Source organism: Eleutherodactylus coqui, chromosome 5 (genome assembly GCF_035609145.1).
Source record: "Eleutherodactylus coqui strain aEleCoq1 chromosome 5, aEleCoq1.hap1, whole genome shotgun sequence".
Classification (NCBI taxonomy): domain Eukaryota; kingdom Metazoa; phylum Chordata; class Amphibia; order Anura; family Eleutherodactylidae; genus Eleutherodactylus; species Eleutherodactylus coqui.
In genome coordinates, this window is record NC_089841.1 from 66,539,776 (window position 1) to 66,828,133 (window position 288,358).

The 288,358-nt window shown below is 44.5% G+C and overlaps 3 protein-coding genes across 10 annotated transcripts; 1 reads left to right on the top strand and 2 right to left on the bottom strand.

Moving 5' to 3' along the window:
- Positions 1–33,254: 33,254 nt before the first annotated feature.
- Positions 33,255–168,041, bottom strand: KIAA1328 (KIAA1328 ortholog). Its single transcript, XM_066602634.1, has 11 exons — positions 167,977–168,041; positions 165,575–165,610; positions 160,064–160,209; positions 157,153–157,250; positions 142,048–142,163; positions 115,475–115,572; positions 93,113–93,711; positions 90,099–90,194; positions 79,252–79,403; positions 62,912–63,008; positions 33,255–38,454 (listed from the first exon to the last, which is right to left on the bottom strand). The coding sequence occupies exons 1-11, from the start codon at positions 168,023–168,025 to the stop codon at positions 38,247–38,249; spliced, it is 1,695 nt and encodes a 564-aa protein (XP_066458731.1). The 5' UTR covers positions 168,026–168,041; the 3' UTR covers positions 33,255–38,246.
- Positions 168,042–168,294: 253 nt separating this feature from the next.
- Positions 168,295–186,661, top strand: TPGS2 (tubulin polyglutamylase complex subunit 2). 6 transcript variants are annotated; one of them, XM_066602637.1, is made up of 8 exons: positions 168,295–168,390; positions 174,673–174,763; positions 176,260–176,339; positions 180,453–180,540; positions 182,003–182,134; positions 182,623–182,727; positions 183,501–183,679; positions 186,292–186,661. In XM_066602637.1, the coding sequence occupies exons 2-8, from the start codon at positions 174,691–174,693 to the stop codon at positions 186,508–186,510; spliced, it is 876 nt and encodes a 291-aa protein (XP_066458734.1). In that variant the 5' UTR covers positions 168,295–168,390; positions 174,673–174,690; the 3' UTR covers positions 186,511–186,661. The 6 variants fall into 6 exon arrangements, with proteins under 6 accessions (XP_066458734.1, XP_066458735.1, XP_066458736.1 ...); XM_066602638.1 differs by having other exon boundaries at positions 186,295–186,661; XM_066602639.1 differs by having other exon boundaries at positions 183,516–183,679.
- A 133-nt stretch (positions 186,662–186,794) lies between these two features.
- On the bottom strand, positions 186,795–238,789 carry LOC136627490 (aquaporin-7-like). 3 transcript variants are annotated; one of them, XR_010792795.1, is made up of 7 exons: positions 227,416–227,733; positions 212,515–212,641; positions 210,016–210,153; positions 202,312–202,430; positions 201,045–201,262; positions 188,535–192,005; positions 186,795–188,301 (listed from the first exon to the last, which is right to left on the bottom strand). XR_010792795.1 is itself a non-coding variant. In XM_066602636.1 (7 exons), exons 2-7 carry the CDS (start codon positions 227,521–227,523, stop codon positions 191,831–191,833), a joined length of 885 nt encoding a protein of 294 aa, XP_066458733.1. In that variant the 5' UTR covers positions 227,524–227,571; positions 238,683–238,789; the 3' UTR covers positions 186,795–191,830. The 3 variants fall into 3 exon arrangements, 2 of the variants coding, with proteins under 2 accessions (XP_066458733.1, XP_066458732.1); XM_066602636.1 differs by adding an exon at positions 238,683–238,789 and having other exon boundaries at positions 186,795–192,005; positions 227,416–227,571; XM_066602635.1 differs by adding an exon at positions 238,683–238,705 and having other exon boundaries at positions 186,795–192,005; positions 227,416–227,574.
- Positions 238,790–288,358: the final 49,569 nt, after the last annotated feature.

The following is a 288,358-nucleotide window of genomic DNA, read 5'->3' on the forward strand; positions in this document are numbered from 1 at the left end:
ATCAGTAGAACTGTGAATGCAGCTCTGGATGTGAGTGTAGTATAAGTTCTGATGAGTCACATAAATAAAGTTATTCAATATCATACAGTATGTAGATTTAACCTGTAAAATGACGTGGAGATGACATTCAGGCTGGTTTCCCAAAACCTTCCATGATTTATATGTGTATTTTTATACAGATTTCGGTGTGTGTCTGCAGTAGAACCCATTGCAAAGAGTGTCATCTGCAGCATTTCCGTGGCAAATATGCATCAATATCCACATGAAGACATGGATTTTGCAGTAGATTCGTATATGGCATATTTTGAATCCATTGGTGTCCTGAGGTTGGTTCATGCTGCAGTCATGTTATGAGCTTGGTTCTGGTACTATATTTATGTACTGAGGTTGGTTTGTGCTGTATTTATGAGTTTGACTCCGGTATTGTACTTATGTTATGAGGTTGGTTCTGATGCTGTATTTATGTTAATGTGTTTGGTTATGGTGCTGTACATATGTGCTGAGGTTGGTTTGTGCTGTATTTATAAAGTTTAGCTCTGGTATTGTATTTATGTACTGAGCTTGGTTCTGGTGCTATATTTATGTTACAAGCTTGGTTCTGGGGCTGTATTTATGTACTGAGCTTGGTTCTGCTGCTGTATTTATATTGTGAGCTTGGTTCTGGTGCTGTATATATGAAGTTTGTTTGTGCTGCATTTACGAGTTTAGCTCTGGTATTGCATTTATGCTATGAGCTTGGTCCTAGGACTGTATTTATTTTATGAGTTTGGTTCTGGTGCTATATTTTTTATTAGTTGGGTTCTGGTGCTGTTTTTATGTTATCATCTTGGTTCTTGGGTTCTATTTGTTATGAGCTTGGTTCTGGTGCTGTATTTATGTTATGATCTTGGTTCTGGTAAAATATTTATTCACTGAGCTGTTCTGGTGTGCTACTTTCTGCACAAACATAATGCAGTCAGACTAGGGGGTTTGCACAAAAAATAATTCCAGACAGGGTGCCAACTAAATCCACATGAAGGGTACAGGTGTGGTATCCATCACCAGGACTGCAGTATCACACTATGGCAATAGCATAGTATGACTACTCTGTTTGTGTGGCATAAAATCCTTTCAAAGTGGAGGACAAAGGCCGTGCTACACAAATAGCGTAGAGATCACGGTACGCCTACACCAGTAGCACACCGGCAATGAAGTTGGTACAAGCTACATCCATACATACCAAAGAAATTCTATGCAAATTTTGTGGTAAATCTGTTGAAAAAATCTGCATGATTTACATGTGAATTTGCGGCGTATTTCGTGTTATGCAATGGGTAAAATCTGCAGCCAGAATTGACAAGCGGCTTTAAAATCCGTACCGCAAGTACATTTCTGCGCTGATTATTTTACTACTATTGTAATATGCTGCCGAATCCGAAGGGAAAGTCTGCTCGCATCCGCTACGTGTGAACACACCCTTAAGGAGGTACATGCATTACCCCGGTACATCGGGAACTCTGCCATTATCTCCTGCACTCATTTAGCAGTATTGTCGCCAAGTTCCAATGTCTTCCTCTAATGTAAAGACGCAACCGACTCTAATTCAGCCAAACTCCAGCAAATTTCTCTTTCTTCCTTGAAAAGTAAAGATCATTCTCCTTTATGTGGTGAACTTTGGAGGAGGAGGGAGGCCGGGGAACATGATTGTGGTCTTCACTGTACTGAATGCGTCCTGCAGAGAAGTAAATGAGGGTTTGTTAAAGCAAAGTTCTGTGAGGAGCAGGAGGCGGACGGCTCAGGAAAAATGCAGGGCTAAGTCAGGAAGTCTTTACATCCCGCAGAGTAATGAGACTCAGGAAGGTGCGGGAGGGACTGCAGATCTCCTGTCACCGGCTCAGATGTGAGGGGGCCGCAGAAGGCACAACACAAATCAGGCACTTTAAAAGTGAACTGTACAGGGTCAGTATGGACGACCCCCATGATAAATGGAGACCCCACCGGTCAATGAGATCCTAATGGAGTTGGGAAATGATTGCCTTTTATTTGGGCCTTATTGGGTCCAAGAGATCAATCTTCAAAACGAATGGCATTGAAGAGGCAGGAGGTATTTGCTGTATCCATATTAGGGGGTCAGAACAAAAATCTCATCACCCCTAACGCTCACGATTCAGGATGCAATTTAGCAAATCGTTGCATTTAAAGGGGAAATCCAGTCATAACGATCTATTGATCATTGAAGTTGACATCAGCAAAGTTAGTGATCTTAGATCAACTATGATTTGCAGAATTAAAGGGCTTTGTACAGAGATCAAACCCCTTTGGTACAGCGCTGAGATTACCGTTACTGGGAATCTGATACAATATAAACAAATGTCCATTCATACCGTAGTAGAAATCTCTGAGCAGTGCCCAAGGGGTTGGATCTCTCTGCAGAGCCTCTTATTCTGCAGATCAGCAATAGTCCAAGATCACTGACTCTATGCCCAATGCCTTCTCATGTGTATCATTGGACTTTCCCTTTAAATAACTTATGTATCCTTTCCTGTTGACTATGTCATTTACCCACGGGCACTCCTGGCATGTGCAACAAACGCTCGTTGGGAGGGTGTAGTGCATGGACCTGTCACAGTGGCACTCACCAACTCCTAGTCCTGGAGGGAGTTACCGCAGCAAAGGATAGGGTCAGTAGTCCTCAGGATGAGGGGAGTAGTGGTTGTCAAGTTCGTGATGTCACCGTTCCACACACCGGCAATCACACACAGCGGGTTAATAAACACTGGACAAGTGTATCGTACCTCGGGTCCTCTGGAACGGTTGAGGCCCACTAAACTTTACTTGAATTAATCTTTGCAAACAGGTAATTACAGGTAGATTCACAGCAGTAGTTACAGGCAGAAGCTCAGAGGTGGGGAGGAAAAGCAAACACAGGAACAATACGGCCCTATAGTCCATGTTATCTATATGTCACCGGCCCTGGACATGAAATATACTCTGGGGGAGGTAAAAAGACAAAATACTCTCCACATACTCTCTGGCAAGAAAATTACTTAGAAGGAGGCTTAGCCTAGATGCACCCCGCATATCCCCCGCATGGGTGTCAAAATCACGTACCTCTGTGTGGTGATCCTATTGGCGGACGGCCACACAGGAAAAATAAATGCCTGTAGTGTGAACGGGTACCAGATATGATGGGTCGCTCTATACAGAATGACTTGGGGGTTGCTCTCACTCTGGGGGATTTAGTGACTCACTCGTTCTCCCATGCGTTTAACATGCGGTGGGGCTGTCTCTCTGTCTCCTCCATATTAGACACGAGGAAACCAGAGGTGACTCCCTGCACCCCTGCGATTTCTCTAGCTGATCGGAGAAGAGGGAAGATCATCAATTCCAACTAGGGGGCCTCTCCTTCTTCGCCATTTTTGATACAGGGAAGCTGAAGGTGCTTCCCTGCATCACTGTGGGTCCTCCAACAGCATGGGCAGATGGATGATCATCAACAACCACTCCCTGCTCAGACACTCACATTTATAACCTCACTTGTACCACATGACACAGTAGGATAGATACATTCAGCAGCCAGAGCTGACAGGCAATGATTTTAGGGGAGTTAACCCTTTAGATGCTGCAGCTGTGCAACACACATACAGAAAATAGACATGACAGTTTTGCAGAGTGCATCCACATAAGACAATACATGTATGACATTTATGGAGGGGACCAGGATGATGTTCTGGGACACTACACATGTACAGTAAGAGCTGGCAATCTATTATCTTAACATTGTCATCATTCCCAAAATTGTATCCTGGGACTGGATGGGGAGGGGAGTGTATTACTATCTGCAGTTGTTCTTCTCTGCCGTACTTCTGATCCGCTGGTTTCAGGTCCTCTTTTTGCTCATCCAAGATGGCCGATTCAATCTTCAAACTACCTAATTCCCACAGTGCATTGGTAGTGTTAGACTACCAATACACTATACTTGCTCTATCATTGGCCAGAGCTGTTCAGGTGATCAGCGCTGGCCAATCAGAGAGCAATGCACAGTTCCTAGATACCATCCTGCAAGACGTGTCAGTCAGAGAGTGACATTAATTGGAGCCCTACGCTGACTTGATGGAATCCAGTTGAGGCGCGCCCATATATCTGTGTGTGTTTAGCGCCATGGGCGAGTGTGTAGGCAGTGACCAGAAATCAGGGCTTGTAGGTATCTTCTCCCTGCAAATAGAGAACAGTGCAAGTTGCATCAAGAGCCCAAGAGGTGTAGATTGTAAATTTGGGTTATGTTTCCACATCAAAGTCCCCATGAAATAGAAAGCCGAACAACTGCACCCCCCCCTGCAAACTTATTGGTAAGTCGTTGCAAGACAACGATTACCTGTTTACACCAGACTATAATTAATCAACCATTTTAAGGTGAGCTCACACAAAGCGACTAGTAAATGATTTCTTGCTCATCACCTGGTTAGTGGCCCTGTTTACTTGGACCAACCGTTGCTTGCATTCACTTTATTGAGTGACTATTCAGAATATATTAGTCCATGTAAAGCCACCCACAGACATAAGGAAAGCAAGAAGAAAATGTGTAAATGTTGCATAACAAAATATGGGAAGGTGCAGGAACAAGCGATTCTGTACTGAGGGATGACCGGGATAGAAACTGATGCAAGTAATCCCAGCTGTATATTGTCATAAGGGATGAAAAGCTATGGAGAACTCAACACAAAGAACATACAAACTTTGGAGCCGTGGTCAACACTCGAACTCAGTGCTGTGCTATAGCTAACCCCGTGGCACGGCACATATGCTATGCCCACCCTTGTAGACATATGATTTTCCGTACAAGCCCTTGGCACTGTTAGTCATCACCTCCAGCTGTGAGTGTAACCTTCGCTTGCACAGTTGCTATCTGGGCACAGGTCCGGGTGATGACAGCAGTGTGCAGAGCTGGCAGGACTCTCCAGTAAGCACCACAATTACTGTGCCAGAGCTAATAACCATTTTCTTAGTTGCTGCCACTGCTGGTCCTTTGTGTTCAGACACTTTCATCTAATTGGATAGTACAATAAAATCAGCAAGAGGTAGCCTAGGGGGACTCGCCCAGTCATCCACCGAAGCAGCAAGCCTCGCACTCTGCCCATCCCCATGCCAGGTGCATCTCTATAATGCTGTGCCAGAGGGGTTGCAACCAATTCCGATACAGGAAATGACTGCAATAAAGCCACTATTATCCACCCACTGTATCTGATATTCCTACTGGAATTTCAGTCATTTTGTCTTCTATTTTCTGCCTCACTGAACCAATATTAACAGTCATTAAGTATTCAAACAACTGGAAGCGATGCCAGCTCACCGTATACAAATAGCAGCCTAGTTATCTATATGTCTGAATGTATTACTAGAGCTGCGGAGGGGGAAGGCTGCACATCATCCAGTCAATAGTCCCAAAAACTTCAAGCTCCTGGACCCCAATGCAAAATCTGTAACCAGGCTTACACATACCAGTGTCCTATTATGTGGCAGAAAGAATTTTGGCTCCCCATTAGGCACCAGGGCTCCAGTGCGACCTCTGCACCTGTTATTGCTATGAATAGGTGTCTGCATGAGGCTACAATGAAGGGACAGAATGTGCCAAAAATTTTGCAATAAGAGGACCCATCTGAAGTTCAGAAGAATGGTGGCAACTGATAATGGAGCCTCCAGTCTATCTGCTGGAGTTCACACCAAGAAATGTGATGAGCAAAACCTAAGATGCAGGACTAAGATGCAAAGTAAATGGTCCAGGCAGTGGGTAAAACCAGAGAAGATGCTTAAATGTGTATAATACAATGCATTTTAGGACTGGCGTTGTCAAGCAATTTACACAATTAAGCCAGTAATGGTTGGAGGCTGGGAAGGTTGGGAGGGCACAATACGTTTTATACAAGTCCATCCCCAGGGTCTATTTTTACAAGATCAGTACAACTCATGTCATAAGAGGATGATAATATTCCAGACGTTAGTGAACCCTAAGGGGTTTTCCCATTAAGGACATTTATCCCTTATCCACATGATGTGATGAATGTCTAGGACCCCCAACGATCATGAGAACTGTGCATGCCGAAAGCTCCATGTGATTAAAGCATTGGTGCTAAGTGACTGTTGCTGTATTCACTTCTATGGGGTGGAGATAGATCAGTGCCCTTGGTTATTTACCCCACTCCCATAGAAGTAAATGGAGCAGTGACTATAAACAAGCACCACCGCTCCATTCAGATAGAGATATTCAAGGTGTGCCGTTCCCATGAATGCGGGGTGCTGAGTGGTCAGAAATGTATCACCTATTTTTGTGGATAGGTGATGAATATCTTTAGTGGGAAAACCTCCTCAAAAGGGTTTTCTGATCTCATAAATGGAATATTGCTAGTATATGCATCATCTTATGATAATTGGAGATCCAACCTCCGGGACCTCCACTGATTCTAGAATTAAGGGGCTGGGTCATTACTCGCTTCTCTTATAAGTTTTCCCTGCATATTCGTGCAACCGGCTACCGGGAGTCGAACTCTAACTGGTACCATTCACTTGAATGTGACCACGTTGGAATTCCCTGCAAATTATTATTTTCATTATTGGTGGGAGTCCCAGAAGTTGGACCTCCACTGATCGTAAAGCGATGGCATACCCCAGCAATATGCCATCATTTCATCTTTTTATGAGTCGGTTTAAAAAGGAACATGGGTAACACTTCTACATAAAATATAAAAGGGGTTTTCCATGCAAATTCTATTGATGACCCACCCAAAGGATAAGTCATCAATAGTGGGACATGCTACTCTGGTTCCAAGTAATCAGCTGATCACCCAGCCTGTTATCAGACCAGCGGGGCTGGACATTATCATTGGTGTTGGAGGTGGACATGTCATAAAGGGCTTCACTGAAATCAAGATGAAAGTGTAATAGGAGGTTTCTCCAGCAATTAACTTTTGCGACCTATCCTGAGGATAGGTCATCAATAGAATTAGCCCAGAAAACCTCTTAAAGTTCCCCATAATATAGCATTGTTCTTTAAATATTGTAATAATATTTTATGTATGTGTTCTTAAGAGGGGATGGTTGCCGGGATTTGGAGCCAGCGCCATCTGGTCTGATGCGGGATAGCTGTGGAGAGCAGGACGATCGTTTCCAGTTTTGGGTTTCCTTTGCTCCTATGGGACAGATGTCCTGGCAAACGGACTCCGTCTGTGCCGACTAAAAGAGAAAAGTCACAGCGGCATTGCAGATCAAGAGGACAAGTGCGGCCGCTCTCTTTTCACAACCCCGAGCCCAGATGACCCTCCTAAACTTTTCTTCCTGTCAGCTGAACCAGAGTTATTTGCTTGTTGGCAGAGTTGGTTGAGCAAACGTTTTCCTCTTAGCAACAGTTTGTTCTCTTGTTTAGGTAATACTGGCCGGTGTTGGAAGTGTTATAAGTTCTACAAATAAAACATTGGAGTTTGATATCACAATAAGGAACCAACGTGGAATGCTTTATCATGCTTCAGAGGCCGAGGCCCAAGCTAGAGCCCAAGGAAAGCATGTGAACTCTGGCTAGTCCCAATTCCCTGCATACTCCAACACTTTAGGTCGGCCCATCTCTGTGAGCCAAGTGGACCCATTTCCTGAGCCCCAACATACACTGACAAACTTACAGAATGTTTCTAATACCAACAAGCAGAATTGTGATTGCAGCTCTGCAGTTTATAGTAATATAGTCTGTAACGTAGATCAGTAGTCGGTAAGCAATAGAACAGATTTACAATGCAATTCAACTTTTTATTTAGATTATATGCGTATGAAATGGTTTTCAATTGACTTTAATAATGAAGTATTCCTCTGGTGGGGTCAAGAACTCAAAAGGCATACTGCAGCTTAATGCCTGATGTTTAATGATTCCATTTTGCACCAAGGTCAAGGGGCATCAGATATCAAGCTGCTATTTATCTCTGTTGCTCCTCATCTCCAGTGATTCAGGGCTAAAGAGGTGACAAGTTCATCTTCCATTTTGGGGTTGCCACTGTGGTTACTATGCTTACCAATACTTTAATTACCTATGCAAATCTACGATGAAGAAGAGAGCAGAGCTCATCGCTAAGAAGAAGACTTTGAATCCTACTCTTGGATGTAGCCATTAAATTCTGGATTTTGACACCTCTTTTCCAATTAACACCTCATACGGCTATGTAGACACAAAATTAAAAAGCTTTTGAAAATTGCAGATGAAAAAACCTAAAAAAAAATGGTCACATCCTTAAGTTCCAAAATAGACTGCATTCTTAAAGGAAACCTGTCATTGGGTTTTTGGACTATTGATGCCACCATCGCCCTCACAAGCACATTTAATATACACCAGAGATCTGAAACTTACATTTATAATGTGGCGCCAAGTATGCAAAGCAGCATGTTTCAGGTTACAGTCCTTACATTATTCATGCCCCCTGCATTACATGCCTCCCCCGCCGCTGACATCAGTATAAGCCACAATGAAATCCTGCATTTAAGCTTTCCGGACCTATGCCCTTGCTGGAAATAGACATGTGCATTGGGTCGAGGGGTCTTCTTCACCTTGAATTCTTTGGCACATTGTGCATGTGTCAGAAGATGATCAGTAGATAATCGCGCCGGCAGCAGCTCTCAGGCACTGCATGCCCACTCCAGCATGATTCCTGTGTGAAGCATATAGTAATAGTTGGGGTATTTGCCAGCATTTGACCAGAGCTTATTACAAAGAGTTACCAGGCTGCCAGAAGTGCCTCTACGGTGATCATAAAGCAACTTCTCCACTCCAGAGGGAATCTGGATCGAGTGCCAGGATTTGGACTGGAAGAGCAAGCATTCCTCCTACATCAGGTCGTAAGTGTGGTCGGCTCTCAGAAAAATGCCGGATGTGTTTCCACATAAATTACTGTTAGGAACTGTGCAAGCTTAATAATCACAACGCAGCATAGGAAAGAATGACATAATTATTTGAGCAAAGGACTGCGATTATACCGTAAAGTAGACAAAGACTTTTGCTAAATTACTTATTATTCCTCAGACCACTCTTTAGTTAACTGTACAGAAAGCTACAAATACCGAGTGGTCACTTATTGGTAAAGCACATTTGTTTTTGTGCTCAAGTGCATTGTTCATATTGTGTATTTCCTACTGTTACTATTGATTGAACTAAACTTCTGAAGTCGATAATATTGATTTGTTGTTGCTAGTTAGCGGTAGTTGGTATTTTGGAAAAAAGTTGCATAAGACATGTGACTTTTCCTGCTATTACAACCAGCATAATTATTAATTATCCTTTTGCAATTATTTGTTGCAATAAAAGTTATTTTTTCTGATTCCGATGTCTACTTAGTTTCCTGATATCCATGTCGCTGACCCCCTACTCCGACACGTACAAACATGTATTAAATGTGCTTGTGAGTTTTATGGTGGCAGCTCATAGTCCAAAAAGCTGTCAGCATCCCTTTAAACCTGTTTCTTCGGATGGGAAGCAATGATCACCATTACCCTGTTGGGGTTGGCGTCAGTCGGCTTTTCTCATAATTTAAAATGCCAATAATCTGCCCGGGTAATAATTCACATAGAGGCGGGAGGCCTTTCCTCTATGACACCTAGAGGTCCTAATAGGGGACTTTGGTTGGTGCTGGGGCCTACTGTGTCTGGGGGGGCCCAGGAGGAGAAGAAGGTCCTGGCTGCTGGTTCAATACAACAGTTGGACCCCCTCCCCAATTTCAATTTTATTTAGTCTGATTCATAAAATAAAAAAGTAGGTACTCGTCTCATCTGTCACTACCAAGCAGCTGTAGTCCATGTTACCGTCCTCATCTGACTTTGGGGTGGGCGATCATGTGACACACATGCTGCAGGCAAACCCTGACGTGTGACATAACTGCTCAACCTGGAACTCAATAGCGCAGACTACAACTACCGGTGACCAATAAGAGAGGTGAGTATGTAATATTTTTTTATTTATCATATGTCTATAAGGGGACATTGTAATGTAAAAGTGGGCAAAAGGTGGCATGTAAAGAGGCATGTACAGGGGAAAAAGTTGGCATGTTAAGGGGGCAAGAGGTGACATGTACAGGGTCAAAAGGTGGCATGCAAAGGTTGGTGACATTGTCGTCAAACTGTCAGTTCATTATAAGCCCCCGCTATAACGGCCGATAGAAAGAAGAGCCCACGTAAACTGGGAGTCGGCCCTGAGGGCGACACAAGATTTTTTTTCTAAGAAAACACCCTTCTGACAGTGAATGGCGTGGTTCTATGCAAAACTTGGCTTATTCTCCTTAATTTCCCTCGGAAAGTTTTCACGGGGCTCAGTCTGTAGTCATGTATCGCTGTGCCTCCGATTGATGGTTGCCGGCGCCTCAATCATATATAAGAGGAATCATTCAAATATTCTGTACTCTTAGATAATTTGAGCATCATAAATTACCACAGGGTTGAATGTTTTCTTCTACGCCGACTCATTCAGTCTCAAGTCGAGAGTGGAAGAAAAAAAAAGAAATAGCAAAAAATAAAAAAGCTTTGAGCGCTCTTCAAAGTCTGTCTGCTTGTCTTTGAATAGGATAAAACCGCGAGCAGAAAAAAAAAGCCCAGGATGAGAGAGAATGGGAAAACGCTCAACTTGTAAGTGATCTGAACTTTGCCGGCGCCGACAGAACAAACCCTGCTACATATTTCATAAAATAACTATTCTGTCTTTGGGCTTTTGAACAAGTTAAAGCAGCTTTGTGGAGACAAAATCACAAGCGTCTGATGGAAGACTTATTCAGGAGATGCTCGTCGTAGCACAAATGATCCCCCTGCTGCGACCGCGGGAACGATGGACAGGAGAATAAAGAGGTTGACGGCTGGATCTGATGAAGTCTCTCCATTAGGCGACGAAATATAAGAATGTATCAATCAGGGCGCCACATATGATACACGGATACTGATAGAGATGAACACGTAAGAAAATAGAAAAACTTGGCTGTTTTCTTCAACAAACAGCACCACATCTGTCTATTGGTTGTGGCTGGTATTGCAGCTCTGCTTCACTGAAGTGGATGTAGCTGAGCTGCAATACCATACACAGCCTATGAACAGGAGTGGCACTGTTTTTGGAATTGAATTGTTATGTTTTTCTAATCCCGTGCAACACTTTTAAAGGGATTTTCCCATGAATTCAAATTGCCTGACAAGCTCTCTGTCCTTCCTGGTTGCTGCTGGCCAGGAGATATGACTTCAGCAGCCAATCACTGGCTATAGAAGGCCACTGCTGTGACCAGTGATTGGTTGCAACAGTCTAATGCCATGGTCAGCTGCAACCAGGAAGGATAGAGAGGTTGTGAAGCAAAAACCCCTTTAAGGGGGTCAACTCATGAAGACAACCACAGGCCTTGTGTCTTATTAGGGCATAAGGGTCTTATGGAGGGGGTGCCTCACTGAAGACCTCCAACTATGAGCTAGATCACAGAACCACCCTGTAAAAGTGGCTCTCAATCTGGGGGACTTGATCTGTCCATCTATTACATTTAAGTAGTATTCTCAAGATTGACTTTTATCGCCAATTCTATAAAAGTCTGATTGGTCTGGGTCTCACCATTGAGAACCCCACCAATCCAGAGAATCCTAGAATGAGGAGGAGATTGAATGGAGCAGCAGTCGCACATCGCAGTGCCACTCTATTCGTCTTCAATGGGACTGCCAGAGATAGGCAAGCACTTGTACTCGGCCATTTCCGTTGAAATGAATGGAACAGCACCGCGCATGCTCGGACACCACTCCATTCAATCTCCAGATCACTGCAGGGGTGCAGTTAGCCGGCAGTGAGGAGAGGGGGATATGGAACCCCCGCTCTCAGAAATGGTGAGGGTCTCAGTGGTGAGACACCTACAATCAGACTCATCACCTATTCTACAGATACCGCTTTAACCATGAAAAACCAACGGTTGCTATTTGCCCCAGCAAAGTCAGCAAGTTGCAACAGTGGTTCCCATATGAAGTAGGTAATTTGTGGTGAGAAAACCAATTAAAACACCTATAAAGGCTAAAATATGGAGCTATAACTGGAAAATAAATTAACAAGTGTACTGTACCAGGAATGCATGTCCCGGCCCAATGGTGTCATTCACACATCACAAACTGAAAGCCTTTAGAGTGACTTCAGAATCAAGGGTGGAAAGGGAATTTGGGATCTGCTTTGAGAGCCATGAGGTGATCAGGAGGTCACCAATTTCTGCTTGCTATATACTGGTATGCTTGCCACCACTATGGGGCTGTCCTGATGCAGATGGTTTTTTTTTAGGTCAATAGAAATTGTATATAGCTTTACACAGCTAGTCATCTGCTGAGATTTTTATGCTGCCAGGCTAAGCCCCCTTGTTCTTAGTCTGCGGCCTCATGGAAAGGTGAGCTTTTGTGATCTGCAGGTGGCTGTCGTTGCTATGTTGGTTTTAGATGGTGTCAGGAATTGGCCTTAGCTAGAGTTGCCTCCACCATAGTGGGACGGGCTGGAGACTCAGGCCAGTTTGTACTGTGGCCAGCACCATGGAGAAAGTCATAATGGCTTTGTCAGCCTGCTTTGGGATCAGGGTAGTAAAGGTTTCATGCCCTGTGGTCAGTGATGCTCAGCTTCGGGGGTAGCTCTGGAAAAATGCTGTAACAACTTTAATTGGAACAGCAACAACAAGTCCAGAGCAGAAGCTTTACTCGGGCCACGAACAATTGGGAAATAATAAGAACAGTTCTAATGAAAGGCCCTACTTGGGCCGCAGTCAAATATTCAAATATTTCCGTACTCAAGAGGTAGCTAGACTTTCACAGAAGTAGTCTCTGTATGTCCTCGGGAACACTTTGATGAACCCGCTGGCTATCACCACCTAATGTAGAATAATTAGCTCACTTGTGGTCGGAGCTTGAGGAGAATCAATCCGACTTCTGGCAGTGGGTTGTGAGCGAGAGATGCGTTCTTCTCTTTCCTGAGCCAGCCTGCAAGGTGTCGCTAGTGGCCCTGTAAAGGTCAGCTCTCTCTTCCTCTCTTTCTGGCATGCTCCTATCACGCAACTCCCGGTAACTAAACTTGCTTCTGCCCGCCAAAAGTCGGCCCCACCTCCCCACACTCCATTACCACTTTAAAGGACCAGCTACATAAATATAAAGCATATTACAAAACACTTGGAATAGAACATCAGCCCTCACCCCCTCCCCCTCTACATTGGTGTTGGCATTGCCACCCTTGTCACAAAATAATACCAGCTAAGCTATGGCTTATCATAACAGATGCTTTTACCTCTGTTATTTCAATGACTGCAACTAGTAACTGTGCCCCCAATGGTAATAGTGCCCCCAATAGTAATAATGCCCCCAGTTGTGGCCTTAATAGTAACAGTACCCTTAGTATTGGCCAAATAGGAATAATGTCCCTAGTAGTGCCTCCAATAGTAATTGTGCCTGCAGTAGTGGCCCCATTAGAATAAGTACCCCCAATAGTAATTGTGCCCCTAATAGTGGCCCTAATAGTAATAGTGCCCTCAGTAGTAATAATTCCCCCAGTTGTGACCCCAATAATAATAGTGACTCAGTTTAGGGTGGGGCCTTAATAGCAATAGGGCCCCCTCTGTGCCCTCCACACCCTGAACCTGTGGCTATGCAGCAAACACACAGCATTTAGTATTTTACTCACTCTCTCTCTTTAGTTCCCATCTGGCAGCCATGATCAGAGCTGTCACCTCTAACCTCTCCCTCCAGCATCTCTGATGCGTGCCAGACTCAGACATCGGGAGGAGAGGTCAGGGGTTACAGCTCTGGTTATGGTAGCTGGACAGGAGCTAAAGAGAGAGAGGGCTAGTGAAATACTAGATGCTGTGGGGCTGCTACCTGGCTACCTAGCTTGGTCGAGCCAGTTAGTAACCAGCTGGGTGGTAAGCTTAGTTGGTGCGGTCTATACGGGTGCTATGGCCCAGAGCCAACGGAGGTGTTGTTGGGCTGCTGGGTCGCTCTCCCTGCGGGCTCTGTTTTGTTGTTGCGATGGTGGTCCCATGCAGTGCAGCATCAGATTGAGTAGGAACTCATTCAAAAGAGGTCACTGTGAAGTGGCTAGTAGGTTTATACAATTTGATTAAAATGTATGAAGAAATTCATGCGCACATTTTGGGCGTATTCAGGTGCAGTTAAAAACTTCATATCTGGAAAATTGCATGCAATAAATTTGAGAAGTCCTCCCTTGCAAACATTTTAGCATTATTTGCATAACATCCCTACTTAAAGCAACCCTCTGGTTTTGAGACAGGTTTCTGTTGCGGGACTAGAGGGGGTACACTACCTGCAGTTGTTTTTCCCTCCAATCCTCAAATACAGAATGCTGTTTGGCTTGGCGGTAGTCAGGTGACTGCCATAGCCATTGAGAGGCTCCAGCATCACTGTCTGAACTCTTGGAATCAGCACTCACATCCTGTGCTCCATAATGCCAGGCACTTGGGATGGAGATGCTACGGCCTCTTAGTGGCTGCAGCAGTTACCTGACTTCCGCCGGGACGTACACCAGGAATTCGGTGCCGTGGGAGCCACTGGAGCTATGCCCTAGCGGACTGAGGAGAAGTGAGTATCCCGTTTCTTTATTTTACTCCGGGCCCAACTGCTGGTAAAATTTTCATGCATATGATAAAACCCCTTTAACAACTATCTTCAGCATAAGGAAGAACAAGGAGTCCTGGAAGTGATGATATGGCCCCCACAGAGCCCTGATCTCATCATCATCCAGTCTGTCTGGGATTACATGAACAGACAGAAGGATTTGTGCACGCTACATCAGCAGAAGATCTGTGGTTAGTTCTCCAAGATGTCCGGAACAACCTCCCTGATGAATTTCTCCAAAAACTGTGTGCAAGTGTATCTAGAAGAATTGATGCTGTTGTGCAGGTAAAGGGCGGTCACGCCAAATATTGATGGGATTTAGATTTCTCTTTAGTTCAGTCAATTTGAATTTAGTTAATTGATAGAAATAAACTATTAACACTTCGATTTCTGAAGGCATTCTTTTACTTTGCAGCATTTTTTCACACCTGCCTAAAACTTCTGCACAGTGCGGTATATTTTGCTTTTCTGTCTTTTTTGTCCAGCTGAAAACTGTATGATATGTAGCGGCATAATCAAGCGCCACAGTAGCGGCGGCCAGTAACAGGCACCAGGCGGGGATGTCTCATCTAAAATGTCATCTGAGGTCTACATCTTGACTGTTCTCTACTAATCACCGCTCTTGCACATTTCTCTCATTTGTAACTGTTGTCTGCATATCCATAGCTCCATCTCTGCTTGCGAATGTAACCCGAGTCTAGCTGTCTGTGCCGGCTGGTGTGGTGATAATTGGCATGTTGCTGTGTTTTTCCCCCGCTGGATGCTGTTTGGCCACATTGCTTTGCTAACTCTGAGCTGCCCGCGTTCATCGCGTTTCACTGTTCGCTTTCATGGGAAAACTAAGCTTTGAAATGTCAAGTCTAATTTGTGCTGGAGATTGCGGTAACAAGATTTCACCAGCAGAGTCCTTCGCTGCACGTTCTGCTAATTCAATACAATGACTTTACGGAGAGGCTGGAGATAAAATAAACATTTTTGCGAAGAAAAGTTGGATTGATTATGGCTCTGCACAGCCGAGGGGAAGGTGCGATGTGCTGCAGTGCTGGGTGCTTTGTAAAAATTACATTTCCATTAAACTACACAATTTCATAAAAGACTCACCTTATTTTATGCAGGACTTATCATAGGACATACCTGAAGTGTTCAAAGGGGCTCAGTTTTAGATTAACCTTCTTTTTTGTCCTACGCGATAGATCTCATATTCTCAGTGTCGCCCCCTTCTGATCAGAGCTATTTCTACCACTGGGTGGGGGCACAACCACCCAGGGCGTCAGCTCTTTAGACGGGGGTAGCAAACAGTAAACTGACAGTACTGCTGTTTGGAGGCTAATCAATAAAGTGTAAGTCATCTGCTGATTCCCAGGGCACCATATGCGGCTCATTTTGTGACTTGGGGTGCAGGCAGGTGATAGAGCATGAAAGCATTTATGGCTTGAGAGCGCAGGTGATGTGGGAACAGTTTCAACTGGCCTGTCCCATTGCCATCATCTGGCGCTCAGGCACGCTGCTGGGTAATGTATTTTCTCTATGCTGCCAGGAGCAGTAAGTGAAGAAAAGTGACAAACGCACTGGGGATATTTCTGCCTCACAAAATAGGTTGTCAGCTTGTCAATGATCAAACTTCTTTACTGTAATAAGGCCTCATCTATACAATAACATTACTGTTATAATATTGTACATAGGGGACAGTATAGTATCTACTATAATACTGCCTCTTATGTACAATATTATATCTACTATGACACTGCCTCCTATGTACAAGAATATAACTACTATAATACTTCCCCCTATGTACAAGAATATAACTACTATAATACTACCTCCTATGTACAATAATATAACTACTATAATACTGCCCCCTATGTACAAGAATATAACTACTATAATACTACCTCCTATGTACAAGAATATAACTACTATAATACTGCTACCTATGTACAAGAATATAACTACTATAATACTGCCTCCTATGTGCAAGAATATAGCTACTATAATACTGCCTCCTATGTACAAGAATATAACTACTATAATACTACCTCCTATGTACAATAATATAACTACTATAATACTGCCCCCTATGTACAAGAATATAACTACTATAATACTACCTCCTATGTACAATAATATAACTACTATAATACTGCCCCCTATGTACAAGAATATAACTACTATAATACTACCTCCTATGTCCAAGAATAGAACTACTATAATACTGCTCCTATGCACAAGAATATAGCTACTATAATACTGCTCCCTATGTACAAGAATATAACTACTATAATACTGCCCCCTATGTACAAGAATATAACTACTATAATACTGCCTCCTATGTACAAGAATATAACTACCATAATACTGCCCCCTATGTACAAGAATATAACTACCATAATACTGCCCCCCTATGTACAAGAATATAACTACTATAATACTGCTCCTATAAACAAGAATATAACTACTATAATACTGCCCTCTATGTACAAGAATAGAACTACTATAACACTGCCCCTATGTACAAGAATATAACTACTATAATACTGACCCTATGTACAAGACTATTACTACTATAATACTGCCCCCTATGTACAAGAATGTAACTACTATAATACTGCCCCTATGTACAAGAATGTAACTACTATAATACTACCTCCTATGTACAAGAATATAATTACTATACTTCCCCCTATGTACAAGAATATAACTACTATAATACTGCTACCTATGTCCAAGAATAGAACTACTATAATACTGCTCCTATGCACAAGAATATAACTACTATAATACTGCCCCCTATGTCCAAGAATAGAACTACTATAATACTGCCTCCTATGTACAAGACTATAACTACCATAATACTGCCCCCTATGTACAAAAATATAACTACTATAATACTGCTCCCTAGGTACAAGAATATAACTACTATAATACTGCCTCCTATGTACAAGAATATAACTACTATAATATTGCCCCATATGTACAATAATATATCTACTATAATACTGCTCCTATGTACAAGAATATAGCTACTATAATACTGCTCCCTATGTACAAGAATATAACTACTATAATACTGCCCCCTATGTACAAGAATATAACTACTATAATACTGCCTCCTATGTACAAGAATATAACTACTATAATACTGCCCCCTATGTACAAGAATATAACTACTATAATACTGCTCCCTAGGTACAAGAATATAACTACTATAATACTGCCTCCTATGTACAAGAATATAACTACTATAATACTGCCCCCTATGTACAAGAATATAACTACTATAATACTGCCTCCTACATACAAGAATATAACTACTATAATACTGCCTCCTACGTACAAGAATATAACTACTATAATACTGCCCCCTACGTACAAGAATATAACTACTATAATACTACAGTCTATGTACAAGAATATAACTACTATAATACTGCCTCCTATGTACAAGAATATAACTACTATAATACTGCCTCCTATGTACAAGAATATAACTACTATAATACTGCCTCCTACATACAAGAATATAACTACTATAATACTGCCCCTATGTACAAGAATATAACTACTATAATACTGCCTCCTATGTACAAGAATATAACTACTATAATACTGCCCCCTATGTACAAGAATATAACTACTATAATACAGCCCCCTATGTACAAGAATATAACTACTATAATACAGCCCCCTATGTACAAGAATATAACTACTATAATACTGCTCCCTATGTACAAGAATATAACTACTATAATACTGCCCCTATGTACAAGAATATAACTACTATAATACTACTCCTATGTACAAGAATATAACTACTATAATACTGCCTCCTACATACAAGAATATAACTACTATAATTCTGCCTCCTATATATAAGAATATACCTACTATAATACTGCTCCCTATGTACAAGAATATAACTACTATAATACTGCCCCCTATGTACAAGAATATAACTACTATAATACTGCCTCCTACATACAAGAATATAACTACTATAATTCTGCCTCCTATATATAAGAATATACCTACTATAATACTGCTCCCTATGTACAAGAATATAACTACTATAATACTGCCCCCTATGTACAAGAATATAACTACTATAATACTGCTATCTATGTACAAGAATATAACTACTATAATACTGCCTCCTATGTACAAGAATATAACTACTATAATACTGCCCCCTATGTACAAGAATATAACTACTATAATACTGCCTCCTATGTGCAAGAATATAACTACTATAATACTGCCTCCTATGTACAAGAATATACCGACTATAATACTGCCTCCTATGTACAAGAATATAACTACTATAATACTGCCTCCTATGTACAAGACAAGCATAGAAATCAAACGACCAGAAATTTTTAATGAAAACTAATTACAAAGGGTCTTCATTTCCAAAAAACACATTAAATAAAAAGGAAACAAAACTGAGTGCAAAGGTGTACATAGGCTTTATCTCAATTACTAATCTGTATGCAGTGAGCTCCCCCTAGTGGTGGTGACAATAAGATAGCGCTCAGAAAAAGCAGGCATGGACTCTGTGATGTCATTTCATTGACAGATGCAGACAGTGGGATATCACTTGGAGCAGGAACTCTATCTCAGGATTACCAGTCCTGCTCAAGAGACTTCAAGATGTACTGAAGCCTTGGCAGGAATGACAAGGCCAGACATTTACGTCTGAGATCAGTAAGCGGTAAATTTCAGCTTTTCTGTTTATAAAGTACATTTGCAGGAGAAGTTCCTTCCACCCCCAGCAGTGCATGGGTTAATTCGTCACAGGCAGCGCGGCTGGGTCCCCAGACGGTGCAGTGCTCAGGAACGTGTATGACAGCTCCTCCTGATATACTGCAGCGTGTCATTCAGAATAAAAATACACAGCAGCATATTGAGAAAACTGTGTCTCTCTTCATTCATGTTCAAAGCAAATTTATTGCCGACCCCAGAGCAGCAAATATCATGAATTTGTTAAAATGATTTAAGGCATCTTGAGCGGGCATGAGAAAAGCCTCTTGATAAATGACCTTTTTCTTGAAAACAAAGCCAATTAATGTAGTTTACCATTTCCTCGCCTCATATAAATCTATCGGATGGGGATCTCAGAGCGCCAGTCAGGAAGGAACATTGCCCAAAACAGTCACATCACAACTTAACATGCAGTTATATAAATGCCACACTGAGACTGACGCCTGAAGTTTTATATTCCGCGCAGCCGTGCGATTCAACAGGAACAACAATACGTGCAAAGGAAAAGTTTGTTTGTAGGATGAAAAGCGCTCTCTTTCCATCTACGGTATGTTATATCTACAGTACGGGCAAACCCCTGAGGAGAAACCGGTACATGAAAGTACGACTCTAGTAAAGCACAACATGGAGAATATCTATCTATCTATCTACTCATATCTATCTATCTCTATTCATCTCATATCTATCTATCTATCTATATCTATTCATCTCATATCTATCTATATCTATTCATCTCATATCTATCTATCTCTATTCATCTCATATCTATCTATCTATCTACTCATATCTATCTATATCTATTCATCTCATATCTATCTATCTATATCTATTCATCTCATATCTATCTATATCTATTCATCTCATATCTATCTATCTCTATTCATCTCATATCTATCTATCTATATCTATTCATCTCATATCTATCTATATCTATTCATCTCATATCTATCTATCTCTGACAGCGGTATTTAAAGTGTTAACAGTTCTGACGAGCGGCGCAGCTCGTCAGAACTGCTGCCGCCGGGTGCCCGCTGTAAGAACAGCCTGCTCCCGACGTTGTATGGAGCAGGATCCACCCGCGATCCCCTCCATACTACCATTTGTTCGACTTGCGAACAAAACGGACTTGCGAACGGGCTCCCGGAACGGAACCTGTTCGCAAGTCGGGGAGCACCTGTATAGATATGAGATGTAAGAAACAGCCTGCACCCGACGTTCAGGGGGCCCGTACAGCGTCCCACGATGAGATCGTGGGACGCTGTGTGGTTGCTAGGCAGCCGGGGACTCCTGAAAGGCCCCAGGGCTGCCTATGCAGAGTGCCTATCAAGCGCACGGCTTGCTAGGCGCTCTGCATAGACAGCCCTGGGGCCTTTCAGAAGGCCCCCGGCTGCCCAGCAACCGCGATGTGACCGGACAGGCTTCTATCAGGCTTGATAGAAGCTTGTCCGGTCCCTGCACAGCATGATGTAATGCCATAGCATTACATCATACTGTGCAGAACAGATAGTTCGTATCTAGCGAAATTCGTAACTCGAATGTTCGCAAGTCGGGGACTATCTGTATATCTATCTCGAATTTATCTCATATCTGTTAAACTCATATCTATTTATCTCATATATTTCTATCTCATATCTATCCATCCATCCAAGCTTTTACGGCTTGTTTACACAGGCAGTACACCTGCACCAGTTTCATCCAATTGTGATATGGATAGAACTCGTGCGGCAGAAGAATCCTTTTATTTGAATGGGTTTATGCACATGACCTATGGTCAGATTTTAAAAGAGCACTGAATGTCCTATTCATTTGCAAGTCCTGCACATCGGACAGCACACAGAGCGACCATGTGCTATGCACTGGTCTCCCTAAGGAGAAAAGACAGTGTTCCCGACCCACATCATAGGCCTCTCACTAGCCAAGCCAGAAACCTACTGCACACTGATGAGGGGCAATTAGCATGAAATGGCTGTCTGTGTATGGATTCTGGCTTGGCTTTTTAATTCCAGCTCATTGTTAGAAGGCATGTATAAAGAGTCTAACATTGACTTGCAGGAATGCTGTCTTCCAATAGGTGGCGCTGCAGAGGTATTAGATAGTATGTAAGGCCGAATGAAGACAATGTCCACCTAGTCCAGCCTGTTATCCTCCTGTGTTGTTGATCCAGAGGAAGGCAAGAAACCCCAAGAGGCAGGAGCCAATTAGCCCATTTGGGGGAAAATTCCTTCCTGACTCCCTAATGGCAATCAGACTGTTCCCTGGATCAACCCCTAATAGTTCCTACCTGCCTGTATACCCGGATTAACAATTGAACTAAGATTTATATCCTGTAATATCCTTCCACTCTAGAAAGACATCAAGTCCCCTTTTAAACTCCTCTATGGATTTTGCCATCACCACATCCTCAGGCAGAGAGTTCCAGTCTAACTGCTCTTACAGTAAAGAACCCTTTTCTGTGTTGGTGATAAAACCTGTTTTCCTCCATCTATTCCTGTATTGTTCTATCTTCCTTATTTGCATATTACCCAAAGGAGTATGAATGGCCTTATAAGTCTCCTCACTCACTCACCTTCTAGGTGCTCTTCCTAAGGAGAAAATATAGTATTCCTGACCCATTTGATGCGTGTTGCACACCAGAATTCACGCCTTGAAGGGTTTTCCAAAATTGTACAATTCCTGTAAATCCAGCCCCATGCAGTAAAATAAACATATACTCACCCCACTCTCGCTGTGCCCCACATTGCTGTTCACTCCTCCGCTCCAATGTTTTTGTACAGCTGCAGTCCCACCCGGTTTGTGGGATGACACAGCCGCTGCAGCCAATAACAGAGCACAGCAACCGAGTGCTAAGCTCTCTTATAGGCTGCAGCGCCTGTGATGTCCTGTAAATAGGGTGGGAAGCCTGTAGATGTCACATCAGAGGGGACACCCGGTACAGTGTCATGGGACACAATGGGAGCGGGAAGTATACGCTTATATGTTATTTAACTGCATAGGAGTCTGGATTTACACAAAATTGTACAACTCAGAAAACCCTTTAATGAGCCCCAATAAAGTCAATTAACACTCATTTCACCTCTTTGAGTCTACAATCTGCCAATTTAAAGTGAGTGTCAGCTTGCATATACTTTCCACACTTCACGCATCATATTATATAGCACATTGATATATAGTTGTATAGTGAAAGATTCAGTCTAACTTGTATTATAATCACTTATATCTGCTCATTCTGAGCAGAACAGTCCAATGGGCGGAGCTATCAGTGATTGACAGCCGTTTCTCTACATATAGTCAGTCAATCACTGATAGCTCCGCCCACTGGACTGTTCAGCTCAGAATGAGCAGAGATATAACTGATTATAATACAAGTTATACTGAATCTTTCCCCATAAATCTATATATCGATCTGCTCAGCTCCCCCTGCTCTATAGCATGATGCTGGTAGTTTGGACAGTATGTTCCAGCTGACAGATTCTCTTTAAAGGGGTTTTCCAGACAATGCCCACTGTCAGTATTGGGATACTCCGGGGTTGGAGCAGAAGCTGCTGCTTGTAATTGGAGGTGCAGCTCCCATTGATTTCAATGACACCACAGCCTACAATTACAAGCGCCAGCTACTACGCAGTGGTCGGAATAGTGTCTTCCACTCCGTCCCTGGGGAACCCTGGCACTGACAGTGGGCGCGGCCTGGAAAATCCTTTTAAGTTGGCAGTTTGATGGCAGAGTACTTTTAAAAGAATGCTGCAAATCTACAGATCAGCCTGTCATGGTGATCAGCTGACCTCCGTAATATGACAAAGAATTGAAATAATTGTGTATTTGTTTCTTAAATGACCAAGATGGTGCCAAGCATAAGTTCCTGGCTGCCAAAACTAAACGTAATCACTTTTCTCCTCCCTAAGAAGCAAAAATTATAAAATGTAAAAAGAGATAAAAATGGCCAAAGCTCCTCCCCTTCCAGAGTGGGCATAACATTGATGCCCTATCAGAATGCCACTGTTTGATGCCACAATGTGCCCATATGCTGCAGAATTAAGGCTTCCCAAACCCACAAAAATAATCCCCGTTCTGCATTACCGTACTTGCCACTTTATTCCTATCTGCTCTTATTCTTAGAGGGGTTGTCATATTTCTAGCAGTTTTCAGACAGCTCTATACATTGTGCAGTGGCCCTGGTTGGTACTGCAGGCTGAATCCTATTGAAGTGAATGGGACTGGGCCTGTAGTACCAACCGAGGCCACTACATGATGTACAGAGCTGTCGCAGAACAGTGGGACAAACCCTTTAACCAAAAACTCTGCAGCTAACTGCTTTACCACTAGGTACATAGATGGCAGATATGGGAGGCAGGCTTAAAACCTTAACACAGATATTTGCCTTGAACAACAATGGCGGCATCAGTCACCAAGTAACCTGCACATATCTGGCATCTTTATACTCAGAAGAATAAGAGGATTATTTTATGTTGTAAATTTAATTGGTTCTATCAACCATATTAGAGTACAAGGAGGAAGAACAAAGAAAGTGGCTTGTTTTAAAAGTTGGAACCGGTCTTCGGCTGTTATAGCCCATCTGTGCTAAGGAATGTCAAGTTGTGCATTTGGACGTGTTAGTTGGGACACCAGAGTTGCATATGGCTGCAATTTGCTTGAGTGTATAGCGCATGTTTGTCCTAACAATTCTTGATATTCTCCTCTGACCCCTTTCATGGAGGAGTTGTTTACGGCCATAGGATTCCCTTTCACTGGATGCTTTTTCTTGATCACACCATTGTTGGTATATTCTCCATGCCGTTGGATGAGAAAACCCAACAAGGTTGTAGTGTATGAAACCCTGGCCCTGGCTAGTCTAGCACCGATGACATGACCTCGTTGGAAGTCGCTCAGATCGCTGGATTTCCCCATCTAATGTGGATTCACACTGAAACTGATCCACGGAAAACTCGTCATGTGCCTTTATGCCGCACTCCGGGGTCACGGGGAGAATCTTCATACCGGGAAGCTCCGATCACTACAGAGTGATGTCTCCAAATAAAGTGGCTCCCTCTTTCATCAGTATTTCAGCTCACACACACGGAGGTCGTTGAGTTGTTCTTCTGTCCCGTTCTTAAAAAACGTATTCAGCATTTTCTCAATGATAGCTTTACTACAAACCTATCACATCTCCCTCAGGAATAGGTCATCGGCTGCCTCCACGGAATCACGGCATAGCTTTGAATTAGATTTTGAAGACCGGTATCCACCATGCTTTACTGCTCGTCTTCAGCAGCAGAACTCTGATGATGTATGCAGTCAAATTCCTTTAATTCGGCATCGGTTGGCCTATAAATTGTCTGTTGTTTTATGTAATTTGCAAACTGACAAGCCAGGATGCAGAAGAGCGCGAATTGGGATGCTCTATAAAACACACTTGGGGTTAGAAGCAGAGGAGAAGACTTCGGTCAGTGCACATGTGTTGTCATCAGCAGATCCTCTCCACAGGGGTCCTCAGATGCCCCCATCCTGTCACATTGTGAGGTTGCCTCTTTCTTGGGGCATGTCAGATAATTAGTCAACTGTGCAAATAGATTAATTAAAATGAAAGCCTCCAGAGACAATATGTTAGGGGCACTGCGGGGCAGGCAGAGCGCATTGCTGCCGTACACAACCCGCGTGTATGATTATTGTTGCTTGGAAGCGCACCCTACAAGCACATTTGGCTGGCTCTCGTCATTAAGCTTATTTCACCTCATGCATGTTTCATACAATTCCTGACAAATGAGGGAACATTGCACATTTTAATTCCACTGGCAAATTGTTTAATTAACTTTTTCTCACATTTATTTCCTTATGTCAGTCCGTAAGTATTAGGACGACGAGCAAACAAACCTTCCGCTGAAAAGAGACAGCCGGGATCTGATTATATGGGTCAGGATCTGATGGGAATCCAGTCATGTACGGGATAGACCAGACCTGCATAAGCCATAACCAGGTCTAGGATCCAGCACCAACAGGAACGGGCATCTACAAGCCTGGCCATATACTCATCATTTGAGGTTTTGCCACCCCAGTAGTCAGAACAGAGCTCCCCTTATGTTCTGCCCTCTGCTTCTCCAGTAGTCAGAACAGAGCTCCCCTTGCATTCTCCCCCTGCCCTCCCAGTAGTCAGGACAAAGCTCTCCTTGAATTCTCTCCTCTGTTTCCCCAGTAGTCATAACAGTGCTCTCCTTGCACTCCCTCCTCTGCTTTCCCTGTAGTCAGAACAGAGCTCTCCTTGCGTTCCCTCCTCTGCTTCCCCAGTAGTCAGAACAGAGCTCTCCTTGCGTTCCCTCCTCTGCTTCCCCACTAATCAGAACAGAGCTCTACTTGCATTCCCTCCTCTGCTTCCTTAGTAGTCAGAACAGAGCTCTCTTTGCATTCTCCCTTCTGCCTTCCTGGTAGTAAGAACAGAGCTCTCTTTGCGTTCCCTCTTCTGCTCCCCCAGTAGTCAGAACAGAGCTCTACTTCCATTCTCCTCAGTCACAGCAGCCTTTTCTTTATTCCCCCAATAGTTGCAACAGGTTCCCCACTTTCCCAGTAGTCACACCAGGTGCAACATGGAAGTTAAAGCAGCCTCATAATTTCCCCAGTAGCCACAATAGATCCCCCTTCCTTTCTTAGACTGGGCTCAGATGGCTGTAATTCGCTGCGTGCCGCCCATTGGAGACACAAACACGGCACGCAGCAAGTACGCAATGACATTAAATAGTTGTTGCACGCCGCCAATCATCATACACTATCTTGGAATGTAAAATGCGCCAAGATACTGCAAGCTGTATTTTTATTGCTACATTTTTTGCGCAATTCATGTGTGCAACAACATGGCCGGCTATGGGAGATTGATACAGTGTATTCCACATGTCGAATACTCTATACCAACAGGCTTGTGTGAGACAGCCCTTAGTAGGGTCGGCAACAGGAGAGTAAACAAAGTAACCCAGTTCAGCCTATTTACCTGAAATGTTGATCCAGAAGGCAAAAAAAAACATGGAGGTAGAAGACAATTTTTTTCATATTAGGGAAAAAAAACTTCCTTCTTAACTCCAAATCTGGCAATCGGAATAATCTCTGGCTCACCGCGCCTTCTGAAGTTATTAGTGACTATAACATGTAATATTGTAACACTCAAGAAAGTTGTCCAGGCTCCTCTTGTACTCTTTTATTGAGTTCCCTATCACCACGTCCTCAGTCAGAGAGCTCCATAGTCTCACTGCTCTTACAGTAAAGAACCCCCTTCTAGGAAGGTCGCGCCAATACGAACGCCTCTTATCTTATTATGCTGGCACACAAGGCAAGAAATGGATGTGGGCAGTATGGCAATGCTGTTTGAACCTGCTGCCAATATTTGGCAAACTTTGTTGCTGTGCGACAAACGGCAGCAGAGGGGCTGTCTGACAAAATGGCGCCTGATGTGAAGGTTCATATAAAACAAAGATAATTGAATTCCTTGCGGAAAAAAATTGCACCCGTGGACATTCATAGACACTTGCCGAGTGTTTATGGAGACCAAATGTTGGATGTCAGCACAGCGAGACGTTGGGTGGTGCGTTTCAACAATAGCAGAGGTGATGTGAAAGATGAGCCATGTTCTGGATGGCCATGCAAAAGTATCACGCCAGGAAACGAAGAGCGTCTCAATCAGCTCATCTGGATTAATGGGTGGATCATCGCTTCCAACACATTGAAGCCGATATTGAGCTCCGCACAAAGTTCCCGAACTGTAATGCACGGACGCCATATCTAAGGGGCCTTCCACATGGGCGAAATTATTCCACATCAGCTCCAAAACCCGTACGCCTTTTAATGCGAAATTGGAATGACTTAAATCAGCCTGCCATTCCGAATCAAAATCCGCAATGAGAATTGCATGTTTGATGCGAAATTCACGGTAGCAGAAAAGGCCGCGGATTTAGGTGCGGAATGGGGAGTAATTGTGCCCCGTGTGAAAGCACATTAAGGCTGGTTTCACATAGGCGCTAATCTCACGGGAGCTTTGTGCGTTGCGAGGATCGTGTGACTATGGACTCCATTCTTTTGAATGGATCATACATGAGTGAGGTTTTCACTCACAGAGATGCAGCAAGGACAAAAATCGCGGCATGTCCTATTTTTTGGCGTTCCTCGTAACGCAGCACCCATTGCTTTCAGTGGGTCCTTTAATACATTGCATGGCTCCTGCCTGCTGTGCGATGTGAAACACTTCCGATCTGTTATCACGCAGGAGGATCAGAACTTCGCAGAACTGATGTGTCCAATAATCCAAATTAACTGATAATCTGGCGGGTCCCACTTAATTCAGGTGAGAGCATTAGTCACTCGCAGTGATTTATAAACACCGCCGTTAGCGAATTGCTGTAATTTCCTGCGCAGTGCGATGGGACAAAGTTTAGCAGAACTGATCTTAGTGATATAACATAGATGAGAATTATAAATCAGAAGTTTTGATTGGCGCCGCTTGTTTCCCCAGACCATCAAGAAAGATTAATCCAGAGATCGGATTTACGCATTGCGTCTAATGAAAGAGCAGAGCGCAGCCGCGGAAGGCGAGAAATGACAGGAACGTATTAAAGTTTGAGTCACGAGAATGCATCGAGATGTTAATGATCAGGCAGTTTCATAAGTTTATGCATAAAAAAAATAATTACAGCTTAATTGCAGCAAAAGAATGAAAAAAAAAAAGAGAAAAGTTGAAGGAGAGCGCCGCGCCGTCTTCTTCGTGTTGGCACACAGCGCTGCGTGGCGGTGCCAGATGAGCAGATGTGGCTTGTTGAGACGGATTCAGAAGGTGCCTTCTCCAATCCATTGTTCAGCATCTTAAGTGTTCCCTGCCTCTGACAAAACGAGGAAACTGGGACAGAAATAATCACGCGCGTTATTACGGCGCCGTCCCTGAAGTCGCACCTGTGCTGAACGCAGGTTATTGCTGTCGTCTTGTAATGGGATTACAGCCACAAGGAAAAGGAAAAATTAACTTTAAGAACCTTTCATTGGCTTCGGTGTATAGAACAGAGAAACCTCCCGGGGAGACGAGCAGGTGAGTGATGGTGCCTATAAGACACCTGCGGATGACTGCACGCTCCTGCCCCCTGACTGCAGCACTGGGAACTGCAATAACCATCTCTTCTAGGTTTACAGCTACAGGTTTGTACTGGTAATAGCCTCTGCACAGGTTCCTTAGCAACACTGTAAGTCTTTAATAAACAGAGATTCAAGGGGTTTCTAAGAGCGGGATGTACATAGGTGTAATGCTCATGAGTCCCGCTTGGTGGCGCTGTTAGCAGAAAAAGTAACTTTCATAAAAAGCTTTTGAAGTTACAATGTTTTTGCAGTTTACGGTAGCACTGAGCTGCTTACATAATGGTCCTTTTACATGGGTTATGGCCGAACGTCAATGGCGCCGCTCACAGGAGGCGATCTGAGACTGCTGCCTCAGGTGACAGTTTGCAAGAACTCAGAAGGGTGGTGAGTTTCTGTTCAGTTAGTATTTATTTTTTTTACCAGCCATATTAATGCCCATTAAAACATAATTGGCACCTGTGAGTCATCAGGGCAGCAAGCAGCGGTCACACTATGCTCACAACAGCAGCGCCCCCCATTGGACAGGAACTACAGAGCAAGTGAATTATGTGCTTGTTGGGTTGTTGCCTGGCTGGGAGTCACTGTTGCTACTAGGGTCATTAAAGAAGTCACTATTACTACTGGAGCCACTAATGGGGTACACTTACTCTTGGGGCACTACGTGAGTCATTGTTACTTATGGGGCCACTAACTGGGTTGCTATTCCTACTGAGGCCACTATGTGTCGCTGTGGACCAATAGCGATCACTCGCTCCCATAAGCAAATTCTTGGCTTGTATTTAAAAAAATAAAAAATAAAAAAAATGATGGATGCCAATTGGTGCTCATTAGATTGGGCTAAATCTTTGCCAGTCCCAAAGGACCTTTAGGCTCTCTACATGTCTGTGTTTCCTCATTTTTATTCTGATTCGTTGTAGGAACAGGAAAAAATTGAACAAAAGAACCGATGGCTGGATCATCATAACTGACAGAACCAGCGCCCGATGGAAGATTGATGAGAACGGGTTTCATCATTTAACCTATAAGAGCAGCGCTGCATGATACATATATAGCAGCGCCATCCCTGAATAATATTATACTACATTTCCTGCATACATTGGTGGGTGCAGCCGCTACCCTTCAGTTTGAATGGTGTCTGCGCTACACAAATGGTGTAGTCGTACCACATATCGTTTAGCGCTGGCACAATTCTACACTTTTTTTTGGCATTCATGATTGAACCTCCCAGCAGAACCTTTCATAAGCACCAGTAAGGCTGTATTTACACGGCGAGCGCAAGAGCGGTCTGAGAAACTCAGACTAATATCACACTTTGAAAACTACAGATTTTTGCTAGAAACTCGCTTCGGTTAACAGGTCTCTTTCACCCGCATGAAAAGCACGTCTTTCAATAGAAAAACGATAAAATTGCATCGCACTCACACGAAACTTGAAGAAAAATAGGAGATGCAACGTTTTCCTCTCGCAGCAGAGTTGTGAAAGGAAAATCACACATGCAAATAGACCCACTGAAAACAATTGGTTTCAATTCCGTGCAGGTTCTGTGCATCTTGCAATGTACAAACTCACATGGAAAACCCGCCCCCGTGAGTACAGCTTAGGCCAGTGATGGGCAACCTTTTGAGCTTGGTGTGTCTAAATTTGCCAAAAAAACGAGCTTAACTTGGGTGGTGCATAACTTCAAGAAAAAAACCAAATTCGCGATATTTATAGTTTAAATAACAAAAAATGTATAATTGTAATATATAAAACTGTATTTAATAAACCCAAAACACCCATACGACAGTCCCTCGCCTCTCAATGCCTACCCCTCACTTATCTCAGCAATGATCAGCCCCCAGCAGTCATAGTGCCCCGCGAGACCCATATACTCACCCCCTCGACCTCATGGAAGCTCCGCTCCTCCTCTGCCCTCCGCGCCGCTAACAGCGATGATCTCCAGCGCAAACTGTGACGTAAGTAGTAAGACATCAGGGGAGGTGGGAGGAGGATCCTGGCTGCACGCTGACATCACGGTGTGCACCAGGATCAGTGCTGCTTAGTGACTACTAACTGGGTGAATGGACGACAGCAACCGCGTGTCAGCGACTATGGCTACGCGTGTCAGTGCTGACACATGTGTCATAGGTTCGCCATCACAGGCTTAGGCTATTCACACACGTTTTTTTCACACAGACTGATGGTCCTTGTTAAAAAAGTTTGCAGCACCTATTCTTGTCCTTTTTCACGGAGAGAAGAGTCTATGCGATGTTAGGCATCCGCGAAAATCAGATAAACATACGGTTGGCAGTGGTGCGCTACCAAACATTTTTCGTAATGGCTTTTTCTGACGCAACACTGGTATGCCCATGTGACTATACCCTAGATGGCAGGGATTGCAGAGAGTGAGGGGGCAGTTATGTTTCTAGACTGTCACTCACCGTACTGAACAATAGGCAAACCTCCAACCTGCAATCGGCTCAAAAGGAGCGGGTCCGCCAAATCCAGCGTGTTACAATGTATACTCACCCGCCTAACCGTTCCCTCATTGCTCACACAGGAAGTTAGCGCTTGGTGCATACATTTCTCTAGTCTCCTTTAGATCGAAGTCAAGGAGAGCGCCAAGCACCTTTTTAAAGGTGATTAGTGTGATATAATGTAATAACTCACCTGGTGCCAGACATGTCACCCTAAGATTAACATGTCAGCACCCAGCATCCTGGTAGGCTTATAATAATTCCTTTTATCCAGAAATCAACAGATCAATTGATCAAAGTAATCCAGATTACTGGAGAGCTGCAGGTAATAAAAATACTCCGTCCCTCATCAGAGGCCGGATAGTACAAAGTAGATGGTAGAAAGAAAAAACTATAGACCTGCGCTACTTCATTTAGTGAGAGACAAATTGCAGATCTCAGAAAAGACCGTCTCAAATAGGAGACAAAACAATGTATTTATACAATAAAAAGTCACCACTTCATAAAGTGACAATAATACTTGCGGAATCCTTGCGACGCGTTTCGGCATGCTTTTCTTTCTACCATCTAGTCTCCTTTATAGATCTGCTGATTGCCCCCTTTGACTGTAGGCAGATATGTCAACCCCATCCCTCATTGCACCCAGGGCACGTGCTCCACCTGCCCCCCCCCCCCCCCACTCCCCTCCTTCCAGCTATTCTTCTGGTATAGGTGTATTTAGTTTTACTTGCAAGTCCCCCCAATAATCTGCATGATCCGTTGACTTCTGTGGATGGTGAAGACGTACTACTAGCATTTCAACCGCAACATGAGAACGATCCCCCAACCCATCCTTACCATAAGAAAAGAAATGAAAAACACTGTTGGATGCTGGTGAATACACTTCGAATTAAAAAAAAAAAAAATCAGTAAAGCAAATCAGAAATTGCAGTGGAAACCTTTCCATAGAGGTGGTTCAAACAAGAATAAAGAAACCTCCATACTTTACACTGCAGGCGGCACTCAGAACTGTGCAAAACGGAAACAAGGTTTAGTGTTCTTGAAATACCCTGCCCTGCCCTGCCTGCATCCTCACCCTCTATGTGTAGTGGAGCCAGTGTATAGTTACTGTAGCGCCCCAAGTCTACAGCAGGACATAGTGCAGAGGATTCCATAATTACCGCTTGTCGCCAGCACTAACAGGATGGGCTCGAGAATAGCGAGGCAGGACTGCAGTCTAACCTCAGGCTTTATTATCTCTCTGTCACAAAACTCATCACGGCAGGTCAAGATTTTAGTGTTTATAAAACCAACACAAGATCATGAAAGAAGAAATTCATCTCATACATGTAACAGATCACACATGATTAAGGCGTCAAATCACCGACCCGCGAGAATGTAAGAAATCTGCAAATAGAAATTAAAATCGGTTTAAAAAAAATAGAAAATCTGAGAGGGCTTAGCGGACAGGACAGAGCGCAATGGAAGCTGTGGAGGTGGGACCTTAGATGTGCAGTAGATGTACCAAAAACAATGTTCCTCGGGATAGGCCATCAATAGTTGATCAGTAGGGGTCCAATGCCTGCTGACAGCGGTGGAAGCAGATAGCGCTGTCAACCCTGCAGTGGCCGCGTTTGATACTACAGGCACAGTTTGATGCATTACATGGAGTTCTTGCAGCTTACACCAAACGGGCACCGTTACTTGGCACATACTGTAAGTGGTAAAGAATTGTGATAGAGATAAGAGACAAACCATGTGATACAGTAAATAAAACTTGAGAGTACAGAAGAGTTCACTGAATGCTTAGGCTTCATTCAGACGACTAAATACTTGTGAATGCATATTTACTTCCTCTAAATGAAGCGCTCATTGCATCAATCAGAGTTTAGACACAGAACTTACACATTTACAGCCCCTTTGAAAAGTTATGTGCACTTTTAGGTTAGTGGTCCTTTTAGACAACTCCTGCTCATCTAATAGTCCGTGTGTCGCTCAAAAATCTTGTAATATACTTTTACAATTTTGCATGTATTTCCACTATAAGTCATGGCTGAAGAGCAATCCTCTGCAATCCACTGCTTGTCATTAGGCATTCAACTTCTGTAGTAACTAGGATATTTCTTAGCTATGGGATCGAGGCTGCCTTCACATGCTCATCTTGCACTCACACAGCTCTCCGATCTGCAGTCAGTGTGTACACAATCTCTGTCTCTCCTGCGGTTTTATTTACCTAGCCTGGTAAGTGCAATTATCTTTATATCATAGGCAAAGCAGCATAATTCTTATTGGATTGATCTGTATGAGCTGCTTTATTAGCTCTTGTGTGTTTGCATGGTCACAGCATATAGGGAATTAACTATACAATATGACCAAGCCAACACACAAGAGCTAGTAGAGCAGCTAATAAAGATCAATCAGAATAAAAAAAGAATTATGTTGCTTTACCCACAGCAAACTGACAGATACAATGCCTACAATATAAAGATTAGTGCACACACGGGGTTAGGTAAATATCAGAAGAGGCAGAGGATTGCGTACACACTGACTGCAGATCTGAGAGCTGTTAGTGCAGGGGAAGAGCCTGTGAGCACAGCCTGTCACCCACAGCTAAGAAATGGCCTAATGTCTCAGTTACTACAGAAACTGAATGCCTAACAAGCAGCAGTGGATTGCACAGGGGCTGTACCTCAGCCTTGATTTTCAATGATAAAACCAAAAAGAAAAAAATATATAATTAGAGTATATTTCAAGATTGAGGAGACACACAGAGATTATTAGATGAACAGAAGTTGTCTGAAAAGGTAGATATACTTATTGTTATAATTAAACATCTTATGTAAATGCCATATGGCAAGTCAAGCAATATCAGTGACCTCTGTGAAAACATAGTGGAGGGTCCCAACACTGGAGTTATGCAGGAAGTAATAGTGGTGTTGGGAACAGGGACTTTCTAGACACCTAACCGTAGGATACTACAGTGTCACCGCAGCCTCAAATAGCCGATAACAGCGAGCGATACACTGTGTTCACTGTCTCACAAGCATCACCTTTTGGCTGATAAAAGAGAGGAAGAGACTATTTGCTTGTAGAACAGTCAGGAATTACGCAGCCTAATATTGCTGCTTACATTAGTATGGAGTACATACAGCGGCAAGAAACTACCTGGATCTCTGCATTAACTACCAATGAAAGTGGCCTTATTGTGCTTGTAACAATGTAACAACACAGTGTGCTCAATAAAAGACATGAACAGTACAACGGAGTAATAATCCATAGTACAGAGTGAAAAAGTAAGTGAACCTCTGTGTTAATGACATCTAAAAGAGAAAAATGGCAAAAGGTGTTTTGATTAAGATGAAATTGGAAGTGTGGGTTTTAGAGGAAAAGGCTATAAAATCATTTCTGAAGACCTGCATGTACGTCAATCCATGGTTAGGCAAAGTATCTACAATTCTCGACTGTTGCTTCTCTCCCTAGGAGTGGGCGGCCTGTTAAGATCACTCCAAGAGTCCAATGGACAAAGGAGGTAAGAAAGACCCCAAGGGGAACAGCAATAGAACTACAAAACAGAGGTTTATAGTTTATTTTGTGTCCGCTGTGGACATGCTGTCCATAAAGGGACACCACGGAGAGAACCACTGCTGTACAAAAAAACATTGTGACCTGGAAAGTTTGCTGGAGATCCTCTGGATGTTCCTCAATGCTTCTGGGAAAATGGTCAACTGTTCTAAAAAGTGGAACGTTGTAGCACAAATGCACAATGTTATGTTCGAGGGAAAACAGAACAAAGCACGTCAACACCAAAACCTCATGCTAACTGCGAAGCCTGGTGGAGCGAGCATCAGGGTTTGGTTTGGAGCGGTTTTGGCCTGACTTCCAAAGTGAAATAGAATGTTTTATGTGAGGATGTCAGGCTGGCCATTCACAACCCCAAGCTGAAGAGATGTTGGGTGACGCCACAAGACAATGACCCAAAGCACTCAAGTAAATCAACTAAAGAATATTTGAACAAGATGATTTGTGACCTTATCGCTATGGAGATGCTGTGGCATGACTTGAAGAGGGCTGTGTATGTAAGGCATCCCAGAAATATTGCTGCACTGAAATATGTTTGCAGGGAGGAAATGGTCCAAAACTGTTCCTCAATGTTGTGTCAATCTTATTTGCAGCCACATGAAACACTTGGAAGCGATTGCTGCTAAAGGAAGTCTACAGTTAAAGTGCTTCTACACCCAATTAATGAGCCAATGATGTCAGAGTTCGCTTGTTCGCTCAGTCTGCAGATAAATCGTTGGCCATTCACTTGCTAAATCATACAGTTGTTCATAGTACCAGTGAATGAGAACGACTGAATGATTGTTAAACTGAACAATTAGCGAACGATGATTTTCATTCGTGCATGACCTGATTGATGAATGATAAGTGAATGAATTATTGATCATCGTTCAATGGTTCGCTATCTTTAAACGAATGGAAATCGTAATCATTCCGTCTTTGGTAAATTCCGTGTTCGCTTTTCCTCCCTGAACTGTGGATGTTTACAGTACAAGTTTCTAAGTGTTATTAGTTTAGTCTAATTAGTTTTTGTTTAATTGTGACTTAGAGACTAAGATAGCAATCAGACCACAATTACATTAGTAATCAATGCAGGAAACCAGGTTATACCAAAGGGCTCACTTACTTTTTCTTGCAGTTGTATCCGTGGAGGCCCTAGGTTCTGCACCCCCCACCCCATCTACCAGTAATACTGTTGTGTCTTACCTATGGGACATGAACAAGGGTGTAACATGCCCCTCTCAGCAGGCGTCCATACTCCGCACACGGACCCCCGAGCATGCAGTACCATCTATAATTCTGCAGGTTGGGGCCCGTGGGTTCAGGTGTCACATCCTGAATATAGATGAACACACAGGTAGAATTCACCTGTCTGAATGAGGATGATAATTCTGGGATGGGCGGTTGTTCAGCTTCGCCGTAATGGTTTTCTATCCCATTCGCGCTGCTGGATGGTAATTTACATTGAAGCTCTGCAATTGTGTGCGACATTGTTTGAACCCCCCTTTACGTTTTGCAGATTTAATTACAGTTTGGGTACAGATTTGTAGAACCGGTTATTGTTTAGTGGACGAAAGCTTCGCATTGTGGAAATAAATGCAGCCGCTGTGTAATTAGACAGAAGGGGGAGGGGAACGAGCAATATTGTGGAAATTACAGCTTTCAGAAGACACACACTGGTTCCCGAAAAGGGGGTCATTCTAAAACTAAAGCACATTCTCAGTTTTATAAATGAGGCTGACGGGATGGGTATAAAGGAGTGGCACTACAGCGGATCCCTTTAAACCTCAGAACACTGTATGCTGTTGCCCCTTAAAGGGGTAGTTCATCTTTAATAATCTCTGTCTGCTGAAATAAAAATGGAGGCTTGGCTGAGTGAAGCAGGCGTAGAGGTAGGTGGTATAGCTGCTGCACATGTATGGCCAAGCTTAACACCCCCGCTCATGAAACCGTGATTACAGCTTGGACAGACGAAGCAATCGTTAACATGACCGATGCATTGTGAGAACTCCATTTACAGCATTGTAGTAAACTGTAATTAAAGGGGTTGTCCGGTTCATTTATGCAATGGCAGGTGCAGATGTGTGCAAACAATATATACAGCAATACTTGCCGTCCTCAGCACCAGTGCTGCAGCCCTGCGGCTGTCCCGGTGTCTGGCAGGCAGCACTCACCGGACTTGCACTGGCAGCAGTCAGGGGCTGCAGTGTCAATGCCCATTTTCCTGGCCTCAGCACTCACATCCTGGGAGCCGTGATGCCAGAAGGTCCGAAAAGAGACACTGTAGTCTCTGATTGGTAGTCAGCGGTCACCTGACTTACACTGTCAACAAAGACCAGTACAACCGCAGGAGTACAACATTGGGTCACCGGGGCCGAGGACAGGTAAGTACCGCTGTATGTGTTATTTTACCACCTGCTATTACATTTTCAAGAAGTAACCAGACAACCCCTTTAAGTTATCACAGCGATCAGTTAAAGTTACTTTGTAAACACATCACATAATACTTATGTATTTACATCCTGTGTTATACTTCAGAGCTGCATTAATAATTCAGGCTTCAGAGCGGAAATCTCTAGCCTTATTCAGTGTCTGCGTAGACTTTCCTCTGGCGATTTGCATTCTAGTGTAGGTAAAATGACCTGCCCTATGTATTATAGCTCAACTATGCCGACTACGTGCAAGTTATTCCCAATAACAGAATTGTGAATGCAGCTCTGGAGTATAATACAGGCTGTATAAATAAATTATGTTGCTTATCTTGTACTGATCCCGATTCCTATTTGTATGTAGCTTATACACTATTTATATGTAAAAAGGTAGCTATGCCCTTCAGCATCCTAAGACCAGAAGAATGACAGAACCTGCATAAAATAGCATCCCAGGCAAAAAAGGCAAATATTAATGGCATAGAGGCTTTGCATTAATGACGTGTGTGTATACAGGTACATGGTTTAATTCCATGTTCCGCTGCTGAATCTCTGCACCTCATACTATTGATCTTGGGTTATCAGGCACGACGTTGCAGCTTGCGGCATAGTCATCTGCGACTCATTGAAACTGAGCATAATGGCAAATTACTGCCGCAAGTACAGATATATCAGCTGTAAGTATAACAATGAGGCCAATACACAGTTGCTGCAAACTTTATATTGACACTTTATCACTGCAAAAGCCATTGAAAAAGTCAAGGTAAAGTTTCCTGCAACTGTGTGTTTAGTGTATCAATTGTCAAGTTAAGGTTTGCTATATCTGTATCAACACAAAACTGCTTAATAAATTATGCAAAAAGAAAAAAAAAAAAAAAGCACACACCCCTCCATATCAGTTCATCATTACCAGAGGGTTTGGGGAGCGTTAAGGCACCGCTAGGATTGTAGCTCGTTGCTGCTGCTTCATACAAACCCCCTAAAATATATCCAAAACCTCTCATTTCTATGTTGGTCTGCAAAACACCAGTGGCCTCCATGGAGAATTTTCGTGAATGATGTTCTTTCGTACAATGATCACCCAGAAGTGGTCGCTGCAGACCGTCTGTTTCTCCAGGCCTGGAGGGTCGCTTTCATCAAAGATGGCCGCACTAGCTTCTCTGACTACCTGGTGTACACTGTGTATTAATACACATCATTGGTCTAATAAGACACTACACCTGCTCTGATTGACCAGTGTTGACCACTCAGAGCAGCAGGTGGTGTCTCAGACTACCAATGCATTTCGTACATCAGGAAATCAGAGAAGCGGTTTGGCCATATCTGTATCTCCAGGCTTTAATGTTGTGGGTTGTGCTGCACATCAGCAGATGAAGAAGATGTCCTCCAGCATCTCTCTCTCCTCTGGATCCACACTGGGAGGTTCACGTCTTCTGACTGCTTCCTTGGAATGGCCGTGGGGAATTGGGCTGAGGATACTGAAGTCATACGGTTCCCGGTGAGGAGGTCGGCGTCTCTCCGAAGAAATGGGGCTGATGGCTTCCAGCATGTCGATGAGAGAAGTCTCATACCTGGAGGGAAAGGGACAAAGAAGTTACGTGCGTAGAACTTTGTCATTACTAAGGGTGCATTCATGCAAACTATTTTGACACACAAGTTTCATCCAACTGCGATATGGATGGCAGGCACATGTGAGGAGAACCCATGATTTCAATGGGTTAATTCACATGAGCGATTTTTCATACAGAAAGATTTAAAAAAAGAAAGAAAAAAAAAAAAATCACAGGTCCAATTTTTGCGTTATATCCACAATTTATAAGTCCCATCACACTCCCATGTAAATATCATCTTCTATTTTAAGTACTGGAAAAATATATGTGATTTCCGTCCATGCGTAAAAAGAGTGTGAAAATCGCAAGTACAGTGATGCAACGGGTTTTTTCCATGTAAGGACCTCGAACAGGATATGTAACCCCAACACAGAGCGGGACTGTAAGATCCCAGGGACAGTCACATGTTCCACATCCAATGTTGTGTACCTGATCCGGTGTAGTAAATGTCCTGTTGGGGGGCTTTATGTTGGAGAAACAGGACAAAAACGAAGCGAGGATGAGATCTCATCTTAAAGAGGACAGACGGAATTACCTGCGGCCGAGCATTTTTCTAGTCAGGGACTCAACAAAGAACACATGAATGTTATTATACTTAAAAGGCAATTTCAAATCACAAAGCCATTTGGGAGCACAAATTTATAACAACTTTTGACACTTTCAACACGGGCCTATATTCTTCTAGAGGGTTCATGCGTGACTGGGAAGTATAAGACAACTATAGCACAGATAAGTCTCTGACTTGGTGACCCCCTAACACTAATTCAGGGACCACAACACCTTCACATCTTTATCAGTGGACTAGTTAAGTACTTATTTCTCTTCTCATCCTGTTGTGGTATTCTTTTAAGTGCGAATTAATCACATCCATGTCTGTGCCTTGTCATGTGCGTGCGTGCGTGCGTACGTATGTACATGCCTCTTCGGCTCCATTTCATTATACCTGAGGAAGAACCCTGAGTATATATAACATCCTGTATTTTTGTTAGCCATTAAAAGGTATCATATCTACAAGATTACTTGGTTTCTCTTACTGAGAACAATCACAGTTTGCTCTACTGGCTAACACAGCACCAAACTCTTTTCATTATACCTATACAATATGACATTGCCAATTGCCAATTAATCAGTGGTGTCTGTACCCGACTCTGCAGGGACACACCCTTTTGACAAAAGGAATGGTAACACCCAGTTGTCAACTTAGTCATAAGTTTTAGGAGTAACAAAGGAACAGCATAATGCAGAGTTCTAAGAAGGGTTTTTTGTCTTCCTCTGGATCAACAAGAGGGGAGGGGGTTGTTTGTGGGGGTGGAAAGGGGCCAAACTGGATAGACATTTGTTGTTTTTTTTCGGCCTAGCATACGATGTACAGTGATCCAGAACTTCACGAGAAACTCAAGTATTTACTAAATCAGTGAATGCGGATAAACTGCAATACCGGACAAAGACAAGAGAGGCGCTGTAAAAGAAAGACTTTCTAATCACTGACAACCACTTAAATACTGGATTAAAAATGGATTAAACAGATACTATTCAGGTAAAACGGAAAAGAAAGTAGAAGGATAGCAGCGCCCCCTGTGGGATGTTGTGGGCCCGTCCACATTTCTGATGGGTTCTAGTAAATAGAGAGATGCTATGCAGCTGCCCCTCTCCCCGGACTGTCAGCTTCTGCTAATAAGATGCCATAAACAACCAAGAAGTCATTCACAGACGCTCCTTAATTTCAAAGCCCCGAGCGCTGTCTGCACGGAGTGACTGAGAATTGGCCGCTCGCGCGCCTGTCTGGGGAGTCATTTCTATTTTTCCTTTAAATGGCTGATAACGTGTCCTTTATTATGCGCCGGCTCTGCTCCATGGCATTTCCACAAAGCACACAGCTATCTAACCTCACATGTGGGTTAAGCAATATGACAGGTGGCTGCATTTTATGAGTGAGCGGCCAATTAGAGGCTAAGACTGGAGCCTGGGTAAACAATGCCGGCTGCCTGGCAGGTACGGAGCGCCGCGGTGTCAGGGGTTACACGGCGCAGCTCTGCAATTTACTGTCGGCTCTGAGCTTGGTCCACCGGTGACATGGGTCACATGTACGGATAAGATCACAGCGAGAAAACAAGTGACGCACAACGTCCCGCATCGGATTCTGCGTGGAGATAATAGGATGGTTTCCAGGAGGGTTAACCCTTTCAATCTCAGACAATGCTCTCTACTGTTGTACCCATAAGAGGGAATGAAGCAAAAACTGCGCAAAAGTTTACTTGGAGAAATATATATTTCAGACACTTATGTGTAAGAACCGCAGTTTTACCAGAGCGTAAAAAAAATAATTCATGGCATCTATGCTCACACTGTAGGCTGATACATTGTAACAAACAGCAGAGAGACTCATGCTGCTGATGTATTCAGCTCACAGAGGGTTTTCTATATACATTCAATGGAAGCGCTCAGCTGTGGGGGTTCTGGAGGCATAGGAGAACATTCCCATTCATTGACAGCAGGGGTTCACCGAAGCAGAGATCTTATAAGTGGTGACGTATTGAAGGAGAAAGTATATAAAACCGCTGCGCTAGGATTACATTTGATTAACAAAAAGACCAAAATGGCTCTACCCCTTTCAAGACTACAGATTTTCCTTTTTTTCATCCTCTTACAGCACCTTCCAAGAGCCATAGCTTTTTCAATTTTCCATAGGAGTTCTTGTTTTTTTTACAGGACTTGTAGCACTTTTTTAATGGTACAATTAACCCCTTCCAATCCACTGTCAGACGTCCTCCTCCAGTGTCAGAAGACGTCCGACAGGGTATTCTTACCATCTATTGCCAGCCACTCCGCAGTCGGAGCCTCTCTAGCTTTAGCCAGCAGATGGCACCGTTAAATAAGAACAACAAGAGAAAGCTTTTCAGGAAATCCTGAATCCAAAATTGGATTGGAAAGTGTTAATGTACCATTGTAAATTATTGAAAAAAACTTTGGGGCAAAATTTTAAAAGGGATTAAATAAAAGAAAAAAAAAAAAAAAGACAATTTCATAGGTTTTCCTTGGCTTTTGCATTACAGTAAAAAAAAGACACTTTATTCTGTTGGCCAGTAGGGTTACAGCAATACAAGTGTATCCAAAAAAAGAAATAAAAATAGCTTTTTGCTTCCATCGCCATAGTCTGAGACCCATTGTTTTGCTTTCAATTATTCCACCTTTGGGGCTGTGTGAAAGCTTGTATTTGGCAGGGTGAGCTGTAGTTTTCCTTTGTATCATTTTGGGGTACAGTGGGGGAACATTAAACAAAGGTTTTACACCAGTTTCTGGCATAAAAAAGTTGCTAATTTTTGCGCAAGTGGGAATTTACAAAAAAATGTGTTACATTTTCGGGGTTTTGCCACTGTCCACCATTAAAAAAAAAATAGGGCATGTGGCTTTTTGGCAGAGTGCATAGTCGTCCCAAACTGGCAAATTTATGTGTAAATTACATCAGAAATGACCACCAGATGCGCCGAATACATTAAAGGAGTTGTACCAAGATTGCAAGTCAATTCACAAGATCGTGGATAACTTGCTGATTGTTGGGAGTCTCACTGCTGCGACCCCAATCAATCCTGAGATTGAAGCCCCCCCCGCCCCCCCATTGTGGAGTTACTGCACCCTTCGCAGTGAGGAGCGCTGGCGCCGACGATCAATGGATTTCTGCTGTCTGTACTTCAGCTAAACAAATGGACCAAATCGTGCCAAACTTGCTAGATGGGTAGACCAGAAGCTTCCGGAGGTTTTACACCAGGCTTCACCGATCTAGAACCAATAGTTATTGACATATTCGAAAGAAGTCGGAATACAGATGTTAGTTAAAATCCCTTTCGGGCACCAGTGGAAAGATAGCACATTTCTGCAAATAAGCCAGCTTTATTTACCCACTGCGAACGGACTGTACCGAATTTGAGCAGTCTCCTAAATTACACCCCTTTTAGACCAGTCAGGTCTCCAAAAAGAAACCCAGCACTTGCATGAAAGACTCCTGCGACACAGCGCATGGCTGCCACTCAAGCTGCCGATATCTCTCAGCAGACCTACATTATATACAATTATGGTTTCTCTATATGTCCATATAAACTGGTGGCTATCCATAGATTTTGAAGAAGTTGTCCAGAAAAATGGAAGAGTCAGGTTGGCAACCCTGATTAAAGGGGTTGTCCAGTTGCAAACTAGTTACGGCCTTTCCTCAGAACATGTTATCAATAGTAATTGCCGGCGGTGCACCATTCATGACTTAGCAGGGACCCATGTACTCGTGCACCAAGCCGATCCCTACAGAAAGCAGACAGCTCTATTCTTACTGTAATGGCCAGAAATGGTACTGCAAGCAAAGTTACTGTACATTTCAATGCCTGTAATACCAAGCAAGGACACTACAGTAAGAACAGAGCTGTCTGTTTCATGTATGCAGTGACTCATCAAGCAGTTGACCAGTGGGGACATCTATGTACTATTGATGACCTATCCTGAGGAAAAGCCATAAATAGTTTACAACTGGACAACTCCATAAGGGGTCATGTGGAAGTTTTCTGCATCTGTTTGGGAGACTGATCTCGGTACGGTATAATCTATGACTAGTGCAGAGCTTTCTACATCTATATTTATGTTTACATGCATGAAAGGGTTAATGTCAATGGTGATGGGAGTGCTGTTTGACTTTGGCCACAAAAGGGACCAGCCTTGAGACACAATAGCTCAGGCATTCATTGCCTGTGGCAGTCAAGGATATGCTGGGAGTTGTAGTTTTGAAAGCCAGCGGAGGTGTGAGTGCAGCTTGTGATGTGAGTAGAGTGCAAAGCAGAGAGTGACTCAAGACTAGACTGTTAGGTATTAAACAGATACTCAAAGATGGAACCATGCAAAACCAAGACAGGGAAGAGGGTGGTTATTAGAGGGGTAGTCAGACAGGAGGACTACCTAGAAAGGACAGCTGGGACTGAGATCTGGGAGCCCAACCATTGTGATCTTCCATGATACATGGGAGCTTTACAAATAGTCCAACTGTAATCCCCTAATGGAGATACCATCTAGTGGCATTCGGAGTGCCCTGGAATCCTAGTGCCGTCGCTCAGATTCCACGCTACAAGACATTCAGCGCTGTTACATCTATATTCACACACATTTCTATAGCATTTCCTGCACTTTTGGCTTCGTGTTCGCATCAGCGAGGACACAGAAGAGTTAATTATTATACTGAAGCGATTATGATCTGTGCTATAAGCAGCTAATTTAAAGCTCTTTGCTCCGTCTTGCTGCCACCTCTTACTAATTGTGACTTGAATCATAAATTACAAGAAAGCTGTAAAAATATCTTCAAAGCTGCCAACAAAGAACAGGCGCGCTCCGGCAGAGGATGCGAGGAGCCGATAAAGATTAAAGCGGCGGCAGAACAATAAATTGGATGCACTCTCTGCCTTCGTACACAGATGTTGTATGACTGTAAAAGCACTTACACATGTAACATGCACGCACCGACACGTCCAGGCGAAGACGTAAGGGACGAGTTCACCTTCCATTAAGGAGGACACTGCGTTGTGACTTCATCCGGTTCACCTGTCTTCTGTAGGGTGATCAGTGATGACCCCTCTCTCCATCCTCCGAGGTCGGCTTAGAACAAAATGCGACCTTATGGTATATGTTCATGCGGAAGCAAGGCGGTAGCGGAAAGAAATCCACACTAAATGGCGCCGATTTAGCCATGGATTTCAGTGTGGATTTGCCGCGGGTTTCAAGTTTTGCATTCCAAAAGCTGAAATCTGCAGAGAACATTAGAAGTGATTGATTTTTGATCCCTGCCGGCCACTGAAGTCCATTTAGGGCGTGAGATGGTGATGATGGGTTATCCTGAGGTTAAGCTAGTTTTGTGACGGACTCAAATCTTTTATGATAAAAGTCTTGCGAGATCTTGTGCGAGGAAGACCCTCCACAAAGCGCAACGCAGATCACCACCACTGGGTGGTCACAGGCAAGTAGCACTGATATTCCTTATATGCAAAGCACTGTAATATATAGAGAAGCCCAGCGGGCTGTTGGAAGGGTTTTCTGGGACTCCATTACTGATGGCCTATCCTTCGGACAGAACAATATGTGACCGGTGGAAGCTCTGGACCCCTTCAATCAGCTGTTTCAAAAGGCTGTGGTACTTGCATAAGCATCCTAGTCTCAAGTAGGTGACATCACATTCATTGGTCACACGGCCTGAGAGCAGCTCAGTCCCATTCAGGTGAATGGGACCAAGTTGCAATACCAGGTTTAGCCACTATACAATGTGTGGCGCTGTGCTTGGTATGCAGTAAAGAGACTCCAGTCAATCAGATACTGATGATGTATCTTGAGGATAAGTTAGCAATATTTAAACTATTGGAAAAGTTGACATTCAGACACAATTGACACCCAATGCTGTAAACTGCTACTGAATTTAAACAGAAAGGGCCAAAGAACGTCCTGTTCTCTAAGTCAGGTTTTTATGTTTTAACTTTTTTTTAACATTTATAAAAATCTTTCAGATTAGTACATTTAAAAAGAAACATTGTAATATCTTGCATTTTTCACACTGGCCACAAACCCTCCTGATGAGGTTTGTCTGGGGTTCACAGCTACATGTGGGTAATATGTGACACATAGGTGTATGTGGATTATATAAGGATATTATTACACTGGCTCATTACGGATGTACTGCCTTGTGATTCAGCTGCTCAGTCTAGTTCTACGATGCCGGGGTCAGGAGGGAGTTATGTATTCCAGGTGGGAAGGCGATAATATTTCACATTTAAACATATTCTGGGACATTGTAATGTATTTTGCTGTTTCCCCCTTTTCTTGGTGGAGTTGCCCGGATGAGTTTAATATGTTACACAGTATATGTTTTATGTTGTAGAGCGATAAGCTTTATTTTGCTGTACAGAAGTGGCAGTCTATTACTAGGCTTAGTGACCACAGTGCAGACTGCGAGATATTAGGATTAAATGTGTGTAGTGACAAGGTGGAACGATAAATATGCTAAACATGAAGGCAAGTATTCCCTTACTTGGGAAGCGGTACAGAAGGCTACATTACTGGGCATCTTTAACCCTCCCTGCCCAGGCCGGATATTTGCTGTGGAATACGCAGCAAATATTGCCCATAACATGCTATGGGAAATCGATTCTTCCTGCACACTTGCAAACCCAAAATCGCAGAGCATGCTTCATTTTTCTGCGGATTCCACTCGGACAGCTTCCATAAAAGTCAATGGAAGCTGACCAATCCGTGGCCTGTCCGCAATGTAATTGCAGAAAGGTCGCTGATTCCGCAGGATGATGTGGGAAAATCAGGAGTTTCAAAAGAAAAATAAAATAAAACCTGTACTACGCATTTCCGAGGGCTCGCCGTGCGGACCATCCGCAGTGCAGATCAGAAGAGAAGACAGAAGGTCGTGTGGGCGCCGCTGCTGGCATGGCCAGATTTCGCTGTGGGAATCTGCATGTGGAATCTGGCTCTGCCGTGTGCAGGGGCCCTATAGATTTGGCAACCGGCAGAGAGATGGAAGGTCGCTGGACACATTAGATATCTTCAGCTTCATCTGATCTTTATCTAAGGTGTATAGCCAGACTTCTATCCTTGTACACGGGCGGGTGACGTCACCACTGACTCATTTGCGCTCATGCAGCCTGCTTAGACAGGAAGATCATTGTTGAGAATCGCTCACGAACTGAAGCGTTCCAAAAACGGGGAGCGTTTAAACGTAACGAGAAATGAGCGGGCCGCCAATGATTTTTATGCAGGCTGAAACTGAACGACTGAGGAGAAGTGCACGATTCTCGCTAGTCATTCGCGTTTAGACGTAACGATAATCGTTCACTATCGTTCGTTTGAGCGATAACCATTACGTGTAAAAGAGCCATTAGTCCTCCATAGACATCACGGTTTTCTCTCGCCACCTCCATCTTTTTTTTCCCCCTTTTAACCCAATGAGCCGCTATCTAAACAGCCCGTATTCCGCTCCTGCCTACACATCTCCTCCATCTGCTCTTTCTTCCAAGTCTCCTTTGAGATGCACCCGATTCTCTGCTCTTCCGTTTATCCGGAGATCTGTAATAAGCTATCGCTCCTTTGAAACTTACGATATTCTATCAGGTGCAGACAGATTCCGCCATGTTAAATCTTTTTCTTTTAATACATAGAATTTAAAAGAAATGCATCTTCTCCTCCAGCGTGCGGTATCTAGCTCCCCATCACCGGGTGCTGCGACCTGGAGATATAAAGCCTTATCGTGCAGTAGCATACAGAACACACGAGCCCTTCCCTCCCAATGTATTCTATATGTCTATGACACAGATATAGATGCTGTCTTTTAGATCTGGCCGAGTGTGCTGTATACGGACACCAGGAGATGCAGCAGACATTAATGTGTCATTTGATACATTGCAGCCTCAATGTATAGGCAACATATATCAATATCTGCCCACCACTGTACTGCATTCATCTAGATACAAAGTGGAGTCTCTTTGGGCTGCTGTTGAGTGATCCTCACATCCAGTATAAGTATATGGTCCATGCCGACCCCTGTTCACCACCCAACGCTCCCACAATGGGCCTAAGGGCATCAGATCCGGACTATGAAGCAACGGATGAAGGTGGCCTGGTCTGATAAACCACGTTTCTTTTTACACAATGTGGACGGTTGGCTATGTCACATACCTGGGGAAGAGATGGCACCAGGATGCATTATGGGAAGGCAGAGGCAGTGTGAGGCTTTGGGCAATGGATATATAAAGTCTACACACCTCTGGCAAAATGCCATGTTTTTGTCATGCTAAAAATCCTACAACGATGAAACATTTCAGATATATCTCCACCTTCGATGCGATATCTGTACAATCCAATTGAAAAACAAACTGAAATCTTGGAAGAATGAAAAGAAAAAAAATCTAAAATAACATGGTTTCATCAATATGCGCACCCTAAAACTAATACTTTGTGGATGTATTCTTAGACACCTACCCAAAAAGACTGAATGCAGTCATGAAGTCTATCAGCATGGCAATCTTTGCCCGCTCTTCCTTGCAAAAGCACTCCAAGTCTTTCAGATTGTGAGGGCATCTCATGTGTAGCGCCCTCTTCAGGTAATCCACAGATCTTCAGAGGGATTCAGGTTTGGGCTCTGTCTGGGACGTTACAAAACGTTGGTCATCCTCTGGTGAAGCCATTCTCTTGGTGATTTGTAGGTCTGCTTTGGGTCGTTGTTGCGCTGGAAGGTGAAATTCCTCCTTGGCTTTTTAGCAGAAGCCTGAAGGTTTTGTGCAAAAACAGACTGATATTTGGGACAGTTTATAATTCCCCCACCTTGACTAAAGCCCCAGTTCCAGCAGCAGTATAACAGCCCCACACATAATGCTGCCCCCACCATCTTCACTGTGGGTCTGGTGGTCTTCTGGAGATGTGCAGTGTTGGCTTTGTACCAAACACACCTTTTGGAATTATGGCCAAAAAGTTCCGCCTCGGTCTCATCAGACCATAACACCTTCTTCCACATTGTCTTGTGGCAATCCTATATAAACACTCGTGGTGAGAGTGCGCATGTGCAGTATCGGCAATAGCCCAGCATAGGATTCGGCATTCCCTGCTAGGCAGTGAGCACTAAGTCACTAGTGACCGGGTACACTAACCTGCAGGAAGCAGAATGCCGAGAATGTACATTACGTCGCAGGAAGAAGAGGATCCTGCCGGCTGGAGGTGATGTAACTCGGAGACTGGAGGAGCTAGGAGAAGATCGGGTAGGAGAGGATGTGGCAAGAAGACTGCCGGTGGAGTAATAGGTAAGTATAGAGTTTTTTTCTGATGACAGATCCCCTTTAATGTTGCCGTCGGCCTCTTGGCAGCCTACTGGGACAATTTTCTTCTGGGCTTTTCATCAGCCTGTGAGGGACATCCAGTTCTTGGTAAGGTCACTGCTGTGCCAAATGTAATCCACTTCCTGATGACGTCTTCACTATGTCCCATGGTATATGTAATGTTTTGGAAATGTCCTGGTCCCCTTCTCCTGACTTATACCTTCCAACAATCAGATCCCATTGATGTGCTGTAAGCATTTTATGACTTTTACTGAAAAATGCAACTAAGAAAATGTCAGGGGTAAATCAGAATCACTGATAGGGTCCCCCATTGCGGACTCAGTAGTAATAGTGACTCCCGTTGTGACTCCAGTAGTAACAGTGACCCCCATTGTGGCCCCAGTAGTAATAGTGACCCCCACATCAGCCTCAGTAGTAATTAGCCCCTGGCTGGCCAGCATTCCTACAGGCATTCCACTCATCCAGCCGCTGCGGAGAGTGTAACTGTTGGCCTCTCCCCTTGGCATCCACGCTTGTCAGCAGGCGCGGGCGATCCGCTGCTTAATGTGCCCATAAATGTGTGTGGAGATTCCTCTCTTTACACACAGAAGAGGATTTTATTTGTGGCCGCTGTGTACAGAAAATAAAAATCGTAGAATGCTCTATTTTAGAACGGATACGCCGCGACGGCTTCCACTGAAGTCATGCTGTAGCACTTCTGCAATGAGCATTGCAGAAGTGTCGCAGATCCGCATCATCGTCTAGCGACTATGTGGGTAAAGCTGTACTACGCATATGTGATGGTGGCACATCCGCATTACAGAAGAAAAAGGATTCTGACAGATTAGTAGGGTCGCCGGCATGCGGGATTTACCACACAGAATCCGTGCATGCTCGTGTGCATTTAGCCTTAGGGCTATTTCACACGAGCGTAAATCGACCGCATTTTCACGCCCGGCCTATATACGTTGGCCAACTGATGCATTGGTTTACAATGCATCAGTTCAGATGGGCGTATTCCCGCAGTGTAAAAACGGCCGGTCAAGATAATGTGTACAGTGCGCATTCCAGCCGGCAATTTTTATGTCGGCCAGCAGAGATATTCCAGGGACTATCTTCCGGCCAAAATACGGCGGCTCCCATAGACTCCTATGTGAGCTGCTGGAGAAGGGAGCTGGAAGGGAGTTTAGCAGCATCTCTGCTAAACTCCCTCCCCCTTACCTCCTCCCCTCTGCCCCTTGCTGGCTGTTTGCAATGGGATGGGGCGGGAGCTAGTGTGCTAAGCTTATGTCCCATCCTCTCCCTTTCATTGCTGGCAGCCGACAAGGGTCAGAAGCTTAGCACACTAACTCCGCCCCTGTCCCGCCCCTCCCCTTGCTGAGAGCCGCCGGCGGGGGGCAGTTTAGCAGAGCTAAACGGTCACCCCCCTGCCCGACAGTATCCCGGGCTTGGTGTATACTCGCTGGACCTGGGCAGTCTGAATGGCCGCATGGATGGGAGTTGCAGCTGTGACCAAGTCACGACTGCCACTCGTTCATGCGATTTTCGGTTGCGCTATCGCCGTGGCACGGACGCCCGAAAAATTGCTGCACAGGCCACATAAAATAAGGCGGCGGGCCGGATTCAGCCCACGGTCCTTGTGTTTTACACATGTGCTCTAAGACATTCATTTCAGAACTGCAAGAGAGAATAGGAAGCCAGTATTAACCCTTTCCAATCCACTGTCTGACGTCTGAAGACATTCTGATTTAAGGCTATACAGTTATATTACTAGCCGCTCTTTTATCAGGGGCCTCTCTAGCATGTCCCATACCGCAGTACTGTCTCTAGACAGCAGATGGCGCTATTGTATAATGGCAGAAAGAGAAAGCCCCCTAGGCAACCCTGAATCCAAAATTGGATTGCAAAGGGTTAAGGCATGTAAAAGCATAACTACATTCTCAATAACCTTTGCATAAAAAGTCCAGTGTGTGTTCCCTCCAGAGCTATAGAGTCCGAGTCTGGGGAGGTTTGGCTAAGCGACTCCACAGCCCTGTCTCTAAAGGTCAGAGAACAAAGACCCCTGTACAACATTAGACAGGTGATCTTAAAGTTATAACCGCTCGCTGTATATCCAATATAATGAAATATTATATGCACAATCATACACATACGGAAAGCATATACAAATTGTATTATATATTACACACACATAGGGTATTTTACAAGCCAACCAGAGGAGAATGTTTGTTTACAGTATTCTCCTTATTAAGATGCGTTCTTAACAAAGCTTTACTGAGATTTACAAGGTTAACAGCTAAGAAAAAAAACCCACAAACACCCCAGCGGCACGCACTATTCCGAGTACATTAAAACTCATTCAAGTCAAATGAAGAAATGGTAGCAGACCGCAAAGTGACCGAACGGCAGGACGGCGAATCAGCGTGTTCCGTCGACAATTAACCGCTTTTCCGTGAGGCTCGTCGGATGCTGTAAATTTAAATTATTTTCTAGTAAGCGTTAAATAGACTGGTTATTTTGCAGAACTGCCCTAAATAAAACCGGGATAAGTGATATTAATGTCCTATGGTCAGTATTATTGAACCTCGAAAGCAATAAAGTTTATGAGTCGATAAATATTACATTTGCTGGATTACTTAAGATTCTGCCCGAGTCCCCGGCGCTTAATACAGATTGTAACCACCAAATCCACAATACATTATTCATATTCGGGGTGTCACCAAAGTGATGGATTGCCGGGAGAGGCTGTCCTTTATATAAATCAACAAATAAAAATGCAAATGCTAACATTTTCGGCTACAACCTTCCCCGTCTTGAATGGGGAATGAAAATTTTCACATTATATCGACAGCAAGCAGAGAGGACAATTAACGACCTGCTCCCACAGTAAGTGGGAGATTAATTTAGCGATGCCGGCTTTTATCACCTGCATATGGAGCTGCACCGGTCAATTCTGGCTACTTGCACTTTTCACTGAAGAGATAATAAAATAAAGAAACAAGTTTAATCTGACATTCCCCCTTCACCGCATCAGGACTGCAAATGTCACCGTCTCCCCCTCTCCTGTCTCAGACACCTTTAAGAAAAAGTTGGACTAAAAGAAAAGTTCAGGGTTTGTAGTTTTTTTTTCTCCCTTCCCTCCCCTTTTCCTCAGCTTCTCGGGAATAAATTATCACTGCATAAAGATTGCTAAGTGTGAAACACAATTTCGCATGCGGTGAACACAAGGAAACTCCTTACTGCAAAACCAAGATGCTGATTTATTAATCACTTGGTGGCATAAATCTGTATAAACAGTGGAGTAACCGTGTAAATCCTCTGCTTTTACTCCTCTTGGACTTACATGTAGGTTTATACTGTCAGAAGTTGGCTCAGTAATAAACTTTATTTGTGGTTCATCGAGGTGGTCCTAGCAATGTCCACCTGCAGACCGGAGCGATGGATGAGGACTGCTAGTATGCTGCACTATGGGGGCTACGCCACATCCTTCATTACGTGTGGGGATTCAGACTGCCTTACTGACTGGTTTTTGAGCTTTTCTCAATACTAATCTCATGTTTCTGCCTCCCAAGTACTGGGAAGTATAGTGTATACCCAGGAGAACATAGAGTAGAGTACTTAGGATGGAGAAAAACTACATCTCCCACAATGTGTTGTACTAGGAAGTAGAAAGCACATCTGCTCTGTCACGTCTCTGAGGGCAACATAGGGTAGGGGGGATATACTATATCGTTTTCTGTCATTTTAGTATTTTCATATAAATATTGCTTGAACTTAGACAAAGCCCGTGGGCCCCGCCTTTTCCCACCCCACTTAGACAAAGCCCGTGGGCCCCGCCTTTTCCCACCCCCCCTTAGACAAAGCCCGTGGGCCCCGCCTTTTCCCACCCCCCCTTAGACAAAGCCCGTGGGCCCCGCCTTTTCCCACCCCCCCTTAGACAAAGCCCGTGGGCCCCGCCTTTTCCCACCCCCCCTTAGACAAAGCCCGTGGGCCCCGCCTTTTCCCACCCCCCCTTAGACAAAGCCCGTGGGCCCCGCCTTTTCCCACCCCCCCTTAGACAAAGCCCGTGGGCCCCCCCCTTCTCCCACCCCACTTAGACAGAGCCCGTGGGCCCCCCGCCTTCTCCCACCCCACTTGGACAGAGCCCGTGGGCCCCCCGCCTTCTCCACCCACTTGGACAAAGCCCGCGGGCCCCCGCCTTCTCCACCCACTTGGACAAAGCCCGCGGCCCCCGCCTTCTCCACCCACTTAGAGAAAGCCTGCGGGCCCCGCCTTCTCCACCCACTTAGAGAAAGCCTGCGGGCCCTGCCTTCTCCACCCACTTAGAGAAAGCCCGCGGGCCCTGCCTTCTCCACCCACTTAGAGAAAGCCCGCGGGCCCTGCCTTCTCCACCCACTTAGAGAAAGCCTGCGGGCCCTGCCTTCTCCACCCACTTAGAGAAAGCCTGCGGGCCCTGCCTTCTCCACCCACTTAGAGAAAGCCTGCGGGCTCTGCCTTCTCCACCCACTTAGAGAAAGCCTGCGGGCTCTGCCTTCTCCACCCACTTAGAGAAAGCCCGTGGAGTTTTGTTTTCCTTGCCCACCCAGAGAAAAGCTGTGAGTCCTACTTTCCCCACCCACTCTGAAAGCCTGTAAGCCTTGCATTTCCTGCTCACCCAGAGAAAGCCCATGTGCCCCGCTCTTCTCTACCCATCCATAGAAAGTGTTCGAGTCCTGCTTCACCCTGCCGACTTATAGTGAAAGCCCGAGTCTCCTAGTTTCTCTACTTACACAGTAATTTGGCAGCCTTCCCGTATAGATACAAGAGAAGCTGTAATCACTGGGTGGGCAGGAAAAAAAGAAGGCATGGGCTTTCTCTACAAGTGGATGAGGAAAGCAGGACTCCATTGCTTTTTAAATTATTCCAGACAGACTTTACATGAATCATGTCACAGAAAACTATACATCTCCGAGCTTAGGGTCTACCTCTCTATCCTATGGGAAGGTGCAGCTGTGCTGGGGAAGAAGATGGCTAGAAGGTTGGAGGGGTGTTTAAACTAGGGACTGGGAGTAAGAGGAACCAGAGAGATAGAGAGAAGATACTGTAGACGGTGATCTGACACCAAGTAATGAGAATGGGGTACGGTGGAAGGGGTTAGTACTGTTAGAACTGGCAGAACAGTTAGTAGGGGGTACACTGAAAATAGTCACCATACAGTTTAGAAGGTTTTGGTAATTTTCTAATGCTAGAAATCTGACCAATAAGGTTGATGAACTGGAAATAATGACTGGAGGAAAACTATGACATAGTGGGGATAACGGAGACCTGGTTGAAAAAAAGCTGTGATTGGGCAGTGAACTTACAGGGGTTATAGTCTGTTCAGAAGGGATTGTAAAAACTGGGATGGGGGAGGGGCTTGTCATTATGTAAAATCCTGTTTAAAGCCCATACTATGGGAGGATATATGGGAGGGAGATGAACATGTGGAGTCTCTATGGGTAGGCTCATTTTTCTATCCAGCCGTTAATCAGATGCCTCTGTACTACTATGCCATCCGCTGCATTGGCTGCCCATCCGCTGCAGAACTAAACTCAAACTCAACAAGCTCACCCACAAAGCTCCGCGTCACTGTACATCGGCTGGGTGGTGTACGGACAGGAGGGAGGCGTTCACTCCGATCCGCTTAGACTTTACACCTCTCTAATACGGACCTCACATGCTCGCCTACAGGACTTTGAGAGCAGCACCTCCTGCAGACGTCTGGGTCGGATCCCACTGCCAGAATTCTCGCAGTGGGATGCTAGCCGTGCCCCTGCAGTGACCCGCGGCTCACCTGCTCCCGGCGTCTCGCTCTGCGCCAGCTGCCGCTCAGCCAGCACATGCACAGTCAGCACGTCACTAGGCCCGCACAGAAATATATTACATTTCAGCTTGTCTTTCAAGAGAGTTTTATAGGGAAGCTACGAAAATACTAAAACTTCAGGAAGGCAGAGTTCGATCAGCTCAGAGATGTTTTTAACCTTATTGACTGGGATAATATCCTAAAAAATAGGATTACAAACAATAAATGGGAAACGTTTAAAAACATCCCAATTACTTACTGTGAGAGGTTCATACCTTACAGGAATAAAAGGGTTTGGAATAGGAGAAAACTAGTGTGGCTCAATAAAGATGTAAAAGTGGGCAATAAACAAAACGTTTAAACTTCTATAAAAACAAGGCAGCAAAGCAGCACTAAAAACCTATAGGGAAATAAATTATGTAAAAATCAGATTAAAAGCAGCAAAGATGAAGACAGAAAGACGTCCTGCCAAGGAGAGTAAAATGAGCCCTAGACCGTTCTTCAATTAAATAAATAGTGCAAAGATTAGTACTGAAAGTGTTGGCCCTTTAATAAATAATGTAGGAAACATTGTAGGAAGGCGATGAGGAGAAGGCAAATCCATTAAATAGTTTTTTCTCCAGTGTATTCAGAGGAAAATTAAATGTCAGATGAGATGCAGAGTGATAAAGTAAACTCTCCACTAAATATCACCAGTCTAACCCAGAAAGAAGTACAGAACAGTCTTAAAAAGTTTAAAATGGACAAATCGCTGGGTCCCGATGGCATACACTCCGGGTTTTAAAGGAGATGTCTCGAGGAAGCAGTGATTTTTTTTTTTTGCCCTGTCCCCCTAATTAAACATACATTACTAATTACCCCTGTAAATTACTTTTCTAGCTGGTTCGTACTTACCGTTCCAGCGTTTCAGTAACTTATAAAAGTTTCCCCAAGATGGCCGACGGCTCTTTCCCCGTCGCTCGCTGCAGCCCGACGTGCGCGCTCCCGAGACGCTGCCAGCTGTGTCTCCATGGCAACCGGACGCCCCGCAGCCGCCGACCAGACGCCCCGCAGCCGCCGACCAGACGCCTCGCAGCCGCCGACCAGACGCCCTGCACCGCCAGGCAGCAGGTAACCGGTGCTAGCCCCCGGCTCCCCAGCGCTACGCTCCCGGCTCCCCAGCGCTAGACCCTCAGCCCAGGTGAAGGCCCCGGAGCCTTCACCTGTCAGTGAACATCACCCCCGGCCTAGCGGCAGCCCCCCCCGGCCTAGCGGCAGCCCCCCCATCGCAGCGGCAGCCCCCCCCCCCCGGCCTAGCGACAGCCCCCCCATCGCAGCGGCAGCCCCCCCCGGCCTAGCGACAGCCCCCCCATCGCAGCGGCAGCCCCCCCCGGCCTAGCGACAGCCCCCCCATCGCAGCGGCAGCCCCCCCGGCCTAGCGACAGCCCCCCCATCGCAGCGGCAGCCCCCCCCGGCCTAGCGACAGCCCCCCCATCGCAGCGACAGCCCCCCCCGGCCTAGCGACAGCCCCCCCATCGCAGCGACAGCCCCCCCGGCCCATCACTTACCTGGACAGCTGGACGGCAGGACAGCTGGGCGGCTTCTCCGGCAGCTCGGCAGCTCTGCACCTTCCTCTAACAGAGGAAGGTACAGAATGGCCGCTCCAGCGCGCTCCCGAGCAGTGACAGCTCATCTGCGCATGCGCAGAAGAGCTGTAGCGGGGAGCACACTGAAGCGGCTCGTGCTGAATGGAGAAGACCGGACTGCGCAAGCGCGTCTAAAAAAGCAAGCTGCCGGCGAATTTAGACGGAACCATGGAGACGAGGACGCTAGCAACGGAGCAGGTAAGTGGAATAACTTCTGTATGGCTCATATTTAATGCACGATGTATATTACAAAGTGCATTAATATGGCCATACGGAAGTGTATAACCCCACTTTGTTTCACGAGACCCCCCCTTTAAGGGAATTAAATAGGCTGAACTGGATGGACATGTCTTTTTTTGGCATTACATACTATGTCACTATGTATCCTCAGAGAAATGAAAGAGCAGCTTTAAAAAAGGACCACCCCAGGGAACACACATTTTTCCATTCCTACCCTCCACCCCCATCCCTTAGAGGATTGCCTGTCACACTGTGGATGTCTCCTATGTATATTGCAGTCACTTCCATGCAGTGCAGGCTACTGTCTGATACTTATTAGGCACTCTCTCAATACTGTGATTTTCCCCTGCTGTCTCTTTCACTATTCAATGCTATCAATCCCGTGATGCACCAACACAAATCACATGAGCAGCTAGAGCCAGTACCATCTCTGTCTGCTGGGAAGACAGTGTGATCATCATTACCTTCTATATTCACCTAAATAAGCTAAGATTAAATGTGTACAGGAGGCTAAACTATCATCTTTATCCTAACTGTATACAAGTAGACATTACTGCTTTAATTTCTGCAATGTTTTATTAATACTTGTGTTTAACATTTCTCATCAAATGTAAATTTATAGCCTCCGTATGAAAAAATACAATTATACATGGGATTCCTCACCGCAGATAAAAGACTGACACTTATTTACCGTCAAAGGGAAATCTATATCTTTAAGTTAACGGGTTTTATGAATATGGAGGGAGGGGTGGCGGTGGATTATTTTCATAGGACACAATGACCTAACAATTTATTAGTAATAAAGATACTGTAAGACGGGTCAGACTATGAATATATAAATCTAAGGCTACTCCAATTGCTACACACTACAGCAAAAGTTGCAAGAAGCCTTGAAGACTATTGAAAAGTTTATGCAGTTTAATAGCAGCAGGGTAGTTGGGAAAAGTTTTTTTTTCTAGATCATGAATGAAATTGTATCACAACTGAGTGTTCCTTAATCTGACTAGAACTTCATGCCACATGTGGCTCTACCCTATATATATATCCATACCTCCAAGCAACTTCATAGAAGCTCAGAAATCGCATCGAGGGCAAAGCTGATATGTTGTAGAATCAAAATTTTCAGATCACCATATTAGCCTTCATCAGGTGAATACGCTCCCCATCAATGATCACTATTTCTAGCTCCTGAGGGCATGTTCCACCTATAGGTGGTCTTGTATCTCGCTGGTATCTGAATTTGATATATACAGCATCTAAAGCTCAAACCAGCACCACAGGCCTGCTTAAATGGTTCAGCTCCATCCAAACCGATTATCTGGTTCCTGAATTCAGCTATTCCTGACTTTCTATTTTGCATTCTCCACTCCTGACCTCGGCTTGTTATACGGACCACATTTCTGCTTCCTGTCCTGACCTCTGGCCTGTTTACTGGGCTAAACCCATTCTGTACCATTTGCCCAGACTAGAACAGTTAGATAAAGGCACAGTACCTGTGGGTGTAAACAGAGGTGTAGTCAATTAGTAGTGTCAGCTACCATAATAGTCACCTCTTCCAGGGTAATGGCCTGGGGACCCTACAGTGAAGCCCACATTCCAACTGGTGGGGTAACAGGTGAAGACTGGGGTTCCACAGGAGTTTCCTTTGGATTTGGCCCCAAGTCAAACCAGTGTGTGCCACAGGGGATCTAAATTCGCTGATCCCGATACCTTGTCAAGCAGACACCAAAGTGGTGTCCATTTGACTAATGACAGTGAATGGTTCAGTCTCAAGGCCATTTTTAGCACTTCTGACCAGATCCCCGAGACATGAAATCACTGTGGGACCGAAATCTTAGCACCAACACTCCTACCCCGACGCAGAGAGGCAAACGTCCAGCCGTGAACTAATTTGCTCTCATCACAATCCTCTCTAAACCGACAGAAGAGGATGACTGTGGCCGCCTTTGTACTAATACATTTAGTGGCTCCAGCGAGGGTTCATTCTGTCTCCATTTCGAGGGATTTTGTCTCTCATCCCATCTGGGAATGAAACATTGATGAAAATGGGCATGAGAAAAAAAGCTGCCACCAGCAAGAAATAATATTCTGGAATATAATTATGCTCCATTTCAAAAGTAATGCATTTAAATTTATATCAAATGCCTTGAAACGGCCTCAGATGCCAATCCCAATAAGGCAGGATTATGGGATCGAGGTAACTGTTCCTGTCAATTACCAAGACTTGATTTTCAATTTATATTCAAAAGAAGGTTTTTTGTTCCATACGCGGGGAGAACGTCTCAATTCCAGGTAAGTTTCAATTACGGAGGATTTCTAGTGACAGGCAATAAACAAATAGATTTATAGGCAGAACCCCCCCACCCCCCTTACCACCCCCCAGTTGTTCATGGATGACAGGAAAAGTCGACAGAGGAGATGGAGTCGCTGAATATTAAGTATACACACAAGACCATGTACATTATAACGCCCTGTATGGATTACACCGCAATTCGGATAACCGTGACCAAAAATACATTAGTGTGGATGAGGATCTTTAAATACTAACATCTAGTGGAGAGAGTCCTTGATGGGGATTCTGACCAATCAAGAGTCGCCGATTGACAGGATGCAATGGTAACACAAAATACTAGTTACATGACTGGGAACTATTGTACTTGGCAGTTTTTCCTGCACGTAATAGTCCAGGTCAGAAAGCATTAAGATAGATCTGTTTAACCCCTTAATGGCCAGGTTTCCATTTCTGTAGCCATAACATTTTAACCTTTTCATTAAGCTAGCTATCTGAATCCTTGTTTTATGTGGGATAAATTATATTATATATATTTTAGTGCTGTTTGAGGGTACATATAAATTGTGTTATTTATAACCACCTTTTTTTTTCCCTTTTCAGATAATTTTTTATTGAAATTTTGAAAATTGTTGTGAATAATTTTATAGAATTGGCTCTTAATTCCTATATATCCATACTTCCTTAAACATAACATACATATTTCCCCAAACAATACATTTAGACATAAAATTATACATAAATGAATCAAAGCCTCCCTCATCCCCAACAAATCCTATTAAAATATATGCAAAAAAAAATAAATAAAAATAAAAAACAAAAAACTTAATTATCCTCCACCTTTTCACCTCTTCCGCTTACCTCTTTAACATCCCACTAACATGGCAAGCAACACTCCACATATACTATACCACCATATCCAAATTTCCTCAGACTTAGTCAAACAATCTATTTTTGATACCCCAATCTCTCAGAGCAGACCACAGGTAACTCCAGACCACAGGTAACTCCAGACCACAGGTAACTCCAGACCACAGGTAACTCCAGACCACAGGTAACTCCAGACCACAGGTAACTCCAGACCACAGGTAACTCCAGACCACAGGTAACTCCAGACCACAGGTAACTCCAGACCACAGGTAACTCCAGACCACAGGTAACTCCAGACCACAGGTAACTGTTCCATATTCAAGATTAATTCTCGATAAATTCTCCCTCATCCTCACCAAGATGATATAGGCAAACAATTCTGGCTGGATTGTAAATTCTATTAATTTAATAGCTTGAGTAGTCTACTTTCCCACTCTATTCTTGTTAAGTTGCACCACAAATAACGAAGCTAGAGGATTGGCACCACCACTTGTGTGCTAGTCTAGTCCGATTGTCTCCTAATCACTCTTACTGTTGATACCCTGTTTTGGCTCTTGCCAAACATTCCTACCCCAAACCTACTATTTCATCCACACTAAAAGCGAATTATAACGTCTTTGCCTCGACTCCCTCCCTCAAAACTATTTCCTAGCATTCACCCCCAGGCTTTCTGGTCCAGTCTTCCAATGTCTGTTCCATTAGAACAGACATTGCTGTAACAGAGTCCTGTCCTGTAGTGTTCTCAGGAGCCAATCCTCTCCACTACTTCTCTATCCTTCCACTGCTCGCTCCTTACCTAGGACAAATGCCAGTAGAACCTCTATGAACGAGACTGGTGCACCAAGAGACACTCAATCATTTATGCCATTCTTCCATACTCATACTTTAAGATATTGGTCTGAATCTCTCTCGGATACATAAATACTGAGGCTCTATCCACTAGCTCACGAGTTTCCATTTCTAATCTCTATGAGACTATAAAATATTGTCAAGAGCGTAATGAGGCACCACCAAATTACAAGCCATGATGCCATCAGTCTCCATCTTCTGGCACTGCCATTGAGCAGAGCATAACATTTTAAACACATTATTGGATTTCCTGATCCTGGATCCATTTTGGGGTGATTTTTCATTCCTCTTCACTTTGCTTTTTCCTTGTTCCATCACAGCGACATGTCCATGAGGTCCTACAGCGTACCCACTGTGAAATACCTTGTAATAAGCCAAGAGCCTGCATCTCGGCCTTAGGCAGAGTTTCGGTGAAGGGGTTTCCACACAGTCTGCACACTAAAATTAGAGGGTCTTTGATTCATGGAGGATCTCACATCTCAAGACAATTTAGGAGTTTTTGTTCTCCTTAAGACTTGGGCACAACTGGATATTGTATCAAGGCTCCACCAAACAAAAATAATGCTAGCACAGGGATTACTTCCGATACTAAAAGAGTATATAACACGCCCGCCACCCCCCTTTCTTTTTTTCTTCTTTCTCCCTATCCTCCTTTTCTACAGTCTTTGCCTTCCCTTCATATAATTCATCTTGATTGCTGGCTTTGTAGGTCGCCGGTTAACTGTATTCTCCATCTAAATTATGCGTGCATGGGCCTGCTTACCCTATTTTGTGTCCATCTTTTACTACACCCCAGTATTATAGGGGTGCTCCCATTTCTTTCCCTTCAACATTTTCTGCTCTACTGGAAAATGTTCATTAAGAAACATTGTATAATTTCTATAATTGTTTTTGTGGCATAGATATAAAAAAGTAAAGAAAAGTTCGATAAAAGTAGCTTTTTTATATATTGTTGACGTCTTAGGGCTCATGTCCACGGGCAAAATATGATTTAAGATCCGCAGCGGATCTCCCGCATGCGGATCCGCATCCCATAGGGATGCATTGACCACCCGCGGGTAGATAAATACCCGCGGATCGTCAATAAAAGGGATTTAAAAAAAAATGGAGCATGGAAAAATTCGGACCATGCTCCATTTTCGTGCGGGTCTCCCGCGGGGACGGCTCCCGCGGGCTTCTATTGAAGCCTATGGAAGCCGTCCGGATCCGCGGGAGACCTAAAATAGGAATTTAAAGTATTTACCATCCGGCGCGGGCGGGGAAGGTCAGCTGTTCCTCACGGCCGCATCTTCCTTGCTTCGGCTCGGCGGATGTGCCCGGCGCATGCGCGCGGCACGTCGGCGACGTGCCGCCGGCGTCAGGAATTCATCCGCCGGCCGAAAATGAAGATCCGGCCGTGAGGAACAGCTGATCTTCTCCGCCCGCGCCGGATGGTAAATACTTTTAAATTCTTATTTTCGGCGCTCATGTCCGCGGGGCAGGAGGGACCCGCTGCAGATTCTACATGTAGAATCTGCAGCGGATCTGATTTTCCCCGTGGACATGAGGCCTTACACTAAATAACCTATTAAATAAAATTTGTTGTGGATACCTAATTGTATATTTTTATTTCCTGCGTGGAAGAAAACATTTTATTTTAAATAATTGCTTTTTGAGGAATATATATATATATATATATATATATATATATATATATATATATATATATATTTTTTTTTTTTTATTATTATTTTTTTTTCTCTCTAAGTTATTACATTTTTTTAACCCCATCGACAGATTACTATTGTACAGCTTTATTATATACTTATACTAGTATACAGAAGTCTTCTAATACAGTCTATTATCTGTGTCACTATGGCACAGGCTGTAGGGCAGCACATAAGTGTGCCCTTACACCAGACTTATTGTACAGACAAGCCCTCGGGTCTTTACAAGGTCTCCAAGACTAACTGCAAAAGTGTCCCCCCAGGAAACCAAGAGACCCGCTTAAAGGGCAGGGACGGCTTTAATAGTGCCACTGCCACTCTTGATCTCAGTGTTCAAATTGGGGGACCATGTAACACCCATACAACACTTCTTCTACAGCACTGAAAAAACATGGCACTGTACAATATGAACCAATAAAAACTAATCCCCACCACCACCTCTCCCCCCCCAAAAAAACAGGACATTGCTAGTCAATAAGAGGTTAAAAATCTAAGAACAATACACCTTTAAATCCCCTATTAGAACATGTGGACAGGATATAGGATTGTTCCTTGCTCACTATCCATCTTGAATAGTAAGTAAAAAGCCACAGCGATGACTAACGCTCCTTAAGACACTACATTACAGCTCACTGGTTTCAATGGCCGCCATATAATACCATATTTCCCCGAGTGGTAATGGTGCTGGCATCTTTCTCCAGTAACAGTCGATCTTCCAGTAGGTGGACCCTTGGCAAACTAGTGAAGCTACCACAAGAAAGGGGTTCCTCCTGCCTACGTACCTACATTGCTAAAATTCTTGAACCATACGGCTTAACAAGATGTACAGTACATCCTACCGCTAAGCTGGCATGGGCTCTGTTTCTGGTTACGGATGTACAGTTCTTCTGACGGTGGCTCAGAAAGGATTACCTGCAGCCCCGGGGTCAGATCCAACTTAGGACAATATCTGCATGGAGTTCATATTTTCTCCTTGGGGAGGTAATTTGGTTTCCATCAATTAACCTTAGTGAGCAAATATCAATCAAGGACTGTGTGAGGCTCAGATTTTCCATGTGGATACAGCTTTGGGGTGGAGGATATTACTTGTAGACATAACACCAGAACTATATTAGAGCAGAACCCTCCTGGGAACGACACAATGAAGACTGGACAGACTACAGGATATAATCCGTCTCAGTTCCTACCTGTGAAGGTCTCTGTGCACAAGTGATGTCCCTACGGTTCTCATTTCTGTCCTCGGACTCTTCACTGTAGGAGAGGTAGCGGTATCCTTTCTAGATCCTGGAATTAATAAAGACCAGTAGAGAAGACATGAGATACATCATTTAAGACAAATCTAAAGATTCTGCTAGGAGCTGGAATGAAATATTGCTTTGTGATGCAACCTATAGATAATGCTCATCTGTCAGTGTGTATGGAAGTAGAGAACTCAATGTGTTAGATGACTCAGTACTCTTCATAAAGAGGAACCCTAAGCGGTTTTATAAAGCAATTCCAGTCATTATGACTTTTTATTAATGTTTTCTCTTTATTTTTTTTATATTTTCCTTGTCCTGGAAGGAGCTTTCTACTCTGCTCAGTTTCACCTCCTGCTGATTAATGCACTGTGTAATAGCTGCTCTGAGCACATTTCTGGATCTCATAATGGTTGTCAGTTTCCAGTATTCAGTTACTGTCCTGGTGCACAAAACTTATTAGTATACAAGCACTGACTACTTCAATATTGCACCCCAGAGACAAGAACATAGTTGCTGCAATACTGCCCCATTATGGACAATATTAAGGTTGCCATCACCATCCCCCCAGAATTGACAGGAACGTAATCATTATAATACTGCCCCCTATGTACAAGAATACAACTACTATATTACTGCCTCCTATTTACAAGAATATAACTACTCTAATACTGCCACCCTATGTACATATAACTACTATAATACTGCCCCCCCCTATGTACAAGAATATAACTACTATAATACTGCCCCCCCTATGTACAAGAAGATAACTACTATAATACTGCCCTCCCTATGTACAAGATGATAACTACTATAATACTGCACCCCCTATGGACAAGAAGAGAATTACTATAATACTGCCCCCCTATGTACAAGAAGAGAACTACTATAATACTGCCCCCTATGTACAAGAATATAACTACTATAATACTGCTCCGTATGTACAAGAATATAACTACTATAATACTGCCCCCCATGTACAAGAATATAACTACTATAATACTGCCCCCCATGTACAAGAATATAACTACTATAATACTGCCTCCTATATACAAGAATATAACCGCTATAATACTGCCCCTATGTACAAGAATATAACTGCTATAATACTGCCCCCTATATACAAGAATATAACTACTATAATACTGCCTCCTATGTACAAGAATACAACTACTATAATACTGCCCCCCTATGTACAAGAATATAACTACTATAATACTGCCCCCCATGTACAAGAAGATAACTACTATAATACTGCCCCCCCCTATGTACAAGAAGATAACTACTATAATACTGCCCCCCCTATGTACAAGAAGATAACTACTATAATACTGCCCCCCCTATGTACAAGAATATAACTACTATAATACTGCCCCCTATATACAAGAATATAACTACTATAATACTGCCCCCCCTATGTACAAGAATAGAACTACTATAATACTGCCCGTTTACCTACACAAGGTGTGATCATTCCAACTTCAGCAGACACACAGCCTGTAATTCAGGACTGTGAGACCTGCTGGGATCCTCCCAGTCATGCCTGAAGTTGGTGCACGCCATCTTTCACCGCTGGCGCTAAATATATGGGTCAAGAGTTCAAGAGGAAGAACATGGTGAGGTTAAAGCACATCGGCGGCAAAGACGACCTTCTTGATGGGTGGTTTGTGATATGGGAACTAATGTGCCACCAAGTGGGGTTTGTGCCAGAAGATCTCGGCCATGATAGATATTCCAGACCGACAGGGCCAGATCGTCCGTTTTATACTTATGTCCAACCTAGATAGATTCTGGGCCAACTTGGCCAAATTAAGGGACACAGTATGAGGCTTGGAAATTGGAGTTAACATAAACCTATTCCAGCCGTCTATCACTGTTATCATCTTCTGGAATGAAGTGCCCCCCCCAGGTTATTGTGATGCGACTCTAGAGGCACCGTGACAGATCTTCAGGCCGAACAGTGACTTCAAGGTCTTAAATAAAATGAGATTGCAGGCCCGCTTGAATGATGTGTTCACACAGGGTGGTCAGAGGACACAATTCACATATTCTTGTGCTGATAGCAGGAAAATAGATTTTGCCTCTGAATCCTACTGAAACAGCAGAATAGGTGAAAAAAAAATTGTCCTGATGTTGGTTGGAAGTTATGGAAAATTAATTCTAGTCTTTTGAACGATATTTAGGTTCCTAATTCTGTTCACACCTTTATTTAGAGTCAGCTAAAGAGTGTGCACTTCTATGACAACTTGGCTGACTGGTGGGAAGACGTCAAGGAGGAGAGCAGATCCCTCTTACGGAGACTGTCAGAAGACTAAGCATTGCCAGTATCTCAATTTGCATTTAGAGTCAGTCGATTTGGCGGGTGACAAAGACCAAAAGGATCAAACCACTGAAATCTAAACTAAGGCAGTATCAGTACAGTTGGTATACATTCCTGGTTCTTGAACAGGATTATGGCTCCTTAGGAGCACCTGATCCCTTTGACACTTGCCCTGGCAGTTGTCAAACAAGTTGGTCGCGGGTCTCAATGACTCCCAGGACGTTTCGCAGAAATCTCGGGAGGGTATCCTGGGTGTGGGAAGACCTTACAATGCCAATTTAAGAAGATTATGAATAAGGAAAAAAAAATATTCTAATCTTGGAGGCAACTCCATTCCCCGATATGAATGATCTGGACTTTTCTGCTTTGACAGCTAAATTAACGGTGGAGGAGGTTAAAGAGGCTATTGCTAAGTTACATCGGAAGAAGGCACCAGGGCCTAATGGTATACCAGCAGAATTTTAGAAGACATTCAGAGACCTCCTGGCTCTAATCCTCATGAAGGTGTACAAAACTTGTCTAGAAAATCACCTGATGTCTCCATTCATGTGTATTCTCGTTGATTCTACTGTCTAAGGGCGAAAACACATCGGCTTATGCGCAACTAACCTTGCCGCTACGGAGCGTAATAATGAATGTTTTTCTTTCTTCTCGGGCCTGTTCATACTCCATGCCATTCCGCAGGAGTTTGAAAAAAGAAAAATAGCGGGAAGATATGCCCTGCCCTATTTTTCCTGCATGTAGTTTAACTACGTACGTGAATAATAGGGCAAGTCCTATCTTTTCTTGGGCATAGTATTAACACCCGAGAAAACAGCTAGTGAAACCAAACCATTGAACTCAATGGTTTAGCTTTGTCCAGTTATGCGGCCGTGATTATCACGGCTGTATAACGGTACTAAAACACTCCCGCGTTAATCCTTAACGGTAAGGAGCCCAGCCACATCTAGAACTGGAGGCCTACTGCCCTCTTAAATGACGACAGGAAGCTTCTGGCAAATATTATTTTTAGTAGATTGGTCTGTTTCTCCCTGGCACTGCCGGCATGCTGTCCGTTCAGCACCGTAAAACAGTGGAACATCTCTGGAACAGTTATCTCCATAAGGAAAATGTTTGAGAGATGTAAGGCTCTTGAGTATTGGAGATATATAGAGAATCTCACCAGGCTAAAGCCTTCGACTGAGTAGACCAGGAGCACCTATGGGCCACTTTGTCAAAGTACGGTATTCCGGGAAAATATGTTGATTTATCATGTGAGGCGTAGAGCTTTGCTCTGATCAATAGTTGGCAGGGTGACATATTTAGAGTTGAGGCGGGGGGTGAGGCAAAGTTGACCCTCAAGACCACAGGTGTAGGTTTTCGCCATCAATTCATTTCTGAGGTCACTGCAAGAGTGCGATTTTCAGGGGGTACCAGAACCCCAGTGCCTGTCTCAGAGTTGTTGCCTGCGTGGATGATGTGACAGCGGGGAGATCTGAGCCTCATGAAGTGTGGATGTTATCAGCTGCCAACAGAAGGTAGTCAGGGGCCTCAGGGTCTCTGGATAACCTTGAAAAATAGTCAAGCTCTCTCGACATTGAATACCGATACTCACTTTGTACTGCCACAATTTGCGAAGGTCTTCACCTATATTAAAATCCTAGGAATTAAATTCGGGAGAGAACATAATGCCAAACTAAACTGGGAGAAGCTGGAGCCAGAAATGCAAAGGTTCAGCGATGGAAGTATGGGAGGCTGACCTATAGAGAAAGGGTTAACATGGTAAAGACTAAATGCCCATTTAGACAACGTTTTCGCCCAAAGGTAATCTTCTGAGCGATAATCGTTGTGTGCATTTACACGGCAAGATGATCATTCAAAATTTTGCTCAAACGGCAGTCTGAGTGACAGTTTTCAGCGTTCACTTTGCATAAGCTCTTAAGTAGCTAATTAGCTACTTAACAGTTTATTAGTGTGTAAATGAAGGCAGCCGCTGCATACAGAAGACAGCTGGAGTGCTGTATACTGCATACAGCTGCTGTGTTCACGGAGCACTTAGCTGGTATACAGCTGAGCACTGAGCAGGGGTATGCAGTACACAGCTAGAGCGCTGTCTTCCGCATACTCCTGCTGTGTTCACGGAGTGCTCAGCTGGTATACAGCTGAGCGCTCAAAGCGGGGTATACAGAACACAGCTGGAGCGCTGTCTTCTGCATACTTCTGCTGTGTTCTCTGAGTGGGATACCAGCTGAACCAGTATCAGTGGTATCCTGCTGAGAACTCCGCGTGCAGTCCTGATGAGACCCATCGTTGTCTTTCCGCTTGCTGAAACAGGTTAAACCCAATAAACCTACCTATGGTAGAGAAAAAGTGGTCTGATATTAAATCCAAGGGTGTTCTTTGACTCATTATTTCTAAAAGTTAATTTTGAAGTCCTAGATTCAAACAATAGTTCCTTGTTAGTAAATAGTATCAGGGTTTGGATTTTGCAAAATCTTGAATGCGAGGCGGCAATCTCAAGAGAGGAAGATGGACTTATAGAACCATAGAATGGTAGAGTTGGAAGGGACCTCCAGGGTCATCGGGTCCAACCCTCGGCTTAGTGCAGGATTCACCAAGTCATCCCAGACAGATAATTGTCCAGCCTCTGTTTGAAGACTTCCATTGAAGAACTCACCACCTCCGGTGGTAACCTGTTCCACTCATTGATCACCCTCACTGTCTAATAATCTAATCTGTGTTTCCTCCCTTTCAGTTTCATCCTATTGCTTCTAGTCTTTCCTTGTGCAAATGAGAATAGGGCTGATCCCTCAGCACTGTGACAGCCCTTCAGATATTTGTAGACGGCTATTAAGTCTCCTCTCAGTCTTCTTTGCAAGCTAAACATTCCCAGATCCTTTAACCGTTCCTCATAGGACATGATTTGCAGATCGCTCACTCATGATTTCCAGACCGGCGACAACCTTACCCAGTATCTGAACTATAAACTCACGTGTCTAAAAAAATGGGGAGTAGAAAAGTCCTATTTTATAATACAGACCAGTAAAGACTTCTACTTCAGGATATGTAGGACTTTATTTTGCTTACAGCGGATACTAAAAGATTGTACAACTGCAATATTACAGAGACGTCTGAGACTTTTCAATGGAGCGAGGCTCCCTGCTAAGTTTTCTGACATTGCTTGGCTGCCATAAAAATGGGAAGCTTTATGTAAGAGAGAACTTAAAATGTCTGAATGTGTTAGATAAATGTCCTTTGATATGAAATGCGCCATTGTCTCCTCCTGCTGATAACCCAGAGTGCTGGGGAGGGAAACCAATATGGCAGGAAATATCCTGTAAGCTAAGAATCCCCAGGCTGCAGTCCCTGAAATACCCAGATATCATATACGATATTCCATACAACGTAAATGGCACTAATCAAGAGATCATATATCTCATAATTACTGTCATCAAAAACTAGCACTGCCATAAAAGAACAAAAACATTCATCCTCAATGAGCCATTTCATAATGTCAGCAGTAAACCTCATGATGGCAGAACTGAGATGGGTTAAATTTTTAGAAGGGAGGGAAAATACTAAAAATATGAAATGGAGAAGAAATGCACATACATAGATTACTGGAGGAGCAGTTCTATAGGATACATTTTGTTGTGTTTGAAAATTACATTTTTTCCCTTCTCATTAAAAGCAATGGACTCTGATTAAGTTAAAGTTATTATCAGCCTTTTCTTTGACAAACATGTATGAGTTTTTTGATTTGAGGATTTTGGTGCAAATCTATTGTTTCTAAGTGTTTTTTACTAATGTATTGCCTTCTACATACAAGAATATACCTACTTTTATACCCATGTAGAAGAAATACCATAATACTGCCTCCTATATACAAGAATATAACTACTATAATACTGTCCCCTATGTACAGGAATATAACTACTATAATACTGCCCCCTATGTACAGGAATATAACTACTATAATACTGCCCCCTATGTACAAGCATATAACTACTATAATACTGCCCCCTATGTACAAGAATATAACTACTATAATACTGCCCTCTATGTACAAGAATATAACTACTATAATACTGCCCTCTATGTACAAGAATATAACTACTATAATACTGCCCTCTATGTACAAGAATATAACTACTATAATACTGTCTCCTATGTACAAGAATATAACTACTATAATACTGCCTCCTATGTACAAGAATATAACTACTATAATACTGCCTCCAATGTACAAGAATATAACTACTATAATACTGCCTCCAATGTACAAGAATATAACTACTATAATACTGCCCCCTATGTACAAGAATATAACTACTATAATACTGCCCCCTATGTACAAGAATAAAACTACTATAATACTGCCCCTATGTACAAGAATATAACTACTATAATACTGCCCCCTATGTACAAGAATATAACTACTATAATACTGCCCCCTATGTACAAGAATATAACTACTATAATACTGCCTCCTATGTACAAGAATATAACTACTATAATACTGCCTCCTATGTACAAGAATATAACTACTCTAATACTGCCCCCTATGTACAAGAATATAACTACTATAATACTGCCCCCTATGTACAAGAATATAACTACTATAATACTGCCCCCTATGTACAAGAATATAACTACTATAATACTGCCCCCGATGTACAAGAATATAACTACTATAATACTGCCCCCTATGTACAAGAATATAACTACTATAATACTGCCCCCGATGTACAAGAATATAACTACTATAATACTGCCCCCGATGTACAAGAATATAACTACTATAATACTGCCCCCTATGTACAAGAATATAACAACTATAATACTACCCCCTATGTACAAGAATATAACTACTATAATACTGCCCCCTATGTACAAGAATATAACTACTATAATACTGCCCCCTATGTACAAGAATATAACTACTATAATACTTCTCCCTATGTACAAGAATATAACTACTATAATACTGCCCCCTATGTACGAGAATATAACTACTATAATACTGCCCCCTATGTACAAGAATATAACTACTATAATACTGCCCCCGATGTACAAGAATATAACTACTATAATACTGCCTCCTATGTACAAGAATATAACTACTATAATACTGCCTCCTATGTACAAGAATATATTATAATACTGCCCCCTATGTACAAGCATATAACTACTATAATACTGCCCCCTATGTACAAGAATATAACTACTATAATACTGCCCCCTATGTACAAGCATATAACTACTATAATACTGCCCCCTATGTACAAGCATATAACTACTATAATACTGCCCCCTATGTACAAGAATATAACTACTATAATACTGCCCCCTATGTACAAAAATATAACTACTATAATACTGCCCCCTATGTACAAGAACATAACTACTATAATACAGCCCGCTATGTACAAGAATATAACTACTATAATACTGCCTCCTATGTACAAGAATATAACTACTATAATAATGCCTCCTATGTACAAGAATATAGCTATTATAATACTGCCCCCTATGTACAAGAATACAACTACTATAATACTGCCCCCGATGTACAAGAATACAACTACTATAATACTGCCCCCGATGTACAAGAATACAACTACTATAATACTGCCCCCGATGTACAAGAATACAACTACTATAATACTGCCCCCGATGTACAAGAATACAACTACTATAATACTGCCCCCGATGTACAATACAACTACTATAATACTGCCCCCGATGTACAATACAACTACTATAATACTGCCCCCGATGTACAAGAATACAACTACTATAATATTGCCCCCTATGTACAAGAATATAACTACTATAATATTGCCCCCTATGTACAAGAATATAACTACTATAATACTACCCCCTATGTACAAGAAAATAACTACTATAATACTGCTCCCTATGTACAAGAATATAACTACTATAATACTGCCCCCTATGTACAAGAATATAACTACTATAATACTGCCCCCGATGTACAAGAATATAACTATTATAATACTGCCTCCTATGTACAAGAATATAACTACTATAATACTGCCCCCGATGTACAAGAATATAACTACTATAATACTGCCTCCTATGTACAAGAATATAACTACTATAATACTGCCCCCTATGTACAAAAATATAACTACTATAATACTGCCCCCTATGTACAAGAACATAACTACTATAATACAGCCCGCTATGTACAAGAATATAACTACTATAATACTGCCCCCGATGTACAAGAATACAACTACTATAATACTGCCCCCGATGTACAAGAATACAACTACTATAATACTGCCCCCGATGTACAATACAACTACTATAATACTGCCCCCGATGTACAATACAACTACTATAATACTGCCCCCGATGTACAAGAATACAACTACTATAATATTGCCCCCTATGTACAAGAATATAACTACTATAATATTGCCCCCTATGTACAAGAATATAACTACTATAATACTGCCCCCTATGTACAAGAATATAACTACTATAATACTGCCCCCGATGTACAAGAATATAACTATTATAATACTGCCTCCTATGTACAAGAATATAACTACTATAATACTGCCCCCGATGTACAAGAATATAACTACTATAATACTGCCTCCTATGTACAAGAATATAACTACTATAATAATGCCTCCTATGTACAAGAATATAACTACTATAATACTGCCTCCTATGTACAAGAATATAACTACTATAATACTGCCCCCGATGTACAAGAATATAACTACTATAATACTGCCCCCGATGTACAAGAATATAACTACTATAATACTGCCCCCTATGTACAAGAATATAACTACTATAATACTGCCTCCTATGTACAAGAATATAACTACTATAATACTGCCTCCTATGTACAAGAATATAACTACTATAATACTGCCCCCGATGTACAAGAATATAACTACTATAATACTGCCCGCTATGTACAAGAATATAACTACTATAATACTGCTCCCTATGTACAAGAATATAACTACTATAATACTGCCCCCTATGTACAAGAATATAACTACTATAATACTGCCCCCTATGTACAAGAATATAACTACTATAATACTGCCCCCTATGTACAAGAATATAACTACTATAATACTGCCTCCTATGTACAAGAATATAACTACTATAATACTGCCTCCTATGTACAAGAATATAACTACTATAATACTGCCTCCTATGTACAAGAATATAACTATTATAATACTGCCCCCTATGTACAAGCATATAACTACTATAATACTGCCCCCGATGTACAATACAACTACTATAATACTGCCCCCGATGTACAAGAATACAACTACTATAATACTGCCCCCGATGTACAATACAACTACTATAATACTGCCCCCGATGTACAAGAATACAACTACTATAATACTGCCCCCGATGTACAATACAACTACTATAATACTGCCCCCGATGTACAAGAATACAACTACTATAATATTGCCCCCTATGTACAAGAATATAACTACTATAATATTGCCCCCTATGTACAAGAATATAACTACTATAATACTACCCCCTATGTACAAGAATATAACTACTATAATACTGCTCCCTATGTACAAGAATATAACTACTATAATACTGCCCCCTATGTACAAGAATATAACTACTATAATACTGCCCCCGATGTACAAGAATATAACTACTATAATACTGCCCCCGATGTACAAGAATATAACTACTATAATACTGCCTCCTATGTACAAGAATATAACTACTATAATAATGCCTCCTATGTACAAGAATATAACTACTATAATACTGCCTCCTATGTACAAGAATATAACTACTATAATACTGCCCCCGATGTACAAGAATATAACTACTATAATACTGCCCCCGATGTACAAGAATATAACTACTATAATACTGCCCCCTATGTACAAGAATATAACTACTATAATACTGCCCCCTATGTACAAGAATATAACTACTATAATACTGCCCCCGATGTACAAGAATATAACTACTATAATACTGCCCCCGATGTACAAGAATATAACTACTATAATACTGCCTCCTATGTACAAGAATATAACTACTATAATACTGCCTCCTATGTACAAGAATATAACTACTATAATACTGCCCCCGATGTACAAGAATATAACTACTATAATACTGCCCGCTATGTACAAGAATATAACTACTATAATACTGCTCCCTATGTACAAGAATATAACTACTATAATACTGCCCCCTATGTACAAGAATATAACTACTATAATACTGCCCCCTATGTACAAGAATATAACTACTATAATACTGCCCCCTATGTACAAGCATATAACTACTATAATACTGCTCCCTATGTACAAGAATATAACTACTATAATACTGTCTCCTATGTACAAGAATATAACTACTATAATACTACCTCCTATGTACAAGAATATAACTACTATAATACTACCTCCTATGTACAAGAATATAACTACTATAATACTGCCCCCTGTCTACAGGAATATAACTACTATAATACTGCCTCCTATGTACAAGAATATAACTACTATAATACTGCCCCCTTATGTATAAGAATATAACTACTATAATACTGCCCCTATGTACAAGAATATAACTACTATAATACTGTCCCCTATGTACAAGAATATAACTACTATAATACTGCCCCTATGTACAAGAATATAACTACTATAATACTGCCTCCTATGTACAAGAATATAATTACTAGAATACTGCCCCCTATGTACAAGAATATAATTACTATAATACTGCCCCTCTGTACAAGAATAGGACTACTATAATACTGTCCCTATGTACAAGAATATAACTACTATAATACTGCCCCCTATGTACAAGCATATAACTACTATAATACTGCTCCCTATGTACAAGAATATAACTACTATAATACTGCCTCCTATGTACAAGAATATAACTACTATAATACTACCTCCTATGTACAAGAATATAACTACTATAATACTACCTCCTATGTACAAGAATATAACTACTATAATACTGCCCCCTGTCTACAGGAATATAACTACTATAATACTGCCCCCTATGTACAAGAATATAACTACTATAATACTGCTCCTATGTACAAGAATATAACTACTATAATACTGCCCCCTTATGTATAAGAATATAACTACTATAATACTGCCCCTATGTACAAGAATATAACTACTATAATACTGTCCCCTATGTACAAGAATATAATTACTAGAATACTGCCCCCCTATGTACAAGAATATAACTACTGTAATACTGCCCCCTATGTACAAGAATATAACTACTGTAATACTGCCCCTCTGTACAAGAATAGGACTACTATAATACTGTCCCTATGTACAAGAATATAACTACTATAATACTGCCCGTTTGTCAAAAGCTTTGTAAGGCTGCAGCAAGTTTATAGGAAGACCCTCTGACATATATCACTTATCTCCAGCAGTAAAGAGCTTAAGATCTAGGTGTTTGATTTAAGGTAGTCACATAGTAGCAGGGAGCTTTCTGAACTTCTTGTCACTCATCTTTCAGAAGAGAGAAGTGAAATGGCTGATAACAGGGAGCAAATAAACTGAACTCACCACTACTAAGGTAAGCGAATGCTCGGCCAAAACTTTTTCATAACGGAGGGAATAAGATTGCATAAGCTCCACTGATATACTGTCCCTTTAAAGAGGTCACTCTGACATTGCCACTGTCCTTAGAGGCACACCTCTACCCCGGCTGGTTTACATTGTGGTGTAATGCTCCCTTCGTCGAGCTGCTAAAGATTCTCATTAATACATTATATTCTGCTCCGGGGAAAGAGACTTCATATAAATGCAGTTTTTAGAAAGTTTACTGGCAGAAAGCGCAATCTTCCAAAAAGCATTGATTGGCGCTGCCTCATCCCAGACTGAAGAGCTGGAAAATGACTGTGCGAATCCGATGAGCATGACACAAAGCGCTGAAATGTCAGCGGACTATACAGCCCAGTAATAGGGCCTGAACCCCTGTTAGTCAAAACTGATTTTGCTTCAAATTAGAAATTGATTTTTGCTGGACACGAGTCGTCTGCAGACTCCGAGCCTTTGTTGCTGTGCAGTGAAAGGGATTAACCTCGCCTGCCGCCTGGGCTCAACCTGACCACGCTATTTGGAGCCAAAAGGAAAAAAACTTCTCTTAATGCAAGGACGACCTGGCTGGGGCGTCACGGGTTATTTCTTTACTTCCAGATCAAATCTTTGCAATTTCTTTACTTTTTTGTTTGTATTGTGTTTATTTGTTAGGTGGCGGCAACAAAAGGTGCACAAAAGAGAGGAGAAAGAAAAAAGTAAGAACTTAAGTCTTGGGGTGAGATAAAAAGGACATTAAAAGGAAGGTCTTGGAGTTGGAAGAGAATTGTACAGCAGACAGGCAATGGTTAAGTATAAGCCAGCTATAGTCCCCGTTCTGTCCACCGCTATCCCTCTCGCCCTCCCCGCCTGGCTTGGCTTACTTTGGTGATCTTCAGCCCTATACCGCGGAGGTCGGTGATAAGCCGCAGCCGTCACGTGTTATACGGTGCGCTATAACTGCAGCCTAAGTCAACGCAACCTGATGGGAAGGACGAGAGCGCCGGAGCTGGACCTGCAGGCACACGGCGGTGGATATGGCTGGTTTGGTATTTTTAACCATTGCCTCCCTGTTGTACTGTTTTAGAATAACCTGGAATACCTCTTCAACCCCCTTAATGCTATATGACATAGATTTACATCCTGGCAGGGTGGTACTGAACGCATCAGGACGTAAACGTACGTCATGTGGATGGCGCTGGATCAGAAGCTGAGCCCGCATCATCCCATGACAGATAGTGCTGTAACAGCGGGGATACATAACAGTGATCCCCACTGTTAACCCCCTACATGCTGCAATGTATGTAGCTTGCAGCATGTAAAGGGTTCACAGATTGAGTGCATGCTCCCTCTGTGACGTCATTGGACCTCCGCGATGTAAAAACCAGAAAAAAAGGCAAAAATTGCTTTTATTGCATTTTTTGGGAGGTAAACCGATCCAAAAATTTGTAAGAGTGGTTGTTCATCAGTACCTTGCACCTGTGCACTGATCCTCTATTTAGCAGTTTGGCTGTCTGCGGGTTGAGGGATGTGGTGCTTCTACCTGCCTTCCTGTATTGTAAGTATATGGCCATTTTTGTGATTTTTTTTCTTGCATATTACTTTTTCAGTGATTTTTAAATAGATATTAATGTAGGGACTCACAAGAGGATGAAGACCCTTGACGCAGGCTTGTGAGCTTGTGTATTTTGGCCAAAATATTAACCAATACCTCATTTATCGTTATTTATTAGTAATATGAAGTGTGGCTTTGAACACTGCCGGAGCCCAGGGTGCCAGTGTGGTTCACCTATGAGGTGCAAGGTAGCCTGCTGGATGGAAATATAGCGTCATTAGTAGGTTGTGAGCCTCCATTGTGCATTACATATACCGTGTGGCCTGACACCCTTTGTATGCTATATCTGTGTGCAAGCGTAGCGCTAAGCAAACCCCCACCTGTGCAATGCTCCCTAATTCAGCAGTGTGGCTGTCTGCATGTTGAGGGATGTGGTGCTTCTACCAATCCTCTTATGTTAGGTAAGTATACGGCCATCTTCTGTGATTTTTCTTTTTTTAAATAGAACTCGTCCCCCAAAATACAAGGTGTCTTACAACTTCATTGAGGGAAAAAAAAAATCAAAAAGTTACGACTGATGGATCAAAAAAGGTGGCAAACTATTTACTGGTTCTTATACCTAAAATTAGTTATATCACTAAGGGCTTAAAAATGCACCAAAGGTGACTAAGTTCTGCGCCAAATATATTTACATGAGACAAATTCAAGATCTCCAACAAAAAAGTGTAATTTTCTAGAGGGTTTTTCAAAATTTAATGTGACTATTAGGGGGTTAAACTAAACTAGTCCCCTCTCCTAACATGTCTGATTTAGGCCCCATGCACACGGGCGGAAATTCCGCGGCGGGATTTCCCGCGGAATTTCCGCCCCTGGAAGCTGCCATAGGATTGCGTTAGAAAACGCAATCCTATGCAGACGGCCGTGATTTGTCCGCGTGAAATTGCACGCGAAAAACAAATCGCTGCATGCTCTATTTCTCTGCGGGGCTTGCAGAGCCCCACGCAGAAATGTTACTCCCCAGCCACTGGCTCCACTCTGCCCATGCGCCGGCCAGCACATCACAGAGCCGGAGCCGCGGGAGAGGCGAGTGCCGCGCTGGATATTTTCTCTGGGTGTTATGCAGTTTCTCTGTTATTCCTCCTGATAATTTCTGAATAAAACTGAGAACTGGGTGTTACCAGTTGGGGGGGGGTGGGAGGGGGTTTGTCTCTGCCGAGTCTAATATTGTCCCATTGTGGCAAAGCAAAAAGGTGAAGCAGCCCTTAAGTCCCAGACCGCCCTTCTACTTTTTTTCTATGATGGCCCAATAATCCATATAGAATGGATCCAGGAGTCTCACTGAGGTAGGATTAAAAATAATTGTACGAGGGGCTGCTGATAAGTCTTTGGCTTTGTGTTCTTTTTTTGTTTCTATGGTAACGAATGTTACATCACATGGAAGCCTTATGTGTCTAATATAGATTTTCAAAATTTTGTGTTTGTAGCTTATGGCAAGAGTGATCTAGACATGCAGGAAAACAAAATGGAGGAGTCTAAGGCGATATTCACAGCAAATGAGAGCAGAGGAGTGATAATATTCTTGTTTGTGCAAGGAAAGTCCCCAAAGGATATTCATGGTGATATGTGGCAGACATTGGGGGATCAATGTCCTTCATATTCTACAGATAAGAACTGGGTTGCCAAATTTAAAACGGGCCACTTCAGCACCAATGATGAGGAACGTCCTGGACGACCGAGAGAGGTTGTTGTTTCGGAGATGGTTGATGATGTGCACAACCTCATACTGGAGAATCGGCCAATATCAGCTAAAGGAATAGCAGACATCATGGGGATTTCTCGTGAACGTGTTTGTGTCATTATCCATGAACATTTGAACATGAAGAAGCGATCTGCAAAGTGGGTCCCCAAATGTTTGACAACAGATCAGAAAAGCATGCGAGTGAAAACCTCCTGATCCATTTGTCAGCGTTTCCAGACTGATAACTTCCTGGATCGACTGGTCACTATGGATGAGACATGGATTTATTTGTATGACCCTGAAACTAAGGAGCAGTCAAAAGAGTGGAGGCACAGGGGTTCTCCTCGCCCAAAGAAGTTCGGGGTGCAAAAATCAGCCACTAAGGTGATGGCGTCTATGTTCTGGGATAAGGAGGGCGTACTGCCAGTGGACTACCTTCAAAATGGTTCCACCATCAATGCAAGGTATTAAATTGAACTTTTGGACCAATTGAAGGCAGCTCTGAAGACCAAAAGGCCCAGCAAGCTGTCCAAAGGAATCTCGTTCCTGCAAGACAACGCCTCCGGTCACACTGCACAAACGACCACAAAACTGGTGGAGCTAGGCTTCCAGTTGGTTGACCATCCACCTTATTCACCAGATCTAGCTCCCTCGGACTATCATCTGTTTCCAAACACCTCAAGGGTACCAAATTTCACACCATTTCTGATGCCATGGCTGCTATGGATGACCGGTTTGAGGCACAACTGAAATCCTTAGTTTTGCAAGGCTTACAGAACTTGGAATACCGATGTAAGAAGTGTGTTGGCATCAGTGGAGAGTATGTGGAATAAATGGAACGTTTCATCTTCCTATCTTGTTTCTTTCTAGGTAAAGCCAAAGACTTATCAGCAGGCCCTCGTATAATACTTTAGGAGAGATCTGGTGAAAAAAAACATGGAATAGATGCTGAGGCCAACCCATAGGGTCAGTGCCTTCATTTACCTAAGGGCCTCTAAGAGGCGAGAGGTGAAGTCCAATTAGATGCAGCAGACCTATAGAGCATCTCTCCTATTGTTCTTACCATCCGGTGGCCCCTCTTACCTTTGCTGACCGTGCACTGTGGCAGCACATATGACCCATCGCCTTCCTGACCCTCTACTGCTACTCTGGAAGTCCTTCCTTCTGGCACAGCTTTGTTGGGACTTTGTTGTTTCCTCCTGCTCTTACTGGATGGAGGGGTTGGGATCACTGGGCTGCAAGGCATAAGAAATCATTCAACTGGGAAGAACTCAATCACATATGAAACAGACAAGAAGCAATGATACAAAACATACATGAGCTGGCACTGCCAGGCCCTGGAACAAAAGACAAGATCCTAGTTGACGTAAGTCAAAGCGGACAATCTTGATATTAATCCACTTGCAATACTGGCATGTAATTGCTTGCGTTATATCCTCAACTTGCAAAGGAAGCCCACATTACACAGTTACGAGATCATGACGTGGACCTCCTTATTTATATAGTGGCACAGACATGCATGAGCAAGTAGTTAGTGGTAGTGGAGAGGTAGGCAGGACAGTGCCCTCTAGGAATGGCTTGTCAATACCCAAGTACTCCATGCATGCGTGTTCATAAATGCCTTTACAGGTCCTTGATACCAACCAACAATCACTTGATTAAAGACCATGACCTTACAATGACCAGGAAAGACGTCCAAGTCACTGTCCATGCTGTGTGGTACATTACCCTGCCTACTCTGAACATGGCTATAGTGCTCACATAGGCTGAGGAGAGCCACGGTGTATAGAATTGTGGGGGGACTGAAAGGCAAGGGTTACACAACAATATGCAGGATGTTCCCATGGAGAACAGGACAGCTATTTAGGTCCCAGGAACAGCCGGCGGATCTCCAGGAAGGATGACCCTTCATCCTCAGCATTGAACACCATCCAAGTTTCTTAAGACATTTTCCCAACACACAGAGCTGCGCGACAGCACCAGGGAACCATAGCGGCAGCCATTTATTGTCACCCAGCGTTCCCTCACTATCATACAATCTCATCTCTCACTACCATCTATCTGTTCTCATATTTACCTACCCCCCATGCATCCATCTCTCTCTCATATATATCCCCTCAGTTACTCTATCCTCCCATCTTCCTCTCTTATATCGCCACATAACACCCCATCTCTCCCTCTCATATACATCCCCATATTCCCTCATCTTTCTCATCAATATCCCCCATAGCCCTGCAGTCTCTCTATCCCCCCAATCTTCCTCATATATCCCCTCCATCTCTCTTTATACATCATCTTTATCTCTCATATTATTCTATATCCCCCATCTCTTCCAAATATATATATCTTGCTCTATAATTAATAGAGAGAGAGTGTAATATGGGATATATAGATATAGAATATGAGAGATGAAGGTATATAGAGATGGAGGGGAAATATGAAACACACAGGTGGTAGATATATATACATACACACACACGACCACCCGTCTCTCTCATATTATATATTCCATATCCCCGTCTCTACTAGTATCAGTATAAAATCCCCCCATATCCCCAGTCTCCCCCTCACATCTACCAGTATAGCGCTTCAGCTACACGTCTAGGACCCTCTGTACATGTTGTGGCAGTATACACTGCAGCACTCTAGACTCAGCCCTGAATTCATTAGTTAGCGGAGGAGAACAGATCTGATGAGGATGATGGCGGCAGATTGCTGCTATTTTTCAGAGCCTCCATAAAGCAGCAGAACATTGCAGCAAACACCTCCACGTTGTGAATAATTTAGAGCCGAGTTTGGTGCAATCTGAATTTTTCTTCAGGGATGGGGAAGTTAAATACCTTTAATTTGTTCTAATTATTTCAAATTTGCAAGTTAATTATGGCTGATCATTAAATAACAAAAAGGACTGCGGTCTCCGTAGAGCTTTACCTTCCGCCCCTCGCATTACTTAAGCTACATTTCGGCATGCATGAATTAACTTTCTAAATAATCGCACGTTTGACTAAATGGCTCTGGAAAATGAGATGCGGATCCTCGGGAAAGGCTTTAATGGACATTACAAAGGGCTACTGGGACCAATGCTGTTCGCAATCTGAGGACTTCTAATGGGGTCTTATTTACTCCTCTTTAGGCTTAGGCAAGGCATCTAAGCATTAGGAAGCGCACTTTACGGAGCCGCCACCGCTTCTTGCAGGCGATAAAAGCAAACGTCCATTTAGAGACAACTAAAATTAATTTTCAAAGTGTAAGCAAAGAAACCTGTCTGACATTAGATTCTGCTTTTATGGGCGACTCAAAAATGTGATGAATCGATCTCTGATCGCGGGAAGTCTGGGTACAAGCAGCAGAGATGAGAAGAGCCAAGTGTATAAAAAGCTACAAACCCTATATATTTAGAAGGGTCCCCAACAATAAGCTGGTTTGTCCTGCTACATAAACGCCCAGAGATCAGTTGTTGCCGGGTGATTCCATGCATTACAACTATTCAGTTTTCCTGCAGTGCCTCCACAGGGGAGATAAAACATTACACACAGTTTAGGTTGCCTGGAGGACCCGCCCAGTCCACATCTTATCCAGAGTGACGGGCTCTCTTTGTCGTTGTTGTCTGTTCTAGCTACATTTTGAGAAGAAAGGTCATGTTTTGGATGGTGTAATATAAGGCATCACGGAGAGTAAAGGCGAGGCTGCCGATGCATCACACATTACCAGGCCGACGTGTTTTATGGCATCACTTGAAACATACATCACATTGGAAAAAAAAAATATGACCGCAAAAAAAGTCTTATCCTGAGAAGATGTATGAACGGGCGAAGCAGGGTAATGTATTCTGCTGCCGGGAATTTACCTAAATGACACCAAATTCTTCATGTAATGTCACAAGGTTTACTTTAAGGTGTGCCGACATAAATCACACTGCAGATGTATGTAGTACTTGACTGACTGAGCATTTGGAAAGGTGAAGGTGCCCTGAAGAGGATAACGACACCATTGGAGGGGTGCGATTACTGATTCTTTACCTGGATTTTAATAAGTCTGGGTTAAAAGGGGTTCTCCGATACTATTGAAGACCCATTCTCAGGGTCCGTCATTCATAGTTGATTAGTGAGGATTCCGAGCGGCAGACTCTTGCCAATCAATGAAAAAAGTCCCCTTGAATTAATACATTATGTAGCTGTCTTCCCGGGAGAACTATTGTTACCTTGGTTAGTCATTTCTTTGTCTGAAACTCTGACACTTTCCTCAGATGGTCATGTGGTCTCAATTCTGACCGGCTCAGATTTCCTTAGCTTAATTTGTCCTCAAATTCAGTCAGTTTGACGTTATGAATTACATGCACCTACTATAGGACCTACCCGCAGAGGGACAGAGGCACTGCTATCACAGTTACTGATAATGATCACAGAGCTCCTGTCACACAGTAATAACAGAGGAGATCACAGCTCATCCTCCTGACTGCATACTTATGGGCTGTAGCATATTTAGGAGAATATAACACGTAATAGTTAAGCTATCTCCCAGCAGGAAGAAATGGTATAGCCACTGCTATAGCTGTGCCAATGCATCATGGGATAGATGTGAAACTGAAAAAAAAAAAAAAAAACAAGCTCACTCTCAAGATGGTGCCTGGTAAGCATCAGACAGGAGGCTGCAGTGCATGGAAGTGATTGCAATACAGAGAGAGGAGACCTCCAGAGGGTGACAGGTAACCAGGTGAGGGGGAAAGGAATGGAAAAATGTGTTTTTGCTGGAGTGGCCCTTTAATTTGAGATGCAAGGAGTGAAAGACAATGGGCGGCATTTATCAAAGCAAAACCAGTGGTTTTGTTGTAAGCCTTTAGAACTAAAAAGTTTGCAATGGTTTAATTTTGTTTTGATGTGTGCCACTTTTCTAAGTGGGTGGGAGCTGTGGCCTGACAGATTTACTATAATGTATACTACAAGCTGGTTTAGGTTATACCAGAAGTCTATTCCAGTGCATAACTAGTGCAGAGTTCAGTTTTGTTGCACAGACAAAAATGCACCAAATGGATTGAGAAGCGCCGGCACCTCATCGTACATCGGGCGGTACACTAAGACCAGGGTATGGATGCTAGTTCTAACGCATCTGCCTCTTTGTGAAAACATTGCAGAAATTTTCTGCTGCTGACTTTGGCGCAAATACGCAGCAAAAGTTACACAACTTACATGCGGATTTAACCCTTTCCATAGCAGCGAAATCCTACAAAAATCCAGATTTCCGTAGATTCCAGTTTTAGGGCTTTTACCCTCACTAGATTTTTTTTTCCGCTGCGTTTTTCCCCCCAGATGTCAATGGGACTTTCTAATGTTAAATTCGCAACGCACCAAAAAGAAAAGCAAAAAACGGCAACTTGCGTTTTTTTTGCTTTGCGAATTTAACATTAGAAAGTCCCATTGACATCTGGAGAAAAAAAAACAGCGAATTTGCAGCAAAAAAAACAAAACAACAAAACGCTAGTGGGTAAAAGCCCTTCCAGCGGTTCTTCCTGGATATTTCCATCACATGTGAATTTGTGAGTTTTGTAGAACCCTACACGCTACATCTTGCGGTCTTTCGGTGCAGAATTCTGGGTTTAGTAATCTTTGTTTTGGTTATAAATCAGCTTAAAAGTTTGTTCAGGAAAGAGGGGCAGTAGACAGGCGTCAGGGGAGCTCACTGCCAGACCAGCTAGTGAACAGCTTGCTGCAGCTTGTTATATACTGTGTATACAGAAGCGCAGAAGTCAAACTATGCAAAAGTTTAAAAAACTATTGCAAATATTTTAAACAAAAAATAGATGCATTTAAATAAAAAAAAGGACGCCTCCAAAGACATCCATACTCATGCAGCTATTCCCCAATATAAAAGTAAAAAATGATTGCCTTGGTTAGGTAATCTCGATCTGAAACTCCCAGCCCATGTGATTTCAATTCTGACCAGCTCAGATCTACTTAGGGGTATGCTGTCTGAAACTAGTCAGTCTGTGTGATGCTGTTACATGCACCCGACCACAGACACTGTCTATAGGGAGACACAGGCACTGCTGTCACAGTTACTGACGGCTCATCCTCCTGATTGTAGCTTATTTAGGTGTATATAGAAGGTAATGATAATTTAACTGTTCCCCCTGCAGGCAGAAACGATACTGCCTCTAGCTAATGCTGTGCTGATGCATCATGGAAGTGACTGCATAGATGAGACCTCCATAGTGCGATAGGCAATCAGGTGAGGGGAACAGGGATGGAAAAATGTGTTTTTGCTGGAGCGTCCCTTTAAATGACAACTCCAATGCAGGCTATAATGGTAGCCATACCGCTCTTCATCCAGAAGAGGACAAGATCACAATACTTCTATTTTCTTGTATTTTACCTTATTTTAAGAGGAGGTGCCCTTTAAAGACATGGAATGTAAATCTTCAAGTTTTAAACAGTTCAGTAGCAGATTCTCCACTTTCCCTACAGCTGGAATGGATGTAAAACTCACCTCCCTAGAAGTGCAAATAGCTCTTTAAGTCTGTGATTTATTGAATGACATTTCGGGCCTTAATGTCTGCTATTTATACAATACCTTCTGTGTACAATCTTGCACCCCGCTGAGTCTACCTTATTACATTGCATGGCTGTAATGTCTCGCCTTTATACAAGTCTTCCAGCTTGATGCGTGACAGCAATACATCACAGGGGAATAGCTCTCATTTCTATAGCGGACATCAGCTGCAAACAGAACATGTACGACCGGAAGGAAATCTGGAAGCCTTTCTCTTCTCATATCCACAGGGTCACAAGGTCTGGTCAGAGGGGGGCTCAAGGCGGTGAGGACTTTAAATCTAGTGATGTTGGGACATATTGTACATTGGCACTTCTAGGGGTAAATATTCTATGCACCTGTAAGGCCGGGTTGCAATTCTGCAATGTTTATGTCATATTATGGCACATGGTTGCACATCCTTATAAGGATCCACGGTGAAACGTACCAAAAAAAATACAGTAAATTTTTGCACCGTTTTTAGTGCAGCTTTTAGATACAGGTTAACCCTTAGGGGAAAAAACTGCATGCAAAAAAGAGAGTGACATGTTCTTGTAGAATACAGTATAGCGCTTTATGAGGAGCTAGTATTGATAAAGTGGTCTATACATTGCAATTTCACCACGACTTCATGGTTGATCTGTGAAGGTTGTCATCTCGGACAACAATGCTATAAGATAAGGCAAAGTTCTGTCCTTGAACCAGAGGGTATATAATACCTGTACTTAATTTTTTTCACCAAGATGGCCGCTGCAATTTTTAGATTACCTAATCACCTATAGTGCACTTATTCCGCAGCGCTTTCAGGTAAATTTTGTTTACGGGCAAGCTGGGTACTCATTTTACCGACCTTGGAAGGCTGAGTCAATCTGAACCATGCGGGGATTGAACCTGCAACCTTTAGGTCATAAGTGAGAGCGTAGGACTGCATTCTGCTGCCTTAACACACTGCGCCACACAAGGCTATGGGCACTATACCTGCTCTGTGATTGGCCAGTGATAGTCATGTATTCAGCACTGGCCAATCACAGATCAGTGCAAAATATAGTTGGAAAATGGTGTCAGCCATCTTAGCCGTCCAAAAACGGAACCTGAAACCAATAGCATCGGGTGGCCAGCCATCTTGGCCATCCAAAAACAGATCCTGGAAGCGATGGAATCTGGGGGGTAGCTGAGAAGATCAAGTATAGGTAATGCACATCTGTCATTCCACATGAAGAACTTTTCAAGTAGATCACTTGACGACTGAAAAAAAAAATCCAACATGGCCGATCAACTCATCAACAGATCGCTTAGAAATCGGTTGACATTTATCACGCTCATTTGTGTCACGAAAAGGTACCTTTGGTTATCAGAAAGTGGTCTAAATGGTTTCTTTCCTCTAGTGTATTGCGAGCTTAACGGGGTCATGCGAAAATATTAACTTACCCCTGCCCTGATATAAGATTCCCAGCGATCTCAAAAACACGTGTGCCCTGTCAGTGCAGCGAAGGGGACTGCGCTGCAGTACCACACACAGCCTGTGGACGTGTGTGGTGCAGTTTTAAATGACGCCAAGTGCTGACTTCAGAGACCATAATAAGGGCATGTTGGCAATATGGCGCATCAGAGCAGGCTGCTCTACAAGTAGGACATCTCTATAGATCAGTATGGACGTGCGCCATTTATCTAGGTCACACACTAGTATTACTAGAGTTATTAAAACTTCTATTTTACTGTAAATCAAACGCAGCCACAAACTTCCTCGGCTTCATGTTCAGCACAAACACACCCCGGTACAATTACACCAGACCACGCGCTCCCTTCCCCGGCCGCTCGTAATAAGATGCCTCCGGCTGCTGCTTGCTTTGAGTAATTGCCGAGGTTCTGGGTAATTGAAGTTGTAGAAGTGGCCATCTCATCTACACCAGGACGGCGCTCCCACGTAGCGGGCTGAGGCCTCCACTCACACGGCGCACATTACAGCTGTCCAGACAAGGCTGTTCAATGCGGGACTAGAAACAAATGTTCAGAGCAAGGGAGGCAAGGAGCGGATGTGCAGTGCTTTAGACGTGAAGCCTCATTTATGAGGAGATCATTAGAACAAACAGTTAATTGTCCAGGAGGAGATGGCAGATAAGACACAACAGAAGTAGACCGCACGGTCCGAGCTGTGCCACTCGTAGGCTTCTGGGGCATTAGAGCTTGGCGTCCGCGGTGGCCACTGGCTATACAGCCGCCATCGAGGCTGAGGTCCGTCTTTGATTATTAGTTGTAGTTACCCCTGAGGAGGCAGATTAGTATCAGCAATGTGAAGACGCCTACAGCGTAGATATTACATATAAATACCATCAGACAGCAAGTAAAGAAGAGCAGAGATAGAATCAGTCAGCAAGTGCTAGTATAGTACCTGATTCTGCACAAATGAGTATTGGACACATAGGGATAGCTCCATAAAGGCTCACTAACGGGAGCGTGTCGCCCAGATATTACGCGCATATTCTTATGTGCTCTATACGTAGTGCTAAAAGCCCATTGAGGTCTGTTGGGCCACTCACACCTGTGTAGTACACGGTGTAATAAATATGTTCTATTGTTCTGAAGACACCCCCTTCAACTAATAAGGCATTGACTCAAGATGGGTTTTTAGCAGAAGGCCGGCCAAATAATGAAGTGGTGCACTCATCCCAGCATTAGAGCAACATGCAAACCCAAGATGGGATCAGAACAAGAGAATTAAAAAAAAAACAAACCCCAAACCTTCCTGCTTGTGACCTTTATTCTGCGTTTTCAATGACTACACAGTGCTGCAGTAGAAATAAGTGGGAATGAAGCTGATGCAGGTCAGACCATTTTAGGAGCCGAGAGCGATCCACGATTTGACCCTTTTCACACCAAGATTATGGCTATGATCCGACGTTTTCAGTCGAACAATGGCAAAAAATTGCCTTCTAGTTATCTGGCCTCAGAAAGCACTCTCCCCCCCCCCAGATCTGCACCGACTCTAATGAGGTCTCTTGTCACCGTCCCCGATATCAGACAAAGGCAGGAATCAGGAGTCTGCCGGTGTCACCACGTCCGTATGTGCCGATGCTTAATGGATGCGCAGTAATGCTGCTGTGTATACGGATATTTATCTCCTAAATGTTAGCCCTATTAATCACTTGGCGGCTTGCGGGGGCGATAGATTTTTAAGTGTAAATAAGCTCTGCAGATTGTGTGCGCCTCTTCTCTCTATTTTTAAAGGGCAGGAAAGACAGAAAGACATTATAGGACCAGAAAGAACTCCGGCGAAACAGGGGAAAATCCCTGCCACAATTACAGCGGAATCGCTTTAGGGATTCTGCCGCATCAAAGCAGCTGCGCAGGATTAAAGGGTCTTTCCGGTGAAATATTACGGATGCCCCCTCCTCAGGATAGGTCATCAATAGTTGATCAGCTGGGGTCCACCGCTTGGGCCCCCGGCCGATCTACTGATCTGGCACCACTTGCTGTCAGCACCGCATTACGCAGGGTACAAAGTGGAAGCTCACTTGGTCTTTAGCTCATCTAAAAACTAAGTGACTTTCAGGCTGTGTGAACAGGCAGTTCATCTATGAATGTCTGCCTGTTCACTGTGAATGGGTGGGCCAGAAGAGATCTGCAGTGCGTTCCACATCCATTCAGGGACCAGATATCACTCCTGCATGAAAGCGGGGAGAGAGTATAATGTTGGGTGCACACAGGGGTGATTTCCAGTGGAATATCCGCAGTGGGCATTCTGCTGCAGATTAGCCACGGACAGCCTGCCTCCAAACTCGCACTATGTGGTGGCGGTTTTGAAGTGGGTTTCATCGCGAATTCCTGTGCAGAATTGGTGATAAAACCGACATGCGGCGGATTTGAATTCCACATTGCACGGGTTTTGAGCGCAGCTTTTGGATGAGATTTTCAAAATCCTGCTTTATGTGAACTCCACCTAACAAGATAAAATTGATTGCAACCTTCCATGCCAGAGCTGGGGATGTAAGAAGGGTCAATGGAAAATACTAGGACACTTGGAGAAATGGTAGTTGAGGCTTTAACTCCTTGACCCTCCATTACCTACCGGAGGGGGCGGCTATTGCATAGTCATCATTGGGACATCCGACAGTCGCCTGGTAACTTGGCATGGGTCAATGCATACATAGATTAAGGAAGATATAAAAGGACTGACCGGTGACTTCCATCCTTACAGGATAGGGGCAAGTTGACATGAATTAAGGTGAAGTAGTAACATTTATAAAACCCCCAGAAAAGTGCGGCAGAGAATCTGGGAAGACAGATAAGTCGGCAGCGGTGGGGATCAGTGTCCGCCAAGTGTTTAGGGATACAGTGTTATTTCTTGCCAGGCAAAAAGGAACAGAAATTGTACTGTGCGTCTCCAGTCAGGTGTAATGTGATTGCAAAAAAAAATCTGAAATAAGGACACGATAAGTACATGGGAAGGGCTCCACTTGTATAGAGCGGGAAGCAGTATATCAGGCGCGGCATAGAGTTATAGATGAGAGCTGGCAGCGGCGAGGTCTTGGAGCTTTTGCGCGGTAAACCTTCAGCCTTAACCTGACAGCATGTGAAATGTGGAATTATCTGCAGCTAATTCACAGGCAGTCGGTGAGTTTCTGCTTCACTGCTGCCCTGTCATGACTCTCCAGCAGCAGCTGCCTCCGTCCCGCCGTGAATGTTATGCTATTCCAACTGGGGATAAGAAGCTTATTTTAGGAGGCCCCAGGAGACTCGTTTTCTTGCTCACCGGCACCAGCGAAATGGTAATTTTTAATAGAGGCCTGAAAGACTTAGAACAAGTAAATATATATATTTCACCCTTTCATTCAGCAGTAAAGGGTCTTTATACGCTCAAGAGCCTCGTGAGAGACATCTACCGGGAACACAATGACCGCTTAACCACTTAGCTGCTGGTGGCTAAACCTGGTCAAACAAAGATGGCCGCACCACCTCTCTGATGTACACTGTATGCATCATTAGTCTAACACACTACACTCTCTGCTTTCATTGGCTAGTGATGCCCGCATGAGCAGTGCTGGCCAGTCAGAGTAGCATATAGTGTCCTAGACTACCAACGCACATTGTGCATCATGTATTCTGAGTAGCAGTGCGGCCATCTTTGCTTGTCCAGGATCGGAAGGTCGCTTTAAAGGAAGTCTTTCACATTATTTTACCAAAGCAACCTAATTATACTAACAGATATGTGATATGTAGCTAACTGGTCCGTTACTTTTCAGTAGATTCTCCTATACTGAAATATCCTCATTGCTGTGTAGTATGATAAGGACAGGTGAACCATCCAATGGACAGTTCACCTCCCGCATTGGTCTGGGCTCTCCCATACCACTTAAAGTGTAAGGAAAAAAAGCTTGAAGAGCTGAATACTATAAGTGGACGATTACCTGTATCTTGAGGCGTTCATTAACTTTACTGCTCCAGGTAGAGGAGGAGACATGACGGCCATCTCTGTCCTCGGAGCTTCAGGATTTGGGAAAATTCTGGATAAAATAAAAGAAAAAAAATACAGAAAATATAAATGTAAAAATATATGTTCAGGGTGTAGAATTCACTTCTTTTGTATTAAAAGGGTCCCCCCAAATATAATGTGATGACAGGAGCTCCTGCTGCGCTTGTCATCTGCAGGCAGACTCTCTTAGCAAGTGTTGATTTAGCCTTCAGCTTTCTTCACATTTGTGCCCGCTGCCTTGTCCCAGGGCAGAAAACCAAAAATAATGGCAGTGTCGAATCCGCCCTATGACGGTTGACATCTAAAAGGGGTTTTCGGGGTGTGGGACGGTTTTTAACCCCTTAAAGAGGTTTTGAGAAAAAAAGAAATATCTAAAAAAACTTACCTATTCCTTCCCTGTCTGTCTCCTTATCGCATCTTCTCCTGGTTGAGCATCTCTAATGCCCCAGGTCAGCTCACTGCAGGCTGGGCCCAGCTTGTTAGGAGGACTGCATATCACAAATTCCTTCCGGCTGGGTCAGTGCTGTAGCTTCACTGCCTAGGAAGGAATTGTAATCTATTTCAGAGATAGCTCGCATGAGCAATCTCCGAAGAAGATAGGCAGTCCTCCTGCTGGCCTGCGACGTAAGGTACATTGGCAAACTGCCAACATAATGTACTGTAACCTCACAGGAAGGAGAAGAATCAGGCAGCTGGAGGTGAAGTGACCCCCTGGACTGCAGGAGACAGGAGAAGATAAAGGGAGGTGAAGATCTGGTAAGTAGACTGATGGGGGAGGAATAGATAAGAATAGCATTTTTATTTTTTAGTGACAGAACCCCTTAAGGACATGGCTAACCCCCCAATTTTCCATTCTTCCTCCTAACTTTCAAAAAAACCATCATAAAACTTGTAAATACCCATCCATGTAGCTGACTGAGGGCTTGTATTTCTCAAGATACTACATAATGTACCATGCAAGTACTGAAAAACGAAAGGACGTCCTGTAGTTTCTATTGGTACAATTTGACATTCTGCATTTTTTATTCTGACGCCATTCACAGTACAGGATAAATAACGCACTGCTTTGTTAGATTGGACTTTTACGGACACAGCAAAACCAGGAAATTTGAAGCAGACGTATATGCTAATTAACGGCATAACCTGGATGAACTCAAGGTAAACATCACAAACACTATTCGCAGCATGACCGTCAAAGAGCTGCAGGCAGTATCAGCCAACACATTGCGACATGCCCAAAAGTGCATAAAGTGAATGGGTACCACTTCCAGCATCTGTTGTAATATGTGGGTAAATCAATAAAGTTTGGGGGAAAAAATGTCATGCTCGTTCTTCCTGTCGTAGTATAGTCAGAGGCGGAATACTCACCCTGTGCGATACCCCTGCTTTGTCTGTATATTGATGGCGTATTGATTTGATAATGTTAACACGGTTAAACAGCTAAGGGTTTGGAGTATGCTTTTGCAGTAAATCACCCTTAATAGAGCATTTTGTAGTTGACTAGACTCTCGGGTCTTACATATTGGTACAGATCTCACAAAGAACACTGCTGTCTATCATTTCTTCTAAGACTCTCTGGTTCACTGATCCCCGAAAGAGTCCAAAGTACAGAAACGGTGCCAGCACACTGCACATCTCACCGAGAACCTCTAAATGGAACGAAGGCGACGCGCTGGAGGCCTGGTAATGCAGCCGGAACGCTCATGACAACGAGACGGTGAAGGGAGCGCATGAGATGACAGCAGATGGAGTGAACTTGGAGAAACCTTAGATTTAACTTTTTAACTTGCTCTTACAGGTGATGGATAATATGTAGCCGTGACCTCAGACTGCTCTGCAATGTGAGGTTGTATTACTTTAGAGAACTTATTCATCTCTAAACAGATTTTACATATACAATAATCTACACAAGAAGTTGACTTTCTATATTACTAATCCCTTGTATTATACTCCAGAGCTGCACTATTCTGCTGGTGGAGTCACTGTGTACATACATTACTTATCCTGTACTGATCCGGAGTTACATCCTGCATTATACTCCAGAGCTGCACTCACCATTCTGCTGGTGGAGTCACTGTGTACATACATTACTTATCCTGTACTGATCCAGTTACATTCTGTATTATACTCCAGAGCTGCACTCACTATTCTGCTGGTGGAGTCACTGTGTACATACATTACTTATCCTGTACTGATCCTGAGTTACTTCCTGTATTATACTCCTGAGCTGCACTCACTATTCTGCTGGTGGTCACTGTATGCTACATTACTTATCCTGTGCTGATCCTGAGTTACATCCTGTATTATACTCCAGAGCTGCACTCACTATTCTGCTGGTGGAGTCACTGTGTACATACATTACTAATCCTGAGTTACATCCTGTATTATACTCCAGAGCTGCACTCACTATTCTGCTGGTGGAGTCACTGTGTACATACATTACGAATCCTGAGTTACATCCTGTATTACACTCCTGAGCTGCACTCACTATTCTGCTGATTGTTATTGAAACGATTAGCAGGTATGTTAGCAGAGAGACCCACTGACATCTTAGCTGGGTTCTAAGTCAGGTGAATTACTGGGGCCGTTGTTGCACAGTAACTTGCTTGTATTATTCCTATTAGAAACGTCAGGATGAGTGATTTTGTGAAGGATGAGATGGGGCCAAAATACCACAATACATATCCTGTGGTCCCAATATTACTTATATTATATTACTTTACTTCTATACTGGTATACTGCCCAACCTTACTCTCTATAGGCATCCAGGACTCCCCCCAGTGAGCAGGCATCATGGGGCAGTGCTTTATGACAAGTACGGTAGATTATACTGGATTACGCACAATCGCCAACGCTCTTCTCTGCCCGTACACACCTGAAGTAGTGCAGCAGTGTGTCCTGAGTCCGAGTTCCCACGAACTCATCTAGATCTGGTCTGTATATCCTCACCTGTTGGCCTCCAGCCGGGCATGCTGCAACTGTTGCTGCTTCTCCAGCAGTTTGATTTCTTGCTGCGCCAAAAGCTGCTGCAGCCGCTCCTTCTCTATCTCCACCTCCAGCTTCTGCAGCAGCAGCTCCTGCTTCCGCTGCTCCGATACTCCTTTGCCAACGGCTGAATCTCTCGCTTGTTCTCCAGTCCTTACGCCAATCATGGGGGAGCATCGGGAGGCCAGACAGTCTTCCGGGGGTCGTACTAGTGACAGATCAGGAGGGCTTCTTCTTATGGTGTCATGCACTGGAGGATGTAAGCAGCAATGGGATACCGCTTGCTTTAAGGCATTACTGCAGTGATGACCACAAGGGAAGTCTGTGTAATGCATGTGAGGTATCCGTGCATCGGGGCATTTACTTGGAAGACAGTTTCTGGAGGAGCATCTATCAGGTGGGAGGCGGTGACAGCCACTTCTAGACGTGGGGTCACTTCTGCAGAGCGGCTGGGGTACAATGGAGCATAGGCTTCCACTTTCACTACCGGCCTTGTGGTTCTGCTGGCCAAGGTAGGAGCCGTCCAGTTCGCTTGCCGTCAGATGTTGTCGGGTTATAGGGGCCTTTAGAAAGGGTATAAAAATAAGTTATAAATTACCAGACAGCATTATACGATCTCCTAGATTGTTATATAACACGAGCTTTAAAGACGACCCTCTCCTTATTGCATGTGGACCACCAGCTCCCCTCACAGCACATCTAAGATTCAGTGAATGCTAATTTCAATATCTCTGCTTGCTGCTAGTAGATATGAACATGTCAGTTTGATAAGTCATCAATAATTGATTGTCTGGGCTTTACCGCTCAGGACTAGAGCCAATTGGCTGATCAGGTGAGCGCCACAATATACAGGGGTTGATTTTAATGAGAGAGCTGCACCTGCAATTACAAGCACCAGCCACTACACAAGGGTTGGAGCCAGCTGCTTCCACTCTAACCCTTGTATATTGCAGTGCTGATAGCGGGTGCCCAATCAGCTGATCAGCCGGGGTCCCAAGTGGTGGACCCCTATCCTGAGGATATGTGATCAATAGTATTTGCCAGGAAAACCCTTGTAAATGGAAAAATAAAAATTACCGTATTGTGTGACAACGCAAACAATTTTTTCTCCTAGAAGTCAAAGTAGCAGCAAAGTTCGGCACTGACGTAATGTTAAAGGGCCACTGGGGTGAAAAACACATTTTTCCATGCCTGTCCCTTTCACCTCATTGCCTGTCATACTCTGTAGTTCTCATCCTGTGTATTTCACTCCTTTCACTGCAGTGCAGCTTCCTATCTGATGCTTATCAGGTACCATTTTTCAATCCATCCCATGATGCATCAGCACAGCATTAGCTGAAGCTATATCATTTTTGCCTGCTCGATGGGCAGTTTATCCTAATTTTCTAAATCCACCTAAATACGCTGCAGACCCTATATAAAGAGGGTGAGCTGTGATCTCCTCTACTATAACTGTGTGATCACCAGTGACTGTAATAGAAGTGTGTACTTTCGCCTCTAGGCGGTTTGTGGTAGGGTCTATGCAACAGCATCACACAAACTGAGACTGACAAATTAATCCATAACCGCAAGTAGATCTGAGCGGTTTAGGACTGAGATCACATGACCATCTGAAGAAAAGAAACCGTCTGGGAATTTCAGACAGAAAGAACTAACTAACTAACCAACCAAACTAACATTAGCCGACTTCTATATACTGGGGGTATGGCTGCATGATAAATAAAAAAAATTACCAAAGTGGCCCTTTAAATAGATACTCCAAAAGAAAAAGTTAGTTTTTTTTCAGTTTCCATCCAACCACTGGATAGATCAGCTGGGATTTGACCACTGGGACCCCTAATGATCCCAAGAGTGATCGTGCATGGACACTGCCGCTCCGTTCATTACAATGGGGCTGATGGTAATAGCCGAGCTATATAGCTTTACTGCAACTGAAGTGTCCTAAAGCTATTTCCATTAGCACCATTGAAATGAAAGGAGCCGCACCGCACACGTGTGTCAAGGGCTCCATTCACTCTGGTTGGGGCTCCATTCACTCTGGTTGGGGCTCCATTCACTCTGGTTGGGGCTCCATTCACTCTGGTTGGGGCTCCATTCACTCTGGTTGGGGCTCCATTCACTCTGGTTGGGGCTCCATTCACTCTGGTTGGTGCATCGATACAGCAGAAATAGAAAAGTGCAGCAAAAATAAATATATAAATAAAAAAAGTTATATGTATGAAAGAAAAAGAAAAAAAAAAAAACAGCTGAAAAATACGCACCATCCCACAAAAAACAAGCCCTTACATGGCTACTTTGGTGGGAAAATAAACGTAAATCTCTCTGAAGGGGGTGGAGATTTAAAAAAAAATTTTTTTTTAAAGTCTTCTGTAGAGGCCATAATAGGCCACGTCCTCAAAAGGGTTAAGAGTACAGTTCCCCATATAGACAAAAAAAAGAGGCGAGGGGTCAGTTCGTGGGGGTCAGTAGTATGACCCTTCCCCGCCAACCCTCCCGAGGCCGCTGCGCTGGTGTAATTTCATCCATCTACCTCGCTAGATGAAGGGCAGAACCCGGAGAAGAGGAATATGTTCTGTAACAGCTGCACAATGAGCGCTGCCAACGTCCCGCTCCGTATAAATGGTCCGCAATCTCTCCGGTATAATTACGTGGTGCACACTGGCGTCTTTCGCGAGGCGATCATCAAGGTAGATTACCTTCGAGTTTCTGAACTAAATACTTACAGGTGTTGCATTATCCTTTATTACATACAAACTTCTGTCTCTTAACAAGACACGGCGGCAAATGAATGATCTCGCCGATGAATTATTCATGAGTGTTTCGCAGCGTGCTCGCGGCGTCATCCATGGCCTTTTCCAGGTCATATGACACCAATTAGAGCAGAATTTTAAATTATTCAATAACTTGAACTCTCCTGTCGTTTAACATATAGATATCAGTGCGGTAAACAAGTTAAAGCTAATGGGCCCTGGGGGTTTGCTCTGCTCGGCTTTAAGCTCCGAGGCTGCTGCTGGAACAGACAGCGAGAAGGAAAACACTTGCAATGTTTTAATAAGTTCTTAGGCGTCCCTCCGGGAACAGTGCACAGCTCCTGCTCCCCGTATCCAAAATAAAATGATTAAGGTTATTAGCAAGGAGCTTTTTAAAAAGGAGAGGACTAGAAGGGAGGGGGGCGAGGGTAGCAGAATAACTTTACATGAAATCTGCGTCTAGACACACAACGGCAGACGGCTACCAGTCATCACTACACCGACACAGCAAGACAAAAACAGCGTACGGCCATGGACGGGACGTGGGCGCCATAGCCGCTCCGTGCAGCTGCGATGGCTAATAGATTGGATGTGGGGGGGGGGGGGTCATGTATGATCCTATAGAATATCCATAAGTCCTAATCAGGTGTACATACATCAACTAGCCACTTTATTAAAGACCCCAGCCCCTTCACGATCAGCGCTTCCCTGCATGGAAATTATCCCAGCAACCCCGGAGTGAATCCATGTTACGGGGGAAAATCCAGCAATCTGAGCTAAACTAGGCGGAGACACAGGCAAATCTTGTGTAATGATGTGGAGTATACAGAGATTGGTGGGATTAACCCTTTCCAATCCACTGTCTGACGTCTGAAGACATTAGGATTTAAGGCTGTACAGCTCCGATGTTGGAAGACTTCCGTCGGGGTTCTCTTACTGTATATTGCCAGCCTCTCTGCTGCCGGAGCCTATCCAACGTGTCACCTCATGCAGTACTGGCTTTAGCCAACATATAGCGCCGTTGTATAAAAGCAGAAGAGTAAGCCCCCTAGGAAAACCAGGATACAAATTGGATGGGAAAGGGAAAAACATCCAGTAGAAGGGGACCGTGTGGATGGAAAGGGGTTAGAGGAGGATGTTAAGAATCGTTTTGAAAGTGAGGGGTACACAGTCAAGCAAATGACAGCAGTATGCAACGCTGACGCTCCAACTAATGTGTCCAAATGTGCAAGTCATTGTTTCTTAGTACCGATGGGCTATAACAGCAAACGACCAGTTCCAGCGCCATTGCTGTCAGAGAAATAGATAGAGGAGACTCCAGCCGGAAAAAGAGTGCAAAAATCAGATCACTGAGCAGCAGAAAAACATCCCCTGGTCAGAGGAATCCAGATCTGTGTTGCAATATGCTGATGGGAGGTCAGCATAAATTTGATGAACTCTTCCGTGCAGCTGCTCAGAACAGGTCAGTACCTCAATCTACTTTGGACAACTGCAAGAAGCTTCCTATCCCCATGGACCAATATTACTACAGAAGGATTTCATCACTTTGTAAAATCTATGCCACAATGAATTGCTGAGGTTCTCAAAGCCAAAGGAGGCCCAATGCACTACTAGATGGGGTCTGTAATCAAGTGGCCATTCAGTGTACAGGGATAGCTGTTCATGGATGTCATTTCAGCAGGGACAGCATGCACATAACGGTCTAAAAGTCTTTTTCGTGGTGAGGACGTCCCTTTAAGAATCACATGTGCAACTCTGGCTATGGTATATACTGTATTGCCATTTTTTGCACAAATGATCAGCAATCAGTAAAGTGTTTATCACATCAAGTAAGTGGTGGTGCCTAATTTATCTCACTCCATTTTTATAACTTGTACACAATTTTCATAAATTCAAGAACCTCTAACCGTAATATTTGAAAATTGGAGAACAGGAGAAGTCCCGGAAGATTGGAAAAGGGCAAATATTGTCCCCATCTTCAAAAAAGGGAGGAAGGTGCACCCAGGAAACTACAGGCCTGTGAGCCTGACTTCTATACCGGGAAAGATCTTTGAACACATTTTTAAACAGCATGTATGTACGTACTTGGATGAAAATGAAGTAATTAACCAGAGCCAGCATGGGTTTGTAAAAACAAGTCATGCCAGACAAATGCAATTTTCTTCTATGACAGAATCACGGACTGGGTTGATCAGGAAAAAGCGGTAAGTATGGTGTATCTTGACTTCAGCAAAGCATTTGACATCCTTACTGAAAAAAATTACTAAATATGGAATAGACAAGGCAACTGTTAGGTAAATACACAACTGGCTGAGTGATCGTACTTAGAGTGGTCAGAAAGGGCTGCCCATCCAATTGGAAGAATGTGTCATGTTGGATACCACAAGGCTCTTTCCTAGGCGCAGTGTTATTCAACATTTTTATAAAAATGATCTAATTAGGGATTTGTGGGGAAACTGATGAGGTTTGCCATGGCACAAAGCTAGGAGGGATTGCCGACACTGAAGAGGAGAGAGTAAAGATTCAAAAAGATCTGGACAAGCTTGAACAGTGGACGACGACTAACAATGATATTTAACAAGAAAAAATGCAAAATCCTACATCTGGGCAAGAAAAATGAAAAAAAAAATTCATACAAAATGGGAGGAGCTGGGCTAAACAATAGCCCATGTGAAAAAGACTTGAGTATACTAATAGATCACAGATGAACATGAATCAGTAGTGTGATGCAATAGCAAAAAAGGTAAAGACAATTCTGGGATGTAGTCTAGATCACGTGAAGTAATTATCCCACTGGACTCTTCCTTAGTTAGACCTCATCTGGAATACTGTGTCCAGTTCTGGGCACACCAATTAAAAAAAAAACAAAAAAACACATCAACAAGCTAGAGCAAGTTCAAAGAAGAGCTACCAGGATTGTAAGCAGTCTACAAACCAAGTTGTATGAGGAACGGTTAAAATATCTGGGAATGTTTCGCTTACAAAACGAAGGCTGAGAGAAGACTTAATAGCTACAAATATCTGAAGGGCTGTCACAGTGCAGAGGGATCAGCCCTATTCTCATTTGCACATGGTAAGACTAGAAACAATGGGATACAACTGTAAGGGAGGAGACACAAATTAGATATTAGAAAAAAAAAACTTTGACAGTGAGGGTGATCAATGAGTGGAACAGGTTACCACTCATTCAATGGAAGTCTACAAACAGAGGCTGAACAAATATCTGTCTGGGATGATTTAGTGAATCCTGCACTGAGCAGGGGGTTGGACCCGATGACCCTGGAGGTCCCTTCCAACTTTACGATTCTATTCTATGATTTTCAAAACCATCGAAGACTTTCCCATTGTATTACAGGACGCGTTTCAATTGAATAGCTTAAAAAGAGTTGTCCACTTCTTAACTATGAATAACCAATAGCCGATTGGCAGGGAACCACTGCTCGAGACCCCTGGGCGATCAGCTGATTGCCAGACCGCTGTCAGTGTGTATAGCGCTAAAAGCTGACTGGTTGGTACTGCAGTCACTGTTCCCAATTAATTCAGTGGGAAAAGGAACTTCCACTCCAAGTTGGGTTGCTAATGGTATCTGCTTCTTGCTCCATAAACACTGACAGCAGCCGGGCAAACAGCTGATGGTAAGGGGGTCCTGAATGGCAGGCCCCTGATGATCAACTGTTCTGAGGATAGGTCACCAAAAGTAAAGTGCACAACCCCTTTAAAACGAAGAGCTGCACCCATTGCACATTCACATTCTTATCTTACCTACAAGTTTTGTCCTCAAGGTGTAACTTTCAATAGTTAGGAAAAAAAACTCCTGCCTTTCGCTTCATATGGCCGAAGCTGCTCAGGAGGGACTAGGATGTGATGGAGGTGCGGAGTGATCACAGCTGGACACCCAGTAATTATAATCCTCCTGCATCTATTAAAAGTCATTATACAGCTCATGATAAATTGCAGCTCCCTGGAAATACAGATAAGTTTCCACACCACAACATCTCAGGGTCAAAATCAAATAATTAAAGTATTTGTTCAGCTGGTGACTCCTATAAGTAATTAAAGTGATAGAAAAGCTCTCATCAAGCAATAATGTAGATGGGATGCACTTCACTTACAGCTCCCGGGAGCATTCACCATGGGGAGTGAAGGTGAGATATGCGCAGAAGAGGAGAATTTAGGCTCGGCACATTAGCCCCTTCCTCTCCATCATCATCTGAGACGGAATTTAAAAGGGGTTTTAAGTAAACAAAGCTTAAAGTTAATCGCTATCACTGAACACCATTCTAACGTGTTTCACTCAGTCTACAATTCTATAATGATCGAGTGCTGTAAGAATAGATTTTGAAACTAAAAGTTTTTTTTTTCTGATAACCCCTGCAGTTCCTTAGAGTGAAATGATAAAATTCTGGCCATCTGCAGCCACCACTAGGAGGAGCTCAGGAGTATCTGCATACTGTTTGCACATTGAAAACAATAACCTACGATGCAGTGAGCTCCCTCTAGTGGTGGTTGCAGGAATATTTTAATTTTTCATTTACATGAACAAAGAGGATTTAGAACTGTGTAAACAGGAAAAAATAAAATAAAATTGAGCGCTAAAGATTTGTTACAAAATCAGCAGAGAATATAAAACCCAACAATGATACACTATCCTACCAAAAGTTATTGGACACCTGAGAAAGAACCAATAGTAGTATTTATTTTGATGTATTACTACTTAGTGGGGCTCCTTTGGCCCTCATGACATTAGATACTCTCCGTGGTATACTTTCTAATAACGGCTGATATACATGAGAGAAATAAATTGCAGCATGTTCTATTTCTCTGTGTATCATATGTACCCCTTGTATGGGCTGCCTATCATACGGCCATGTGAACGAGCCCTTATTAAAAGTCAATAACTAGGTATGAGCTGACCCAGAGTCCATTGGAGGCTTTTGGTCCAAAGACAGTTGTCTTTTAGAGCTACCTGTCCAATAAAGCTTACCTGGATGTGGCGGATGGACCCACAAACTTCCACTAAAATGTGCGCCCAGAACCTTGCCTTTTTCTGTGGTTAGTATGAACAGTTGTGCAATTCTATTCAGATATTAAATATGTGCGGATTAAAAATTCATGAGGGTCAGAACAGTAATATTCTTAGTCATTGTATTTAACCTCAGAATAAAAGTTAAACATGTCATTTCTATTGCACCATGTATGCAGTAAAAACTAGAAGCCCCGAAAAATGGTGCAATTATGGTTCTTTTTTTCCCCATTTCATCACATTTAGAAATTCTTAGAAGTTTTTGGTATATTCTATGGTACATTAAATGGAACCACCTAAACTAAAAGTAGAACCAATTTACCTTTCTAAAGTGGAGGTATAACTGTATGCCCCGTTGGGACTCCACACGGTCGCATTTGCGTGCAAAATTTGCGCAATACGCTGAAAATAGAATGAATTGATTCCAATGGGTTCCGTCACAAACGTATTTTGTATGTGCAATTGCAAAAACGTAGTATGCTCCATTTTCCTCCACAGGAAAAGAGCATGTCTGGCGCTCATTAAAGAATGTGGCCATTTCAATGCATCGGTGCGTATTTTTTGCAGTTGTGCGCGCAAATGTGCAACTTTTATTTTGCAAAAACGCTTACACTCCAATGAAGGGACCCTTTGGGCGCAGCTCTCATTAAAATCAATGGGAGCTTCACATGCACTGGACACTACACAGGGGTCGGAGCAGAAGCGTCCACTCCGTACCCGTGTGCAGCGCCGCTGACAGCAAGTTCCCCAACAGCTGATTGGCTAGGGTCCCGAGAAGCGGACCCCAGCCCATCAATAGTACGAGTATTTCCCAGGAAAACCCCTTTAAGTTTGGTAATCCCAAGAGACACGTGGGAGCACAATAATGGGATAAGTGTCCAAGCGGTCATTACCATAAAACGGGGAAAGGACAACTTAATTGGGTAAAGAAGTCAGATGATAAAATAAAAATTTAAAAAAAAAGATAAAGTGCTGAATCAAAAAGGTGGACAAGCTATAACTTTTTGAAAGTGGGAAGGAGAAACCGAAAAAATGGCCTTGTCTTCAAGGGGTTAAACCAAAAAAAAAAAAAAATTACATACATTATAATTTGCTGTAAGACAACTCAAATCAAGAACTTGAAACCTAGTGGACTGAAAAGAGAGAAGCTGAATCTTGTTACTTTGGCTAATGTCTTCATAAGCTACCCCTGGGGCCTATTCTCTACCACCGAGTGAAAAAACACATTATGCCATTTTCCATCTCAATGCAGGAATATTACACAAATGAAGAATTATTGTTCTCCGCCGATAGCAACAAAGCAGTTGCTGCCACAGCCAGTAGCCATGACTCATGGCAACGGCAAGGGGTATGAGATGTCCAAGTAAATGTGAGAAATTGGCACAGCCGCTCATTAAAACTACTCGGGCCCTGTGGCTTCCGACTTAACACAGATGTAGCAGCTGAAAGCAGAGAACCGCGCTCTCTACCAACGCTGCGCCATTTATTTGCTGAATCCACTAGAAATTTCAAGAGATGACAAGTCAATAAATGAAGCTAATCTTATTAAAAAGGTGCTGACCCCGTGAGACCATCGCTTTCTACATGATCCAACAGAACATTAGGAAATGGGGGGGGGGGAGGCTAATCCTAAAGCCACGCAAAAAGAAAAGTCCCCTCAATGTGCCGATTCCGGCCAGCTATCTTGTGTGTATGTGGCCCATGTGGGGGGGGGGGGAGGAGCAGCATGTTGAATTTCATGGACAGATCCTGTTCTTAGGCCTTATTCATATGAGCATGTCCAATTTCAGGGCGTGAAAAACAGACTGACTTTAACCCTTTAAGGACATGGCCTATTTTGGCCCCCCGGATGCCATGACAACAACCACCCAGCCAGAATTTCACGGAGGAGGGCCAACGACGTCACAGAGGGAGCACCCTCCCTTTGTTAAACTCCTAAATGTTGCAATCAACATTGATCAGGGCATATAAAGGGTTAGCAGCAGGGATCAGTGTTTTCACCGACCCCAGCTGTTGTAACAGGAGGCAGCTGCTGTGGATGGTACAGGCTCAGCTTCTGGGGGTTAATGTGTATGTCTGTGTGATATCCACTGTGTGTGTCAGTTCTTTACATCCGTGTGTTATCAGTTATTCTTCGCATACAAAAAGAAAAAATATATATGAATTTTTCTAGAATTGCTTCGCAGTGATCAGTAAAAAATAGATCACACACGTATCTCCTCCGAGTACATTGACTTGGATGTGTAACCGCCGTCTAGGACGTTGGGTCAAAAAAGGGAAATGCTACAAAATCAGTGGATGTTTGCACAGTCCCATTGATTGTTATGGGTCAGCAGCAAATACAGACAGAGCACGGATGTGAAAATCTGTTATGTGAACAAGGCCTAAGGGAACATATGTCCCATCAGCAGCTTACTCCCCTCACCGTCCGCCATCGGAGCGTGCAGGTGTAGGTGGGTGTTGGGAGAAAGTTAGTACAATAGGATAAATATAAACACTCCATCTTCTACTTGCTGCTTTAGCACCGTAATTAATCACCTTATTTTCTCTCAAGATAAAGGTTAAAGGGATTGTCCGTGAATGAGCCGAGCAGCGGTCGGGCATGTCCACTACTGCTCTATGTATCCCTATGGGGCTGTCGGGCAGAGGGGACAAGCACTATCTCTGAACTGAATGCAGTGATCGTGTACATGCATGACCAGCCATTCATCTTTAGACACCTGGGACCCCATTTTTGTTCCTGTGGAGAGAGTCCAATAAGTTATATCCCATCATGTGGGTAAGTGAGAACGTGATTTTTTTTCTTCAAAAACTTAAAAAGGGGTGTATCACCTATGCATTTTTTCCTAATTAAAAAGGGGTTATCAGGAAAACCCGGCTTCAATGGGATTTTCTGCATTAAAACAAATTGAAGTATACTTACATCTCCACGGCCATCAGGATCCAGCACTGCGGTCCCGGTGATTGTGGTGACATGTCATCACAGTAAATGAGATCACCGCTACAGCGTCACGTTCCTAAACTACAGGCATCATGGCACTCAGGATGTGGGAGCTAATGTCAGGAGAACAAGTGGTGACGCTGCAGCGGTTACCGGATTACCTGTGGCAATGGTGAGGCTACAGCACCAGATCCCAGTGTCTGACGAGGGAGAAGTATACACTATATTAAAAAAAAAGTCAGGTTCCTAGAAGTTGTCATTTTGCTATAAAACTCTGCATGCAGTTACATCTCAGACAGATATGCAAGGGATTAGGGTTGTGGTGTGATTAGATAAATGGTCTTACCCCCCCAACACCCTAAGGGCTCCTTCACATGGGCGATGCGAAAGTTGCATGAACAAGAGGCAGCCATAACCAAATCATGGTTGCATCTCCCGTTTAAGCGCCCGTTCAGATGGCCCAGATGCGGAAAGTACACGCCACAGCCCAGAATACCGTCGGGCAGGGAGAGATAGTCTAGCTCTGCTAGACTCCCTCCCCCCTCTCCGCCCCTTGCCGGCTGATGGCAATCGGAGGAGGCGGAGCTAGTGTGCTGAACTCCCGCCCTTTCTCTGCCCCTTGCATGCAATGGGAGGGGGCAGTGCAGGGCGGGAGCTAGTATGCTAATCTACCACCCCTCCTTTTGCCAACAGCCGGCAAGTGGCAGAGAGGGGAAGAGACCCTAGCAGAGCCACTGCTAAACTCCCTCGCACCTCCCTTTTCTGGCAGCTCTCATAGGAGTCTATGGGACCGGCTGGCGTATTCCGGCCAGAAGATAGGTCCAGACCTATCTTTTCCGGCCAGGGTAAAAACGGCTGGCCGTAATGTGTACCATATGCGCTATCTTTTCTGGCCGGCCATTTTTAAGCACCGGAAAAATCACCTATCTACACTGAGGCATTGGTATCCAATGCATCAGATGGTCTTGACTTTTGGCGTTTTATTGCGGGAAAATTGACAAGATAAAACAGGTGTGAATAAAGCCTACAAGTGGTTCCACCGTCACCCTATAAAAGGGCTCTCAGAGGCTCCTTGTGTGTAGAGGACCTTTTTCTTCACTTGTATAGAGCTTGTTGACCACTAGACGCCTCTACGATGCAATCAAAGAATTTGACCAGTTGATAGCTTGGGAGGGGGAGGGGGGCATTATTGGAATTTGAGAAGCTGGATGGTCGTATTAACAAATTGCTGTCGTCTGAGCCATTCAGTTCAGACTGTTAGGAAAGGTTGGGGCTAGTGCATGCGTGAGGTCCAAGCTCAGGACACCCTCAACAGACCGCCAGTAGAGGATCATCTGATCGTCTGACAAGCACAAGCAGCTCCCACTATTTGTCTGCCATCCAGAGACAGGTGGCGCCATCGTTAGATGTCTGTTAGAACCATTTCCAGGCACTAGGCTAAAAGGTCATTTGGTCTCAAGGTACCCATCATGTGTACTGCCTTTGATACTCATCCACCATTGTCTCCAGTACCCCATTTGCAGTGGTGTCATGAATGACGAAACTAGACTGCTATACAGTGGGACTGGCTTGTCTTCAATGATGAATCTAGGTTTAGTTTGGGCACTGGCGACGGCCATGTTCGTGTCTCAAGACCTCGAGGTGAGCGCCTCAATCCTGTCTTTGCAGTGGAGCAGCACACTACCCCCCACTGCTGGTGTGATGCTCTGCGGGGCCATTGCATACAACAGTCGGTCACCTAGTAGCGGTACGAGAGACAATGACAGCTCAGCGATATGTTCAGGACATCCTGCAGCCACATGTGTTCCTCTCATGGCGGCTTCCAAGAGGCAGCAGGATAATGCTCGGCCGCACACAGCAAGAGGGGGTCACAAGAATGCCTCCACAATATTGTCATACTTGTCCGGTTGCTAGATTTATCTCCAATAGGACATGTCTGGGACCATCTGGGACTCCAACTACATTGATCTAGAGGCTGAATTATAGCAAATGTAGACCGGTGTGCCGCAGGATACCATACAGCATCTGTATGCTAGCATGCCTGGCCGTATCGATATATTCAAAATAGAGGCAGTACAACAGGGTACTAGAGCCTCCCTTCAAGGGGTCAGTTTTTTGCAATAAGTTCTCCTATTGCTGGGATATTGTATTCACTTACTTATATTAACATGACGATCAAACATAGAAAGTTTCATTTGGTTCCTACAACTTCTAAGTGCTTGATTTTAGTTTACAATAAATGCACTTAAGTTTGTTTTATTGCTGGTAGTCCTGAATGGTCAAGTAGCTGGCCAACTCCTTTAAAAACAGATAGTGAAAATTTTCCATTTTTCTACATGTTTTTACTTTCTGAACGTAGATTTTTTATTCAGTTGTTGGTACATAAATATAGGGGCAGCCTTCCTACCTAACCTGCAAAGATATGCTTTACAGCAGCCTCATGGGCCATTCACACAATGGACATGATCTGACCCACTGCCTTCTATGGGAGAGTGTTGTGGGCATGATCTGTGACCTGTGCAAGGAGGTGGAGGAGGTGAGCAGTGACCAATACCTGTTTTGGATGGTGAATCCTCTTATCTGTACAGAAGTGTTACCTCTCATTGTAGTCCTGCATGTGATAATGAAAGGACTGCTGAGAAGTTCTCTCTACAGAACAGGATGTGGCAGAATATGATGAGAATTAGTAGTCAGTGTGATAACTTCAAAAAGGTGGGGGGGAAAAAAAGGGACAAAAACCTGTTTCAAAAATGAAAACGAACCAAAACAAAAAAAAAAAAAACCAGCAAGAAGTGCCGTAATCAAGGACAGAAGGGGAACAGCGGCAGAAGTATCATCGAGTATCACCATAGCTCTGGGGGAACGTAACACTGCAGTTTTCCAAATGTTCAGGTATACTCAACCCCCCACCCCCCGTACATGAGGTATTTAAACCATACAGCAAAAGCCTCCTCGGAGAAACGAGCCTGCTCCAATGCCGAGCTTTAAGGCTGTTATCCGTTAATGGGTCATGAGCGCAGTAAATTATTAAAAACGGGAAGTTGCTTAGTTAATGTCCTGATTGGGAGATCGATAAATAAGAGAGAAGATGCTGGGGAAGAATAAAAAACCACCACAAATTTAGGTTTTACGGCTTCTCTCGCTCTTTCGTCTGTATCCGGCGATATCGAGATGTCACATTTTTAAAAAACATTTAAAATTCAAATTGTCTGGGGAGCGGATTCATCTAAAATTTATTCCCGGAGACTGATATTTTGCCTGCTGCTGCTATCAGCGCTGATTGCTCTTATGTGTAAGCTTTATTCAACTTTGTAAAGGTTTTACAATACAGAGGATGACATTTCGGGGCCCGGGCTCGAGTGTGTCATTAAAATGAGATTGAAGTAGGAACATTTACTCTTTCCTCGCAGATGCTTGGTTTGTTAGGGAGGATGCACCCGGCGGAGGAGGAAGGACGGGACCTGCTGCTCTGAGATGCAGCCTCCTTACAATGTGAATGAACTCTCTGCCTCCTCCTTGGGTTTCATCTCAGGAGCTTATAATTATTGAGGATGTGTCTTACTGTCTGATATCAACTTTTGTCATATTAAAAAAAAAAAAGGATGTACACCTTTGCATTTTTTTTTTTTTTTTTTTTAAGTCAACGTGCTTTCGGAAATGACAACTTTTTGTAATTGTTTTATTTCTATGCTTGTATTGTTTTCCAAGGGACTGCAGACTGAAATCTTAGCAAATTCTATCAGTAAGAGTAAACTGATGGGTTATTTCTCAGTTCCTCCCCTAGACTGCTTCCCTGCTGTGAACCTGCATTCGCGGCCTTTTCACTGAGTTATTACAGAGGGCTGTATGACAGTGCCAGGAGGAGAGAGAGAGCAAAGATAGATACTATTATGGAGGGCTGTAATTCACTCTGGGAGGATCTTCTGCTCTTGTCAACATTGAGGAGGAACAGAGCAGAAGCTACTCAGAAAGAGGACAAGACAGCTGTGTAGTATTGAATGGGTGTGGTTATGCTACACAGCCTCTGAAAGAGAAGAAGGGAGAGGGAGCTGATTATGATGCCTTCTAAGGCCACATGCACATGGAAGAGCCGAATTCCACATACGAAATTCAGCCCTGGCAGCAGCAGCGTCTGCGCGTTCCTGATTTCTTGATCTTCCTCTGTACTGCGGATGATCCGCACAGCTCACCATCAGATATGTGCAGTACAGATTTTTTTTTTAACTCCTGCTTTTCTCACTATTTAATTTAGTAAATAGTAAGATAGCATAGATACTGACGTACGTGTAGTGGCTTTGCCATGGCCAGTCAGCTTATGTGTTTTGGCCAAAATGCAGACTAACGCCCACATTTATCAGTACATTTTTTTCATGCAGTTTGCTATAGATGCTTGGCGAGCCCAGGATGTCATGCAAGTGTGGCGCACTGTGGTGATGCAGGGCGATCCGCTGCTTTGCCAGTAGGGATTGTATTGCTGTATAGTGTTTTGCACTTATCTAGGGCTGACATCCTTGTAACAGTTCATATGTGCAGACTATGTTAGCGGTCACCCCTCCCCCAATCTGGGCTGGGAGGCTGCATATTAGTCTGCACTGAACATTTAGCTAGCTCATATTGCAATCTGGCTCCCTGCCTACTACCAGGGTCTACGGTGATTGAGCCTGCCCTGCAGTTTATCAGATGGTGTGCTTTTGGCTGTTGTACCTGTTAGAAGGGTCTCTTGACAATAAGAGGATCACAGAGTTTCCCTGTGTTTGGGTCCTCTGCAGTCAGCAGTTATCTGTGGGGATATCTGTCAGTGAGTATTAAATTCCCCTGCAGCGCCACCACAGGGAAAAGTATTACACTGTGTCCTTTCAAAGACTGTCCATTTAATGCAGGCCAAGTCCTTCCGAGTGAGAGATGCTCTTTGTGACCACTCTCGTCTTAAGATGAGGATCTTGAACAGAGGAACAATAGGGAACTTGACAATTGGTTTTCTAAAACAGGACAACCCCAGGAGGTTTTCAGGGAGTTTTAAAAAATTAGGTCAAGAGCAGGAAACAAAACCCCTTATTTGTTAGTGAGAGCAATATGGGGCCGTGAATCCCGCCCCATATTGTGTCCCCCACCATGTGAAAGCCCTGTGGATGCGAGGCGTTTTAATGTGTAGACACTTTTGCATTACTTCGGGAATGCAGCGATCCCCTGCCGCGGCTGTGATAGCCACGGCATAGGATCCCAGAGTTCTCCCGTTGCTTTCAATGGAGCCGCCATGCGAGATCACGCAGCCAAATAGAACATGTTGTGATGTTTTCCCGCATGGCACCGCAATGCTATGTGGGAAACACATTGTTAATGTACATGACCCCATTCAAATAAATGGGGCTCAGATTCGGGCTTCTCGATTGCCTTGCCTGATTTAATCGCCCATCTGAAGCCGGTCTTAAAGCAACCCTTCGGTTTAAGGACAAAATTGTGTACCAGGAACAGCGCAGGCAGGGGCTACATTGTATGTAGTTCTCTGCCATCCCTCTGATCCATCGATTTGAGGTCCCCTTTTCAGGTGTCCAAGATGGCTGACAATCTTCAGATTACCTAATCTCCCAAGTACATATTCGACTACCATTGCACTACATCTGGCCTGATTGGCCAGAAATAGTCATGAAATCAGCACTGGCCAATCAGAGAGCAGTGTGCATTAAGTACTTAGAAAATTGCTGCAGTCATCTTGGCTAACTAAAACAGGGCCTAGAACCTGTGGATCAAAGGGGGCAGCAGAGGAGAGTAGGAGATAATATACCCTCTTCCCCTGAAACTGGAGTGTAATTAAAGTAAAAACACCAAGCTGCTCCAGTACCGCTGGTCTGGTGGTCCCTGACGTTCTTTGCTTATTTCCCTGCAATGGTGATGTGGCTGGCCTCACTGTGTCCTGCTATGCATGCTAGCTTTCAATGCGAAGGCTAGTGACTGACTGGTTGCAATAGTCACAGGGATGTATGGCACATCGTCGCTGAAGGAAAATATAGAGCAGTGGTAGCCGCTAAAATGGAGGTGCTGGAGAGGCGCAGCGCTTAATGAGTAATACTGGTTTATTTTAATTTATTGTGTAACATTTTCTGCTCTTTGTTTAATCTTTTGAACAAGCCCTTTAAATTGGGGCACAAGCCCTTTAAATTGGGGCACAAGCCCTTTAAATTGTGGCACAAGCCCTTTAAATTGTGGCACAAGCCCTTTAAATTGTGGCACAAGCCCTTTAAATTGTGGCACAAGCCCTTTAAATTGTGGCACAAGCCCTTTAAATTGTGGCACAAGCCCTTTAAATTGTGGCACAAGCCCTTTAAATTGTGGCACAAGCCCTTTAAATTGTGGCACAAGCCCTTTAAATTGTGGCACAAGCCCTTTAAATTGTGGCACAAGCCCTTTAAATTGTGGCACAAGCCCTTTAAATTGTGGCACAAGCCCTTTAAATTGTGGCACAAGCCCTTTAATTGTGGCACAAGCCCTTTAATTGTGGCACAAGCCCTTTAATTGTGGCACAAGCCCTTTAATTGTGGCACAAGCCCTTTAATTGTGGCACAAGCCCTTTAATTGTGGCACAAGCCCTTTAATTGTTACAGTTAGGCTCACTGCAAGAAAGAAATAGAGGAATGCTGCACTTCCCTACTCGGTGTGTTTATTAGCTGGGGAGCTTGGCTTATGCAGAAGTTTAATGTGAAGAGCTATCGGCGGGAGCTCGGGAACGGATCTTGGAGGGCGGCCAGCACCATCATTACTAATCTTTATCATGATAACATTATATTGTGCAGTATATTATTTTTATACATATATTTTTTTTTTACCTTTTGTTAATTGCAAAATCTTAGTAGCTGCTGACAATAGTTGGGCACAATGGGGGGAGGATTTTCTAAGCAACATGGAGCAAAATAATGGAGCACCTGCTATGCTCCCAATGCATTATGGGTTATGGACTTTTTACACTTTCCTTGAGAATTTGAAAGTGTCTCTGAAAACATGCAACCTGAAAGGGTACCTGACTGTTCAGAATAAGCTGCCGCGTTTGCAAATGAGAAAGAACTCCATTTTTGGCCATTAAATGACTTGTATCCTGGATTTTCCGCCATTTTCCCCTCTGCAGGGTGCACATCTGATTCTCCATACTCCGGACTGGTGCAGCGTTCTATAGATAGCAGTTCTAAGGTGTACAGAGATCCTGCTTTCTAAGTGTGTGTGACACACACCTCACCATATAGGAGTGTAAAGAAAGAGTTATGGCCCTTTTACACGGGATGACTACACAAGCGCTAATGTCACGTGTCAGGCCCAATTCCCATGGGCAGATTTCTGCCGCGGACCACGTGGCAGAAATCTGTGGCGTTGCCCCGCAGCTACTAGGTTCTATTGAACCTAATAGCGCAATGCTCACGGTGTGGAATTCCACCCTGTAAAATCACCCACGGCATGTTCTATTTGTCGCAGGCGTACGCGTGGACGGCTTCCATTGCAGTCAATGGAAGCCGTCCGTCACGCTATCTTCCGCTGTAGCAAAGCAGAAGATAGCGTGAAAACGCTTCCCCGCCCAACGACGCTGGCAGCACGTCACATGACCATGCCGGCGCGTCACATAACCATGCCGGCGCGTCATGCGTTGTTACTGCGCATGCACGCCGGCACGGGTTGCGGGACGTCGGGCAGTGGATTCGGAGGAGAGTATGGGATCTCTGGGGGGGGGGGGGGGGGGCGCCGTGACGGACTCAGCTTACGGAGCCCGTCACGGCCGTGGGCACTAGACCTTACAGGCCTAGTGAGTTGAAGCAGACTATATGCAACACTTTCATAGTCATGCAGCAATCTCCCACTATGTCTTGTCAATTCGTTACCTCTATTCAGATGCTAAATATGTCAGGAATGGTCCGGCTTAGCCTTTTGCGAACAAACGATGAAAATGTACCAGGATACAACATATAATTTACGGTGTGCTTATATTGTATTGTTAGTATTCATGTTTCATATTCCAATGGCGCTCACAAAATAAGCTGATTTTATTTTTTTTCTAATTTGCAGCTCACTTGTCAACTTTTCTGTGAAGTCTGGGACAGAGCCAGCAGAGTTATTTCATCATTAGAGAGTGGGTGAACAATTGACAGTTTTACTGTACTGCTAGGGCCCAGCGAAGTCACGATAGATAAGGCTGCATGGACCTGCCCCATCATTCCCAGGTGATTCTGGGGAGAGAGGAAGGTTTACTCTATCTCATCCTAGAGACTGTAATAGCAGTGCTTCAACTTGCTACTGTTAATTAGACTTTTTGTCATGGTGAATACAGAGCAGATAAGATAAACCGTCGATCAACGAGATTGGTGCTCGTCTACCGGGACTTCACATGGGCCAATTAGGACTACATGGGGATAAATCATTCACATGGAACATGTGCCGTCAACTATTTTTTGGCACCATATAAAGGATGCAACCATCCGAGAAGCGAGCATTTGCTCATTTTTCGGGTAATTGGCGCAAACGATGATTGGACAAAAGAACATTCCAAGGAGGACCTATCAGAGCTTGAGCAGGATAAAAGATGGTAAACAACATTAATAAACAGAATGGGCGGACTACAATACCCAGAGGGGGTAACAAAATTAGGATTATTTAGTTTAGAAAACAAAAGAGGTCTGAGGGGCGAATTAGTAAGTATGTATAAACATATTAGGGGATGATACAGAGATCTCTCCAATCATCTGTTTATACCCAGGACTGTGACAAGGGGGCGCCCTCTACGGCTAGAGGAAAGAAGGTTTCTACATCAACATAGAAGGGGATCTCTACAGTGAATTAGTAGAAAGTAGAGGGGTGGAGCAAACCGAATGGTAGCTGAGTTTTTGGTCCCAGATGATGTCTGGCAACCAAAAAGCCTTAGAATGGGCTGTGAAAATAGAAAGAGCTGTGGGGGTGCTGCCAATCAGGAGAGCCCACCAATGGTGAAAAGCTAGAGAGGAAAAAGACTGGTGGGTGGGTGCAACTCTCCAGAAAAGATAGTGGGGTGGTAGGATATATTACCCAACTTCTCTTTTATTGAGTACATTAAGGACCAGCATAGGATTTGCATTTCGGGGTGAACCCCTTCTTCAGTCACGCTGGGGGAGACATCACTTGTAGGACTTCAGGAATATGGATGCCAAAAGTGCTTGTGCCACAGTGATGCAGCTGGAGAAGTGGAAGATCCCACCCAGCGTGACTAAAGAATGGATCCATCCCGAAACACGTATCCCATGTTGGTTTTTAACCCCTTAAGGACATGGCCTATTTTGGGCTGAAGGACGCAACGATTTTTGGCGGATTTTCATCTTCATTTTGCAAAAGCCGTAACTTTATTTTTCCATCAATGCGGCCGTAATAAGGGCTTGATTTTTGTGTGGCGAACTGTAGTTTTTATTGATGCCATTCTTAGGTACATAAGTTTTACAATATAGCCTTAAGATTTTTTAATGATCGCAGCCAGAGATTTTTTTTTTTGGGAGGGGGGGGGGGGTGTTTACAGCTGTAATCATGCAGCATAAAAAAAAAACCTTATTTTAGAAAATTATTTTTTTCTAAATTGCTGCATTTAAAGTCCCATAACCTTTTTATTTTTTCATGTACGGAGCTCTGTGAGGGCTTTTTTTTTGCGAGATGAGCTGTAGTTTTTATTGGTACCATTTTGGGGTACATACTCCTTTTTTCATCACTTTTATTGCATTTTTTGGGAGGCAAAATGAAAAAAAACAAAGCGATTTGCCTCAGCTTTTTAGTTGTTTTTTTTTACGCTTTTTGCCGTGCAGGATAAAAAGAGTTTATTTTATTGTACGTGTCATTATAGATATGACAATACCAAATATGTGGGATTTAAGAAAACATTTTTATGCCAATATGGGAAAAAGCACCAAAAAGTTTGTTTTTTTGCAGCTTTCTTTTACATTACTTTTATCTTTGAACCTTTTACATGCAGGGAAGGGGTTAACAGCGGGGTTCACTGTCTTGATGCACCCCTGCTGTTGCAGCGAGAGGCCGGCTATCGGTGACAGCCAACTCCCGCTGCTGGATAGCTGCGACCACGATGCTCACCAAAGTGCCACGGTCACTTCAATCAGCTGACTGGCAGGAACCAACCAACTGTCCCTTCTTGAGGATAGTTTAGTCTTGGAAAACCCCTTTAGGCCAGTCAGTCATCGAAAATGCCATTAAGCATAGAAACCAGAAGGAAGCCAGTATCTCCAACACAGATGCCCCCACAAGTGCTTTCTCTTTTCATCCTCACATTTCAAGAGCTGCACCATTTTTATTTTTCCATTGACTTTTTTTTTGTGGGCATTTTTTTAATGGCAGCACTTAAAGGGGTTGTCCCGCGCTGAAACCAAAAATTTTGTTTTTTAAACAGACCCCCACATTGTGCACAGTAAAAATGAATGCATTTGTTATTTATAAAAAAAAAAAAATTCGCTTACCTGGATCCCCGTTCTGCAGCTTTGAAGATTCTTCTTTCAAAGATGGCGCCGCTGGTCTTCTCCCACGGTGCACCGCGGGTCTTTTCCCATGGTGCACTGTGGATGTTCTTCTCCAGTCTTGCGTTCCACTGCCGATTACAACCACCTCATTGGCTGATCGGCACTACGTGACGGGGGCGGGGCTACGATGATGCGGCGAAGAGGGAGGGGCCAGGACGCAGCTCGTGAGCCTGGACACATCGAGCGGAGGATTTCACTCTGCGCAAGCGCGACTGTTCGTGCGACCAGAGAAGAGGCTTCATCGTCGCCATGGAGACGGGGATGCCAGCACCGGAGGGGGTAAGTGTATAATTTCTGTATGGACAATATTTAATGCACGATGTATATTACAAAGTGCATTAATATGGCCATACAGAAGTGTATAACCCCACTTGCTGCCGCGAGACAACCCCTTTAATTTATATCTATTTTTCAATGTGTGGTACATTATTTATGGGGTGGAATGGAAAAAAGCACTTCTGCCATTATTTTCTGGGTTTTGCTTTACGGCGTTCATTGTGAAGAATTCTATGATAACATTATTCTGCTGGTCGGCACAACGGCAGCGATACCAAGTTTATATAGTTTTTGTTATGCTTTACTACTTTAAAAAAAAAAAAAAAAAAAAAAAAAACACAAAAAGTGCAAACCATTAGCTGACGAAGAAGCATTTTCTCGCTCATTGGCTTACACAAGCATAAAACTTTGCGGTTGTCGGTTGTACATCTACCCAGCCAACCAATGACCGCTCTACGGGGACGAATGATCGCGCTTTGTGACTTTGGCGCTGTCACTTTAAAAAGTATCAGTATTTTTTGCTCTTCTTCTGAACAATGGCATAATCCTTGGCATAAGCGGCACTGGAGCTTTGTAGCTAAAAACCCGTTCCCGTCCGCCTTCTCTCGGCATTTGTATAGACTTCGCTCTGTGTCCAACACACATTATCTGCACCTCCGCAGAGGCGAGACGATTTGCATAATTGATTCAACCATTAAAATGTCCTTTCGACTGTATTAGGAAATATACAGTGCGCTAATTGCTCTTCATTAGAAAACAAACAACGGGCTCCCCCTGACCTGCAGAGCCGGCTGTGCGATGCTCTGCAGAGCTCACCTCGGAGACGGACAGGTTCAGCTTCTCCTGCTGCTCTGACAGGTACTTCTGGTACAGGCTCAGCAGCTCCTGGCACTCCCGGTACTGCTGCTGCAGAGGTGGAGATGTTCGTTAAGGGAATTCTCAGCACATTTCTTGAGAGGAGGAAAAAAATAAAGAGGCAAAATAAAATGTTTCATGTCAAAAATTGAGCAGGGTGACATTGCTCTGACTACACCGCCCCGAACCTGCAGATCAGAGAGCTCTGCTCATCACAAGAGCCGACAAGAGGGAGAAATCATAGGAAATACTGCAAGAGATCACAGTGTAAACACACTCTACAGGAACGCCCCCTGCTGCTGCACCAGGACCATTACAGCCTCTACACTACACTGCCTGCTATCAGGCCAGGACCAGCAACTACACTACAGGAGCACCCCCTGCTGCTGCACCAGGACCATTACAGCCTCTACACTACACTGCCTACTATCAGGCCAGGACCAGCACCGACACCACAGGAGCGCCCCCGCTGCTGCACCAGGATCATTACAGCCTCTACACTACACTGCCTGCTATCAGGCCAGGACCAGCAACTACACTACAGGAGCACCCCCTGCTGCTGCACCAGGACCATTACAGCCTCTACACTACACTGCCTACTATCAGGCCAGGACCAGCACCGACACTACAGGAGCGCCCCCACTGCTGCACCAGGATCATTACAGCCTCTACAATACACTGCCTGCTATGAGGCCAGGATCAGCATCTACACTACAGAAGCACTTCCCGCTGCTGCACCAGGACCATTACAGCCTCTACAATACACTGCCTGCTATCAGGCCAGGACCAGCAACTACACTACAAGAGCGCCCCCCGCTGCCGCACCAGGACCATTACAGCCTCTACACTACACTGCCTGCTATCAGGCCAGGACCAGCAACTACACTACAGGAGCACCCCCTGCTGCTGCACCAGGACCATTACAGCCTCTACACTACACTGCCTACTATCAGGCCAGGACCAGCACCGACACTACAGGAGCGCCCCCACTGCTGCACCAGGATCATTACAGCCTCTACAATACACTGCCTGCTATGAGGCCAGGATCAGCATCTACACTACAGAAGCACTTCCCGCTGCTGCACCAGGACCATTACAGCCTCTACAATACACTGCCTGCTATCAGGCCAGGACTAGCAACTACACTACAAGAGCGCCCCCCGCTGCCGCACCAGGACCATTACAGCCTCTACACTACACTGCCTGCTATCAGGCCAAGACCGCTGGAGGTGTGCCACCTTCTGCTGCCTAAGATTGGGCTGATCTACATCAGTGAAAAAACAAACTGTACTGGAGCGCCCACTGCTGCTGCACCAAGGGCAGCAACTACACCCAAGTGCTACAGTGCAAGAGCGACCCCACTGTTGCTGTACCAGGAGCAGCAACTACACCCAGGTGCTACACTACAGGAGTGACCGCACTGCTGCACAGGGAGCAGCAACTACACCCAGGTGTTACAGTGCAAGAGCGACCCCACTGTTGCTGCACCAGGAGCAGCAACTATACCCAGGTGCTACAGTGCAAGACGACCCCACTGCTGCTGCACCAAGGGCAGCAACTACACCCAGGTGCTACACAACAGGATCTGCACAAAGACCTCAACAGGATAAACAACTACATGCCAGGTGCTACATGACAGGAGCGCCCCCTACTGCTGCACCAGGACCACTAACAGGAGCAACTACACCTCAGGTGCTACAATATAGGGCAGGAGCGCCCTCTGGCTACTGGGCAAGGACCACACCACAGTTGATGTACAGGCTGTCCATGTGACATCTTCTCTATTATTTGTATGTACTTTTGTTCAGTCAATGGCATTTGGGTTAGAAAACTTTTAAATGGATTTTAATGGCATGCAATGGGTAAAATCTGCAGATTTTACTGAATTCAGGTGGATTTTCATTAGTTCCGCAGCAGAGCCACACGCAGCTTAGCCTCGTTTAATGGGGAAAATCCAAGTGAGGAAAAAAGAGTGCATAATGTGCGTCAAGAAACGACGCAACTAGTTTTTTCTGCGCCATCTAGATTATGGCGAGTAGAGATGAGCGAGCATACTCGCTAAGGGCAATTACTCGAACAAGCATGGCCCTTAGCGAGTACCTGCCCGCTCGGGAGCAAAGATTCAGCTGCCGGCGGCGGGCAGGGAGCAGCGGGGGAGAGCGGGGAGGAATGGAGGGGAGATCTCTCTCTCCCTGTCTCTCCCCCCCCCCCTCCGCTCACTGCCGCAACTCACCTGTCACCCACGCCGGCAGCCGAACCTTTTCTTTCGAGCGGGCAGGTACTCGCTAAGGGCCATGCTCGATCGAGTAATTGTCCTTAGCGAGTATGCTCGCTCATCTCTAATGGAGAGTATTCTGTTCCAATAAATTCAGGCCATGTACAGATCAGTATTGGGGGTCGGAAGGTGCGGGGCAGCATGACGGAAGCCCAAAGGGTCCCATTATTGTTATCGTGGTCCGTCAAACAGCGTTCAGGTCCGGCGCTTCCGATATTTCCGTTTTTCGGCTCCCATGATAGAGTCGCACACTACCACCTGCTGGACTGGCGTGTTGGGGGCTCCATAGGGCACTGCCTAACGTAATCTGGGCACGGCCAGGGTCTGCACGGCTTTCCTTTCCCCAATCAAGTTAAAGTCCTAGTAAAACCAGGCAGGAATAAAATGCCATTTGTGATTTGGCGGCAGCGTTCCACCTGCGAAGGCTAAATCATTCTCTTAGCAAGCGGCGATTCAGCCAGTGGCGGCGGCGGCGCCGTTCTGCCTCTCAGAAATCTGACAAGTAAAATAGATGACATGACTGCTATCCGGAGGTAAGCGGCATGTAATTGTGTATGTGGCGGCGCTGGGAATAGTCCAAGGTGAGCGCTGCCTTCACACGCCTCATGTTAATTTCATGTTTGCATTTGCACAAATTTAGAATGTAAAAGTAAAACAAATAAAACGAGCGGCGTATAATTCAGCTGTCATTTCCTCCAATTGCTCATAATTGTAACTATAAAAAGATAATATTCAGCCATATGTGCATCTGCACAGCCGAGCATTGGTCAACGCCGGCAGGGAGGAAGCTGAGGCAAGCCCGCCCTCTAGTGGACACACTGGAGAAGAGCGGACGGCGAGCTAGGAGATGGGGAATTGTACGCTGCGCTGCATCCTGCACCTCTACAGTCTGTATACAGCATGAACCGCGGAGATGGACTGCGTTCACATCTGCGCTAGAGGTTAGAATAGCGCCCTCTGTCAGGGTCAAAAACCCCCCTCCGAAAAACAGCGTTAGCAGGCGACACTAGGTCATCCGGTAAAATAAAGGAAACCCGACAGGCCGCATTATAGTCAACGAGATCTGTAGAGCGCTGCGCACGCTGGATCTGCTCGCATTGCCAACACGTATGTGCATAGAGCTTAACCCCTTAGTGACCAGCTTAGATTGTGCCTCGAGGACCAAGCCATTTTCACGCAAGTCGCACGGTAAGGCTGTATATTTACACGGCCTCTCACGCAAGTTGCGAGATGCACAAAACTCGCATGAAGATAGACGCCATCGTTAGCAATCAGGTCTATGGGGGACTTGAAGATGCGATCATTCGATCGCTCTGATAACACAAGTAATGCAGTGCGCTAAGCCTATGACAGCAGCCTGTTAGCCTCTGCTGGAGGCGGAGTCACAGGGCAGACATGGAGGCCTTTGTGAACACATCGGTACCTTGCAACCACATTGCAGGGTGCCGATAGATGAGGGAAGGAGCCCCCTATCCTCTGCTTACATGCTGCAGTTGTTATGGACTGTGGCATGTAAGAGGTTAAACTACCAGGATCTGAGGTTTCTCCTCTCTAACCCCCCCCCCCTTAAAAACATGAATAATTTAAAAGCCCATTAGTGAGGCCGGTAATGGCCCTTTTACACGGCCAAGAATCTCCCGCTTCTTGTTTGCCCGACTGCTGGAGCTGGTGAGGTGCCTCCCAGCTGGTTGGCGCTCCTTGGGCATTTATCGTTCAGCATTTCCCATACCCTTGTGTTTGAACAGCACAATAAGCGCAGCGGCCGGCGCTGGTTTCACGATTCTCACTCGCCATTCAGCCATTTGTTCGCATTTAAACTGAATGATAATCAGTTTTGTTCGCTTACACGATTATTGTTCCGTGTAAACGGGGCATATAGAGGTGTCATGGCCGCCGCCGAAAATCTACATCACATCCATGTAGCCCTGGTCTGAAGGGGTTCATACATCACGGAGGAGTGAAGCAGGACACGTCCGTCCGCAGCGTGGAGCCACGGTCCGTGGAGGGTCTCACACAGCAGACTTCACCAGGAAAGGGATGACGCCTGCGCAGATCTTACTACTACATGTGAGCGCACCCTCCGTGTAAGTCCAGGCCTCTGCCTGCGATTACGTGGCAAATTACACAGGAAGATCCATGAAACGCGACTTGGAGCGCTACAGCTTGTGTGCCCAAGCCACAGGGCCCAAGCCAGAAACTGCTCACGTCGGAGTCACTAGTTCTTTAGCAGAACTAAAAACCAAGCAACTACCGGGCCGTGTAAACAGCAGCCGCCCAGACCATCTCCGGGCCGTGTAAACAGCAGCCGCCCAGACCAACTCCGCGCCGTGTAAACAGCAGCCGCCCAGACCAACTCCGCGCCGTGTAAACAGCAGCCGCCCAGACCAACTCCGCGCCGTGTAAACAGCAGCCGCCCAGACCAACTCCGGGCCGTGTAAACAGCAGCCGCCCAGACCAACTCCTGTCTACTGAATGGAGGCGGGCAGCTGGAAGGATCACCGTCCGCTCCTCCTCAATCACTGGAACGACTACTACTACTGTATGACGCACAGGAGTGATGGCTGCAGGTACAGTGCTAATACACACTACAGGCGTACTATGTAACGGTACCTTAGCGGTACGCTTACATGTAGTGGAAGAGCTGTGGAAAATTCAACATGAAAAAAAAAACATGCAGCAAAATTTGCATCTAATTTTTGGTGTATCTACAGATGATTTAACCAGCAACGGCGCTGCCCATCGCCCCGCCGCGCACTGCTCCCGCCCGGCACCGCCCCCACCGCCCAGCAGCGCCCCGCCCCCCGCCGCCCAGCAGCGCACCGCCCCCCACCGCCCAGCAGCGCACCGCCCCCCAGCAGCGCACCGCCCCCCGCCCCCCGCCGCCCAGCAGCGCACCGCCCCCCGCCCCCCGCCGCCCAGCAGCGCACCGCCCCCCGCCGCCCAGCAGCGCACCGCCCCCCGCCGCCCAGCAGCGCACCGCCCCCCGCCGCCCAGCAGCGCACCGCCCCCCGCCGCCCAGCAGCGCACCGCTACACACCGCCCAGCAGCGCACCGCCCCCCGCTACACACCGCCCAGCAGCGCACCGCCCCCCGCTACACACCGCCCAGCAGCGCACCGCCCCCCGCTACACACCGCCCAGCAGCGCACCGCCCCCCGCTACACACCGCCCAGCAGCGCACCGCCCCCCGCTACACACCGCCCAGCAGCGCACCGCCCAGCAGCGCACCGCCCAGCAGCGCACCGCCCCCCGCTACACACCGCCCAGCAGCGCACCGCCCCCCGCTACACACCGCCCAGCAGCGCACCGCCCAGCAGCGCACCGCCCAGCAGCGCACCGCCCCCCGCTACACACCGCCCAGCAGCGCACCGCCCCCCGCTACACACCGCCCAGCAGCGCACCGCCCCCCGCTACACACCGCCCAGCAGCGCACCGCCCCCCGCTACACACCGCCCAGCAGCGCACCGCCCCCCGCTACACACCGCCCAGCAGCGCACCGCCCCCCGCTACACATCACCCAGCAGCGCACCGCACCCCGCTACACATCACCCAGCAGCACACCGCACCCCGCTACACATTACGCAGCAGCACACTGCACCCCACTCCCTCTCACCCAACAGCACACTGCACCCCGCTACATATCACCCAGCAGCACACTTATTGGCACGTGTAAATGCTCATGCCTTGCGTGCGGAAAAAAGTAAAATCCGCCGATGTACATGCAAAAAAAGCAACGACCGTTCTGCTAAATTGCGGCGCTCATGCGTGCACAAATACACACAGAGCCGGCCCTACACTTGCCCATTTTTCCCCCTGATCACTCGTTGCCTTACATACCCCACCGCCGACGGGCGCCATTGTCACCTGATAAGGCTATTCCCTTCGCGGTCTGACCGCCATGGCTGATGTGTAACGAGGACGCGCGCCACATGTCAGGGCGGTTCGGCTTGTGCATAGACCTGTCACTTGGCGGGTGCGCACAACTCCGCCAGCTCCTCTCCATCAGCCAGTAGGTTGGTGCATTTCAAGGCATCCCAATAAAAAATTCATTATGAAGTAATTAACTAGTAAATTATTGATGCAACGTCTTTTTTTTGCGTTGAGGAGAACGGTCCCATTACTTAAAGATAAAAGTGGCGGCGGGGAGGACTCCCGGGGTGGCCGCAGATCTCCATCCGACGACACCTTACAGCCGGGAAGAAGCGCTCCATTCATCTGCGGAGAGTGACACGACTCCTTAGTATTCATGGAAGTGTTTACTGTCACATTCCCTCCGGACAGAGCGGCGAGAGATGGACGCCGCTAATCTCCTCTCTACACCTGCAGAGTATTATAGCGCGGCTCCGGCTGATACGGGGAGACGCCAACAATAATCCCCCCCACATTTACATGGCAGACAGGATGAAGGATCTGGCTGGCAGGTGTCTGCCTGTAATAGAGAGGAGAAGCGGGGCTGGAGACCGCATTACATGTAGGTGACATCTCCATACTCAGAGTGACTCCAGCAGACCGCGCTCCGCCGCACGCCGCCGCTCCGGACATTATACACACATAATGCTCACTTTCAGAGAAAATTGGGAATGGGCTTGCAATAGCGGACGCAGCGCGGTGCCAGGAGTCACATCCCATCCCATAAGGGCTCAATCACAAGAGCCGCTTACATTCTAAGTACGTGCAGAATGCCCCCTATTGATATGTATGGATGTTTACAATTGAGCAGATGTTTCACGGGACTTTCGGTCGCATGGGGAAAAAAATAGAATAGAAAAAGCAAAAAAAAAAAAAAAAATGCAGCATGTCCTATTTTTGTAATCAGGGACCTAAACTGCCCATTATAAGCTATGGAATTGCGTAAAAACACCGCAAAACACACAGCCACATGTATATTTGCTTCTACAGAGGTCAAAAGTATAGTGAAATAAGTGGGGCCTTCCTGCGGGTTTTATGTGTGCAGTGCATATGCAAAAAATGCGCACCCCCCCCCCCCCAAAAACCCCCCCCCCCCAAAAACGCACACATCCAAATACATATACACAGTAAAAATGCTGACGGACTAATATAGGCATAAACCGTGTGAATGAGCCCTCAGGGCTACAGACTGCACTGTGTGCCCCATTAAAAAAAATTTACATTTTTTTAAACCCATCGAAATTATTAGGAAAATGTAAAAAATAAATAACTCTAAAATCGGAAATGCTTATTTTCTGCTTTGAAAGTGGAAGAGCTAGACTGAATTCAAATAGAAATACCCAACTCAGATGTGAACGAGCCCTAATATGACTTTATACTCCAGTCACATCCAAAGCTGCATTCAAAACCCCGAAGGCTAGGTAGATACAAGGTAGCGGTCGGCACCTCCCCGTGGTAGATACGGCGATGACAGCTCTGCAGAAGATATTCAATGCACTTTTCACAATTGGCGCTTTCCTTAGGCTGACCCCGGAGTTCAGCAGAAGATCAAGTGACACATTTTCCGTGGATCAGTTCCAGAGTGAATCCAATCCACTTTAGATAGAAAAATCCAGTGATCTGATGACTTCCAATGAGGCCCGGTCATCAGTGCTAGACTAGCCGGGGCTTCATACACTGCCAACCGCATGGGGTTTTCCTAAGCAGCGGGGTGAAGGGTATATGGAGAACGCTGCGATAGGAGAAAACATCCAGAGAAAGGGGATCGGATGCAAACAACTGGTTGACGGAAGGGGTCAGAGGAGGATGTCAGGAATCATTCTGATGGACAGGTGCTGCATAGTCAGGCTAACTCCAGCTCAATACATTGCTGGTTCTCCAATACGTCCAAACATTTTAGCACTGATTTTCTATAGCAGCAACCAGTTCCAGCGCCGCTGCTAAGAGAGACAGGCGAGACTCCAGGGGGCAAAAGAGCAAAATTATTGGATCACCGAGCAGCGGAAAACCATCAACTGGTCAGATGGATCTAAATTTCTGTTGTACCGTGCTGCCGGGGAGGTCAGAAATTGGTGCAAGCAGAACGAATCGATGACCCCTTCCTGTCAGATCATCAGGGCCACCTCCTACTTTGAGGAAACTACAAGAAGCTTCCTGTCCACAGGGGCCGATATTCCTGCAGAACTAATTCCTACACCAAGTGGAATCTACACGACGATGAATTGTTGCGGCTCTAAAGGCCTAAGGCGCCATGAGTTGGCTGTCTCTAATGAAGTGGCCATTCAGTATAATAACTCGCCTTCCCAGAGCCCCATAATAATCGGAGGCGGTTGCCTGCTGACCGGACCGCTGCTTGTTTCGCCTCACGTTGCCTGTGCTGTAAATGGGAGCAGAGCTGTGAGCACATCTTAAACATGGGTTAAGTCTGCCTTTAAAAGCCGGGCTGGCCAGCGCAGTTTCCGGGCGCGCTGCCTCAGCGGCCGCGCTCTCCGAGATGAATAGTTTAATGAACTTGGCATCCCTCACACAGAGCAGCGTGAGCTAAAGTGCTGCCCGCGCCTGCTTTATCTGCTCCTCCGTAATAGAAAAGATTGACTCCGGGTTCCACTCCAGTGACTTGTGCCGCCATCACACTCAGCGCACTTTACATATATTTGTAGAATGGCAAATGCCTCCCGAGAACCGCCATAAACTAACAAGACCCAAACATGGCCGCTGATGAGCGGAGGACAGACTGAACCCGCAGACAGTGCGATCTCATCACGTCTGACCCAACCACAGGCACGCGAGGAGACCCTAAACGGGTAACATTACACAGGGTGGGCCGCAAAAATCGCATTGACTGTGCGTTAAAACACACTGCATATGCAGGTTTGCCGTAATTCCGCATTAATTTCAATGGGCTTTACGGGGCGTAATACGCACCAAGAGAGGAACGGCCACAGAGTTTTTTCACACGATCGCACATAACATGAAAAAATATGCCCAAGTGAACGAACCCACTGATTTCAATTAATGTCGCTTGCGCCAAATTCCTACCCTCCCATCAGCAACAGTAATCTGGATTCACCTGACCCGGTCACAGCTGCCCATATTCAGGGATACAATTGTTGCCCCCTGGGGTCTCACCTTTCTTTTAGGCTGAGACGCTCATGGAGATCTGATTGTTGCGAGGCGCACAAGTCTCACGTGAATATGAAGCCCATTCTTTTGAACGGAGCCATCTACATGAGCGATGCAGTGGGAAAAGAAAAGGGGAAAAAATAAAATCTCTGCTGTCCTATCTTCTCGTGTTCCTCGGATCGAGTCACCATTGTTCTCAGCAGGACAGTAAAAGACATTGCGAGCGCGATGAGGTCTCCTATTCAAAATAATGGGAACGACTTGCCGATCGCCACTTCACAGAAGTGATGGGAGGCGTTCTTGCCTGAAAACAGCTTCACATCGTTGTTAAAGACACACAATGGTGACGCGATATCAGACAGAGTCTCCTCGCCCGTGTGTAGGTGGCCCTAGACAGTAATGGCGCTGGGACTGGTCATCTGTGCTTATAAGACCATCGGTACTAAGGAAGGAGGAGTTGTAACTTCAGACGAGTTATTAGGCCTCTTTCACACCGACGAGAAAATCGCGCAAGATTTGTGCCTTGCGAGACAAATATGAGAACCAATCCTTTGAACGGGGTCATATACATGAGCGACTTCTATCCCGAAGAAACACAATGCAGCATGCCCCATCTTTAGGAGTTTCCTTTGGAACGCCTCCCTCATTGTTTTGAATGGGCCAGACAAAGCATCGCACGGCGTGCAAGGTTTCACATTGAAAAAAAAGTGGGGAACACGTACCAATCCTCCTAAAAGCTGCATTGAAGGATCGCCACTTCCCTGAAGTGATGCATCCGCGGGGAAATCATACATTCCAGAGCGCGATATGGGGTCAAGTTTCACAGCCCAATATCGAGATCACCTGTGTGAAATTTTCCTTGGCTGCACACTGCCAGAGAAAGGGGTCAGAGGAGGATGTCAAGAATCAGTCTGAACAGCAAATTCTTTGCATCCACAAGATGCCCTGGATGTTTTCCCAAATCACACCATTCTCTGTATACTCCCCACATCGCTGCACGAGAAAATCCCACACAGTTGGCAGTGACATCCCGGCCCGGCTAGTCTAGAACCGATGACCAGGACTCGTTGGAAGTCGCTCGGATCGCTGGATTTTCCCATCTAATGTGAATTTACACTGAAACTGATCTATGAAAAACTAGTCATGTGATTGCATGCTGCATTCCAAACTCACGGGTCAAATTTCCACAAGGTGGTCTCTAATAAAATGGCCAGTGTATAGACTAAGCGCCTGGACGTTCCCTTTGGATAGAAGACAGGACATTTTCTTAGGAAATGCATCAGCTCTGGACCTCTGTGTCTATTTGCTGGACGCCCTACAGTTATAAGTCAGAAGGGGGCGTCTGAGGACGACGGCTAGCGCAGACACCACACATTTGCTTGATGTGCAGGATTAAACTAGAACAGTCGAATTTGATCATTCTGATTAATTTCCCAGAAAATTTGCAAAAATATTCATTTTGCTTTTGACGTTCTGAAGGTAAAAATTGCTCCAAATGTGCCGACTAAGTGGCAGCGAATAAAACACCTAAACCCCGTCTAATGGAAGACGCGGCGGTGTGACATTAAAGGGACGCGCGGACGAGGACATAAAAAGCCTCCCTTTTTAAAGGCAACAACAAAACTTTAAGTGCCGTCTGATTTATCAATATGGCTCCTACTGGTATTTGTGAGAGGCAACAAATCAGGCGGCATCACTCTCCTGCTGGGGAAATTGGGAGCCTAATGTCACCGCAAAGCTTTATTTGTCTTCCTGATTGTCCTTGACTGCACCTCCATGTTCCTCTGAGTGCAGAGCCATTAGGAGCGCTCGCACCACGCGTCTCCGGCCCCTACAGCGCCGAGAAAGCAATTCGAGCAAGGCGAAAACTTACTACCATATATAGAGTATGTGCAAAGACAGAACAAAGCCTTACCTAGAGAACAGGCACGGCGGAGAGGAACTCACGGCCCCGCCGAAACTTCTACCTTTCTTTCCAAAAAGGACCCTCACCTGTGCCCGAGTCCCGGTACGGTTGGGGAAACTCGGCTGCGGACTCCGGGCTATAGTCACCTACCATCACAGCTCTCATGGTGCTACTGTAGGTCACCCGGTCACTTAGCTGCTCCTCCCGGCAATCCCTCGCAGTAAGGAAACCCCCCATCCCCGTCATGAATTATTGTCCATCAGTGATCAAAAGCTGACTTGTCCCCAAGAAATAGGTCATCCAAATATAAGCAAATGGGGGGACTAAAGTAGTGCAATTAGGAAGGAAGCCGCCATCGCCTCCCACACTCTAGGTTATAGAAACCAATCTAGCCGACAACCGGCACACATGGGCAAGGGAGGAAAGCTACAGCATGGCCTATACAGCAAGCCAGAGCAGCAGGTTCATGATCAGGCGGGAGCGATCAACATCCGCGTGTCCAATGGGCTTCACGCAGGTCCACAGTAGTCACTAAAGGGCGCTTTACACGGGCAATTATCGACTGAAGTCTCTCTGCCGCCTCCATTCACAGTAAGCAGGAGTCGCTCCAACATTGAGTGGCTCCTGTTTATACGCCCAACAGTTGTTTTGTTCTGCTAAACACCAAGTGACTCCCCCAAGTGACCAATCTCTCTCAGTGCCCCTTAAGCGGCCAAGTATATGCAGGATGATTATCGCCTGAATTCGCTGTTTCCAGTGAGAATTTGGGCGACTATTGGGCAGTGTAAAGAGCCCTGTGTGGTGCAAAGTGTTAGGGCAGCAGAATGCAGTCCTAAACTCTCGCTCATGACCTGAAGGTTGCAGGTTCAATCCCCACTTGGTTCAGGAAGCCGGCTCAAGGTAGACTCCGCTTTCCATGCTTCTGAGGTCGGTAAAATGAGTACCTCCGGCATAAAAATAGTCATCGGGCCATTCAATGTCCCAAGTCTTCCAAGAAAACGTCACCATGTGTCACGACTCGGTGCATGCACCAGGGGACTTTACCTTTACTAAACAGGAGCCGCTCAATATTTAAGCGATTCCTGTTTACTGTGAATGGAGGCGCGTGGGCTCATGCCATCACTGCTGAAACCATAGTACTGCAAACGCCTGTGTGAGGGAGACCTAAGACTGTTAGTCAGTGTAATTACAGCGAACTGCAGGATGAATGGGTTCTTTTTACATATAGATTGTGGCATCTACACCTGGATTTAGGAGGGGGGGGGGGGGGTGAGTCCGCTGCCGTTTCTAGCAGAGTTGCATTGCACCCTGCCACTTGTTCTGCAGAGACGAGCGCCTTATGACCACTGGGTGCACACTGGTTATTAGTACACATCGTTAGTCTAACGGCGCGATCTGTCGCCATCGTCCCAGTGATGATTATTGCTGTGCTTTTACACAGGAATGAGATCACTAATCAATGGAGGTAAAGTGGGGCGAGGATCATTCCGGCCAGCCCGCCTCCATTCACAATAAGGCCGGCTTTTCAGGGGCGAGAAAAATCACACAAGATTTGTGCGTAGCGCGATGCACAAATGTCACACACAGATGAACCCCATTCTTTTGATTCGGGTCATACACAAGTTTTTTTTTCCGCATTGCACCACATGTCCTATCACTTTGTGCCCTTGCATCGCATCTTCCATGGTTTTCAATGGGGCTGGTGGCAGCATCACACCACGCGCTGGGTGCAAGCGGTGCGATGCAAGGGCTCCCATTGAAAGCAGTGGGAGACACTCCAGGAACCTCCGACTCATGGCACACCGTGTGCATCAGGTGGTAAGAGAAGCGGTTCGGCCATCTTTGTCCAAAACTGAAGGGTCACTTTAAAAAAAATAAATAAATAAATAAAAAATAAAAAAAAAGGAAGAGTACCTGCACCTTTGCTTCGGAGCGCCCGTGCCCCTTCGGACGTTCTCAGTTAGTTCCAGCAGGTGAAGATGGACCTATAGAAGAGCTACATGGGACAGTCTTAGACTTTTGGAAGGAACCGAAAGCAGACAAGGTGCAGAGGCGCTCGGGAGTGAAGGTGCAGATACTATATGAAGGGCAGTGGTGGTGTGTCACCCGGGTATATAACCCAGAACTACATGGAGTCGTCACTCCACTTCCCGCCCAGCAGGTCCTCCCTCTCCCCGGATCCTCAGCCTTTAATGTCCTATTTGGGTCATGGTCTCCCTTCATCTCAGGAATTACACCGGCGTTTACTGCGCCCCCCTTATAGATAAACAATAAAAGAAGAATTCTGTCAGCAGATTGCATCTGGCAGGGCCGGGCGGCGCGGGGCCACATTGTGTGAACTAGCGGGTGTGCATGAAGTGATTTCCTTAAGGGGCGAGAGGTGATTATACAGGGCAGCACCAGCTCCTTCAGACGCAGCCTTAAGCAGACATGAAAGCCTTGAGCAGCGGCTACATTACTTCATCTACAACCCCCCTATCCCTCCGCAGCTGCAGTGCCTCCATAAGGTCCACGGCGTGCCTGCACCCATTAGGATCTCACAATGCATAGTACGGCTACGGGTAGGCACCGCTGGATCGTCTCATGTAACCTGTAGGCCACCGGGGTTAAAAAAATGCTTCAAATGCAGCACTAAAGCAAACTACTGCCAAAAATGAGAGAAGGCTGCCCTCTACTGACAAGAAGCTGCAACTGCGGGCAAGCAATGCTGAAGCTGCAAAAAAACAAGAACAAGCCAAGAGCTAAGAAGAGGAAATACCAATTTCCATCACACATCCCCAGTCCCTATTGGTGCCGGAATCACTTCCTATTTAGTCTGTATTCATATGGGCAATTGGGATCGCTAAAAAGTTGTCCGATTCTTTTATACGATTTTCATGCACAATTTCCATCCATTTTCCACCCACGTAAAAACGCAAGGAGGCCCAAATGATGTCATTACAGGGCCAGCCCACAGAAATCAATGGTTACATGTGTGGAAAACTGATCACCACCACTTTATATGAATGCAATCCTTAAATGATTTAAGTGGACGACTTGTCAGAAAATCGGACAAAAATAGGGCATACTGCAATTTGTTTTTTTACTCAGATCGTTTGGCCAAGAGAGAGAAAAAAACTGCTCATACGATTATCTCCATCCAGATTTTGGTCTGATTTTTTCATTCCATAAATCACATGGAACAACATCCCCTCAGCCCTCCCCCCTCACAGGCGTTTTTCAATGCGTTGCTTACTGCGGTTTCAGCATCATTGGCATGCGTTTTGCTGCTTTTGCAGTAGAGCTGGAAAAAAAAAAGTTCTCTGGATCTCCAGGCAGGCTTGGATACACCAATCACAGCCATTAATTGAACGACTGATTGGTTCATCAAGAGCTGGCTCAGCCAATCGGAGCAATCTCTTGCTGGAGGCGGGGTCTTCAAACCCAGTTACCAGCAAAAGATGCTGTTGGCGCTAACAAGTGCCCAGGAGCCTGCAGGAATGCCAGAGAGCAGAGGGAGGGACCCAGATGGCGCCTGCTAGGTGAGTATTGCCTTTTTTATTTTCTCTAAAAGGTAGTGTAACTAGCGTTGGCGTTTGGCGCTGAAACCGCTGCCCATTCATTCCAATGGGCAACACAGCTGAAAACAGCCAAAAATAGAACATACATAACTCTTAAAGCGCAGCATTTTGACACTTGTGTGAGCAGCCCCAGTGAAATGAATGGGAGCGTTGTACAGCGTTTAGCGCAGCGCTGAAAAGGCAGCTCTATGCACTGTACAAAAACAGCTGCGTGAGGGAGGCCTTACATGGTAAAGAGGTTTGAGAGAAAAAAAAAAAAAAAAAGTTTTCTTCCATTTTGAAAATTGTTCCCAAAAGAAAAAAAAACTGTCAATCTAGTTTCAGGTGAAAATTCAGAATAAGTAATATAATAATACATGAGGAATAACCCCATTTCCACCATTAAGGCACATGTTTAGCAGGTTTGCCCTTCTGTAGAATTTCTCTCCAATTCTCAAGTCTTCCCTGAGCTGGTTGGTATAGACTAGCTGCTATGATGTCTTCTATACAATGCACACACAGAAGAGATGCTGCTCGCCTTCTCTCTGTGGCACACCTTCAGGAATAGCAGCAGCATGGAGGATATTATACAGCAGTGCGGAGCAGTGTAGCTATGAGTCCAGCACAGAGGCGAGATAAAACATGAGCAGCTACAACAGCATCTGTGTGTCTTTGCAGTTCCTCCCTCCCCAACCACCCTTCTCCATAGACTTCTATGGCAGTGATCTAACCTGGTCTCAAGTGAGACTGATAACCCCTCTCATCGTGGCCTGGATTCTTTCAGTGAACAGTTAAGGAGGTGGAGGCAGAAAAGACTGATAACTGGAGAAGGGCTTTTTTTTGTAATAAATATTACAAGGTTTCTTACCATCATTTGTAGTATAGATTTAGGGCACATTCTATATAATAATTGGAGGGTACGCTTCAAAGTGTACCCCCTCCACCTCCCAAGCTTGGCCAGCCTCCTGTGCCATGTCCCCAGAATCCCCGTCTGAAAGATGGAGGCAGATAGAGGGGGATGTGGCCAGGCATGCCACTCAGCCTCTTCCACTAAGCTGCTAGCTGAGCTGGTGCGCTTATGCACACAGCCAATTTCTGCAGGAAGCAGACAGCTCCGTTCCTACTGCAGTGGTCAGGCTTCGTATTACAGGCAAAATTCTCATTTAAGTGAATTCCTCCAGAAATCAGCTCAGAGCATGAGAGCAATGACATGGCGACCAGCTAAGCAGATGGGGTCCCAGACGGCAGATCCCCACTACTGTTGATGGCTTGTTCTAAGGCTCAGCCATCAATAGTTCACAACACCCTCAAAAGGACTCCCACAATGGTGACAATTTTGCTAATGTGTTATCAGGACTTTTGGACCTAGAAGTGACAATGACTAATTCAGGGAGGTCTGTCTAATCTCTGTGTGTCAATTAAAAACTATTGTGAGCACAGAGGTCCCATGACCCCCATTGTGTCAATCAAAATGTTCAAAAGTGAACAAAAAAAAAAAAAAGGAGGGGGACGGAGACACAAAAGTCTCCAGAGTCACAAACGCACAGGAGCCATTTATGAAGGAGGCGTTTGCATTTCTAAACCTGTTCTGCAACATAGGACATCAAAAGAGGAGAGGGCATAGCTATTATAGACTGCCATCATCATACTGTATATGTAGGACAGTCGTGAGGTGGCTGTATAGCATGCCGCAAAAGGTAATCAATACTTGGGCTGCTTTCACACACCCGAATATTCTTCCATGTAGACAAATCTGCACCAAGGCCCCCCAATGTCCAACATGCAGATTTTGACACAAATCTACAAATGGCTTAAAGAGACTGTCACCTACTTTTAGTCCTAGGAGCTAAACTTATAGTCTTAAAGTAGGTGACCCGCTGAGTCCGGGGATGTAAGTGTTCTACTTACCTCCCCCGGTGTGAGTGCTGGAAGCCGACGCTCAATGCATTAGTGTCACTATGGAGTCTGCCCATTCTGAACAGGTGGACTACGTTGCGCGCCACTTAGTACACCGAGCGGCCACTTCCAGCGCTGACACCAAGAGAATAGCAGGGGAGGCAAGTGCTTACATCCTTAGCCTCAGCGGGTCGCCTACTTACAGGGCTAAAAGTAGGTGACAGGTTCCCCTTAAATTTCATGTCAAAGGGTGGTTATAAACAAATACATGGGGGTGCAGACAGGTCGGCACCATATACAGAACACATCTCTGTAGGACATCCCTTCATGTTCTCCAGAAAGGAGAAAACTCAAAAGCCGAACGATTAACCGCTTGCCGTCTGGCAGGACATTTGCAGGACTCTAGTCTTAAAAGACATAAATCAGGCCGGAAGATTTCCCCAAGCAGCAAAAGTTAATAATATGATAAAAGGTTCTTTTGAAGCAAAAAAGTCTTTCCCACCAATTACATGAACAACTTGGAAGAAAGTGAAGAGATGGGAAGGAGGGGGAGGGGGGAGACGCTGAAGAAAAAAAAAAAAAAAAAAGTTTCAAAACATATTACAAAAAAGAAAATTAGCCTGCACTCCGTCTCACAGTAGGTCCATCACAAATCTTTCAAGCCGTATTCTAAGCTCCAATCTTCAAAGTGGCACAATCCCCTTTGAAGCTTTGCTCCAAGCAACTTACACTGGGAGGTGCGGCATGTGGACTTAACGCCAGCGAGTCACTTTGTAAGTCTGCAGTCACGATGATAAAGCTGTGGGCCGAGCACCATGGCGTGCGCGCTGCATGTACACACAATGCCAAGTCCACCGCCGCACACACATCTCATAATGCAGCAACAGTCCCAGCACAACGCATGAAAGCCGACTTCTCATTGGCCCATTTTGGAAAATGGAGCCATTATACTGAAGAAACGGGCGCTGTGCAGCCAGGATTACGGAGAACAGCCCAACTACTTCATGATCTGTACTTATAACCCTTGGGTCTCCGGCTCTGATGAACCCTGACCAAGCTTCAAATCTTGTCCGTTCGTCCTTACATGACCTGACTGCAGCGGGCAATCACTTGCACGGCAAAGGGAGACCATGGCATTATACAGGGTGTCTCCAAAGTGTGGAAACCTCTCTGATGCAACCTCTGACTGTGATGCAACTTTGCATGCAACCTGCAGGTGAAGGTGGAAAGCGGTTGGGCAAGATCACCAACATGACGGCCATTTTGAATGCTGCCATCTTGGATTTAATTCTAGTTTTTCTAATGGGAAGGTAGGTGTGTGATGTATCAGACTGGCAGAGAATTTAACCAGAAACACAATGGCGTGCTTCATTTATACATGACTTTATTCATTCTCATGTTAATCAGCGATTTTCCTTCATTACAGGCAGTGTGAATGATGGAGTTATCTCCAGCAGAATGTGTTGAGTTTGTCCTTATGTCAGATGAACAAAGCACATATATCATCGCTGCAGATTTCCATCACCACCACCCAACTGGACCTCCCATTACCCACAATGCAGTGAACAAACGTCTTTCCAAATGCAAAGAAACAGGTTCTGTCTCTGATAAGTCCAAAACAGCGGATGTTAATGGTTCATCAGTAACGGTTTTTAGTGGTCCACATTTTGGTTTATCAACAACAGAACCTGTTTTTTGGACTTTGGAAAGAAGTTTGCCAAAGACATGGTTGGGTGGTGTTGATGGTAATCTGCAGCAATGACAAGTGTTTCATTCACCTGCCATAAGGATGATCTCAACAGATTCCGCTGGAGATAACTCCATCATTCACATTGCCTAGAATGAAGAAAAATCACCGTGTTAGCATGAAAACAAAAAGTTATGTTAAGATGAAGCAGTTGTATATATCACAAACCTGCCTTTCCGTTGGAAACATTAGAGTTGAATCCAACATGGTGGCATTCAAAATTGCCGGTCTAACATGTTTCTCCCCTCCCTCGCACTTGTATGCTTGTATTTTTGCTTTCTATATGGGCGTTTCTACACTTGGGACACTACGTATTTTTCAACACTTATTATATGCATTTTTGGGGCGTATTTCAAATTCTAGAGAAGCCTGGGATGGCGAGAAAAACAAAACAAACTGATAAACTGTGCGAGTCCACCATACAGCACATCCCAGATTTTGGTTCAAGCATCTCTGGGACCACCATTAGGTTTCTCGGACCACACCAGAGCCATTTCTGCAGTGTGGCAGGATGTGTTATGTTGGCGATAGTGGGCACTGCCATTGGGGAATACTGCTGCCATGATTTGGTCTCCAACAATATTTAAGTAGGCGGTACGCGTTACTGCCCAATGAATGCGGGGCTCAAGGTTTACTGTGAGAACATTGACAAGAGCATCACCCTGCCTCCACTGGCCTTCTTCCCATAGTGCATCCCGATGTCATCTCTTCCCCAGATAAGTGATGTGCTCTGACAACTCTTTCAGCAATTTTTGCCTTGGTGACTTCTGTCAGATGCAACCAGACAGGCTAGCTTTCAGTCCCCATGTGCATCAATTTTTGGAAGAGCCTTGTCAGTTTTAACAGAAAAGTCCCCAGGCACAAGAGAAGTCCGCAAAATAATATTTTGGAAGTATGTGTGGAAGAACTTGATAACACAAAGTCCTGACCTATTCCAACACCTCACCAAGTCAACTGACTCACTGACATCAACAGCCTACCTTAGAAATGCTCTTGTAACAGAGTGTGCAGCCATGTTCCAACATATAACAGAAAGTCCAAAAAGAAAGAAGGCTCAGACCGGTTCCATTACAACTACTACTCTGGAACATGATTTTCAGCAAGCATAGGGCAGGAAGGTCCATGCTTTAGGTCATTAAGTGGTTCAAACAGGGAGTTGGAAGTTGTAAAGAGACAGTACTGTCTTGAAGGGGTTGCATTAAGAAAAGACTTTATACCCCATTTGCAGAACAGGGGATAACTAACTGGTGAAGATCCAACTGCTGGGGCATTCAACATTCATAAGGACAGGGAACCAGTAGACACCCAAATGGAATGTTAGCCACGCATGCAAACTATTGTTCCATTCCTTTTAATGGAACTGGCAAGTTCAAGTTGATAAAGACAATCAATACAGATGTTGCCAACTTATTCTGAACTTATACATTTCTGTGCACTACTTCTTCCACAATAGACTTACACTGCTATGTGATTTGTAGGTCTTTAAATTTTACACAGTGAGCTAAGATCCCCTTGTTGCCTTCCATTTTATGTGGTGGAGAATGCGGGCAATTTAAGTCATTTGTTCTCAGTAGGGTTACTTGTGTTCTCCTAATTTATTCCTCTTTTGCCATGGCTGCCAAGGAACTCTGCAATCATAGGCACTTTCCATTCCCTCCCTCTCTTTTCTCCAGCTATTTACGCTATCAGGGCCATTTTTTTATGGATTCTGGGAATTGGTAGTAAGGGACAGTTATGTGTTACAAACTCTTCCCCTCCAAAAACATCATCTGCTTTGCCCCTCTGCAAAACTGGATGAAGTGAATGCCTCCCTCATGCTGGCATCTATGGCAGCAGTTCCAAACTTTACGCCAACATAATTTTCCATGCCTTTTTTTTTTTTTAGGTGACCGCTGCCACTTGAGTATCGAGCATCTCCAGCAGACTCACTGAAATAAAGGGAACAATAATGATCAATGCCCTATTCATTTGGGGACCTTCAGCGCCCTTGTTCTTGTAATGGGTAGGAGTGCCAGCAGTTGGACCATTGTGAATCACACAGTGGATTAATGAAATAACGGATTTCCGCAGTTCCAGCTACTTCAGCTAATGGTTTATGCCACATTTAGACCGAACCATTTTGCTTTTTTTAAAAAGATTTTCTGAACAATAATCATTAAGTTTAAACGCAGCCAACAACTGAATGGATGAACGAGAACCATGCAGCTTCCACATGCTACCCGAGCGCAGACAAGCTTGTGATGACGTCACCAGCTCATTAACTCAGGCAAGCGAGAATAGTTTGACTCGTGTGTAAAAGGGCCATTAGTCACGTCTGACTGAATCTACTTTTCACCGCATGACAAGCATGCACCAGATCCCCACCAAGATCTGCTGGTGCAGACGGCTCCCTCAGAATTAGAGGAAGATGTTGAGAAGAGTTACCCCTATGATGTCCACAGCATCTAATAGATGTAGGGACAGCATTGAGAGAACTCTATAGGAACTACTCTACTAATATTCCAAGCACATCCCAATAGTCGGCTTTCCTGCTCCGGCTCCTGATGGAGCACAATGCAATCCATTTCACTTCCTCGACACAGGTAAGAAGTACTTGAGAGCCACTAAATCGCCCTCCGAGTATCAGTGGGGCAATGGGACGAGGGAGCTGTATATTACAGTATCAGCATCTGTCCTTCTGATGGGATCCAAGGGATGCAGATTAGCATAAAATGTAATGATGTCAAATAAGCGTCCGTGAAATAGGGACTGCGTCGAAGCACTATTTCCGAAGCCTGACAGCGGCATCACGGTTTAGAAATGCAAATGAAACCATTATGTTCAATAATTATATGAAAATATGAACAGTTCAGCATGTTTTCCAGCCCTGATGGCGGTTAATGGGATGTACGCTTATGTAAATAACTACTATTAAAGCTAATGCCAAAAAACCCCTAATAAATTCATAGTAAAGCTACTGATTTAGGAGGCTTTTAAACGCCAGCAGTGCTCAGTTATTAGAAAGGAGTGCATTATTACGTTTAAACCTCATTACTGCGGCAAGTCAGCGAAACTCCATCAATTATTTTGCGATAATGAAAATGAGAATCATTCAAGGTGGGGGGCGGGCTACGGGGGAAAATATTGGATCCCTTTTCGGCAGGTTTTTTTTTTGGAAAAAAAATGTTGGGGTATTGAAGTACTGGAAGGCTCGATGGGGAAACATAAGCACATGTCATCCATCTAGTGGCTCGCTGGTGTCGGCCCCTCGGGGTATTACAGCTGAAACCTCTACACAGGATGATGGAGAAATCTGCATTGAAATCAGTGCGCCGAGCATCGGATGTGAAAAATACACTAAATAAACGCAATGGCTTTGATGGCGGGGCTGGAAATGTACGGCCATTTGTATTTCTTGTAAACCAAAATGGAAAAGAATGCTTCATGCTGACAACAGAGAGAAACAAATAAGTGCATAAACTTAAAGGGACCGAGCCGAGTCACAAGCACTAAGGGAGACAATCATAAAACTGGCTGAAAGAAAAAAAACTGCCCATAATAATCAATCACAGCACAGTTTTCATCCGGTAGGGGGCGCTCACATGTAGCCCATTTGCTGCAGCTTTTCGGCAGGTGATAATATCCGCAGCCGATTCGCATCCATACAGATTTCATGCAGATTTTCTGCTGATTATTTGTACCAACTGTGGAAAATCTGCAGCACATCAACTCCATGTGGACCCTTAGGTCGTGTCCGCACGGGATTTCCATACAGACCCTACATGGAAAATTTGAGGCATTTACCGTAACAGCAAAGTGGATGAGATTTTAAAAATCTGGTCCAGACGCTGCAGAAAAAAAAAATCTGCTACGGAAATTAACATGTGCGGATTTTTAATTCACAGCATGTGAATCTGAGAACCACATTCTCGGTGCAGATTCCACCTTTTCAAATTGCATTCTGTGAGGGCATTTGCTTACAGCAGAACTGACCACGGCGAATTCTGCCTCAAAAATCTCATCAAAATCTGTGGCTTTTTGGTGCCGATACGCAGGCAGAATGCGCCCTGTCCATTGGCGGAGCAAAGTCCGCATGCGGCTCTATGTCACAGTTCGAGACAAAATCTGCAGCCGAATGAAGACAATGTCCATCTAGTTCAGCCTGTTATCCTTCTATGCTGTTGATCCAGAGGAAGGCAAAAAAAAAAAAAAAACAAGAGGCAGAAGCCAATTAGTCCATTTGGGGGAAAATTCCTCCCGACTCCCTAGTGGCAATCAGACTAATCCCTGGATCAGCCCCTAATAGTTCCTACCTGCCTGTATACCCGGATTAACATGCGCTGCAGGAGTTTTTTCAAACTCCTGCTTTCCCACGGAATCCGCGACCCGTCCGCAATGTCAATGGAAGCCGTTGGTGAGGGAACGCAGTGAAATGGAGCATGCTGCGATTTGTTTTCCGGATGAAAGGTCCGCAAATCAAATCCGCATGCTTTAATGATTTTGCGGACGCCCATGCATCTCTATCCTCTCTATGGGCGGCATGATTTGCGGATCTTCTGTGTGAGTGACCCACGTGAATTTCGCAAATCAGATCTGCCCGTGGACATTGGGCCTTAATCAGTGATGGAAGGTTTAGCTGCAGAAAGCTTGCAGGCTTCTGGCACAGACTTTAATGAAGAAGGCAAAATCCACAGCAAAACCGAAAACAGCAGCTGTGGATTTGGAGAGCAGATGTTACATATACAAACAATCTCCTACAGATCCACGACGGCGGCTGGAGACTTGTAAAGCCGACTATCCACAGAAACGCTGCAGACTTACTCTGAAGAGCGTGCACACATAGCAGATTGGTTATGGATTGTGTCTTCTGCAGTAGACTTCACCCCTTCAGAGGGTCCGGAGCCGGGGAGGATAGGTTCTCATTACTCCACACTGCCTGCAGGTTAAACCCCCCATTTCTAGTATTACTCATGGCGGCAGGGAATACATTGCGTCTAGGCTTCTTTATCATTTGCATCCTTACTTTCATGGTTTGGTTCTATCATGAGAGCAGTGGATCCAGAACCCAGTGAACCATACTGACTATAATGGGCCCGCTGGGCTTTACAGCATGCCAGTTGTCATTACCCCAAAACGCAGCATGCTGTGCCATTTCTACATCTGGGATTTTTCTTGGGAAGCTAAGACAGATTTGTAGAGGACTTAAAAGGGATCATTCAGGACCAAGAAAACATTGCTGCTTCTTGTATTACCATACCTGTTGACAGGTTGTGTCTGGTATTGTAGCTCCGCTACACTGAAGAGAATGAGGATGAGTAGCAATACCACAACCAACCTGTGGACAAGTGTGGTGCTGTTCTTGGAAGTGAGCGGCCATGTTTTCTAATACAAGTACTATACCGCTTATTAGGCTTATTATAGATACCCTTCTGCTAGAACATTACAGAAGCATTTATGGCAGTAGAAGCAATAAAGCTTCCATGTGACAAACCACCGGTCAGAGAAACTATCTAATCCCGGCATATTATGGAGGCTACCCAGGAATCAAACACATCAATGAGAAACCAACCCAAACATACATAAGACAGGTCATTCTAAAGAAACAGTGAAGTTCTCCAGATGACCGTATCGCCACACTTCTAAGAATCCGAAAGACAGCCTGGAAAATAAAAGTAGTGGCTCCTTGACCAAATCCCACTGAACTTTCAGTAGAAGGCCCTTCGGGTTTCTTACCATACGAGAAGACACAACTGGCCAACAGGATCAAGATGGACAGACATAAAAGTCACATATCATGGAGAGAAGCCTGAAGAACCAAATATAAGAGAAGACCTCCTGGAGAAAAACAGGGAGACATCAACACCGTAATACACAGTCCTAAGTAACGACCACAGATCAATAAGACAACTGAATGACCTACTGAGCTGGTCCTCACTGGTCGCCTCCTCACTTCATATCCATAGAGATATTGTATGTATAACAGTGGGCAAGTTGCTCATTACAGATCTATCATAACGATCTAGTGAATGAGTCTAAACTGCAATACCACACACAGCCTGTGGACAGGGGTGGTGCTATTTTTTGATGAAAGCATCCATCTTTGTATAATCCTGGATTTTAACTTTTCATTTTGACGTAAACAATCTCGATACTTGGAAACAGTCTAGAAGCAGGTTAGCTACGGATGAAGGATGTTATGGTGCCTTAAAGCATCCATCCAGTTTCAGGACAAAATACTGTTCTGGGTCTGGAGGATCGTGTGTATCACTTTCAGTTGTTATTCTCTGCCACCCCTCCAATCCACCGCTTCTGGGTCCCGGTTTTGGCGATCCAATATGGCAGCTGCAGTCTTCAGACTACCTAATGCCCATAATGCATGGCTATTGTTAGACTACATCTGCAATCTGACCAAAGTTGCTCCTGTGATCAGCACTAGCCAATCAGAGAGCAGCGCACAGTGTGCATTAGGCAGGTAGAAAATTGCTGTAACCACTAATTTGTATCAAGATAGGCTAAAGATCACCGTACAGCTCTCAAACATTGCCAACTAGTAGAAGTGAATGCAGCCGCTCTGCAAGTGGAAGGGAGCCGACGATCACAAGAAATCCAAACTCACCGGCGTTCTTGTGATCATCGATTAGATTAGTATATAATGTTACACGGCTACACTGCGACCTTTGTCTGCATGATGTGTCACAGCCGTGTAGCCCTAGTCTTATGGCTTGTGTGACGAATCAGATGCTTACTTTATTTCGGCACTGCATAACAAAGTAAGAAACAAGTCTATACATCCTAATTGTCTTGATTAAAAGGGGTTTTCCAGGATTCGTCAGAACGGGTCATCCAACAGCTGATCAGTGTGGGCCTGACGATAAGCTGATTGAAGAAGCCACGGTGCTCCGAAGCCTCTTAGACAAGTGACGTCAGTTCATCGGTCACATGGCCCGAGAGCAGCTTCATACCATTTACGTGAAAGGAACTCAGTTGTAATACCAGGTACAGCCTCCATAAACTGTATGGCACTGTGCCTGATATGTACTGAACTGACAGCGTCACTTATCTAAATGTTGCCGTCATTTCAATCAGCTGATCAGCAAGGATCCCAACGGTGGACACTTCCCGATAAAATATCCACAGGATAGGTTATCAATAGTTTAGATCTGGAATACAGTGAAAGGTTGCCTTTAAATCTTAACGATAAATTACTATATACTTTAAAGGGGCTTTCCAGAGAAATACTCTCAGCGTTGGTCATTAATGGTCGATCGGCTGGGGTCTACTGCTTGGGAATCCGGTGGATCAGCTGACTGGCTGTCATTGCTGCTACACTTTAGGTACAGAGCAGAAGTAGATCGTTTCAACTCCGATGTAGTGGTCAGTGCTTGTAAAAAGATTTTAACAAAAGCAGCACCTGCAATTACAAGCGCTGGCCACTACACAGGGGTTGGAGCAGCAACTTACTCTCCTATCTATATGTACTGAAGCTGACAGCGAGTGGCCAATCAGGAGCAATGAATCCCAGTCATCAACTATTGAGGACCCATCCTGACAGGCCAACAATAGTATTTCCCTAGAAAATCCCTTTAAGTATTCTGAAAGTAAATAAATAAATAATGGTCATTTTCTTACTAGCGCCCCCCATCAATCACAAACGAGCGCATTTCACGTGATTCTATGGTCACTAAACAAGCAGTACGTGGCTAGAGGCGTCCGCCTAGCAGTAAAGCGCTGGCAGGTCACGGTCGGCCATAATAGCTGCTCGCCAGGACGAGGTAGCTTCTGTGCTACAGACCTGCGGTGTAAGAGTTAATCAGATTAACACTTGGCAGCCTGCAGGGCGTGATGTGAATGTACCCTAAAATCTGATTACAACGAGGCAATGCAGAGTGATTGTGAGGCCGCCATCCTTATGGAAAGTGTTCCTGTTCAGCAGGCGGGAATGGGAAATTCATGTTGACAAATGTCGATTTCATAGAAGGAAAGCATGGAGGGAACAGCTGGAAAGCCGTTTCCAGCCGAACGCAGGCAGCGTCCCATGCTGATAAGTCATGCTACTGAATGGAAACACATGCAGATTTATTCCTCTCCATAAATTAGCGCAATTATAACTCAGAGCCGAGCGAAAGGGGAGGGGGGGGGGATATGAAGACAAAAAGGATATCTTCCCTCTCCGCAGCAATCAGGTTGTTCTGCTCCTCCAAATGCCGAATCTTCTTCTCAAACGACTCGTGTTCCGTCTTTAAACGCTCCTCGGTCACCTCCTTCTCCTCGCTCACCCTGGAAGGAGTAAGGGGTCAGGTTAGAGAAGACGCAAAGCAAATAACTGCAGACACTGAAGACACGGAAACCGCTAGAGTGCAGAGTCGGGACCCAGTAAGGGGGTCTCCGGGACCATCGTTAACACACGGGGACATTGCATGTTGGCAAGCGCGATATGGGGCGGAGATTCACGGTCCGATATCGCACTCGCCAGTTTGAAATTAGCCTAAGACTCAGCAGGACATCCTTCAGTGAGGCTGGACTGACTGCTTGGTTTGCAGCTCTGGTTTCTCCTCTCTTGTCAGACAGGGTCTGCTTCCCATTGCATCCATGTCTGACAGGTCCGTTTTGTATTCTTGTGTCTTTCTTGATCCATTAAATGGACATCAAAAGCAGAATCAAATAAAAAAAACCTGTGTTCTGTCACCCATTGACTACAGACCCCCCACTGAGTGCTAGAACGATCCCAATGAAGCCGGATGAAGGGATACAGCGCGGGGGTGAGGTGGGTACAGTTATTCTGAGACTCCATCTAGATTTTTGTAGCGCTTAAAAAAAAATTTTTTGCATAAAAGCCGAGGCAAAATTCTTGCAATGGTCGTGCATTAGTGGTCACAGTAAGGGCTTATTTTCACTGGCAAGAGTCTCGTGAGTTTTGAGAATTGCGAGGCACAGGAATACGAACGCCACTATTTTGAATGGAAACGTGTGTGAGGATCACAATTTCACAGAAGTGATGCAGGAGTTTTTGAATAAGAACTGCCTGGCATCATCGTGAGAACGCACATTGGCAGGCACGATAGAACGCACATTGGCGGGCACGATATCGGGCAGAGTTTCTCAGCCACATACCGCGTCTCCCGTGTAGATTTATCCTAACCCACATTTTTACTGCGACTGCTGTGTAATCTCAGGGTGGAGCTTGAGGGGCTTACGAGATTAGATCATCTCAGGATTGTCAGTGAGTGCGTGAGAAACCGGGAGTACCAGGAGAAAAGCCACGCAAAACACGGGGAGAACACAAACTCCATGCAGATGGTGTCCTTAGTTGGATTTAAACCTAGGACCCCAGCACTGCAAGGCAACAGTGCTAACCCCTGAGCCACCATTTCCATCCCCTCTCGTCTTTTCCTCTTCTTTCATTTTCCGAGTGCCCTGCATTTAATTCTCCACTACTTCCTCCATCAACCAAGGTAATCACTACTTGCTCCTCACCTCTGAGTGGAGATGACCACCTTAATGCCCTTTAACAGGGGTCACCTGTGTACGAACAATTGTTTGACCCATCAGCCCACGTCAGTATGCCAATGAGCAATCGAGGAGTTTGCAAACGCTCGTTTGTTGGGCAACCAGATCTTTTGTGAGGCATAAAAATGCTTCCTCGGTGGTAGCAAGGGCCAATCAACATGCTATATTGCCAATTGGCGCTCGTTAAACTGGCTAGTGTAAAAGGGCCTTTAGTTGTTGGCGGTAAGCGTCATGTCCGCCACTCAGGTCATTGGGGGCTAGTTATTAATACAACTATGCCAGTACCAAACACCATGTCTACAAGAATCCCTTCAGTTTTGCCCAAACAAATGCAAATTTCTGTCCCCAGTAAAGGCCCATTTACAGGGAGCGATAATCGTTCAGTTTGAGTGACAGCTTTAAGCGATCATTTTGCATAAATAATTGGTATGCCATCATTGGTATTTAAGTAGCTACTCAGCTACTTAAATACCAATTAAGTGAGCAAATGAAGCCTTCCCTGAATGCAGTAAATAGCCAGAGGCTCTTATCTGCACTCAGATCCTTTGTTCTCTATGGGAAACAATGCTATCAGCACTCCCATGGAGAACTGCTGATAAGGCTGAACCACGAATTTTAGGTTGGACTGAATTTAACAATCAGCTAGCAGTGCACGAGACGTGCACGATGGGCGCACATTTAAATGCACCGGTTATCGCTAAAACTATCGCTGATTAGTGATTTTTCCGCGATCATTGCTCTGTGTAAATGGGACTTAAGGATGACTATGGCCTGATGCTATAAGAGGTGCATTTAAGTTCTAAAGTCTGTTTATTTTCTTCAAAAAGGAAAAAAAAAAAAAACAAAAAAAAAAACACTACTCACCCCAGAATCTGGATTTTAACTTGCCATAATCTCCCTTGACGTACACATTTTCTACATCAACAACATGGCCTTTACGAACGTTTCTTTAGGGGTCCGTTTTGCCCACTGGAAAATCCCTGATACAAGAATGGTACAACCGGAAAACATGTGGCCATCTACGTCTCCATTGCGCCAACTGATTAAATTATCTGACACGTTGGCACGCAGGCAGCCTTGTGATCGGTCAATATTTGTGGCACCCACATGAAGGAGGCCTTCTGCATCGTCAGGCCTTCATAGTGCGCACAGATCAACGGAAATGCCGACTTTGTTCGTAATCTCCTCCACAGTCAATAAGTGGTCCTCCATAACCGCTTGCTCCACTTATGCTGGCGGTTGCGTGGCTGGGGACCCATTAGTACGCTCTCATGTGACATTCGGGTTTCAACAGTCGCACCCAGGAACGCACATTTTTCACATCCATACCTTCAACTAACAATGAACGTCATTCCACCCAAGCCATGAAAATATAAGCTTACACCCTGTTCTTGGAACACGATCACCATTTAAAGTGCTAAAACCGCTTCCGATTCCCGCTGACATCGCATGGGTGCCGGACGACGCTGCCATCTGTCTTACTCATCTCCGAGTCCTCTAAATGGTGTCTAATGTTCATATCTGCTCCTATTCTCGAGAAAAAACAATTAGGAGACCGTAAAACCCAATTGCACTTCGTAAGTACAAAAAATGTGGGGGCACTAAAACCCCCAAATGACCTAGCAGATGCCCGCAGACCCCTCTAGTATCGGCTCCGTCCCGATATACACGGTGCTGGGAGGATGGGTTAGCATAAAAACACAACACACTAAAGTGGTGTTTGGAGATCAGCAGCCTTTCCAGCAGGTAAGATGTTAATAACGGCGCTTATGCGAGCTAATTCCTAAAAACACCTGGCGCCGAGAAGGGCATCTGAATGCTAAAGCCTTTCACAAAGCAATGATTCCTTTATGGAATTCGCATGTCACTTAATGGTGCATTTTATTGCTAACTAAATATTAAGCACAGAGTTAATAGCGTGAGAGATGGCCGGGCCGCACAATCTATGGCGCTTTAGATGCTCAGCCGAACTCCCTAATCTAAATGAGATAATTTCAGCTGCGCCTCTCTGTATCCAACATGGAAGCCCATAACTCAGGGAGCGTATTAAGCAGAGATATCCATCACGGCCGCTACCTCTCGCCACCTGTTCCAGCAAAGCGCGCCCGGAAAGATCAATTATGTGCTAAATATGGGCACGAAAGAGCAACCCGTCTTACTCTCCTGACAGTCCAATATTAGGAATCTAATGTGTTATTTGACATCTTCGCCCGGATCTAGGTCATCGTTATGCTCCCAGGTTCTAGACGCAATCTTTCACAGGACGTTGGTCACAGGAGAACCTGAGAGGACAAATGAGAAACTTTCTTCTGCAACTTGTGCCATTATAAAAAAAAGGTGCCCGCACTGGTCTTGGCGCTACTATACAGAATGCTTCTGAGTACACACCAACGTGCCAAAAGTCATGGGATGGCAGTATGTAAAATGAAGCGGTGTTACCTCAGCTAACGGCCGGGGATCACCCACAGCGGTATAGGTTGTTATCTTGTGAGCGAGGCTAAACGCTGGCCAGCGTGCCCACGGCAAGGCGGCATGAATTACCGGATTCAAGCGATGCGTGATGGCGGGTGCCGAACAGATGGAACATTTAATTTTTGAAGTTGTGTGCGCTATTATGATTCCTCGATCCACAGTGTCATGGGATATGGGACAGAAGATCCACCAGAGTGGCTCTAACTTCACGAAATGGGACACAGCGCCTCACCTGCGCTCATGAGCTAGCCAAGTACACCCTAGGGGACTGGCAATATGTGGCATGGGTCAGTGAGTCACGGTACCAATTGTTTCAAGCTAATGGCAGGGTTTATGAGTGGAGCAGACCCCATAAAGCCATGGAGCCCAGTGGTTAACAAGGCACTGTGTAGGCTGGTGGTGGCTCCATACTGTATGGGGTGTGTTCTCATGGCATGACAGGTGCCCACTATGCTTCCTTGCTTGGTGACCATTTGAAGCCCTTCAAAAACCACCACAAAAATGGGATATTCCAGGAGTATAAAACACCGTGCCATCAGGACCTAGTCCAGAACTTGTTCAAGGAGCATCCTAGAGAGTTCCTACAAATGATCTGGCCTGCACATTCGCTCGACACGAGCCCAACCAAGCATTTATGGGAAGTGCTGTAGAGGTCCATTCGTTCCAGAGATCCTGCACCTACAACCATCACAAACCTGTGGGTGGCTCTCTAGACTTGTTGAAATTGATGCTGCGTCGACTTGCTGCATTTCACTGGGCTAGAGCTGTCCTACAGGATATTAGTTCATGCCCCATGACTTTTGGCATGTCCGTGTACCATTGTAAGGGTGCTTTCACGCGGGCTTGAACTCGCCTACAGGCTGTACAGCCAGCTGCGGTAAATTCTGCACCAAAATCCGCAGGCAGTAGAATTGAAAATGGCTTAAAACTTGCCTGCAATTCCACATCAAAATCCAGAATTAGATTGGCGGCAGACTCTCAGATGCAAGCCGGTACTTGTACGTGGCAAAGTTGCTGCATCCAATCTACTCTAAATCTAGCATGGACCAGGTTTGCACATATGTGGTGATTTGGTTTCATATGTGTTGTGAAACAATTAAAACAAAGATCTGCTGTACTGAACCTTCTCTGTATGGGTACATGTGCCCCCCCCAACCCCACCCCACCCAGGGTGCATGTGCCCCGCCCCCAGGTACATAGTGATATGTTGTATTTGTTTGAAATAGATTCAGACATGCGCTAAATGGTGTCTAATGGAGTATTAGACCACTCGTCATGCAATAAGTGTTCAGGCCTCCCGGTGGATATGTTGATAGGGATAACATGTTCCTAGTCTTGTTCTCGATGTTCGGTCTAGTTACTGTGCCGGCCAGGGAAGATGCTGAACTTCCTGCTCCCGAAACCACGTCTGGGCATACCGAGCGGCATCGATGGCAGCATCATCATCCTGGAAAATTCGCATCTCCGCCAGGAAACAAGGTCGGGACCACTGGGTGGACCGATCGATCAAAATGTCAACATAGCCCTTGGCAGACACTTTCCCTTTTAAGGTGACAATAGGTTCAGCAGAAAACCATGGGATGGCTGCCCGAACCAATGGATCCACCACCATACTTAACTGTGGAAAGCAGACAAGTGGAACGATAGGCTTCTTTTGAAGCTCGACAGGCACAAATGAGTCTTGTGGTGGGAAATAAAGAAGGATTTGTTGGACCAAACCGCGATTCCAGTCACAGCAGACCAGGATTTGTGCTTGCAGCACCATTGTAGACATCTCTGTGCATTCGTTTCTGCAACTAGCGGTTTGAGAATTGCTGCTCTGTTCTGACTAGCAGATTGCTGGAGATGATGGAGCGCGGCCGGCACTTTGGCTGGAGTAGTCTTCCTCTATTAGAGGTCACAATTTGCTTCAACACCCTTCTGTCTGTTATCAAGTTTACCGTTCAGGTCACTATTATGTTTAGCAGATGATGTTTTGCCTTCAGCAGTGGGTGCCGTCAGGATTAGTATCCAGAAGTACGGGATCACACCAAGTCTTGCTCACAGACGCTCCAACTAGACCGCCACCAACAGGGGCGTAGCTAAAGGCTCATGGGCCCGGGTGCAAAAGTTTATCTTGGGGCCCGCAACTTCTCTTAATCCCTTAACGCAGAGGCGTAACTTGAAGCTCCCCGGCCCCAATGCAAAACCTGTAACAGGTCCCCCAGCTATAATGCTTTATTCATAGTACTGGGCTCCCGACATGGAGAAGAGAGGCCTTATGGGCTCCCCAAGGCTCCTGGGCCCAGGTGCAACCACATCCCCTGCATCCTCTATAGTTAAGACAGTGGCCACCAACACTCCACCCTCTCTGAAAGTCTGTAAAGGCAGACATCTTGCACCATCCATATGCAGATGAACTACTGCTGTTTTACTAGATTGGCATAGATAATACATAAAATATGCAATATAAGGCATAATACACAAACAAGGGCGTCGGGGCCCACATGTGTACTACCCTGTTTCCTTGAAAATAAGACATGGCATGATTTTCCAGAATTTTTGAGGATGCAAAATGATTTTTCAGGCTTTTTGAGGATGCTTGAAATATAAGCCCCACTCCAAAATTAAGCCCTGCTAACAGTTAATTAAAAAAAGTCAATTTAAATAGTGTCCAGGCAGCTATACATGTAAAAAAGTTAAAGGGGTTGTCCCGCGGCAGCAAGTGGGTCTATACACTTCTGTATGGCCATAATAATGCACTTTGTAATATACATTGTGCATTAATTATGAGCCATACAGAAGTTATAAAAAGTTTTTTACTTACCTGCTCCGTTGCTAGCGTCCTCGTTCCCATGGAGCCGACTAATTTTCGCCCTCCGATGGCCAAATTAGCCGCGCTTGCGCAGTCCTGGTCTTCTGCTTTTCTGAATGGGGCTCCGTGTAGCTCCGCCCCGTCACGTGCCGATTCCAGCCAATCAGGAGGCTGTAATCGGCAATGGACCGCACAGAAGAGCTGCGGTCCACGGAGACAGAGGATCCCGGCGGCCATCTTCAGCGGTAAGTATTGAAGTCACCGGAGCGCGGGGATTAAGGTAAGCGCTCCGGTAAGCTTTCTGTACGTCCCTGCATCGGGGTTGTCTCGCGCCGAACGGGGGGGGGGGGGGTTGAAAAAAAAAAAAACCCGTTTCGGCGCGGGACAACCCCTTTAAACCTTTTTGAACAAAAACTAATATAAGACACGGTCTTATTTTCAGGGAAACACGGTATTACTCTATTACTAAGGGCTTTAGCCATCCTAGGGACATCCATTATCTTGATATCTTTCTATAGGGGTTTGTTTCGCTCTCCTTTAGGGTACGCCTCACGTAGCAAAAATTGGTTTACAATGAAAAATCTACACCAAAGTTTGAATCAAAACCATTAAAAAAAAATAAAACAACCCAAGTCACAATCCGCATCATTGGTACATGGATATGGATCTGCAACAAATGTCACACCTTCAAATGAAAGGGTGACGTCTGCAGCGGATCCGCACCAAAACCTGGAGCACAAGACATAGGCCATGTTCACACCAACAGTAGTTCTGCAGTAATGCTAACATATAGTCCTAGGCAGAAAGCCAACTCGCTGCCTACATATCAAGGGCGTAAGGAATCCCTGGGAGGTGCAGCCCTCGCCCCGATCACTCACGTACAAATCTGCATAATTTACACAATGAACAGAAGAAAAGCCTCATGTAAAGCGCCATCTCCGTGTGTTCCCAGCGAGGACGGCACAGCCTCGCCGTGTCAGCATTAAAGCAATGTCGCTCTCAGATAAGGACAGCGCACCGGCTAACGGCTGGAGACGCTCGGCTTCCGCAGTGAGAGGGCAACGGCTAATTTATCAGGTGACCCCAGCAGGCAATTAGAGGTAAATATATTCTCAGCGGCAGAGTTCACTGGGATCTTATTAAACCTCCCCTGCACCCGAGTGATAATACAGCGGGGACGAGGAGTCATTAACCGCGCCGCTTCTGATGGCGCCTGCCAGTAAGTGGGACAGAATAATGCCATCACACCCGGTGAAGCGGACTTCAGATTACTACCAACGCTGGTTAGCAGTCACTATTCCACAACCCACACTGCAGCCGTGGCATTCCACGCCAAAACCCGCACAGATACATGTGGATGTCAATGCAGAATTGCCAACAAAACTTGAGATTGCAGGCTTTAGCGCGCCATTTCCTGTATCTGGCGGTCTGTAAGCACCCAGCAATTACATACAACGCCCCTAGCTGGTCACAGATGTTGGACAGCTGGTCCCCTGCTGATGCAGAACTACAGCTCCCAGCATTCTCCATCACCAGCCACAGATTAGAGCGGATCACCAAGTGGTTGTCACAGTAAGCAGGAGGCCAGCGAGTGTCATGTGACTGAAAAAGCTTACAAAGCAGTAATCGTAATGGGGCCTAAACAATGAAATGTCACTCCTCAATGACGTTTGCAACCATTGTACAACAAAATCTAACATAATATGTAAAAAAAATAAAATAAAGATACATCTTGTTATTTGTATGACACCAACTAATTCTGCAGTGCTTTCGAGTGATTTATTTATTACCCCCCACCAAGCTGGGTACTCATTTTACCGACCTTGGAAGGATGGAAGGCTGAGTCAACCTTGAGTCGGCTACCTGAATCATGCGGGAATTGAACTCGCAACCTTCAGGTCGTGAGCGAGAGCTTAGGACTGCATACTCCTGTCTTAACACTCTACGCCACAAACTGTTGCAAATGTCATTGAGGAGTGACGTGTCATTGTTCGGGCCCCATTAGGATGGAGTCTTGTAAGATTATTCGGTCACATGACCCTCACTGCCCTCCTGCTTTCACACGGGTGTGATAATCGCCAAATGAATGGCGACTGAGCACGTTGGAGATCTTTTCCGCCCGCCCACCCGCTCCCATTCAACGAGAACAGGCAGACATTCAAAATTAACAAACGCCTTTTTACAAGTTCCGATTTCGCTTGGTTTTCAGGTAAACTGCGAACCAAGCAACCCCAACAAGTGAGCGATGTGCTGTGATCACCCGCCCTGCTGGGATGGCAGACGCCCGTAATCGTGCTTCTGAGTGTGTGGAACCAGTATGGAGCAAATCCTTCTCCCAGCTGATCATTTGCTACAGCTGTATCCAGTCTAGACTGATCTGGCCTGATGGTTTGCCGGCCGAGTGCGAGTACAGGTGTCAGCGTCTAGTCCAGGCCCGCAGCTGGGAGACGCATTAGGGCTGCGCCAGTTTTCAGACTCTCCACGCCAGGAGGATTCCTGAGAGCCTGACGTGCAGCGAGGAGCCGCAACCTCCCGATTTAGTAAACGCTTGCACCCCCCATACAACAATGCAGGACCATCTTTTCTCAGCACAGAGCTGTGCCGTTTCTGTTCGGTCACCTGGAAATACATATATATTCACAACTTCCCTTCTAAGCTAGGCATTTCTATCCAGTCCGACACCGCCCAATTGGCGCTAACACACTAAGGTTAGAACAGACCGCTACTAGTGACAACTCATGTCACCAAGTAGGGCTCCCACGTGTCACACAATGTAAAGGAATAGCTTTCAGGTCGGTGGTGGCGGCCATACTGCTTGAACCATTAATCCCAAGAAGGCGGCTCTGATTTTGGGATGGGGGGGGGGGGGGTGGGGGGGGGGAATAACAGCAGTCGGACCTGCACCCATCTGAAAGTTATCCCCTAGCTCAGCATAACTCTAATAACAGATGCGTTTCAACCCACAAAGCAACGGATGCTGGCAAAACGGATCCATGACACCTCTACAAACAACCCGATTGTATAGTTGTGTAGGAATACATTTCATACAACTTATAAAAACAGTCAATGACAGAACTGTGTCCAACAATGGAGCGCCTCGCTATATAAGAACTGTGTCCAACAATGGAGCGCCTCGCTATATAAGAACTGTGTCCAACAATGGAGCGCCTCGCTATATAAGAACTGTGTCCAACAATGGAGCGCCTCGCTATATAAGAACTGTGTCCAACAATGGCGCGCCTCGCTATATAAGAACTGTGTCCAACAATGGAGCGCCTCGCTATATAAGAACTGTGTCCAACAATGGAGCGCCTCGCTATATAAGAACTGTGTCCAACAATGGAGCGCCTCGCTGTATAAGAACTGTGTCCAACAATGGAGCGCCTCGCTATATAAGAACTGTGTCCAACAATGGAGCGCCTCGCTATATAAGAACTGTGTCCAACAATGGAGCGCCTCGCTATATAAGAACTGTGTCCAACAATGGAGCGCCTCGCTATATAAGAACTGTGTCCAACAATGGCGCGCCTCGCTATATAAGAACTGTGTCCAACAATGGAGCGCCTCGCTATATAAGAACTGTGTCCAACAATGGAGCGCCTCGCTATATAAGAACTGTGTCCAACAATGGCGCGCCTCGCTATATAAGAACTGTGTCCAACAATGGAGCGCCTCGCTATATAAGAACTGTGTCCAACAATGGAGCGCCTCGCTATATAAGAACTGTGTCCAACAATGGAGCGCCTCGCTGTATAAGAACTGTGTCCAACAATGGAGCGCCTCGCTATATAAGAACTGTGTCCAACAATGGAGCGCCTCGCTATATAAGAACTGTGTCCAACAATGGAGCGCCTCGCTATATAAGAACTGTGTCCAACAATGGAGCGCCTCGCTATATAAGAACTGTGTCCAACAATGGAGCGCCTCGCTATATAAGAACTGTGTCCAACAATGGCGCGCCTCGCTATATAAGAACTGTGTCCAACAATGGAGCGCCTCGCTATATAAGAACTGTGTCCAACAATGGAGCGCCTCGCTATATAAGAACTGTGTCCAACAATGGAGCGCCTCGCTGTATAAGAACTGTGTCCAACAATGGAGCGCCTCGCTATATAAGAACTGTGTCCAACAATGGAGCGCCTCGCTATATAAGAACTGTGTCCAACAATGGAGCGCCTCGCTATATAAGAACTGTGTCCAACAATGGAGCGCCTCGCTATATAAGAACTGTGTCCAACAATGGAGCGCCTCGCTATATAAGAACTGTGTCCAACAATGGAGCGCCTCGCTATAGAAGTTAGACATCTCTTTCTTATATCCATTCACAGATGGTTTATGTGGCTTTAATCACTCAGCACTACAGATGAGGGAACGTGCTCATTTAGAGCAATTACTCGATCGAGCTTCGCTTTTTTTGAGTAACTGCCTAATCGGGCGAAAAGATTCAGGGGGTGCGGGGAGGGGGCGGGGGGGAGGGGGAGAGAGAGCTCCCCCGTTACCCCGTGCTCCACCCCGCCGCCCCCCCCCCTCAAATCTTTTTGCCCGAGTAGGCAGTTACTTAAAAATAGCGATGCTCGATCGATTGTCCTAAACGAGCACGTTAGCACATTTTAAGGCTCCTTTTAGCCATATTCTCTTCTCCTCAAAGTAGTAAACACTTAATTAATGGTGTGTGCCGGGTGCCATCTTTTAGCATATTTTGCTTAGTAAGTCACCCGAATTTCTAGAGTACAAGCTCAAGGCCAGTGGCAGAAGGGCATATTCCGGGCACATTTATGCGTCTGTAATACAGACAAGAGTCCCAGCCTGATCGGCGGGTCAGCTGACCCAAATCTTAGGAACCTATGATGCTTGTAGCTCAGGGCAGGACCCCTGTATATATTACAGATACAGGAGTAAGACCAGAATATGGTCAGCTGTCACTGGCCCAAAGGGTTTGCCAAGATTTGAAGATAATTAACCCCTTCCCGCTCCAGGACGTTCATTACAGCTGACACCCACAGGCAACAGCTGCAATAGGCCGTACGGCCAATTGCGGCTATTAACCTTTTAAATGCCCCAAACGAAGTTCAAGGGTCCAGTATGGCCCCCCGCGGTTAGATCGGGGGAGCCGTGCAGGTGTCATGGCTGTCAGGGGTCTTCTGAAATGCCCCAGGGCTGCCTCAGCAGACTGCCTACCAAGCCATCCCCGTAGGGTGGCTTGATAGGCTGCCTGTCAGAGTGCAATATGACGTAATGCTATAGCATTACGTCCTATGCAAAAGCGATGCAAGTATTGCATATTGTAGTCCCCCAGGGGGGACTTAAAAGTAAAAAAAAAAATAAAAATCTAAGTTATTTTTGGTTATTTTACAATAAAAAAGTAATAAAAGTAATAACATTTTAAAATCACCCCTATATCTTTTGTCATACCTATAATAAAAAAATCTAAAATCATAAAAGAAAAATACATATTTGGTATTGCTGCGTCCGTAAAAGTTTGACCTATCTAAGTAGCGCATTATTTACCCCGCACCATGAACGTCGTCCAAAAAAAAAAAAAAAAAAAACAACGCCAGAAATGCACTTTCAGTTACCCTGTTTCCCAGAAAAAAACGCAATAAAAAGCTATCAAAAAGTCGTATGTATTCTGAATTGGTGCTAACGGAAACTACAGGACATCCGGCAAAAAAGAAGCCATCGCTGAACTACATCGACGGAAAAATAAAAAATCTATTGCGCGCAGAAGATGCAGCAGAAAATAATTGAAAAAATAAAAAATGTCTTTGGGGGAAAAAAAAAAAAGTAGTACGGTAAAAAAACAGAGAAAAAAACAAAAAAACCTAAACAAGTTTAGTATCATAGTAATCGTACCGACCCATAGAATAAAGTTATCATGTCATTTTGTTGCAGTTTGTGCGCCGTAGAAACATGACGCACTAAAAGATGTCGAAATGTCGTTTTTTTTTTTTATTTTACTCCATTTAGAATTGTATGGGACATTAAACAGCATCATTGAAAAATAAAACTCGTCACGCAAAAAACAAGCCCTCATACAGCGACGTCAATGGATAAATAAAGGAGTTACAATTTTTTTAAAGGGGGAAGGAAAAAACAAAAATGGAAAAAAAAAAGGGGGCCGCGTCATTAAGGGGTTAAGCTAATGGGAATCAACATGAAGTAAAAAAGATAAACCATTACTCACCTGTTAAACCCCATCACCACTCTAGTAACACCGCTCGTGTCAGGTATTGCAGATCAACGCCATTGAAGTGAATGAGCACTGAGCTGCTATACCAACACAACCCACGGACAAGGGCCACGCTGTGTTTGGGAGAAAGCAACCATAGGTTTCTAACCCCTATAAGGCGCGTCACCGCCATCACAAAGGCCACAAGAACTGGCAGTGATGGAGCAGCGGGGACTTCAAAAGGTAGAGAATAGATTTTGACCAATTTCTCCCTTTAGCTTAAAGTATAACTAAACTTTTTTTAAACTTCTGATGTGTCAGAAGCCTTGATCAATGGGGGTCAGAGCCCACCAGTAAAATGAACGTGCATAAGCATTCATCTGAACACTGCGTTGGTTTGGCGGTTACCATCACTGCTTGTATAGACGACCTAACGGGCAAAGTGCCCCGCTGAATGCTTCTGTCCCTCTGCTTTAGTGATCGGTGAAGGCCTCAGCACCCAGACCCCCACTGATCAAAGCCTCTGGACAGGTCACTATCACAGAGGAGGTTTAGTTATGCTTTAGAATGCACATTTGTATGGCTGTAAACCTGCACATCTCTCTTTTTAAAGGCAGTGGCTTGGCCGACTGACAGCTGGCCTCTGGCTGTATCTGCCAGGAACCGAGAAACATCAGATCTGGGCAGTTTAACCCCACAATCAATAGCAACTGCAGCATGTAAGCAGATGACAGGGGAACGGAGCACGTTTTGTCGCCCATCGGCACCCCGCAATGAGATCGCAAGATACCAATAGGCTCCCATGGCAGCTGCAGGCCTGACATCGGCTTCCATGTCTGCCATGTAACATCTGGCAGAGTCTAACAGTCTGATAGCATATGTATTGCAGAATGCACTACATAACTAATGCAGTGTACGATCGAAGGACCACATTGTCAAATCCTCTTAAGGGACAAAGAAAAAAAAAAGTTCAATAAAGTTTTGTTTTTTAAAATAAAATTGTTAGAAAAAAAAATATGCATTTTTTTTCATCTACAAAAACCTTTTTTATACAGATCCAATATCAGATTTTTATTTATTTTTTTAAGAGCAGCACATAATAGATATTATTGCCTTCATAATGATCCAAACAATGCACATATTCTGTTACTTAACTCACATAATGAACACCATAAAGTAGCACCGCAAGAATTAGGATCTATTCTTTTGTGTGACTCTCGAAAACGCAATAAAAATCAATCCAAGAGTCAGATGTACCTGAAAATCGTAACAATGAAAACTAAAATTCTTCCCGCAAAAAAGAGGCCCCACGTAGCCCCGATACTCAAAAAATAAAAATGCTATGGGTCTAAGAATGCGATGATGCAGATTCAATGGTTTCTATATAATCTATATAAACTTCGTATCGCAGTAATTGTGCTGATCCAGAGAAGAGAAATTATTAATGGTGAATGCCGTGAAAACAAAATAACAAAATCCCAAAAATGGAGGTTGAATATCTGAGGGGGACTTTTTCCGCTCCCCCCCCCCCCCCCCCAAAAAAAAAAAACTTTAATAAAAAAAAAAAGCCCTACAACACATGATATGTATCCTAGAGTGGTTTCATTACAAAAAATACAAACGTCCCACAAAAAACAAGCCCTCACTCATATAGCTATGTGAACGACTTAGGCCGCCTGCAGACGGGCGGAAATTTATACAAGAGCAATAATTGGTTCAGCGAATGGACACACAGTGCGACGGATGTCTTCTGGCTGCCCGCCTCCACTCACAGTAAACAGGCAGCCGTTCATAGATGAATGACCACCTCTTTACTTAGGCCGATCGTCGTCTGATCCTCATGCCTGCATTCAATGAATGAACCCATTTCGTTTGTCATTCAGTCGCTGGCAGAATTTACACTGAACGTTTATCGTTCCTTTTTGGACGATCCAGCGAGAAACTGAATGATCGTTCCGTGTAAAAGAGCCCACAGCCCTAAACCTACATGGACCCCTGCAATCTATTGATTTCCAGTTCTTTGGTGGGATTCCCCTTTAAATCAGCCGGTCTGAGCAGCCATTATCTGGCATTCGCATCTTTCTAGCTGACATATTTAGCGGGTGGAGAATGTTGCGGCTCTTCAGATTCTCATTAAACCTAAGCCTGATTCCAATCTTAAGGTAAGTAGAAGCCCTCTTGACTGCGGAGCGCTTGTATCCCCCATTTCCTGTGTAATCACGCTATCTCCATCTGATATGCCTGTGCTTGTGGAGCCTCGTTCCCTGGAAAGCTGCGGAGAGTCTCGCTAAGCGTTGAGATCAGGCGGTAGAGGGGCGGCTCACCTTGCAAGCTCTTTGATTAGATTTGCAATTCGTCTCTTGTCTTCTGGGCACAAATCCTTCAAAGACGCACTTCTTATCCCTGCTTCTGGCTGAACCACCTGGAGAGAGAGGAAGCGAGAGGACACTTAGCGAGGATGCGGGTCACCTGAACGAGGGCGCAGACGCGGGACGGCGGAGGTAATCCTTTACTATACAATTACCGGGAGAGGCGGCTCAAGGAGCCTGAAAGGCAGCTCTAAGATTAGCGTAAGACGAGGCGACTGGCGCTGCAGAACGAGACGCCGTGGAATTTACAGACACTTCTAAGATGATCACCACGGTCACTTTTCTTTTTCCAAGACAGTCAGTCAAAGTTAAAATATACTTGAGTACGCCCAACCATGACGCATTACCCGTAGCGGATTATATAGTCGACGCGCTGCAATCCACATGCTCTATTTGTCCATTTATCTCCTCATTAAAGGGATGAAACATGCGGTGAAAATCCACCCAGCGGGTCAGTTCACTTTTTCCGCAGAGAATGGATTAAAAGGGGTTTTGCAGGGAGATACTAGTGATGACCTATAGTCAGAATGGCTCATCAATAGTGGATGGGCCGGAGTCCGCCGCTAAGCACCCCAGCTGATCGGGAACCAGCACCATTACAGTGAGGGGTACGAAGCAGAAGCTGCTGCTCCGACCGGTGTAGTGGCTGGTGCTGGCAATTGCAGGTGCAGCTCTCATTAACCCCTTTAGGACCAAGTAAAGTAAATATACGATACTTGGTCCTGGGCTTTAAACCTCGCTGATAGCAGATGTACAGTGCAGATTAAAGCCTCTGTTCCTGCAATCTAGTAGAAGCAGGAAACCTACACATTCATTACATATTTGCGCACCATTTAAATAGACCCATTTGTGTTTTTTGCATGTGCACTTGGCGTATTTGCACAACCGAAATGAGCTTGCTTTACACCCATGTGAACGAACCGTAATAGTGACCATCATAGTGGCCCCAATAGTAAAGTGTCCCTTATATGGGCAGTACCAGTAGTAATAGTGCCCCCTATAGTATTCCCAGTAGTAATAGCAACCCTTCCTATTGGCCCCTGCCAGGCAGCCCACTCACCCAGCCTGCAGCTCAGCGGCGGCAGCGCAATGTGTGACCACTGGCCACTCCCCTTGGCGCCTGCACTGCGTATAGGTTGATGAACACAGACACTGGGGAGGAGAGGTCAGTGCTCAGACCGTACTGCCGATGCCAAACCAGAGCTGCAGGCTGGTGAGTAGAATGCGACACGGTCAGTGGGCCACAAAAAATGCACATTCTGTACAATGGAAAAAAAAAAAAGAGAAACCAGATGGAAATCTATCCTATGCTGCGAGTACAGAACAGGAAGACCGGAAACAAAATGCTGATGTGAACCCAGCCTTGGAGTGATCCATGAAACACACAACGCACACGGATGACATCACCGCTAGATTTCACCACGGATTAGACATTCTACAGAAAATCCACAACACAAAAATAATAAAATGAATTGCTATAGATTCCTCAAGCAGATTCCCGGCATTGAACGGAGCCAATCAGCATGCGGATCCCCGGCACAAAACCTACGGCTTGTCCCCCATTCTTCCCATGTGAACACGTCCGAGGCCGCACTCACACAGTGACGGGTGTGTCGGATACAAAAACCAAGACTTTCCTGTGTGATCTAGCAGTTACACCCATGGATCTGCCCTGGATTTAGCACCAGTCAGTGGGGTAAATCCGCACGCAGGAACCGGATGCAATTATGGGCAGTACTGACAGGTCCGTTGTGCTGCAGATTTCAGAATCCGCTTGTGGAAGAATCCCCGTCATATAAACTGCAGCGCGGATTTCCACAGCGTTCACTACAGTAATAGGCTGGCATGGATTTTGCCACAGATTTGGGTCCAGAATCCACAGCGAGATTACATTGTGTGAACGGGGTCCAAGAGGTAAAAACGGATGCAAAACCTTGAGTGGCCTCAGCCAACGTTCCCTCTTGCGGCGGCGTACGGCTTGACCTCATGGCACGGCCCAATTGCTGAGCACAACATTCCATTCCCCAATATTCAGCCTGTCTGAACGGGTAAATCAGCCAATGAAGAACCACGGGCTTGGGTTGTTTTATTCACTGAAATGAACGGCGCCAACACTGATTAATACAGATGCTCCCCTACTTGTGAACAGGTTCAGTTCCAGGAACCTGTTCGCAAGTCCGAACAAATGTTTGTATGGAGCAGGATGGCGGGTGGATCTCGCTCCATACAACATCGGGTGCAGGCTGTTCTTACAGCGGACACCCGGCGGCAGCAGTTCCAACGAGCCGCGCCGCTCGTCGGAATTATTAAAACTTTAAATACCGCTGTCAGAGTGGTATTTAAAGCGGGAAAGAAAAGGGCTGCAATAGGAAGGGGTTAAGCATCAGTCTACGTAAGAAGACCTTTAGGCTGCATTCACACAGGGCGGATTTGCTGCGGTTCTGCCGCAGCAGATCCGCCCGCGGCCGCTAATCTCGGGATTAGCCAGCCATGTGGACGAGGTTTCTCAGAAACCTCGTCCACACGGGACGGCTAATCCGCTGCGGTAAATCCGGTTGAAACCGCGGCTGCGGCGGCCGCAGCCGCGGTTTCAAAAGCAGCAGCATGTCTGTTTACAGTCGGTTTTTTGTTTATTTATGTTACGGCCGCGCTCTCCTCTATGGGAGAGCCGGCCGCAACGGAAATGCATGCGGCCGGACCGCTTCAAAGCCGCCGCGGCTTAAACCGCGAGATTTCCGACGGGAATCCGCCGTGTGTGAACCCTGCCTTATCTGTGCAACATTCCTTGTATTAGTACACATTTCCCTCCGTCACACTGACTGCACACACCGTTATTACAGACCGCGGATAGAACTAGTGAGCTTACCTGTTGCTCGGGAGGATTGTGTCGCCAGTCTGACAGTAAATCCATGGGCGCAGCGGGGCCGGGACCTGCGTTACTTGGCTTTGTAGTGACGGCCTTCGAGCTCTTCGTCCTAGGAGCCGGTCTGCAGTTTCCTTCTCTACAGAGTCCTGAATAATAGGAACGGATAGAAGATCAGGAACAGCTAAGACAACCGGCACATCCCAATAATAGGCACCATAGCAGACTGAGCAGAGAAGGCACACTAAGGACTCGTGCATAGAACGTGTCCAGCACCACGGACCATAGGGAGCCCCCTCCACCTCCAGAGCAGCGGTGCACAACCTGCAGCCCCCAACCGTCGGGAGAGGACACAAATGGCAGTCTGCGACTGCTCACATCCTGAATAATCATGATCATCTCTTAGAGATAATATTTAGGACATTTTGATTAAGTGTAGGTGGGATATGTTTTGAGCTCTGTTTGCTTGCATAGCGGGGTCCCTCAATTTAATTAATGCAAAATGTGCTGCTGATAATCGGTCTTATTGATTAATATGGCTTTTTCAAAGTATGACAAGGATGGCTTATTATATAAAGATGCTGTGATCCTGCTTAATATTATACAGTATAATCAAGACATGAGACCCATGTGCGCGTGCGCTGTATGTCGCGATAATATAGGACCTAAACATGTGAGCGCTTCTTTGTGGTCATGTGACCACTTAATTCTGTCACATGCCCATTCTGTTCTGTTGAGGTATGGCTGAACACATGATCACGATGGCGATCATGTGATATTGTGATACGCAGGCGTGGATTAGTGATATCTATGGAGCGGATATGACGCACGAGTGATGTAGTGTCATGTGAGGGCACGCGGTGCCGCTCATGCACATTAGACACACTGGTTCTTTGAATCAGGAGGATTAACCCCATCTTGGTGACTAGCTGGGATGGCTCCCTACTATGCTTTCTATGTATTACCATATATACGGTAAGTGTTTGGATCATTAAGGGTTAACAGTATTCCTTGATGCAGCTGTAATGGATTTCTGTATATATGCGTGTCATTTTACCTGTGATAACTATGCTTGATGAAGACCCAGGAGGCGGGTAGAAACGTCGCTGGTTATCTTTTCATGGAGGAATAAAAATGTGGTATTTTTTATTCATCTAAATGCTGGCTGGACCGTATATTTTACTGCACCTACTCACAGGACACTTCCAGGTCCTATGCATAGCCTGTCTGTCAGGGAATTGGGAGCCGGTGACCCATTCGGCACTCCAGAAAGGGGTTCGGGCTTATTCCTATGAGCGATATTCTCATACAAGTTATGCCATGTGCCCCAAACTCACGCGACTATGTAACCCATCCTCGGGGGTGGGAAGGAGCACGTTCTATCTTTGGATGTTCCCAAAGACTGGCTCTCCCATAGTTTTTGATGGGACCTTAAAAGACATTGCACGGCACTCACAAGCCACGCGATGTGATGTGGGAACCACCTGCGATCGTCTGCCGCTCGTGCGACAAGCAGCTGAGGACTGCAGTTTCACAGAAGTGATGTGTGGCATGTTTTTGAATTAGACCCTCTGCATCAGCCCCATATGGCGCCTGCCCACGTCACTGTGGCCTTAATGAGTCAGAAGGCTGCCGTCCATGCATACAGCTCCTCATTGTAGATTACTCTATCCCAGCAAAATTAATTGGAGACCTGAGCAAGAATCAAAAAGTAGTATTTACACTCATTGGCCAAGGGGCAAAAAACGCCTCCCCTAAGAGTTGTCGGAATGAAACGAAACTGTGACTAATGTTACTATAAGGGATTACAGTCAGAGCAAAAGGATCATCGTTTGTAAGCTGACCCCATGTAGGGAGACACTAGTACCCTTTGTACCCCCTCTAGCTTGGATACAAGAGATGATACAGAGGCTCTAGTATCCTGTTGTACCGCCTCTCGCTTGGATACAAGATGTGATACGGGCGGGCATGGAGGCTCTAGTTCCCTTTGTACCACCTCTAGCTTAGAGACAAGATATGATAAGGAGGGTACAGAGGCCCTAGTACCCTGTTGTACCACCTCTAGCTTGGATACAAGATGTGATACAGGTTGGCATGAAGGCTCTAGTACCCTGTTGTACCGCCTCTAGCTTGGATACAAGATGTGATACAGAGGGCACAGAGGCTCTAGTACCCTGTTGTACCGCCTCTAGCTTGGATACAAGATGTGATACAGAGGGCACAGAGGCTCTAGTACCATGTTGTACCACCTCAGGCTTGTATACAAGATGTAATACGGGTGGGCATGGAGGCATACAGGTCCAGTATGGTATCCTGCAGCATATCGCTCCATATTTGCTGTAACTGAGTCTCTAGATTGTGCAAACTGTCCTAGATGGTCTCATACAAGTGTGTGAAAAATCTGGCAAATCGGGCCGCCATAGAAGTGTGACAACGTTGTGGAGACATCCCTGTGTTGTCACCCTGGCCCTGCCATGGGAGACTTAAATTCATTTAAGTTAGCTTAGTGTTCCCGCTCCATCTGTGCAGATGATGGACCCAATTATTCTTTTCAACCTGCACAAAGGCACAAATAGCAGAGACCCCCAAGTACATACAGCGATAGCCTTCTAATGGCAGAGACCCCCAAGTACATGCAGCGATAGCCTTCTAATGGCAGAGACCCCCAAGTACATGCAGCGATAGCCTTCTAATAGCAGAGACCCCCAAGTACATGCAGCGATAGTCTTCTAATAGCAGAGACCCCCAAGTACATGCAGCGATAGTCTTCTAATAGCAGAGACCCCCAAGTACATGCAGCGATAGTCTTCTAATAGCAGAGACCCCCAAGTACATGCAGCGATAGTCTTCTAATAGCAGAGACCCCCAAGTACATGCAGCGATAGTCTTCTAATAGCAGAGACCCCCAAGTACATGCAGCGATAGTCTTCTAATAGCAGAGACCCCCAAGTACATGCAGCGATAGTCTTCTAATAGCAGAGACCCCCAAGTGCATGCAGCAATAGCCTTCTAATAGCAGAGACCCCCCCAAGTACATGCAGCGATAGCCTTCTAACAGCAGAGACCCCCAAGTACATACAGCGATAGCCTTCTAATAGCAGAGACCCCCAAGTACATGCAGCGATAGCCTTCTAATAGCAGACCCCCCCAAGTACATGCAGTGATAGCCTTCTAATAGCAGACCCCCCCAAGTACATGCAGTGATAGCCTTCCAATAGCAGAGACCCCCAAGTACATGCAGTGATAGCCTTCCAATAGCAGAGACCCCCAAGTACATACAGCGATAGCCTTCCAATAGCAGAGACCCCCAAGTACATGCAGCGATAGCCTTCCAATAGCAGAGACCCCCAAGTACATGCAGCGATAGCCTTCCAATAGCAGAGACCCCCAAGTACTTGCAGCGATAGCCTTCTAATAGCAGACCCCCCCCAAGTACATACAGCGATAGCCTTCTAACAGCAGAGACCCCCCAAGTACATACAGCGATAGCCTTCCAATAGCAGAGACCCCCAAGTACATACAGCGATAGCCTTCTAACAGCAGAGACCCCCAAGTACATACAGCGATAGCCTTCCAATAGCAGAGACCCCCAAGTACATGCAGCGATAGCCTTCTAATAGCAGAGACCCCCAAGTACATGCAGCGATAGCCTAACAGCAGACCCCCCCCCAAGTACATACAGCGATAGCCTTCTAATAGCAGACCCCCCCCAAGTACATACAGCGATAGCCTTCCAATAGCAGAGACCCCCAAGTACATGCAGCGATAGTCTTCTAATAGCAGACCCCCCCCCCCCAAGTACATAAAGCGATAGCCTTCTAACAGCAGAGACCCCCCAAGTACATACAGCGATAGCCTCCTAACAGCAGAGACCCCCAAGTACATACAGCGATAGCCTCCTAACAGCAGAGACCCCCAAGTACATACAGCGATAGCCTTCCAATAGCAGAGACCCCCAAGTACATGCAGCGATAGTCTTCCAATAGCAGAGACCCCCAAGTGCATGCAGTGATAACCTTCTAATAGCAGACCCCCCCCCCCGCCAAGTACATACAGCGATAGCCTTCCAATAGCAGAGACCCCCAAGTACATACAGCGATAGCCTTCTAATAGCAGAGACCCCCAAGTACTTGCAGCGATAGCCTTCTAATAGCAGAGACCCCCAAGTACATGCAGCGATAGCCTTCTAATAGCAGAGACCCCCAAGTACATGCAGCGATAGCCTTCTAATAGCAGAGACCCCCAAGTACATACAGCGATAGCCTTCTAATAGCAGACCCCCCCCAAGTACATACAGCGATAGCCTTCCAATAGCAGAGACCCCCAAGTACATGCAGCGATAGTCTTCTAATAGCAGACCCCCCCCCCCCAAGTACATAAAGCGATAGCCTTCTAACAGCAGAGACCCCCCAAGTACATACAGCGATAGCCTCCTAACAGCAGAGACCCCCAAGTACATACAGCGATAGCCTCCTAACAGCAGAGACCCCCAAGTACATACAGCGATAGCCTTCCAATAGCAGAGACCCCCAAGTACATGCAGCGATAGTCTTCCAATAGCAGAGACCCCCAAGTGCATGCAGTGATAACCTTCTAATAGCAGACCCCCCCCCCCGCCAAGTACATACAGCGATAGCCTTCCAATAGCAGAGACCCCCAAGTACATACAGCGATAGCCTTCTAATAGCAGAGACCCCCAAGTACTTGCAGCGATAGCCTTCTAATAGCAGAGACCCCCAAGTACATGCAGCGATAGCCTTCTAATAGCAGAGACCCCCAAGTACATGCAGCGATAGCCTTCTAATAGCAGAGACCCCCAAGTACATGCAGCGATAGACTTCTAATCCAGCACGTCTGATAATCTGGAAGGGATACAACATCAGATGCCAAGCAGCAGTGTGGTGCCGGACGATACAACATCAGATGCCAAGCAGCAGTGTGGTGCCGGACGATACAACATCAGATGCCAAGCAGCAGTGTGGTGCCGGACGATACAACATCAGATGCCAAGCAGCAGTGTGGTGCCGGACGATACAACATCAGATGCCAAGCAGCAGTGTGGTGCCGGACGATACAACATCAGATGCCAAGCAGCAGTGTGGTGCCGGACGATACAACATCAGATGCCAAGCAGCAGTGTGGTGCCGGACGATACAACATCAGATGCCAAGCAGCAGTGTGGTGCCGGACGATACAACATCAGATGCCAAGCAGCAGTGTGGTGCCGGACGATACAACATCAGATGCCAAGCAGCAGTGTGGTGCCGGACGATACAACATCAGATGCCAAGCAGCAGTGTGGTGCCGGACGATACAACATCAGATGCCAAGCAGCAGTGTGGTGCCGGACGATACAACATCAGATGCCAAGCAGCAGTGTGGTGCCGGACGATACAACATCAGATGCCAAGCAGCAGTGTGGTGCCGGACGATACAACATCAGATGCCAAGCAGCAGTGTGGTGCCGGACGATACAACATCAGATGCCAAGCAGCAGTGTGGTGCCGGACGTACCTGGGATGTAGACCATTTCCTGCTCCTCGTCCGAATCTTTGGAGGAAATTAAGGAAAATAGTGACAAAGCAAAAGGACCCTCCATGTAGGGGCTCATGGCCTCAATAATGTGACGTCACCGACAACTGCGCTCCCCCTCTGGAAGCGGTGAGACACTCACTCTGTCTATGTGGATAGGGTCACAGTACATTAACCCCTTCCCTGCTCCAGTCTTGGTTTTTTCATTCATTCATTCATTCTTTCACACTACTTGTTCCCTACTGGTGGCACGTCTACACGGCAGCTTGTTACGTGCGGGACACGCTGCACCTCTCAGGGGTACCATTTACAGGATCAGGATAACTGGGATACTTGCAAAATATTTAAAGTGGGGAATTTAATAAAAACTTTCTTTCTGTCATCTTTTCTTTTCTTGGTGATGGGGCCCTGTGATGGGGGGCCCTGTGATGGGGGGCCCTGTGATGGGCAGGGTCTTTGCAGGGTGATCTGCGGTTTTCATTGACATTTGGGGTACATAAGACTGATCACTTTTTATTGTATTTTCTTGCAGATCCTTTCTCTCAGATGGTGTCCAGCATGGGGGAGGGGACGGTTAATAATGTGAGTTACTATTTGGACTTTCACAGAGATATCACTTTTTCATTTTTATTTATGTTTTTAAGCTTTTAATGTGACTAGGAAAAAAAATTTTTTTTAAACAATTTTTTTAATACTTTAAACTTACTTTACTCTGTTTCTGTTGATCGGGGACCTGAACTTGTGACCAACTGATCACTCATACAATATAACGCAATACTAGAGTATTGCATTATGCTGAATTGTAACTGGTAATCTATCAAGACAAGCCAAGCCTTCACAAGGCACTGGTTACCATGGCACCTAGACAGCTGCCTGCAATCTCATGGTGAGGGGGTGTTCGGGATCTCCAAACACTGATTGGGGCATTTAAAGGGATAACCTGCACCATCAGTGTTATCGGCCGCCCACTCCCTTTTGCTACATCTGCTCTATGTACAGATTTCGGAAAGTACCTCCCAGCCCGACCTCAGGTCTCTGGAGGCAAACTGAGCATTGTATGGTCAGGCTGGAATGCACTTCCCAAGTCTGTATATAGAGCGGGTACTATTGTATCTTGTCACCACAGGAAGTAGACCGACGCCCCCAGAAGCTGATCGGCTAATGCAGTTGCTCACTGTCCCTGAACTTACTCTGGTATTTGAGTGCCTGTGCCGGCCCTACTATCCTATCGGCGATGTGCTGCGGTCCTCCGTCTGCCCGGCGTGGAAGTAAATGACTGCCTCCCATCTACAGACCTTGAGATCCCCCGCTGTTCTGCTTGCTCCCGACCGCGGTGTCAGTGTGGCCGCTACCCCTGCCCTTAGCGCTGTCAGCGAACTCTGTGTGCCGCCGTCCCCGCTGTCAGTGTGGCCGCCATAGTACTCCCTGCTATACTGTCGGCGGCTGTACCATGGAGGGACAGACAGCGGAGGGCTTGAGGATGACAAATGGTGAGCAAAGGTGTGAGCGTGGCCATGGAGCAGGAAGGCGTGACAGGGCTGCCAGCCTACAGCGCTAGGATGTGGCCACTGACAACTACTACGCTGCCCTGCTTCCTCTCCCTTCAGCAGCTGGCACTGATGCTCAGAGGCAGATGGGGAGCGGAATAGCCCTCAGTGGCCGCTTCTCAGCGCTACAGCACGGGGGAGGACAGGGTGGCCGGCGGCGCCGGGGTCATCTCAACGCTACAGCACAGGGGAGGACAGGATGGCTGGCGGTGGTGAGCTGTATCTTCCCAGCCCGAACAAGTGTCTTCCCAGCTGGCCAGCCAGACAACAATACAGCCAATTGGGAGCTAGGGGTGTGACAGGGGTGCTCCTCCATGTAAGTGCTGTCAAACCCCTAGCTTACGGTGGTGACAAGATACAATACTACCCATAGAGCGGGTGCGGCAAAAGAAAGTTGACAAAGCATATCTCCTATGGCAGTTGTTGCGGATGGCTATCAGCTGTCAGAGATGGCCGACTCACACTGTGTACGGAGCGAAAATCGACGGAACCCACGCCACACACACCGAACATGCGCCGTACCTGTACAGAACGCGTCGGGAAGGGGTTAAGGAGGTTGCACCAAGATGTAACAAGGTACGCTGTCAGGCGCAGTCAAGAGTCACAGCGATACACCGCTTTAGCGCACGCTCATGTGAACCGTCCCCATCTCCCTAGTGACATGTGCTTCAAACCCACCCCATACAGACAGCCTCGGTTCTGGTCTGTCCACTACACTCATATTGGGAGGGGTGCATATAACCATAAAGTACATGATGCCTCCCTACAGGTGACACCCGCACTCTCCATGTCAGCGCACATACACACCCGTCACACACACTCCCCCGTACAGGATACCGTCCTGACTCCAATACGCCGCGGCTTCTTCCCCAGCAACATCCGCCATCTTCAAACACCCGCCACCCCCGGCGCCCAGCAACCAAGTCTAAACCCCGCCCTCCTCGCTCTGGGTGTTTTCATTGGCTACCGTTCCAACCAGCCTCTTTCCTATTGGTTTACAGTTATGTTACACGCTAGGATAGGAACGTAGACGTTACTGACGTCACACGCACTTCCGCAGTGCTTTGTGGGACTTGTAGTTCAATGTGATTAATGTCTTTCCAGGAATAGAGTCAATAGAAACTACAACATCCGGCATGCAAAGCTTTGGGCAACTTGACAAGGAGAAAACTACATTTCCCACGGTGCGTTACGGGAGGGTTGTGTATCCTGGTTACGGAAGAGGTGGCCGGTACAACGGGACTTGGGGATGTATGTATAGACCGGACCGTATGGGGCATGTATTATGTATCCTGTCACTTGTAGCCCAGATTGGTTCTTTCATTCATTTGCATTGATGATGTCGGATTATTTACAGAAACAGCCAGTTTGATTGTCAGAGTAATAAAAACCCTGTCTTGCAGCCAATATTAGATTGTCACCCAGCTTCTCCAGAGTGATGCAGGAGACGGGGAAAGCTGGGTGACAACCGCTATATGATGTGTGACGGCGGCCGGCTATATGATGTGTGTGACGTCGGCCGGCTATATGGTGTGTGTGACGTCGGCCGGCTATGTGGTGTGTGTGACGTCGGCCGACTATTTGATGTGTGTAACGTCGGCCGGCTGTATGATGTGCGTGACGTCGGCCGGCTATATGATGTGTGTGACGTCGGCCGGCTATATGATGTGTGTGACGTCGGCCGGCTATATGATGTGTGTGACGTCGGCCGGCTATATCATGTGTGACATCGGCCGGCTATGTGGTGTGTGACGTCGGCCGGCTATATGGTGTGTGTGACGTCGGCCGGCTATATGATGTGCGTGACGTCGGCCAGCTATGTGGTGTGTGTGACGTCGGCCGGCTATATCGTGTGTGACATCGGCCGGCTATGTGGTGTGTGACGTCGGCCGGCTATATGGTGTGTGTGACGTCGGCCGGCTATATGGTGTGTGTGACGTCGGCCGGCTATATGGTGTGTGTGACGTCGGCCGGCTATATCATGTGTGACATCGGCCGGCTATGTGGTGTGTGACGTCGGCCGGCTATATGGTGTGTGTGACGTCGGCCGGCTATATGATGTGTGTGACGTCGGCCGGCTATGTGGTGTGTGACGTCGGCCAGCTATGTGGTGTGTGACGTCGGCCGGCTATGTGGTGTGTGACGTCGGCCAGCTATGTGGTGTGTGACGTCGGCCGGCTATATGATGTGTGTGACGTCGGCCGGCTATATGATGTGTGTGACGTCGGCCGGCTATATGATGTGTGTGACGTCGGCCGGCTGTATGTGGTGTGTGACGTCGGCCGGCTATATGTGGTGTGTGACGTCGGCCAGCTATGTGGTGTGTGACGTCGGCCGGCTATGTGGTGTGTGTGACGTCGGCCGGCTATATGATGTGTGTGACGTCGGCCGGCTATATGATGTGTGTGACGTCGGCCGGCTATATGTGGTGTGTGACGTCGGCCGGCTATGTGTGGTGTGTGACGTCGGCCGGCTATATGATGTGTGTGACGTCAGCCGGCTATATGTGGTGTGTGACGTCGGCCGGCTTTATAATGTGTGTGACGTCGGCCGGCTATATGATGTGTGTGACGTCGGCCGGCTATGTGGTGTGTGACGTCGGCCGGCTATATGATGTGTGTGACGTCGGCCGGCTATGTGGTGTGTGTGACGTCGGCCGGCTATATGATGTGCGTGACGTCGGCCGGCTATATGATGTGTGTGACGTCGGCCGGCTGTATGATGTGCGTGACGTCGGCCGGCTATATGATGTGTGTGACGTCGGCCGGCTATATGATGTGTGTGACGTCGGCCGGCTATATGATGTGTGTGACGTCGGCCGGCTATATCATGTGTGACATCGGCCGGCTATGTGGTGTGTGACGTCGGCCGGCTATATGATGTGTGTGACGTCGGCCGGCTATGTGGTGTGTGACGTCGGCCGGCTATATGATGTGTGTGACGTCGGCCGGCTATGTGGTGTGTGACGTCGGCCAGCTATGTGGTGTGTGACGTCGGCCGGCTATGTGGTGTGTGACGTCGGCCAGCTATGTGGTGTGTGACGTCGGCCGGCTATATGATGTGTGTGACGTCGGCCGGCTATATGATGTGTGTGACGTCGGCCGGCTATATGATGTGTGTGACGTCGGCCGGCTATATGTGGTGTGTGACGTCGGCCGGCTATATGATGTGTGTGACGTCGGCCGGCTATATGTGGTGTGTGACGTCGGCCGGCTATATGGTGTGTGTGACGTCGGCCGGCTATATGGTGTGTGTGACGTCGGCCGGCTGTATGATGTGTGTGACGTCGGCCGGTTATGTGGTGTGCGACGTCGGCCGGCTGTATGATGTGTGTGACGTCGGCCGGCTATATGGTGTGTGTGACGTCGGCCGGCTATATGATGTGTGTGACGTCGGCCGGGTATATGATGTGTGTGACGTCGGCCGGCTATATGATGTGTGACGGCGGCCGGCTATATGATGTGTGACGGCGGCCGGCTATATGATGTGTGTGACGTCGGCCGGCTATGTGGTGTGTGACGTCGGCCGGCTATATGATGTGTGTGACGTCGGCCGGCTATGTGGTGTGTGACGTCGGCCAGCTATGTGGTGTGTGACGTCGGCCGGCTATATGATGTGTGTGACGTCGGCCGGCTATATGATGTGTGTGACGTCGGCCGGCTATGTGGTGTGTGACGTCGGCCAGCTATATGATGTGCGTGACGTCGGCCGGCTATATGATGTGTGTGACGTCGGCCGGCTGTATGATGTGCGTGACGTCGGCCGGCTATATGATGTGTGTGACGTCGGCCGGCTATATGATGTGTGTGACGTCGGCCGGCTATATGATGTGTGACATCGGCCGGCTATGTGGTGTGTGACGTCGGCCGGCTATATGATGTGTGTGACGTCGGCCGGCTATGTGGTGTGTGACGTCGGCCGGCTATATGATGTGTGTGACGTCGGCCGGCTATGTGGTGTGTGACGTCAGCCAGCTATGTGGTGTGTGACGTCGGCTGGCTATGTGGTGTGTGACGTCGGCCAGCTATGTGGTGTGTGACGTCGGCCGGCTATATGATGTGTGTGACGTCGGCCGGCTATATGATGTGTGTGACGTCGGCCGGCTGTATGTGGTGTGTGACGTCGGCCGGCTATATGTGGTGTGTGACGTCGGCCAGCTATGTGGTGTGTGACGTCGGCCGGCTATATGATGTGTGTGACGTCGGCCGGCTATATGATGTGTGTGACGTCGGCCGGCTATATGTGGTGTGTGACGTCGGCCGGCTATATGTGGTGTGTGACGTCGGCCGGCTATGTGTGGTGTGTGACGTCGGCCGGCTATATGATGTGTGTGACGTCAGCCGGCTATATGTGGTGTGTGACGTCGGCCGGCTTTATAATGTGTGTGACGTCGGCCGGCTATATGATGTGTGTGACGTCGGCCGGCTATGTGGTGTGTGACGTCGGCCGGCTATATGATGTGTGTGACGTCGGCCAGCTATGTGGTGTGTGACGTCGGCCGGCTATATGATGTGTGTGACGTCGGCCGGCTATATGTGGTGTGTGACGTCGGCCGGCTATATGTGGTGTGTGACGTCGGCCGGCTATATGATGTGTGTGACGTCGGCCGGCTATATGATGTGTGTGACGTCGGCCGGCTATATGATGTGTGTGACGTCGGCCGGCTATATGTGGTGTGTGACGTCGGCCGGCTATATGATGTGTGTGACGTCGGCCGGCTATATGATGTGTGTGACGTCGGCCGGCTATATGTGGTGTGTGACGTCGGCCGGCTATATGGTGTGTGTGACGTCGGCCGGCTATATGGTGTGTGTGACGTCGGCCGGCTATATGATGTGTGTGACGTCGGCCGGCTATATGTGGTGTGTGACGTCGGCCGGCTGTATGATGTGTGTGACGTCGGCCGGCTGTATGGTGTGTGTGACGTCGGCCGGCTTTATGTGGTGCGTGACGTCGGCCGGCTGTATGATGTGCGTGACGTCGGCCGGCTATATGGTGTGTGTGACGTCGGCCGGCTATATGTGGTGTGTGACGTCGGCCGGCTATATGTGGTGTGTGACGTCGGCCGGCTATATGATGTGTGTGACGTCGGCCGGCTATATGTGGTGTGTGACGTCGGCCGGCTGTATGATGTGTGTGACGTCGGCCGGCTATGTGGTGTGCGACGTCGGCCGGCTATGTGGTGTGCGACGTCGGCCGGCTATGTGGTGTGCGACGTCGGCCGGCTATGTGGTGTGCGACGTCGGCCGGCTATGTGGTGTGTGACGTCGGCCGGCTATATGATGTGTGTGATGTCGGCCGGCTATATGATGTGTGTGACGTCGGCCGGCTATGTGGTGTGTGACGTCGGCCGGCTATATGATGTGGGTGACGTCGGCCGGCTGTATGATGTGCGTGACGTCGGCCGGCTGTATGATGTGCGTGACGTCGGCCGGCTGTATGATGTGCGTGACGGCGGCCGGCTGTATGATGTGCGTGACGGCGGCCGGGTGTATGATGTGCGTGACGTCGGCCGGCTATGTGGTGTGTGACGTCGGCCGGCTATGTGGTGTGTGACGTCGGCCGGCTATATGGTGCGTGTGACGTCGGCCGGCTGTATGATGTGTGTGACGTCGGACGGCTGTATGGTGTGCGACGTCGGCCGGCTATGTGGTGTGTGTGACGTCGGCCGGCTGTATGATGTGTGTGACGTTGGCCGGCTATGTGGTGTGCGACGTCGGCCGGCTGTATGATGCGTGTGACGTCGGCCGGCTATATGATGTGTGTGACGTCGGCCGGCTGTATGGTGTGCGACGTCGGCCGGCTATGTGGTGTGTGTGACGTCGGCCGGCTGTATGATGTGTGTGACGTTAGCCGGCTATGTGGTGTGCGACGTCGGCCGGCTGTATGATGTGTGCGACGTCGGCCGGCTGTATGATGTGTGCGACGTCGGCCGGCTATGTGGTGTGGGACGTCGGCCGGCTATGTGGTGTGCGACGTCGGCCGGCTATGTGGTGTGCGACGTCGGCCGGCTATATGATGTGTGTGACGTCGGCCGACTATATGATGTGTGTGACGTCGGCCGGCTATATGTGGTGTGTGACGTCGGCCGGCTATATGATGTGTGTGACGTCGGCCGGCTATATGATGTGTGTGACGTCGGCCGGCTATATGTGGTGTGTGACGTCGGCCGGCTGTATGATGTGTGTGACGTCGGCCGGCTATATGGTGTGTGTGACGTCGGCCGGCTATATGTGGTGCGTGACGTCGGCCGGCTGTATGATGTGCGTGACGTCGGCCGGCTATATGGTGTGTGTGACGTCGGCCGGCTATATGTGGTGTGTGACGTCGGCCGGCTATATGTGGTGTGTGACGTCGGCCGGCTATATGATGTGTGTGACGTCGGCCGGCTATATGTGGTGTGTGACGTCGGCCGGCTGTATGATGTGTGCGACGTCGGCCGGCTATGTGGTGTGCGACGTCGGCCGGCTATGTGGTGTGCGACGTCGGCCGGCTATGTGGTGTGCGACGTCGGCCGGCTATGTGGTGTGCGACGTCGGCCGGCTATGTGGTGTGCGACGTCGGCCGGCTATGTGGTGTGCGACGTCGGCCGGCTATGTGGTGTGTGACGTCGGCCGGCTATATGGTGCGTGTGACGTCGGCCGGCTATATGATGTGTGTGACGTCGGCCGGCTGTATGGTGTGCGACGTCGGCCGGCTATGTGGTGTGTGTGACGTCGGCCGGCTGTATGATGTGTGTGACGTCGGCCGGCTATGTGGTGTGCGACGTCGGCCGGCTGTATGATGCGTGTGACGTCGGCCGGCTATATGATGTGTGTGACGTCGGCCGGCTGTATGGTGTGCGACGTCGGCCGGCTATGTGGTGTGTGTGACGTCGGCCGGCTGTATGATGTGTGCGACGTTGGCCGGCTATGTGGTGTGCGACGTCGGCCGGCTGTATGATGTGTGCGACGTCGGCCGGCTATGTGGTGTGCGACGTCGGCCGGCTAGGTGGTGTGCGACGTCGGCCGGCTAGGTGGTGTGCGACGTCGGCCGGCTAGGTGGTGTGCGACGTCGGCCGGCTAGGTGGTGTGCGACGTCGGCCGGCTAGGTGGTGTGCGACGTCGGCCGGCTAGGTGGTGTGCGACGTCGGCCGGCTAGGTGGTGTGCGACGTCGGCCGGCTAGGTGGTGTGCGACGTCGGCCGGCTAGGTGGTGTGCGACGTCGGCCGGCTAGGTGGTGTGCGACGTCGGCCGGCTAGGTGGTGTGCGACGTCGGCCGGCTAGGTGGTGTGCGACGTCGGCCGGCTAGGTGGTGTGCGACGTCGGCCGGCTATGTGGTGTGCGACGTCGGCCGGCTATGTGGTGTGCGACGTCGGCCGGCTAGGTGGTGTGCGACGTCGGCCGGCTAGGTGATGCGTGACGTCAGCCGTACGGGTATTGATAGCACCAGAAGTTGTAACTGTTTCCATGTATTGGTGCGTTCCTTATTTTGGCCCCATGTGCCTCCTCATAGCTCCTGGTACCAGTAACGCCGCCCTGTGCTTCTCTCTAGGTGCAGCGCCACATCCACATGGGAGAGAAGAACGAAAGCACAATGGCGTCTCACATCGAGAAAATCACCCTCGGAATAAGCAAGATTCTGGGTGAGCGGTGACCCGGGACTGCGCCCGTTATACAGAGGGCGTAAACCAATCATTCTGCGGACGTCTCCCCCTAATTAATGAACCACACTTTTTTGCGCACCTTAGCGTATTTTACTGTACCTTTTCCGCCGCAGGACATGTTCATTTGTGCGCGGCAAACAAAGACGCAGCGACTGGAATGGCTAATTAGTCTAATGAGTTCCAGATGTGTTCTTTTTCCAGAGAAATACCGCAGCGTATCACGCATCTCCTTGCATATTGCGCTCCCCCCCACCCCACCCCCATTGACTGCTATTGGGGCGTTTGCTGCGCAGAAAAGTAGAGCATGCCACAGCTTTTTTTTTTTGGTTATTAAAGGGATATTCCAGACAAATTCTATTGATGACCTAGTTGATCGCCAGGGACCCGCTGATCGCCCAGCCTGTGGGGCCGGACGCTGTCATTGGGGTGGGAGGCAGTAGCGTCATAGAGGGCTTTACAATGGGAGTTAAAGGCTTCAGCACTTCCAGCTCCAACATCTGGGTCGGATGCGGAAGTGTAATAGTAGGCAGCGGTCCCGTTTATTTCAGTGGTAGTGAAGCCCCCTCTGACTCCTCTGCCTCTGACCTCAATGACGACCTCCGACCCCGCTCCACTGCCAGCAGGCTGGATGATCAGCTGATCGGTGGGGATCCCGAGCGGCCTGCTGGCAGTCAACTAATGATGACCTGGCTTGTATATAGGTCATCAATAGTAAAAGTCCTACAATACCTCTGATTCCAGTGTGCTACAATGCTGTGAATCTTGTTATCTTGATACACCAGTCATGTTGATGATTGCTACATCTGTAAATGGCGCGTGGAGCGGTTAAGCACCACTTGTCAAACAAAAAAGGTCAGGAGCAGAAAGTGCATTTCAGTGGGAGTGAAGCCGGCGATCACACTTCCTCCCCTGACTGATGATGATGACGTCCGGCCCACTGCAGTGTCAGCGGGGTCAGACGATCAGCTGATGGACGGGGATCCTGAGCGGTAGACCTCCGCCCATCAACTCCTGTTGACCTATCCAGTCCCATGAAAACCCCTTTAATTGAGCCATGTTTTTTTTATCAGTTAGGTTCCCAACAGCAAGACTGACCAATCAGACTGTCTGGTAAGGAAAGAGAGTTAAACGTATGGTTAAAGGGGTTGTCCAAAGAAAACACCTTAACCCCCTATTCACAGGTTAGGAGCTAACTAGAATGGAGATCGCAAAGGTCCCCGAATACACAGATGGGTGGTCGTGTGTGCACACTGTTTTCATGGGTCCTTTGTGCAGTCCCATGCAGGGTCATCTATTCAGTTATACTAAAGTCAAAGGGAAGACAGATATAAAAACCATTCCCCCTCGTCGCCCGTCACGGCCGTTCTTTTTGCTTTTTTAAATCATCCATAAGTTTGACTCTTCAGATCACGAATCACGTGAGACAACTTGGGCTTCCATCCATGTAGTGAGTCATGTGTGTTCTTACTTGTCAGAGTCGTCTCCAGGGGTAACTGATGTGAAGATGGAGGAGCTGCCTCCTGCCGAGCGTCACACGATAGTCTCCTGGGAGCAGGTGAGAGGATCATACATGTGCAATAACACACGTCTGTATAACATGTAGAGTATGAACCGTTGACCTGTGCAATAAACCCGTGGAAAGGTTGAGTCGCCTTGTAAATGTATAGCTGAGTTACAGCCTGTGTCAAACTGCAGAGCTGCATTCACATTTCTGCTGGCTTCACAGCTGAAATCTCCCTTCTATCACTTTTAAGAAAGAGATTCTGTTAGAGGATCGCAGGGCGCTGCCAGGACTGAAAGTGCATGTGGCGTCTAAATTGACGCTGCAACAATCCGTGGAAGATGTGAAAAGCATGTATTTCAAGCACATCGAAAATTGTACTTGTTGCACCAAATATATATATATATATATATTGTGAGGGATTAGCGTTTAGGGGCAGTAGCAGCGTGGGCATCTGCGGCCAGAGACAGTGACACCGGGCAACAACGTTCTTTAGTCCAGGCTTTGCCTGGGTTTATTGCAGCAGAAACAAAATCAAAACGTAAATAAACACCTGCTCGTCTGAGCTCTCACTATACATATGCTTGTTCCTGACTACTCACTGTCAGAATACTTCTTGCTTGCTGCACACAGCCAGTCCGGTCCTCAGACCTGTGGAGGTCTCACCACACCCTCCTGGGTGTTGAGGTTAGGGGCGTCACCCTGTCAACCTCGCCTTTTGGCTCTCTCAGCCCACACGCTGGGCTAGCCGGGCTCCTTTCTCCACAGAGCCCTCTCTCTGGCTCTCTCTCTCTCTCTCTCTCTGTCTGTCTGTCTGTCTCTGTCACTCTGACCTGCAGGCCCAGGCTTTATAAGGCCTGGTACCAGCCTCACCTGGTACGTTGGAGTGGCCATCCCACCCTTCACTTTGACCACTCCAGGAAAAGCCGGCCCGGACTATGCGGCTTGGAGCCACTTACAAAAACTACAACGTGTCAGTAACATAGCGTTACTGACACAGAAATGCTGGCTTCCTCCACCGAGCCCAGGCCGCTCGGTGGCACGTATCCACCCTCCAGCACTTTGTCAGTCACTGTCTCACAATATATAGATATATTAGTACAAGCAATATAGTGATCGCAAGTTGATTCCTGTGGGTGCTAAATAAAATGTAATAAAGGTGTAATATATTTTCTTAAATATAAAAAGTAACAAAAAAATCCCTTTTCCGTTTTTCATATAATTTTTTTTAATTAAACCTAACCAGTACTGTTGTATTCGTGAAAGTCCGGATTGTACAAATATCACACTACTTATCCTGCACCGCTAACTAGAAATTATTTTTTTTAAAGTACAGAATTCTAGAATTGCAGAGTTCTTTGGTTATCCTGGCTCCCAAAAAAGTTGAAAAAAAACTGATCAAAAATATTTACCACAATGGGATTAATAGAAACTACAGGTCGTCCTGCAAAAATGGAGCCCTCATACAGCCCAATGAGCAATCAGACGTTATGTGTCTCAGAATAAGTATTTTGGTTAAAAGAAAGTTGTTGTTTTTTTACTACCAGTGATTCCGCACTCAAATTTGCCTATTCAAAAGGGCTAAATCCACGAGCCGATCCATGGCAGAAGTGCGTGGGTTAGTCGTGCAGAAAAATCTGAGATGGATTCTGCCGTGTGAATAAACCTTTAAGAGTGGCCGAACGCCTTCAGTCGCTGTTGTCACTTAAAAAGTATATTTGTGGCAAGAAAACTGTGAATGTGACGACTCAACAATTCTCGTTTAACCCCTTGAGTGGCACGCCCAGAAATTTTCCGGGACGAGCTCCACTGCCCATAGCGATATAGCCCGGAAGATTTCTGGGCTATGTATCCCTATGGGAGCTGCAGAGCACACTACCACAAGCTGTGGCAGTGTGCTCTGCCTGCACTGTCCCTCATAAAACAGCTCAAGACTTTGAAAAACTGAAGCTGGGAGATATTGCCGATCTGCCGGCAATCTCCCGCGTCTGAATTCAAAAGTCCCTGCACTGCTTTGTTTATAGGTTGCCATAGAGACCATCGGCTTGTCAGAAGCAAGCCGATGGTCTCTGTGGCAGAGAGAGCTGGTGCTTGGCTGCCAGAGGACAGCCAGGCACCATCTATTACAGCAGAGATCAGAGAAAGCCTCCGATCTCTGCCGTGTTAACCCTTTACATGCTGCAGTCTATGTGACTGCAGCATGTAAAGGGCTGTCACCATCTGACCCCCAGAATGTGATCAGGGGTCCTGATGGGTCTCTGAAAGTCCCCTAAAGGGACAAAAATAAAAGAAAGTTTAAAAAAAAAGTAAATAAATTAAAACACTTGTCTCCCTTTACTTTGTAAAAAAATAAAAATAAAATTACACATGTGGTATTCCTGCGTCGTAATGACCCAGAGGAGGAAATTTAGTACATTATTTTACCCCTTAATGACACGGACCCTTTTTTTCTTTTTTCCCCCATTTTTTTTTCTCCTCCCCTCCTTTAAAAAAATCATAACTCCTTTATTTATCTGTCGACCTCGCTGTACGAGGGCTTGTTTTTTGAGGGACGAGTTGTATTCTTCAATGGTGCTATTTAAAGTACCATATAATGTACTGAAAAACTTTTACAAAATTCTAAGTGGAGTAAGATGCAAAAAAAATGACATTCTGCCATCTTTCAGTGCGTTTTGCTTCTACGGAGCACAAACTGCAACAAAAACGACCTGATAACTTTATTCTTTGGGTCAGTGCGATTAATACGATACCAAACTTGTATCGTTTTTTTTTGCTGTAGTACTTGTATTTTTTTCAAAGACATTTAATTTTTTAAAATTATTTTCTGCTGCATCTTCTGCGCGCAATAACTTTTTTATTTTTCCGTCGACGTACTTGAGCAAGGGCTCATTTTTTGCGAGATGTCCTGTAGTTCACGTTAGTACCAATCCAGAATACATACGACTTTGTTTGTTTTTTATTGCATTTTTTTCAGGGAAACAGGGTGACTGAAAAAGTGCATTTGTGGGGTTTTTTTGGGGGGTTTTTCGGACTACGTTTACCGTGCAGGGTTAATAATGCACTAATTTGATAGATCTGACTTTTATGTACGTGGCGATACCAAATATGTATTTTTCTTTTATGATTTAGATTTTTTTAATTATAGATATGGCAAAAGGAGGCTGATTTAAACTTTTATTACTTTTTTTTTTTCTTTTAAAGTGTGAAAAAGTCGTGAAAAAGAAAAAAAGCTATTACAATTTGGTATTGATATAATTGTACTCCCCTGTAGAATTACTTTTAATATATTATTTATACTGCTCAGAGAATGCTGTGAAAAATAAAAAACATGCCAGAATTACAGATTTTGTTAAACTTGCCACTAGAAAAAATGGAATAAAAAGCGATAAAAATTTGATATGTTCCAAAGTATTAGATAAATAAATACTAGAGTTCATCCTGCAAAAACCAAGCCCTTCTAGAGCTCTGGCAATGGAAAAAAAAAAAAATACGTCTCGTGGAATGTGGCGACACAAAAGCAAACCTTTAAGAAAAAAAAATGTTTTAAATGTACAAAAATAGCAAAACATTAAAAAAAACTGTATAAACTTGGTATCACCGGGATCGTGCTGACTGGGAGAATAATGTTATCGCATTTATTCTGCACGCTGAACGCCGTAAAAATGAAATCCAAAAAACAAATGGCAGAATGTTTTTTCCCCCCAATCTCCCCACAATTTTTTTTTACAAAAGTTATGCAACATATTATAAATACCCAAAAATGATGCCATCAAAAAGTACAACTAGTCCCGCAAAAAACAAGCCCTCATACGGCCGTGTTAATGGAAAAATGAAAAAGTTATGGCTGTTGGAACGCAGCTGCAAAATTAGTTGAAATTACATGATTAGACGATTTAAAAAACCTGCCCTGGTGGGCACGACAGGGTGGTAAGAAACCCGCCACTCAAGGGGTTAAACGAGCCAACAATGTATCTGCTATATAAACAGGCTGCATGAAAGCAAATGTGCTAACGATGACGTCACTCGCTCGATCAAACGATGATCGGCTCGTCTAAGAGGGCCCTAACTGATGAGAACAATGCATACGATTTATAGTTAACATTCAGTGAGCTAAAACCGCTGATCGCTCGTCACAGTGTCACTCCTGATTGTTGTCTGCTTGTCCAGAAACATTCCTGCACGCTCCCCGACGATCTGAAGAACTTCTACCTGATGACCGATGGCTTCCACATGTCCTGGTTTGTGAAGATGGACGGTGAGTCTTATCATGTCTTCCATCCTTCCCAAGCAGTGTATGCTTCATTGTCTAATTAGAGTTTCCGTTCAGTCCTCTAGGAAAGCTGAGTGACAACTCCACCTCCGTAGAACAACCCAATAGAATAAGAATGGGAAAGAAGTTAGAGTTTGTGATTTTTAGGGGAAATGGCTCTTTATAGGTCATGGATTCCTTTCGGGGCATTTTCTTCCACTTAGGCCGGTTTCAGGCGAGCGTATGGAAACACGTCCGTATTACGGATCTGCATTGTGGATGTGTTTCAGATGACATTACAATCGTATGTCAGCAGTTTGATCCGTTTTTGCCACTGTATATTTTCATTTCTACGGTCTGCAAAATATTGGCCAGATGCGGAGTTTAAATGTACTTCTCTGAAACCGTCGCTAAGTGCATGTATTCTGGGCTGACAATCATTTTTGCAGTAGGGTTTAATTAAAAAATGCGCACTGTTTGTCTTCTGCAGCTTTTATGAGAGTGAGTCAAAGATTATCCGCATTCCAGTTGTATTAAGACTTCTGTTGGCCGCACCGTCTTATCAATGCTTTCCGTTGTAGGTCGCTGTCTCCCCGGTCACTGCTGTGCAGGCTTGAACGTGTTACACCAGTTAATTTGTGATTGTAGTGCAAGAAAAGATGGCTGCCGTCCTTGCCATTTAACAGAAGTTGAGCAGCGTGCAGGGATTAGTTTCTTGTTGTCTGAGGGTGTCCGGTGCCAATATTTATCGAAGACTTTGTGCGCAGTACGGAGAAAGTGTTTATGAATGTACTAGTTATTATTATTATTCATAGTACCAGTGTTTCTGGTGCCCACTTACTAATGTATTATATAGTGAAAGGGATTGGAGTTGGTCAAAATATTTCTGTGCGACTAGTTCAGCAGCTCGCTGAGGAGACATGTTGGCTTGTAGCTTTCGCATATGAGATGCATGTGTTTTACAAACTTCAGCTGTTCACTGAGGAGACATGTTGGCTCATTGCTTTTGCATATCTGCCCCACAAGATTTACAAACTTCAGCTGGTGGCTGAGGTGACATTGTGGCTAGGTCGAGATTCATGTCTGATGAAGAGGTGAAGACAGCGGAGCATTCGTGGTTTGCAACTAATCCTAAAACCTGTTTTAATGAGGGAATACGAAGGCTCGTTGACAGATGGACAAAGTCTGTTGAAAAGCAGGGAGACAAATAACGTATTTGCCTTTTCTGAAAGTTGATAACATAAATTCTCCAGCCAGAGTTTTGACTCGACCTTGTACACATTATTGTATATAGAAAGTGCAGACCAAGTCTCAGCAGGAGATCCATGAGTGAGGCTGGGCTGACCGCTTGGTTTCCCTCTGCTTTCTCACCTCCAGCACCTTCTTATTAGCTCATTTATTACCACAATAAGGTTTATTTCTGCCTTGTGAACGTTCCCTAACACCTTCTTCCTTTTGTCTCTGATAGATACCCCTGTACAGGTGGGCTCAATGATCATCAATAGCATTTCCAACCTGATTCATCTGAAAGCTTCCTCGTCCTACTCGCTGCCCAACTCCCCGACACTCGCAGAGCTGGATGATAACGAGGAGGAGGAAGGTACAAAACCCATCACAGCTTTCTGTAATCGGTGTATTCAGAGGTTGGGGTGTGGTTAAAAAAAAAAACGCACCCAAAGAAACTCCATACAACTTTGCAACAATTTGTTTTTACTGCATCAGCATCAAAGATCGTAGCACAACTTCATATGGACTTTTGGTATGTTTTTAACCCAACTGCCTTATAGGGTCGTGAATCCTTTGTTTGGCTGCACATGAAAACCTCTTGGCGCTTCTTAAAGGCAACCTGCCAGGTCCATATGCTGCCCTGATCTCAGCTGTCACTTATTTGGATCAGCACAACAGTTTTTAAAAAGCTATATGTGTAACTGTGTAGCGCAGCGCTACCTGAGCTGAGTCTGATGGTAATCATGATCTGCATGCTCCCTCCAGCTGCTGATTGACAGATTTGCTCTTATGCACACTATGAGCATGCATGAATATAGCTATCCATTATGTTCTCCCTTTTTTTCTCATTTCTCCTTTAAGGCCTTCCAGAAAAGCCCCATTTTGATTCCCGGAACGTGATCTTTGAGCTGGATCCATGTGATGGGATCGGGAAAGTGTGTCTGGTGTACAGAAAGCACAAAGCAGGTAGAAGAGGCTTCATATTGTGCTTATATAGCGGAGAACAGCGAGAGGCAAGCTCTTTATTTATTGTGTCTTTAGCCTGAGCGAGCCGTATTGTCCATTGTAATGTCTCTCTGGGTATACTGGTTATACTCGGATTCAGCCTTAAGGGCCATTTACACGGGACGATTATTGCGCAAATGTTGTTCAAACAAACGAAAATGCGCTATAATCGTCATGTCTAAATGAAAAACATTGTGTACTTTTCGTTTGTCACTCACTTTCAACCAGCATAAAAATCATCGCTGCATCGCTTACTTCTCGCTGCGTGTAAATGCTCCCTGCTAGGCGCTTCACATAGGCGATCTGCCTGTTTAAGCGCTCTGCACAAGCGCTAACAACTTAGCAGTGACGTCAGCGCCCTTGCAGTCGCTTAGCCGACAGTCATCCTCTGTAAATGGGGCATTAGACTGCTGTTAACAAGAGAGAAAGAGGGTACGACGGGTTCACTGCTGGGAGTTTACCTGATCAGTTATTTGCGCCTGGTATACAGCAGTGGACCCATTGTAACCCATAGGACCCCCAGTAATCAACAGATATATCACCCTAAACATCCTGTAGACACTTTGCTGTAAGTAAATACCATTGTGCTCTTTGGTCTCCTTGTATGATTGACCTCACGTAATGATGCCACGTGATGGCGCTGTTGTGACATTGCTGCCATCATATGACCAACAGGGTCATGTTCTGTATTATCATCATATTTTCTTGGAATTGCTTATTTGGACTTGAATTAGTTTTTCTTCCGTCAGGTGAGATGACTCCGGATCCTACAATCTGGTTCCTGGACCGTGCGCTCTACTGGCATTTCCTGACAGACACATTTACAGCGTATTACCGGATACTCCTGTGTCATCTGGGGCTCCCACAGTGGCAGTACTCCTTCACCAGCTACGGGCTGAGCCCACAGGCCAAGGTCAGAGCTCATCACTAGTCTACACGGAAAGGTGCATAATGTATATACATTATGATTGTAAGGGCTCATTCACACCAGCGCTGCACCTCCGTTAGGGATTTCCGTTCCTCTGTTCCTTCTTTGGAGCAGAGAAACAGAATTGAAAGGGCATTGAGGCCTCATGTCCACTTGCACGGACGGATACCACTGCTGAATCCCGCAGCGGTATCCGTGCGTGCTTGTGGACATGGAGAGGAAAAGACAGTTTCTTATTTCTCCGGAACCAGCGCGGGTCTCCTCCATCGCGGCCGGATCATCTTTCTTCAGCATGGCGGATGTGTTAGGGTGTGCCAGCCGACGCATGCGCAGTGCTTTTTTGTTTTTATAAATCTCCTGCTTTCCTGCAGATCCGCGGCACGTCCACAGTGATAGCTGCGGGCGGTCCGGAGATCGGACTGCTCCCATTGACTTTAATGGAAGCCGTCCACGTGGGATCCGCAGGAAAATTGAGCATGCCGCGATTTCTTCCCGCACATGTGATCCACACGCCGGAGAAAAAAAAAACATCCACATGCTTTTCACTGGTTTGCATGCGTGCATCCCTATGGGCAGCTTGATTTGTGAATCTCCCGCACAGGTTCCACAAATCAAATCCGCCCGTGGACATTGGGCCTAAGTGTTTCCTTCCCCTCCCCATTGATTTTAATGGGTTTTCAAATAAACAAGCTTCCATTTAATTTGGTTTCCGTTTTTTAAACGCTGACTATATGTATATTTTTGAGAGTCTTTCCCTGTTGAGCACTAATTCTCCCACTTGTTTGTTTATTTCATGCATAGTCCTCTGGGTAATTTAGTACGCAAATGGGACATGGAATATAAGCTTATTTTAGGTGAATAAATAGGGTAGTGATAATCACACCATCCTCCCTGCAGGTAGAGATGGTACTTACTCTAGCTGGTCATATGATGCTGTGCTGATGAATTATGGGATTGCTAGCACAGCTTAAAGGGAAGAAAAGAGAAGGAGAGATCTAAACAAAAGATGGTGCTTGATAAGTATCAGACAGGAGGTTGCACTGCATGTAAGTAACTGCAGTATACAGAGGAGACCTCCAGAGTGTGACAGGCAATCAGATGAGGAGTGCAGGGATGTAAAAATGTGTTTTCGCCAGAGTGGTCCTTTTAAGGGTGCCTTCAGACTTGCAATAAAATCATGCAACGCGAGAGCAAGTGAAAACGCAAATTACGAAACCAATGATTTTCAATGGTTTCCTTCACATTTGCGATGTTTTTACTCATGCGATGTTGCGATTAAAAAAGAAAAAACGGCTCATCGGGGATTAATGGTTTGCATTCATGTGGCCTATATGCAGCTTCTCTGCAGTGTAAGGACAATGCAGCCGAAATTCCTTCCACTCATGGAGGCCAATGGCCACACTATTTTAATGCAAAATCATTCGTCTGTTGGCCACTGCAGGTGGGTGGGCTTGGCCAGATGCATCCAGCCGGACCTTGTGTCTTTAGACTTAAAGTACTTTTACACTGGCTTATAGTCACCCAAATAGTCACTGGACTTGCTTACCTAAAAACCAAGTGACTGTTGGCCTGTGTAAACCAGCAATCAAACTACTAATGATGACCTGTCCGTCCGTGTGTGAGTGAGTAGTGGGTGGGTTTGTGAGTGACTTACATGCTCCGTCCCTGATCACATGACTGTGATGTCATCAAAGGTCCTCCATCCCCAGTGAGGGAGTTACATGCTCCGTCCCTGATCACATGATGGTGATGTCATCAAAGGTCCTTCATCCCCAGTGAGGGAGTTACATGCTCCGTCCCTGATCACATGACCGTGACATAATCACAGGTCCTGTATGCACACGGCTGCTGTCCAGCTAGGTTTTTGTTAGTATTCCATAGCAAATTAGGCCGTAGTCCGCCCCTAATCTGCACAAGGATGCAGAACCTTTGGTGACATCACTGTCATGTGATCAGGGGTGAAGCATGTAAGTCATTCACTCTGGATGAGTGTAACCGTCATGTGATCAGGGAGCATGACGGTGACGTCATCACAAGTCCTTCATCTCCAGTGCTGTGCTGCTTCTGATCCCTGTTGTGATGACCATTGTATGTAGCAGTGCTGTGTGTGTGACATGCTTGTAGCAGTGCTGTGTGTGTGACGTGCTTGTAGCACAGCTGTGTGGCACATTGCACCACCAGAAACACTGGTACTATAGTTTCTTAATAACTACTAGTCATTCCTTTATGAACGACTGCCTGTTTACTCTGAATGGAGGCTTACAGCCAGAAACGCTCTCCGGGGCTCTCCACCTCTATCTAGTGAGCGATCGTTGTTCCTGGGTGAAAACATTCGACAGTTGCCTTGTGTAAAAGTACTTCTACCCTGAAATGGCTGATAGGAGGGAACAATAGATTGTATTCAGCCTCTCTCCATGAATAATTGGCTGATATCAGGGATCATTTGTATACGAACCATATTAAACATAAGGCACCTTTATGTTTTGCATTCATTTATACTGTATGAGTATGAGACTAGCCCCGGTGTTACGAGATCTCAGACCCCGTGGTACCGTCATGTCTACAATCGTTATTAACGTGTGTCATTATTCTGACAGCAGTGGATGAACATGTACAAACCCATCACCTTCAACCCATTGCAGCTGTCCACCGAGGATCCAGACTCTTTCATCAACAAACTGGACCCAAACAAGATCTTCAAGGCCAAAAATAAGACCCCCGTAACCAAGAAGAAACTGCCTGGACCACCAGGCTACCAGAAGAATCCCTCTGCTTCCTCCAAACGCCTAGAGCAGTCTGGTACTCCCCGGAAGTGACTGTTTAGCCATTCCTAACTGTGAGGGAGTATACAGCACCGTTCCTGTGTATTCCCATATGTACATATATTGTGGTCACCGCCTGTAAATTATTATTTATTCATTTTTTATTTAAGTCAGCTGAAAATAAACACAAGTAATGAGCAATCAAGCCATATTGTAATGCGGCCGAGAATCCGATGAATGCATGGAATGTATATCCCAGGTACCTGAGTTATAGAGATACAGTAAATATACACTCATTAAACAGGCACTGCACTTTGAGCAAACTTGTTCTTCTCCCTTTAAATTGCTGCCCACTGGTGTATGACTCATGCAAGTCTATGAAGAGGGAAAAGAGAGGCAGGGACTCTCACGCAGTCAGTGCTGCAGCTAATAGTAAGTTATTTACTGTGTCACAAATAATGAAATCACATCTACACTGCTCAGTACTTCTGTGTAATGTCCTCCATGATACTGTCACTTGTGAGGTGTGCTACAAAGAGAAACAGAAGAGATCTTACTCTCCTATGTGTGCAATGTATAGACAACATCATAGAAGCTAGTCTATACCAACCAGCTGAAGGAAGACTGAAAATTAAGAGATGAAGCTTAAAGTGGGGAAAACTGGTGCAGGATAGAAGTTATATACTGGCCAGATATGGTGTTGTTCCTCATGTACACCCAAAGGGCAACTTATTCTGAAAAAGGCAAGTAGGCTTTAGCACTTTGAGTGATTCTGCATGATAGGGGTTCTTTAGTTGGATATGCCCTGTTCTATTTTTCATTGTCGGCAGTTTCTCAGTTCTCCAGTTTAGCTGCACTGTGTGTTGGAGTCTGTGGCGTTGACAGCTGACAGCGGGGGTATGGTAGGGAAGGTGAGTACAAGACTCGCCGGATTCTTCATCTCGGCTCCTGTGAGCCCATAGTGTACACACTACTTTTCACACACGAGTTCTGTGTGTTGCAAAATGGAAAGAACACACATGAATAGAACCCATTATTTTCAGTATGTTACTTTACATAAACTTTTTCTTTCACTCGCACCAATAGTGCGAAATGAAAAAATCGCACCATGTCCTATTTTTGGGTGATTCCTCTAGAAGAAGCGCCTATTATTGCCTATGAAAAAAAATCACATCATAAGGCGGGGTCAACAAAATCACGCAAGGTTTGTACATTGCAAGAAGCACAAATATGAACGATCCATAAGGGTTGTAGGATCTGACAGACTCCCTTCAATGTGAACTTTTGCACAGGTAAAAAAGCTATTACTGTGCCCCTACACTTCAGGGTTCTGTCTGTACTGCTAAAACCAGCATTCAGATAGAACCCGGCTGGGTCCATGGACTGACTTAGTGCAAACATTGGTCACTGGTCGACGAGGTCTTTGTTCATTTCCAGTATTTGTTTCCCATTACTGGCTACATTAGGCAACATGGCATCACACGGCAGGCGAGTGCCATGCAATGTCTTTTAAGGTCCCAATGAAAACAATAGGCGAGGCTTTCTGAAGGAATGTCCAAAGAAAAAACATGCTGCAATTTTTTTTTCATTTATATATATTTTTTTCTTGCAGCATCACTTGTGTGAATGAATCCATTCAAGAGAACGGATTTCATATCCGCACAAGACTCACGTGAGAATATCGCTTGTGCGAATAAGCCCTGAACAGGCAGTTGTCTGGAGATGAGTGACTGCCTGTCTACGTAAGTAATGCAGCAGCAGCAGACCAACAATGATTTTTGGGTCTGCATGAAGCTTCAATTAGCGATCGGCTAGGTTTTCACGCCCGGCCGATATATGCTGTCCCTTTCTGCAGGGGGAGGAGGTAGGCCGGGCCAGGAGCAGTGCACTGAGCTCCCGCCCCCTGTCTCCGCCCCTCCACACTATTTGCAATGGGAGGGTGCAGGAAGGGATGGAACTTAGCTATGCCCCTGTTCCGCCCCTCCCATTGCAAACAGTGACGAGGGGCTGGAGCTCAGTGCACTGCTCCAGGCCCGCCTCCCTACCCTGCAGAAAGGGACAGCGTATATCAGCCGCACGTGAAAACCTGCCTGAATAAGCCCTATGGCTGATCATTCTTTCACTGCGTTTACACCTAACAATTAGGCCGTATTTACATGGCTGTTGTTCTCACGTGTGTTTTGTTGTTGCGAGATGCACAAAACACACTCAAAAACAAGACCCATAATGCTATAATGAGTCTCTTTACATAAGTGATTTTTCTCTTTTTAGCTGTGAATTGAAAAAATTCACGCCATGTCCTATTTTCGTGCGAGTCTCGCATCAGAATAGCACATGCAAATGTGCCGTCGCACGCACATCGCACGGAATGTGGTCGTTTGGGATTCTTGGGTGCGCCTTTCCTCTCGACCTTATCAGGCAAACAGCTAGATATAATGAGTAAGGCCAGCTTCAAACGAGCGTAAGCGTGTTTACACGCACGTATGCACTGCGAATTTTACTGTATTTGTTGCGCACGCATGCTCAGCACATTTGTGTGTTCAAAAAAAGGCACAAGTAGGATCCCACTGAACTTAATGGGCAATTAGGTTTAATTAGTTAAATATGTGCTATTCTGATATATAATACGCTTATGCGAACGAAGCCTTTGAAATCAATGGGCTCTATTCACTGCGTAATATACAGCGCAAATGTGTTCATGTGAATAAGCCCCAAACTAATCTGCTGTTCAAAGGTGAATAAACATTATCTGTATGACACCCAATAAAGGTCATTTACATACAAGAAATGCCCGATGGGTTGTATCTCACAATAATACTATTACATTGTGCACAATGGGCACAGGGAATTAGCCAAATTGCACTCTCACGAGTTTCGAAAATTGCATGAACTGGAGAAAGCTGCACCTCCTGGCCGGGCTGCAGCGTATATATACGCCGTGGCCTGGAATTCCTTGGGTGAGAGACCTTAGCGCTACTACCGTAAGGTCTCTCCCCCTCCCCTTGCCGGCTGATAGCGGCAGTAGAAAATCCCATAGAAGTCTATGGAAGCTGCCAGCAAGGGGAGGGGGAGGGACTGTAGCAACGCGAACCGCTTCTAAACTCCCTCCCCCTTCCCTTTCTTCACGGCTCTCATAGGAGTCTATGGGAACAGCCAACGTATTCCAGCAATAGATAGGACAAGTCCTATCTTTTCCGGCCTGCGTAAAAGCGACCGGACCAGATTGTGCGCTAATTACACACCATAAAATCGCCCATCTGAACAAACGCATTGGAACCCGATGCTTCAGAGGGTCGCGATTTTCGACCGCAGTTTTATTGCAGCAAAATCGCCGCGATAAAACGCTTGTGTGAATCTAGCCTTATGGAAGCCGTCTAAAAGAAAATCTATCTGTTGCTCGTAGCAACCAATCACAGCGCAGCTTTCATTTTACCTCAGCAGTATACACATTAAAAGCTGCGCTGTGATTGGTTGCTATGGGCAAGAAAGATTTTCTTGTAGACCACTTCCAGAAGAGGGCGGTGTCAGCCTACTTTTCCGTGACCACCTTGTATTGTACACCTCAGGCCAGTATCACAGCACTCGGTGTGTCTCCTCTCATTATGTCCTCCATGACGCCAAGTGGAAGCTTAGAAAAACAACATGAAAGCTGAAATATACGATGGAGGCGTCCTGTGGTGGCAAAAGGAGTGAATTTCTTTGACGACCCTCTTTTTAGTTGCTGCATCTTTAAATACAGTGACAGAACGTGAGAGACAGAAGCAGCCATGACAAAAATATCAGCCGGCACCGCACTCTTATGAAAGCTGTCTAAAAGAAATCTCCGCTGACCATATCAACCAATCACAGCGCAGCTTTCATTTTACCTCAGCAGGATAAGAAATAAAAGCAGCACTGTGATTGGTTGCTATGGGGAACAAGGCAGATTTTCCATCAGAACGTTTCCATAAGAGTGCGATGCCGCCCTCCCTGTAGACGCTATGGTGATGATGAGTGTGAGGCACCGCATGCAGTTACATGATACATACACATGAGGGCAGACCTGTTTTGGTAATAAAAGGCAACACATCAGGCTTCAGCCTGTGTCACATGTGCAGATGTGCATTTGCGCACATCAGTGCATGTTTTGATTGGACGTGCAAATCACACACATTTGCGCATGCAAAAAAAAACACACAACAATGCTCCCAGCCACTGAAATGGCCAATCAGTGTAATGAGTTCAGGATGTGTTTTGCATTGCTCAAAAAAGAGCATGCTGATGGGTTTTTTTGAGCGATGCAAAATACGCTATTTTCTGCGTATTGCGCACGCAAAATTTTCATGCATAAACACACTTGTGTGACACAGGCCTACGGTTATTTTCACACGACCGAGAAAATCACGTGAGCTTTGTACGTTGCGAGACGCACAAATATGAACCGCCTTCTTTTGAATGGGGTCATACACATGAACGATTTTTTTCCCACACCACGATGCGATGTGGGAAACAAATTGCCGCACGTCCTATCTTAGGGCGTGCCCCGGCATCACCCATTGTCTTCAATGTGGCCGGCGGCAGCATCGCGCCACCTGCTAGATGCACGCGATGTGAGGTCTCCCCATTGAAAATAATGGGAGGAACGCGATCCTGACAGCCGCAATGGAAGATCACTACGTCCCAGAAGTGATGTGACGCGGTTTTGAGATAAAAACGCCTCGCATCCGCAGGGAAATCACATGTTGGTGCTCAACCGTGTGAAGTTAGCCTACGATGTATCTATAGTAGATACTGCTGAGGTAAAATGAAAGCTGCGCTGTGATTGGTTGCTATGGGCACCAAGACAGATTTTCTTTCAGACAATTTCTAGAAGAGTCTGGGGCCGGGATACTTTCCCGTGGCCCCCTGTAGAAGTCTCTAGTTGCCAAAAATTCTTCTCAGTCATTTCTTATTTTCGGTTTTGGGAAATCCAGGTGACAATCAGGGGGTGTAATGGTGGCCTGTTAAGTTGTAAGCCATGGTTTCCAGAAACAAAAACATATAGAGAAATACAGTTCTCACTGAGAAACCAATGGGTTTCCAGGCATTATGTACCGATAACTCAACTGTAAAACAGGTCACCAACATCAGAGCAGTAGGGTCCGACCGCTGGCGCCACCACAGATCAGCTGTTTGAACCCCACCGATCTGATACTGATGACCGATCTGATACTGATGACCGATCCTAGGCAGAGCTCATCTATATAAATGTCCTCTTCAAATAAGTTAATCATGGGACCCTGAGATTTCCTTCAAGTTGATGCTATATAAATAGTATGTACACTGCTCAGTCCTGCGTTGCAGTATCACACGGTTGCAGTATTAATGTTCTGTAGTCACATGGTTATGGCGGGGGTCACATATATTCACAGGTTGTCATCTCTGAATTCCCCTTCTCCATCTCACACATCTTCTTCTCCTCCACATTCGGCTGGTGATGCAGTCCCACTAACAGCTTGTAGAGGAAGGCACCGGTCAGGCCACCCACCATAGGGGCTACAATCGGCACCCAACACCAGTAATTCCCAGCACTGGAAGAAATGATAAACATTATATTATTACAGTACAATACTGTCTTCATCTGACTAGCTTAGATAGGGTTATAGATAACATCCAGTCATATAAATAAAGGAGTTGTCCGGGACTTTTAGCATTAATAGTTGATTGGTGAGGGTCCGCTGCTCAGGATCCCCAACGATCAGGTGATCTCTGGGCCCCCTGTAAGTGCAGATAGCACTAGATGCAGATAGCTCTGTCCAAATTCCATAGGGCCAGGTTGGTATTGCAAGTACAGCTCCCACTGAATTCAATGCAAGCTGTACCAGCCTGGGCTGTTGTATTGTTGGCAGCACTATCTGATGGCGGCCCGGTGGACAACTGATCAGCGGGAATCCCAAGCATCTACCAATCAAGTATTAATGACGTATCCGGAGGACAAATCATCAATAGTAATGTCCCAGACATTGTTTTTGTGTGGTGAACTTCGGTTTCTACTGCTACCATTTAGGGGCGTATATAAAGTATTGTAAAACATTTATTAATTTTTTTGGAGAGCAGGGAGAGAAAACACATCAATTCTGTCATTGTCTTTTTTTTTAAAGCATTGATCATGCAGCATAAATGACATGATGCTTTTTTTTTCTGCGGATCAGTTCAATTATGACAATACCAAAATTATTATAATTTTTGTAGCTTTTTCCAGTTTTGCACAATGAAAAACCCTTTTTTCGAAGAAAAAAAAAATCTACATCTAGTATTCAAAGTCCCATAACTTTTTTATTTTTTCATGGTCTGAGCTCTGTGAGGACTTATTTTTTGTGTCACAAGCAATAGGTTTTTTTGTACCATTTTGGGGTACATATGGCTTTTTTTATCACTTTTATTGCATTTTTTGCTAAGAAAAACTAACAAAATAAGTATTTTGCCTCTTTTTTTTAGGGATTTTTTAACAGTTTCTGCTGTGCAGGAGAAATAGTGTGTTCAATTTATTGTACAGGTTGTTATGGATACGATGATACCAAATATGTTGTATCTTTTTAATTTTACATTTTTTTATACAAATAAGAGAAAGTGTATAAAAAAGGAGTTTTTGTTAGTTTTTAGAGATGAGCGAACATGTCCGTTACGGACACATCCGCACCCGGACACCGGCTTTGCCGAACACTGCAGTGTTCGCGCGTAAAGGTCCGGGTGCCGCCGGGGGGCGGGGAGATGCGCGGCGGCGCGGGCGGCAGTAGCGGGGAACAGGGGGGAGCCCTCTCTCTCTCCCTCTCCCCCCCACTCCCCGCCGCACCCCCCCGCGCTGCCACGGCGGCCCCCGAACTTTTTCGCCCGAACACTGAAGTGTTCGCAAAGTTCGGTGTTCGGGCGAAAAAGGGGCGGGGCCGAACGTGTTCGCTCATCTCTATTAGTTGTTTTTTTCTAATTTATTTTTATTTATTTTTTACCTTTTTTAATGTCCCTACAGAAGACTTGAAATATAACAGTTATGATTGCTATGGTATGCATTACAGTACTTCTTTACTGTGATGCCTTATTGTTTACGATAGTGATTGTAGGCCATGGCAAACCTTAGGCCATCTGCGATTACATTTCAGAGGGCCGATGATCCCTCTGTGAACCCTTTACATGCATAGATGGCTTTTATCTATCTTTGCTGTTGCATTGGGAGGCCAGATATCAGTAACAGCTGTCTCTCGGTGCGTGATGGCATGGGCTCAGCTTTTGTTTCTGCAACATCCACAGTATGTAAGTTTACATCCTGTTGCGTCAAGTATCCCACAGCCAGGATGTTAACTTATGTCCTGTAGCATTAAGGAATTAACTACTGTAGAATTAGAAGGTTGTAATTAGAGATGAGCGAACCTACTCATTTCGAGTAATTACTCGATCGAGCACCGCGATTTTCGAGTACTTCCGTACTCGGGTGAAAAGATTCGGGGGGCGGGGGGAGGCGTGGCGGAGCGGGGGTAGCAGCGGGAAACAGGGGGGAGCCCTCTCTCTCTCCCTCTCCCCCCCCCTACTCCCCGCTGCAACCCCCCACTCACCCACGGCGCCCCCCGAATCTTTTCGCCCGAGTACGGAAGTACTCGAAAATCGCGGCACTCGGGCGAAAAAAGGGCGTGGCTGAGTACGCTCACTCATCTCTAGTTGTAATTAACATGTTAATTAAAAGGCTGTAATTAATTCAAAAGTTGTAACAAGTGGGGGGGGGGGGGTGGAGACCTGTGAGGATTCATACTTCAAGTTTGGATTTCAGAAAGGCAGATTTAAATGAACTCAGAGAGAGGGTAGGAAGAATCCATTGGCTGCATGTTCTTAAGGACAGAAATGTCCAAGAAGGATGGGAAATGTTGCGAAATGAGATCCTCAAAGCACAATCGTTAACAATCCCTAAAAGAAGATAAACACAACTTAAATACATGCTAAAAAAGAAAAATATGTTTATCAAATGGAAAGTGGTGGGAATATCTGAGGAAGAATATAATGCAGTCTGCAGAAACTGTAGGGGGAGTGACAGAAAAGCTAAAGCTAATCATGATCTGAGGCTTACAACACAGGCTAAAAGCAATAAAAGAATTATTTTGGGGGTATGTCAAAAACAAAAGAAAAGTCAAAAATGCTGTAGGATGGTTACAAGATGAAATGGTGTTGAGAAGGCTGAATTTTTAAATTCCTATTTTGTATCTGTTTTCTCTCAGAAGGTAAATATAACATCAACGGATCTTTCCTGTGCTATTGGGGAAATAAAAGAAATGCAGGATAAGCAGAGAGATGGTCAGGGAATATTTAGCTAACTTAAATGAATTCAAATCTCCAGGTCCAGATGAGTTACATCCTAAGGTACTGAAGGAAGCAGCAGAGGTAATTGCTGAACCACTCGCCGTAATCTTTGAAAATTGCCAGAAGATTGGAAAAGGGCAAATGCTGTCCCTAAAAAAGGGAAGAATGTGGATCCAGGAAACTACATGCCTGTGAGCCTGACTTCAATACTGGGAAAGATCTTTAAACAAATTATTAACTAGAATGTATGCAAGTACTTGGGTGAGAATGGAGTAATTAACCAGAGCCAGCATGAGTTTGTAACAATAAAGTCATGCCAGACTAATCTAATTTCCTTCTATGAAAGAATCACCAACTGGGTTGATCAGGGTAATGCGGTAGATATCGTATATCTTAACTTCAACAAAGCATTTAACAAAGTATTTCATACCATACTTATTGAAAAAAATGACCAAATATGGGATCAACAAAGCAACTGTTAGGTGAATTCACAACTGGCTTAGTGATCCTACTCAAAGAGTGGTCATAAACGGCTGCACATCCAATTGGGAGAATGTCTCAAGTGGGGCACCACAAGGTTCTGTCTTGGGCCCAGTGTTGTTCAACATTTTTATAAATGATGTAGATGAGGGAATTGCGAGGAAACTGAACAAAATTTGCAGATGACACAAAGCTAGGAAGGATGGCTAGCACTAGAGAAGAGAGAGAGTATTCAAAAAGGTTCAAACAAGCTTGAACAGTGGGCAGCAACTAACAGAATAGTATTTAACAGGGAGAAATGCAAAAACCTACATCTTGGTAAGAAACATTAAAAAAAATAAAAAATCACATACAGAATGGGAAAAATTGGGCTAAGCATCACCTCATGTGAAAAAGACTTGGGTATACTAATAGATCACAGACGGAACATGAGTCAACCGTGTGATGCAGCAGCCAAAAAGGCAACACAATTCTGGGATATATTAAGAGAAGCATGGAGTCTAGATTACATAAAGTAATTATACCCCTCTACGGTTCCTTGGTAAGACCTCATTTGGAATACTGTGTCCAGTTCTGGGCACCCCAGTTAAAAAAAACAGACAAACTGGAGCAAGTTCAGAGAAGAGTTACCAAGATGGTGAGCGGTCTGCAAATCATGTCCTATGAGGACCGGGTAAAGGATCTGGGAATGTTTAGCTTGCAAAAAAGAAGACTGAGGGGAGACTTAATAGTGGTCTAGAAATATCTGAAGCGCTGTCACAGTGCAGAGGGATCAGCCCTATTCTCATTTACACAAGGAAAGACTAGAAACAATGGGATAAAACTGAAAGGGAGGAGACCCAGATTAGATATTAGAGAAAAAAACTTTGACAATGAAGGTGATCAATGAGTGGAACAGGTTGAGTTCTCCTTCAATGGAAGTGTTCAGAGCCTGGAGAGTCATCTGTCTAAGATGATTTAGTGAATACTGCATTGAGCAGGGGGTTGGACCCAATGACCCCGGAGGTCCCTTCTAACTCTACGATTGTATGATTCTTAATTTTCCAATCTACCATTCCTCAACATTTCAAGATCCACGTTTGTTGTCTGTGAATGTGTCACACAGGGCACCAGTCACCAGCTTGTTGGTGGGACACCAGGCAGGCAGTTGTAGTCTAGGGGTGACTGCTCCCTCCTTATGTCTGCCTGACCAGATAATCTTCCTCCTTGTGGCAACGTCTTGTGGAGCTACATGAATCATCCTTCTCTTGGCCCTGTCTCCTGTCCTATGATGTTCCAAGGCACCACTGTCAGTCCATTGGCAGCTCCACAGTACAATCAATTAGTTCTGCTACTGTGTTCATGGTATGAGCTTGGTACTGGTGTTGTAACTATGTACTGAGGTTGGTTCTGGTGATGCATTTATATTGAGCTTGGTTCTGGTGCTGTATGTATGTTATGAACTTGGTTTTAGCATTGTATTTATATCTTGTGGTTGGTTTGCAGTTGACCTAGCTTATGGACATGATTCTAGTGCTGTATTTACGATCAGAGCTTGGTTTTGATGCTGTATTTATGTACTGAGGTTGGTTGTTAGGATGTATTTATATTTTGACTTTGGTCCTGATGCTGTATTTATATTATTAGCTTAGTTCTGGTGCTGTATTTATTCACTAAGCTGTTCTGGTGTTGGTATGCTGCTGTTTTGCAGCTTACTGCACAAGCAGAATAGAGACCAATCCGTGTAATACATAGTTTTTTGTCTTATGGCCAAAAATGATTCCACACAGGGTGCCATCTAACCTAAGGCTGGCAATAATGATGAGGATAGAGTTTTAGCCTCTGGATGTAAACAGGATTGTTTCTAGTCACTGTCAAAAGCAGAGATCTTATAAATGGAAAGGTATATTTGGAATTTGCAAAATTTTGCATTACCAAACAAGAACTCCGTTGCATATTTACATAGTTGATCAGGTTGAAAAAGACACAACTACTTCCAAGTCCAACCTAAAATCCTACTATGTTGATCCAGGGGAAGGGAAAAACCCATCAATTGAATGGTCTGCAGATCTTGTGACAACTCCCCGGACATGAACGACCTCACAGGACCTTTCCATTAATGTTTTTTGCCTCCTATTCTCTGAGGTAACAGTGATATCTCTGTGCATACGCCTCTGCTATCAGATACTCTTTATCTCCAGCTGATTTCATGGAAGATCGTATTGAGTTTGATCACTGCACCATAAAGTAAATCAATGTCAACCCTTCTCTAGTATATGCAAACACAATATTTTGTTGGCAGAGTCTAATCATATGTGTGTGATAACACGGGCGTCACCACAGATTCAAGGAACACGAATCGTGCAGGTACCGAGGTCCCTTATCCTGTCGCCATGTGTTAGCTGTGTAATATCTCTAATCGCGTGGAGTCAGGTAATTGTTATTAACTACCAAATGAACACAATGCAAAGTCATGATTTACTAAGAGGGATTTCAGCCTAGCAGTGATACTATTGTACACTCGTGTTACTGCATTGTTACGAATTATGTTGTAGTGTATTGTAAGATGAAAAAGGTTTGGTACCGTGTTAGCCAGTAGAGCAAAGTGTGATAGTTCTCAGTAAGCGAAACCAAGTAATCTTGTAGATATGATACCTATTAATGGCTAACAAAAATACATAATGTTGCAGCGAGCTTTCAAACCTACTCAGGGTTCTTCCTCGGGTATATTGAAACAGATCTAAAGATGTATTTATATAAAAAACATGGGAGGACACAAACATGGTGTGCTTAATTTGCACTTCAAACTGATTGCAGAACAGGATAAAGGGGCACAGATATGACGTGATTAATAGCACTTATGTTCACCCCTTTCTGGTATTCATCTAACAGTAAATACTTAATTAGTCCAGTGACAAGGAATGTGAAAGCTTTATGGTTTCTTAATTGATGTTAGGGTTCAACAGGCCAGCGTGTTACCTCTGCTCTGGGTTTCTCATATCATAATCTCCACTGATGTAAAAATTCCCCTCCGAGATTCATACAGTTTCTGATAGTATCTAAGGTGGTTATAAAATTATATTCCCAAATTCTTCTGTGACGTTAGGACTTAAAATTGCCCTTAAGTATAATAACTTTCATATGTTCTATGTTGTGTCCATAACTAGAAAAATGTTTCGCCACAGGTAATTTTGTCTTTCTCTCTTTAATCGTTTGGCGGTGCAGTCTCATCCTGGCTTTTAGTTTTTGTCCTGTCTTATGGCTTTTTAGGGTGGTCCCACTACTGCAATTTATTCACTATCCACAGAATAGGGAATAACTTGTTGATCGGTGGGGGTCCGACTATGGAACCACACCGATCCTAAGAACTGAGTTTTGGAGCATCCCACAATAAAGGCAGTGGCAGTCGTACATGCGCAGCACCACTTCATTCATTTCAGTATGAACACTAAACATAGCCAAGTGCTTTCACTGAAATGCATTGAGCTGTCGTAGGCATGTGCATTCGCCATTGTCTTTATTACAGGTTGTTCCAATTGTCAGGATCCGTGGGGGTTCCAACTATCAGACTCTAGCAATAAGGTTTTTGTGGAATAACCCTTTTCAAGGAGTTGTCCAGGACTTTTAGTATGGATGATCTATTCACCGTTAGGAATCCATGGTGATCAGCTGTTCACTGGCCAGCTGTCAGTGCGACCTGCACTGGAAGCAGATAACGTTGCCAATATTGCAGAATTGAGAGTTAGTATTGTATTGAATTCAATGGGAGCTGTGCCTGCAGTATCAACCTGGGCAGTTGTAATATGGACAGCGCTATCTGCTTACAGCTCTGTCTGCACTGACAGTGGCCCGGTGAACAGCTGATTAGTGGGGATCCTGACTGGTGGACCACTGTTGACTGACTATTAACAACCTGAGGATAGGTCATCAATAGTAAAGGTCCCGGAGAACCCCTTTAAAGATAACCTTTTATAATATAATACACTCCTCTGAGGACTGTCCCAAGTGCCGTTGCAAGAGAGGAAGAGATAAGACTACAGGTGTCACGTCTGTCTCCTGAGATCTGTGGTTCTACAGGTTCTCTGGAGCTTTCCTGCTGAGGTGTGGGGGATTGTGCTGGCTGGGTCTGTGTATCTCCAGTCAACCAATCACTCTAAATCAGTACACATAAAAGCTGTCTTCCCAGGTGTGGGTGTGTGGTAAGTTTTCTCTGTTCTCATTTCTCTCTGTGTGTTGTGTGAGCAGGTTCTATGTGTGGTGGTTGCAAAAAAGGTTTGTGTCTTGTGGTTTTGTTTGGTTATGTCGCTGGACTCCTGGTTAGTGTAGGGACTAGCGGTATTGCCGGGAGGCGTGACGTGGCCCGCTAGCTTCCATGTTTTGACCAAATTGTCAACAAATACCTGGCATTTATAGCAATAACATCTGCTACTAGTGTTTGCGTATTGGCTGCTGTATGGTGTGATTTTGGCTCTGTGTGTCTTCTAATCCTGCCCAGTTGTCTCTGTCGGTGGTGGCATGTGTATGCATCCTAGCCTGGGTGCGTAGGTTCCTAGGGGCAGCAAGGGTGCAGATCCGAAGACGGCTGGGCCGCCCCCTATTGGGGAGAGGTTTCCGCTCAGGTAGGTCCTTTGTCATCTTCCTTTGTAGAAGATACGGAGAGGTGTTATCAGTGGTTGTTTCACCTGGTGTTCCCTATCCTGGTAACGTTCATGTGGGCCACACAAACGCAACAGCAGGGATGGAAAGAGCACCAATAAGGCTATGCTACATGTTGGCTGTTGGCCACAAGTGGGGTTGAGCAAAGACTGCTGTCTAGCCCTGTGATCTTGCACTCACTTTGGAGGAGTTGCAGTGCAAGTCGTAAGTTACCGTGACCCACACCACACAGAAGATCACCGAGGTTGTATTTTTTGCAACTTGCAACATGAGTCCATTGATTTTAATGTGAGTGGGAAGTTGCAAGGCTACACAGTAATATTTGGTCACTCAACCCTCGTTGTGGCCAAAAGCCATCAAGTAGCCCTAGGAATTTTACGAATTCTACCATTTCTGTAAATCTAGCCCCCTGTGCAGTAAAATAATAAATAAGCATATACTTCTCTCTCCCCGCTCTCGCTGTGTCCTGTGGCACTGTTCCGAGTCTGCCCTCTACTGTCACCTCTACAGGCTTCCCCAGCCTGTTTACAGGATATCACAGGCACTGTAGCCTATAAGAGAGCTTAGCGCTCAGTCACTGTGCTTGTTATTGGCTGCAGTGCCTGTGATGTCCCGTGAAGCAGGCAGGACTGCAGCCTGTACACAAACACAGCATGTAGGACCAAGCAGCACCGTGGGACACAGCGAGAGCTTGGAAAGGGGGGGGGGGGTACATACTTATTCATTATTTTACTGCATGGGGCCTGCTTGTACAGAAAGGGTACAACTTGTAAAAAACCCTAAGACTTTATTCATATCAACAATCGAGGTTCGGTGCAGAGTGACTGGCGCTGATTTCCTTGAAAATCCTGGACAAAATATTGCAGAATGCTACACTATTTCTTGCAGAAAAAGTAAGTAAACTTACTGTTAAGGACAAATTAATTGAAATCAGTGGGTTCTATTTTCTGCGTATTACGTGCTCAAATATGCCCATGTGAACCTTCCCTTTGATAGCAATAATGAGTGCAGCTCACTTTGTACAGACCTGCTTTCATGTGCTGATGACAGATTACATTTATAGATTTAGGCCGACTCACACTTCTGCGCTCGTGTTATGGCTACCAGTCCGCGTGCGAATACGGGTTTACCTATATTTACATATATATAAACAAATAGACTATAGAGTTTACCTGAATACTTCCAATCCCCATCCAGCAGCTGCAGTGAAGAGACGAGGCCCCAAATCCCTGGCGGGGTTGATAGCATATCCTGAGTTCATCCCCATAGACATCCCAATAACTGTAACCAGCAGGCCGACAACCACGGCTTGTGTCCCATCCAGAGCGGCATTGTTTTTCTTATCATTTATAGCCAGGATACATAGCAGCAGGGCGCCCGTACCAATCACCTGCAATAATATAATCAATCATCTACGTGCATTTGTATGTTCTCCCTGTCTTTCATAATAATCACCTATAGGACTCACAAAATTGTATTTACCCTATGTAAGAGTGCCACAAGCCCATTGATGTACATTGGGCTATTCAAACCTGCATTTTTCACGCACGCGTATTATGTTCGTGAAAAAAAAATGCAGTATGTCCTATTTTGGCACGTAATATTGCATATTTATCATAGCCTGATGCATAAAATGCGCAGTAAATACCCATGTTACATTACTTTGTAAAAAAATCTGCGGTAATACGCAGCCTAAATACATTTGTGTGAGCGAGCCCTTATTTAACTTGATGCAGACTTGAACCTAGGACCTATAGTGCTGCAAGGCAATAGTGCTGAGAAAATGAAGAATAGAAAGCACTACCGCCAAAATCGACTGCGTCGAGCCACCTCAGGTTCAAGTTCATCATAAAACTAACTTTTAGTAAAGTTCAACCCGAAAGAGGGTTTGACTGGTTCGGTTAATGCAACACTACTTTATAACCCAATGAAATCCAGAGCCTCATTCAAAATTCTGCTGGCCTCCTGCTGTTCCTCAGGCTGCACAATCAGACTGTGACCCTAACTGCATCCACATCAGTATAGAGTATGCTGTACAGTACCCATGTGAAAACACTACATCTCCCAGAAAACAGCGAGACAGAGATTTAAGTAGCAAATAGAATTTGGCTTGCAGCTCTGGATGTGACTGGAGTATAATGAAAATGAAGAGTACAGGCAGAGTATCAAAGGCTTTCTGGTAGTTAGGCTGTTAGGGCATATCTGTAAACTCAGCACTAGGGAATTTAGAGTGACAGATAGGAGAATTGTACTATACAAGGAGTTCTGGATAAGACTGAAGTACCTGTAGATTATTAAAAGAAGGGGCATTTTTAGTGCGTTCCAGCAGTTTTGCCTTCTGGCATTACATTACATGACATAAAAGGACTAAAAATTGTAATCAAGCTATCTGCATAAAATTGTAAAAAATCTAATTATTACTTATGATTATGTACTCACCTGATCTAGAAAGCCACCCCCGATGGAAAGGTATGGCTGTGGATAGGTGGCAAATATACTGGCTGTTTCTAAAGGACCTGTCGCAGTGAAGTTTCCTTTGCAGTACTCAAACAGAGCTTCTATTAGAGAAGAATATTGCATTCTGCTTAATTACTGATGTGTCACATTCATAATTACCACAATATGCCACCTTTGTACAAGAATATAACTACTATAATTGTAGGGGGAATTTATGTGTTTATCAAAGAGAAGACACTCCCAGATTTCGTATAGAAGTCTGGGACCGAGGAGAAATGCATACCACACCCGCCTGTTGCAGTATCAAATGATTTCTAATTTGTTCTAAGGTGTGTGTGGTTTATATACCATAAATGACTTCACAGGAAAAGTACATACCTCCAAGTTTAATAATAATATATAATAGGCTGAAACTAGAATGATTAACATAAGTTACACCTTATGGCACAGGCACTGGTATAGAAAAAATTTCTTTTAACCCCTTCACTACCTAAACTAGGAGCATGCTATATCTTTCTAGTCTACAAACTAATAGCAGAACAACTAACTAATGAATTGATCAACAATAACAACAATTCTACCATCTTATGTACAAGAATATAACTATTATAATACTGCCACATATGTACAAGAATATAACTACTATAATACTGCCTCCTATGTACAAGAATATAACTACTATAATACTGCCTCCTATGTACAAGAATATAACTACTATAATACCACCTTCTATGTGCAAGAATATAATTACTATAATACTGCCCTCTATTTACAAGAATATTACTACTATAATGCTACCTCTTATGTACAAGGATATAACTACTATAATACTGCCTCCTAAGTACAAGAATATAACTACTATAATACTGCCTCCTATGTACAAGAATATAACTACTCTAATACTGCCTCATATGTACAAGAATATAACTACTATAATACTGCTCCTATGTACAAGAATATAACTACTATAATACTGTCTCGTATGTACAAGAATATAACTACTATAAAACTGACCCCTAAGTACAAGATTATAACTACTATAATACTGCCTCCTATGTACAAGAATATAACTACTATAATACTGTCTCCTATGTACAAGAATAGAACTATTATAATACTGCCTCTATGTACAAGAATATAACTTCTATAATACTGACCCCTAAGTACAAGAATTAAACTACTATAATACTGCCTCCAATGTACAAGAATATAACTACTATATTACTGACCCCTAAGTACAAGAATACAACTACTATAATACTGTCCCCTATGTACAAGAATATAACTACTATAATACTGCCCATATGTACAAGAATATAACTACTATAATAATCCTCCCTATGTACAAGAATATAACTTCCAGAATACTGCTCCCTATATACAAGCATATCAAACTACTATAATACTGCCTCCTATGTACAAGAATATAACTACTATAATACTGCCTCCTATGTACAAGAATATAACTACTATAATACTGTCTCATATGTACAAGAATATAACTACTATAATACTGCCCAATCTGTACAATAATGTAACTCCTATAATACTGCTCCCTATGTACAAGAATACAACTACTATAATAATGCTCCCTATGTACAAGAATATAACTACTGTAATACTGCCCCCTATGTGCAAGAATATAACTACTATAATACTGCTCCTATGTACAAGAATATAACTACTATAATATTGCCCCATCTGTACAAGAATGTAACTCCTATAATACTGCCCCTATGTATAAGAATATAACTACTATAATACTGCCCCCTATGTACAAGAAAAGAACTACTATAATACTGCTCTCTATGTACCAGAGTGTAATTACTATAATACTGCTCCCTATGTACAAGAATGTAACTACTATAATACTGCCTCCTATATACAAGAATAGAACTATTATGATACTGCCTCCTATGTACAAGAATATAACTACTATAATACTGTCCACTATGTACAAGAATATTACTGCTATAATACTGCCTTCTATGTACAAGAATACAACTACTATAATACTGCCCCCTATGTACAAGAATACAACGACTATAATACTGCCTCCTATGTACAAGAATACAACTACTATAATACTGCCCCCTATTTACAAAAATATAACTACTATAATACTGCCTCCTATGCACAAGTATATAACTAATATGATACTGCCCCCTTTGTACAAGAATATGACTAATATAATACTGCCCCTATGTACAAGAATATAACTACTATAATACTGACCCCTAAGTACAAGAATACAACTACTATAATACTGTCTCCTATGTACAAGAATATAACTACTATAATACTGCCCCTATGTACAAGAATATAACTACTATAAAACTGACCCCTAAGTACAAGATTATAACTACTATAATACTGCTCCTATGTACAAGAATATAACTACTATAATACTGCCTCCTATGTACAAGAATATAACTACTATAATACTGTCTCCTATGTACAAGAATATAACTACTATAATACTGCCCCTATGTACAAGAATATAACTACTATAATACTGACCACTAAGTACAAGAATATAACTACTATAATACTGCCTCCTATGTACAAGAATATAACTACTATAATACTGACCCCTAAGTACAAGAATATAACTACTATAATACTGTCGCCTATGTACAAGAATATAACTACTATAATAATGCCCCTATGTACAAGAATATAACTACTATAATAATGCTCCCTATGTACAAAAATATAACTTCTATAATACTGCTCCCTATATACAAGAATATAACTACTATAATACTGCTCCCTATATACAAGAATATAACTTCTATGATACTGCCTCCTAAATACAAGAATATAACTACTATAATACTGCCTCCTATGTACAAGAATATAACTACTACAATACTGCTCCCTATGTACAAGAATATAACTACTATAATACTGCTCCCTATATACAAGAATATAACTACTATAAAACTACATCCTCTGTGCAAGAATATAACTACTATAATACTACCCCCTATCTACAAGAATATAACTACTATAATACTGCCCCCTCTGTACAAGAATATAACTACTATAATAATGCTCCTTATGTACCAAAATATAACTACTATAATACTGCTCCCTATATACAAGAATATAAGTACTATAATACTGCCGACCAAGCACAAGAATATAACTACTATAATACTGCCCCCTAAATACAAGAATATAACTACTATAATACTGCCTCCTATGTACAAGAATATAACTACTATAATACTGCTCCCTATATACAAGAATAAAACTACTATAATACTACATCCTATGTGCAAGAATATAAATACTATAATACTACCCCTTATCTACAAGAATATAACTACTATAATACTGCCCCCTATGTACAAGAATATAACTTATATAATACCGCCTCCTATGTACAAAAATATAACTACTATAATACTACCTTCTATGTACAAGAATATAACTACTATAATACTGCCCTCTCTTTACAGGAATATTACTATTATAATGCTACCTCCTATGTACAAAAATGTAACTACTATAATACTGCTCTCCTATGTACAAGAATATAACTATAATACTGCCCCCTATGTACAAGAATACAACTACTATAATACTGCCCACTATGTACCAGAATATAACTACTATAATACTGCCTCCTATGTACAAGAATATAACTACTATAATACTGCCTCCTATGTACTAGAATATAACTACTATAATACCACCTTCTATGTGCAAGAATATAATTACTATAATACTGCCCTCTATTTACAAGAATATTACTACTATAATGCTACCTCTTATGTACAAGGATATAACTACTATAATACTGCCTCCTAAGTTCAAGAATATAACTACTATAATACTGCCTCCTATGTACAAGAATATAACTACTCTAATACTGCCTCATATGTACAAGAATATAACTACTATAATACTGCTCCTATGTACAAGAATATAACTACTATAATACTGTCTCGTATGTACAAGAATATAACTACTATAAAACTGACCCCTAAGTACAAGATTATAACTACTATAATACTGCCTCCTATGTACAAGAATATAACTACTATAATACTGTCTCCTATGTACAAGAATAGAACTATTATAATATTGCCTCTATGTACAAGAATATAACTTCTATAATACTGACCCCTAAGTACAAGAATTAAACTACTATAATACTGCCTCCAATGTACAAGAATATAACTACTATATTACTGACCCCTAAGTACAAGAATACAACTACTATAATACTGTCCCCTATGTACAAGAATATAACTACTATAATACTGCCCATATGTACAAGAATATAACTACTATAATAATCCTCCCTATGTACAAAAATATAACTTCCATAATACTGCTCCCTATATACAAGCATATCAAACTACTATAATACTGCTCCCTATATACAAGAATATAACTACTATAATACTGCCTCCTAAATACAAGAATATAACTACTATAATACCACCTTCTATGTGCAAGAATATAATTACTATAATACTGCCCTCTATTTACAAGAATATTACTACTATAATACTACCTCCTATGTACAAGGATATAACTACTATAATACTGCCTCCTATGTACAAGAATATAACTACTATAATACTGCCTCCTATGTACAAGAATATAACTACTATAATACTGTCTCATATGTACAAGAATATAACTACTATAATATTGCCCAATCTGTACAATAATGTAACTCCTATAATACTGCTCCCTATGTACAAGAATACAACTACTATAATAATGCTCCCTATGTACAAGAATATAACTACTGTAATACTGCCCCCTATGTGCAAGAATATAACTACTATAATACTGCTCCTATGTACAAGAATATAACTACTATAATATTGCCCCATCTGTACAAGAATGTAACTCCTATAATACTGCCCCCTATGTTCAAGAAAAGAACTACTATAATACTGCTCTCTATGTACCAGAGTGTAATTACTATAATACTGCTCCCTATGTACAAGAATGTAACTACTATAATACTGCCTCCTATATACAAGAATAGAACTACTATGATACTGCCTCCTATGTACAAGAATATAACTACTATAATACTGTCCACTATGTACAAGAATATTACTGCTATAATACTGCCTTCTATGTACAAGAATATAACTACTATAATACTGCCTCCTATGTACAAGAATATAACTACTATAATACTGACCCCTAAGTACAAGAATATAACTACTATAATACTGTCGCCTATGTACAAGAATATAACTACTATAATAATGCCCCTATGTACAAGAATATAACTTCTATAATACTGCTCCCTATATACAAGAATATAACTACTATAATACTGCTCCCTATATACAAGAATATAACTTCTATGATACTGCCTCCTAAATACAAGAATATAACTACTATAATACTGCCTCCTATGTACAAGAATATAACTACTACAATACTGCTCCCTATGTACAAGAATATAACTACTATAATACTGCTCCCTATATACAAGAATATAACTACTATAAAACTACATCCTCTGTGCAAGAATATAACTACTATAATACTACCCCCTATCTACAAGAATATAACTACTATAATACTGCCCCCTCTGTACAAGAATATAACTACTATAATAATGCTCCTTATGTACCAAAATATAACTACTATAATACTGCTCCCTATATACAAGAATATAAGTACTATAATACTGCCGACCAAGCACAAGAATATAACTACTATAATACTGCCCCCTAAATACAAGAATATAACTACTATAATACTGCCTCCTATGTACAAGAATATAACTACTATAATACTGCTCCCTATATACAAGAATAAAACTACTATAATACTACATCCTATGTGCAAGAATATAAATACTATAATACTACCCCTTATCTACAAGAATATAACTACTATAATACTGCCCCCTATGTACAAGAATATAACTTATATAATACCGCCTCCTATGTACAAAAATATAACTACTATAATACTACCTTCTATGTACAAGAATATAACTACTATAATACTGCCCTCTCTTTACAGGAATATTACTATTATAATGCTACCTCCTATGTACAAAAATGTAACTACTATAATACTGCTCTCCTATGTACAAGAATATAACTATAATACTGCCCCCTATGTACAAGAATACAACTACTATAATACTGCCCACTATGTACCAGAATATAACTACTATAATACTGCCTCCTATGTACAAGAATATAGCTACTATAATACTGCCTCCTATGTACAAGAATATAACTTCTATAATACTGCCCCCTATGTACAAGAATATAACTACTATAATACTGTCCCCTATGTACAAGAATATAACTACTATAATACTGCCCCCTATGTACAAGAATATAACTACTATAATACTGCCCCTATGTACAAGAATATAACTACTATAATACTGTTCTCTATGTACAAGAATATAACTACTATAATACTGCCCCCTATGTACAAGAATATAACTACTATAATACTGCCCCTATATACAAGAATATAACTACTATAATATTGTTCCTATGTACAAGAATATAAGTACTATAATACTGGTCCTATGTACAAGAATATAACTACTATAATACTACCCCCTATGTAAAAGAATATAACTAGTATAATACTGCCTCCTATGTACAAGAATATAACTACTATAATATTGTTCCTATGTACAAGAATATAAGTACTATAATACTGGTCCTATGTACAAGAATATAACTACTATAATACTGCCCCCTATGTACAAGAATATAACTACTATAATACTGCCCCCTATGTACAAGAATATAACTACTATAATACTACCCCCTATGTAAAAGAATATAACTAGTATAATACTGCCTCCTATGTACAAGAATATAACTACTATAATATTGTTCCTATGTACAAGAATATAAGTACTATAATACTGGTCCTATGTACAAGAATATAACTACTATAATACTGCCCCCTATGTACAAGAATATAACTACTATAAGACTGACCCCTATGTACAAGAATATAACTACTATAATACTGCCCCCTATGTACAAGAATATAACTACTATAATACTACCCCCTATGTAAAAGAATATAACTAGTATAATACTGCCTCCTATGTACAAGAATATAACTACTATAATATTGTTCCTATGTACAAGAATATAAGTACTATAATACTGGTCCTATGTACAAGAATATAACTACTATAATACTGCCCCCTATGTACAAGAATATAACTACTATAATACTACCCCCTATGTAAAAGAATATAACTAGTATAATACTGCCTCCTATGTACAAGAATATAACTACTATAATATTGTTCCTATGTACAAGAATATAAGTACTATAATACTGGTCCTATGTACAAGAATATAACTACTATAATACTGCCCCCTATGTACAAGAATATAACTACTATAAGACTGACCCCTATGTACAAGAATATAACTACTATAATACTGACCCCTATGTACAAGAATACAACTACTATAATGCTACCCACTATGTACAAGAATATAACTACTATAATACTTTTCCTATGTACAAGAATATAACTACTATAATACTGCCCCCTATGTACAAGAATATAACTACTATAATACTGCCTCCTATGTACAAGAATATAACTACTATAATACTGCAAAAAATGAATGTATTAATCCTTCCTGTAGTGCAGAATCCTGGAAAATTAATAATGTAGATCTTAAGTTATATTACCGTAATATAGAAAATACACAACTACAGCGGCCAGGAACGCTCCGGTGATTTGAGAAATCATGTAAACTGGGAGTTTTCTCCATGGAAGTTTTCCCACTACGCAGTTGGTTAGTGACACGGCACAATTCATGTGCGCTCCTGAAACAGACAGTTCAAGTATAAATAATCATGTCTCCTGTTACATTTTCTTCTCTGTATTGCAAAATTGAGAACTGGTTGCTTAGATCCAGTGACAACACTGACATTATAGACAATTGTTATCATGGGGACACAAGTGCTTCTCGATGAAAGGTCTTTAACTTCAGCCTCTGCATTGGAAACTGTAACAAGATATTTCCTGTTTTTACATTTGAAGGGCTTATTCAGACATGCGTATATCGGTCAGGCTTTCACGCTTGGAGGATATACGCGGCCCCTCTCTGCAGGGGGAGGAGGGAGCCCGGGATGGGAGCAGTGTACTGAGCTCTTGCCCCCTCTCCGCGCTTATTTGCAATGGGAGGGACGGGGCGGAACTTAGCTCCACCCCCATCCCTCCCATCGCAAACAGTGGCGAGGGGCGGAGAGGGGGCGGGAGCTCAGTGCACTACTACAGTCCCGGCCTGCCTCCTCCCCCTGCAGAGAGGGGCAGCATATATCGGCTGGGCGTGAAAACCCGTCCGAAATAGGACATGCTGCATTTTTTTCAAGCAACTGAAAAATCGCTTTAAAAATCTGGATCAGCAAATTTTCCTCTTTTCTTTCTGTATCCACCCCAAAATTTATAAGAAAGAATTTATATTAGAAATAAAACATTTAAAAATATGCAGCTGTGATTGAACTCATTGAAAGCAATGGGTTCTATTCACTGCGTATTACGCACATAAAAATTAAACGCATAAATCACTGCGTGTTTACGTTTATGGGAATGACCTCTAAGACACTACATGCTGCCATGATTGGTCAGCACGGCTCATGTGGGCAGCACTGGTAGTGTCTTCGACTACCAATACATACTAATACACAGTATGTATCGGTTGTCAGAGTAGCTGGGGCGGCCATTTTTGTTTGCCCAGGCCTGGAGGTTCGCTTTAAAACACAATAAAAAAAGGTTTGATGTAGAACTTAAAGGGATTGTCTAGTTTAGAAAAAAAAAGCATTTTCATAGACCCTTTTAGGGTATTCTGAGTTAAATAGAAGGTCTTCTGTTCACGAGCCTCATCTCTTCCACTCAGAGTAGTTACAAAGAACGTTTCTTGCTCAGGTGGACCTGTCTAGTCCTGCCTTGCACAGACAGTCCATTGATATGAATGGGTACTGTGTAATGCTTCATTTCCCCTGTGGGGGCACTGCAGGAAAATCTAGTACTAAAGGTCCATTCAGACACAACGATTATTGTTCACAATTCGCTCAAAAGCCATCTTTTGAGCCATAATTGTTGCCTGTAAATGTGCCCATCTTTTAGTTTCCTGCCTAACGACGGTATCCAGTTCAGCTCTCTGTACTCTGCCCGGGGAGCGCTAAGAACAGCTGATTGCATTGTCTCAGCTGTTAGCCCCGCTGGCAAAACAAAAAGAATTTATTCAGAGAACAGTGGTTCTCTGAATAAATTCAGCCCCCAGCTGCTCACACGCTACTAATTGGCATTAGTACCAATTAGTAGATTATGCAAAAGGATTGCCATCTTTTGAGCGATCATCTGTGTGTCTAAGCACACCTTTAATGTCAGTTTTCTGCACAGATCACAGCTGATTGCTGGGGGGCAATACGTGATCAGTAGAGTTGAGCGAATGTACTCTGTCGATCTTGATGCTCATTTGAGTATTAGCGTACTCGATGGTGCTCGTTACTCGAACGAGCATCAAGCCGTATTCGACCACGCCCCAGTTTTTGGCTCCTCCCCGCTGTGACGTAGCGTGCGTCATTGGCAATTTTTTTTTGTCTGGCAGGCAGGGGGGAGAGAGAGAGAGAGAGCAAGAAAAAAAAAAAAAAGCTCAAGACCTGGCGGCCCACATACAAAAATGCTCGAGTCTCCCATTGTAGCCAATGGGGTTCGTTACTTGAGTAGAGCTCTCGAATTTTACGAAAAGCTCGACTTGAATAACGCGGACCCGAGCATTTGGGTGCTCGCTCATCTCTAGTGATCAGCCAATTGTGAAGGGACCCTTCTAAAAAGTAGCAATTGATTAGAATTACAATCACAAGGTTACGACTTCAATCCCCAGATGGTTGAGGTAGCCGACTCAAGGTTGACTCAGCCTTCCATTCTCCCGAGGTCAGTAAAATAAGTACCCAGCTTGGTGGGGGGTAATAAATAGTTACCTGAAAGCGCTGCGGAATAAGGTGGCGCTATACAAATAAGAAGATTTTTTTTTTTTTTTTTTATTTAATGCTCCATATGTCACATGATGAGTTAATTCCCAGCAGTAAGAGAGTAGAACAGTGCAAATGCCTCCAGTCATGCGTGTCAACGCTGACCGAGCCTTCTTTAGATGTAGTATTATATTGTACTGCCGCACTCACCAGATACTCCGCCGGCCACGTGGATTCCCATTGTGACTCCAATTCCGAAAGATAAATTAATACTCAGATATTGTCCAAATGCATTCTTACCCAGAACCACCTGGGCTACAGCTGCCAAACCAAACGTCTGAGGAAAAAAGAGACATAGGTAGTCGTAAATGAATGTCCACCCCAAACTATTATACAACAACTATAGCAAAAGTACAAGAGACTCAGGCTGTATAAGAGACATGGGTGAGTGCGATATTGGTCAGGAAAAAAAATAAATAAATAAATAAAAAAATCGGGCTTATATCAGACTGCATATCAGCTTTGAAAACACTTCTCTGTACTTATGATATTCACACAAGTTTTTTCACGCACGTGAAAATAATGTCATGTTTCATTAGTTAAAATGGAAAAAAATACATTGCACTCACATGCAAATCACATGGCATGCGAGAATGATGCAATTTTTCTATTTTATTTTTCTCACACACCCATAGGAAATAATGGGCGATTTTTGTACAAGAATCTCCCAAAAATAGGACATGCTATGAATTTTCTATCTCAGACTCTCGGTTCAAGAGAAAAATCATCTATGTGTATAAGCCCAATGAAAATACTGTGTTCTTTACTCGTGCATATTCTATCCATATCGCACTTAGACGGAACCCGCACAAGTTTCTCACCAGTGTAAATACAGCCTCATAGATGAAGTCATTTTGCAACTATCCAATGCTGGTGATGCAGGCTGTTTGCAAAGAGTAATCTATCTATCTGTGCGCCACCGCCCTGAAGTATCGAGGAGGGTGAACAGCATTGATGGCTAAAAGTAAAACTCAGACGAAAGTCGTACATTAAAATCGCCCATGCGAATAAGCCCCTTTAGTTGCACCCAAGAATTAATCGTACGGGCACTTTAAGTAGCACATAGTTATGGATTGTTGCAATACAGTTTCAAACACTTTGGTAAAAAAAATCTAAGACTCAGCAACATAGAGTTTGGAATCTCTGTAACGCTGTATCGGCTCGCCTGTCTTGGCAGAATCAAGTACAGTCTCTTCACTATGCATCAATCTCTTTGTACTAACACAGTCTCATTATATAGCAATACTCTCCCCAGCACTTACAACATACTCTTGACTTCACCTCCCATGCAGGATTCAACACAGTTGCTTCATATTCGCATTCTCCTTATACTCACAGTCTCTTTATGTTCACAGTCTCTTTATACTACTCATGCATACTCCATGGACACTCTTAAAGGTTCACTGTGATTAGCACTCGCAGTCTCTTTACTAAAAGGTTCTATCTCTCTCTGACTTCAGCAAGTCACCAACCGGAGGTACTGCAGCTTCAATGGTCTGACTGTCTGGGCCCTTTCTCCCTCTGGACAGGCCGCTGTACCCAGCCTTTTCTACAGCAGACATGACAGGGCTCCACTTGTGGAACATAATTACAGGCCGCAGCCAACTTCTACATCTCTTGCGCACTTCAGCAGCGTGGGAAACACAACCAACACGTGCGTGCCACACCCTGCTCTTATACCTCAACGGGCCCTACTATTTATCCATGTGGTTTAATAGAAGCCACAGGGCATCACAAATCACATATTAGGGGTAGATAGTATCTATTTAATACAACCCATATATCTATAACAAAAAGTCCCTCTTATAATATTTATCAAACAGAAGAAAAGCAAACTGGAGTGCAGGACTTATAAAAATATATATATTTGTTACATATAGAAAAGTCATACAAAGAAAAAACCTAGAAATACACACAAGTATAAAAACACATTACATCTAAAAAATCCCCACATAATGATATGAGCCCCTGAGGGCTCAGTCACAAGGGCGCATTGGCGCCGGTGTTACTGCAGCCAGCAGATGGACGTACATGAAGACTGCCGTCTCTCTGCAGCGTCGGGAAGAAGAACATGTGACCGGCTTCATTGCCGGTCATGTGTTCTATGATCAGCGCTGGAGAGAGACGGCCGTCTTCATGTACGTCCATCTGCTGGCTGCAGTAACACCGGCGCCAGTGCGCCCGTCTAAACACACAGATAGTGCAGAGAGTTTTAAATACCCATTAGTAATATTATAAGATGCTCCACCATAATGTGGGGACTAGACCTCTGACACGCATTTCCGACCAGCCTTCTTCAGAGGGGTGCTGCCATCCACAAATTCTATCCCTTAAATCGTGTCCAAGTAGTTGAGCACACTTGTTAGTAATCCATGCCTTTTGGAAACACCCTTACACCTTCTCATAAAAGTCTTCATTAAGGATAGTACATCATATGTAAAGGTGTACCAATATCGCGCTCATTCAGGTTACTGAACATATGCAAGACTGACTTAGGTCACAGAAAAGAAAATCTTTTTTGTAGTACACTTTTTTTTCATTTAATGCTTTTACTATCTTTAGTTATTTACAATAATCAAAAAAACTTTTTAAACTTATGTTTACATCCCCACAGGCTTGTCTTTATAGGCCAAAATAAATGGCAACACTGAGGGCCTTCAGAAGACCGCGGGTACCATGTGACCCAGACGGCAGCTTGTGATCTAATTGCGGTGATCTAACCAAATTAACACCATTTGGTGCCTTTTTACCCTATTACAGTGCTCAGTTACTCTGCCCTCACAGAGCTTAATAACACCTCCAAGTAGTGAGCAGTCCGTGCTCCCATTTAGTGGTGCCACCGTATAGTATTCAGTTACTGCTGCCAAGCACATTTCACTGTATTAGGGCATATTCAGAAGATTACCCGCTGGGGATTGCCTTAGAGACTCCAACTGGATGAAGGATAATCTTCTTCCTCTCTGGAATATAGGAAGGCAACCGTACAGACCTCGGCCCTGTGGCTCACATTGTTGTTTGTGACACTATGATTGCCTGAGGCTTTAGTGAACATTGTTTCTACTATTACATATTTTGGTGACAGCAGCCGCGCCGTATTCACATTACTGTATTATACGCTGTTGTATTGTTATGCTCTCTTAGAGCTCAGTCCGACGGGCGTTTATTCGCGCGTAAAAAAGATTGCACTGCGCTCATAAAAAAAAACACATGACCACATCCATTGCCGCCCATATGTTCTATCTTTTATAGGTGCAAATTTTATGCACATGTAAAATTCGGACATGTGACCTCTGCCATTGAAAATCATTGGTTCTATATAGATGCGGATCGCAATCGTACAAAACATGCATAAAAACACCCATCTGACTGAGGCCTTATAAACTTCCTTTTTTTCTTCGTCTGCAGGAGGCCTTAGGCAGATATACAAATGATTAAATAATTAGAGTTGTGATTGGATTAGATGATGGGCTTGTCCCCTGAGACCCTAAAAGTCTTTCCCCCCCTTGACCTATAAGAGGCTCTCAGAGGCTCCTTGTGAGTAGTGACCTCTTCTTCCGCTTGTGTGGAGTGTATTGACCACTAGACACCTCTACGATGCAATCCAAGATATTTCACCCAGCTATTTTGATCAGACTGTTAAGAGGTGCTGGAACTAACGAATGCATGAGGGTACACACACATGACCACGAGGCTCAGGATGCCCTCAACAGACCACCAGTATAGAGGATCGTCTGACAAGCGGGAGCAGCTCCAACTGTTTCATTGTCCACCATCCAGAGACAGGTGGCACCATCGTTACAACCCTGTGTCTGTCAAAACTATTTTCAGGCACTTGGCTGAAGAACATTTGGTCTCACAGCTCCCATTACGTGTACTGACTTTGACACCCACCATTCCCTCTGTTTGTAGTGGTCTCATGAATGACAAAACTGGACTGCTATGGAGTGGAACCGGGTTGTTTTCAGCGACATATCTAGGTTTAGTTAGGTTTAGTTTGTGCACTGATGACAGCCATGTTCGTGTCTGGAGACCTAGTGGTGGAATAGCACATTGCCTCCACTACTGGTGTGATAGTCTGGGGGGACATCGCACACGACAGTCAGTCTCCTGACAATGACAGCTCAGCGAAATGTTCAGATATCCTGCAACCACACGTGTTGCCTCTTATAGTGGCTTCCAAGAGGCATTTTCCAGTAGCATAATTATCAACCACACACAGCAAGGGTGTCACAGGAATGCCTCCCTAAATATTGCCACACTTCTGTGGCTGGCCGCTCGCCAGATTTATCGGTAATAGAACATGCATGGAACTATCTAGGATACTAACTTAGAGTTTGCATGTTCTAGAGGCTCAGTTGCAGCAAATGTGGACTGATATGCTACAGGATAACATATGGAACTTGTATGCCTCCATGCCTGTGCATATCACATTGTGTATCCAAGCTAGAGGCGGCCCAACAAGATACTAGAGCCTCCATGGATGCCTGTATCACATCTTGCATCCAAGCTAGAGGCAACTCAACAGGGTACTAGAGCCTCCATGCCCACCTGTATCACATCTTGCATCCAAGCTAGAGGCAACTCAGAGTACTGGAGCCTCTGTGCCTGTCCGTATCACATCTTGTATACAAGCTAGAGGCGATACAACAGGATACTAGAGTCTCCATGCCTGCCCCTATCACATCTTGCATCCAAGCTAGAGGGGGTACAACAAGGTACTTGAGACTCCATGCCCGCCTGTATCAAATCCTGTATCCAAGCTAGAGGTGGTACAACGGGGTACTAGAGCCTCCATACCCGACTGTATCACATCTTGCATCCAAGCTAGAGGTGGTACAACAGGTACTAGAGCCTCCATACCCGACTGTATCACATCTTGCACCCAAGCTAGAGGTGGTACAACAAGGTACTATAGCCTCCATGCCCGCCCGTATCACATCTTGTATCCAAGCTAGAGGTGGTACAACGGGGTACTAGAGCCTCCATACCCGACTGTATCACATCTTGCATCCAAGCTAGAGATGGTACAGCAAGGTACTAGAATCTCCATGCCCACCCGTATCACATTCTGTATCCAAGCTAGAGGTGGTAAAACAGGTACTAGAGCCTCCATTCCCGCCTGTATCACATCTTATATCCAAGCTAGAGGCGGTATAACAGGGTACTAGAGCCTCCCTCTGAGGGGTCAGTTTTCCGCAAAACATCCTGCAAAACATTTTGCTCTTATATTGTAATCACTTACTTATATTAATGTTACAATTGCACTGGGAAAGTTTTATTCAATTGCGACAACTCTTTTTATGTGCTTGATCTTTTCTGACATTGAGTGTAATCAGTGCCCAAATGCCACAAAAACCTGACACTTTTTCTATTTCACCACCAATGGAACATGGCGGGCCTTAAAACAGGGGTGTGCAACATGCGGACTGGGGGCTACATGTGGTCCACAATGCCATTCTGTGTGTCCCAATCATCTGGACACAAAAATATTCCTTTACATGCCGCGATTGTAGTTTGGAGGTCTTAAACAACCTTCCGAAAGCCCCCAGGGCTGCCATTGCAAACTGCCTATTAAGCCATGCCTGTGGTGTTGCTTAATAGACTGCTTGTCAGATTGAAGTATAATTCAATACTATGGTATTTCATCATACCGCAGGAGCGATCTATCGCAAGTTCAAGTCTCCTAAAATCTATGGGAAATGCAAATGCGCAACTATATACATGTGGGTATGTGCAAAATGCTGTGCAAACCCACGCACACTGGCACCTTATTTGGCTTAATAACCATTTAAATCAGTGGGGTGGCAATTCCCCTGCTCATCTAAACTAATGGTGCTTGTGCAAATACGCACAGTATCCTCGTTCATTCTGCAAAAAAAGTGTGCAGGAGCGAGCGTATTCTGCAATACACTCATGTGACACCGCTCTTATTCACAACATCGGCATCAGACCTCACAAAGTCTTTTTTGACTGAATTGGCACAAATTCCCACATACACATTTGAAAATCTTGCAGAGTCTTCTCAGAAGAATGGATTCCATTACAGCTGCACCAACTTCATACTAACACCCATGGTATTGGAAAGGGATGTCCATCACATACAGTATGTGAGATGTCAGGTGGTTCACATACTTTTGGCCATATTGTGCATCTGAGGTGTATGTAATTTCCTACAACTCCCAATGTACTTTAATTTTCCTTTTTTTTCCCCTTGCCATCACAATACCCAAGTGATAAACAAGTAGCAGCATTGAGCACTCATACATATTATGTACATGTCGCTGTATCCTTTTCTGCCAACCTTTTATTTACACGTTCACCTGATCGAGCAGACGAGCCTACTCTGTGATATGGAACAGAGCTAATGAGCACTATGTAACATATAGGCAAACACAAAACATTTCCCATCGGTGAATCAGGTTGCACCAAGGGCAAAATATTGTCATTTAATGAAGAAAAATGCCAGGAAATGACACATCATGGGGAAAGGTTAATGGACCCAATCACTAGAGATAAAGTACAAGTCCAAACACATTGTGTAGCTCTGCGACATTTGCTCTTCTGCTGTAGAAGCCTCGAATGCAATAATACTATAGGCGGAACTCAATCACATGGGTGCTGCACACACTGCACATCAAGACTCGTAATCTAATCTTTTAGACAACTTTTTTTGAATCGGTTCCAAGTTTAGAGACTCATTCCAGATAAGTTCTTTGTGAACGTGCACATCTTTTATCGCCTACACTTCATATATATATTGTGTTCTAGATTTTAAAATTGTGTGTGTGTATATATATATAAATAATTACATACACTCATTGTCAAAAAGAAATCCAAACCATCAGCAGTGGGAGCAGTGTGCCACTGTGTTGCAAAGGCAAGATTGAGGCGCTCACCCCTAGGTCTCCAGGGTACTAGTGCATCTTGTCTCCACCAGAAGAATGGGTGGAGACAAACTGCATGCACCACAAACAATGCCCACGAATTGAGTGGCTGGGCAGGAGAATGGTTGGAGGCAGAGTGCACGCCCCCAAGTTTTGATTGGCTGTCCTGTAGCCCCCGGCGCTGCGTTGACTAACTTGTCAGCTCCCAGCACCGGTGTCCCTGCTACTTTTGGCAGCCACCGGCCCTTCACTCACCGCCCATGTAGGCTCCCAGCTTCGGTGCTGCAATATCTCTGGCGCTGTCAGGCTCCGCTTTCGTCACCTGTCACTGTCATCCTGGCGCTCTGCCTATTCTCCCCTTACTGCTCCGCCGCTGTCCAGTCACCTGTCACTGTCCCCAGCACTCTTCCTTCTCCCCTCACTGCTCCGCCACTGACAGGTCCCCACTGTCAGTTTCCCTGGCGACCTCACATCAGCACTGCCAGATCTGCATTTGTGCGGCCACACCACTGCAGTTCACCCTGCTCTCTATGTCAACGTGGGAGCCATTGGCTTCTGGCGTGGTCAACTTAGGCGGTAATGCTAAATGTAACCCAAACCCTAAAACTAATCCTAACCCTAAATCTAACTCTACACAGTTCTATTAGTGGGCATTATGTAGGTGTTCTCTGTCACTGTGGCCAGCCAACCCATGTCTCCAGCCATACTTCCGGTGGAGACAAGAAGCAATAGTACCGGTCTTCAGACTTGAACATGTTCGTCATCAGTGCCCAAACTAAACCTGGATTAATTGCTGAAGACACCCTGGTTCCACCCCGTAGCCGTCCAGGTTCATTGTTTATGACACTGCTGCAAACGCAGGCAATGATGGGTGGGTGTCAAAGGCAGTACATGTAATGCGCGCTGTGAGACCAAATGTCCTTGAGTCAAGCACCTGGAAATGGTTCTGATAGAAACAGGGGCCTGTAACGATGGTGCCATCTGTCTCTGGATGGTGGACAAGCAAACAGTGGGAGATGCTCGTGCTTGTTGGACAATCTGATGATCCTCCTAACAGTCTCGTCAAAAAGGCCTAGGTGACGGGAAATTCGTCGATGCGGCCATCCAGTTTCTTGCATGCCAATTATGCACCTCTTCTCAAACACTGTCAACTGGGTGAAAACTCCTCGATTGTGTCATAGAGGAGTCCAGTGGTCCACAAGCTCTACACAAGCAGAAAAAGAGGTCTACTACACAAAAGGAGCCTGTCAGAGCTTTTTTATTGGCCAACGGTGGAACCACTTATATGGCTTAAGGTGACAAGTCCATTCATGTAATCACACCACAACTCTAATCATTTGCATATCAGCCTGAGATGTAACTGCATGCCAAGTTTTATGTTTCACAGCAAAACAGCAACTCTGTCTAGATGCCTGATTTTTTTTGATAATGAGTATATATATATATATATATATATAAAAGCCTGTTGACAACATATACAGAAAGACAGAAATCTAACAAAGGACTCGAAGCGGCATGCATATGTATAGCCCTGGCAGTCCCTTCCATCAACACAGATCAGCAATGCTTCCAAAACTAAGACAGAAGCAGAAGTAGAAAGGGGTTTAAGTTTCTCCATATTGCAAACTGTGACTGTACAAACTGATACTGCTGTGATGGGTAATTCAGCACTGAGCCTTCCGCCATCTGCACTGAATGGCTATAATATTACAGATCCTGACACTTGCATGGTTTGAGCTTCCCTGTATGGGAATTAGACCCGTGAATGCAGAATGCAGCATAAAATCTGTAGTCAGTTTCAGTGTGAATCCACATTAGATGGGAAAATCCAGCGATCTGATGACTTCCAACGAGGCCGGGTCATCGGTGCTGGACTATTTCATACACTGCCAACCTTGTGGGGTTTTCTAGTGCAATGGTGAAAGGAATACACAGAAAACCGTGTGATCGAGAAAAACTTCAGCAAATGGGGATCCAGTGGATGAAAATAACTCGTCGATGGAAGACGTCAAAAATGGACATCAAGAATCGTACTGCAACAGGCAGAGCATAGCCGAGCAAATTGTAGTCAAATACAACTAAATTGTCAGGAACTCATTATTCTTTGATGAAATATAACAACAGATGAATAGTTCCAGCGCCATTGCTGTCCAAGAGAAACAGAAAGATGAGATTCCAGGGGGCAAAAGAGCACAAAAATTGTACCACAGAACAGTGGAAAAACATCACCTGGTCAGATGAGTCCAGAATTCTCTTGCACGATGCTAATGGAAGGGTTAGAAGTTGACACAGGTAGCATGAATCGATGACCCTTTCCTATCATCTGTTCAGAGCATGTGAGTACCGTCATCTAATTTGCAGCAACTACAAGAAGCTTCTTTTCCATGTGGGCCAATCTTCCTGCCAAATGGTTTCAGCATCTCGTGGAATCTATGCTACCACGAATTGCTGTAGTTCTGAAGGCCAAAGGAGGTGAAATGCGTTATTCGATGGGGGTCTCTAAGGGCTAACGCCCACGGACGGATTTCTGCCGCGTTTTACACAGCGGAAATCCTCAGTGTTATGCCGCAGCTATTGGGTTCTATTTAACATAATAGCTCAATGCTCACGCTGTGGAATTCCGCAGCGTGACATAAACCGTGGCATGCTCTAATTGCCGCGGGAATACATGCGGCCAGCTTCCATTGTAGTCAATGGAAGCAGTCCGTCACGCTATACTTCTGCTGTAGCACAGCAGAAGTATAGTGTGAATACGCGTCCCCGCCCACTGCCGGCCGCATGCTCTGTACTGTGCATGTGCGCCGGCACGAGAATGACGCGTCGGATCCGGAAGGTGAATATGAGGGTTTTGGGGGGTGATGTGGTGGACTCTGCTGCGATATTCTGCTAGTGGAGTCCGCCACGGCCGTGAGCATGAGGCCTAATAAATTGGTTATTCAGTGTAAGTCCAAGCAGCACTGTCCTTCTCAAAGTTGATGGTGGTTGCAGATATATGTAAGGGAGGGGTGACTGCTGGCGAGAAAGGTGACTGTTGATCAAACATCTGCCCAATGGAGATGCCTGGCCTTCCCCCTCTTTAATAGTCACCCCTGTATTTCTGTTCCCTTGTTATTTTGTAAAAGAAGCTTGCTACTTTTTGGTACTTTCAAAGGAAATCTATTTGCATATTTTTCCCAGAGTGCATTGCCTGCTGCCTCCCTGACTTTATTGTTTTTTCCTTAGAAAGTGGAACAGACTTGAAGATCAAAGTCTGGTGCAGCTTTACAGAAAAACAAACACATCTTTTATGATGGAAAAATAAATCTAAGATAATGTGGTTGCATAAAACTAATACTTTGTTGTATCCTCTGACTTTATGACAGTATTTAGCCTTTTTGTGTAGATGTCTATCAGCATGGCACATCTTGACTTGGCAATCTTTGCTGACTCTTCCCTGCAACAGTGTTCCAAGTCTGTCAGATTGTGAGGCCATCTCGTGTGTAGCGCCCTCTTCAGGTAATCCACAGATCTTCAATGGGACGTAGGTCTGGGATCTGGCTGGGCCATTCCAAAACCTTGATCTTCTTCTGGTGAAACCATTCTTTTGTTGATCTGAAGGTCTGCGTTGGCTCGTTGTTCTAGATGGTGAAACTCCTCTTCATTGTCAGCTTTTAGCAGAAGCCTGAAGCTTTGTGCCAAAGTGAACTGATGTTTGGGACTGTTTATAATTTCCCCAACCTTGACTAAAACCCCACATTATTTAGTTTACTTAATGAAAAAAACATGGCATAACAGTTGTGTAGACTTTTTCTATCCACTGTAAATAATCAGTAATGTTGAGTGACTGTCGCATGGTTCACATTCTCACACTATCAGCCTGGGAACAATATGTGACGGGTGATAGTCAACATGAGGCTGGGTTTTTCCACTGTCAGATTTATACTCATCCTTGAGCCTTGCGTGTGATTTCACAACACATGATCCTAGAAATAAGTGAGTCGAGCCCAAAGATCTTTTCTTACATTAACAAAGACTAGAGAATGTAGCCACATACCGAATGTAAGTACATATTCCCTCCATGACAATCACCATATCTGATGACATCATGCTGTATAAGAAGAAATAGCTAAAAGAACTGGTAGTTTGGCGCAACACTCCAAAAATAGATGAATATTAGAGATCAGAGATAATGCAGTGGATAATTTGGAGTTTTGCGCCAAACTACCAGTTCTTTTGCCTATTTATTCCTATGCGCTTATGTCCCCTTAGGTGGTGAGTTATCTAGTAGGCAGCACCTATATTATTCCAAGCACTAGTTGGACCACCACAGTCCTAGATTTTCTTTTGTCGTATCACAATGATTTGGGTTTTGCTCCACCTTCACTTTTTTCTTCCATCTTTGCATTTCCCATCATGCTGGCAATTGTATATAGACTAGATAAATCTATATAGTCACATCATACACCATTGTAAACCCACATGGCCTTCCTACTAGTAGTGCTGCTGATCTCATTTTCAGGAGCAGGCAGAGCTGGCTTCAGAGGTAGAGTCACAGTTGGCATAACAGTTGGCCTCTTATCTGTGCCTTTAAGTGACCTGCCTTATCTATTTTTTGGTTATATGCTTTACAATGGCACCTACAGTGCTGCCTTACACTATGTCCTTTATACCCACATGCTGTAGTGCCAACTTCATTGCTCCCTACAACGCCAGCCACTACACAGTTTCTCCAGTGGTATCCTAAACCTCTGGGACTCAATGAAGACATCACCCAATCAGGGAAACAGAGAACGTTGTCAATACTGAAAGTAGCATACTTTGCAGTGATACTCTTTATTGATAAGAGGAATGATTAGAACAAGTTGTCTATTTATTCATATACTGCCAGGAGGAATAACAGAGGAACAGTAGTGTAATTTATTTATTTCTATGATAATTATTTGAGTTTAAGTGTAACTTCTCTTTCTAGATACTTTTGACATATCTGCTGTAAGCCTACAACTGTTTCAGTCAGTAAGATAATATTTTCTAACTGTCCTTCTGATCTTGCCTCCAACTAATCGAAGATGGTGACCCCTTGCTCTAGTGTTCAGTTTCTTCTTTCCTGAAAATTACATATGCCTTTGCCATATATAAAGGTTTCCATCATGTCCCCTCACCCTTCTACCCTCCTGTAACATATATAAAGGTTTCCATCATGTCCCCTCACCCTTCTACCCTCCTGTAACATATATAAAGGTTTCCATCATGTCTTCCCTCCTCCTTCTCTCCTCCTGTAACATATATAAAGGTTTCCATCATGTCCCCCTCTCCCTTCTTTCCTCCTGTAACATATATAAAGGTTTCCATTATGTCCCCCTCTCCCTTCTCTCCTCCTGTAACATATATAAAGGTTTCCATCATGTCCCCCCTCTCCCATCTTCCTCCTGTAACATATATAAAGGTTTCCAACATGTCTCCCTCTCCCTTCTCTCCTCCTGTAACATATATAAAGGTTTCCATCATGTCTCTCTTTCCCTTCCTTCCTCCTGTAACATATATAAAGGTTTCCATCATGTCCCCCTCTCCCTTCTATCCTCCTGCAACATATATAAAGGTTTCTATCATGTCTCCCATCTCCCTTTTTCCTCCAGTCTATACAAACTAAGTCATTTAAAGGAGATGTCCCGAGGCAGCAAGTGGGTCTATACACTTCTGTATGGCCATAATAATGCACTTTGTAATATACATTGTGCATTAATTATGAGCCATACAGAAGTTATAAAAAGTTTTATACTTACCTGCTCCGTTGCTGGCGTCCTCGTCTCCATGGTGCCGACTAATTTTTGGCCTCCGATGGCCAAATTAGCCGCGCTTGCGCAGTCCGGGTCTTCTGCAGTCTTCTATGGGGCTCCGTGTAGCTCCGTGTAGCTCCGCCCCGTCACGTGCCGATTCCAGCCAATCAGGAGGCTGGAATCGGCAGTGGACCGCACAGAAGAGCTGCGGTCCACGGAGGAAGAGGCCATCTTCAGCGGTGAGTAGAGAAGTCACCGGAGCGCGGGGATTAAGGTAAGCGCTCCGGTGAGCTTTCTTTACCTCCCTGCATCGGGGTTGTCTCGCGCCGAACGGGGGGGGGGGTTGAAAAAAAAAAAAACCCGTTTCGGCGCGGGACAACCCCTTTAAGACGTTCCTGATTAGTTTTGTTCTTGAGACCTTCCACCATTTTGTAGCTGTCTTTGGACTCATTCTACTTTATCGATGTCTTTCTGTAGATATGGTGTTCAGAACTGAACACAATATACCAGATATGGTCTCACCAGAGCTCCATACAGCAGGATCACAATCTCCCTCTTTCCACTGTTCATACCTCTTGCTATGCAGCCTAGCATCCTACTTGCTTACTATGCAACATGGTTGCATTGTGAACTCATTTTGAGGATGTCAGAAATCAGAACCCCTAAATTATTCTCTCCTGAAGTCCTAGATAACACTGAACAGCCAATATGATACTCATTCTGAGGATTTCCTCTCCCCATGTACATTATTTGGAAACATTAAACTGCAGTTTCCATTGTTTTGACCATTTATCCAGTAAGAGTAAATCGTCCTTCCTGTGTTCTCTACGTGGCTTCCTGTGTTCTCTACCATGCCTGGAGGCCCAAAGCTTCCTCTGCAGTGTAAGAGGACCCAGTGTTATATTGGGATGTGATGGCTGGTGGGGGGCTCTGGTACAGAATTTGCTATGTTTTTGATTGTTAGCTATATAAGGGGACACTGACTGATTTCCGTGACCTTATCCCTGACAGATCTGGCAGTCCGCAGCACACGTGTCGCTGCACTGTTTGTATACACACAGACTCCCAGCACTCTGCAAGGAAAACAACTATTGATTGTAACAAATGTAGCACAAGCAACAGTGTAAAGAATGAAAGCAACATCTATTACATAACAGTACATTGTTAGGCTGGCTTCAGGCGAGCGTATAAAAAGACGTCTGTAACATGGATTCATATTACGGACGTGTCTCAAAGATCATCCGTATGTCAGCAATTTTGAATCCCTATTTGCCTCCATATTATTATTATTTTTTATTGGGCAAATACTGATCTGTATTTGCCCAATTGAAAGAATACAAATACGGAGGCAAATATGCAAAAAAATAGAGCGCACCGCTCTTTTGAAAAACGGGCGTAAAAAATACCGCCATGTGATTAGCCCTATAGATTTATATTAGCTTCGTATTACAGACCCCTCAACATGGACCTAATGTGGAGCAGAAGTCTGCATGTCTGAAAGCCTTAAGATGGTGTGATAACTCCAGACACTGCACAGTGACAAGGAAACTGCTGTAGGAGAAGCTTAGATACAGCAGCACAGGATTGTACACAAGAAGCTTAGATACAGTAGCTCAATATATAGCATTACATATGATAGGTTTGATACCCCAGTTTAGCAAATTATATAACTCATTAGAGGATTAGATACACTGACTCATCCAACTGTATCACACATAATAGGCTTAGATACACCGACAGGCATATAAATCATCGTTCAGTTGTTTGCAAGTCATTACATTTAAAAAGTGATTAATCCTTCATTCCCATTCAGTGAATGAACAATCGAGCGAATAAGCAAGTAACAAAAAAATGTAAAGGATTATCCGCATGTCTAATTTGACTGCATTTTAAAGCAAACAACTCTGTCATTCTTTGCTCGTTCAAAGGATTTCTAGTTCCGTGTAAAAGGGCCCTTACATACAACAGCTCTGCAGATAGTACAATTGACAGTAGACTTAGATACAACAGCCCAGCAGATATCATTAATGGTACTAAGCTTAGATACATCAGCTCAGCAGATAGCACCTTTAATGACAAGCTTAGATACACCAGCTCAGCAGATAGCACCTTTACTGACAAGCTTAGATACACCAGCTCAGCAGATAGCACCTTTACTGACAAGCTTAGATACAGCAGCTCAGCAGATAGCACCTTTACTGACAAGCTTAGATACACCAGCTCAGCAGATAGCACCTTTACTGACAAGCTTAGATACACCAGCTCGGCAGCACACTGTCCTTATAGACTGTAATATAATAACCTTCACTAACATTACATAATAGGTGAAGCAGTGCTGTGCCTTTCTCTGAGACAGTGATTGACTGTAAAAGTTACTTAATAGTATTATTAACCCCTCTTTTCCTATTTCTTACCATCATCACAAAGGTGGACAGCAGCTCCGCCATGGCCTCTCGTACCCATAGGTTGCGGATAGATATAGCAGAGCGGATCTTGTTGGCTATGAATCTCCCAGTCCTCATGGTGACGGCAGTCGCTGCTCAGGCTGAGGTGATGTTATACTTTGATACCTGCTTGCAGTATGGGTTAAACACACATGACTGAGAGAAGACCCAGCGCTGCTTAAAAAGTTACTGGAAGGAAAATTATTAGTGCTATCAATACGTTGATCAGGCTGGAACACTCCACCCTCCACTCCTGATAGCTCCAAGGTTCAACGCTCCTTCTATTCACAGATACAGAGCTGCACAACTTGGAAACAATTTAGAATGACACACTGCGGTGACAGAAGTCCCTCCTGGATCCAACACAAGGGTAAATATAGATTCACCGGTCTACACCAACCAGGTGCCATGTGACCAGCGTTACCAGGCTTCATAGGAAATGGGTTCACTGGGAAAACCCTCTCCAAAGTGGTGTAGACATAATGCCGGGATAATTCTTGGCGCCTAAAATCAGTGACACTTAGTGTACAGAACAACAACACACTGATTCTTGGGGTACAAGACAATGCCCCACTGACATGGGGTGCAGGACAATGACACACTGACACTTTGGGCGCAGGACAATGACCCACTGACACGGGGTGCAGGACAATGACACACCGACACGGGCTGCGGGACAATGACATACTGACACTTAGGGTGCAGGACAATGACACACTGATATGGGGTGCAGGACAATGACACACTGATACTTGGGGCACGGGACAATGGCACACTGATACTTGGGGTGCAGGACAATGGCACACTGATACTTGGGGCGCAGGACAATGGCACACTGATACTTCCGGCGCGGAACAATGACATACTGACACTTGGGGTGCAGGACAATGACCCACTGATACAGGGTACAGGACAATGACACAATAATACTTGGGGCGCAGGACAATGACACATTGACACTTGGGAACACGGCAATGACCCACTGACACGGGGTGCAGGACAATGGCCCACTGACACTTGGGGTGCAGGACAATGACCCACTGACACGGGGTGCAAGACAATGACACACTGATACTTGGGGAGCAGGACAATGGCACACTGATACTTGGGGTGCAGGACAATGACCCACTGACACGGGGTGCAAGACAATGGCACACTGATACTTGGGGCGCAGGACAATTGCGCACTGATACGGGGTACAGGACAATGGCACACTGATACTTGGGGTGCAGGACAATTGCGCACTGATACGGGGTGCAGGACAATGATACAATGATACTTGGGGCGCAGGACAAGGACACATTGACACTTGGGAACACGGCAATAACACACTGACACCAGGGGTATGGGATAATGACGCACAGACACTTGGGGCACAGGACAATGACATACTGATACTTCGGGTACAGCACAATGACACGCATACACTTGGGGTGCAGGACAATGACACACTGATATTGTGGTATGAGATAATAATACACTGACACTTGGGTACAGGGTAACGATATACTGATACTTGGGATATGGGATGATACACTGACACTTGGGGTATAGGCTAGACACACACTGACACTTGGGGTAGAGAACAATGCTACTTTAATACTTGAGGTGATAAAACAGTGGTACACTGACACTTGAGGTGACAAAACACGAAACCCTGACACTCGGAATGCAAGACAACAACTCCTAGGGGACAGAACTGTAAGGGGCTTCCCTGAAGGGTTAAATGGTTGTTGTGGTGATGGACTATGAGTTGTGCTAAAAATTGCACCAAATTACCACGTGCACTAAAATGTGTGCCAAATTGCAGCATAGTAGAACTGAGCATACCCAGAAGGTGCTGGATGATTGGAGACATAAAAGGAATTTCTGCTGTGCCACAGGCAGAGCACAGGGATTGTTGCTGTCAGCTAGACGTGCTGCCCGAGAGACAATCAGAAGGTGCAATAGACTGCACAGTAGCTGCTGTACCAAGAGTACAGGGAACACACTATCTGGGAGAGTGAGAAGTAGCAGGATCTGCATTGAGTGGGCACTGTGATGTGAAGGTGCAATGGTCCGCAGAGAGGATAGACGATGTCCTGCTTCTTCTGTACTGGCAGCCGGAGAATAGCTGGGGAACTCATCTGGACGGCAACATACTGTAAGTGTGGTCGACCTCAAGCTTAAAATTAGATGTGTACACCACCAGAGATTAGAGTAGTAAATCCACAAGCCTATTGGATAATTGGGTGTCATATAAACTAATTTTGGTAGTTATACTAATGGACTTAGTGAAGAATAAAAGTGTGTAGCTTGCACGTATGGACTGAGATAAGCATGTAGGAACGTGAGCTTCTAGTATAGAGACATTTTTCCAGGGTTCATAGACGGGATGGTCTATATGCCATATTGATCTTAATCGAGTGTTAATCCTACCAAATGGAAATATGTGATAAGTTATATATTTTTTTCCTTACATCAGGACTAGAGATGAGCGAACGTGCTCGGCCACGCCCCTTTTCCGCCCGAATACCGCGATTTCCGAGTACTTCCGTACTCGGGCGAAAAAATTCGGGGGGCGCCGTGGCGGCACGGGGGGTAGCAGTGGGGAGTGGGGGGGAGAGGGAGAGAGAGAGGGCTCCCCCCTGTTCCCCGCTGCTACCCCCCGCACTGCCACGCCTCTCCCCGCCCCCCGGCGCCGCCCGAATCTTTTCACCCGAGTACTGAAGTACTCGAAAATGGCGGTACTCGGGTGCGTAAGTACTCGAAACGAGTACGCTCGCTCATCTCTAATCAGGACTGATTGCTACTCAATTGTGTTTTCATCATTCTTACTGTCTTGCTATTATTTCATATTAGTAGTCTTATTCCTAGGGTTAGTTAGCTATAGCTAGTGTTAACTAACTATATCATAAAAGTTTAATTGCTTATTTATCCCTATACCAGAGGCGTAACTAGGAGCTCTTGGGCCCTGATGCAAAATCTGTAACAGGGCCCCCTGCCTACCATGTGCTGTTTATAATACTGGTGTCTTCTTATGTGATTGAAGGGCCTTTGGGCCCCCTAATGCTCCAGGGCACTGTAGCGACTGCCACTGCCCTATACTGTTATTCACCTACATTTTGGTGCTCTTAAATAAAGATTACCTGTTTTTGTAACTCCTTCTGCTGTATTGTGCTCTGAAACTATGTTGTGCACCACCCGTGACAAAACAATGATACACTGACACGTAGGGTGACAGGACAATGACAGAAGCATAGGACATTGATACACTGATATATGGGGTACAAGACAATGACACCTGGGGTTCAGGATAGTGACACACTGAGACTATAGTAATTATACAGACCATTGCAGTTGAACAATTCACTTTAATTGCACAACAGTTATTCTGAGTGGTCCTTGACTGGGACTCGGGATCACACAGTACTACAGAGGTTCATCCAGAGTCCAGTTAGGCCAAAGTGGCTGTTTACTTTTCCTATCCTGCTGTACCACCCACTCTAGGTCTGTGGGAAGCCATCCCCTGCCATGGCCTGCCCTGGCGATGTGCCACTTATGGGGTTTCACCAGTCACTGAGCAAGGTTCACTCACAGAAGCATATTTATCCTGTGTAAATATACAAAGTATGGATTCTGGCTTGGTTTTCAATTCCCAATCATTGCTCTACAGGCCTGTGCAATAGGGCAAACATTGATTTGCAGTGGATGGGAGGTATGGGTATAGTATCATTCTGTGAGACAGCAAGAAACGAGCTCACCTGCTGGGTAATTAATGGCAGCTCGAGGGAATATGAAAACAAGGGCAAAGGAAATGTGCAGTTTCTCTCTCTCTGCTCTGAAGACATCCACAACTGTGAGAGCTGCTAACTAGTGATGAGCGAGTATACTCGCTAAGGGCAATTGCTCGAGCGAGCATTGCCTTTAGCGAGTACCTGAAGGTAGACTGAAGGTTCGGGTGCCGGCGGCGGGCAGGGAGCTGCGGAGGAGAGCGGGGAGGAACAGAGGGGAAATCTCTCTCTCCCTCTCTCCCCTCCCGCTCCCCCCTGCTAACTGCCGCTACTCACCGCTCCCCCGCACCAGCATCTGAACCTTTTGTCTCGAGCGGGCAGGTACTCGCTAAGGGCAATGCTCGCTTGAGCAATTGCCCTTAGCGAGTATACTCGCTCATCTCTACTGCTAACCTGTGAGAGTAATGCCCCTTTTTCATGGTCCGATTCTCGTTTGAACCGAGTGGGTGACGTCACCGCAAGTTGTCCATGTTCATGCAGAATGTTTAGGCAGATCATAGCTGAGAATCGCTCACTTCCCGTATGTGAAACACCGAGAAGGGAGCGTTTTGCCGTAATGAGAAATGAGCGAACCAGCGATGATTTTTATGCAGGCTGAAACTGAGCAACAAACAAAAAGTGAATGAAAACTGGATGATGGCTTCTCGTTTAGACGTAACGATTATTGCACACTTTCGTTAGTTTGAGAGAACTTTGAGCGACAACTGTAACGTGTAAATGGGCCATAAGGAACATTATACTGGATTTGTTTAGTTATGCTTTTGGCTGGGAGGGGCAGCACACCAGTCAATGGTTATGACTATGTTTTATAAAGTTAGAGCCGGATAGGCAGATTTTATTTTTGGCACTACTGTTTGAAGTGAAAGAAAAATAAATGTTACTCTAAGGGTGAAGGGGGGACGATGGAAGAGCCAAGTGCAGGAACTGAGCTCCCGCCCCCCTCTCTGCCTCCTCTCCGCCCCTCTGCACTATTTGCAATGGGGAGAGGTGGGACGGGGCTAATTCGCGAAACTTAGCCCCGTCCCCGCCCCGCCTCCTCTCATTACAAATAGTGCAGAGGGTTGGAGAGAAGGCGGAGAGGGGCCGTGAGCTCAGTTCCTGCTCCTGGATCTTCCATCCTCCCCCCCCCCCCTGCACACGAGGACAACATATATCGGCTCGGCGTAAAAACCGAGCCGATATACGTTCGTGTGACTTCACCCTAAGTTTGAAGATCCGAGTCCAAGCTGCTTAAATTGAAGGTGTGCCCTGTTGGCCATAATTCCAGAGAATCCCCAGCTAATTACCTCACATGTATGGTAGAGCCTGTGGGCACATGCACTATAAGCGGCAACATGGAAGACATGGTGAAGGCATTAGTAAATGCTATAGCAGTGCAATGAGATACACATACTGACCAGCAGGCTACAATCCATGAGCAGCAAAAAGCAAATGCCACTTATCACACTACAAATGTAGCTCTGCAAGAGGTGAGATGTTGTCGTCGACCCAGTTGGTCTCGTTTATAGAGGCTACGAATAACGGCTGCCAAGTTTTGCAGGAGGTTATGCAGCGTGTGGCTGAACTAGCCGTGGTGCAACCCGTGGCACAGCCAATCAGGGAACTGTAAGCTATACGCGTGAGCCAAAATAACCAGGCACAGATGTCAAGACCTTTCTTGCTACACGCTGAGCCAGCCTGATTGCTCCTTTGCTGACAGGAGAGGCGCAAAAAGCGTATTTTGATCTGCAGCTCAGGGCTATGAAAACTGAGGTCATGGCTAAGGGTGACAGTAACTGTTAGAGCCCAGTGGGTTCACCAGTGGACATACTGGTCAGACAGACCACCATGGTCACAAATGTACAACCTCATCCATCTGGCCAAAAAATGCTACAACCAGAAACTTTGATGGCACCCAAAATTCTGCAAAGAGTGGCCCTCAATTTATACCTCAGGGCACTACCACAAGTGATGAAAAGGTGGGTCAGACCATAAAACAGCTAATCAGCTAGTGGATCTCTGTTGGGACCCACTTAGCAGTTTCCCTCTGGCCCATGGAAGACCAAGACCCCAGGAGTCCATGGAAAGACTGCTGGGATGCATTAATACTTCTCAACCCGATTAGGGGACCCTTTTGCATGTTGAGAATGATGAAGGAATTCTGCCAGTTATTACTCCTTAATGCCATATAACGTAAGGTTGTGGAGGGCTGGCAGGCGTCCACCAACCTTATGCTTCTGCTTATTTGGATAATATAGACATGTTTAGCTTGGAATGGATGACACACCTAACTCACAAACAGGCAGTTGTTGATAATTTCTGGGCTGCCTGTCTGATAGCCAATCCAAAGGAATGTCACATTGGATTGGAAGTGGCCACATACTTTGGTTACCTCATTGGGTGAGGCCTTGTAAAGCCTCAAAATGAGAAAATGTAAGCAATCCAAAAATGGCCCCATTCTTCTACCAAGAAACAAGTAAGAACCTTTTGGAGGATTACCGGTTATTACAGACCGTTTATTTCCAATGTTTCAGACATAGCGGTCCCTTTGACTGAGCTAAATAAAGGGGGAGATAAACTGACTTAAAGGCCATTTACACCAGCCAATGATCGCTAAAAAAATCGCTAAACGGCGATTGTTTTAGCGATAATCGGTGCATGTACATGTGCGCCCATCGTCCGTTTTCGGGCACTGTTAGCTGATCGTTAAATTCAAGCTAACCTAAAAATCGTCCTTCACTTTTATCAGAAGTTCTCCACGGGGAGTGCTGATGGCATTGTTTCCCCTCGAGAACAAAGGATCTGAGCGCAGATAATAGCCTGGGGCTATTAACTGTGTTCAGGGAATGCTTCATTTACACACCTAATTGGTACTTATGTAGCTGAGTAGCTATGTAATAGCTCATGCAAAATGATCGTTCAAAGCTGTCACTCAAACTGTCGTTTGAGCGATCACGGGGCCGTGTAAATGGGCCTTCAATGAACTGATTTTTCAGACCCTGAAAACTGCCCTGTCTTCGCAGCCAGTATTGATGACCCAAGACTTTAGAGTTTATAGTGCAAACAGATGCCCCCAGCACTGGACTGGGAACAGTTGTATTCCAGCTCAATAATGAAGAGAATCTGGTGTTAAATTTGAGTAACTAAATAAAAACAAAAAGAACTATGCGATTACTGAGAAAGAGTTCCTGGATACCAAATGGGCTCTCGAGGCTTTAGTTTAAAAAACTTTTATTAGGATATCAAATTATACATAATGGCTGAAAAAACAAAAACAAATGAAGCTCTGCGCTTGGCGATCTGAATATATTTTCAATAAAACTGGGTAATAGAAAACAAACAAAAAAAAACATAGTAAAGACAAAAGAGTAAGGCCTCCCCCACACAGACATTTTTTTACAGCATTTAGCATTGCCTTTTCATCGCAGCACTGAATGCTGTACAACGCTCCTATTCATTTCAATGGGGCTACTCACACAAGCCTAAAAATGCAGCATCTTCAACGCTGCGCTTTGACAGCAATGCATGTTCTATCTTTGGCCGTTTTCAGCCCTGCATCGTTCATTGAAATGCATGGGCAGCAGTTTCAGCGCTGCTGAAAATGTGGCACAACTTGGTACCACGTTTTTGGCAGCGCTAAATGCAAGCTCTAGCTTCACTACCTAAAAAAAAGAAAACTCACCTAGTTGGCGCCATCGGGGTCCCCGCTGCTGTTCTCCGGGCAGGCTGCCAGGCACTTGTCAAGCTGACAAAGCATCTATTGCTGGGTTTGAAATCCCTGCCTCCCAGCGAGAGATTGCTCTGATTGGTTCAGAAGTGCCAATGAATGGCTGTAATTGATGTATCCAGCACTGGCTGTGATTGGCTGAGCCTGCTGACACTAGCGGGTTCAGCCAATCAGAGCAATCTCTTGCTGGAGGCGGGGCTTTCAAACCCCATCACTAGCAAAAGATCCTCTGTCGGCGATGATAAGCACCAGGAGCTCCGGAGAGCAGCGTCAGGGCCCCGGACAGCTCCAGCTAGGTGAGTATTGATTTCTTCAGCTGTACTGAAAACGCAGCCAAAACTTTGTCAAAAATGCATGAAACCGCAGTAAACGCAGAGTTGTGAAACACTGCGTTTCTGCAACTGCCTGTGTGAGAGAGGCCTAAGGATAGGGTGACCACAAACAGGTACATTTCAAGGAGAAGCATCATGTCTAAAGAATCAGGTGGCCAGATGAATAAATAATAGACCGATATTAGGGATTACATGCGGAGCAGATAAGGGAGTCCTGGGACATCAAGGTATGTGGACCAGGATGTCCAGGTTTTCAGAAACAACTCCATTTGTCCTCTCTCATTGTGGATAGTTTTTCATAGACCATTATGCTGGAGACCCGTGTTATCACCTCATATCGAAAGTGTTGGGAAAAGCCACTGGGAGGCAACATGTATTTTAGCTGCCATGCAAATAATCTGTGCTAATTTATGTCTTGGCTGTTAAACCATGGTGGTCTGTCTGCCAGTAAAGCATTGAGGGGGAAAGTGGGACAGTCTTATGCAGCACTCTTGACACTAGGCTAGGGACGTGTCCCCACAATGATCTGATCATGAGACAAGTCCACCAAATATAAAGTGTGGTCCCATTGTCTCAACAACCTCTAAATAAAGAAAACAGTGTCACAGGGGAGAACCTATGAATCCAAGCTGGAACCAGACAGATTTTATGGAGTATTTTAATTGACGTCTCTACCAGCGTAACTTGGTGACTCCCTTTAGAAATAAAAATGCAGCAATGGTGCCATCTAGGGATTGAAAGGTTAATATTTAATTCTTGTTCCCATCTAACTTATAGGGAAGCTTCATCCCAGATTGAGGTTGCTTTATGCAAGAATACAAAACCCGGTTGGAGAGGTGACCAAATACATAATCATTCAAGTGTGGTGAATGAAAGCTAAGTGGATGTCACAGTAACTGACCTTATAAAGCTAAAAATTTGGATGAACTCAAGCTGATGCTGAGCTGGCATATCATATTTACCCAACAAACTGAGAAGGTGTTAATAATGGAGCAAAGTCAATTTTCAAAGTGTCCACCAGGCAAAGTGGTTGGAGTCTAGGTTGGGTGAAAATGCTCCATTAGGGACTATAGGTAACAAAGGGGAGTATGAGGACATCAGGGAGTACTTGAATCTCCTTTTTCTGCCAGAGCAAGAACACATGATAGTTCAGTGAAGATAGAAGTTTAATATTAGATGTGGAACTATTCTTATCCCAAAAAATGGACCTAAGTTCAGTAGGGTACTATGTTGGATGATTCAATACCAACCCGTATATAGCCCTTACCACCCTCAAAGAAGTGTCTAGACCATCTATAGTCCAGTGAGGAGCCATAGAGATGGTTGATACACCGCACTAGCAGGAACAAGGTCCAAGTGCCTTCCCCTCCCCATCCCGCAGTGGTAGTCTGCATGTTTAAAAACTCACCCACAGCTGCCGGTCTCTCCTCCACACACCTATGGCAGCAGCTGGTGTTCCCGAATAACTGGTTTCCAGCAGGCATTGGGGTCCAGCACTGCTGCTGTGATCGCAAAGCCCCGGGTCAATGCCTGATTGTATTTCAAGATGTCGGCCACGAGTGGGACACACAGCAACTGGAGATCTGCCGCAGCTTTCAGTTTTGCTCCGACGGCAGAATGGATGGACCTCTCACTCTGCAGGGGCTTGCTGGGCTGGCAAGAGGTGGGTTTGAAGTTTGACTCCATTGGGTGAGTTGCAGATCATTGGTAACCACTGGGCAAAACTGACATAGAAAAGGGACTTTGGAATTTTAATTAACTGTAAGCTTAACTGGAGCAACCAGTGTCAGGCAGCTGCTGCCAAAGCAAATAAGATCATGGGGTGCATCAAAAGAGGTCTAGAGGTACATGACGAGAACATTGTTCTTCCTCTTTACAAGTCACTGGTCAAACCATACCTGGAATATTGATGACAGTTTTGGGCAGCGGTACTAAAGAAGGTCATATCAGAACATGAGTGGGTTCAAAGGTGGGCAACTAAAGTAATAAATAGAATGCTAGGTTGGAGTCAGGAAGGAGATTTTTTCCCCTAAAATGATGAAAATTGGCTTCTACTTCATGGGGATTTTTGCTTTCCTCTGGATCAACATTGGGGGGTAACAGGCTCAACTAGATGGACATATGTCAGACCACACCTGGAATACTGATGACAGTTTTGGGCAGCGGGACTAAAGAAGGTCATATCAGAACATGAGTGGGTTCAAAGGTGGGCAACTAAAGTAATAAATAGAATGCTAGGTTGGAGTCAGGAATGAAATTTTTTTCCCCTAAAATGATGAAAATTGGCTTCTACTTCATGGGGATTTTTGCTTTCCTCTGGATCAACATTGGGGGGTAATAGGCTCAACTAGATGGACATATGTCTTTCTTTCAGCCTTAAACTCTATGTTACTATGCTAGGTTCATGCTGCCCAAACCACGGTTAACATTAGCTCAAGATAGATATGTATATTCTAGCCATATATGTCGAATTCTAAAACTCTGCTATATTTCAGAATAAACATACTCTGAGAATACACTCCGAATGGAGCTTGGAGTGCCAGAATTGCCTAAAATGACAGCTTTCTCCCTCTACACAAACAGGGAGAGAGCTGTCACTCTAGATGATTTTGGCGGGGGGAGGCTGGTATGATGCCAAGGTCCGTTCAGACCGAATTTTCAAAGTATATTTATTCTGAAAAACCCATAGCTCTCCAGAATGAGACATACATGCCCAGAATATACCTACCTTAAGAAAGAAAAATGAAAAAAGCACATACACAATGGGAGGAATTGGGCGAAGCAGCAGCACATGTGAAAAAGACTTGGTTATACTAATAGATCATAGACTGAACATGAGTGAGCAATGTGAAAGAAGAAGGCTGAGGGGAGACTTAATCGCTGTCTACAAATATCTGAAGAGGTGTCACAGTGCAGAGGGATCAGCCCTATTCTCATTTGTACAAGGAAAGACTAGAAGCAATGGGATGAAACTGAAAGGCCGGAGACACAGATTAGATATTAGAAATCACTTTCTGACAGTGAGGGTGATCAATGAGTGGAACAGGTTACCAGGGGAGGTGCTGAGTTCTCCTCCAATGGAAGTCTTCAAACAAAGGGTGGACAGTAAATCATCTGTCTGGGATGATTTACTGAATCCTGCACTGAGCAGGGGGTTGAATCAGATGACCCTGGAGGTCCCTTCCAACTCTGCCATTCTATGATACCTGTCCCATATTCCTGCTGACCTCATGATGACAGGTTCCCTTTAAAAGAATACCTGTATACGTATGAATGTTAAGGTGAGGTTATTACCACAAGTCTTGACCTACATTTTACAAACAATATAGGTCAGGCCTGGATATTCTACAAATTAAAGACCAGTAGTTCAGACTCACAAAAAATGCAAAAGCTCCAAGAGCTGAGAACAAAATCCTGGAGACTTACCTGGATCTGATGATAACATGGATGATAACAAGGAAGTCTTATCATGAGGCTTGTCAAGATTTCTCCATAGTAATTATCTTACCTACGCATTTGGATGGCACATTGTGTCACACCTCACTATATTGTGCCAATTTCCTAAACCAAAATAAATAGCAGCACTCCAATGTAAAGAATCAGTGGGGTTGAATGTAATAAGTAAAGAAGTCTACCTGCCTGGTGGCATTGCACTGGGCGCACAACAACCTGCTGAGTTGACAATCACGGCTGCAACATTCTACACACAAGACAGGACTCGCAAAAAATAATCCATGGAGACCTCAGTGGAGAATAAATTGGTGCTGCTGAGAGAGGAACACTATGACCATGAGATATTGCAAGGTGAACTTTACTGGCAATGTGTTTTCGAGCCGTACTAACTCTTTTGTCAAGCCCATATGATAGCTGCTATCATATAGGCTTAGCAAAGGAGTTAGTACGACTCAGAATCGACAGTAAAGAATCAATTGGGGCTGCAGAGAGAGGGATGCTAAAACTATGAGATGTTGGAAGGTGAACTTTACTGGCAACGCGTTTTTAAGTTGCACCGACTCCTTTTTCAAGCCCATATCCAATATCTTGTGGTCCTAGCATTCCTTTCTCAATAGTACTGACTGATTCTCCACTGTGGCCTCCTTGAATTTCCCAAACTGGCTAACTGGCGTTACAAAACCAATTTTCGGTCCACTCTTGCTCTTTGTTGGGCCACAGTGCAATCTCCGCTCTACTGAACAATATGCCTGATGAAGAACCCCACACATAGTTTTGAAAGCTTGCTGCAACATCAATCACTTTAGTTAGCCCTTAATAGATACCAAAGTTTTTTCTTCACTTTCAACATGTGTGACGATGACATCACATCTTCTGCAGTCTATTGTCTATGTACTAAAAACATAAAGAATACAACTGTACAATGAGGTCACTCCCTGCAGTGAGATTCTATCATGGTGTTGCTGGTGGGTGGTATCATGACGCAGATTCAGGATACGATGCAGCACATGAACTACAATGTACAATATTTATTCAGGAACAAACAAATTAAAGTGAACGAAATTACGATGGCAATTAGGAAGTTTACCTTTTACCTTAAAATGACTTATCACTAACTACAGTGTTTCCCTGAAAATAAGACACTGTCTTATATTAATTTTTGCCCCAAAAGAGGCACAGTGTCTTATTTTCGGGGGGCTTATACTTACCTGGTCCACGGCATCCTGATGCCTCCCGATGGACGGTAAACTGCGTCCTCCCCATCTTACAGCTGAGCTTCTTCCTGGTGACGAGGTCTTGAATACCCCGCCTCCAGCAAAGCATGCGCTGGGATTGGCTAATCGAGCCCCAGCCAGCTAATCACAGCCAGCGCTCGATGAGCCAATCACAGCTATTCAGTGAATGACATCACTAAGTGGCTGTGATTGGCTCATTGAGCGCCGGCTGTGATTGGTTGGCTGGGGCTCGATTAGCCAATCACAGCGCGTGTTTGCTGGAGGCAGGGTATTCAAAGCCCCATCACCAGGAAGAAGCTCAGCTGTGAGACGGGGAGGACGCAGTTTGCCGCAGTGCCGCCGGAGACCATTGGGAGGCATCGGGACGCCGCGCACCAGGTGAGTATAGATTTTTTTTAATGCATGTTAGCTAGGTCTTATTTTCGTGGGGGCTTATATTTCAGGCCTCCTTTGAAAACCGGGGTCAGTCTTATAATCTGGGCAGGTCCTATTTTCGGAAAACACGCTATCACTAGCTAAATCCTAGGATTAATACCAATGCTGGGAAAACAGTATCAGTAATGTTGTAACACAGATAAATCCCATTGAACAGAAGTATAAATCATGTAACATAATAACTAGGGATGAGCGAGCGTACTCGGAAAAGCACTACTCGCTCGAGTAATTTGCTTTATCCGAGTATCGCTGTGCTCGTCCCTGAAGATTCGGGTGCCGTCACGGAGCGGGGAGCTGCAGGGGAGAGCGGGGAGGAACGGAGGGGAGATCTTTCTCTCCCTCTCTCCCGCCCGCTCTCCCCTGCTCCCCGCTGCGACTCACCTGTCAGCCGCAGCGGCACCCGAATCTTCAGGGACGAGCACAGCGATACTCGGATAAAGCAAATTACTCGAGCGAGTAGTGCTTTTCCGAGTACGCTCGCTCATCTCTAATAATAACGTTTGACTATAAATGATCAACACTTCACTTTTGGTGTTTAATACCCCACTCACTCTCTTAAGGAAAGCTAGTTCCCTTTTTACTTGTGCAATGTACCTTTAAAATATTCCAGCTCATAAACTGGGTATAAGCATTCAAAAGTTGAATAACGTTTAGTGTCTATATGCTAGTCCCTTTCTGGTGTGCTCACTTGTCTGTTGGTGGCTGGCCCCACTTGCAGTTCTATTGGATGAAAGTTGACAATTCTACCAACCCAGGCACATCTGCAGTCAGGAACATGACTCTACCACTGTTCCCTGTGTTCCTTGTAGCTGCTCTGATACTCCAGCCTGGTTGTGGCTGTAACAAGGCTACTTTCTACCTTTTGACAGTAAACAGTCTCTCGTCCCTGTGCACAGCACTCTTGTTCCTCTCCAAATGGACTTTCCACCTCCAGGAATCCAGGCTCCCACTGCCCTTTATTGTCTCTTTCCAACAGCAGCAGTTCCTCTATAGACTGTTCCATCTCCTGTGGCAGCTTCCCAGCAGCACCTCTCCTGTCTTACAAAGTCCCTGTGCTTGCCTAATGGCACAGCAGAAAATCTTTTTATGTCCCAGGCATCAGCCAATTAGTTTTACACTAGAGAGCATGCTCAGTTCAGCCATGCCAAAATTTGATGCAAAATTTGATGCAAGTTTCAATGCCTATGATATTTTGATGCAATTTTTTGCGCAGCTCACTGTCACAGCAACAGTTTAACCCTTTAGGGTAGCCACTTACAACAAGGTATTTAGTACAATATGTTATTGTGTATTGTGTGTCCTGCCAGACATAGAGGAATGGTTGAAATAGCCATTTACCGTATACAACCATCACTTCCACACTGCGTCCTCCAAAAAAGATGGAAACAAACATAAATCAAGTCAAATTGAGACTAAAGTTTCCATCCTTTCACTAAAATTGTTAATAGGTCATTGTTCTTTAGCCCAAGAGTGAGTTTGTCATTATTCTGTACCCTGTTTCAAACCATATGTGGACAAATCTATGGTAGGTGGTGACCATCAATGGCGAGTTATAACAGGGGTAGTAGGGGCAGCCGCTCCAGGCCCAAAGCACCAGGGGAGCCCAAGACAGTCCAAATTGCCCCAATTATTAATGCACTACTATTGGCATTGTGCTACAATAAAAATAACTCATCTGTGTCGCTCCTTCCGAACCCAGCCTCTGCAGTCTGCACCATTGGTCCCCATCTTGCTTCTGGCTAAGTAATGTGACCACTGTGGGCAGTCCTTGGCCTCACCAAAGCTGAGACTGAGGATTGGCCGTAGTGTTCATGTAACCCAGACAATGGCATGGACTGTAAGGGCTGGGTGCAGAAGGAGCGATGCAGGTGAGTATAGCTGATTTTTCATTTTAGTAGTTACAAAGAGCATTTAATTAAATGGGGCATCATTATAAAATTGGGCAATATTATTAAACAGGGTATTATCAATTAAAGTTGTTGTGTGTTTTCCAGTTAAAAATTTGTAACAGTTGGTCATGAGTTGAAATAAAATAATGAAGCTTACTTGCAACACCCCAGAGGGGTAACCCCGGGCACCTGGCTAACGTGAAGAGCTGGTAGAGATAAGTGCTGTCTCGTCACCGTGGCACTAACCAGGCTCTGGTCCCGGAGGATTGACATGTAGCCAACGTCAGAGCAGGACCGCAGGCTAGTTTCGACACTCCTTTGGCAGGGAGTGCCAATAAAGGGGATGAGGGGGTTGTAGTAGATATCATGACGCCACTGTTCCCACACACTGATATTCTTTGTGGCAGAATAATAAACACGGAGACTTGTGTATAGTACCTGGGGTCCCTAGGAACGGTTAGGGCCCGGTATAACTTTTACTTGAGATAAACTTAAATAACAGGTAATACAGGTACAATTCACTAGCAGTAGAAACACGCTAAAGCTCAGAGATAGGGAGGATACACAGGATAAATACATCCCTATAATCCACGTTATCTATATGTCACCGGTCCTGGATTGGGAGCACTCCGGAGGAGGAAGTGGGGCAGGGGTCACTCCACATACACACTGGCAAGAACAATTATTCAAGGTAGGCTTAGCCAATATACACCCTGCTCAGCAGATGCGTGGGTGGCTCAATAAAGTACCTCTGTGTGGTGATCCGAATGCCGGACGGCCGCACAGAAACTGGGGGTTGCTCTCTCTTTCTGTTGCTGGGACTCACTCCTTCATATCCACACTCCAAACGCTATGGGATATCGTTCCTCCTCTTCCATCTTCACCTACATGGAAGCTGAAGGTGCTTCCATGTGGCTCTGTGTTAACACTCTCTTGGGTCCCTGAACAAGATCGCACTCACAGGCTGAAGATAGAACTGCTTTCCCGCTCTCAAACACTCCTATTTATACCTTCACTTATACTACATTACACAATAGAACAGATACATTCAACAGACAGAGCTGACAGACAATGGTTTTAGTACAGTTAACCCTTCAGATGCTGCAGCTGTGCAACACACATACAGAAAATGACACAACAGCTTTGCACAGTACATCTACATGAGACAAAACATGTATGACAATTATGGAGGGGACCAGGATGGTGTTCTGGGCCACTACATACTCACCTGTCTTCAGCCCCAGGGCACAGCTGACTGACTCCCGCTGCTCCATCCTTGTCCTCTGCTGCCGGAAGTCAGGTGACTGCTGCAGCCAATCAGAGGCTGCATCGTCACCTTCTGAACTCCTGGCATCAGCACTCACATCCTGGGTCCCATGATGCCAGGAGTTTGGGGTAGTGACACTGCGGCCTCTAATTGTCCACCAGGTTAACTGACTTCTGGCAACGGAGAACAGGGACATGGCAGTGGGAGCCAGTCAGCTGTGCTCTGGGCCCGAAGACAGATGAGTATGCTTTATTTTTAATTTTAGCTCATGCCCAGCTGTTATAAATTTTTAACTTCAAATCACACAAACCCTTTAATGAAGGCTTTGACCATTATCATTAAACCCATAATGGCGCAGCCATTCTTAACTTTTTCACTTTTCTTTTTTTCTTTCCACTTTCAAAAAATCACAGCTCTTTTTTATTTTTTTGCCAACATAGATGTCTGAGGGCTCGTGTTTTGTGGGACAAGTTGTATTTTTTAATGGTACTATTTAATGTACCATAAAATGTACTGAAAAACTTTCTAAGTGCAGTAAAATGGAAAACTTATGCAATTCTTCATCGTGTTTTACGGCATACATACTGCGGCATAAATTACATGCTAACTTTATTCTATGGGTCAGTACGATTATGATGATACCAAATTTACATAGCTTGTTTTGCTCTACTATTTTTAAAAAAACAAACTTATCTTGAAAAAATTTTTTTCGGCCAATGTCTTCTGACCACCATAACTTTTTTTAGATTTCCATCAATATAGCTGTGAGGGCTCTTTTTTTGCAGAATGTCCTGCAGTTTCTATTGGTACCATTTTGAAATACATATGGCTTTTTATCACATTTTTTTCTTGTTGATGTGGGTGACCAAAAAGCGCAATTCTGCCATTCTGTATTTTTTTTCTGATGACTTTCATCTTATGTTCAAAAACATGTTATTAGACATTTGCATAAGAAGTAAATGGATAACATCTACAAGGTAAGATATAACCTAATGACAGAAAAAGGTTAAACTACTAAAGGCATATTACTAAAGGATACAAAATGCAACGCAAATGTAAAAAAATAAAATAAAGTTCTATGCATTATAAAACAAAATAAAAAACTATAACATAACCCTGGGTAGGAAGATAGTCGGATGGGAAGGACGGTGAGGAAAGGGCTTAGATGCAGCAATAACATTGCCCCATTTACTATCAAGTTCTAGAATTTTTATGACTTGATCAGACCCAAAGATATCCATTTGCTGAAACTCTGGGAGTATTCTACGGACATCCTAGGCCTCCAAGTGTTATAGAAAGTGGAAGATCTATTGTTCTTGTCTTGTCCCTTCCCAGGCTTCCGCAAAACCTGGGCAAGTGTCCCCTGTTTCTGTGTCAGCAGCAACTGGTGTAGCACAGAAATAATATGTCTAGGGGAATCTGTAGACATACATTATTATTTAAATGCAGTGAGTGATTTGAACAAATTCTCCACAGGTGTCAGGGAACTCAGAAAGCCTCTTAGTTGAAAATATGGCAACCACGCTCTGGCAGGGTCAGTCAAAGGCTTTAAACCCATCTGGTTCAGCACATTCTTAACACGTGAGATGGGAGCACTGAGCAAGGATAGTCTACAGGGATTACTGTGGCTCCAAATTGGAGGTTAACCACTAGGGTGTAAGAGTACCTGGGGATGAGATAAAATTGTATTGGGTGGTGAACCCGACCCATATTTCTGTAATCTGCTTAAGGATAGGGGACAGAGCAGGAGAATCTCTGAGATGCTGCCTATAGGTAACCAAAATGCCCCCTGTGTCTACTTAGGCTTCACAGCATATTCTATTGCAGTGACCGAGACACAAGGTACACCACTGAGGAGATGGCAGGGGTAGTTGTTAGGGATGTCACGGTGGCACTACCAGCTCCTCCCCAGAGGGACGTGTGTGACACTTGGCCAAGGCACTGACAGACCTCTCCAGGCAATGCTAGGGCAGCGGTTACCTGAATAAATGGTGTAGTTGATGGGAAGAATTTTGTCACGGGTGACGCCACCATTCCTTGCTCCGTAGGATATCCGTCGAGAAAAATAAGAGAGTCCACACACACAGTTAACTTGAGGAACAGAGCTCCTGGGAACGGTCAACAAATGGAACTTTATTTGCAGAATTGTGGGATTTCACACACCAGTGCAGCAAAGACAAATGCAGGAGGCATAGGAGGAAAAACACAGGATGACACCAGCCTAAAGTCAAGCTATCTGTATGACTCCACTCCTGGACATACACACTCCAGGGGAGGACAAGAACACTCCACTGACACTCACTTGCTGACGGTTTCAGGACACTGCACAGCAGATCCTTTTTCTCTCTTCACTCACTCTCTCCCTCAAGATACGAATCCTGGAATAAAATCACAGAGGGGAAAGAAAAAATAATAAGGACATTATTCACTGAAAAGGAAGCCAGTAATGCAACACCTGATAGACTGCAGGCCAGGCACAATCACTGAAAAACCCTATTAGAATGCAGTGGGCCATAATTTGGAGGAGCTACTTGTTCAATGCAGACTAATAATGCAAGCCACTCACTCAACCCAGCCCAGATTGGGGAGGAGTGACTGCAAACAAACATAATCTGCACATGTGAACAGATACCAAAGACACCAACCACAGATAGGTGAGCCACACTTAATAGGAGTGCGATCCCTATTGGCAAAGCAGTGGATCGCCCTGTATCTCCACAGTGGGTCACAGTGGCCGACATCTTGGGCTCCCCTGAATGTATAGCAAACTGCATGCAAAAAATACTGACAAATACTGATAAATGCGGGTGTTAGTTCTGCATTTTGGCAAAGACACACAAGCTGATGGGCCAACGGCAAGGCCACCACGCGTTCGTCAGAACATACGCTATCTCACTGTTAGATACAATAAAATCACAGAGGTAAGAGAAAGTCTTACTCTATCTCGGATCGTGCCCAGGAGCTTTGTGTAGTGGCTGCACACGTAGGGCTCCCCCCACGCCTCTAGGGTCACATCAATCACAAGACTATCGTGGGGTCCAGCCGCATTGGTCTTTCTATATACCAAGATGTTAGTATTGTTATACCAAATGGATTCATTCATAGCCTCCCTCACTCACTCGGGCAATATGTTAATAAAGCTTTCCCAGCTTTCCAAAAACCTCTGTACCCAGGTTTCCTTTGCTGATGAAGCCTCCACCCAGTCCATCTACATGAGAAATGTAAGTTTCTCTAAATAACAGTTTAAAGGGAGATGGGTTTGTGTCAATCCATGTCTGCAGGATCATTTTGACCCTGGCCATGGCTACCATATGTAGACGTTTTCAACTTCCTGGTGTACATCTTTGTTCATCTTGGGCTATGCAACCAAAGATTGCCCAGACGGGATTGAGGGGGCCAGCCGAGGTCAGATGCGTAGTGGTGAACCTGTGTATCCTGTTCCAGAAATCCTGAATCACAGGGCAATCCCACAGGCAATGGAGAAGACCTGCCCCCCAGCTCCCGACATCGGGGACATCTATCATCTGGGTATATTCCCATTCTGAATCCTCTTTGAGGAGTGTTATGTACGCTCTATGATAGAGTTGCAGACTCATTTCAACATAGTGGTTCGAGGGGAGGCAGCACCAACTGTACTTCAAGACCTTCAACAGATGTGAGATGGTTAAATATCCATGGTCCATTTCACAAGTGCTGTTTGGGATATGGCATAGTCTATTGGACTGTGTAGATGTCGGTAGGCTCTGGATGTATGACCTTGCATATGTGGTTTAGTTTTGACCATTCATGTGGGGCCATGTTGGCCAGGGTTCTGTCTATGTAACTTTTTGCTTGTAGATAGGAAAAAAAGGTTATGAGGGCTCGGGGGTATTTGTTTCGCAGATCTGGGAGAGATAACATCTCATGGGGGTTTTCATTTAGCAAACATTTAATATTAACTATTTCTCTTCATTGCTATTGCTGGATTTCTCTGTGGGGCATGTTGCATTGAAAGTTCGGGATTTTCAGCAACGTGAGGTATATTGAGAAATTGGAATGCATGGAGGTTGCTTTCCGCAGTTTTTGCCATGCCTTCCATGTTGATATTAGCAAGGGATTGTTCCTGCATTCTTCTGGGATCATTGGGTATGGAAGATGTAGAAAATTGAAAAGACTGATCCATTGAATTAGTTTTTGTTCGATGTGTGTATCTACAAGTACACATGTTTTTTGCATCCAATCGGTTATTATTCTTGTCAGTGCTGCTATGTTGTATATCCACACATTGGGAAGGTTTATCCCACCATTGGGTTTCGGTTGTCTTAAAATATTAAAGGGTATTTGATTTCTACCTTCCTTCCAGATAAATTTATGTATCAAACTATTTCTTATTTTTCCATCTTTGGGGATGAGATATATTGGGAGAGCATAGAGTATATATAGGATATGAGGGAATTCCACCATTTTGATCAGGAGGCACCTGCTTATGTAGGACAATGGGAGCTGGTGCCTTTTCAACAGGGTTTGTTCTGATAATGTAATATAGGGTTTGATGTTAACCGTGTATAGCTTGTGGTATGATTTAGGTATATGCACGCCTAGGTATGACATGTACCTTGTCTGCCACTGAAAAGGATATTGAAGGGTCCATTCTTGTTGTGATGGGCCACTTATTAAAAGGGCCTCTGTTTTCTCCAAGTTGAGGGTGTATCCCAATAAGGGTCCTAATTTTTGGAGGTGGGAGAGTGGCCGTTGGGTTTTGACAATCAAAAGGATTGAAAAGCTGTCACTGAGACGTTGGTGTTATATGGGTGGGCTGTTTGTTGTTAGGTTAGCAATTGGAAATAGTGTAGCAGGGGATCTAGTAAGAGGTTAAATAGTAGGGGTGAAATGGAGCATCCCTGTCTAGCCCCTCTGAATATATCTATAGGCTGTGTTTTATGTCCATTTACTGTAAGGGCGCCCACCCACTGGCGTTTGCAATTTTCGTGCGTGAAAAACGCTGCGTTTTCGCGGCGTTTTTTGCCGCGTTTTCGCGGCTTTTCCATTAATTTCCATTGACTTTCATGGGTGCATTAGGAGAAAAATAAGGACACATATGCAACTGACAGTTCCTATGTTAAAAAACGCAATGCAACGCAAAACGCCAGTGGACAGGAGTACATTCAATTCGAATTGCTCTGCAGAAAAAACGCAAAACGCAAAGAAAAAAAAAATCGCCAGTGGGTGGGCGCCCTAAGGGCGAGCACCCACTGGCGTTTTTTTACCTGCGTTTTGCGTTTTGCGTTTTTCCTGCACAGGCATAGAGATAACATGTGTTCCTGTCCACTGGCATTTTTTTTGCGTTGCGTTTTCGTTTTTAACATAGGAACTGTCAGTGGCATATGTGTCCCTATTTTTCTCCTAATGCACCCTTGAATGTCAATGGAAATTAACGGAAAAGCCGCGAAAACGCCGCGAAAAACGCGCGGAAAAATCGCGGGAACCGCGGAAAACGCAAACGCCAGTGGGTGCTCGCCCTAAGGGTGGTGGATATGTTAGATTGGATACGATTAATGAGGTTACCAATGCTCGGGCCAAAGCATCTCCCTCATAGAGTGGAATGCAGGAAGGGCCAGGATACCTTATCGAATGCTTTTTCTGCATCTAGGTTAAACAGGAGCATTTGGGCATTTGGCCTCAATGGTGGCTGCAATCATGGTTCGGATATTTTTGGTAAATTGTCTTTGGGCAGTAAAGCTTCTTTGAGATGGGTGAATAATGTCCAGGAGTATTTTTTGGAGGTGATTGATCAGGAGTTTTGCTAAGTATTTATAGTCACAGTTCAGAAATGAAATTGGGCGGTATGATGGTACCGACATGGGGTCTTTGTTGGGTTTAAGTATAAGGACAGTTCTGGATTTGAGAAGTGTGTCAACTTGAACATTGTGGGGTAAACGTCATTATATAATTTTGTTAATGTGGGTATTAGTTCTATTTGTAGGATTTTGTAGTATTCATTACTATAGCCATCAGGGCCCGTGGTTTTGCTGTTTGGCGAGGTTGTCACCACTGTTTGCACTTCCTCTTCGGAGAATGGTTATTCCAAGAGGTTGGTTTGTTCCAACATGAGTTTGGGTAGCTTAAGGGTGTCTTGCCGGGCTTTAATATCATTTGTGTTAGTGGGGGGTGCACTATATGAGTCTTCAAAATAGGTCTACATAATTTTTTCTATGTCCGTCTGTTGAAAGTGTTTGTCGCCCAGTGCGGGGTTGGTTAGAGCTAGAATTGGTTTACGCTTTGTTTGTTAGTTAGCTGTATGGGCCAGAAGTTGGCCTGGTTTGTTCGCTTGTCGATAAAATTTATTTTGGTCTGATTTTGTGAGTCATAGTGCTTGACTTTGTGACAAAAGATTCCAATATTTGCTTTGTTTGGTCGTAGGATGTCTTGTTATGCTGGGAGGAGGAGTGAGCATATTGTTGTTGGGCAGACAGTAGGGAGAGTTGTAGTTGAAGTCTGATCTGTTTGCACTTATAGGAAGTGTAGCTTATTATGTGTCCTCGCATTACTGACTTGGATGCGGCCCAGAATAAGGCGGTGTCATCTATGTGGTCAATATTATCATCAACACAATTGGCCCAATGTGTTTTTAAATAATTCCTGAAGTCTTCAGTATGAAGGGAAGGACCAGATTTTTGTTTTCCTTTGCGGTATCCTACCACTGAAGGATAAAAGAATTGGGGCATGGTCTGAGATTACAATAGGGAGTATAGAAGCGTCCGAGAATTTTTCAAATAGGAAGAATGATAGGAGGAAAAAAGCCTATTCTTTAGAAACTATGAGGTGCTGAAGAGTAGCATGTGTATTCTCTCGAGGTAGTGTTAACCGTGCACCAGGAGTTGCAAAGCGATAGTGTTTCCATAAGTTGTTGGAGATCCCTAGAGGCTTGTGTGTGTGTGTGTTATTTTGTGAAACTCTATCTAGAATTGGGTGAATCGTGGTATTAAAGTCTCCTCCTACAATGAGGTTGGAATCTTGCCTTTGGAGCAGTAAGAAAGTGAGCTTTGCGAAAAAGTCTGCATTGGATTGGTTTGGAGCATATATGTTAAGGAGGGTGTAGTGTTCATTGTAAATACAAACTTTTAGCAGTGGGTATCTACCCTCCTCATCTATCAGTTACTCTTCAATGGAATATGGCAGGTCTTTACCAAAGAGGATGGCCACTACTCAAGAATTTGAGGTGTGATTTACAGTGTAGCAGGAGTCCAGCCAGGGGGCCCGCAATGAGGTCCCTGTGTTGGGCCTCCTGCAGGTAAACAATATTGGGTTGAAGACGTTTCAAGTGTGTCAGATCCTTTTTCGTTTAATTGGTGTGTTAAGGCCCGCCACATTCCATGACACCATCTTAATGTCAGTGGGAGTTGAATAATTTTGTCCTGGTGTGTCTTCTATATTTGTCATCATGCTAAGTGATTTGGGTTGTGCATTGTGGAGTTGTGATGTATCTTACCCCCCTATCATCCCAGCAAGCGACCGAAGATTGATTGGGGCGTGATGGGAAACCAGTCCAGATCTATGGAGCAGCAGGAGAGAGAAACATATTAGTGCCAATATATAATCAACCAAAATATGGAGAAACATATTTATGAATTAACTTTCAAAGCTATATGAAGCCTAGGCCTCGTCACTTGAACAGTGAGAAGGGGAAATATGGAGTTCGCCTTGCAGTCCAGTGGTATAAGTATCATATCAAAATGTGAGATATATATCTGATGCAGAGACATGCACGGCTTCTGAATGGTGGTTTATTGTGGTCTGTTGTAGTGGCCCGGATGGTCCTCCAGAATAGTCACACTTACATTTGTCCTGTCACACCTGTCTATGTGCTTCCCGGAGGCTTAGAAGGTGCCGTACATCGGAGAAACCTTGTTTCCCCCTTCCTAAGCTAAAAGCTTAGTGCTGGCAATAGCTGGTTGCCTATTGGCTATATATCATGCCTCCACTGATTGTTGGGTGAGTCCAGAGCAAGAAACATTAGTATGGATCTCTATGCAGAGGAGGAGGAGAGGAGAAAAAGTGCGGGAAGAAAGAGGAAGTGAAAGAGGAGTTAGGAGAGTCTGCAGCGAATCGTGGGAGATGTGTGTCAGCAGTGCAGCCGAGCATGTAGTGATTCAGCAAGCCTTTCAGGGTACCGAGGTCCTTTCCGTTCCCTTGTTCTGCCAGCAGTGAGGGGAAAAAAGAGTTGGAGGTCATCGTTCCACTAAAATAGTGAGTCAAACTACTTGGTGAATTCAAAGCCAGGATTAGTTGAGAGGCCATTACAACTCTCATCCCTCACCTGCATCTTACACTTCCAGTAAGCCCAGCAGATAGTCAAAGCTGTGGGGAGTCATTACCGAGTAACCTCTAGAGAAATAAATACAGAGAGCGTTGCTTCTGGTTCCGACACCGTGGAGTAGGCAGCAGAGAAGTTGAATTCCGATACCTCCGCTCCGGTAAAAAGCCATTTGCATAGCTGCTGCTTGCGCTCCACTCCCGGCACCTGCTCTGCTGTGCTAGCGGGGCTCTTGTGACAGTGGGGTGAGAGGAGACAGTGGCACCAACCTTAATAGTCCTGTGGCTGGACGCGTGACAGCTCCGCCGCAGCTACTGACCAGGACACTCAGAGGCAGACAGGGAGAGTGAATAACCCTGTCGGGGACTGCTCCGGGGACCACCACTGCCCGCAGAAACGCTGCAACAAGGAAGGAGACCTCAGCTTACCATGAAACAGCCGATAAGCTCTGCTAGGGAACCATAGAGACGGTGAAGCACATGTTCTCCTCCCCCCTCAGGCGATAGCGGCTATCTTAGTGCTTGGGAGAAACACACAACGGAGTAAAAAGAACCTGAAAGGGGGAGTCCTATTCAATATTCCATTTACCCCATTAAGGACACTGTAAGTCTGCAAAGAAGACAGTATTTAACCCCTGCCAGCGGGCAACAAGAAGTAAAGTCTATATTAATAAACAGTGACAACAGAGGCTAATCAATTCAAGGAAGCAAAATTAGAAGAAGGAAGAGATAGCAACAGGAAGATATTTAGGGAGTAAATTGACATTATATCTCTCACTACCTCTACTTTTCCGGGCTCTCTGGTTTACGCTACAACGCTATATATATATATATATATATATATATTATATATATAAATTCACGGCCAAACCACTGCATGGAGGATTTGGCCGTTAAGATAGGACATAATAAAGCAAAGCAAACAGAAGTAAATGCAAAAGCCACAACAAAGTCAATACCAGATAAAGTAATAAAGATGAAGTAATCCCTAAAGATGGAGTATTAGCGGGTGCCCATCCTGCTTCTCCCACACTATCAGACCATGATAACCTTAAAATGAGGGAAACAACCATTCTGGACTATGAGACACTAGCAATTGAAGTGGCAAAACTTATTTCTTCTGATGTTCAAGAGACTTTAGCAACCACGGTAGCCAGCTTGTTACATGAGCTGAGCTTCAGGAAACGGTGTCTCAACATGGTAACCGGCTGGACTCAATTGAATATGAGATTGAATTCATGTCTTCAGAGCAGGGCTCCACAACTTAATATGTAGAAAAACTGATGCAAAACAATAAAAACACATATAGGATCTCCTGGAAGATCTGGAAAACAGATCCAGACGCAACAACCTGCGCATCATTGGAGTCCCAGAGTCCTATCTTCAAAAAGATGTAGCCTGCTGTGTGAATCTACGATCCTGAATATCCTGGGGATCGCACACAATTGCAAGGTCGAACAAGCTCACCAATTTGGCCCAGATATGTGGTCTGCAACAAACAATCATGCCCCAGACACCAGGTCACGCCCGAGACCTACAATTGTGAAGTACCTGGACCATACCGATAAAGCCCTAATTCTACGTAACTTCAAGAGTCGCAAAAATATGCTGGAGATTGAGGGGCAAAACATTTTAATCTTCGCGGACTTCTCATCTGAGGTTCACTGCAAAAGAAAGGCATTCTCCCCAATTTGCTCGGAGCTGCACAAGAAAAAGCAATGGCGCCACCCTAACCTTCGACTACCTGAAAAGGCAGAGTGGGAGCTACATTCGACGATATCAAAAGACTCTCCAGACAGAAGTGGTAGAGGCACCTCTCCCATGACATGAGAAAATAGGAGCTGGTGGGACGACATTCCAGGTCCTTCTGCTGCTCCCAAGGAACAACGTCGCAAGACGATACCATCATCAGCATCTCCCCCATGAGGCCCTCCGGTGGGGACATGAGTATATGATGATATAAGAGGGATATGCAGAAAAGAAGGACTGGCACAGGACTTTAATCAAATAGGATTATTGAGTGTTCATTAGAGTTATTAGTTTTTATATTCCTTGATGTTTATTGTAATTCTCTGGAGCAGAGAAGTCACATTTGACAGCAAAAAGGGAGCTTCTCCCATTTGATTCCATATCGTGATCTACAAGGGAGCATAGAAAGAAAAGACGTTGCAAATACAGATACGGCTGCAATTAGGTGATACTAGTTAGACTTTGCTCCTAAACGCTTGCTTACGAAGTGGAATTAAGGGAAGTCGACTCATGCATTCTTCTTCTGGGTTGATGATAGGCATTTTACCCTAAAGGAGACAGCATTTTTTTTTCTTTATTTATTTTTTATATTGTTTTTTATTGTTTTACTCTCGGTAAAGCGCCAGCCGCACCGAGAACTACACAAGGTTTACTGGTGATAGTTGATATTTAAATTTTCAGACCATTTTCAGCTCCAGTGATGATGTCCCTGTGCGATGACTTCCCGAGGGGCACAGACTATATTGGCGATTTCCCTCATATTTAGCGGAAGATGAGACATTTCGTACTCTATTAAAGGGATGGTGGCTAGAGTATATGTCAGACAGTGAAGAGCATTCCAACAATCCTCAGTTGCTCTAGGATGTGGCCAAGGTGGTCATCCGAGGCAAGATAATAGCTTATGTAATATCTCTTAAAAGAAATATCAAAGACAAGGTAAGCCCCTCCAGTGAGCAATTACGGGATGCGTACACCCAGTTTCAAAATAGGCCAAACGACCAGAACAAACAGAAATGGACATCAATAAAAGAATCCTACGAAATCTGGTTACATAAAAGGGAACAATTATCTAATTCGAGAAAGCAACCAAGATTGTTTAAATATGGGAACAAGAAAGGTAAAATTATGGTGAATCTAGTAAGAGGGCCTTTCCATAGGTCTAATATTGCAGGCTTGAAAGATGACTCAGGGAAAATATAATTATATCCCCAAATAATAAACAATATATTGTTTAAATTTTACTCTAAATTATATTCACAGAAGATATTGACTATAGCCATACAAGAAGACATGTTTTCAAGCATGTCCTGGCCCTCACCGACCGAAGAACAAAGTACATTACTAAACTCCCCCATAGCCCAGTTAGAAATTAAAGAATGTATCACAAACTTGAGAAACAATAATGCACCAGAACCAGATGGTTATACAGGAAATTTTTTCAAAATCTTAAAGGACCAGACTGCCCCTGTACTTGAAACTCTGTTTAACTCTGATATATGTGGGAAAACCCAATTCCCACAAAAGATAATATAGCCCATATGAAACTGCTACCTAAACCCGGAGAAGATCCCACCGAAGCAAAATCGTATAGACCAATTTCCCCAATAAAGACCGATTTAAAGCTGATGGCAAAAATTATGGCGGAACGACTAGCCTTAATCATGCCTCATTTACAAGCAGGCTTTACAAAGGGGAGATTGGCTATTATTAATATACGGAAAATCCTGACAGTCCTTGTTGATAAAAAGTCGCACCCAACAGCTCATTCCTTCCTGGCTCTTCTTATAATAGATGCAGAAAAGGCATTTGACAACGTATCATGGCCATGGTTGAAGATAGTAATTGATAGAATGGGCTTTAAAAGTCCCTTTTGTTCCTATATATGAAATCTTTATTCCTCTCCACAGGCACAAATCTATACCCCGGGATATCTATCCTTAAGATTTCCTCTACAAAAAGGTTCAACAGCAATTGAACCGCTGGCAAGAATATTGGAAGGGAACACAGAGATCGAAGGCGTGAGGGTCTGTGGGGGGGGGGGGGGGGGGGACAGCTAAGACTATGCTATTTGCTGACGATATGTTGTTGGTGCTTGCACGACCGCAATCGGATCTGCCTCAGGTCTTTGCTCTATTAGAAGCTTTTGGAAAATTGTCAGGATTCAAAGTAAACACCACAAAATGTGAGCTGCAAGACATCTTTCCCCGGGGTAAAACTGTTGGTATAGATTTTAAAAGATGTCCTGTCAGCATAGCAAAAAACTATATCAAGAATTTGGGAAAAGATATTGGCAAGAGACTAAAAAGCCTACTGAACTACCCTCAAATAATACTCAAAATAACCAGGGAACTGGACAGATAGAGCAATCTTCCGCTCTCCTTCTTGGGCAAGTGTCATCCTTTGGATGGCAGAGGATAGCTCTATCTTATTCAAAAAATAGGCACTAGATCTCCAAGACTCGGGATTACCCCAAGAAATAATTAAAGGTTGGATATCTGTGAGGAATGCCGTGTCTAATCAACCATGGCGAGAAACATACTTTAAGATTATACATGGGGCAATCTATGGCTTCCGCAAGCCTCAGAATATAAAAGGCCCAACTAGGTTACAAGTGTTTTCTAGATGCTCCATGCCAAAATCCAACTGTCTGCATGGTATCTGGTACTGTCCTAAAATCAAAAAGTACTGGGCCGAGATCCAGAAGCTAGTACGAGATATAGGAGTTCAGCTCCTACAGTTAACACCACAAACATTCATACTCCACTTTCTCCCTGATCAAACAAGGAAGGTAAATATGATACACACCATTCTCTTGATCAGTAAGAGATGCTAACTAAATAATTGGCTGCAAGCCAAACCTCCAGAATAAATGATACCATACAACAATTAAAATACCTCCTGAGATTGGTAAGAGTGGAGATAGAGCGACGAGCGGAATCACAGGCCCCCAAATTTTTTTTAAAAATGGAGAGACTTTATGGAGAAGTTTTGTGGCCCCAACAAAATTGTTGAGTGTATAAAACAGTTTACCAACACAACGTGGTACTATAGCCACTATGACATGAACCAGCTGGGTAGATTAAAGATAACATAATATAGCATAGAAACAAAAGGATGGCTAGTGATCTATACTGCGGGACAGTTGCCCTGTTTTCCTGAAAATTGGACAGTGTCTTATATTAATTTTTGTTTCAAAAGATTTAACTTTTTACATATATAGCTGCCTGGACACTATTTATATTGTCTTTTTGTATTAACTGTAACTATGGTTCAATTTTGGAGTAGAACTTATATTTCAAGCATCCTCAAAAATCTGAAAAATCATTTTGCATCCTCAAAAATCCTGAAAAATCATTCTAGGGCTTATTTTTGGGGTAGATCCTATTTTCAGAGAAAAGGGGTAATATTTATGAGTTTTTGTCATTGGTTTTGTGTTGTTTTTTTTCTTCTTTTCCTGTGTTATTATTCTCTTGTAATAACCAATATCCAGATATGGCACTGGAGATAACAAAACAACTTAATTTTGAAAGAAATGTATAATATGTGACCTTATAACCTTATATGTCACCGTTATTACCTGCTCATGTTATGATTTGTATACCATGTAAAATGTTAATAAAAAAAGAGTTAAAAAAAAAATAGAGAGAGCGTTGAAGAAAAGTGTTGTTCAATTGCAAGTCTACTGTTTTCAACGTGTTGATTAACTGCATCATTTCCAGCTCTGCTAAACCTTTGGAATGCTGCAGATCTGAGTGTATTACAACTGTTGATTTCAAAGCTTAAGTAAAACTGCATGCTCCCAGTTTACTAAGACAAGTTACTGGACTCGTGTTAAGTTATTTCACCATTGTTAAACTTAAGAGTTCAGATTGGAGTACTGGCGTCACCCGTGGCAAAACCCACCGTTCAGTTTAAACGTACTCTTATACTTCATTTGTGCCACTGTGCAATAACTTGGTAGAGCATTGTTTCTGTCATTGTTGGGAGAGATTGCAAAGCCACCCGTGACAACCATCTTGCAATCCCCATGGTCTCCCCCACTTTGGTGCGCTCAGCTCGGCCATTGTACTTTCATTCTCCTGGAGGCAGAAATATTGGCGTGCCAAGTGGAGATCATCAAAGATCAAGTGTTGGCCATTATCTTGCACTTTTAATTTGGCAGGAAACAGTAGCTGGAACTTAATAGCCTTTTCGTGGAGATCACTGCAGATGGAGACGGAGGCAGAAAAGTACTGGAATATTAAGACCCTAAAGTCTCTGATCATCAAGACAGGTTGGCAATGGTAATTTCTGAAATTTTTTTCCTTTACTGTCTAGTTAAAGTATTTTTCAATTACCTGTATGGGGTGTTGACTTGCATCCGTTGATCTGGGAAGCCCTATCTCTGTGAGTTTACTCTATGCTGGAGGCAGAAGGGCCTGGGGGAGTTCTTCTGTCAGCAGGACAGTGAGGTCATTTCCCACAATGTTTTCTGGAATACCCACAAAGCGCAGATTATTCCTGCGGCTTCTGTTCTCCAGGTCTTCCCGCTTCTTTCTCAGCTCAAGTTCGTTTGCTTGACACTTGGTGACTGTTTGTTCCAAGTTAGAGACTTTTATCTTGTAGATGGTCACTTTGTTCTCTAGGCCTGTAACTTATTGAGCATTTGTAGTCATGTAATTTTTTGAGCATTTGTAGCCAGCGCTCGATAAACCAATTATAGCCATTCATTCATTAATTTAATGGCTGTAATTGGTTCATTGAGCGCTGGCTCTGATTGGCTGAGCACCTGGGGCTTACTGAAGAAAAAGTCAGGTCTGCGAGATATGCCAGTGAGCATGCTGAAGAAATGGCTCGTGAGAAAGAGACCGAAGAGCTTTAAATCCTACAGGAGGGTCAGAGTAAGCCAATAGTGGGGGGCGAATCCCTAATCCTGTCTGCCACATGAAGAAGAATTAGAAAATGAAGTAATTATCCAAACATAACACAGAGATCATCCAAAGGAGGAAACCTGTGGAGAGAATCACAATAGCGAACAAGAACCTATGAAGGCAACTAATCCAAATTAACATAATAAAACTGGTTCAAAGCATAATGGGAGCTCAGTATGGAGTTATATATGAGATGAAAACTTTCAAGTATGTCCCATTTGTGTTCTACGAGGCTGACACTGAGGCTTTCCTCCCACAGACAAGTCACTGTATGTGAAGATATTGATAAGGAAGTAGGGGCAGGATTAGGCCAATCTGTCAAACAATCATTGAAAGGTCAGAAGTTCCCAAGACCTTCGGGTTTTAGTTATTCATGTGATGTTGTACTGATGCATCATAGGATTGATAGCAAAAGAACTGTGAAAGGGAAAGCAAGGAGAATTCTCAGCATCAAGATGGTTCCTGATAAGTATCAGACATGATGCTGCACTGCATGGAGGGGACTGCAATATACATAGGAGATAGCCAGAGTAAAGCAGGAAATCAGACATGCAGGGATGGAAAAATGTGTTTTCACCAAAGTGGCCCTTTAAAGCGACTGTCTTCTGTGGACAATTACTTTTTGTTAGAAGGGTGCCCAAAAGAAGGGCTATTTTTTTGGGAAGTGGCCCAGGGTCTCCATTTCCTTGATGGTCCCTGAGGACAAGAACTCCCGGAACAAAGTAAAAGGATTCATTATTATTTAGTGGCCTATGGTGGTATTATTTGGGGACTGAATTGTGGTATTATGTGGAAGCATTCTGGCAGTATTGTGTGGTATATTATTTGGACGGATGCTGTATATTAGTTGGGCACTTTATGGCAGTATTGTCTTTAAAGGGGTTTTCCAGGGAGAATACTACTGGTGACCTATCCTCAGCATAGTTAATAGGCTCATTGAAGTCAACACAAGTTGTGCCTGCAGTTACAAGCACCAGCCACTACACAGAGATCAGAGCAGAGTCTTCCGCTGCTTCCACTCTGACCTCTGTGTATTTGCGGCGCTGACAGCGTGTGCCCACTCAGCTGATCGGTCGGCGTCCCGAGTTGTACTCTCCCTGGAAAACCCCTGTAAAGATATTATGTAGTTAGCCCAAGTTAACCACAGGGTATCCCATCCTTAGGACCCTCAGTGATCATCTGGGGAAACTACTAGGCACTACCTCAGGAGACATCAAGCACTTCTGTATTACAGGTCTGTACTAATAAATAAAGATCTTGAAACTGCAGGGAATTCAAGAACAAAGTACGTATATTAGGCACTTTCAGTAGAACATTTACAGGAGTTGTCCAAAACTTTAACTTTTGATGACCTGTCCTCAGAATAGGTTATCAGTAATTGATCATGGGGGGTGTCACCACTTTAGATAATAATAACCTTTACTTGTATAGAGCCAACATATTTCGCAGCGCTTACAAAGAAAGGAGGATTACAGAAAGGCAAAAGTACAGAAATTACAGAACCATGGTTACATATAGTAATCAGTTGATGAAAAAAATAGGGGTGAGGGTCCTGCTCCAACGAGCTTCCATACTACAAATAATGGGGCGATGCAAAAGGTAAAGGGGCTGGAGATATGCACAGTATGGAGAGTGAGGGGTGCTATACACATAAACAATGGTCAGACGTTCAGCCGTGTGACAGCAGGATCGGTATGACTGCAGGGGCAGATTATGGTGGCTAGCAGGGATTGCAGTCAGTAGGTCAGGGAGCATGTTATCAGGCGGAGTACAGAGGGGTTTGGTTTAGAGGATATGGTATGCCTCCCTGAAGAGGTACGTTTTATAGCACGCCTAAAATTTTGTAAGTCCTGTATTGCCCAGTTAGCCTTTGGTAGTGCGTTCCAGAGGACTGGTGCTGCTCTGGAGAAGTCTTGGAGGTGGGAATGAGAGGTTCAAATTAAAGGGGTGCTCAGTCTGGTTTCGTTAGCAGAGCGGAGAGCCTGGACTGGGAGATGGATTGAGATGAGGGAGGCAATGTAGGGTGGCGCTGTGGAGGGCTTTATGGATGAAGGTAGTCAATTTAAATTGAATTCTGTAGTTAACTGGCAGCCAGTGAGGTGACCGACACAGGGCAGAGGCGTTTGAGTAGCGGACGGACAGGAAGAACCCTCCTGATCGGCTAATCCCCTGGCCAGCTGTCAGTAGGTATGGCGCTGCAAGCAAATAGCTCAATCCAGATTGCAGTGGCCTGGATTGGTACTGCAAGCACAGCTCTCAATAAATCACCAAACCGGACAGCTACAATATAGACAGCGCTATCTGCTTCCAGCACTGTCCACATTTATAGTTGTATGGGAATCAACTGAATGGCGGGCATCCCTAACAGTGGACCTCCCCTGGATCAGCTATTGAAGACCTATCCTGAGTTTAGATCATCAGTAGTAACTGTTCCAGACAAACTCTTTAATTCATTGTACATATAACTGAAGAAAACCCTTTCAATTTCCCAAACAATGTGAAATCATTTCTGTGGCGTTACCTTTGTATGAGCACTAGGAGGCGACAAATGCTTTGTAATGTATTAGAGTTCCTTCTATTCAAATCCAGTAACATAGATTTATATTATTACATGAAAGGCGTTTTAAAGTCCCCCATCATGAGAACATGCTTGATATCTTTGATCAGAGCCATCCTAGTAAATAAATATATGCAATAATGAAATAATAATATTACAAGAACAGTAATCCCTTCAGGCCCTTGTCTGCATTTTTGGAGACTAAAATGACACCTTTTTATGACACCTACATTTGTAGCAGCATCTTTATTGCCGCCTTTTTATATATAATATTAATAATAATAATCACCAGCATCATTATCTTTATTTATTTGATGCCAACATATTCCACAGCATATTACATACCAGAGGGAACATGGACAAAATAGGAAATAACATACTGCATTAAACCAATAGACAGTGTGAACAATAGTGGTGCGGGTCCTGCTCACAGGAGTTTACAGGCTATGAGGAAATAGGGTGACACAAGAGGTAGCAGTGCTCGTCCTGTACAATGGCCCGGCCATCTTTTATATACACTCTTTGAAAAAAAAATTGTACCCCTAGAAGGAGTTGTCATTTTGCGGCAAAACTTGGCATGCAGTTACATCTCAGGCAAATATGCAGATGATTACAGTTGTGGTGTTAGTAGATGAACAGTCTTGTCACCTGAGGCCCTAAAAGTGGGTCGACCCCTGGCCTATAAAGAGAATCTTAGAGACTACTTGTCACATTGTGCTCCTGGGACCTGTGGTGGTTCTATGGGTTTCTAGGACCAGACTGCTGCAGGTGTGGTTGATTTTGCTGGCTGATGATGTGGACTTTTCTAGCCAGCCAATCACCACCGGTCTGCTGCACAAAAATACCAGCCGCTCTTTCTAGAGGGTGTTGGTCATTTATTCATCCTTTATCCCATTTCCACTCAGAGCTGGGTGTGATGCATATTAGTCTGAAGTAACACTCTCACCTACCCTGAGAACGGTCAGCACACCTGTATTCCCCATCTGTATGTCATGAAGAGCCCCTCTCCCCTTCCCTTTGACAGGTGCAGCTTCCAGACATCCAATGTCATTTGTGTGTTGTAAGGTGGGTGAGGCCTGACACTGTTCCCTTTTGGTCAGTTCGGTGTCAGACTCTTTTTCCCCTTGGTGTGAGGACACTTGCACTAGCTATTGTTTAATATCTGTATACATGAGTTTTCTGAGTTGGGTTTCTGTCTGGTTGTTGGTATGAACAGCGGCGGGTTCATTGTCTGTGTAGGTGACCAGACATGAGGTGTGATCAGCTCCCTGTTCAGTTTGTGAGTTGCAGCACTGTGGAGAGCTTTGTGGAAGAGAGTGATGAGTTTAAATTGTATTCTATATTGAATGGTCAAGCCATGCAGCGACTGGCACAGGGTGGATGGGATTGCTGTAGTGACTGGCACAGGGTGGATGGGATTGCTGTAGTGACTGGCACAGGGTGGATGGGATTGCTGTAGTGACTGGCACAGGGTGGAGGCTTCGTTGTAGCAGCTAAACAGAAATATGAGCCTGGCTGCTGCATTCAAGTTGCATTAGTGAGGAGAAAGTTTAGTGAGGGGAAGAGCGATCAGTAGAGAGTTGCAATAGTCAAGAAGAAAATTGAGCAGGGCAATAATAAGAGTTTTTGATATATCTACAGTGAAAAAATGGAGGGTTCTGGGGATGTTTTTGAGGTGCAGGTTACATGCGTATGGAAGTGATCGAATATAGAGAGTGAAGCAAAGATCAGAACCAAATATGACCCCAAGACAGCAGGCGTGCTGCCAAGGAGTTATGGTTATACCACAGGCTGAGATGGAAATATCAGGTTTAGGTCGGTCAGTAGATGGTGGAAACACAAGAAGTTCCGTTTTTGAAAGATTCAGATAGAGATGGCATATTGTTAGAGACAGCGGACAGACAATCTCTGGCATTTCGCAGTAGTGAGGGTGTGATGTCATGGGAAAAAAAGTATAATTGAGAGCCATCAGCATAGAGATGGTACTGATAGCCAAATCTGCTGATGCTTTCCCCAATAGGGGCCATATAGATGGAAAAGTGTAGAAGACTCCCAAGAACAAGAACCCCAAAGACAAGGGAAAGAGGAGAAGAAGTAGAGCCAGCAAATGATTCATTGAGCGAGCAATCAGAGACGTAGGAGGAGAACTAGCAGAGACTAGTATCCTGAAGGCCAATAGAGCAGAGCATACTGAAAAGGCCTTATTGATCTATGGTGGCAAATGCTGCAGAGAGATCCAGAAGAATCAGTAGAGAAGAGTTGCTGTTCAATTCCTGGAAATCCTTAGATATTTGATTAAGAGGCGTTTCTGAGTTTAGAGTAGGAAAACCAGATTATAAGGGGTGGAGAAGAGAGATATCTGAGAGATAGCTTATTAGGCAAGAGTAGACTAGATGTTCCAGGAGTTTTGAGATGAAGGGGAGATTAGAGACCGGTTTGTACTCGGCAGCACAATCGAGGCAAGAGACTGTTATATTCCACGATCATCATTCAGATTCCCGTGAGCCAGCGAGAAGCTGAACAATGGTTGGCCCATGTAAACAGGCATTAACCTGTAGTTCTTTGGCTTTAATGGAAGATTTGTAATAGCACCCTACTTACCAAGTGTCATTTATAATGCTGGTGTCTCTTTATTTAGCAGAGGGAATTTTGGACCTCCTCAGGCAGTAGGACCTGGATGCGACTGCTACCTCTGCATGCCCTATAGCTACATCTCTGCTTTTAGGCTAGAGTACATGGCGACATATGTTGTACAATGGCAAGTTGCATAACAGTTGTAAGACAAAAAAAATTGCCTGAATTGTCTGCGACTTGTGACTGTTTCAGAGCTATGATTTGGCTGTTAAAAAACAAATAGTAGGTAATCGCAGTGGCGTTCAACTTACATTGATGTCAATAGTGGAAAAGTCACTTGCAATCTGCAATCAAAATCCAACCAAGTAAGATTCTTTGCAACTGTGTATCTCTACACAATCAACGACCGCTTACGCCCTCACATACCACTGAGCTCTCCATCTCCATCCATCCGGCTCCAGAGACATCTCTTGTTTTCTTTAAGTCGTCACCATTATCTGATCTCACCACTTCTGTAACATAAGATCTGTTTGCAGTTGGGCAAAACACGAAACAAGACACTTTCCTAAGAAATCAATAGCCCATTTAATTTTACGTGTGTGACGTTCAGAGTGTAGAAAACAGGACGGACGGCATGGTGTAATCATCCCAGACTGAAGACTTTGATGTTAAACGGTCAGGCTGGGGCATTGATGCAGAAGCTACAGTTGGGTCCAAAAATATTTGGACTGTGACACAATTTCCAAATTTTCACCTCTATACCAATTTTCACTATAATGGATTTGAAACAAAATCCTCAATGATTTGTAGACTTGCAACTTTAATTCAAGGGGATTAACAAAAAACTGCATTACCAGTTTAGGAATTATGGCCAATTTTGACTTTTACACAGGCCAAGAATCTCTTGATTCTCGTTTGCCTGAGCGACGTTATCACCAGCTCATCCATGCTTAGGCAGTGTATATAGACTGCATGATTCTCGTTGGAATCGTGATCACCGGGTCCCATGCAGAAAACGGCTGCGCTGCTTCCTGCATTCTCTACATAGCGCTAACTGAGCACTGTCTAGATTATACAGGATTGGTTAAAAAACGCTTCTGTCTTCTCCTCCGGGTCCTCAGCTGTCAGATTGCAGGAGCTTTAATCCTACACTGTATTTTTACTATTGCTGGGATTAAAGCAAAGGACCAAGTGCTATAAATGTATGCCCTTTGGTCCTTTAAAGGTTGAGTCCACCTTTACATAGGCAGTAAGCACTGCGGAATTTCTGCCAAACCAGAAGGTTTGGAGTTGATTTCAAATGTTTAATTAGCTTTCGGTACTTGTTCACGGAGATTCTCAATATGTTCTTTGAAGAGTAGAAGTGAAGGAGGCCATCATTAGATGAGATAGCTGAAACTTTAGGAGTGGCCAGAGCAACAATATGGTAGAGTCTTAAAGGGAACCAGTCACTTCCCGACGGCACCATAAACTAAGGTAAGGTATTTTTTTATAATCACCCACTCCCTTGTTTCTGCGTGTTCTGTCCCATATACTTGTAGAAAATACACACATAACATGGACCGAAAATACACCGGTGTGAATGAGCCTGAAGACTTTACTAGAAACCATCTTAACAAGCCACCCCATTCTAGAACTAGATACTATCGGAAGATGAAACTAAGACAGACTTGTAGTAGAATGAGGAGAAGAAAACAATATGGAGAAGGAAAGGAAGACCACACCACATCATATGTCAGACATGGTGGAGGCTGTGTTATGGTATGAACATGTATGGCTGCCAATGGGACTAGGACTCGGGTGTCTAAATGACTGCAGATAGATGTAGTAGGATGACTTCTGAAGCTTACGAAGCTGGACTTTCAGCTTAAATTCAGTGAAATCCTGTAGAAATGATAACTTCACGCTACAATGGATAATGGCCCGAATCAGAGCACAGAATTATGGGCGTAACTAAAGGCTCAGGGGTCTTGATGCAAAAGTTTAGATAGGCCCCACCCCCTACACCTGTACCCATACCCATACCAAAACCGCACTGCATACAGCTGCAAAACAAATTTCCATACATGATCTACCCCTTGGCGTAAGCTTTCTAAACACGACTCATTTCCTGGACTACGTAAAAACTTGTTTGTAGCCCATTAGGCTGTGATCATGTTTTTTGTTGCATTTCTGAACCACAATTAGGCCACTGTCACAAATGCGTTCAGTTAAACGTGGCCCAAAACCACAGCATTTCCCCACAATTTTTAATGGGCGTTTTTGAACACAATGGTAGAGTGTTTGACAGCGTTTTTAACACATCCCATCAATGTGATGTGTGATTAGGTGCATTAAGAAATGCGAACACGCAGAAAAATAGAACGGACTGTTCAAGCGCAGGTCTGTGAGGCACCATTGATATAAATGGGAGCATTGTACCTCGGTTAGCGCAGCTCTTTGGACGCCACACCAATCACGGTAAAAAGCGGTTGGCGTGAGAGCGGCCTTAAAATCGCAGCAAAGACACATGTGGATTTACACAATACATGCGTTTTGTTTTTTTTATTTTAAATTGCATGCATGTTTTTGATGTACAGGAAATACCCAGGTTATACCAGCATGGCTATATCACTATAAACATCTCCTGTATACAGTGATATTGACCATGCTGGGGTAAGGTCGGCTTCACATCTGTGCATGTTTTTCATGTACAGGAAATATCCAGGTCATACCAGCATGGCTATATCACTATAAACATCCCCTGTATACAGTGATATTGACCATGCTGGGGTAAGCACAGTCTCACATCTGTGTTGGAACCACTGGCCGGAGATTTCATCACAGATCAAAATACTAGAAGAAAAAGCGTTGCATGCAGTGCTTTTTTCTCCATTCAAACGCCCGGCAGCTTGGTGGAAAGTGGCGGACCCAATTTTAGTCAGTGGAGTCCGTCCAGCGCTGTTCAGTTACATCCAGACAGAGCTGTTTGACCACTGGGATTCCCCTTTCCTGCTCCCCAAATGGAGCAGAAAAATGGAATCCCCAATGCAGATGTGAAAACAGCCTCACCTGGGTATATACTGTATATCAGGGGCGTAACTATAGAGGATGCAGGGGATGCGGTTGCACCTGGGCCCTGGAGCTTGGGGGGCCCATAAGGCCTCTCTTTTCCATATAGGGAGCCCAGTACTATGAGTAAAGCGTTATAGTTGGGGGCCCCGTTCCAGGTTTTGCATTGGGGCCCAGGAGCTTCATGTTACGCCTCTGCTGTATATAATTATATATGTACAGCTGCTATGAGTTCTACATCCTGTATATAGTGATATCAACCATTCTGGTATACCCTGGGCCAGGATATAGCAGAATGGTCGATATTACTATATACAGCGAGATGTATAGCTTATATCAGCTGTACATATATAATATATACAGGAGATACCCAAGTTATACCAGCATGCTCCATATCACTATATACAAGGGGAGTTCAAGCCTATTACTTGCTGCTTACACCCTTTAATCATGCTGTAGTTAGCAGGCTAATCTTTCATCGCCAAACACGTAAAACTATAAAATTAAAACACGTTTTGCCCTGAGCAAACGCTAAAGCAATTAGGACAGCAATATAACTGCTTCTGGTTTCTCCTCTATATAAAAAATTAGTATTTACCAGAAACGACCAGTAGTTATATTGTTGTACATAGGAGGCAGTATTATAGTAGTTATATTCTTGTACATAGGAGCAGTATTATAGTAGTTATATTCTTGTACATAGGGGCCAGTATTATAGTAGTTATATTCTTGTACATAGGAGGCAGTATTATAGTAGTTATATTCTTGTACATAGGGGGCAGTATTATAGTAGTTATATTCTTGTACATAGGAGGCAGTATTATAGTAGTTATATTCTTGTACATAGGAGCAGTATTATAGTAGTTATATTGTTGTACATAGGAGGCAGTATTATAGTAGTTATATTCTTGTACATAGGAGACAGTATTATAGTAGTTATATTCTTCTACATAGGGGGCAGTATTATAGTAGTTATATTCTTGTACAGAGGAGGCAGTATTATAGTACTTATATTCTTGTACATAGGAGCAGTATTATAGTAGTTATATTCTTGTACATAGGGAGCAGTATTATAGTAGTTATATTCTTGTACATAGGGGCAGTATTATAGTAGTTATATTCTTGTACATAGGGGCAGTATTATAGTAGTTATATTCTTGTACATAGGAGGCAGTATTATAGTAATTATATTCTTGTACATAGGGGGCAGTATTATAGTAGTTATATTCTTGTACATAGGGGGCAGTATTATAGTAGTTATATTCTTGTACATAGCTAGCAGTATTATAGTAGTTATATTGTTGTTAGAGATGAGCGAACCTACTCGGCCACGCCCCTTTTCCGCCCGACCGCCGCGATTTTCGAGTACTTCCGTACTCGGACGAAAAGATTCGGGGCGCCGTGGGTGAGTGGAGGGTTGCAGTGGGGAGTGGGGGGGGAGAGGAAGAGAGAGAGGGCTCCCCCCTGTTCCCCGCTGCTACCCCCCGCTCCGCCACGCTTCCCCCTGCCCCCCGGCACCCCCTGAATCTTTTCACCCGAGTACGGAAGTACTCGAAAATCGAGGTGCTCGATCGAGTAATTACTCGAAATGAGTAGGTTCGCTCATCTCCAATTGTTGTACATAGGAGGCAGTATTATAGTAGTTATATTCTTGTACATAGGGGGCAGCATTATAGTAGTTATATTCTTGTACATAGGGGCTGTATTATAGTAGTTATATTCTTGTATATAGGAGGCAGTATTACAGTAGTTATATTCTTGTCCATAGGAGGCAGTATTATAGTAGTTATATTCTTGTATATAGGGGGGGCAGTATTATAGTAGTTATATTCTTGTACATAGGAGCAGTATTATAGTAGTTATATTCTTGCACATAGGGGGCAGTATTATAGTAGTTATATTCTTGTACATAGGGGCAGTATTATAGTAGTTATATTCTTGTACATAGGAGGCAGTATTATAGCAGTTATATTCTTATATATAGGGGGGGCAGTATTATAGTAGTTATAATCTTGTACATAGGAGGCAGTATTATAGTAGTTATATTTTTGTACATAGGGGCAGTATTATAGTAGTTATATTCTTGTACATAGGAGGCAGTATTATAGTAGTTATATTCTTGTACATTGGGGTCAGTATTATACTAGTTATATTCTGGGACATAGGAGGCAGTATTTTAGTAGTCATAGTCTTGTACATATGGGCAGTTTTATAGTAGTTATATTGTTGTACATAGGAGCAGTATTATGATAGTTATATTCTTGCACATAGGAGGCAATATTATAGTAGTTATATTCTTGTCCATAGGAGGCAGTATTATAGTAGTTATATTCTTGTATATAGGGGGGGCAGTATTATAGTAGTTATATTCTTGTACATAGGAGCAGTATTATAGTAGTTATATTCTTGCACATAGGGGGCAGTATTATAGTAGTTATATTCTTGTACATAGGGGCAGTATTATAGTAGTTATATTCTTGTACATAGGAGGCAGTATTATAGCAGTTATATTCTTATATATAGGGGGGGCAGTATTATAGTAGTTATAATCTTGTACATAGGAGGCAGTATTATAGTAGTTATATTCTTGTACATAGGGGCAGTATTATAGTAGTTATATTCTTGTACATAGGAGGCAGTATTATAGTAGTTATATTCTTGTACATTGGGGTCAGTATTATACTAGTTATATTCTGGGACATAGGGGGCAGTATTTTAGTAGTCATAGTCTTGTACATATGGGCAGTTTTATAGTAGTTATATTGTTGTACATAGGAGCAGTATTATAGTAGTTATATTCTTGCACATAGGAGGCAATATTATAGTAGTTATATTCTTGTCCATAGGAGGCAGTATTATAGTAGTTATATTCTTGTATATAGGGGGGGCAGTATTATAGTAGTTATAATCTTGTACATAGGAGCAGTATTATAGTAGTTATATTCTTGCACATAGGGGGCAGTATTATAGTAGTTATATTCTTGTACATAGGGGCAGTATTATAGTAGTTATATTCTTGTACATAGGAGGCAGTATTATAGTAGTTATATTCTTATATATAGGGGGGGGCAGTATTATAGTAGTTATAATCTTGTACATAGGAGACAGTATTATAGTAGTTATATTCTTGTACATAGGGGCAGTATTATAGTAGTTATAATCTTGTACATAGGAGACAGTATTATAGTAGTTATATTCTTGTACATAGGAGGCAGTATTATAGTAGTTATATTCTTGTACATTGGGGTCAGTATTATACTAGTTATATTCTGGGACATAGGGGGCAGTATTTTAGTAGTCAGTCTTGTACATAGGGGCAGTTTTATAGTAGTTATATTGTTGTACATAGGAGCAGTATTATAGTAGTTATATTCTTGCACATAGGAGGCAATATTATAGTAGTTATATTCTTGTACATAGGAGCAGTCTTATAGTAGTTATATCCTTGTACATAGGAGCAGTCTTATAGTAGTTATATTCTTGTACATTGGGGGGCAGTATTATAGTAGTTATATTCTTGTACATAGGAGGTAGTATTATAGTAGTTATATTCTAGTACATAGGAGGCAGTATTATAGTAGTTATATTCTTGTACATGAGGGGCAGTATTATAGTAGTTATAATCTTGTACATAGGGGCAGTATTTTAGTAGTTTTATTCTTTTACATAGTCGGCATTATTATAGTAGTTATATGCTTGTACATAGGGGGCAGTATTATAGTAGTTATATTCTTGTACATAGCGGGCAGTATTAAAGTAGTTATATTCTTGTACATTGGGGTCAGTATTATAGTAGGTATATTCTTGTATATAGGGGGCAGTATTATAGTAGTTATATTCTTGTGCATAGGGGGCAGTATTATAGTAGTTATATTCCTGTACATAGGAAGCAGTATTATAGTAGTTATATTCTCGGACATAGGGGCAGTATTACAGTAGTTATATTCTTGTACATGGGAGGTCAGTATTACAGTAATAATAATAATAATAATAATCTTTATTTGTATAGCGCCAACATATTCCGCAGCGCTTAAGTACTTATATTAATGTACATAGGAACAGCATTATAGTAGTTATATTCTTGTACATAAGAGGCAGTATTATAGCAGATATAATTATATTGTTGCACATAGGAGGCTGTATTATAATATAGATTCCTATGTGTCTGTGAGTTTGCCTTAGTATACCTTCTGTTGGGCCAGGACATTTGTCCATATTACAGGTGCATAATGAAAAAATGGATTAGTTGTGTGATGAGTAGTGCAAGCCATTTTTATATCTTTGTTATGATCTTCCTCATAACATGCAAATATTTCAGCTTTGTCAGCATTTTCTTGTAGGCTAACATGAAGAGCCAAACAAGATGACGAAACATGAATATTGAGTTCAGACACTCCCGACTTTCTTTTTGATAACATTTTGCATAGAAATAGCCGAGGCGTACTCATACTCATAATAGCTAATAAAATTTAAAAAATCATAAATAATCAGTCAATGAGCAGTATTTCAGTTTTACAAGCTGCTGACTGTGAGAACCAGACTGGGAGTTAATGGTTTATGAATCATTTGTTATATTACGAGTTGTTACTACTATATACAGATGTGTTTTCTATTGTGTCATACACATCTTCACACTCTTTCATAAAAGCAATCATTGTTTTAGATTTACGAGTCTGCAGGTTTATAGTTCCCATCTACACAACTTCATCCGACTGGTATGTCCCACCAATCCTGACTTGGCCAGCATCTCCAATTGCAAATAGAAATGGTCTATGAATTGCCATGTGGCTTGGGAAGATGTGACCTTAATAAAATGTGGGGTTTCCTTTGCTCTTCAACAACCCCCCGCTCCCTAATATTGCAAAAAGGGGAATTACATAGAGTTGACAAAATACACTGGAGGAAAGACTGTTAGACAACAGTGACCATTCAACTCTATGGCTTCTAGATGACTTTTCTTATAGTGGTCTGTAGATTACTTTTCTTGTAGTTTACTGTAAGGCCCAATATCCACGGTTAATGATAAAATCCATGGGTGTCTTTTACGCGGGAGATCCGCAGCTGTAGCCGCCCATAGGGATGCATTAGCTTCCGCAGGGCAATTTAAAGCATGCAGATGTGATTTTTTTTCTCGGCGTGTGGATTGCACATGCGGGAAGAGATCGCAGCATGCTCCATTTTGTCTGTGGATCCCTCCAATCAAGTCAATGGAAGCCGTCCTATCCGCGACACAGCTACAGTTGTCACTGTGGCTGTGCTGCGGATCCGCAAAAAAGCATGAGATTTAAAAAGAACTGCGCATGTGTCTGGCACGTCGCCCGGGCATCCGGATGCATCCATCGTGCTGAAGAAAGAAGATCCGGCCGGCACAGAGGAGATCTGCATTGGAGCTGGAGTGGTAAGAAAACCTTTTTTTCTCTCCATGTCCGCGGGCACGGCGTGGAATCCGTGCGTGCAAGTGGACATTGGGCCTAAGGGGATGCAAAAAATTTGCCCCAGGTAGATAGTCAAGTGTTATTGTAGATGTGCTGTATTTGCAAAAATGACGTAATTTAACCAATGTTCAATACAAAAGTAATGTAAATGCTAATGTTTAGAGCAATGCGAATGATAATGCAAAAGTAGGAAAGTAAGCCTCATGTCCACAGCACGCATGGATTTTTAATGTGGATTTCCACAGTGGATGCACTGTGAGTCATCATTAAATAACATTTTTATTCAATTCGTTTATATCGGGCATTGCGTTTTTTTCCACGCTGATGTACGCAGATGCAACCCCGCAACCGCAACCCCACCTCCCAGCCTTTTCCACACCTCCCTAATTGATTTTAATCTTCAAATCTGCAGTGAATCCGCAGATGTATTTGTCGATGCAATGCAGATCGAAAGCTCCCATAAAGATGGGTGGAGCACATCCGCGGTAAAATGGAGCATGCTGCGATTTATTTTCCGTGCGTGGCATCCGCAAATCAAATAAGAACAAATCCGTAGGTGTTAAATTAAGTGTGGACATCCAATGCTTCCCTGTGGGCAGCTTGATTTGCGGATCACACATGCGGGTGGCACGCGCGGATTCCGCAAATCAAATCTACCCATGAACATTGGGTTTAAGGCTGTTTTCACATGTGTGCTTGAGGGTTCCAGTTTCCTGCTCCATTCAAGGAAAGGGAAATCCCTTAGCTGAATGGGTCCGTCTTTTGACAGAACAAAACAGCGCCGAATACAGCCCAATGATTTTACCCATCTTCACTGTGGGTATGTTGTTCTTTTGGTTTGGTGATGTGTGGTGTTGAATTTCCACCAAACATACCTTTTAGAATTATAGCCAGTAAGTTCTTCCACATGCTTTTGGCAGACTTGATGTAGGTTTTGGCAAAACATATACAGTGTCCCAAAGGGGGACCCCAAACACAGGGCATACGTTGAGGAGCGGGGAGGGTAAGATGCTGGCTTGTCGTGGCGGCACTTACCACGCTCCCTCCCGGAGGGATACACGTAGCCTCAGCCAGGGCAGTGCTGGGCTTCTTGTGCACACCCCTAGGAGAGGGATGCCCAATAAACATGAGAAGAGGGATAGTAGTTGTCACGGGTGACGCCAGCATTCTGTTTTACATCGGAATGACCTTCAGCAGAGAATAAAGTTGCCACAGACATATATAACGTACCTCAGGTCCCTGGGAATGGTCAGGGCCTGGCAAAACTTTACTTGAATAAAACTTCAACGGTACAAGACAGAATAAACAATATTCCAAATGCAGGCAGTAAGACAGTACCTCCGCGCTTGATAAAGACTGCTAAAGTCGAAATGTTGCCTGCTGTATGGAGCAATAAAAATGTATATCCTTTTGCTACACCATTGATGCTGCCATTTGCTTCTCTACTGGAAGTACCTCCACACGGTGATCCCTGACTTCAGGATGCCCGTGCGTGAACAATTGAAGAAGTGTACCTCCACCAGGACCCTGGATATGTGAATTAAAGAGGAGTACCTCTGCACTGGGCCTTGGGAAGAACTTACTCATGGTTTGCTCATGCTCTCTCTCCACTTGGGGGCTCACTCTTCTCTCATGCTAGAACAGTCAATCCAGGGAAACCTCTCTTCTTCCTCCATTCTTCACTACATGAGAGTTGAAGGTACCCTCGTGTAGCTGCACTCTTGGTCAGGAACCCAGAAGACATGGACCTCTTCCCGCTCTCAGACACTCCTATTTATAATCACACTCATATCATGTGACAGGACATAAACTGATACTTTCACAGGCAATCTGCAGGCTTTTGCAAACACTTAACTCCTCACTTGCTGCAGCTATGCAATACACATCACAGAATGACTAGACACTTTTGCACAGCGCACCAACATAAGACATAACATGTATGACATTATGTAGGGAGCCAGGAATGAATGTAGTGGGCCACTACAAATAGCCGGGCTTGGAAGTTTTTCTTTGTTAGAAAAGACTTCAGTTTTGCCCTCCTCCACCACAGCCCAGACATATGAAGAATACAGAAGATTGTTGTCACATGCACTACACAACCAGTACTTGCCTGTTAGGTTGTGCTGCTGGAGTTTGTAGTTCTACAGGGTTCCAGGAGCATATCTGCACAGGTGAGGGTTAATTGAGCTGGCTGGATGTGGTTCAGGTCAGCCAATCCCCTGGGTCTGGGTGTAGATATATAGGCCAGCCCCTCTGCAACGAGGAAGCTGTATTTCCTCAGTCTTGTCTGCTGTGTGAGTAGTGTCTGGTCAGCTTGCAGCTTGCTGTGTGAGTAGTGTCTGGTAAGCTTGCAGCTTGCTGTGTGTGTAGTGTCCTTTGCTGCCTGTTTAGTGTCTTGCTAGAGTAGGGACTACAAGACACGAGGAGCCTTGTCGGGGACTTGCAGCTTAAGTTCAAGGCCAATGTATGAACTAATCTCTTGCTCTTATTTTCAGCTTTACCATCTGCTTTAGTGTGCAATGTTGTGTGGTAAATGAGTTTATGCATTTAATGTGTCTGTTTTGCCTGGTTGCGAGTGTCACCCTTTTAGGGAGAGCAGGGCCGAGGTTCCAGCGTGGGGTTGCCTTTATTGAGGTGATCGCTCTGCTTGTAGGTAGGGCCTTGTCATCTTCCCTGCAGCACAGGGTCAGTTTCCCCGAACCTGTGTCTTTGGGTCACATTCATTTGGGCCCAGTGCTTAGTTGCCCACACAAACGTAACATTGCCAGAAACTTCTGCATCTGCTTTAGTGTTGCGGTTGGCCTCTTGGCAGCCTTATGGACCATTTTTTCTTCTGGTCTTTTCATCAATTTTTGAGGGACGTCCAGTTCTCGGTAATCGTATTTCCAAGATAGATAACCCACAGCACTCCACAGTATGCACTTTAGTGCAGAGGTATTTCTTTAATGCAAAGCTACCAAAGGGACCATAGACCTCCAGTCCCCGTATGGTATCCAGAACAGTAAAAATAGTAGCAGCATCAGATGCTGAATTTAAAACAAATCATTCTTTATTGCTCCATAATATAAAAAATAGGCAACGTTTCGACTGTAGGAAGTCTTTCTCAAGCCTGTCAGTATGCCCTTGTAGCAGACATTATATAATACTAACAAACACAAAAGGGGTGGAGAGTAACCACCCCAAAGCAATTAGACAATATCACCATCACCTAACACAAACAGCTAGAAACAAAACCAGATGATGCAGTCACCTATCGATCCATCCGCTCCATGCCACCATAACCGGGTCCGGCGTCTCTCAATCTCACAATGCAAGTGCAGGCTGTGTAGTAAAAAAAACTGCGTCAGAGAAAGAAAAAAAAAAACAGAGCGTATGCGCAAGCGTCACAAAGACGTGCCGTAATCACGTACGCACGCTGCCGACAACTTCTATGCCAATCAATTCCACATCCGCTCAGCAGAACTCCCCATTGCCATCCACAAGATAACCAATGCGCATATGCAAATGTAGCTTCACCGGGATGATATAGGCACCGTGCAGAGAAGAGGACGCACGCGCAGGCATCATTAGTGTCAGCCAGTATCCACGGCACATAAAATCCTGATGTCATTAATAAAATCGCGGCAGCACATCGGTCATATGATAGTCCCACCATGTATGTATAAGCATGTGTGTTGATAGTATATCACTTAATACTATTTCAAATGGATATGTAAATACATAGAAGAATGAATCCACTATATACTCAAGGAACATAAACTTGGAGAGTTTTAAAACCATATACACAGCTGGAATGTGTAGGCATAGTAGAAATATATAATGTAGTGAAGAAATAGTGTATATTAATAGGACATAGAGAGTCCATCAAAAAATGAATACAAAAATAAGTTCAAGAAAAAAACAAAATTATCTACTAAATATACCATAACTATAGAGAAATATACAGTTCTGACTATCCACAGATCATAGGGGATAATCAGTAAAGCCAAAATTAATTTACAATATCATATCTACAAAGAAAGCCAATCACAAGGACAAAATTGCATTCAAAAATTAGAATAAACTTTATTATCACATAAAAAAACAAATAAATCTAGGAAAATTCAACAGAGGCAACAATCACTGATCAATCTGCAGAGATATGAATAATGTGCCAAAATCCCTATGATGACGTAGAGCGAATGGACTAACGACAGGGACAAGAACCTAAATAAGAGACAAACAAACATAATTATTAAAAATGAAAAATAAAAAGTAAAAAGGCAAAAAATTAAAAAAATTACAACAGATCATGGAGAGAGAATTAGATAAATGGTTTAAAGTTATAGTCCATGTTTAGGCCAAACAGGTGTATCGTATTCAGGGTGTATATCCAAGGAAGTTCTTTCTTTTTTAGTAGGGACTCCCTATTACCTCCTCGTGCTGGTGGCGGAACATCATCAATTATCCTAAACCTAAATTAACTGATGCTATGTTTCATTTCGAAGAAGTGTTTGGGAATGGGTACATTGAGCGGACGTGGAATTGATTGGCATAGAAGTTGTCGGCAGCGTGCGTACGTCATTACAGCACGTCTTTGTGATGCTTGCGCATACGCTCCTTTTTTATTTTCTTCTCTGACGCAGTTTTTCGCCTGCACTTGCATTATGAGATTGAGACACGCCGGACCCGGTTATGGTGGCATGGAGCGGATGGATCGATAGGTGACTGCATCATCTGTTTTTGTTTCTAGCTGTTTGTGTTAGGTGATGGTAATATTGTCTAATTGCTTTGGGGTGGTTACTCTCCACCCCTTTTATATTTGTTGGTACTATATAATGTCTGCTACAAGGGCATACTGACAGGCTTGAGAAAGACTTCCTACAGTCGAAACGTTGCCTGTTTTTTACATAATGGAGCAATAAAGGATGATTTGTTTTAAATTCACCATCTGATGCTGCTACTATATTTTCTGTTACAGTTCTTGGTAATGTCACTGTCGTGCCAAATGTAATCCACTTCTTAATGAGTCTTCACTGTGTTCCATGGTTTATGTAATGTCTTGGATATTTTTTTGTCCGCTTCTTCTGACTCATACCTTCCAACTATCAGATCCCTTTGGATGTGTTGTAAGCTCATTACAGACCAACTTAAAAAATGGCAGGAAAATCCTCCTAGAAGAGCTGGACTTTATAAGTGGGGAATCGGAATCCCTGTAAGTAATGGCAGTGGAGTACCGACTACTAGTTATTATGTGATTGGCTAATGCTGAACACAACCACATCCCCAAATATAAGAGGGTGTGAACACTTATGCAACCACATTATTTTCGTTTAGTTAATTTTATTTTTCCACCCTAAAAGATTTGTTTATTCTCCCATTGAATTGTACAGATAACGGGTGACATTGAAGGTGGAAATAAATCTGAAAAGATGCATCTTTGTTGGATTTTGTAACATGAGAAAAACCTGGAATTATAACAGGGGTGTGTAGACTTTTCATATCCACTGCAGTAATACTGGGGCATCCTGGGAGCTGTCAATATAAATCTCTCCGTTTGGTGTATCTGTGCCTTTAAATGGAAAGAGAAGTCAAGTAAGAAAAAGCTGTAAAATATGGACATGCAATATATAACCGCATGCGCAAACCTGGGGGAACCATAAGTCCCCATTTGGGCATTTCAGGAGAAAAATTGGGGCCTTGTCTCTACTAGGAAGTGCGCACTAGATCCTAGCTTTTATGGGGAATGGGGGGTATAAATCCTCACGCAGTACAAAGAACAATGGATCAGTCCAGTATCGGAGTGTGATGGAAAATCTCTTGTTTAATCAGCTCAGTGAGGTTTTCAGACGTGAACTGCATTTTTCTGCTGGATGGAGCACTTTGCCACACGGCAAAAATTATATAGAATGGATCAAGAAAAAACTCAGCGCTCCAGCGGTGTTTAAATGCAGGAAAATGCAGAGGAAGTAATAGGGGACTTACTTCACAGGGGTGCCCTGTCACAGGCACCCTAATCCCAGAAGGCGTGTAGAGATCGCAAAGTGCAAGAGATGCTCCGTTTCCACAATAGCGGTTTATTCATGCAACGCATTTCAGCTTCTAAACATAAGGCTTTCTCAAGCATAACAATTAAAAAGTACGCGCACATATGTATAAATCACGTTTGACTGAGAGCTGAGCTCCCCGTTACGAATTGGACCGCACCGACCTCTCTCTGCCTGCTGCATGAAGACAGGCAGCTCACTCCCTATACACAAGCAAAGAGAGAAGCTGTCAGTCTTTCGGCAGCAGATTGGGAGAGGCTGGTGCGGTCCGCCCCCCTAACACAGAGCTCCGCTCCTAGTCAAACCTCAAGCTGTGTTTATTCTGAAACATTTCAGCATTTCAGAATAAACCACCCACAGGGCAAAAGGCATCCCTGTCCTGGATACACGCCTGAGGATCGGGCAGTATGAACCTGATGATAAAATCCCTTTGAGGCCTGTGTCATACGAACGTATTTGTGTGTTTTGTGCGCGCAGAGTTCTCACGTGCAATATGCAGCGAATAGAACCCCTAAAATAGCACATACTGTACTAATTAACTTAACTGCCCAATTCAGTGAATGAGAGCATGCTTACATGTGTATTTGTATGCGCATAAAGTACAGTAAAACATACAGATGTGCGCACAAATCCCATTGCGAAAATACACGGCGCAAATCTGTATGTTTGCACAAAGGGCGTTGCATATTTGCACGCACATGTATGTATTTTACTGTACTTTTTGCATGTGCAAAAAACCCGCAACCATGCTCTCATTCATTAGAAATCAATGGATTATTGGCATCGCGTCGAACGCGTGACGTGCAATGACAATACGCCAGTGTGTGCCCAACTTAAATCCTAGACTCTTTTTTTCTGCCCTAGACATCCACTATTACCCCTTCATCTTCCTACACCATATAATAATAAAATATAACTCTGAATTGCTATATATAAATGTTAACCACTAAATCACCTGACATCTCCAGGGATATTAACTAGAGATGAGCGAGCATACTCGATAAGGCAAACTACTCGAGCGAGTAGTGCCTTATTCGAGTACCTGCCCGCTGGTCTCTAAAGATTCGGCTGCCGGCGGGGGCGGGGGAGAGCAGGGAAGAACGGAAGGGAGATCTCTATCCCTCTCTCCCCCCCCGATCCACCCTGCTCACCGCCGTAACTCACCTGTCACCTGCGCCGGCAGCCGAATCTTTAGAGATGAGCGGGCAGGTACTCGAATAACGCACTACTCGCTCGAGTAGTTTGCCTTATCGAGTATGCTCGCTCATCTCTAATATTAACCCTTAACCACCTGAGACCATAATGAAAAAGGAACATCAATTTTTTCACCACTTGATATGACCACGAACATTGAGGATTAAATATAAAGACACTCTAGTCCCTCAGGGATATTACAGGGTTTCCTAGGGAGCTTTTCTCTTTCTGCCATTATACAGTGGCGCCGTCTTCTGGCTAGAGCCAGTACTGCGGTATAGGACATGCTGGAGAGGCCCCCGACAACAGAGTGGCCAGTAATATACAGTAAGAATACCCTGCTGGATGTCTTCTGACATCGGAGCTGTACAGCCTTCAATCAGAATGTCTTCAGATGTCAGACAGTGGATTGGAAAGGGTTAAACCACCAAGTACAGTGATCTAGCCAATGTAGAATGTCAGCAAAAAGTGTATAAGTGGACATATAACAAAGGAAGTTTGCTATCTGTGTTGTGCACAACATGACATTTGCCCCTTGTATTAGCCAGGGAACTTCTGAATAAATTCCTGCCTTTAGTGACACTTTTGTGTTTCTCCTAGTAGTGCGAGCTGGGAGTGCTGGGCAGTGTGCGCATTGGCCTGTTTCCTCCCTCCTCCTCTCCTCTGCCCTTATTATGACCATGAGATATTATGAATCAGCTAGATTGACTTTATCAGGAATTTCACATGTAATAATTGGCTTTATATGACCCTTATACCCAATACATTTTCCTGGAAGCTGTGGGGCTCACTTCTGGTTATTGGACAACCCAAGGAATGCCTGGTATCTGCCCTTCATCTACATTCCCTCCTTATCTGAGCAGCTGTTCCATACTTGACCTGCGCTGAGTCTCCTCGTGTTCTCCTCATTGTTCTCACTGTAGTAAATGCCTGGTATTCAGATAGCTAATATATGTAATATACATTGAACAATCATTGCATTAAGAACAGCTGGCGCTTAACATCTTGTGACCAGTGACGCGGTTCCATGTGATGACCACATCATGATCTGCTTCCAGATAATGTGCTGACCTCTCATCTGTGCAACAAAAGGCAACATTTGCTGCCTTGGAAAAACGTGGTGAGTTGAGTAAGGCTCCCTGTCCATGGCTGTGGTGGAATATCGCTAGTGATATTCTGCCGTGGGGAGGAGGAGGGAACACTGACAGGTCTCCGCGATGAGGCTATCTAATAGAAAGGCTTACTGCGAAGAATCGCGGCATGTCGTGATTTGAATCCAGCGAGCGGAGAATTGCTATCATTCTCATTATCAAGAGGCAGTGTGAGTGGCTGTCTTATCGGTGTCCTGCACAGGTGTTATTGGCTCCTCCATTTGGTAGTCAGCTACCTGCATGGTGAGAGGAGGATGCATCTATATGCACTCCTCACCCAGTAAGTAACGGCCATTTTTCTGTGATTGTTTTTAATTTTTTATTTCCCCTTCTGTGATGCATTTATATTAGTGTAGGGACCCACTACAACGCAAGGATCCGTGAAGTGGTTAGTGGGCTCATGTATCTTGGCCAACATCCAACCAATGCCTTGCATTTATTATCTATCATTCACATGCAGCGTGGCATTAAGACTCCAGGGGGAGCCCAGGGTGGCAGTACCAATGTGGTTCACTGATGGAAATGCAGGGCAACCCGCCGAATTATCATGGCGTCATTAATAGGTTGCTGGTCTGCATGGTGAACTACATATATCAGAATGGTCTGGCACCCTGCATCCACTATGTGTGGGAGTGTACACCAAGCATCCACCCCCCTCATTATCAAGAGGCAGTGTGAGTGGCTGTCTTATCGGTGTCCTGTACAGGTGTTATTGGCTCCTCCATTTGGTAGTCAGCTACCTGCATGGTGAGAGGATGCTTCTATATGCACTCCTCAGTCAGTAAGTAGTGGCCATTTTCTGTGATTGTTTTTAATTTTTTATTTCCCCTTCTGTGATGCATAGTAATGGAAATTAATGCGAGTTTTCATTAATTTAATTAGCATAGCTATTGCTAAGTTAGGCCGGCGCTACAATTGATCTAACATACAATTATGTTATGCATGAATTATTTTATGAGTGAATTATGTTATGCGATTTGCACGTTGCACAATAACACTGCATGCAGTACTTTCCTGTGTTGAAAGTAACGTTGCTATTAACCCTTTCCAATCCAATTTTGGATTCAGGGTTTCTTAAAAGGCCTTCTCTTTTTGCTGTTATACAATGGTGCCATCTGCTGGCTAAAGCCAGTGTGTGCGTGCCAGAGAGGCTCGGACAGCGGAGTGGCTGGCAATAGATGGTAAAAATACCCTGTCGGACGTCTTCTGACATTGGAGCTGTACAAGCTTCAATCAGAATGTAGGTTAGACGTCAAACAGTGGATTGGAAAGGGTTAACAGCCGCGGCACTATTAACATGCTTCCCTATGTATAACGCTGTGCACCTTTGGTCTGCGTTATACATAGGGAACCTTATTGGGCATTATCACTACACTTTATGAGGTAAAGCAGCGAATTATTCAGGACGTGGGAGGGGCGGCACTGTCCAACATTTTGTTTTACAGATCATTGCCAGAGACCGTAAAAAAAAGCCAACTGCTACTAAGGGCTCAGTTACATAACGCATAACTGATGCGTTCAAATATTCGCGTGACCTAAGCGGGCGTCACAGCGGAACAAATGCTGCTATCAGCGCTTATCCGCTCATAAGGGCTCGGTCACATAGGCGTTTCCCGCTATCCCCTGCTGTGACTGTGACAATGGGACTCCTGTGGAGATGAAGAAATCCTCTGCCACAGCTGTCACAGTGTCCAGTGACAATGAGACTCCCGTGGAGATGAAGAAATCCTCTGCCACAGCTGTCACAGCTGTGGCAGAGGAGCGCGATGTTCTCCCATTGAATTCAATGGGCTGCCGGCAAGCGCTGCAGTGATTTTCGGGAAAGGGCTTCAAATATAAGCCCTTCCCTGAAAATCAATCCAAAAATGTGAAGAAAAAAAAAATCTCTACTCACCTCTCTGCAGCTGCCGGGGCTCAGCCGCATCCAGCCAGCTCTTCTCCTGCACTGCTTTGAGTAGTATTTAGAGGAGAGCGATCTTCAGTATATGTTCGCAATGGTGTCGGTGCTGCTGCCGCCGGCCCTATTGAGCGCAAGGTGGTTTCACATACATAGAACACCGGTTTGCCGCAGTTACATGCGTTCTGCGAACCGGCGTCCTATAGTTTTCGCCGCAGGCGTTTTTCCGCATGTAAAATTCGCACGTGACCGCTGCTATTGAAAGGCATTGGTTCTATGTAGTGCAAATTTTTTGACGTGTGTGGTAGGGGTCCAGCAGATGGGCACCCCCATTTTTAGGATTGGTAAGGGAGTCGAGCTATCACATCTTCACCATTAACTATCTATGCCAGATAAGCACAAGTCCTATTTCTGTGCAGGCCTCGCAGAGACTCGCACAGAAACGTCACTGCTGATGCGCTGGCTCTGCTCTGCGCATACACGGCTGTGCGTCAGCCAGCACATCGCAGAGCAGAGAGAGAAGACGCCAGACAGGTAAATGGGAGGTCAATGCCGGGGCACGGGTCGTATCCCGACCTGGCGATGGGCATGAGGCCTAAGAAGAAAAAACGCTTTTGAACGGAATTAATAATTGCGTAATGCGTATACTGTGTTCCTAGCAGTTGTCCGATTGAGCTGAAGTTTTGCACGGCCCAGTTTTTTGTTGTTTGGAACAGGATTAAGGGGTGGGAGCAGCAAAAGTTTAACTTTCAGAAAATTGCCCATAGCTAAGGGCCACCCTAATGTACATGTATATACACATATATATGTATGTTCAGCTGGTATAGGTTATACATCATGTATTTACTGATATGGACTATTCTGGTATAACCACACTTTACACACAATTAAAAGGCGTATCAAAAACCTGCATGCTGTTTTTAAAAAAACACGTTTTGTAGAGTTGAGCGAGCATACTCTGCCGAGCTTAATGCTCGTTCGAGTATTAGCGTACTCGATGGTGCTCGTTACTCGAACGAGCATCAAGCCGTGTTCGACCCACCCCAGTTTTTGGCTCCTCCCCGCTGTGACGAGAGAGAGATTCAATGGGGTTCGTTGCTCGAGTAGAGCTCTCGAATTTTATGAAAAGCTCGACTCGAATAACGTGGACCCGAGCATTTGGGTGCTCGCTCATCTCTAATGTTTTGCTTAAATCCACATGCGGTTTTTAATAAAGCATGCAGTTTCTTGTGTGCAGTTTTTTATGTGATTTTAATTGCGGTTCAAAAACGCAAAAAACAACATGAACACAGCCTATGGGGCTGCAAACAAATATTTACATAGTCCAAGAAATGAGTCATGATTGGAAAGCTGCTCTCCAGTCAATGGCTCTCACTACTGAGCCATCCAGTTTGTGTACAGTACCCTTGCATTACTTATCAGCCTTGTTCCATGATCCTGGTTAGTTAGTTCCTGCCCCCTGGTTCTGACCCCGCCTCTGTCCCTGATTAGGCTTATTATTAAGGCTGACCCTGCCAGTGCACCAGCGCGTGATTAATCTGCTTCACAGCACTGTTTGATCAAGCTCCTCGTTGCGCACTCCTCTGCTAGTCCTGCAAGATGACTACTCTACCCGCCTCATCCCTCTCTGCTGCAAACCAATACCTTGCGTTGCTGACTTCTAGCTTCCTCTCTGACTACTCTTCCTGCCTCATCCCTCTGTGCTGCAAACTGAGACCTTCCGTTGCTGACTTCTAACTAATTCTTGACTGCTCTCTGGACCTGCAGCCATTACACCAGAGGCTTCAGCCTCGTTTCCGAAACCGCTACACATAGGTTGTGATGGCTGCCCATGTCCGAGTGGAATATTTGCTAACTTTCCTGGATTTAATGCTTTGTACTCAATACTCGAACAGACTGGTAACTGGAACACAGCAGGCACATTCATTTCTACCTGTAGGGCTTTATCCTACTCAAATGAAGAGAGCTGGAGACCAGCACAACAATCTATCTCTCCTACCAAGGCATCACACACTTCCAGCGCAGCCACCCAAACTTCCATTCTTACTATAGAGGTTGTACAGCACAACCCCTCGCTCTTAAAGTAACATGTAACTAATAAGGTGTAATGGGGATGGGGGTTTCTTGGATGTACCCCAGTGTTAATGTGCCCCTTTATTTTATGATGTTTTTTCTACTTCTGGTATTTTGAGACGGATCTGCGACTGAACCTCCAACCGGAGATTCCAACGCAGATGTGAAATCAGTCTAAGTAGTCTTCGCCTCGCAGGGTTGACTAGATTGGATATAATTGTTGCAAACCATCAGCTGGGAGATTTTTTAGACTAGAATGGGTTGGCAGCCTCTTTTTACAAGCATGAAGCTTCTTATCCACTGACAGCAAACAGGGATATTGCAAGAAGTGAGAAATCGAAGTGCAAAGATATATCTGCAGCATCCCGTAGGGTGACCCCGGACACATGGCATATGCTGAGGAGCTAGGAGGGCAAGATGCGGGCTTGTCACGGCGGCACTTACCATGCTCCCTCCTGGAGGGACGCACGCAGCCAAGGCCAGGGCAGCACTGGGCCTCTTCCGGACACCCCCGGCATGGGGATGCCCAATAAACTGGGGAACAGGGGTCGTGGTTGTCACGTGTGATGACACCGTTCCGGTACCCCCCTGGCATGAACATCGGCAGGGTAATAAATGAGCCACAAATAGTAGTATAGTACCTCAGGTTCCTGGGAACGATCAGGGCCTGCAATACTTGAAGAATAACTATAGTGATACAAGGTACAAATGACAGGCTTGAAAAGCGAAGGAATTAGAGAAACTAAAACCTCCACTCATCCAGACTTCAAGGTGCTTGAGTGTGAACAATGACTGTATAATACCTCCTCCGGGTGTTCCCAGGCTTCAGGACGCGCGGGAATGAAACAAATAATTGAGTACCTCTGTACTAGGCCTTGAAAGACTGCGCTCGCTCACTGCTCACTCTTTCTCTCCGGGGGCTCACTCCATCATTCCTTAAACACGCACTCCTGGAAATCTCTCCTCCTCCTCCATTCTTCACTACATGAGGGCTGAAGGTGCCCCCATCTAGCTGGTACTCTTTGACAGGAACCCAGAAGACATGGACCTCTTCCCACTCTCAGACACTCCTAATTATACCCTCGTTCATACCATGTGACAGGATAGAATGGATACATTTACATACAGCTTACTCTGCAAACATTAACCTCTCATTTGCTGAAGCTGTGCTACACACATAACAGAATGACAAGACAGTTTGGCACAGTGCATCAACATATGACATACATGTATGACATAGAGGGGGCCAGGAAACTGGGCCACTACATATCCATTAGCAATATCTAATAAATATCTCCCAACAGCACAGAAATAACTTTCAGCGTGGTATGACGCACATTATATCCTACGGTATCTGAAATCTTCACTATTAAATGTAACCAGCAGCAGATAAATCGGAGGTTTTGCAAGCGAACAGCAGTAAATGTAATGTACAGGGTGATAACATCTTCATTCCATCCCTACTAATGTGGCACAGCCATGGGAACCTGCTCTTCGGTGATTGCAGAGGGAAGAAAGTGGCCAGAGCTGTAATGCTACTGAGATTTAGGGAAAATAGTTCAGATTCGCATCAAAGATGGCAATGAGTGGAAAAAACAGGAGAATTGGAGGTCAAAGTAGGCAGCAAGGTCACCAGCCATGGTCAGAGACCATCCAAACACCATACGTGTTTTTTGATGGTCTCAGTGGCATAACTTTAAAGGTAGAAGTCAAACAGAGCTTCTGTTCCTAAAAGACCCATACATCAATGCCACTTAGTGAGCACAGAGAGGTGAGACTAAACTAGAGAAAAGCATATTCCAGTGCCACCCAGACCTCCACATACACAAACTACGGCCTATGGTAGCAGACAAGCTGTGTCTCAATATGAACTATGTTCCAACAAGCTTTAGTGTGTAAGCAAAATGTGGTGTGGACCCAATAGTTTTGAAGGAGCCATCATTGGGGAAGGTGGTGGGGTCTCCCGCAATGGCTGATATGCCACTGGCTCTCTCTCACAGGCTCAGGATCAGGTGAACCTCTCTCTGTATTCTTCCCTCAAGCGAGGTCGGATGTATGTACTCCGGAGCTAAGTAATCAAGATCCAGACAGCCCAGTTCCATGCTATAACAAAACTGTTTATTGAACACCACAATGCCTAAGGCCTAATGCACACAGGTGTATTTGCACTGCAAAATCCGGAGCGAGCGTTCGCCTCCGGATCTAGAAGCAAATGCTGCCTATAGGACATGCTAAGCAAAAGGCTTTTCCATGCCCACGAGCAGAAATCAACTGCGATTTTCCACTCGCGGGGGGGAAATCGCAACATGTCCTATTCTAGTGCAAGCCTCGCACAGGTGGCTTTCATTGCAGTCAATCGAAGCCATCCATCCAGCAGCAAGTCATCATTGGCGCAACTCTCTGCACTGCACATGTGCAGTGACACACCAACTGGCACATCCACAGAGCAAAGAGAAGACAGCAAGACAGGTACGCTGGGGGTCAATACCTGGGCACAGTGTCTGATTTCATTGCGAGATCTCGTAGTCAAAATCCAACCTGGCCGTGTGCATTCGACCTAAGTTCAGTCAATGGGTTCTCTGCAGTACAGAAATTAACCCTTTCCAATCCAATTTGTATCCTGGTTTTCCTAGGGGGCTTACTCCTTTTCTGCCGTTATACAACGGCGCTATATGATGGCTAAAGCCAGTACTGCTGGAGGTGACAGGTTGGATAGGCTCCGACAGCAGAGAGGCTGGCAATATATAGTAAGAGAACCCCGAAGGATGTCTTCCAACATCATAGCTGTACAGCCTTAAATCATAATGTCTTTAGAGGTCAGACAGTGGATTGGAAAGGGTTTAACTGTTGCAAACAGGTATCTAAACAAACTAGTGATGAAAGAATATTCCCTAATCGGAATCCCTCTGTTGGTAATGGAGGGTAAGAAAGTCAGTCGGAGTAGTTATACCTCTGTAGGGGGGCTGCAGAAGGAGTTGCAAGGAGCAGATGCTCAGGCCACGTACTTCCTTCGTGTGGATGGTCAATGGAAGGAACTCTGCCTTGGTTGTCCGCCACTTTAGGACAGGAACAAGGAAGCTTCCATCACATAAATCTGTGCAGAAAAGCTTGGTAAGAGTCCAGAACTCCAGTTTCACAATGAGTCCTGAATCCACAGAACTGCTCCTCCTTTAGAGGAACAGAAAGCACGTAAAATTTTCTCAACCACTGGATTCCTCTGAAGAACAGGACACACATGACCTTCCTGTTCATGTTCACAGCTCCGACCTCTTAAAGTGATGGCACACCTAATATAAAACCAGTAGTAAAACATCATAAAATAAAGGGGCACAGTAACACTGGGGTACATCCAAGAACCCCCACCCCCATTATAGTTTCACTTCCTCCTAACAGGGATTCCCCCTCCATCCTAAGCCCTGTTAAATTGCCAACTGTCCATAAATTCCTGGACAGTCCGTTAACATAGGGCACATTTACAGCGTCCATTAAAAAAATGATTTGTAGGAATAGGATGTGGGTTTCTTAATGTAAACATCTAATGTGCTAAATGCAATGTGCTTGTTATTGGGTGTCTATTAAGGATATGCAGATAATCCCTGTTTTGTGTGACTGGAATGGAGTTGTTACCATTGTGCCTTTTAAGACTATGGAGGGCCCCTGCTCCCAACTACAACTATACATGTTTATATAATGTTTTTTTTAATTCTCATTTCACATGTTTCACCCAGTAAGAAGTCTGGAGACACATACAAGACGTCCTGCACATTTCACATCACTTACATCTTGCTTGTGTAATAAATCTTATCAGGATTGTTTATGAGCGGTGCCTGATGTAGTCATACTGTCAGCGATACAGTTATAAATCTTACTATGAAATGTGCTTCACCAATGGAAAAACAAAAACAAGGTAACAA

Coding starts and splice junctions, on each gene's coding strand:
- KIAA1328 (XM_066602634.1), bottom strand. CDS start 168,025: ATGGCGGATGTTGCTGGGGAAGAAGCCGCGGCGTATTGGAGTCAGGAC. Junction 160,210..165,574: donor GGAAATGGTCTACATCCCAG/GTACGTCCGGCA, acceptor CCTATTATTCAG/GACTCTGTAGAGAAGGAAAC. Junction 38,455..62,911: donor GTGCACAGAGACCTTCACAG/GTAGGAACTGAG, acceptor CTTTCCCTCCAG/GTATGAGACTTCTCTCATCG.
- TPGS2 (XM_066602637.1), top strand. CDS start 174,691: ATGGGAGAGAAGAACGAAAGCACAATGGCGTCTCACATCGAGAAAATC. Junction 174,764..176,259: donor CGGAATAAGCAAGATTCTGG/GTGAGCGGTGAC, acceptor CTTACTTGTCAG/AGTCGTCTCCAGGGGTAACT. Junction 180,541..182,002: donor CTGGTTTGTGAAGATGGACG/GTGAGTCTTATC, acceptor TGTCTCTGATAG/ATACCCCTGTACAGGTGGGC.
- LOC136627490 (XM_066602636.1), bottom strand. CDS start 227,523: ATGAGGACTGGGAGATTCATAGCCAACAAGATCCGCTCTGCTATATCT. Junction 202,431..210,015: donor TGTGTATTTTCTATATTACG/GTAATATAACTT, acceptor CTTCTCTAATAG/AAGCTCTGTTTGAGTACTGC. Junction 201,263..202,311: donor GGGGTGGCTTTCTAGATCAG/GTGAGTACATAA, acceptor ATATTATTGCAG/GTGATTGGTACGGGCGCCCT.